Source organism: Panthera pardus, unplaced genomic scaffold, assembly GCF_024362965.1.
Source record: "Panthera pardus isolate Hobbes unplaced genomic scaffold, ASM2436296v1 HiC_scaffold_13, whole genome shotgun sequence".
NCBI lineage: Eukaryota > Metazoa > Chordata > Mammalia > Carnivora > Felidae > Panthera > Panthera pardus.
In genome coordinates, this window is record NW_026526688.1 from 159,121,104 (window position 1) to 159,402,531 (window position 281,428).

The 281,428-nt window shown below is 40.6% G+C and overlaps 5 protein-coding genes, 1 long non-coding RNA gene, 1 other non-coding gene and 1 pseudogene across 11 annotated transcripts; 4 read left to right on the forward strand and 4 right to left on the reverse strand.

Annotated features, from left to right (window-relative positions):
* The first annotated feature begins 8,727 nt into the window (after positions 1-8,727).
* IGFBP7 (insulin like growth factor binding protein 7) lies at positions 8,728-80,925 on the forward strand. Its single transcript, XM_019469010.2, has 5 exons — positions 8,728-9,262; positions 70,271-70,380; positions 78,683-78,799; positions 79,531-79,657; positions 80,655-80,925. Exons 1-5 carry the CDS (start codon positions 8,788-8,790, stop codon positions 80,672-80,674), a joined length of 849 nt encoding a protein of 282 aa, XP_019324555.1. The 5' UTR covers positions 8,728-8,787; the 3' UTR covers positions 80,675-80,925.
* Positions 80,823-123,170, reverse strand: POLR2B (RNA polymerase II subunit B). Of its 3 annotated transcripts, none has more exons than XM_019468951.2 (26): positions 123,060-123,170; positions 122,303-122,641; positions 115,784-115,856; positions 113,493-113,643; positions 109,867-109,979; positions 109,530-109,749; positions 109,189-109,347; positions 107,552-107,716; positions 104,669-104,865; positions 104,372-104,491; positions 103,414-103,600; positions 102,622-102,765; positions 102,253-102,392; positions 102,039-102,150; positions 99,786-99,940; positions 98,439-98,637; positions 97,950-98,118; positions 89,970-90,066; positions 88,885-88,979; positions 87,384-87,634; positions 87,202-87,291; positions 86,857-86,964; positions 85,997-86,110; positions 85,447-85,607; positions 81,556-81,751; positions 80,823-81,098 (listed from the first exon to the last, which is right to left on the reverse strand). In XM_019468951.2, exons 2-26 carry the CDS (start codon positions 122,319-122,321, stop codon positions 81,009-81,011), a joined length of 3,525 nt encoding a protein of 1,174 aa, XP_019324496.1. In that variant the 5' UTR covers positions 122,322-122,641; positions 123,060-123,170; the 3' UTR covers positions 80,823-81,008. The 3 variants fall into 3 exon arrangements, with proteins under 3 accessions (XP_019324496.1, XP_053757520.1, XP_053757521.1); XM_053901545.1 differs by lacking the exon at positions 123,060-123,170 and adding an exon at positions 122,837-122,947; XM_053901546.1 differs by lacking the exons at positions 122,303-122,641; positions 123,060-123,170 and adding an exon at positions 121,428-121,577.
* LOC109278557 (heterogeneous nuclear ribonucleoprotein A3-like) lies at positions 90,078-92,321 on the reverse strand (annotated as a pseudogene).
* On the forward strand, positions 123,077-136,323 carry NOA1 (nitric oxide associated 1). 2 transcript variants are annotated; one of them, XM_019468966.2, is made up of 7 exons: positions 123,077-124,223; positions 125,567-125,731; positions 126,794-126,999; positions 129,822-129,953; positions 131,099-131,215; positions 134,848-134,968; positions 136,005-136,323. In XM_019468966.2, exons 1-7 carry the CDS (start codon positions 123,077-123,079, stop codon positions 136,205-136,207), a joined length of 2,091 nt encoding a protein of 696 aa, XP_019324511.2. In that variant the 3' UTR covers positions 136,208-136,323. The 2 variants fall into 2 exon arrangements, with proteins under 2 accessions (XP_019324511.2, XP_019324529.2); XM_019468984.2 differs by lacking the exon at positions 136,005-136,323 and adding an exon at positions 135,261-135,401 and having other exon boundaries at positions 134,848-134,997.
* A 281-nt stretch (positions 136,324-136,604) lies between these two features.
* On the reverse strand, positions 136,605-145,020 carry LOC109278570 (uncharacterized). Its single transcript, XR_002085724.2, has 3 exons — positions 144,840-145,020; positions 141,260-141,384; positions 136,605-136,863 (listed from the first exon to the last, which is right to left on the reverse strand). It is a non-coding gene; the product is annotated as an uncharacterized LOC109278570 (long non-coding RNA).
* A 5,315-nt stretch (positions 145,021-150,335) lies between these two features.
* REST (RE1 silencing transcription factor) lies at positions 150,336-173,670 on the reverse strand. Of its 2 annotated transcripts, none has more exons than XM_019469060.2 (4): positions 173,564-173,670; positions 170,293-171,196; positions 164,444-164,527; positions 150,336-157,026 (listed from the first exon to the last, which is right to left on the reverse strand). In XM_019469060.2, the coding sequence occupies exons 2-4, from the start codon at positions 171,185-171,187 to the stop codon at positions 154,928-154,930; spliced, it is 3,078 nt and encodes a 1,025-aa protein (XP_019324605.1). In that variant the 5' UTR covers positions 171,188-171,196; positions 173,564-173,670; the 3' UTR covers positions 150,336-154,927. The 2 variants fall into 2 exon arrangements, with proteins under 2 accessions (XP_019324605.1, XP_019324587.1); XM_019469042.2 differs by lacking the exon at positions 173,564-173,670 and adding an exon at positions 172,755-173,269.
* Positions 173,671-176,795: 3,125 nt separating this feature from the next.
* Positions 176,796-176,911, forward strand: LOC128776713 (U5 spliceosomal RNA). Its single transcript, XR_008421892.1, has one exon. It is a non-coding gene; the product is annotated as a U5 spliceosomal RNA (small nuclear RNA).
* Positions 176,912-254,821: 77,910 nt separating this feature from the next.
* SPINK2 (serine peptidase inhibitor Kazal type 2) lies at positions 254,822-267,558 on the forward strand. Its single transcript, XM_019469072.2, has 4 exons — positions 254,822-254,982; positions 256,297-256,349; positions 265,841-265,950; positions 267,231-267,558. The coding sequence occupies exons 1-4, from the start codon at positions 254,928-254,930 to the stop codon at positions 267,274-267,276; spliced, it is 264 nt and encodes an 87-aa protein (XP_019324617.1). The 5' UTR covers positions 254,822-254,927; the 3' UTR covers positions 267,277-267,558.
* Positions 267,559-281,428: the final 13,870 nt, after the last annotated feature.

Consider the following 281,428-nt stretch of genomic DNA (forward strand, 5'->3'; position numbering starts at 1 on the left):
GGAACTGAGCCTCCTGCAGCTCATGACACAGAGGTCTACACCCGCAGGTGGGAGTCAGACAGACCTGGCTCCAGACCGCGGGAGTCCGGGCTTGGCTGGGGTTCAAAAGCACCACCATCAGAAGGGAACTGGGCAAAGGAGGAGGAGTTCAGTCCCAGAGAGAGAGTATAGCGTCTTGGGAATGCGATAAATGCTCAGCTTCTCTAGAGAATTCCAGAAAGAAGTAACACGTGAGAAGTCTAGAGAGGATGGCACATTCAGGGAACTGGAAGTCTTGTGGTTTGGCAGATCAGCGAGGTCAAAGGGCAAGGGTCAAGCAATGTGCTGGAGGATGTGTTTTAAAATATTAAAAATGTTGTGAGAAGTCTGGCATTTTTATTATCACCTGGGGGGGGGGTTAATCAACAGCATTTATTTAGATATAAACCTTCGATTGACCAGAGCTGCCTCAGGAGGCCCAGATTAAAAATGTTATATATTCTAATTGGTTTGATGAAGTTATATCAAAGAATAGCTTTAATTGGGTCCCCAGTGAGCTTGCAAATGCTTGTGGTATAGAATTACATTAAGAACATAACCCAAAAAGATTTATTGGGCTGTCTTCTGAGAGGCACATGAAGCTGGAAAGTGTCGCTTTCCCACATTAAGCCAATTTCTTGGACTTACAAACATCCATCACCACAATGCCATGGCTAAAAAGGTGGAAGGTTTCCCAGACAGGCATCATTGTCACATTGTCATTGTCAAAGCCCCTTCTAATATTCCCACTGTGTAGTAACAGGATACCTCAGTTGGGTCTACTTCCCATCCTGGGGGGTGTTCAAGCCTCCAGGAGACTCCCCAGCTATGAGCTAGACTGTCCCATGAATGCCTGAGACCTGGGATCACACACAGAACATGGGAGATTTCACCCAAGGCCAAGGAGACACTAGTTCCTTTCTCTTGGAGTTGTATCCCCTCTCCCCTCTCTTGAATATCTCATCCTCAAATCATTTCTGCTGCAGTAAGAAAATCGCTGGGGGAACTCCCCTGCCCCTGAAGGCCTTGACTGTCAAGCCAACCACCAGGACATCTCATGGGCTTCCAGAACCCAAGATTAAGTGACAAAGAGAACAAAAATTTCACCTCTCAACCTTGGAAAAAACCTAAAAATGTTACTTCTCAATAAGGCATAGACATATACTCAGATGACCCAAAAGAATTCCACTCAACAAGAATCACAAGAAGAGGGACTCAAATTTTTCCAGTTTTCCCACTGTTCTGGCACATCAACACTTCTCTTAAAAAGCAAGCATTTTTATAAAACATGAATGCTATGAGAAGGCAGTAATGAGGGAGGTGCCCTGGCTTTAGGGATTTGGATCTGAAACTTGATAGCTATAGATGGTGACAATACTGGAATTAGCTTGTTATCCACCCAAGAGGCTGACACATCAGCCAGCTAGCTGCATTGTAGGAGTAGATAAAGTAACTATCATGTCATTTGGTTATCAGCTTTTAAAAAAGTGAAAAGAATGTTGTTATCCTACTCCCTTAACAAGCTTTTAAAAAAAGAAGAAAGCAGCATCAGTGAAAGAAAATCTGTTAAACTCCACATCTTAACATCCTAGCTGATGATCTGTTCAGAAGGGAAGGGATCAAGCACTGAGGATAAATATCCCCACAAACTTTCAGGCACCCATAGGGCCCCCTCCTAAGCACAAAGTTTTCCTCGAAGTTAAGTTTCTGACTGGGCCACTTATTCCCTGAAAACATTTTATTCATCCTGATTTGATATTCTCCCAGGCCTCTTACAACAATGAGGAGACATTCTTTATTTTTTTTATTTTTCTACTTTGCCAAGGTGAATTATGGAATCAGGCAACTGGAAGATTAATATGGGGGCACTGCATCATTTACCGCCAAATGATCATATCATTTCCCCCATAACAAAAAAGGATGGAGTCTAATTATGGAATAACCCAAGGAGATTTCTTTCTACTTGTTGTCACAAGAAGCAATGCTTATCTAATTTATTTTATAGGGGGATGCAAATGTAAAAGTCTGTGTTAATTCAAAGTTAAAGTGTAAAATAATGGATTTTAAGCCAGAAAATGAAGTTCCTAGGGATTTAACAGCTTCAGTGATATATCTGGTATAGTGAGGATTAGAGCATAAACCTACATTTTCTTTGCAACTGTGTGTATTTGGAAGTTAGCTTATTACGCAGTGACCTTCTGAAAATCTTGAAAGGCTGTCATAACAGCATAATATGAGAGAGACCATCTTCCTTGATGATCTCTAAAAGTCCTTCAGGTGTCTCTGTGCCCCTGATGACTTACGGTCAGGGTTAATGGCATGCTCCAACATCACCTAGCTTTAAATGACCTCTAGAGAGTCCTTCAAGTTCTGTGTCTCTAATATTGAATTTTATAGGCTTTTAATGCCTTTTCAATTATATCATTAGCTATTTCCCTGCATAGCTGTAGCTCTTTTAAGAGATCAGATATAGAATGCTGATAAGAAAGTGGTTTCTGTACTTTATTATCATTGAGGGACTTCACATATACAGAGAGAACCAACATCAAGGGCTGGCTCTAAGTCAAATTTCTTGCAATGTCTCTATGACAATGTGATATGATCACTAGGGAGGCTTCCCCCCCACTTCCCTTTCTAGAACGGTCCATGAAGAATAGACCTGGTTTTGGGGCACCTGGGTGGCTCAGTCGGTTGGGCATCGACTTCAGCTCAGGTCATGATCTCACAGTCCGTGAGTTTGAGACCCACGTCTGTGCTGACAGCTCAGAGCCTGAAGCCTGTTTCGGATTCTGTGTCTCCCTCTCTCTATGCTCCTCCCCTGCTCATGCTGTGTCTCTCTCTATCTCAAAAATAAATAAAAACATTAAAAAAACTTTTTTTAAAGGTGAAAAATTAAAAAGAAAAAGAGTAGACCTGGTTTTATAAAGAATCAGCACATCCAGGGGTGGCTCAGTTGGTTAAGTATCCAACTCTTGGTTTCAGCTCAGCTCATGATCTCATGGTTTGTGAGTTTGAGCCCTGTGTAGGGCTCTATGTTGACAGTGCAGAGTCTGCTTGAGAATCTCTTCCTCTCTTTCTGCTTCTCCTGTGCTCTCTCTTTCTCAAAATAAATAAATAAACTTTAAAAATTCTACTCTTAAAAAAAATCAGCATGTCCAAAATCAAGATCATTATCTTCCACCAATACAAACCTGCCTCAGCACCAGCTTCCACCAAGTTTTCCATGCAAGAAATTTTGAGGGTCCTCTTGACTTCCTGTCATGGTCACTTTCCAAAGCCTGAATGTTCTACATCTTAAAGACCACTCATCCACCCCGTCCCCTCTATCTAGGGTGACCACATGTCCCCGTTGTCCAGGTCGATCTTGATTTATGTCAGTTGTTGCAGCATAATTATGAACAGTGCTCCCTTTTGCTCACAAAAGTGTCCAAGATGGACAACAAATGATACAGTCCATTCCCTTCCTTCCCATCACCATGCCTCACTTCAAGCCCTCATTGATTCCTGCCCGTATGGTGGTTGTCGTGGGCAGTAGTCATTACCCAACTGTCTTCTCTCTCTCATTTACTTCTCTCTCTCATTTACTTTTTCAAAGTGTTAACTGAATGCAAATTCTGTGTCAGACACAATGTTGGCACCAGGTTGGGCTTCGATGTAAGGCTGTGCAGTGTGGACACAAGAGGCGAGCAAGGCTGGAATTCAGCCTTCCCTTCACCTGCTAGGCTATGTATTTTGGTGCAGGCTAGGTCCTCCTCCCAGAAGGAAGAGGTAACTTCCTCTTGGCACAAAGGCACAGTCTGCTTGCCAAGTCATGCACCCTCTGTACTGTTTCTGCCCAGTAGGGGGGCTTTTTTTTCTAATTTATTTAAGGACATTAAAAAGGCTAAAGGTAGCCCCTACTTTGTGGAAATTTCGCTCCTTCTTCAAGTCTGTCCCTATTGGAATTCATTCCTCTCTTCTGTATTAACCTTCCTACGCTGCAAACCTGATCTTGCCTCTCCCTTGCCTCCTTCAACAACTCACTGCCATCTATAAGCTCCAGTTCAAAGTCTTGGGCATGATGTGCAAAACCCTCAGTCATCTCATATCTGCCCTCTTTCCAGACTTTTCTCCCCATTTTCCTGCATTTCTCTCCATGCACACCTTGCTTCAGCTATGCTGGACTTCTTTCAGTTGTTGGAATGTGACAAAATGATTTCCACTGGCTTCATCCTTCTCATGTGCTGTTTATCTGGGCTGGGATAATCATCCACACCCCATCCCACCATCTGACAATCTACTTACTGATGGTGATGAAGGGGGAGAGAGAGAGGAGGAGAAAATTAAATGATGTTAAAGATGATGAAGAACTATTGTAACGGACTGTTAAATAGAACAATTTTTCCTGGGCCTGGAAATGGAGCTAGGATCCACAACCTAAAACTACAGATGCTATGTGTCCCCACATTCGAGAAAAGAGCCACCAAGAACTGGTGCAGAATGTTCCTCAGTGCTAAATGGCCATAATCAACCCAACCTGGCTCACGAACCCCTGCTCTCTATAAGCACGTTCGGAATGAGTGAGAGCCTAGTGGAGGGTGTAGGAGGGTTCCCCTCCCTTCCCATGCCTGCCCCCTACCACCCAAAGAAGCCAAGTGAGGGGGTAAAGCCAACATGTCTGTGGTGTTTTCAATAAAGGGAAACAAACATTCCATTTTCCAGTTAGATATCTGCTGAGGAGGCAGGGCCCAGGGGGACACAGCAGGGCAGGCTACATGGAACCATGAGTTTCCCACAGATGTCATTGAAGTTTGCTGGACTGAGAAGTCTTGGAGATGCCCCACCAAGAAGGGTGCTTGCCAGATACATGAACCCAGTGGCAAAGGGATTTGGAATGTGCTATGGGTTGGGGTGGGGGAATGCTGAACTGAAGGAGAATAGAAGAGAAGGAGTTGGAGGGCAAATCTCTCATGGCCCTTTATCCAAAGGCCACCAAGAACGCACCTGTAGTCAAATAAGTAATAAGTTGGCTTTTTCCCTCATTGTAGCAAGACAGAATGGACTCCATATGGAACTGGGTGATGTCTCAGTAAGAAGGTGTTAAAAAGAACCTATTACAGGTTTTGGACTTGGGTAATTTTGGGGAAGGTCTAAGGAAGCAGGAGTTCACTCTGGATGGAACAATTCTATGATTATCTCAATAAATCTTATCTGTAGGGAGGGCAGACATGAGTAATAGAAATAATTGTTAAAGTAGCAATCTTTTTTCTTCTTTTTCAAGTTTTTAGTTAAAGTAACAGTCTTGTTTAGTGAGGCAGGGGTGCTTACTCTTTTGTGGGTGGCACCTTGTCAGAAGTAGGGAGAGGATCTTGCCCTTATAGCCCTCAGAGGAAACCAACCCTCCCAGGACCTTGATTTTGGACTTCCAGACTCCAGAACTGTAAGAAAATACATTTCTGTTGTGTAAGCCACCTCATCTGCCCTATTTTATTTATTTATATTTATTGCAGCCCTAACAAACTAATAACTTGTAACAAGTAAAGAGATTGAATTAATAACAAAACACTGTCCATGAAGAAAAGCCTGCTCCCAGATGACTTCACTGGTGAAATCTAAACATTTAAAGAAAAATTAAAATAAATTCTTCAGAAACTCTTGGAAAAAAACAAAAACAAAAACGGAAAATGCGAGAATACTTTCTAACTAATTCTGAGGCCACTATCACCCTGATACCAAAACCAAAGACGACAAAGAAAACTACAGTCTAATAGTGAATATAAGTGCCAAAATCTGCAACAAAATACTAGCAAACCAAATCCAGAAACATATAAAAAAGGATTATACATCATGACTAAGTGGGATTTATCCCAGGAATGCAAGTTTGGTTTAACATTCAAAAAATCAATTAATGTAATATGCCATATCAAGAGAAGAAAATACATCTTGATTGATCATCTCAACAGATGAAAAAAAAAAAGGCATTTGACAGAATTCAAAATTCTAATTCTTGATGATAAAAGCACTCAACAAAATGGGAATGGAAAAGAATTTCCTCAACCTGATAAGACCATCTGTGAAAAACTCCCAGGTAACATTGTACTTAATGGTGAAAGACTGAAAGCTTTCCCTCTAAGGTTAAGGTCAGGAGCAAGACAAAGATGCTCATTCTCACCACTTCGACTCCACATTATACTGGAGGTTCTAACCAGAGCAATTGGGCAAGAAAAAAAATCATAAAGGGCATCAAGATTAAACAGGAAGAACTATAAAATTCTCTCTATTTGCAAATGATATAATCCTTTCCCCATACCTAGGCTTTTCATCTCACTAGAACTGAAGCTGAATAGGTGGCAGTATCTTCTTTCTTAGAAGCAAGAAGTTGTCAAATTTCTTTGTAAAGGCTCTATTTTCCTGCCTTTTCTCCTTCCTCTGAATAACCACATCTGTTCCTATTTTCAGGTGCTCCACATAGGCACTATCACACAACTCAGGTGCCCTCTTCAGTGACAAGAATGCTGTTCACTCTTCTGCTTGCTGGACAGTGAGGGTTCCCATATGCTTGCATCCTTACTGCTGGCTCCAACGCAGGATTTCAAAACACCACAGCATACAGTGGCTGTGAGTACCCCTGTGCCCTCCCACCCACCCACAAACTTGTAGAGCCTGAAGGCTTCATCTGGCTGCATAGCCCACCTGGGAGCTAACTTAATAAGCACCTTTATTGTCTGTCTTCCCTTTCTGCCCACTCCCAACACCTCCATCCCCAAACCCCATGCAACTGGTGTTCCTCATGTGGCCTCTCAGGTAAACTATATGCACTGGAATCCTTGTTCTCAGGGTCCACTTCTAGGCAACCTAAATCTATGATAGGTAGTTATAGTGGGTCATCATCAACTTAGTGGACCTTTACCAGTGAGTTCATAATGTTGCAACATAACAGGAAATATCAGAGCTCACTCCACATTTGTTTCAATTTGGGACTTACACTGGGTCATGTAAACTATATCTCTTATAGTGGGACAAAGGCAAGAATATTTAGGAAAACTCTGCTCCAAAGACTTTTCATCCTTTTATAAACAACGGTCATGTCAGGGTGCCTGAGTGGCTCAGTCGGTTAAGCATCCAGCTTTGGCTCAGGTCATGATCTCGCTGTCCATGAGTTCAAGCCCCAAGTCGGGCCCTGTGCTGACAGCTCAGAGCCTGAAGTCCGCTTCGGATTCTGTGTCTCCTTCTCTCTTTGCTACTCCCCTGCTTACGCTGTCTCTCTCTCTCTCTCTCTCTCCCTCTCAAAAAAAAAAAAGAAAAGAAAAAAAAAAAAAAACAATGGTCATGTCAACATATGACCTTAAAAAAAAAAAAAAAGTGCCACTTTTCCAGAATATTTCTAAGGAGAGGCCAAAAAGCAGTGCTAGGTTTTCTGGATTGAAAGGTGCTTGTTTTTTTATTCCCCAAATAAATTTTATGATTATTTAATTTCCAAAAAAGTTTACAATAATGCTAGTAAGGCTGGTGAGAATGACAGCCATATATTGCTGGTGGCATCATGAATCACACACTTTGAGTTAGCAATCCTACAAATCCTTGAATTTATGCTAAGAAAAAAGAGAACTAAAAGGACATGCAGAATCATGCACATTGCAATGTTGTATGTTCAATAAAAATGTAAAGAATTTAAATGGATAGGAGGGATTTGAAGGGCATACTCTTGGAAAAAGAGGCTTTAAGGTTAAGTTTGCAGAGCATTTTACAGAAAGGCTGAGGAGGAAATGTCAGGTGTTTAATATCAAAAACTTCATGGGTTTACCATTTCTTCAGGTGCCTCAGTGGCACACCCAGCTGTGTCCTGTTCTCTGGAGAAGTTTGATGGAGCTCCAACACAATTTAGTAGGAACCTACGACAATGAAATGGTGAAACAGCTCTCTTGTGGATTCAGTACTCACACTTGAAACTTGATTTGGCATAGAAAAGCACTGGAGGAGGAGTCAATTGATGAGGTTCCCAAAAGAGGAGTGGTTGGCAATGATTTGTCTTCTTAGCCTGGCACCCAAGGCCACACCGGGCCTGTGGCCAACAGGGACACAAATCCCCATGTGGAGTTTTTTGTTTGTTTGTTTGTTTGTTTGTTTGTTTGTTTGTTTTAATGTTTATTTATTTTGAGTCGGTGTGGGGGAGGAGCAGAGAGAGAGAGAGAGAAAGAGAGGGAGAGAGAGAATCCCAGGCAGGCTCCATGCTCAATGCAGGGCTGGTTCCCAAGGACCAGCAGATCATGACCTGAGCCAAAACCCAGCCAGATGTGCAACCTCCTGACCCATCCAGGCGCCCCCTCACCCTGTGGCGTTTTGTTCTTTAAAAAGCTTTCCCAACTTCAGAGTAATTTAGGACTCAGGTCTCCCAGGCCCACGGAGAATTTAATAGATTAAACACAGGGTAATCGCAAAGTTGTTGTCGTTAAGAAGTATAACTGGGCTAAGAGACGCGAGGAACCAAAAGCTGAGGGAGCCGCCGTCCTTGCCGGCGACCTCGAGGGACTGGGGAGCGGTGCACCGGGCTAAGGGGCGGGAAGCACTGGAGACCCAGCGTCCCGGGCCCGCGCGGATGCCCTGCCCCGCCCCGCCGGCAGGGGCGCGCTGGAGCCCGGCGGTCCCGGGAGGCGCGGCGCGGGCGGGGCGGCCGCGCTCTCACCGCCCTGGGGTGTGGCTCCCGCGGCCCGGCCGGGCGGGGCGCGGGGTTTAAAACGTCAGCCTGCGGGATCAGGCTTACTCGCGCTCCCGCCGCCTCCGCGCCCAGCCATGGAGTGGCCGCCGCTGCGCGCCCTGCTCCTCAGCGCGGCCGGGCTGCTGCTCCTGCTCCTGCCCCTCTCCTCTTCCTCCTCTTCGGACGTCTGCGGCCCCTGCGAGCCGGCCGCCTGCCCGCCCCTGCCCCCGCGGGGCTGCCCTCTGGGCGAGACCCGCGACGCCTGTGGCTGCTGCCCGGTGTGCGCCCGCGGCGAGGGCGAGCCGTGCGGGGGCGGCGGCGCCGGCAGGGGGCACTGCGCGCCGGGCATGGAGTGCGTGAAGAGCCGCAAGAGGCGGAAGGGTAAAGCCGGGGCAGCAGCCGGCGGCCCGGGGGTGAGCGGCGTGTGCGTGTGCAAGAGCCGCTACCCGGTGTGCGGTAGCGACGGCATCACCTACTCCAGCGGGTGCCAGCTGCGCGCCGCCAGCCTGAGGGCCGAGAGCCGCGGGGAGAAGGCTATCACCCAGGTCAGCAAGGGCACCTGCGAGCAAGGTGGGCACGAGCGCTTTCCCTTCCAACCCTGCCCCATCGGCCGCGCGCCCCCTCGCGGGTCAGACCCGGCGGGGCGTACTCGGCCGTTGTGCCCCGGGATACTTCCCTGGGCATCCGGGAGACGGATCCGAGGGGAGGATTTGGGCGCCTCTGAGAGGCTAGGAGGCATAGGCAACGCCCCCTCTCTCTCTCTCTCTCTCTCTCTCTCTCTCTCTCTCTCTCTCTCTCTCTCTCTCTCTCTCGGGGTTTTATTTTGGAAGCTTGTTGCGTGCGCCAAGAAGTGAGGTTTTGCGGGGCGAGTGTATGTATAGAAAAGTTTTTCTGGCACCACAAGACTCCCGCGACCCAGCTCATACTGACAGCTGGCAAGTCGATAAGCAAAAGCTGCCCCCATTCTTTTGGAAACCCAGAGATGTCATTTTCTCGTCCTTCTTTCTTGGCTTGTGTGGATATAGAAGTGAAATCAAGAGTGAAGGGGGAAGAGTTTGACGCTGAAATACAAAGTAAAGTACTGTCAGAGAAGTTATTTGTCCCACGTTTAACTGGCTAGATTGTAAGAATTTTAAAAATTGGATTTCATGGTCTCTTAATGTTAGAGAAAGTAATTCACTTACTGGAAATTAAAGATTCTCAAACAATAATCTAACTAGCTAATTATTTGTGGGCAAAAAGTGCAAACTCTTTGAAGAATGTTTTTATGATGTAGTTTATACTGTGAACCTTATGACCATTTTGTTTTTCTTTCTTGTCCCTTTTTTTTGTGTAATTCGTCCCCAGGATGCACTGTTCGGCAGGAATGCCTTTGAGGTTATGTTTAATCATTTATTTTATTCCAGACAGATCCAAACTTGCCATAAATGAAAGGGGAAAATAAATAAGAGTCTGGACTTGTAAGGGGAAAAAAACCTCGGAGATTTTTAACTCTGTCTGAAATAACATTTTCCATAGGGAAATGTTAGAGAGATCCAACCTTGGCAGTCCCTCTCCTAGCCCCAGCCAACACAGCAAAAGGGAGGGAGGCAGTTCTCCTGAAATGACAGAAGCAGTTGCTTCTTTAAGCACAGCTCAGACTTTCTCCACACTTTCCAAATAGTTCTTTTTTTAGAGTTTTTCCCAGAAGCCCATACTCTGATAGGTCGTATGTCACTCATCTCAGAGTTCACTATTGAAAGCTTTAAATCATGTAACTTACTGTGGACTATTTATATTACCATCATTACCTTGAACTTGGAAAATCACAACCCAAAATAATTCATATACTTTTCCAACAGAAACAGTCATTTGTTTTTTTGGATCTCTTTTATCAGTCATATCTTGAAAAGAGAAATGTGCATCGTTTAAAAACTCCTTCCAAATACTGAGATTTTCTTATAAACATTCTAAGGGGAATTTTTCCCCACAGTCTTTCCAGATCATTGGGACTTGCTTATCACAGCCAAAGGTTAGCTTGGGGATTGTTTAAGCATTGTTGTCAATTCTAGCCCGTAGCTAGTTTTATCCCTTTTTCTCTCTTGCTATTTGTGTCTCTAAACGCACAGTGGGATTATAAAATCTTGAGAGTGATAGTTGTAGAGAACTAATCCTATCACCTCATTACCATGTACACCCCGTTCCCCAGCATCTTTCCAGACTGCAAACCCCTTGAAGATGTGGACCTGGTTTTTCTTTTTGTTTAGGAAGATGTTAAGTGAAATAGCGTCCAAAACTGGAGACCTTGACAAAATTAGCCTTTTCTTCCCAGTCTGAATCTAGAGATGGGGGTGTGGTGCCTGGGACCATTTGTAGGAGAATGTCAGAGAAAGCAGAAAAGAATGTGAGGTCTACCAGTGTGCTTGTCTACAGCAGAGACAAATGGGACTAAAACCGTATCTCCTAATATATTTCTCCTGATGTGGATGTGTTTTGACAGCTACAGAGGCAAATCTGACAGAGTGCCATTTATTTCCGTGCCATTTAGTACTGGGGCTTTGCAAAGAATAGGAAATGCGTTTTCTAGGTTCCTCCAGCCATTTCTACCCTGAGAGGAATTTCAAGTTATGCTTCCTCGAGTGTTGAGAGGAAGGGGACATTCCTGCTGATCTCACTAACCAACATTTATTGAGCAGATAGCTGGTGTTAGCACTATGCTAGATGTTCTACAGCTGGGGATGCACAGAACAGATCTGGTCCCGCTAATTAACGTATCCACACAGGTTGCAGTCTCCCCTCCCTGTGCGCCTTCCTTGGGGCGCTGGAGATACTCCCAATCATCCTCTTCTTTTCTGAGATTACCACTTACCCACTGTCTGGGGAAAAGATCTTAGTCTGCTTGTTTTCTGTACCTGTGATAAGAGGCAAAGCCATCTTCTTGAAAGTATGTCTGAAAGATAATGATCTGAAAGCTTGGAACTGCCATCATGCATTTAGTGTCATTAGATCTTATTGAAGTCCCTGAAGTCATAACTGGAAGAGGGGATGTGACAATTCAGTTTAATAAAGGGTTAATATAGGAACACCTGGGTGGCTCAGTTGGCTAAGCATCTGACTCTTGATTTCAGCTCAGATCATGATCTTGAGGTTCGTGAGTTCGAGCCCCATGACAGGCTCTGCACTGAGTGTGGAGCCTGCTTGGGATTCTCTCTCCCTCTTTCTCTGCCTCATCCCGACTTGTGCGTGCGTGTGCTCTCTCTCTCCCTCTCTCAAAATAAATAAATAAACTTAAAAAAAATAAAAAGTTAACATAGGTGCTGAGATATATATATTAATATCTCACGGTTGGAAGAGAACGTGGTGCTCCTTTATTCCAGTTCTTGATTAACACCTTTTGTTCCTGGTCCTTTAAATCCGAGCTTCTTGGCAATTCCGTTTCAACCACGTTGGTCCCTTTGGGTCCCCTCCCCTCCTTCTCCCTCACAGTTTTTAATTGTGGAATCAGAATTCATTGGTGTTTTTTTTTGTTGTTGTTATATTTTTTTGAGAGAGAGGGCGCAAATGAGCAAGGGGCAAAGAGAGAGAGAAGTGGGACTCACCCAATGTGGGACACGAACTCATGAACCATCAGATCATGACCTGAGCTGAAGTCAGATGCTTAATGACTGAGCCACCCAGGTGCCCCAGAATTCTTTAAGAGTCTCTGTGTTTAGCATTTCCAGGACTAAATTCAAACCACCTATCAAGACGAATGAGGCTCTTTACCATAACTGTATTCTTTTGGCCTCTTCCCTCCAACCCAGTCATGGTCCAGCTGCAGTAAGTGTTGCTATTTGCTGTTGTTCACAGTCACCCCCTTGGCCTCACTGGTCTTTCCGCCCTTTGAACATTAGGCCTTCAAGATCAGCGCCTGACCCTTTCTCCATGAAGCTCCTTGACTCCCCTGACTCCACCCACCCTCTACCCCCTTAATGATGTCCTTCAGTTCTCGGTAGGCTTCCAGTCCTTTTTCAACAATATTTATTGCACATATGCTGTGTGTATATAAGCAAGAGGCATTCTGGCAGAATAGTTAAGACACTGAGCTCTAGAACCAAACTCCCTGGGTGTGAATTGTAACTGTCACTTACTGATCCTTAAGCAAGTTATTTCACCTCTTTGGGCCTGGGTTTCCTCACCCTTAATATAAGGATTATAATCATACCTATCTCAGAGTTGTTGTTAAGGTTCAGTGTTGTGAAATAGATGAATATATGGGAAGGGAAAAAGGGGGGGGGGGAACAACCAAAGAGACTCTTTTTTTTTTTTAATTTTTTTTTTTAATGTTTATTCATTTTTGAGAGAGAGCACAAGCAGGGGAAGGGCAGATAGAAAGAGGGAGACACAGAATCCAAAGCAGGCTTCGGGCTCTGTCTGAGCTGTCATTAGAGCCCAATATGGGGCTCAAACTCATGAGCCATGAGATCATGACCTGAGCCGAAGTTGGACACTTAACCAAGTGAGCTACCCAGGTGCCCCCCCCCACCCCTACCAAAGGGCTCTTTGGATGTCTGTTTTCCTCATAGGAGCATCCTAAAAGAGGGACGCTGTCTTATAATTATTTATAAACACAGTAGCTGGCTATTGGACGCTTTATAAATATTTGTTGATTAAACAAAGGAATCCACGTAAGAAAGGGCCTTCCTGTTTGGAAATGCAGGCTGTGGACTCTCCTGCTTGTCTGTTCTCTTTTCTTGTATATTCTGCCTTTCTGAAGTCTAGGCCCAGGAATACATCTGACCTTAGACTCCTCTTCCTCTCTTATCCTGAACTCTTAACATTAGGTGGTCACTTCCCCGCCCCCCCCCCCCCAAAATCCCAACATTTCTCCATCCTTTGGTGGTTAAGAATTAGGTTCAGAGCCACAGAAACTGTTCTGCAAATGGAAGAAGCTTTAGTAAAAGACTTTGGTTTTCAGAAACTCATTTTATTTGATGGACTTTAAACATTTGTTCTTTGAGAAGCTCATTTTAGGCTCACTTTATTTTGATAATCATTCAAATGTCCATGTTCTGTTACTGTCCTTCAATGAGTTATGAACTTGTGATATCGTGATTTATAATAATAAATATGTGATCTTCCTCCCTGTTTCTGCTGCAAAGCTCCTAAAACCCTTGGAATTTCCGAGGTATGGAGAGTGGTGGGGTGTCTTTTGTATGTTAATGAGTTACTTTGGGACTGTGGTTGGGGGCTGGTTGCCAGTTGAACCAACCACATGACTAAAGGGTTGGAACTTTCAGGCCTACTCGTCACCCCCTGGAAGGGAAGAGGAGCTGGAGATCACCAATGATTGTCATCGAATCATTAAGGCATGCTTATGTAACAAAGCCTCCACAAATACCCAAAAGGATGGGTTCAGAGAACTTCCCTGCTGGTGTACATGTGGAAATGCTGGGAGAATGGCCCTCCTGGAGAGGGCATGGGAACTCTGTACCCCTGTCCCCATACCTTGCCCTGTATATCTCTCCTGTCTGGCTGTTCCTGAGTTACATCCTTTTGTAATAAACTGGTAATTTTGTAAGTAAAGTGTTTCTCTAAATTCTGTGAGCATTCTAGCAATCCATTGAACCAAGGAGAGGGAGTCGTTGGAACCCAGTTATGGCCAGGCAGAAGCACAGGTGACCAACTGGACTTGGGATAGGCATCGGAAGTGGGAGTGCAGTCTTGTGGGACCGAGCTGTATGATCTAACACTATCTCTAGGTAGATAGTGTCAGAAAAGAGTTGAACAGTAGGACACACAGCTGCTATCAAAGAATTGCTTGGTGGCGTGGAAAAAACACATTGCCACTGGTACCAGAATTGTAGAACTTCACTGAAAGTTGGAATAGGGATTTGAAACTTAAATGAGATTACTAATGGTCTGGTTTATCTCCAGGGATGGGGGGAATGGAAGTCCATGCAATGCTTTGTAAACTAACAGTTATACCATAAAGATGGCCACAGAGCCCAGATGAGGGGAATCCTTAACCCAAACTTGTAGAAAAAGGGCCAGGAATGACTTCCTGGAAGAGTAAGGTCCTGAGATGGGGATGTAAAGGAATTGGCTGGAGAAGAGCTAGCATGGGGGTTGGAACGGACTTAGAATGGAGAGAAGAGCATTAGCAGCAGAAGGAATAGCACATGGTTCCATAGGGCTGCCTCGCAGAACTGGAGAGCAGAGGTGACCGCTGAACACTTGACCCCAAGGATGGAGAAGTTTAGATGCATTGAAGTTTAGAGGTGATCACCAGAGCTGAGGGACCTATTCGGTGATAACATTGGATTTATGCCTTTTAAAAATCTGTGTTGGCCACCCTTAGAATGGGATTGGAAGAGGGGCAAGACTGTAGTCAGAGACTGCCATTAGGAGGCTGTTAGAATAATCCCAGCAAGAGCTGCCTAGACTTCTTCACAAGACCTTACGTTTCTCAGATCTTAGAAGCATGGTCAAATCCGGGCTCTTAACCTGCCATGGCAAGCTGTGTGTTGCTTGGCAGAGACAAGCCCATTGTACTGTGCTTTTTTCTTATAAATGACTCCTTACAAAGTACCCACACATCCTCTGCTCATTAGCTAGCCCTGCTCCCAAATTATAACCCACTTGCTCATTTCAGGAAGCTCTTCCTCTCTCGCCCACAATTCCCATTCCTCCGTCTGCTTTCAGATCAGAAACAGAAAATGTCACCTCCCAAAAAGTCTACCCCAGACCAACAGAAATGCTTTAAAATTTTTTCTGGCCTCATTTGCCCTTCTTGAGCACAGAAACTTCTAGAAAGTTAAGTGAATCACTGGTTCATTTTTAGTTTACCTAGTTTTAATCATTGCATTTTAGGAAGGATTTGAAAACCTGAAGAAGCTTTAGAAAAGAAAATAGGCAGCCTTGCCAAAGGGGTCTTAAAGGACTTAAGATTCTTTTGGAGGAAAATAATCCAAAGAACAAGTTAATGTTTCTTCATGGTTGGGAATTAGTTGTTAAGTGGAAGGTGCCTGACCTACTGTTCTACAGTTCCTCAGGAGATGGAATTAAAAGGCCTGGAATTAAGTAGCCATGAGGCACATTTAGAATACACAGTAGGAAGAACTTGCTGGTAAAAACTGTTGAATACCATAACATGCTCATATGGGAGTCTGGAGAATTCAGTTTGAAAGATTCTCTTTGGGGAGCTGAGAGATCACCTCAGTGAGGAGAGGAAACATGTAGAAGAGGTTGTTATAACTTTAAAAATCTTTTATACCCTGGGCCTGTGAGATGGAATGATTGAGCTGATCAGGCATTTATTGACACCGCTAAATAGGATTTCCATCCTTCCCCACGAGCCTGCTCTCCGGTTTACTGCAGACTTGCCTTCTACAAGAGACTGCCTTATAAGGCTCTCTTTGGGTAGTTTAGCGACAAAACTCTCCTGGATGGAGTCCAAGGCCGGCCAGCCTTCCTTCACTCTAAATTCCTGCCCACAGTGGATAAGATTATAGTGCTTCCTTTACCTCAAGCTACCCCACAAATGATCTCACCTCATCTGTGTTTTTAATTGTAAGACAACATCTTGTTTTTGGCAGCTTTACTAAAAAGGAACCCTGAACTATCGTCAAAAGAACTTTTAAGCCAGGGACCATATGAATGTAACCTTTTTTTGTAATTTAGATCCAGGGCAGCACTGTTAGAAAGATTTGAGATGGAAGAAGACGTGAGTGTGTAAATGAATGTTAGCTTATATTAGGCAATTTTAAAGATTTTGCAGGGAGACCTTTATTCTTTAGGAGGGTGGGTGGGAAGGACTAGAAATAGCTAAGGAAAGCTGTTCTGGGTGGGTTTTTGAGGTCCGTTAAGACCAGCACCCCACTACCCCCACAAAGCCTACACAAGAAAGTGAAGAGGTCTGTAGAAGAAAGCTAGGGTTGATAACGTGGGGGAGGGGGGAAATGTTTGTTTATTTATTTTTACTTAAAATTGATGAGTTAAATAATTGAACTCTTTTTTTCTCAAGTTGGATTAGTGGCAAAATGATCTGGTGCCTTAGAAAAAGCTAATTTGTTGAATCAACTTTACCGTTCTACAAAGGAAAGCTAGGTGAGGTTATTAGAAACAGCTGGAGGGGTGCCTGGACAGCTCAGTCTGTTAAGCATCCCTCAGCTCAGGCCTTGATCTCAGGGTGGTGAGTTCAAGCCCCACATTGGGCTCAGCACTGGGCTTGAAGCCCCCAAAATCAAAAAAGAAAAAGCTGGATTGAGCAATAGCCCCACCTCTCTCAATGCCTCCACCAAGCAGTGGGTTACCAGAGAGAGGAACCAACCAGAAATGGACTGCGTCCAAAAGCACGTTGAGGTTGCAGAGCATTTTTGTGTCTGAAAAGAAAAGTTCAGACCAGGGCGCCTGGGTGGCACAGTCCATTAAGCATCTGACTTCAGTTCAGGTCATGATCTCATTGTTTGTGAGCTCGAGCACTGCTTCTGTTTCTCTCTCTGCCCCTTGCTTACTTATGCCCTCTCTTGAAAAAAAAAAAAAAAAGAGAGAGAGAGAGAGAGAGAAAGGAAGGAAAGTAGGTAGGTAGGTTCAGACCAGATAAAACAAACCTAGTAACTCAGTGTAGACAGTGCCCCATTCCTGTGGTATGATGTTACTTACTTACACCAAGAGGGCCAAGGACAAGCCAACATGTTCAAAGTAGAGTTTACTATGAAAAAGCAACACCTTCAAAACTTCAGGGTAATGCATTTAATAAATGAAGGCACAGTTTGGTGTACTCCTTCACAGGATTATTGTGAATGTCAGAGTATAAAACAGATATGAAATCACTATAAAGTGTGCAGCACCAAATGTAAAGAGTCCTTATTGACTAGACTAAATTCTTTGGGGGCAAGAACTCTACATAGTGCATTGTAGAATACCTTAATACATTTATCTTACAGTTTCTTTTTGATGAATTGATCGGGGATATATGATACATCCCTGTATAAATAGCTCTAAAAGAGCTCTTTCTTTTAGCATAAAATAGAAATTCTTTATGATAACAAAGTTAATGTCTTAGTTTACTTGGCTTTTTGTGGTTCACCTTACAATGTCCTATTACATGCAGCGCAGAATGATATTTCTTAAAAGAATGTATCGAAGGGGCGCTGCGTACAGATAGCTCAGTCTAGTGGCAGTCCTTCCAGGGCCAGATTGGAAAGTCTCTTCAATTGCAGCCAAGAGGCTTTTGAAGGGCTGGTGTGCTGGGAGCAGCTAGCATGAATATTTTCCCAAGCAGGACCTCTGGGAGCATAACGTTTGTTTCGATGGTGTTTGATCATCTGCCAGGCTTTCTGGTAAGTCCGCGTAAGGTGAAGAAGGAGAAAAGACAGTTAAGATAACTGTCAACACACTCCAGTGTTCCCCTTCACCTGAAATTTTAGTTCTGAGTGCTGGCTGACCCCTGCACACACCCACCCCCGGCACCACTCTGGCATCAGTTTTCTCAGCTGGGATAATAATATTTACTGCACATCTGAGTTGGGATTCGTTGTGGGATTACTCCCCTTACAGACTGAAGCATATTTTTTGTCAGGTGATCATGTGCAAGAGAAGGAAAATCCTTGTGGGGGTTTTGAGAACTCTGGCATAATCCATTTTGACTTTTTGAGAGGAAAAAAGAGAGAGCACTTTAATATTCTAACAGGCAGAAATACAGCTGACTTCAATCACCCTGTTCTTTCATGTTGTTTTTCTTGAAAAAGGGATGTCTCCAGCTTTTTTGGAGGCTTGTCTCTCCACCCTACCCCCCAGCAAGAAAGGCTCAAAGACATTTCATTTACATCATGGCAGATTAGCTGGCCAGTGGTCAAGTGGTTGAATTGGGAAAGCTTTAGATCTGACATCTGTTCTCTCTTCTGGCCTGACCCCAAGCAAGGGAGAAAAAATTTATCAAGAAATAGATCTCCGGGAACATTCAGAAGGTTTTGAAAGAGACCACACAGAAATGAGGCTTTAGGAATTTGTCTGGGTAGCCTGAGCCTGCAGGGATGCAAAGCCTGCTCCTTCTCCGCGGGCGCTTTCAGAACTTTCTGCTCCGGGAACAGAAATCCGAAAGTGGATTTCAGCAGCAGCTGCAGCAATTACGCAGCAACCCTGGCTTCCGAAGGAATTTCCCCCCCCCCCCCCCCCCCCAGGAAGCCGTAGAGCATGTGACTGAGCTTGAAATGCTTAGGCAGCAGCGCCGCTCTGAGTTACAGGAGGTGAGGTGAGGCGAGGCGATCCATGCAGAGAGGCTGCTTATTAGAGATGCCCAGCCCAGCTGGAGAGGGCAGGCTGGGGCGGAGAGCAAGAAGCTGCCAAGTTTTGATGGGCCAGAGCTTCGGAGCCAGAGGCCCCACTGTGCACAGGTGTGCCTCAGATCTGTGCTGCGGAGCAGGCGGGAGAGGCTGATGCAGCTCAGCTCTTTGTGCCCCACCAAGGCTTTGGTTCACTAGAAGAGAACTGTTGGGGCAGGGGCAGGCCTTTTGGACCTGGTTGTGATATGGGAAAGTGAGCAGCCCCTCCCTCACTCCTGCTTCCTTGGAGGTGTCTTTCTTTTCTCTCTCTCCCTCTTCCTCTCCCTCTTCCTCACTCCTGCTTCCTTGGAGGTGTCTTTCTTTTCTCTCTCTCCCTCTTCCTCTCCCTCTTCCTCTCCCTCTTCTCTCTCTCCACCCCCCCCCCCCCCCCCCGCCCGCCCCGGCCTATCATTGCATGCTGCCCCTTTCTCCTGACTGAGCACAAAGAAATGTGGTTTTCTCTCCAGTCCCAGCCCTTTGTTAGTTACAAAGCTTGGCCAGCAACTTGATGCACGGTGAACACTGCTCAGTGTGCCTCCCCAATTCCATCCCCAGACTTAGAACCACATGTGGCATTCTCCCATAGATAGCAAATAAGCCAAACATTGGCATGCTACCTCTGAAAGGTCCATGTTATCCAGGAGACGGTTGTCCCTTCTTTTCTTGATGCTGCTTTGGGTTGAAGTTTTTTCAGGTACTTTAGGATCCTCACTTATTCCATGCATCAGCCCAAACCCAGTAGAGCCCCTCTCCGGCCCAGTCCAGGAGGAAGGGGAGACAGCCATAACCCCATAACCATGGGCTTGATAGGTCTCCAAGGCTGATCCCAGGCCTGACCCTACCAGTTGTCTTCAACTCTTATGATTTCTGGTCACCCAGCAGCCAAAATTTGATACAAGTGAGGAAAATGCAGCAGAATGGTTAAGGATGTGAACTTGGGAATCAGACCACATGAGTCAAATCCCCCTTTGCCACTTAACTACTTGTGTGACCCAAACCTCCTTGATTCATATTTTTCTTACTTGCAAAACTGGTGTAATAATAATGTCTGCCACTTAGGGTTGTTGGGAGCTTAAGTGAGGTAATACATGAAAAGCTTCAGTACCTGGCACATAGAAGTCTCATTAAATGCTGTTTCATTTCAGTTTTTGTTGTTCCTAGCATTATAAGCCCTGGTACGAGTTAGTTTATAAGCACCTTGACTGTGATGTATTATGTCTTACTTGATCAATCCAAATGTAATACCGCCCTGTGTATCTCCAAGTTAGATCTGAAACCTGTGTTTAGAACTCTGCAAACAAAATGTCAGGGTAATGTTCTTATAACCAAATCCCTGGAAACTTTCATCTAGCTCTTGTTATTGTTCTTCAAGGATTCCAGGACAGAGAGCCGTGCTCCATCTCTGAGACCCCAGAGTCAAATGCAAGTAACCACCCAGGGTGCTGGCCAGAGGGTTCACTTTGCTTTACAACATGGAGTATTTCCATCTTTCATGTCACACCCTTTTTTTTTTTTTTTTTTTTTTTCCTGAGAGCACCTTTCAAGTATAGAGGACATTTTAGATTCAAAGGACACTTAAGTAATGATTGGTCTGTCTCTTCCCTGCATACATCGAAAATGTTTTTGTGTTTTGTTGTTTGGTTCATATAAAAAACAAAAAACCTGGAGATAATTGGCTACAAAAAAGAATATGAACCAAAATCACTGAGATTGGCAGAGGGAGAGTATGATTAATATTTATTAGGTACCTATTGGGTATTATCCTTGACTTTGGAGACTTGTGGAATTTGTGTCTCTTCTTTGTTTGCAATTCATGTGTCTCTTCTTTGGCTTTTACATGTACCTCAGCAGGAACTAGTTTTAAAAAAATCAAAACACTTAACTATAAACGGGAATACTTAGACTCAGGAAGGTACCCACTTAGGTTGGTTCTTTGCATCTACCTGAAAAGTGATGCCATCCACCTCCCAGCATAGGGTGGAGAGCAGAAGATGAGGGTATGGAGAGGAAATTTAAGATGCTGGATAACTTTTCAGACCTACCAGCTTCAGCAATTGTGAGTAAAGTTGACAAAACACTGGGACCACCAACTCTCCATGTACATCGTGTGCTCTATCCCATTCTAAAGCGGTGATTCTTGACCTTGGCAGGACATCAGAATCTCTTGGGGAGTTTTATAAAATTCTGATGCCTGACTTCTACTCCAAGATTCTTATTTAATTGGTTTGCATGTAACCTGGGCAGCAGGCCTTTTGAAAGCTCCCAGCTGATTTAATGTCCAGGCCAGGTTCAGAAGCATTGTTCTAAAAAGACTTCAAGTGACTGGGTGTGCACCATTTCATTAGGATAATTATAATAATGATGAGCCAATTTTTCCTGCACTTATCCAGCATGTAATGTTTCGCAGCAGGACAACTTTTCAGAATATCTAGTTCACTGTGGGAAATGGAAGCCCTAGAAATCATGAACACTCAGGATAACGCAAGCAGCATGGTGGTTTGGCTGCTGCTTATCTCCTTGGCCATTTCAGTGCTGTTATCTGAGTCAGACAGAATGGAAATATTTCTACAACTGTCAGTATTTGTTGGTATTAATAAAAATTGGAGTACCACAGTACTTTAAGAAAAATAGTAATCTAAAGCCACACAACTCAATCTTTTAATTCTGTCACTAGGGGTGCCCGCGTGGCCCAGTTGGTTAAGCGTCAGACTCTTGATTTCAGCTCAGGTCATGATCTCACAGTTTGTGAGTTCAAGCCCTACGTCGGGCTCCATGCTGACAGTTCAGGACCTCCTTGGGCTTCTCTCTCCCTCTTTTCCTGCCCCTCCCCCTCCTCCTCTCTCTCAAAATAAAAAAAAAGAAAGAAAAAATTGTCACTGGAACATAAGTTCCATGAGCCTGGTGCTTTTTATCTGTTCACTGTTGAATCTCTAGTGTCTAAACAGTCCTTGGGATAAGATAGTAGGTATTCAGTACATACTTATTGTGTAAATGAAAGAATAAAAGTAGATTATAATGTGCCCTGTGGGGAAGGAGAACCTTTACACTGGGGGAAGCCCATCCCTCTCTCACCCCCCTCAGAATCTCTAACAGGGAGAGGTGACTGTCCAGCTTCTAGGTCCCCCAACCTAGAGGAGAATCTTTTGTCACTTGGCTGAACTCTTCCTCATTGTCATCTTCCAAAATTGCCCCTTATACTTATGTCCTACTATTACAAAAACTCTGAGACTGAGAACAAATGTTCAGTTCAATTTTATCATCTCCCCCAATCATCTCCCAGGCATTATTAGGGAATACTGTTCTACCACTGGCTGTGTGACCTTGGGAAATTTACTTAACCTCTCTGATCATCAGTATTCTCATCTGTAAAATGAAGATATTACCTGCCTCACAAATTGGTTATGAGAGTTACATGAGTTAATGTTTAGCACAGTGTTTGGCCCACAGTTGGCCCTTAATAAAGCTTAATTCTCATCTGCTTTCCCCTTCCGTTAAATAGCAATAGAGGAAGTCACAAATTCAGTTCATTCTCATTATTAATGGTAGTTCTTACAAAGTCCTACAAATGCTGAATTAGTGTACTAAGTACTGAACCATTGCTCTTAGGGGCAACACAGTTAAGTTCCTGATCACATTTTTGTTAACCAATCAGTACACAGCTTTGCTTTATGTTTCTGCTTATAGACACCTCAATATATATTGATTCGTTCACATTGAACTCGCGGCCAACAACCTATAACTCCTGCCTAAATGAAGCTTATCTAACACACATTTTTCTCTGTAAGACACATAACCCTTTTTTGCTTAGAACACTAGACAGCACTTTAACACTATACCTGGGGACCATTTTAAATGTTTGTTTATTTTTGAGACAGGGAGTGGTAGACAGAGAGAGAGACAGAATCCCAAGCAGGCTCCATGCCGTCAGCAGAGAGCCCAGTGCAGGGCTCTAACTCACAAACCATGAGATCATGACCTGAGCTGAAACCAAGAGTCAGATACTCAACCAACCGATCAACTCAGCACCATTTTAAACAGCGAGGTCACCAACATAAAACACAAAAATAAAAATAAAAAATAAAAAGTCTGTGAAGGGGATACTTGTTTACAGTATGAAAGTAGAAACAAAGCAGTTTGGGACCTCAGATTTTGTTTTGTTTTGTTTTTCGCCAGTCTGCACATACAAAAATGATTTGGGGGTTACAAATTTTAGTGAGTAGGTGGCTTCACAAATACGGAATCCATGAATAATAAGGATCAACTGTTGGAAATAGATCAGTGACAAGCATTAGGGAACTGTCAGGTTTCTGAAGGCAGAGCACACTATGGGTCACTCTTTCTTGGTGTGTCCCAAGGCATATAACCATTCTGGGCACAGAGCAGGTACTTAGTAGATAATTGTTGGACTCTGCATCCAATTTAACAAATACATATGCTATCCCTATTGTCAACTGTACCCATGACAGGCTTCTGTTTTTGCCCTTCGTGCATCTGCAAGCAGGATTCCCATTCTACAGGTGTTAGTAAGAAGTATAGGTTTTACTATGTTTTTATAGGGACAGCAGGAAAGTCCCTCCCATTTCTCTCTCCAGCCCTCCCCCCAGCTAGAGCCTCCTGCATGACCTTTCCCTCACACAGAGCCAGGCTTGCAGGCACGATTCTTCACCCCAAACCAGCCCTCTCCTTCCTCTCTAGATGTACACTCAGCAATTAGGCTGTGTCCTGGCTCATCTGGGTTCACCCATCACTTAACTCAGGAAGCAAAGGTTACCTGGATCATCACTGTCATTAGAAGTAGAATATTGTAATGATTCCCTATGAGTCATGTCAAGTACCTTTTTGTAAATGCTGTGTGCTAAGTGCCATAATAAGGAAATTTGCAGTGATGAGAAAGATAATGCCCCTTTCCAAAGGAGCCTACAAAGCTGTGGTCTGTCTGGTGGTGTGTGAAGTGTAGCAAGCCAGAAGAGGCAGTTAGACTAAATTAAAATAAAAGGTCAATAAAAATGCATAGGAGCAAAGAATATACACCTACCCCTCATCTCTCTCTCTTTCTCTCTCTTTTTTTTAATAATTAGAAGGGTATATTTTCAATGCAATTTCTACTGGAATGGAAAAAACGCACAAAGGTACATTCACATTTGTAGCCTACAAATACATTATAATTTAATTACAGACTTCATGAGCTTATAAATAATGTAACGATGGCTAGATGTGGAGTATATAAATGACTTAGTTATGACTTTGCCCAAAGTGACATTCTGGAGTGGGAGACAAATGAATTTTATGTTTGTTTGCTCAGAATTGAGTTAAGGATAGAATATTGATCCAAAAGAATCTTAACGATTATGTTTACCTTGGTAAACACTGAGAAAACCAAATGTAGTAAATTCTCTTCTACCTAGTTCCCTGGCAAATGTGTAAAAGCAAAATTTTAAATAGATGCAAATGACCCATTGAGACCACGAGGATACTATTTTGCTGTTAGCGATCCATTGTCAGATGTCTAGCTTTTTGGACAAACTACGGTAGGTTTTAAATTCTAGACTTTACTTATCCTTGTTAATTAATTTCAGCTGTTGTGAAGTTTATGTGTGTTCTGGGAATGTGAGCTAATTTAATTTTGTTTTCAATTAATATCTTTTTTGTTACTCAAGAAAAACAAACATCATGGAAACTTGTGGAATTCATTGAAATAAAGACCATCATTATTAATCTTTTTATTGTACCCGTTCCATATTTTACTGTACTTCATTCTAGTGTTTTTCTAGACATATATAATTATTTAAATAGTGTTATCCATGTTTTTTTACATCTTGTTTTTCATTTATAACTATCCTCCATGTGTTTATGTTATAAATGTCATTTATAATGCTATATGGTCATTAGAATGAATCATAATTCATTTCAGTTTTCCTCTGTCAAAAATAACCTTTAAATTCTCATGTTTGGACATAAAGGTCTTCTTTCTTCATTACATCTTTAGAGTAGACGTCACATTGGAATTATGATTCAAAGGTATGAACATTTAAAAAATTTTTGAGGGGTGCCTGGGTGGCTCAGTTGGTTGAGTGTCTGACTTCAGCTCAGGTCATGGTTTCACTGTTTATGAGTTCGAGCCCGGTGTCAGGCTCTGTGCTGATAGCTCAGAGCCTGGAACCTGCTTCTGATTCTGTGTCTCCCTCTCCCACTCATGCCCTGTGTTTCTTTCTCTCAAAAAAATAAATAAATGTTAAAAAAATTTTTTTAAATAAAAAATTTTCAGTGCCTATTGACATTGATGATTACATTTTAAAAATTAGCCTCTTCTAAATTGGACACATTTTCTCCAAAAAACAAGAGGCCAAAAGCAAAGCATTTCAATATGCAGTCAAAATTACTTCTGAATTATCTTCAGACTTGGATTTTACTGTGACTCTCTCCAATGGCATAGAGACCATTGAGAGTAGTACTCTCACCCCAGTCCCTATTTATGAAATGCGTAGTGACTGGCCAACACCCAGGAGCCCTGCCATTCATCTAGTTTGCATCCAAGCTTGCCAGCCATTGGGAATAGATAGAGAACAACTAGATCTCCTCCATCAGGAGTTTGCTGTAATGCCTTTCTTTTGTTAAAGTCCAGTTTGGTCAATCATACATTTCAAAATAATAGTGGCTGGAAAGAATATGCCTTTGTGCATCATTGAGCTGGGATTCGTTAAAATCATGTGTATCTCTGCTAGAGTAGCTTGAAAATGCCTATTGTAGCCACCGGCATGAGATACAAACGATAAACACTTAGTGAAATTTGGAGGTTTTGTCTTTAGTGTTTTTTCATAGAAGAAAAATAATAGCCCTTACAACTCTATTTGACTACAGTCAAACACAGTTGATTCTCAGTGTCTCATTAAATAGGAGTTCTGTGCATAATACTGAGCCTGTGGCTTGACCACCTGTTTCATCAGCTTGTGTGAGATGTACTGTTACTCTCCACCTCTTGGGGACAGCCTGTGGCCTGTTCCACTTATTAAAACTGGAAAAGAGGGGCACCTAGGTGGCTTAGTCAAACATCTGACTTCAGCTTGGGTCATGATCTCACTGTTTGTGAGTTTGAGCCCTGCGTGGTCATCACAGAGCCTGCTTGGGATTCTCTCCCTCTCTCTCTGCTCCTCCCCTACTCAAGCATGCACTCACTCGCTCTCAAAATAAATAAACTTTAAAAAAAAAATGGAAAAGAATCTGCTTTCAACATTTTAGTGCACATATCCTTGCAGTTTTCCTTAGGTCCTTAGAGATTGCCAAGGCCTTGTTTCCTTTTCCTCAGATCCTTAATCTCCCTCACTTCAGTGAGGGACAATAGTCCTTTGTAAGGCAGTTATTCCTGCTAATCCAGTAGTAACTCAAGAGTGCTGAGGAAATATTTGTAAAGTGGAGTGGCTGCACATCATTGTTCCAGCAGAATTTTTTCCATATTTTACCAGGAGTTAGGAATAGTAACAGTACCCTAAGTCAACGTAGAATAGCACAATTTATAAGAATTTTTACATATACACTTTGTATGTAATCTTTTTATAAACACTTTTTAAAGTTTATTTATTTTGAGAGAGTGCATATGCAAGTGGAGGAGGGGCAGAGAGAGAGGGGAAGATTGAGAATCCCAAGCAGGCTCTGCACTGTCCACGAAGAGCCCAATGCAGGTCAGTCCCATGACCGATCATGAGATCATGACCTGAGCTGAAATCAAGACTTGGATGCTTAACCGAATGAGCCACCCAGACGTGGCTCACATGTAGTTTCTAAAAATAAAACCTGTATCACTAAAAAGCAGAACTTTGTGAAGAACAAATTAAGTTTTCAGTCAATTTGAATAAAATTGAGTCCTGGGAGACTTTTTTTTTGGCATGTGGGTGTGTGCGCGCGCTTGTGTGTGTGTGTGTGTGTGTGTGTGTGTGTGTGTGTGTATTTCATCTCTATGGAATGAGAATGTGACCCACTGAAAAGTCCTTGAAACCAACAGGGTGTATCATAACAGCTGGAAAGCCAAACCTTAAAACACTGCCAAAGAAAGCAGGAAATAGTAAGTTTCTCATGGAAGTATGACATGTATCTCAGATTCAAGAAGTTCTTAGACAAAGAGGTGAAGGAATATTCCTCAGCAGTTTTCTTAGTCCTATAATTTAGTTTGTATGTACTTTAGGTTATTTTTTTTAGTTTGTAAATACTTTTAGGTTATGTAAGTCTGTGCCTGATTAGAAGGTGCCATTCTGTATGAGTTCCTTCAGCATAGAAAGGGATGCTGGGTGGTTCAGTGGGTTAAGTGTCTGACTTCGGCTCAGGTCATGATCTCATGGCTCATGGGTTCGAGCCCCACGTCAGGCTCTGTGCTGACGCCTGGAGCCTGCTTCAGATTTTGTGTCTCCCTCTCTCACTGCCCCTGCCCTGTTTACTCTCTCTCTCTCAAAAATAAACAAAACAGTAAGAAAAAGAAAAGAAAAAGAAACGGATGGCTGGATTTAGGGAAGAGGAAGAGAAGATTGATCACCAAAAAGGGCAACAGCTAGTCTATCAGTAAGGAATGTGTCCAGCTGCAGGTAACAGACCTGGCTACAAGGCTCACCCAAAATGGGGTTTCTTTGCTTGGAGTCCAGATGTAGACCGCTTCTGGTGTGGGTTCAACTGCTCAGCAATGCCACTGAAGGACCCAGGTTCTTTCTGCTCCATTATCCTTTACCTTGTGTTTGCTTTTGTCTTCATGTTTAATAGTTTCAAGAAGGCTACCGTGCCTCTGGCCATTGAGTCTTAATTCAGGGTGATTAGAAGGAGCAGGGAGAAGAGCGGTGCCAGTTGTATGTCCCATTTTATCAGGTGAGCCAAAGTTTCCCAGAAGCTCTCCTCTCAGCAAATGTCTGCCTAAGCTCATTGGCCATAAATAGGTCACTTGGCTACCCCTAGCGGTGCAAAAGACTGCGAAGAGAGAGGGTAGAGTGGGGCAGAGTCCACCTCCAGTATCTGCCAGAGCTAGGCAGCAGTTTCTCTTTCCAGAAACCGTTGTGAAGGCAAATTTAAAGAATGACTGGAAGTTTAGTGTTTTGGAGTTCACAGACCCCATCAGACTTCATTGAACAGTGATCAGTCATTTTTAAAAACCAGATGATAAAATAGATCATGTCTGGAAAAAAAAAAAGAGACCAGCTTTGTAGCAAAATAGGTCATTCCCAAAATTCCACGGGAAGAAGTTCTATTGCAAAGGTACTGGGGCACCAGGGTGGCTCAGTTGGTTAAGCATCTGACTTTGGCTCAGGTCATGATCTCGCAGTTCGTGGGTTCAATCTCTGCATCGGGCTCTGTGCCGACAGCTCAGAGCCTGGAGCTTGCTTTAGATTCTGTGTCTCCCTCCCTCTCTGCTCCTCCCCTGCTCTCCCTCTGTCTCTTTCTCTCTTAAAAGTAAATAAAACATTAAAAAAAAAAAAAAGAGTACTGAAGATCTTCACAAGACCATTCTGAAAGAAATGACATTTCACTCTTTGATGGTTTCCTTTACAGAAGGGGTGGCTAAGAGATTTGAGGATCCCTCCCTAATTTGCTTTTATTACGTAGAAAGGGATAAATAAATTGAAGGTAAACAAGAAAAGTCATTTTTTAGTGTCAATATGTTAGAAAACAAGCATACTTGGATTTTCATAAATTGTCTTAAGATAACCTTCAGTTCATCTTCAGGCTAGGTGTGGTGAATTCCTAATTGTTGTGATTTTATGCTTATTTATTTATATTTTTAAATGTTTTATTTTTTTATTTTTTATTAGAGAGCATGTGCTAGGGGCAGGGGGGCGGGGGGTGGGGAGAGGGAAGGAGGGAGAATTTAAGCAGGCTCCATGCCCAACACAGGGTTTGATCCCACAACACTGGGATCACGACCTGAGCTGAAATCAAGAGTTGGATACTCAACTACCGATGCACCCCTATTTTTATGCTTATTTAAATCATATTGCAGAGGTGTTTGTTTAGGAGAGCAAAGGGTTCAAATCCCTGCTAAATGCATGATTTGGACAAGTGACTTGACAAAACCAAGGTTCAGAAAAGCTGTCTGTAAACTGTGAACGGTACTGCCTACCCAGCAGGGTTGGTGATTTGAGGCTTCAAACACAGTGCCTGGCGCACAGTAGGGGCTCACAGTCTGGTTGTTGCCTTCATCGTTAGTAGTAGTGCTGATGCTTCTGGAACAGCCCCAAAATGTAATGCCATGGTACTTTTACCCTTGTTCTTCCCTCTTTTTCTGTCTTTTTCTGTAAGGGTACCTAGAGATGTGGTGATTGAAGATGGAGGCAGAAACTGAGTGCTAGGAGTGGTTTTAGGGATTGCAGGGAGAAAACTAGGGTTATTCTTGTCCAAACTAGTCCAGAACGTCATTGTTTTTATATATGTATAATTTATACCCTGCCTTCTTCCAACATAGGATGTGAGTAGTTTGTGTGCCCACGCTCTTCAGGTGTAACAACAGTGTTGTAACAAAAAAAAAAAAACAAAAAAACAAACAAAACAAAACAAAACAAAAAAACACTAAGCTTAGGAGACAGTCCAGACTATACATTGTGTGGTTACAATCATATTACTTAGTCTCTCGGGCTGCTCCATTTCCTCACCCGTAAAGTGGCGCTAGCAGGGCCTGTATTAAAGCGTTAATGTTGTGAGAAAAAGTGAGGTCATGGGTTTGAAAGCCCTTTGTAATGGTAAAGCTTGATATGAACACAACCTCTTATTCCTTTGGTTTCACCAGTTGTTATGGCAACAACTTTCAAATATGCCCACTTAGTTAACCATTTTGTGTACGTCTGTGTCAGATGTTTACTTTTTAATAGATTGCCCCACGTACACCTGGACCACCTCCTTCCCTTCAAATGACTACCCACAAATAGTGCCCAGGGACTACTAATGTTATAATGTTAGCCTGAACCAAGCATAATTAGTAAGGGTATCTGCCACAACAAATTCATACATAAAAAAATACATATAAAGTTCTCTAAAATCAGCATCAATTTGAGATAGTCTGTTCCTCTCCTGCCCCTCATTAGTCAGGTAATCAAGAGCTGGCAGTGTTCTTTCCAGAAGCTCATGTTGCATATTGACCTGGAAAGGTATTAGTCCAGGTAACGATGGCAACTTTTATGTTAACCATCAATCACTTTAATGAGTACAAGAATGCATCCTATCACCCTGCCAGAAGGTGCAGAAATTCAGAGTGATTCATTCACTGGTTAAATAATGTGAGTGTTTTCTGTGTGTTGGGTGCTGTGCTGGTGCTGTGGGCATAGAATAGACTCCAGTCTCCCGGAGTTATAGTTTAGTAATGGGGCTGTGGTGGCAGACTTTGTTGGTACCCCGAATTCAGTCTCCTCATAAAAACAGAACCCCTTCAGAACCTCATACAAGAATGGTTTCCAGAGGTTGGGAAAGGGAAGAATGGTGAATTGTTTAATGAGTAGTGTTAGTTTCGAAAGAGGAAGAAAGTTATGGAGACGCACAACAATGTGAATATACTTGACAATACTGAACTATATACTTAAAAATAGTTAAGATGGTAAATTTTATGTGTGTTTTACCACACTTTTTTAGTATTGAAGGCACTAGGGGGGCATCTGGGTGGCTCAGTCAGTCGGGCGGCCAACTCTTGATTTTGGCTCGGCTCATGATCTCACTGTTCGTGGGTTCAAGCCCTGTGTCAGACTCTGTGCTGACAGTGCAGAGCCTGCTTGGGATTCTCTCCCTCTCCTCTCTGCCCCTCCCCCTCTCACTAATGTGCTCTGTCTTAAATAAATAAATTAAAAAAATAAAATAAAGGCACTAGATACCAAAACCCAAACCCCATGGACATTTACCACACAAAAGGTGACAAGCTATCCCCTAAAAAGAATCCCAAAATACAAGTGTGTTAAACCACCTATGCTTCAAGGTCTGTATGATGTCAACAGCTTTGTGGTAGGAAGCAAAGGGAAGTAACAAGGTGATGACAGATCTGATTACTGGCAAATCCCAACATACCCAGGGGGTACTCACTGGAAAGTGTGGTGTACTAAGTCCATTAGTGGGTGAGTGTAAGAGACCATGGAAGGGTCTAGGAGCTGGAGTAGAGTTCTCAAAACTGGCCAGCCAAGGCTCCCTTCCAAGACAGCGTTCCGCACTAAGGAGGAACTTCTAGAAGAAGGATCAAAACTGGACGGGAAAGAGACAACAGAAATGAAGGAAAGAGGAGGCCAGGTAGAAGTGGGGAGGGATTTATCTCCTTGTGATTGCAAGGCAGCTCAATGACAACCAGAGACAGAAAAGGGTCCTGTCTTCTGCATTCCACATCATTATTATGAGAGAAAACTTTTCTAGGAAGTGCTCCAGTAGATCTATCTGTAGGTCTCATCAGCCAGAATTGGGTCATACACCCATGTCTGAACCCGTGACTGTCAAGGGGAATGCGACACGGTGATTGGCTGACACCCAGTCAGTACTCTCCATCCTTATTTTTTGGTTAATTTATTTTAATGGCGCATAAAATGGATGGGAGGGTATATTTATATTTTAACATATAGCATACCTTAAAATCTAAAAGGAGCTTCCATTTTGGTGGGGGGCACCTGGGTGACTTAGTTGGTTAAGTGTCTGACTCTTGATTTCGGCTCGGATCGTAATCTCACAGTTTGTGAGATGAAGCCCCATGCTGGGCTCTGTGCTAACAGTGCAGAGCCTGCTTGGGATTCTCTCCCTCTCCCTCTATCTCTGCCCCCTCCCCCACTCACATTCTTTCTCTCAAAATAAATAAATTTTAAAACAATAAAGGGAATTTGCATTTTTAAATAGTTTACTTTTTAGGCAATCTCTGTGCCAGTGTGGAGCTCAAACTCAGGACCCCAAGATCGAGAGTTGCATGCTTTACCAACTAACCTAGTCAAGTGCCCCAAATTTGCATTTTATGTAGTACTTTTTATACAAAGTAGTAGACAAAGTTCAGGGTCAGTTTACTCTGCTTCATACCACGTTCAAAACAAACTCAAGATGGATTAATTGCAAAAAGGTAACACTAATAGAGTTATTCTAATAGCTCAGAAACCATACAGGAAAAGATTGACTGACTTGGCTACATAAAAATTCTAGGCTTCTATTTTATTCATTCATTGTTTTTACTGAGAACATACTATGTGCCAGGTACTGTTCTTGGTGCTGAAAATATGGCGGTGTCCTAAACAGCCACTGTCACTGCTCACAAAGAGCTTATATTACGTGCTATATGGCAACTGATACCATAAATAAATGGCCATAAAAATTAAAAAAAAAAAAAAAAGATGACCTGGAGAGATTATTTGCAAAATATATGATAACAAGAGCTCATGTAAGTTAATAAACAAGTACTCCAGTAGACAAATAAGCAAAAGTTATAGGTAGTGAATTAAAAGGAGAAGCAACTGCAAATGGCCAATAAACATGTGAAGAGTTGCTTGGCCTGAAAGTAGTTCTGAAAATGCAGTTAGAACGGCCACAGCATACAGTGTTTCCCCTTCAGCTTGGCCTAATTTCTGTGAATTCCTAACTCCCACTGCTGGGAAATGTGTGAGGAAATGAGCACATGTCCAAGAATTTCTAACCTTTTTGAAAGTAATCTAGGAGCGTCTATTAAAATGAAACATTCTCATACCCTTTGACCCAGAAAGCACATTTCCTGGAACTTATCCTACAGACATAAAAGCACTAATGCATAAGGACATGTATAAGAATATTTATTGTATCCTAGTTTGTTTTTTATGTAGAAAAAAATGGAAACATCCTGAATATTCTTGAAAAAGTTTACCCATGTTGTGGAACATTTTGCGGCTGTTGAATGAATTTGGTTTATGTGTATTGTATTGACCTAACAAGAGCACTATAGGTTATATTGTTTAATAACAAAAGGCAATTTATTGGGTAATAGATACGGAATTTTTAAAAAATGAAAAATATATGGTTGTATAAACTGTTAATACATGTTATTGGACATTCAGCATTTTTGGGAGATTAAAGTAGTTTACTCTCTCTTTATACATTATACTTGTATAATGTTTGAATTGTTACAATGAACATGTACTTTTTTGTTTTCTAACATCATATGCTAAATCAGTTTAACTTACTCCATGATGTTTTGGAGGGTGGAGCTGTAAACAGTGGTGGAAGTTGCAGGAAGGCTGATTTTAGTTCATCAGAAGAAGAACTTTGCCACAACAGTGATTCAGCAGTGGATTTGGAAACCTTAAGTTGAGGGTCTCTGGAAATATTCAGGCAGAAAACCATAAGCTATTGGAGAGAAGACTTTTATATCAGGTTTTGGGAGTTGGACTAGAGGACTCCAAGATTCCTTCCAACCCTGATAGTTTTTATAATAGTTTAATAATATTACACAATAAGACTTGTAATCTTTTGTTATTAAAGGTGTTTTTAATTGACGTTATAAAATTAGTTTTAGGTGTACAACATGACTTGTTTGTATATATTGTGAAACAATTCTCACAATAAGTCTGCTTAACCGCCATCACCACACCTAGTCACAATGTTTTTTTCTTGTGATAAGAAATTTTTTCTTTAATTTTTTTAAGCTTATGTATTTATTTTGAGAGAAAGAGTATGTGTGAGCAGGGGAGGGGCCTAGAGAGAGGGAGAAAGAGAGAATCCTAAGCAGGATCCGTGCTGTCAGCGCAGACCCTGTTATGGGGCTCGAACCCACAAAACATGAGATCATGACCTGAGCTGAAACCAAGAGTCGAAGCTTAACCACCTGAACCACCCAGGTGCTGCTTGTGATGAGAACTGTTAATAAGACCCACTCCCTTAGCAGTTTTCCAGTATACAACACAGTATTATTAACTGTAGTCACTATGCTGTACATTTACATCCCTATGATTTATTTATTTTCTAACTGGAAGTTTGTACCTTTTGACCTTCTTCACCCATTGGACCCACTACCCACCCCCAGCTCTGGCAATCAGCAGTCTGTTCGCTGTTCCATTGTCTTGTGTGTTTTACATTCACATATAAATAAGATATTTGCCTTTCTTCGTCTGACTTATTTCACTTTGCATAATGTCCTCAAGGTCCATCTATGTTGTCACAAATGGCAAGATTTCCTTCTTTTTTATTTCTGAGTAATATTCCATTGCTCTTTATAAACCACATATTCTTTCTTTATTCTACCTATTCTTTATCCATTCATCCATCAGTGGGCAGTAAGGTTACTTCCATGTCTTGACTATTGTATATAATGCTGCAGTAAACATGGGGATGCATTTATCTTTTCGAGTTAGCATTTTAGTTTCCTTCAGATAAATACCCAGAAGTGGAATTGCTGCATCATATGGTAGTTCCAGTTTTAATTTTTTTAGGAAATTCCATACTGTTTTCCATAGTGGCTGCACCAATTTAAATTCACACAAATAGTGCGTAAGAGTTCCCTTTTCTCATTATCTTTGCCAACACTTATTTCTTGTCTTTTTGATAATAGCCATTCTGACTTATCGGATGTGAGATCTCATTGTAATTTTGATTTGCATTTCCCTGATGATTAATAATGTTAAGTACCTTTTCATGTACCTTTTGGACAGCTGTGTGTCATTGTTGCACAAATGTCTATTCAGATCCTCTGCCCATTTTTAGTTGTTTCTTTGCTGTTGTAAGAGTTCTTTATATATTTTGAATATTAACCTCTTATCAGATATATGATTTGCAAATATTTTCTCCCATTTGGTACATTGCCTTTTCATTTTGTTGATGATTTCCTTTTCTGTACAAAAGCTTTTTAGTTTGATGTAGTGTCATTTGTTTATTTTTGCTTTCATTGCCTTTGCTTTTGGTATTGAATCCAAAAAATTATTGCCAAGACCAATGTCAAGGAGCTTATCAACTATGTTTTCTTCTAGGAATTTTGTGGTTTCAGGTCTTACATTTGAGTCCTTAATCCATTTGAAGTTGAATTTTCTGGGTACTGTAAAATAGTGGTCTGATTTTCCCAGCACCATTTATTGGAGAGATTGTCCTTTCTCCATTGTGTATTCTTGGTACCTTTATCATAAATATATGCATGGATTTATTTCTAGGCCCCGCATTCTGTTCCATTGATCTGTGTGTTTTTATGCCAATACCATAGTGGGTTTTTGTTTAATATTTGTTTATTTTGAGAGGGAGAGCACACATGAGCAGGGAGGGGCAGAGAGAGAGGGAGAGAAAGAATCTCAAGCAAGCTCTGCAGTGTCAGCATAGTGCCTGACCCAGGGCTCAGTCTCACAAACCATGAGATCATGACCTGAGCCAAAATCGAGAGTCAGACACTTAACCTACTGAGCCAGGCACCCCCAAGGTGTGTTAATTACTATAGCTTTGTAATATAGTTTGAAATCAAGGAGCATGTCACTTCTAGCTTTGTTCTTTCTCAAGATTGCTTTGGCTATTTGGGGTCTTTTGTGTTTCCATACAAATTTTAGGGGTTTTATTTCTGTGAAAAATGCCATTGCAGTAGGGATTGCATTGAATCTATAGATTGCTTTGGGTAGTATGGACATTTAAAAGTTTTTAATTCTCCCAATCCATGAGCATGGAATATATTTCCATTTCTTTGTGTCTTCTTCAGTTTCTTTCATCAGTGTCTTACAGTTTTTCTTATACAGGTCTTTACCTACTTGTTAAAAATTTATTCCTGGGTATCTTATTCTTTTTAGTGCAGTTGTAAATGGGATTGTTTTCTTAATTTCTCTAATGGTTCTTAGTGTATAGAAACATATCTTTATTGGTTTTGTGTCCTGCAGATTTACTGAATTTGTTGATTAGTTCTACCATTTTTTGACCGGGTCATTAGGGTTTTCTATATATAATATCATGTCATCTGTAAATAATGATAGTTTTACTCCTTCCTTTCTAATTTGGGTGCCTTTTATTTCTTTTTCTTGCCTAATTGTTCTGGCTATAACTTCCAATACTATGTTGAGTAAAAGTCGTGAGACTGGATGGTCTTGTCTTGTTCCTGGTCTTCAAGGAAAAACTTGTAGCTTTTCACTGTTGAGCACATTCTCAGTTGCAGGTTGTCATACATAGGCCTTATTATGTTGAAGTACATTGTATAGTCACTTTGTTGAGAATTTTTATCCTATATTGATATTACTATGTACTTTTATATATTTTTTAAATACCAACAAAATATCTTCTATAAATTCTGTGACATGGGGCACCTCAGGGACTCAGTTGGTTAAGCGTCTGACTCTTGATTTCTGCTCAGGTCATGGTTTGTGGATTCAAGCCCTGCATCAGGCTCTGTGCTGACAGTGTGGAGTTGGCTTGGGATTCTGTCTGTCTGTCTCTCCCCCCACCCCCCCCCTCCAGTGCACTTGCACTCTCTCTCTCAAAGTAAATAAATAAACTTAAAAAAAAAATGTACCATTACAGCATTGGTATTCCGTATGTAACATAACAAAAGTCACTCAAATTGTGAGGTGTTTTTCTCCCTTCTTTTAGTTACAAAAAAAAATTAATAGATTTAAAGTATAGACTCATATCTAGAATGATTATCAAGTGATATTTCAGTTTACCATTAACCATCCCCTGCCTCTTCCCTATATCATCCCAGTCTAGAAGATTTCAAACAGGACAGTGCCAAAGACACCAGTATTAGAAGAGTTCCCTCAGATCACAGTTTGCCACCCACACTGGTCTAGAAAGGAAAATTTCAGAGTATCCTTTGCAAATCCTCAGGTTTACTGTCAGAAAGGTCTTTTTAATTGTGACTGATACCCTTTGGACTGGAGCTTACACTTGTTTTATCCACTTCAGATATTAGAAACAAAGAATCAGAAATTATTCTAGGCCTTGGGGCACCTGGGTGGTTCAGTTGATTGACTCTTGGTTTCTGCTCAGGTCATGATCTCACAGTCATGGAATTGGGTCCTGGTCAGGCTCTGCACTGAGCATGGAGCCTGCTTAGGATTCTCTCCCTTTCTCCCTCTGCCCCTCCACCTCAAAAAAAAAAAAAAATGTGTGTGTGTATGTATGTGTGTGTATATATATATGAATATGTATATACAGATATATAAATACATATGTATATATAGATATGTAGATATATATATATATATACACACACATACACGTGTGTATATATGTGTGTGTGTATATACATGATATCATGACATATACATACATGTATGGTGTGTGTGTGTGTGTGTGTATGATTCTGGGCCTCAGTAGGACCTCCTAGAGGATTGCTTCAACCTTCCCATCTTAGAGATGATAAAGAGCCAAGGACCAAGTAGAATGTATAACCTGCCTCTGGTGAGAACTGGTACCAAAACCCCCTTATCCTCCCTGACAGATGAGTGCACTCTCTGTTGTGCTAGTCATACCTTTCTCTCAGACACACACCAGCATCACCTAATTGGTTCTACAACAGTGCCTTTTACCTATTGATACAAGGTCTTTTAGATACATACTGTTTATATAACTTTTGACATATAAACTAACGGCACCTGGGTGGCTCAGTTGGTTAGGTGTCCAACTCTTGGTTTCAGGTCATGTCATGATGTCACAGTTTGTGAGTCTGAGTCCCACATCGGGCTCTGCACTGAAAGTGTGGAGCCTGCTTAGGATTCTCTGTCTTTCCCTCTTTCTGCCCCTCCCTTGCTCTTTCTCTGCCCCTCCCATGCTCCCTCTCTCTCAAAATAAAGGTTTTTTTGTTTTTGTTTTTTTAATTTTTTAAATGTTTATTTATTTATTTATTTATTTATTTATTTATTTATTTATTTAAAAGACTGAGCACTAGCTGGGGAGGGGCAGAGAGAGAGGGAGACACAGAATCTGATGCAGGCTCCAGGCTCTGAGCTGTCAGCACAGAGCCACATGGCGGCCTTCAACTCACCAACGCTGAGGTCATGATCTGAGCTGAAGCCGGGTGCTTAATGGACTGAGCCGCCCTGGCACCCCCCTATCTCTCTCTCAAAATAAATAAATAAACAAACAAACTAGCTAACTAACTTTAGAAGAAAAAAAAAAACTATAAACTAATTTATGGACGTTGGTATTTGCCATCTTGCACCAAAGTAGGAGTGTTTCAGAGCAAGGGTAAAGCTCTGACCACTCATTTTGGGCTGAGCACCTGGAAGCGGGGTTCTAGGTTCAAGCTCCATACTGAGGCTTTATTTTGAAGTCAAAGCCTCACAGCATTAGGAACCAAGAGGATTTTTTTTTTCATATCTGTTTATATCTGAAGTCCTCCTGCCATCAGGAAGCTCAGGTTCTTTGCTCAGCTTCTGCTCATGTTTGGGCTTAGTGAAAATCCCTGAGTGGTAGTAGATGCTTCCAGCACCAAATGGTTTCTGCACAAGGTCCAAGCATTCCTCCTGGCCTGATATGAGGGTCACACCAAGAAGGATGTGACTAATAAAGAATGTGACTTCAGAGACTCTGCATGTCCAGACAACTTCTGATAAACATTTAGACAGAGGGGTTAAGAATGTTTTCCTTTCTGGAGGGAAACTATGCAGTTTATGGTGTGAGTGGGGGTGGGTAGAAGGGAATAAATCTAAACATCAGCTTCCTCTTTTCATAATTCTTAAGCCATTTTTAATACCCTGACAGGCTTTCCTACTTAGAACCAATAGCTGAGTGCCGGCCAAAAGAGAAGAGGGATGGGATCTATGAAGAGTGGGCAGTTCCAAAGTGATTATCAAGCAAGATTAAAAATAAACTGGACATTGAAGCCGGTTTCCCTGGTTCCCACCCTGAGTCCGGGAATGCTCCAAAAGGTATCCACTCAAGGCACACTTTAAGTTCCCTAGTTGGGATCCTCACTTCCTATGCTGACAAAAGGGGGAAGCTCTATAGGGGAAATGGGTGTTGACTTCTGGGGGAGGAAAGGTGAAGTGGACCAGATGGCACCTCTCAGCATCCTCAGCCCACCCAGGGAATTCTGGGGATGCTGGTCCAGGGCAGGGAGGAGAGACTGAAGAAGAGAGAGCCAACGTAGTTGTCTTGCTGGCAGGGGAAAAGAAAACAGCACAGTTCTTGGGATGCAAAGCACTTCCGTTGGTAGTGCTGATCTAGCTAATGTCTTTGAGCACTTTCTCCTCATCACCTCTTTGGTTTGTCTCCTCACATTTCCTGGATAGTGTGTGTTGGGGGAAGAGGGTGTGGTGGGTATGAATGGCATTGGGGGGGGGGCGGGGTGCCTGGGTAGCTCAGTCAGTTAAACAGCCAACTCTTGATTTCAGTGAGGGTCATGATCTCATGGTTCATGAGTTTGAGCCCCTAGTCGGGCTCCATGCTGACAATATGTGGAGCATGCTTGGGTTTCTCTCTCTGCCCCTCCCCTGTGCGTGCATGCGCACTCTCTCTTTCTCTCTCTCTCTCAAAAAATAAATAAGAATGGCATTTTCTCTGCTTGATTCTAAATAAAAAGTAAGAAAAATAATGTCATTCAGCAAACTCCCTCTAAATGGGGAGGGGGACATTCAATATTGGAAGAAAAGGCATTGATGTTAACTTTAGTAAAACCCTTCATGTATCTGAAATCAAGATTCTTTTGAATATGTCAGCTTCAGTTATTTTAGCCATTATCCCTACAGCCAGGAGCACTCAGGACCAGTGTAGGTAGAATGCAGTTCTCAGTTCCTCTCCTTTGAATTTTAAGTGGGTGAAGAAATTATTTCATTTTGAAATCCTAAGTATTGCCATACGCAGTTTCAGACATTTCTTGCTTTTCTGAGAGTGAGTACTTTCTTTAAAAAACCTATTCTTCAGGGGCACCTGGGTGGCTCAGTCAGTTGAGCATCCAACTTTGGTTCAGGTCATGATCTCACCATTAGTGAGTTCAATCCCCATGTCAGGTTCTGCGTTGACAACTCAGGGCCTGGAGCCTGCTTCAGATTCCATGTCTGCTTCACTCTCTGCCCCTTCCCCACTTGTGCTCGCTCACTCTCTCTCTCTCTCTCAAAACTAAATAAACATTAAAAAAAAAAAAAAGCTGGTCTTCGGAAGGTGCATTCACTTGTTTGTTGATTTGTTCATTCATTCATGCAAGTGTCCACCAAAACCTACGATAGGCTCTGTTGGGAGGGAAAGGGCCATGTCAATACTCAGAAAACTAGGAGTCATGGTTAGGATGAATGTTGCGGAGTTAAGCCTACCCTGAAATCTTGGCCCTGCTACTGATAAGCTCTATGACTCTGTACAAGTCATTGAACCTCTCAGAGCCTCTGATTTCTCATCGGTAAAATTGGGCTAAAAAGCATAACCCCTCATTGGATTTTTACAAGAACTACCTGAAAGAAGAAGAGACTGCGCTATGCCTGGCATGTAAGCTCAGTAAATGATGGTGGGGCAGGATTAATGGTAGCGGGAAGGCTGGTGGCAATTTTTATTATTATTGATGAGACCAACAGCACAAGAGTGATAGAGGAAAGCACTGTTAGATGCCAGTGGGGGAGAGACTGCCGGACAAGAGGTGCCTGCCTGGGAAGGTTCTGGGTAGAACTTGGCCTGCCGGCTTGCTTTCCCTTGAGCTCTATTACATTTTTCAATCACATCTTCATGGAGAAATGGGAAATTCTTTTCCCTTTGCATTTCACTTTCTATCACATTCCTGAAGACTGAATCTTTAGTACAGTATTAAGCTGAAGACCACAGCCCTGCCTTTGCATTGACCTTGGAGTGCCAGGGTAATTGTTTTGTCAATTATTTAACTTTTTAGAGTGTGCTTACCTTGAACCTCTGCAAGGGAGAACCGTGTTAATGTGTAACACAGAGATAAGCAAGGAGCTGCTCGCTCTCTCTCTCTCTCTCTCTCTCTCTCTCTTTTTCATGGCTGCTCAGCTGGAAAACCGAAATAGTTCTATTTGCATCTCATCAGACAGTGTTGCAGTGGGGGAGGGGGGAAGAGAGGGAGCAAAAGGGCTTTTACTAATGAACTACACCGGGATATGAATTTTAGCAACACAGAATGCAGTGAATCACTTGCAATTTGTGTTTTAAGAAAAAAGGAAATTACAAAACCGTGTATACCTTGCTTGAGGAAGTGATGGTATTCAGCAAGAAGACAGCAAAGAGGAATTACTCTGAGTTGAGCTGAGGAGCTGTGGGTTTCCTTGTAGACGGAAGGGATGAAGGTTTCCCACTCATATGACAGCAGGGTCATTTTCCCCACCCTACATAGAAGGCATTAATCATCAAGGCTGGAGAACATGTGGGACAAGAAGAAATGAGCAACTGCAGCAGGAAGCATGGAGTTGAGCCAGAGAACTTAGCAACCCGGCGGCCGGGAGTCAGATCTGCCCAGGTGACACCTCCCAGGCTGGCAGGGATGGGTGTTGGAGCTGGTCCTCCTGAGCCCTAACAGTTCTGTTGGGAACTTTCCATTATTAGAAGAACCTCCTAGTCATCATCCGAGTGCATTTCTGAAAATGCCTGACTGTGTTCACAGCTTGGTAAGCTCAGGATTAGCCAGCCTTCCACATACCCCTGTACCGGTATTACAGGCAGAGATCAAGGGAATGTGGCAGAGCCTTTTTTTTTTAAGCCTCAAACTCACGGATAAATGGGAAGTGCATGTTTATATGCACATAAATATATTTATATCCACCTGACCCATCAAGGGTAAGAGTGTTTTGTGGGAAGAGAGGGAAAGAAATTGATAATCACGAATGAAGCTCCAGAATTTAGATCTAGAGGAACTGTTGAAGATGGAGAAAAGGAGTTTAAAGCCAACACTGGATCTTTTACCACTTTTCCATCCACCGCAACAAGTAGTTTGTGCATTTGTTCATTGATTTGTTGAGGCAGACTTTTGGGTCATGTATAAGGCCATATGGATAATGGTTGGGAACCTGGGTTCTAGAACCAAATTACCTAGTTTGGAATCCCAGTACACCTACTTATAAGTCTTGTGACTTAGGGCAAACTATTCAACCTTTCTTTGCCTCAGTTTTCTCTTCTGTAAAATGGGAGACAGCCCCCACCTCACAGGGTTGTTGAGAGGTTTAAAGTAGTTACCTGTCTGCCCACAGTGAGCAGTCAATGAATAGGTCTTGCTGTTGTTTTGTTATCGCCATTGGTGGGGAGGTGTGTGGTAGGAGTGAGTTGAGGAGGGGAAAGTCATGTGGAATAGGATGATAATATGGTACATAAAAGGAGGTATAAAAGAACTATTTAGTCCAGCCTCCTTTTAACATGGAAAACAATTCCTATTCCATTTTAAAATAATTATTTTGAAATTGCAAATAACAGTGATCATTGAGTGCTCACTGTGTGCCAGACAGCACGGCAGGTCCTGTGCATAATAATCACAATAATCCCAAAAGACCTAGGTACTGTTACAGCCCCATCTTATAGATGAGAAGCCTGAGGCTCAAAATGTTAAATATCTTATGCCACGTCACCTAGGTCTGTCTGAATCCAGAGGTGAACTAGAGAGCGGTTCCTTTCTCTTTGCATTCCATTTTCTATTACCTTCCTGAAGACTAAAGCTTCAGAACAGCAATCCACTGAAAGCTACACTCCAGTGTTTGTGTTGGGTTTGGAGTGCCAGGGTCACTGTTCTGTCACTTATTTGGCTTTGTTTGTTTATATGATTACCTGGAAGAACTTCTGCAAAGGGAAGACTGGTTTATTGTGTTCTACATTCCCACTGAAGCAAATGGTTAATATCCATGAATACATGCCTTATTCTGGTTTCTTCCCATATTAAGTGCAGAGCACCAGATTTTGAAAAATACTTCTATTAATCTTCAATAAATCATTTCCCAGCATTAATAAGGTTAGCTGTTTAAAAGAAATGATACCATTAAGTAATTTAAAAAATTCCTTTGGAATCAATCCATCATTTGATTGGATTTGGTTGAAATTGTGAATAAAATGAAGACTTTATCCCTGATAACTCTCAGCCCATCACTCATATCCACATGACTACATTTAAAGCATGTTTATTGTTGGACATCTTTAACTGCTGACACTTTATTGTTACCTTGACCTTAAATATGTAACATGAGTTTGATCTTAGTGTTTCCTTCTGGGGTAACTAAAATCAAGACTTCTCATCTCCTGACACGGCGTTCCTTCAGATGTTAGAAGATGTTTAACCAGGGACTTACCCACTCTAGTCTTCTCCTCTTTAAACTAGCCACCCACATCACCTTCTGTATTGGTTTTCAGACCCCACACCATTCTTTGATGGGTCTGTTCTACTCTTAACCTCTTAAATGGGACCCAGGGATGTAGGACTGTAAGGATTAGTGTAGAACACACTGGAATCACAGGCTTACATGAATGCACACCAAGAGGGCTGGCCTCTAGCCTCTTAGCCTCATTGATGTCATGGTGGGCTCCATGGTTAAATAAGGGAGAGTGGCAAGGGGAGCCAAGGAAAGAGCTTCCCCAAACTGTTTCAGGGTGGTCCATAGTAGTCTTGGTACCATTACTGTTGTTTGTATTTCAGGTGAGAATTCCTCACTATATTGCCTCTAACAAAGAGATCCTTGGCATTCAAGATTTTTGTAGACTATTTCTAAATTCTCAGGCACAAGTTCTAACAATGGAAAAATGTTTCTTCTTTTAATGATAGGGGACATTTGTAGCTATGTTTATCAGAGATCTGTGTAAATAGATCTTGTCAAATAGATAAGGAAAGGGAGATATTTAAAGATGTAGATATTAAGATACTAAAATGTAGTATATATAGTATCAGTTTGGGGGTGACTGACAGGCTCAGCCAGTAGAGCATGTGACTTTTAGTGTTTGTTTTTATTTATATTTATTTTTTAAATGTTTATTTTTGAAGAAGAGAGAGAAAATACAAGCAGGGAAGGGGCAGAGAGAGAGAGGGAGACACAGAATCCCAAGCAGGCTCCAAGCTCTGAGCTGTCAGTGCAGAGCCTGATGTGGGGCTTGAACCGTGAGATCATGACCTGAGCTGAGGTCAGACACTTAACTGACTCAGCCACCCAGGCACCCCTAGAGCATGTGACTCTTGATCTTGGGGTCATGAGTTCAAGCCCCACACTGGGCGTAGAGCTCACTTAAAAAAAAAAAAAAAAAAAAAAAAAAGAAGAAGAAAAGAGATACTCAGTTGGCTCCTTTATGACCTAACTACTACACTGCTTTGCTTTATGCCCACCCTTTTTCTCAGATTGAAAATTATTGAGCTTTATTTTTCTACTTGCCAAATTCTCTTTAGCTTTTTAGTTGCCATGTTGAACTCTTCTTTCCTTAAAGGCATTTATTGTCGGGTTGGGTTTTTGTTTGTTTGTTTTTGCTTCACTGAAGCTTAGTGTGCTTTTTACGGTTTTATAGTTACCTTACAGAAATCTCATTAGAAAAGCACTTTAATATATTACTTGGCAACCAGACATCTGACAGTGTTCTAGTTCATTAGTTAGGAAACCTCCCCAAGCTTGTAGGAATGGACATTCCTCCGTGAACAGGAAAGCTTTGATCACTCCTGCAGGGCCTCAGATTTATTTTAATGCATTTTGGGAGTAGGGGAAGAGGTACTCTAACTCTGGCAAAATAGAAATCACAGTGATTAAGAAAACAATGAAACGTCATTGAAAAAGAAATGTACTTAAGTGAATATTATTCTGTGGTATCTCCTGAGTCTATTGAAGACAGAGTTTGTTTTAGGAAAATGGTTCTCTTGTCATGGGCAAGAAGAAGCTAGTTAAGCAGCCTTCCTCATGATCCTAATGAGGGTAGACTTTTCAAAGCTATATTCATCTTACCATGAATAAATGGATTCAAGTCTTATTTGTGGGTTTTTAATTTTCAACTTTGAATTTGCAAACTCTCAAATTCCTTCAAAGCTATGGTGTGCAGAGAAGGCTCTGAGTAATAGGATTGCTTATTCTTAAAGTCAGATGCCCTTTAGCAAAGCACTAGGCTTTGAAATGTGATCAGTCAGGGGTCCAGTAGGCACGGATTGCCCCACATGACGCTGCTTCTTGTTGAGTTCCAACTAGATTTAATATCTCTCACAAAACACAACTCTACCCTGAGGGCTTCTAGTACATTCAAAGTGGATAATGCTATATTGTTTTAACACAGATTATAGCAAATGAAGTAAACAATTTAAGTTCCTGAAGCATGACAGTACTTGGGTGCTGGCAATTTTTTTTTGGGGGGGGGGGCTGTATCTGTTTTCTTTTAATTGAAAGGCTTGAGAGAAGGAAGCTGTCTGGAAAGGTGTTTTTTAAAAAGAAGGCTCAGCCTGCTTCAGATTCTGTGTCTCCCTCTCTCTCTCTGTCCCTCCTCTGCTCGCACTCTCTCTCAAAAAGAAGTAAACATTAAATTTTTTTTTAATAAATAAAAAATAAAAAGAGGCCTCAGTTATTAGAATATTATGAATAGGCCAGAAAGCAAAGGGGTATTATGACAGAACTTCAAGAGATAAAAGAGAAAGAATGAAGAGTTGTGGCAAGAGTGACATAAGCCCCTGAGATAAGTCTGGAGAGCATTCCACATAGTGAGAGATAAGTGAGTGAAGCCTGAGGTACTTTCATACCTGCCTGAATGAGAAGCAGAACCCAGGTGCCAGTTACAACTCCCTTTTGCCTTGTAACACCTTCGGAGGCAGGCAGGAGGACAAAAGGGAGAGTCAAACAATAAAATGGTTTTGTTCTGGGTTAGAGATGAAATTTGCAAAGAGGAGAGCAGGTGAGGCAATTTAGAGACCTGTGTACTCAAACCAGAATAGTGGCTGTGTGAGCTCTGGCCTCAGGCAACTTACTCCCCTCTGTGCAACAGCGGTCACCGTGTTTCCCAGTCCATTCCACAGGACTGTACCGAGGGCCAACTACGATAACACACTTTAGAAAGTTCTCCACAGATGGTGGGGCAAGTTGGAGGTAGTGGTGATGACTGTGGTGTTCTATCTGGGCTTAGAGCCTGGCCAGTTACTGCATAGTCATGGAAATTTGCAGGGCTACCCACAAAGGCCCGTCCTAGTCTGATCCTCATGACCCGGAGACCCTGGTAATCTTGGGCACTTCTAGAACATTCTTACTACCACCTCCCTTCCCCCAACCAGCGTTCCTAATCTACCAAGAACGGCTATTCAAGACAAGCCCTCCTAATAAACAGACCCTAAGTTTTGAAAGCCCTTGTGGACCAGCCTTCCTGATTACCCTGATATCTGTCATGCTAAGTATGCTGCAGTGCCAGTCTGGTTCCCTTGAACCAGTATCCAACCTCTTAGGATACTAACCAAGACCAATCCCCTCTGCTGTGTTGAGCAGTGGGTATGTGGGCTGGGGGCCTAAGGGCCCCCCACCCACTCAGTGACCAGCCAGGGAAAACAAAGTGAGGCTGTCTTACCCTGTATGCTGGAACTCTCCCCGGTGTTAGCAATCTGAGGTTGCTTAGTCTAAGCCTGAGTGGTCAGTGCCAGACATTTACAGTGTCCAGAAACAAACATTAGCACAGACAGAGGAAGGAGATGCTAGATGTAAGAGTCCCAAATGGGCCTCCTACCACCTGACCCTCTTCTCCCTGCACACACAGAACTCTCCTGATGTGATGAGACGTGTGTGTGCGCTCAGTGACAGCATGGAATGTAGTGTTTGACTAAAAGAGGCTTTCCAAAGGCCGCAGCAGAGGGAGGAGCGTTCTTTGTAAATTCCAGTGGTGTTCCACAGCCCTGAATACTTGTCTTTCGTAGGACCTAGAGTCGTGCATTGATGAGCATCACTCTTGGCTATAAGATCCTCGTGCTGCAGTCTGAACTGATTCACAAACTTCCTTCCACCTGACTTTGCCACCACCATATGCACCTGAGCCTGAGGGACTTTGCTAACCTGGTGATCCAGGTGTGTTTAGAGCAGAAGAAATAGGATGTCCTATAAGGTGAACACATGCCGGGAGAGCCCATCTGCAGATAAATTGGCCTCTTTGATTAGCAGTTGTATTTCAGTCAATTATTTAATACATTGAAATGTGTGTGTTCTACCATTCGTTCTTGGTCCACAAGATTGATCACATTTGTTTTTCAGGATTAACCAATCTTAATCAAATAGAAAAATGCACTGAGGCTCCCCACCAGTGTTCATTGCTTCTCAACCCTCCCCCCAAATCATCAGCTGGGCTGAGTTGTCTCAGGCATCCATAAGAGAAAACAAAGGTGTTCTTATTTAAGCTTTTGGTTTTAACATTTGCATGTTTTGATTTGAGAACAGTTATGGTCTCAGAGAGGTTTAGGCCTGCAGTAAGAGATTGAGAACTTTCCATCATTATAAATGTGTCCTGGGGCACCCACCTCATTTAACTAGAGCATAATGCAGAGGAGTGATTTGGGACTGACTTCATCTTCCCACAAACTAATCTTTTTAAATGGTTTGCACTTTTTTCTGTCCCCAAAGGGATTTGTTAAATGTGATTTTTCAGCAGGAAATGTGCTTTTTTGATGTTAGCCATAATGGAAATGCATAGATAAACAGAATCTGGGTTAATATAGTAAGACAATCAGACATTTTGGGGTGGGGGAATGGGGAGGAGGGCAGGATAGAGGAAACAAAGATAAAGCCTCTGTCAAATGTGAAAGGAGTATTTCTTTGGTTTTCATTTTCATTTAAACTAGGCTCTTTATAAACTTAATTTCTTGTTAAGATGTTATAACAGTGAGTCTAATCAACATTTTCAGGGGAAAAATGTCTCGCTCTGGGAGGACTTCTGAAAGAAAGAGAGACTCACCTAAGATTCCTGTAGGAAATGTAAAGAGAGCTCTGGTGCTGAAGGTCTCCTGATGGAGAAACTTCTCTTATGGGGTCACTTGGTTCTTGTCCCGGATACACCAAAGAATTGGAGACCCGAGACCAGAATGGGGAGATAGAGTTTATCGAGTAGATAAGTATAATATATTTTCTAGAATGAAAGCAGGCCACTGCCAGAGCAAAGTGGTAGTGAGGGGCAAATGCCTTTTTTTTTTTTTTTTTTTTAAGAGAGAGAGCATGAATGAGGGGCGGGGAAGGGAGAGAGAGAGAAAGAGGTACTGAGACTCTCAAGCAGGCTCTACACTCAACACAGGAGCCCAATGTGGGGTTCAATTCCACAACCCTGGGATCATGACCTGAGCTGAAGTCAAGCGTGCTCAATCGACTGAGCCCCCCAGGCACCCCTCTAATGAACTTTTGTTGTGACCTTAAAGGTACTTAATGGCAAGTTGCACCCTTTGTGTGCATGCAACACATGCACTTGGCAGTCCCCTTGTGTCTTCTGAGGCAGCTCTATGGCGAGGCCTTTGCTATTCTGTTAGCCTGTAGAGGTGGCTCTGAAGGTGTAACTGTTAACCCTTAGGGGTGGCACCGAGGGTGTGGCCAGCGCCTGCTTTAACTTCATCACTCAGGCCTAACTGCTTAACACTTCCATTTGTCTTTTATTGGAGGAGCCATGCACAAGTAGAGAGAGAGAAGTCTCAGCAGTTCAAAGTTCCCGCTACCCTGACCTGTGGTTCCAGCCCAGCTTCTCTCTCTTTGTTTCCTATATTTATTCTTCTCTTCTGCTCCCTCCAGCCTGAAATGGCCCAAGAGATGCAAATGGGTATTTGGGTTTCCACACCAATTTGAGTTTCTTTCCTGGCAAGTCAGTGTGTCTTGATGGTAATGTTCTGTCTTGAAACAGTACAACGGGAGGGTGTAACGGTCTCCTTCCTCCCAACTCCTGGGAGCACAACTAGAGGTGGGCCCCGTGGGGGATCCAGCCCATCATTCAGTCACCCACCCTTGACCCTCCCCAGTGTCTGGGCAAGGGGCTCAGAACGTTTTTCTAGTCTCGGCCCAAGAGGCTTCCTTCCATGGCTTTTTTCTTGTGCCCTTCAGAAGGGTTCTGCACTCAAGAGTGGCACTTGAAAAGCTTCACAGAATTAGTTTTTAATGTAAAAAGAAGTAGCAAGTTGAGGAGTGACTAAAGAGAAAGTACACCCTGGCTGTCAGTCAACTCTTAGAGCATTATCAGATATCTAAGAGATTATCAGATTTGTCCCTTTCTCCTTGTCCTTGAAGGACGTGAAGTTTCCTTTCACTTCCCTTCACGCCTTCCACTAATCCCATTCCCAGTTTACTGCATGGCGATGATGATTTTGTATTTGCTCTGTGAAAATTCAACCCTTCTTGTGCCATTTCCTCTCTTTTGATATTTTCTTCTTCCTATGGAAAATGATGTGAAAGAACCTATTATCTGTTCTTCATGTTGTACCCCAATCATGTATTAATGAATAGGAAGTATTTCAGTCTTTATTCTTCTCTGCCATTACTGATGTATTACCAAGCTGGTTCTTCTTATCTGTGTATTAACTTCTTGTTATCTGGCTTCTGGTTTTCCCTGTCCTCTTGGGTATATTATGTCTACAGCTCTTTGGCATAGAGAGAATGAGATAGTGAACTGGTGACATCAGTCCTTTGACTGGACTTGAGCTTTTCAAATGCTCAGATATTTTTTTAAGCCCACTTATTTTGAAACCACAACACATCTCCAGATCAGTAATTCCCAAACCTGTTGGAATTGTAATGTTCTTTCCCTTTTGGTTTGTATGACCTCCTACCTCCTTCTCTACCCTGCCAGTCCTCCAAGAAGAAGAGAGCAACATGTGTGTCTTTTAATGTAAAAACAAGCAAAAATATTTTAAAGTTTTATTTATTTATTTTGAGAAAGAGAGAGCCAGGGCAGGCGAGTGTCAGAGAGAGAGGGAGAGAAAGAATCCCAAGCAGACTCCATGCTCTGCACCAAGCCTGATGTGGGTTTGATCTCATGACCAGGAGATCAAGACCTGAGCCAAAATCAAGAGTCGTATGCTTAACTGACTGAGCCACCCAGGTGCCCCAAGCAAAACTTTTTTTAAATTTTGAGGTTTTAAGACAGAATGACATACACTAGAGAAGTTCTGGAACATTGCAGAAAAGGAAGCACTGCCATGAACCTTGGAATAAGGTCATTTTAATCTCATGATCCCTTTTTTAAAATTTTTATTTTGGTAGAAAACATGAAATCTACCCTGTTAACAAATTTTTAAATGTATTTTAAGCGTATAGTACAATATTATTAACTCTAAGCACATTGTTTCACGGCGAATCTTTAGAACTTTCGTGTTGCATGACTGAAACTCTATACCCTGCATTTTCCTTTCCCTCTCACCCCTGGCAACTGCCATTCTTTCTGCTTCTGTGAGTATGACTCCTCATGTATGCAAAATCATACAGTATTTGTACTGTGACTGGCTGATTTCACTTAGTATAATGTCCTCAAGGTTCATCCATGTTGTAGTATGTAGCAGGTTAATTTCACTCACTATTAAAGTGTAAATACAAGACTCTTAAGGCGGGGGGTGGGGGGGGAGTCCCTTGTATCTTCTATGGGCTGTTTAAGGTTACAAATGCTCACAGTTAAGGCTTATGTTTTAGAGATCCTGGGGTGATAGAAGTTCTGATTCTTTATTATGTAGTGATGAAGTAAGATAAAAGATTCTAAGATAGCAGGCACAAATAACATGTTAAAAATAGTCCTTGGGGATACAGGAGTACTGATGCATAGGGGCACTTGTACCCCAATGTTTATAGCAGGACTCTCAACAATAGCCAAATTATGGAAAGAGCCTAAATGTCCATCAGCTGATGAATGGAAAAGAAATTGTGGTTTATATACACAATGGAGTACTACATGGCAATGAGAAAGAATGAAACATGGCCCTTTGTAGCAACATGGATGGAACTGGAGAGTGTGATGCTAAGTGAAATAAGCCATACAGAGAAAGACAGATACCATATGGTTTCACTCTTATGTGGATCCTGAGAAACTTAACAGAAACCCATGGGGGAGGGGAAGGAAAAAAAAAAAGAGGTTAGAGTGGAAGGGAGCCAAAGCATAAGAGACCTTAAAAACTGAGAACAAACTGAGGGTTGATGGGGGGTGGGAGGGAGGGGAGGGTGGGTGATGGGTATTGAGGAGGGCTCCTTTTGGGATGAGCACTGGGTGTTGTATAGAAACCAATTTGACAATAAACTTCATATATTGAAAAAAAAAATAGTCCTTGGAGGGGCACTTGGGTGGCTCAGTCGGTTAAGTGTCCAACTCTTGGTTTTGACACAGGTCATGATCTCACAGTTCATGAGTTTGAGCCCCACATCAGGCTCTGCATTGACCATGCATAGGCTGCTTGGGATTCTCCCTTTCTCCCTCTGCCCCTCCTGCTCGCTATAAATAGATAGATAGATAGATAGATAGATAGATAGATAGATAGATAGATAAATTTATCTACCTCAAGCCCCACCCACATCAGGCTTTGTGCTAATGGTATGGAGTCTATTTGGGATTCTGTCTCTCCTTCTCTCTTCCCCTTCCCCACTTGTGCACCCTCTCCCTTCCACCCTCCCTCTCTCTCAAAAGAAAAAAAAAAAAAAAAAAAAGAATAGTCCTTGGAAATAGATATCATAATCACTGTGGTCATATCTTTGGGATTGAGCAGTAGTGGCCCCAAATCAATAAATGTCCATCCATGAGGACTCTGTAGGTGGGATTTTTTTCCCCTAGCCCATGGTGAGAGGACTTTATGACAAAAACAAAACAAACACATTCTCCAAAAAGGATTATGATTAATTAAGGAACAACTCTAGTTGATGATAAAGTTCAAAGATATTGTATTAGTTTCTAATTGCTACATAATAAATCGGTGCAAAACCTAGCAGCCTAAAACAACAATGAATATTTATTATCTCGCACATTTTCTGTGGGTCACAGATTTGGGACTGGCTTTATCCAGGTAGTTCTGGCTTGGGATCTCTCATGAGGTTGTAGTCAAGAGGTCAGGTGGGCACTGCAGTCATCTGAAGATTAGGGTTGGTAGGATGTGTTTCCACATTGGCTCATTCTCATGACTGTAGTTACGAGGACTTGGTTCCTTATCACATGGACCTCTCCACTGCACCACTTGAGCATCTTAACAACATGTCAGCTGGCTTCTCCCAAGAAAAAGCATGATGGAAGCTGCTATGCCTTTAATGACCTAGTCTTAGGAGTCACACTTTGTCTCTTCTACTGCATTGTATTTGCTACAAGTCCAGCCCATAGTCAAGGGGAGCAGAATTAGGCTCTGCCTAGAAAGGGAGGGAGGATTTGATACGGAGATGGGAAGACCCATGCAGTAGGAAGGATAAATAGGGCCTGGACTGGATACTCTAGTGATGCTGTAAGACAGAGAGACAGAATTGGACACAAACTCACATCTGTGGTTGACATGGGGTGGGTGTGGGGCGGAAAGAACCAGGGGAACAACCGACTAGCCAGACTAGAGAAATGATACAGGTAAGGGCAGTGGCTTTGACCAGGGAACAAAGGTGGATGCTCTGGGCCAGCCCAGGAGCTCGGCACTCCTGGAAGGATGAAGTACCTAATTCCAATCAGGCTTTTGTTTGCTGTTGCTGAAACTGAACAGTGCAGTGCCTTCAGGCCCTCTGCTGCTCTAAAGATGTTTCTTCAGCTCGGCAAGGAGCTGGCTCAGAACCCAGACTCCACAGTTCTGTGAACTAAGACAAGGGCTTTGCCTCTGGACTTGCCCCTTTGTACATGTCCGTCTGTTGGCATTATCAGCGCTTAAGAGTGAGCTCTTTTCTGTTTTCACTGGGAGTTAGATTCTGGGGTGGTCTCTGTGTTTTTTCCAAAGCCCCTTTCCAAAACTTAACTTTTGTTTACTTAAAATAAAAGTTGCCTAAATTGCCTTCCTAACCTCCATTGACCGAGTTTATTTGTCTTGAGGGATGAATCAGAGTTTCGAACTCCTGTCTTTGGCTCCAGCTCTCTTGGCAGAGGACACAGGAAGAAAGCTTTTGTTTATGTGTGCACTCGGGGAGGATTTTTTTTCTTTGTTTTTCTGTCTCAGTCATAGCTCGGGCGTGAGCCAGCACCTGGGACCTTGACGACCCTCCATGCGTGAGCTGCGGCCACATGGGGAGTTCTACCCAGTAGTACCATTTGTGATGTTCCCAAATTCCAGAGCAGCCTGCGGTTTTCCAAACTCACGGCTCAGGGGAATTGGGGGGGTTACTTTCCTGAAGCCAGCTTATCTTATTTGTCCATGTTCTACTCATGCAAATTAGAAGTATTCCCACAACCAAACTGTGCTGCCCATCTGCCTAAGAAATGTAGCTGTGGATGCTTAATGGCTTTGCTCACCACCTTTCTGATCTCTCAGCTTCACACTGTTTAATGGTGGCCAGCTGATGGAGAACAGATCCTGGTTTTTCTCAGTGAATAATAAAGTGCAAGAAGCTATAGTTCTAGTTTTGTTGCTGCCAGCTTCCAGTAATGAGTTTAGGCAAATGTCTAACACCACCACCCCCAACCTTACCTGTAAAATGAGGATCTGGACAGGGGCGTCTGGGTGGCTCAGTCTCTTAGGTGTACAACTTCGGTTCAGGTCATGATCTCGCAGTTCGTGGGTTCGAGCCCTGTGTCGAGCTCTGTGCTGACAGCTCAGAGCCTGGAGCCAGCTTCGGATTCTGTGTCTCCCTCCCTCCCTCTCTCTCTCTCTCTGTGCCCCTCCTCTGCTCTTGCTCTGTCTCTCAAAAATAAATGTTTAAATAAATAAATAAGGATCTGGACAAGATGGATCTGGGTTCTTATAAGTCTACAGTCCACTGCCTATATGATAATTTAAGAGGATGAAAGTATTAATAGAAAAGGATTTATTTATTATAAGAGATGAATGTTAGTACTCCTATCCCACTAGAAAGGGAAGGGCGTGTCTCTCAACTGGAATTTTTCCTCTTCGTGTGGAATCACCAATTCTTCCATGTTTGGAAACAGATTTTTAAGTTGACCTTTTCACTTCAAACCTGATATAAACATCTTAAACATCCTTGGATAACTGGGGCTTATGCTTTGCTGTTTTTTTTTTTTTAAATACGTCTTTTCCAATGGAAAAATATTTTTTTCCAAAAAAATACTTTGAAGTATTTATCCCATTTCCACTCTAGTTTCTCATCAAAAGTCTAACCAATGACCCCTGATTGTTAAATCTTGTTAATTGACTAATAAGGCAGCATTTTGCTATGGAGTCAGCCTTTATCTTCTGACTTCTGGGTTTTATCTAAGCTTTGGAATAGCTGGATAACTCTGGAATAGGAGTAGTTATACCTGACTAGCCCCCCCCCCAAATATTTTTAATATTCAATAGCACAAAGAAAGCCATTTTCCCTAAACTCATGCTATTTAAACCTTCACATGAAAATACTACACCTGGTGTGTAATTTGGCAGAGGCATTGTTTCACTCAACTACTCAGCAGTGTATTGATCATCTACTCAGTGCTAGACAGTGAGACACAGAAAAGAAATAGAGTAAATTGGCAGGTCCTTACCAGCACTGAGCCCACAATCTGATGGGCTAGGCAGACATAATTAAAATGCCTTATGAAAATGATAGGATAAGGGTAAATATAGAGAGCCATGTAAGAACCAGAAAGGAGGCCTCATTCTAAATCGGGGGTGAGGGGTGAAGAGGAGTTGAGGGAGATGAGAAAGGAAGGGTCAAGGAAAATTTGTTCAATAGAAAGATAGCTGAGTGGTGCCTGGGAGGGAGTCAGTTAAGCATCTGACTCTCGATTTTTGACTCAGGCCATGATCTCATGGTTCATGGGATCAAGCTCCGTGCTGTCAGCACAGAGCCTGCTTGGGATTCATTCTCTCTCTCTCTCTCTCTCTCTCTCTCTCTCTTTCTCTTTCTTAAACATAAAAAAATTTTTTTTTAAAATGCTGAGACCCAAAGGATATCTAGGAGTTAACCAAGCAAACGTAGGGAGGAGTGGGAAATGAGGGGTTGGGGGAGGGAAGAGTGTTCCAGAAAAAGGAATGACGTGCAAAGATTAGCAGAGAGCAGGACATTTGAGGAACACAAGAAGTTCTTTATGGCTGGAGCTCAGAGTTCCAGAGGGATATGGCAAGAAATGAGGCTGGGAATATACTCAGGGCCAGATCTGATTTATTCTGGATTTTATAGTTTAGTAAATGTATTCATTTAGGGCCCTTATCCCCCTTCTGGTAGTTAAAAAGTTTTTCTCAAGATGAAGATGTAAATCTAAAACATATCCCAGAGAGACAACATTTTCACTAAGACAGGGATTGCTTATCTCTGCTCAGGAATGTTTACTAAGTGTTAACATTGACTTTTAAAGTTGTCATAGGATTTCTGCATATATAAGGTACTTTCTAAGAATATGGCATCTTCTTAATGATTTGTAAGACAAAACATGAAGTATATTTTCTAATACTGATTGTCACATTAAACATTTATTGAAACCATTAAAATACAGTCAAAATGGCTAGAGTTTCCAGACTCTCTTACTCCAAGATATGGGTAGGACTCCAATCATATAGTCACAGTAGGGTTAATATCTGCCCAGCATTCAGCATAAGGAGGATAATTGTCACCTATCTGGAGTTGTAAGTCCACTACCCAGAACCAGTCAGAGAACACCTCTGAAGCATTTCAGGCCAGAGTGTGAATGGTGAGCCATTGCCTCTCTTTAGGATTCTAGCAATTGTGTGACCTTTTCTCCAAAATATATTAATGTTTGTATTCTGTTGTTTGCCTTTTCGTCATGATAACTTGTAGACATAACTAATCTCCTTGGTTGACATTGAAAACCTCTGCAATCTAGTCTGGCCTTTACCTCTCAAGGTTTCTTTTCCTTCTCTCCAAACATTTGACACCCCCCACGCACACACAACAAAAGAAAGCAAGATGGAACATGTCGGTCATGGTGGATTATGGAAAGAGCCTAGGGAAACCACTGGGTTTGGACTCAGAAAAACTGGATTCACATCCTGGCCACACTACTCTCAATCTGGGCAACTTTGCACAAGCCACTTAACTTTACTGAATCTCAACTTTTGTATCTGTGAAATGACTCACTTAGCTCACAAGATTGTTGGGAAAGTCAAAATGAAGTTAATAGATAGAAAAGCACTTTGTGTGGTATAAAGCCCGATACCATTATCAATTATTATTTTTCCTCCGAGTGACGTTTCATTTCTTTGAGCATGCTAATCCCTTTGCCTGCCATCTCCTCACCCACCCCACCCACCACCTTTAACTTTTGAAAGCCCCTTGCCTCTTCCATGAATTCAGTTCTGACCTATTCAGTTACAATACCTTTTATATTTGCATCTAGATCATAGGACCAGTTACACCAGTCCTATGCTATAAATTACAATATAAGCATATTGTAATTGCTTATCTACTTGCCTACTTGTCTACACTTTCTGTATTGTAAACTCCTATTAGGCAGGAGTTCAACCCAACCTGTCTTTCTATCCCTCATGTCACCAGCACAAAATTTAGTGCATGGAGGGCCTGAATTAATTAATCCACTCCATGTTTTTACCTGCTTAGTGCCATGCAGTGCTGAAATTTGATTTAGTTAATATCATTGTGGATTGTTCTCACCTTTCATGCCATTTTCCATAGGGATTTTCCCTTATTGAATAAATTCAACTAAGCAATAGAAGTTAGTGTTCTAATTACAGGGATGGATATTGAAGTTGATGACTAGATGACATTTTTCTTTTGATATTACCTAATTATTAGAAATTAAACCTCTTGCCAGCCCAATCTTAACGTCTGATGATCAGTGTATTCCAGAAAGATCTGTTCTTTTAAACATCTTCCAAGTGTGTTAGATGACATTGGGAAAGCTATGTAGTGCTGACACTACAGAATATTTGTGGACTTGTTATTATTTGTGTGTAGGTTAAAATGCTGATTGCTCAGCATTTTAAAAATTAAAAAAAAATTTTTTTAATTTTTAAATTTTTTAAAAAATTTTTAAAAATTTTTAAATTTAAAAAAAAAGAAAGAAAGAAAAAATTGGAACGGAGTGGATTTAATCTCTCTCCAATCCAGGGATCATGGCCCTCAGTTTTCACAGGCCAAGCTCACATGGATGGATATGTGGGTGGAAATATCAAGACAAGTTGCATGTTTAGCCGGCATCATACTTGTCCTAGGGGTCTTGTTCTTATTTATTTGAGTCTACTTTGAGTTTTCTTCTCTTCAAGCATCGGTTTCACTGACTGACAGGCTCAAAAACCATAATCTTTTCCCATGGACTCGATGAGCCTGGATTACTTTTCTGTCCCTTCCCCGTTGTTCACAAGCAGAACAAGCATGAACCCCCTTGTGAGCAGGCATCATCTTTGAAGACTCCAGCTTCCTGAAGAGGTCACACATTTTGCTGGAGACATTTCCCAAGAATGGATCCAAAAGGCAAGGACTGAGGGGACATAAACTGCAGCTTTTACGTCAATTTCAGGAAGATCGAGGACATTTTCTTCCCCAAGTGTATAAAGAATGAGTTTTCCTACTTTTATGTATGGTTGCTCTGAAGAGGTGCCAGATCTGCGATCCCAGCTGCTCAGTGAGGAAATTATTTTCCTTCACTTAAACAAAAGAGTAAGATCTCCATGGCTGGAGCTGATGGTGGCTCTAGAAGGAACACCTGGGGAGGAAAAGGATGGTTCTGGGGGTGAGGCTTTCCCCCCAGTGCTCATCTCCCCTTAGGATACTTTGCATGTGGTTGTTCCCAGTCTCCTCACTTTTAAAACTCACCCTACTATTGAAACCATGAAAACTCCCCTTGTTTTTTCCTGCGTCATAAAAAGAATGAAGTTAGGGAAAATAAAACATGAAAAACAAAACAAAACACGGCACCACTAATTACAGAAAAATAATCCCTACCTAAAAGTGCTAAAGTAAAGATGTCTGATCCTATAACAACTGGTAAGAGCAGCAAAGAGCATTCTCATGTTCCGTGAATCCCTTCTTCTGGAGCAACTATTCCTCTGTGCACTGGCATAGCTTTGCTTTACCTGCTTCTTGTATGTCTTAGCTCATAGCCACCCAGATGGGCTCCAGATTGTCCTCCACCCAATTAGCGCAAGCATGATTTGCTTCACTAATGAAAAATACAATATCCTTATTCAAAGTTCTCCAGCTCCTACCAGATAGGTCCTCCTACCACGAGATAAGCAAGATACACCCATTTCTCTGATTTTCAGAATAGTGTTGTTTGGCACTTCTGAGCCTCATTGAATAATCTAGCTCACCCAGATAGTCCACTGCAATCCACATCTAGCACCTTCTGTGATGTGAATTTCCTGTCCACACTCAGAATGTCTTGTCCTTGTGCTGGAACACCCAGTCTGTTCACAGTGATTTATAAAGCAAGTACACAGTGGCACACCTAACAAGTACCCAGGACACATCAGAATTAGCCCACAGGGTAGGAGGGGTGTTTCTGTTCTAGTTTAAGCCTTAGGGACAGCACTAGAAAATGTAGAACTTGGGAGAAGAAAGGCTAAATCCTATGAGGAAGCTGGGAGGAAATCTGAGAACACTCAGCAAAGCAGATATAAACAAAGGCTGAGGCTTGGGATAAATAGCTGAGAGCTTTCAAGTCTCTGGACATCACAGAGGAGTACAGAAAATAACCAGAGGGCACAGTGAAAGGGAATAACACTGAGAAAGAACAGGGGGAGCTCTTTTCGTGGGCGGCTGATTAACGTCTGGGGTTGTCGGCCAAGGAGGCAACCGTAACCATGAGTTCTAAGTGAGAAGGAGGCTGGGGCCCGAAGGGCAAAAACCTCACCAAGTAAAAATGCCAGACGCAGGCCCAGCACGCCCTGTGCTCTTCCTCGGCAGCCTGAAGGGGCCATTTTCTCACAGGTCCCTGTACCCTGCTCCTGGCCCCTGCAAACCAAGGTGAATGTGTCTTAACAGAGGCAGTCTGCCCCGAAATGAGCAAAGGGAAAAGGCCCTGATTTACTGGGATTTTTTAAGTAGGACACACAGACTTGGGGCACAGAGTCCCCCTGCCTGCACATTGCCGGGGAAGGGTAGGAATTAGGAGGCAGCAGAGGTGCAGGGCAGGGCTGAGGACCAACTGCTTTATTTTAGGAAAATGACAGAGAACTGCTAAGACTCAGGACAACTCACAGCTTAAAGCTTCAGACACTGCACATCACCCCACCCCCACCCATATGGCTGGAGCAATAGTAATAGCAACAATACAGTGTCACTACTATCCGGTTTCTGTGCCCTTCACCAGAGCCGGCTCCCCAGAGATTTCCCTCTTCTCCTTGAACACTTGCAACTCCCTGGGGTCCTTGGCCTCTCCTTGAAGAGGCTTGGAAGCATTTCGTCCTCAAATCTGTCCTCCCCGCCTCCTCTCCTACTTCCCGCCTTCCTGTCTCCCTTATCATCTGAGTGTCTCACGCTCTAAAGCTGTGTTGTAATGGAGTGGTTCTGCCGAGAGTCTTTTTTTAAATACCAGTGCCAGACCCCACGCCCAGACCAACGAGCAACTCTGGGAGTGAGGCCCAGGCGTGGGCATGAACTGTTCCCAGGGGCGCGCAGTGTGCAGCCAGGGTTGGCAACCACCGGGTAAGATGCTGCAAGATGGAATCCTTCTTAGAAGCCGGTTCCCCGGCAGCTGGAGCTCACCCCATTGGCTCTGTGTGTCTGGCTGCTGCTTATTTGTGTAGACGCCCCTCTGTGAGATCTTTTGCAACCTGTGTCACCTCTGGAGACTGACCAAGTCTACACTTTTTGATAACCCCTAGCCTGAAAGACTGACCCTGTGCTGGCCTGACCATTCCCACAGGCTGCTTCTGGAGTTTTCAGCCTGGCCTGAGGCATTTGCTGGGGTTTCTACAGTGTAAACCTCTGAGGGCTTCTCTAATGCCTGGGTTCAAGAGCATCTGTGTCTTTGGGACAGACCAGACTGTAGCCCTTGTTAACAAACAGGGTCTGTTGACAGAGACGAAGCTTTGAGGGTGAGCGACCTCCAGGCTTTGAAAGATTTTCCCTTACAACTTGGTTCAGGAAACATTTCCTGATGCCTGACCATGCCAGGCACTGAGTACATATGAAGAGAAAGGGGAGTGGGCAGGGACTCAAAGATGAAACATCTTGGGGGAACTGTCTAGGTTTCTAGGAATCCCAGAATCAGGTGGCAAGAAGTGCCCTTCTGTGGAAACTTCCCCACCCAATTCTGTGCTTATGGAATAGGAACAAGTAACCAAAATTTTTCTATGTTGGATTTAAGATGAGTCATAGTCCAGACAGGACAGGCCCATGAAATGTAGAAAAAAAAAAAAAAAGTATTTCCAAGGGTACGTTAAGATACACCCACATGACTAGGGAGTTTCCCTTCATAACGGCATCCCATATAAAGTCAGTTCTTCCATATACTCAAACCAAATAAAGATCTAGCCTGCTAATTTAATTTGTATGGACATCAGTCATTCTGGTAGTGTGATGGGAGTTTAGGTATTTCAACTTCCATGAGAGCCCTGCTGAATAAATGAACTCCTCCCTTGGCATTGTTGCTGACACAGACCCAGGTGAGCTCATCTACCACGTGGCTGCCACAGGGATCACTCCACCTTACACATCTGAACCTTTCATGGATTTACTTTGCCTAACGCAGGGTTCACTCAAAGGTGACCCCAGACCACGTGTGCCAGAATCACCTGTGGGCGGCAGTCACTCCTTGGGGTCAGACTCTTGGTCTGTACCCCACTTCTCGTGCTAGACCCAAGTTAGGGGAAAAGAACAAGAAAATATTGTCAAAATAAGAGATTTGTTTGTAAGCAAGAGATTGTAAGAAGAGGCTTTCTGCTTATGTTCCATGGTCAGACTTACTGTAAAAATTTTGAGATGCTGCAAGATTCACAGTCATAGGATGAGGTGTGAATACTATGATATCTACTACAGTTTAAAAAAAAAGTAGACAAGGGATATCTGGGTGGGTCAGTTGGTCAAGCGTCTGACTTTTGGTTTCAGCTCAAGTCATGATCTCATGGTTTGTGGGTTCGAGCCCTGAGTTGGGCTCTGTGCTGACAGCTCAGAGCCTGCTCCGGATTCTCTGTCTCTGCCCCTCCCCCACTTGTGCCCATACTCTCTCTCTCTCAAAATAAATAAACTTAAAAAACTTATTTTTAATAGAAAAAATAGACAATACACTCTAGGAAGATTCTCAGCGTCAAATATTGGAGTCAAAATGGGGTGTCTCATTAAAGCCCAGAGGTAACTAGGAGTCAGGAAATGTAACTCACAGGACTGGAGTACACCATCACCAGGGTTCTGTCTTTGGACAGTCTGCTTTCGGACGACTGCCCCTACAAATGAATGGCTCACGGCTGGCTAAGCAGCACCTTAGCTGTCTCCTGCTCTGCCTTGGGCAGGGTGGGGATGGTCAGGTGGTCAGTGAGCTGAGATCCCTCAGAGAAGCTGCACCTGGGCTGAAGAGCCAAAGCTGCCTTCCTTCTATACGAGGGGCCCCCGCTAACCTTCCCAGGGCTAAAACGTAAGCTAGACAATATTTGCCTTGGCACCACTGGTCCCCGCAGTCTGTATCTGTTCCTCTCTTTCCATAGGGTTCAGACCTCAGTGCCCAGATGGTACCTCACATTCAGCAAATTTAAACCCAAATCCATTTTTTGCACCTTCTCCAATCCAGTGCCTTCCTCAGGCATCCTGCTCCTGCTCATGATGTAGCAGCCTCCTCTTACCCAGCCCCACAACTTTGGACTCAGCGCCCACTTCCCACATCCAGGCGGTTACTGGATGGCATTTGTTTTCCTGAATACTCTCTCCAGTCTGCCACTGTCCTATCTGTTCTCATTGCTACAGCCTTGACTTAGCCCCCTACTCCTGCTGCAAAGGCCTTCAGAATCATGTCCTGAAATGCTACCTGCATCATGGCTGCCCAGCATTCAGGAGACACATTCGGCCATAAAGCCCCACCTCCTGTACCTTCCACTGTGCCCCACCCCTGATCTCCGATCCTCTCCTTTTATGCAACGCTCTCAGGGAGCCAGACTGGTGTGCTCGCTGTTCTGCCCACAGGCAACTGTTTTCCTGCCTCCACACCTTTGCTCAGACAAGTCCCTAAAGGTGAACACTTCCTTGTCAGAAGGCCTATTTCTGAACTTCAGGGCCTACTCAGACACCATCTCCTTTCCCTAACCACCCCAAGTCCAAGTAGTGTGTTGTCTCCATTCTCTGAATAAACAATTTTTATCAACTCCAGTCATAAGGAATTTACTTTGAAACAAAAGCAAGAGTTAGTACTGTTTACCCCATGCCTCAGGTACCGTGCTAATTACTGTATCTTGATTGCTCTCTCTGATACTCTCATGATTTCTATATTGTTACCCCATTTCACAGATGAACAAACTGAGAGAAGTTAAGTAACTTGTGCAGTGTCACATTACTCAGAAGTGGTAGAATTGTGCATCCAGGGTCTGTGCTCCAAACTCACTGTATAGTCTGTTACCTCTCCAGCATTTTGTTCTTAGTCTAAACTGTTAACCTTCCCCCATTGTATCCCAATAGATCATGTTTGGAGGAAAGGAAGCAATTCTTCTACACTTTTGCCCCCGGCAGTGTTTGACAGGGCCCCATCAGCATAAACTATTGGATCTTCATTCAGACTAAAGAGTAAATGACTAACAGTAGCTACCATAACCAGATGACTTTGCCTTAAACTAAAACCCTGAAATTAAACCTGTTTCATGCTGTTTGCAATTTAGTCCTTTTTCCCCCTGCCCTTGCTGTCCTCCTCTGATGCCTTTGAGATTGTGTGCTAGATTCCTGTATCAAGCTTCAGCTGCTACATCATGCCACCTCTGGAAGTTCCCAAAATGACTTGCCTTGGCAGATGACTCTGCTCTTTAATTAGCCATAAAGCTACTGCTTCCCCTTATTTAATATCAGGAAGTTTTCACGTGTTTCATCCCCTTCCCCCTCTTGGCCATAGGGCCTTCCTACTATTCTTTTCCCAGTTTGTACTTTTGTTTGGTGCTTTTCCCTTTGAGTGTTATCATAATCCCATCTGGGGAATTTTGCCAAGATGTCTGAACTCTTTATCTCCATATGTGGTATCACATTTCTTTCTTAAACCCTCCTTTTTTGGTATAAGTGCACATACTGTGTATGAACTATTCCAAGACTCAGCATCCTTAAGAGTCCAGATGAGTGTGGTTTGCAAATCTACCATAACTTAGAGAAGTCTTTATACTCAGCTGTCTTAGCCATGTTGATAAGTACTCAGTGAGAGCTATAATGTTAATCATATAGCCCAACATGATACAGAGACCCTATTTTTCATATGAGGATGATTGCAGATCCTTTCCCTCACAGCAGACCTACTCTCCTTGTTTGGATTTGCGTGACTAATATACACAAATTAATTTGCATCCCCTGATCATATATAAACAGGTTAATGAGTGGGCAGTAGCCAAGAAACATGGTTTAGGGCAAGAGAAAGTCAAGTAGAGGATTAAAGAAAATCTTGATAAATAATCTGCTAGCTGGTAAATAATAGGTGGTTCTGGCATCAGTTTGGTTAGGTTGTGTTGGCAGTGTGTACACTGGTACGTTTTCAAGACCATGACCATCTACTCAATTCCATATGACTGATAGCATTATGTTCTGAATTTACTGCTGCCCTTTACCCACTGCATATAATCCGAGCTGTCCCTCCTTCCAGTGAACACAAAGAACACCTGATTCTGGAGTTTCTGGCTCAGTTCTGACTCCATCAGGGCACTGGCATCTTCAATTAGTCCTGCTGGGGAAAGCATTAGAGAACAATGATGCACCAAGCTGTGAGGCACTGTGAACCCAACAAGATTTCAGAGAAAAAATAAGTGGGAACTATACCCATACAAAAATGCCAAAGCGGGGGGGGGGGGTCACACTTTAGCCTTGGAGCTTCAAATAAAGGATAGGGAGGGCATCCCAAGTAGGCTAGCACATCATCACAAGTATAATTTCGGGAAGTGGTAATGAGCATGTAATGGTGGATGAACATGATTGCTAAGAGCAGAGATTGAGTTTGGGTAGAAGTAAGAAAGAACATATTTGTAGGGTGAAAACAAAAGAGATGAGGGAAATGAAGAAAGCAATGAAGCAAAAAACAAAAAAAAAATGTGTGGTTGAATGTGATATCAATAAAAGAAGACAGAAACTGACTTTGGGGAGAATTTAACTTTTGACTGTTTTCCAGACTCAGTGGAATATATTCAGCTTCAACACATGACTTCTCCTAACATCTTCTATGTAGCTCTTTCAGATTAAAAAATTGGCTAAGTAATATCTGATACCTTTATAAGCTCTATTTTATTCATCACTGGGAGAATGAACCTTGTTATGAGTCACATACATTGCATTAAGGTAGGGGAGGAGAACAGAACACTGAACTGGTTCACAGGGCATGAGAGCTCCAGAGCCAAGTGTTCTGTCCCCAAGATTGCTTTGTTTTGTGTGTGTGTGTCTTTTTAATAGGAACATGGTAAGGACATCTCAGGTTGTGTCGGAGGAGTGTTTTGTGCTCTGTAAGAGACTACAAAATTGTTCACAGACTTCTTTTACATTATCCTCATGCTTTTTATAGGATAAGAAATTTTAACTCTCTTCTCTCTACTGCATCTTCATGTAAAATCAGCTGAAATGAGTTGTTGATCAAATTAAAAATTCTGTTTCAGGATCTTCTCCTTAGGACATTTGTGTGTTTGGTAAGAACTGCCATTCTTAGCCTCTTCTGACTCAAATGAAATATTCCAAATTTAAATCCATCCATCCACCATTCTTCCTTTTTTGTATTTTTCATGATTTCTCAGAACTCAGCTCTTTCTAGGTTATAATTGAGTATTCCTAAAATAATCTGATAATTTGTGGGTAATTTGTCTAGAAATTAAAAGAAGCTGAGGAGGAGGGTGTAAATCTAGGTGGAAATTGTGTGGGAGACTTCTGACTCCTTCTAGGTACTTTTAAGGTGATACTGATTCATTAAATTGAATTTTAGCTCTTTTCCAAACTCAGTACTTTCTTCTTCCTGGTTATAATTTCATTTAGGATCTGTCTTTCTTCATTTTCTCTCTCTTCTTCTCCTCCTCCACTTCCTCCCTCTTTCCCTTCAAGGAGTGATTAAAGAGAAGAGACCACATAAGGTTACTAGGCAAGAGTCGGTCTCTGTGCTCACAGCTCAGAGCCTGGAGCCTGCTTTGGATTCTGTGTCTCCCTTTCTCTCTGCCCCTCTCCCACTCAACGCTGTATCTCCCTCTCTCTCAAAAATAAATAAACATTTAAAAAAAGAGAGCTTGGATGATACTTGAGATGTGAGAGGTAAGAACGGAAAATGGAGTAGCCTGGTTTGAGCCCAGTCATCTGAGACAGATATGTGTCTCTGAGGTGAGAAAGCCTTGGGGTGGACTCCTCATGCCAGCCACTGGGCAGCCCTTTGGGCAGCTTGGCTGCCACCTGGGGTTGGCCAGGGCGGGGAAGGGGAGGAGACAGGTGGGGGCATTCAATAATTCTAGGTACAGGATGTTTGCTAGACAGATGTTTGAGCAGCCTGAAGTGCTTACTGGAACAAAGGCAAGGATAAATAAATAATTGAGCCTATCCTGGTGTTGGTCCCTATACATTTAAATATTATGCAACTTGCTTTAAATGGAATCCAAACACTGAGCATGATTTACACAGTAACGTTGTTACCCTTGGCCCAGCCTTGAGAACTGATTTTGAGCAGAAAGCTCAAAAGCCTGAAAACAAGCTCAGAGTGAACTAAAACTTCCTTTACTCTGAAAAACAGAAATAAATTCTGGATCTTCTTTGGACTCTTGGAAAAAAGGCAGAGTGGAAAGAGAAGCTATTTGGTAGAATCATTTCACTGAGCTTTCTCCTGAGGTAGAACAGAACCTTCAGGAATTGAATTGCATGATAGACCTGCAATTCAAGAGGATTGTTGGCAGTGAAATTGCTTATCGGTAGAATATATGGAACGATGGTTCTGGTTCTTTAGATCGGAGGAGGGGAGTAAAGTGTTGTTGGATCTGCCATCGTATTAGCCCAAAATGTTTTCACCATCCCTTCACTTCTGTACAAAACCTGTCCATTTGGTGTCCCTATGGGTCACCATTAAGTCTCTTTCTTACTGTTTTTCACAATGTATCATCATCACTCATTTTTCTATAATGCTGCTGTATTCTGCCTTCATCACGAGTTTGTCCACTGTCTCTTCATACTCTGAGGGAATTTCCAGACCAGTGAGTGGCAAAGAATCAGGAGTTTAGTAAGTAGGTGACCCAGTGGGTATCAGCACCGAACAGAGTAAACAGGAAGAATCTGAAACCATGGATTCTTCCAACTCGGGAAGTCAGATTGAAGCCAGCCTGCCTCCACCTACTCCAGGAGGTTGGTTGATCTCTTGAGTGTTAGTCTAATTGTTCATTGATCTGACTTTGCTTTGCAAGACACTACATATCAAACTCTAAAGGCCATTCTATAGGTCAGCACTTTCCAGGTTAAATATTGTTTATTAAAGTTTTCATTGTGTTATTGAATCTGTCATTTGTTCAAGGACATATGAAATAGCCAAGGGTTTTTGTAAATGTGGTGCAGCAAACTGGTCCTAATGGCCCCTCTGCTCCTCTGCCCCATCAACTCAGCCAGATTCAGTGAGTAATACAGAATTTATGGATTCTATACATACAGGATATGTAGGATTCTTGAGATAGCCTGGTAGCAGAATTGAAGAGATCATTTATGTTCTTCGAACCGTCCGAATATTGACTCAGCCCATTCACCTCATTCCTAATATGTATTTTAGGGTTGGGAGAGAGAAAGAGGAACCCACAGCATGATTTGTCCTAATCTTGAACTGTGTAGCAATGGCTCCAATTCAAAGTATTCCTGGCTTCAGATGTTTGGAAAGAATTCTTGCTCTTCCTGAAATGGAATTCCTTATTCTTCTTGGAATAAGGAGAAGATTGGAAATGGATGGGTATAATGGATCTGCCCTCTATTCAGTATTATAGTTTGAACACTTTTCTAAATTATACCATAGTCATTGGTACACGGATAGACACATAGACCAAAGGAACAGAGAATAAAGAATCCAGAAGTAGTCCACACATATACAATGAATGAATTTATCATTACGATTCACTAAGAAAAGGATGGCCTTTTCAAGAAATAATGCCAAAGCAGTTGATGTCCTTGCAGGGTGAGGGGGTGTGAACTTTGACCTCTATGTTATAACATCCACAAAAATTAATTCAGGATAGACCACAGACCTAAATGTGAAAGGTAAAACCATAAAGCTTGTAGAAGAAAATGGGAAAACAGGAGAGATCTTTGTGACTTTGGGCTGGGCAAAAATCTCTTTTTAACATGGCACATAAAGTACTAATCATAAAAGAAAAATGTAATAAATTGGACTATATGAAAACTAAGAGTATCTTAGTTTTAAAATTATGCCATAGGAAGACTTCAGAGCATGTCTTCAAGGTCTGTGACAGAAAATCAGGCTGGAATTCTTCCACAGGCATTCCAGAATGTGCCCCCCTGACAAAGATGGAGGACCCTGCTACTCATTGTGACTCTAAGGAGATGGATGCAAGTTAAGATAAGTGGTTTGTTGCAAGGCTGAGGCTCTGAGACCTCACAATAAAAAATGTCTTCTGTTCCTTGTGTGGTTTTAATACATGAGAGGCAGCTTTGTTCCCAAGCCCCTCCACAATGCTGAACACTGGAGTATTCTTTTCAGAACAATCTCTTGGGATCCCCTGAGCTTTGAGGTCATCCTGACAAGTCTGTGTGTGGGAAGGAGGACAGAGCCACATGGAAGTCCTCAGAGAGGTGAGCGAAAGTAGTTCACATTCCAGCCAGATCCAGTTCTCTGGTCTCCAAGCCCCTGGAGGAAGCCTGAGATGGGATCGGGCCCAGCCCAGCCCTTTGCGGGGTCCCGTGTTGTTTCAGTCAGACTAGGAAGCATTGGAGACAGAGCCAGAAACATACATAAACACACACTGCCATGCTCCCCACATCCACATTTGCAACAGAAAAGCCAAGACCCCAGGCCACGATAGATGCTTCCTCTTCAGACCTAAGATTTAGAGGAGAGGAAGCACAAAATATATTTAGAGCTTTCAAAACTTTGATTGTTTTGCACATTCTTACAAAGGGGAAAAAAATAAAAATACCCCAAGGGATTAGAAAAAAATCAGCATCTAATACTTGAGATGAGTGGGAAAAATCTTCTGTGCTGGAGTCATTTCCTTTCTGTTTCAAGAAATTATTAGCGTGCTGGAAATAGCCTGTTGCAAAAGGGGAGACTTCGTGTCCTTTGAATGCTGATTATGCCAGAAAATTTTCCAGGCCTAGAGGGGAAGTTGTCCCTTTCCCAGGACACTGATGCAAGATGACCCTATAGTTAGACATTTTATTTGGCTGGAGGACCCAAGGAAGTGGAGAGCTGAAATTCAGAGGGGACGATTAACTCATTCATTCAAGAACCGGCAGTGAGCATTGAGGACAGGCCGGCTTTGGTTCTTGAGAAGTGTGCTGTCATACCTGGGAGGGGGCTGAGGTGGCAGGGAGGGCAGGCTCCCAGCTCTGCCTCCCTGTTCTGTGGACTGACCCTAATCTCTCTGAAGGTCCCTGTGCCCACAGCCTGGCATTCTTAATTAGCAGAAGTGAAATATTAAGTACAACCCACTAACAAGCAGGTGTGCGAGCCTCTTCTACAGTGGATGCTGGGGAGCTGCCCCCCACTCCCCAAGGAGCAGTAAGCCAGCCCAGCTCTCTCTGTCTGTTGGTTTCAAAAGTGTTGCATTTCAGAGCTGGACCAGCAGGTGGGGTTACTTGCATCAGGTCCAGGTGATGTGTAAAGGATTGGAGTCCTGAGACTTTCCTATGGCATCTTACTTAGGTATTGCTTGGCTGATTGGAGCAGGTATCAGCACTTCTTCCATAAAGGCCCAGATTGTCAATGTTTTAGGCCATACAACCCTGGCCACAATTGCCAGACTCTAGGCATGACTGTGTTCCAATAAATCTTAATTTATGGACGGGATAGATCTGATACAGAAGCCCTAGAGATGTGTTTCAGAATTGGTGGAGGTGGGGAAGGGGAGATATCACTTAGGCTCTCCCTGTGTGGACGGTCTCATACCTGTTGAGGCTTTTAGGCAGTGCCTTGACAGGTTCCCCCACTTGCCAATGCCCCCTTGCCCAGGAGCTAGACACTTAGAACTCTGGGAAAGAGCTATCTCCTTGGGTGTCCTGGTCACACACAAGAGACCTGTCACTGCTGCTGTTTTATCCACTGCATCTCCCAACTGAGAAGAAAGACCTTTCTACCTTCTCCCTGGATACCCAGGCCGCTTCTGTTCAGAAGTACCTTTGCAGTCTCCAGGGCACACAGCACTCTACATTTTTGTCTTAGATGAAAGTCATCCATTCCTGCCTGATCACTTTGATTTGTCAATCTTAGACCCTAAGCTTCCTAAAACAGGGACTGCCATCTTTTCTGGGTGCTCAGCACCTTTTCAAATATCTTCTTAGATTTTTTTCTTTCATTACCTAAGGAGTGGTTGGGTTGGGTATTGCCCTCTCCACCAAAAAAATATAGAAATTCTGATAAACAAAAAGGAAAAACATTAAACATTTTGGAACTGAACTTCATTATTTTGGAATATCCCAGATAATGCAAAACAACTGGTAAATTTATTTTTTTTTATCTTTTAGTATAAAGTGTTTATTTTTCTTTAATATACAAAATCTATTGTCAAATTGGTTTCCATACAACACCCAGCGCTCATCCCAAAAGATGCCCTCTTCAATGCCCATCACCTACCCTCCCCACCCTCCCACCCCCCATCAACCCTCAGTTCTCAGTTTTTAAGAGTCTCTTATGCTTTGGCTCTCTCCCACTCTAACCTCTTTTTTTTTCCTTCCCCTCCCCCACGAGGTTCTGTTAAGTTTCTCAGGATCCACATAAGAGTGAAAACATATGGTATCTGTCCTTCTCTGTATGGCTTATTTCACTTAGCATCACACTCTCCAGTTCCATCCACGTTGCTACAAAGGGCCATATTTCATTCTTTCTCATTGCCACGTAGTACTGCATTGTGTATATAAACCACAATTTCTTTATCCATTCATCAACAACTGGTAAATTTAAACCATTAAACATGATTTGAGGGAGTAGAAAATTTTGTAAATAATAAATTTACAATCATTCATCCTAATGATTTTTGTTATTTAGATGTATACATTTCCAGAGCAGAGCTTAAAATCATGCTGGTCACAGGGGGAAACCAGTCTGATCTTTGAAATTTGTCTAGATAATGCACAGAAGGGACAGCCTCATAAACATAATCAAGAACTTACTGGCTAGCATGCTGACTGAAAGACTGTTTAAAAAGACGGGTTTGGCTTTGTGTCCTCTCTTGTAGGTCCTTCCATTGTGACACCTCCCAAGGACATCTGGAATATCACTGGCGCCCAGGTGTACTTGAGCTGTGAGGTCATCGGAATCCCAACCCCTGTCCTCATCTGGAACAAGGTCAGTGACACAGATTTCAGGAAGACATCCTCCACTGACAGTCTCCCCTCTCACTGTGCAATGATGGCAGTAATCTAAAACCTTTGGCCTCTTCTATTCCCTGCAGCTCCTCAAATGTGGTGAAGCCTTGTGGCCATCTTGCAGACACCTCGCCTGGCTCTGTTGAACAATTTTACTGACCTCAAAAATAATCTCTGCTTTTGTTGTCAGTGCCTGAGAAGGGAGCCTTAGGAACTAGAAAACTATAACGCTGAACACACTAACCCACCCTCTGAGCGTGTGCATGTGTGAGTGTGAGCATGAGTGTGTGTGTTCCCATCGGAGACAGTATAGCATAGTGGGTAAGGATGTGAGTCTCTTAACCAGATTGTTAGAGTTCTAAGCCTGGGCTTTCTTAGCCTGAGCGGTATTAACATTTTGAACCAGACGATTCTTTGTTGTGGGGGCTGCCCTGTGCATCATCCCTGACCCCCTATCTACCAAATGCCAATAGCACCCTCCCTGAAGTTGTGGGAAATGTCTCCTGGGGGAAAAATCTCCTAGAATGAGAATGAGTGCTTTAAACCTCAGTTTCCTCCTTTATGGTGAAGGCAGCATATAATTTCTGTAAAGGTTGCATAGAGTAATGCAGGTAAAATTACTTGGCTTGTTATCAGATACATAGCTAGAATTCAGTTGATGGTAGCTACTGTTCCTGGAAATATATCTCTTCAAGTGGCATTATCTTGTGTAACTGTCTTCACATTTGAAGGACAGCATATTCTCAGCAAGTCTGTAGAAGGCAAAAGAAAATACTCATTTGCCAGATCAAATAATACTTCACAGTTATACTGTACATTATTTTTCATTATGTCCTTTTTTGTGCATTTTGCCTCGGTTAAGGCTCACGACAGCACTATGGAGTAAATATCATCAAACTTGTGCCAACAAAAAGGAAATCTAGTTTAAGTAAAAAGGTATAACCAGATACTCCTTTTTGGCTGGTTTACTTCTCCAGCAATCTCTAAGGTGGTCTCTCTTAATTATTTTGTTTGCTGGTATCTGACCACAGGATCAACTTCTAGAATTCCAGGCAGATTGTGGCTCCTGTGTACAGAACTCTTTATGTTGCAAGTTGTAGAAACTCACTTCAAACTACTTTGGGCAAGAAAAAGGGAGGGTGAGGAGTGGTGATTCCAGCCTCTGGGACAGCTAGATCCAGGTACGCAAGTGGTCAGGACTCTTCGCTCTCAGTGTATTGGTCTCATTTTTTTCTTTTACCTCAAGAAGCTTCCTCCACACCTTAGGCCGCATTGTCACTGGCAGCTCCAAGCTCATGTTATTATCACAGCTTGAAGACTCCAGAGGAAAGAAAGGGCTCCCCCTCTCCCTGCTGCATTGTAAATCCCATTGAAGGACTCAGGTCGGGTCACCTGCTGCCCTCTGGCTCCCCCAGGTGGCCAGAGGGGTGCATCACCCCGCCTACCGCCCTCACCCCCCCCTCCCCTCACCCCCCCCTCACCCCCCCCTCCCCCCGACAAGGGAACCATCCGGTTGGGAGGGAAGGGTGATTCCAAAAAGTGCCTGGGAGTGGGGGTGGGCAGAGACTCCACCAGCTACATTGCAACTAACTTTTACAGCTGAAACTTCTGTTGAAGAGAATAATAAAATTATACCTCCATAAATTTCTTTTTGGAAGGGGAGCAAGGAGCAAGCAGTGAAGAGCAAAAATGCAGCCAGTGGATGTGCGCCTCCTGACAAAGCTGCTGCTGCTCCTCGTTGCTTATTTGGAGGCTTTGTTCAGAGGGTGGAGAAGCGGAGGAACAACTTTTCCAAAGAGTATCCATAAAAAGCTCTGTTGCAGTTCTCTAGGGATCAGGGTGACCCAAGTGTCTGGAGTCTATGACCTTATTGACAAATCTTGGCAGAGAATGATTTCCTCAGTTCTTGCTCTGCCCCACCCCAGCTAACATACATACATACCAGGGGAATAAATCTGCCTTGAAATCTTTTCCTTTAAGCTTTTGGGATAATATGGAGCAGAGCCCACGGGCTTCCCTGAGGATTTGTGGCTGGAGGTGGGGGACAGAGGAGACTTGCCAGAAACAAGCAAAAACCCAGCTGCCAGGCTCTGCTGAATTTTCTGTACCTTCTTAATGTAATTTGCCACATGCATGACCTAAAGCAATGTTTTTTTAGGCCGTGACCCATCAGTGAGTGTTCAGTTCAATGTTAGGGATCACAACCAGGAGATTCTTTTTTAACTTTTTTCTCTCAGCGTGGTTGCTTGCTTGCTTGCTTGCTCTCTTTCTTTCTTTTCTTTTTTCTTTTCTTTTCTTTCTTAATGTGTATTTATTTTTTGAGAGAGAGAGAGCACAAGAAAGGGATGGGCAGAGAGAGAGGAAGACACAGAATCGGAAGCAGGCTCCAGGCTCTGAGCTGTCAGCACAGAGCCCGATGCGGGGCTCAAACTCACGAACTGTGAGATCATGACCTGAGCCAAAGTCAGACACTCAGCCAAGACACCCAGGTGCCCCAGATTCTTTAAAAATAAAAAGAAGAACAGAAAATATCTTAAGGCACATCGATCACTTTTAGTAGGGGTGTCATTTCATACAACTTTTCTTTTGTATATTCCAGATCCCAATGCAGAATATACTTCTATGGGCCATGTCACCGACCCAAAAAATTAAATAGGCCGTTTTTTCCCCACTCTCCCTGTAACCAGACTGTTAAGAATACAAGCAAAAAAGGTCACGTTCAAATTCAATGTAAGCATAGAAGTGATTTTTTATTATAAACGAATATTAGAATCTCAGTTGTTAAGCTGAAGTTCAAAGAAGGTAGCATGTCTTTCTTGCTCAAGAATTCTCAGCAAGAGCAGAGCTGACAGAACAAGCCTGCTGCTCTCCAGACACTCAAGTAGTACCTCTTGTGGCTGCCACAGCCCAGTGAACGGTCTGTGCTTTTCTGCCCTGTAGTTATCATATGATATTAACAAGCCCCATACTTTTTCACAAACCTCCAGCCTACAAACATTCCAGGAGCAATATTTTGAAATGGGGAAATGAACTGAAATAGCCATATTTCAGGCTGAAATAGCCTTAACCCAGGTAAGTCAGAGAGATGGTGCTTACAGAGAAGATAAATCATCTAGAATTCCTTCCAAACACTGGGAGTTTCTGAGACTGAGGCTCTCTATTCATTTCTTTTCCTGCCTTGAGATTTCTCCAGATTTGGGCTTGCAAAACCTAGAATATTTTTTTTTAATTAAAAATAGTAAGGGGGCGCCTAGGTGGCTCAGTCAGTTAACTGTCTGACTTCGGCTCAGGTCATGCATGGTCTCGCAGTTCATTCTCTGCTGTCAGTGTGGAGCTCGCTTTGGATCCTCTGTCTCCCTCTCTTTGCCTCTCCTCTGCCTCGCACATGTTCTCTTTCTCTCTCTCAAAAATAAACATTAAAAAAATTTTTTTTAAATAATAAGTGATAATGGTAATAAGGAGAAGCTCTCCAAAGATGTAAAAAGAGAGTTCAAAATCTCCCTTCTTCCTTCCACTCCCTAAAATAACCAGTGTGAACTGCCCTGGTTTTATCTTTCTATACCCTCACTTGTGCCCATACATACACCCACATATCCTCAGTATATGGAGTGAGGTAGGAATATAGTGAGCATATTACTCTGAAATTTGCTTTTCTCAATAAATACTTTGTGGGCATCCCTCTAGGTCTGCTTCTCAGCAACTACATGATATTCCAAGTATGGATCTCCATAATTACTAAATCATTCCTGTATTGTTTCTGTGGTTTCCAATTTTTGACCACGTTAAATAATGCAACCTTAAACATGAGTCTATATATATCCTATATTTAAGTCCTTCCCCCTGCCCCGACAGGATAGAGTCCCCCCAAAAGATACATGACTAAGTATGTCAAGAGATTTAATGCTAGTGTTAATAGACAATGTCAGATTACTTTCTAAATAGATTGTAGTAGTTCACACTCCCCCAGTAGGGATGGGTGCCATTTTCCTGCATCCTTACCAGCACTGAATATTGCCCTACTTTTTATTATTATTATTATTATTTTCTATTTTAGAGAGAAAGAGTGCAAGAGGGGGAGAGGGGGAGAGAGAGAATCCCAAGCAGGCTCCATCTTGGTATGCAGCCCAACATGGGGCTCAATCCCATGACCCTGGGACATGATCTGAGCTGAAATCAAGAGTTGGACGCTCACCCAACCGAGCCACCCAGGCACCCACTTTTTAATTTTTGTTAATGATGGGTAAAAGAATTCCTTTCATTATTGCTTTGATTTCCTTGACTACATTGAGAATATTTTTTTTCACACTGTAGTTTTGTGGGCTTTGTTTTTTGTTTTGAGAGAGAGTGCAAGCTGGGGAAAGGGACACAGAGAGAGAGAGAGAGAGAGAATGAGAGAGAGAATCCCAAGCAGGCTCCATGCTCAGTGTGGAGCTGGACACTCCCTGGGATCATGACCTGAGCCAAAATCAAGAATTGGACACTGAACCAACTGAACCACCCAGATGTCCCTTTCACATTGTAGTATTTAAATATTTTTGTGGTTCTACAACTTTTTTAAATATTTGTTTTATTTTCATTACCGTATAGTTAACAGTGTTCTATTAGTTTCAGGTGCACAATATAGTGATTCAGCAATTCCACACATCACCCAGTGTTCCTCACAAGTGCACTCCTTAATCCCCATCACCTATTTCAACCATCTCCTCCTCCGCCTCCCCTCTGGTAACTGTTCCCTGTAGTTAAGAGTCTGTTTGTTGATTTGTCTTTTTTTCCCCCTTTGGTTTCTTAAATTCCACATATGAGTGAAATTGTATGGTGTTTGTCTTTCTCTGACTTATTTCACTTAGCATTATACTCTTTAGCTTTATGTTGTTGCAAATGGCAAGATTGCATTCTTTGTATGGCTGAATAATAATACTCCATTGTGTATATATACCCCATCATCTTTAACCATTTAATAATGGACACTTGGGCTGCTTCTATAATTTGGCTGTTGCACATACTGCTGCTGTAAACATAAAGGTGCGTGTATCCCTTTGAATTAGCATTCTGTATTTTTGGGGTTAATAATCAGTGCAATTACTGGATCATAGGGTAGTTCTATTTTTAACTTTTTGAGGAACTTCCATCCTATTTTCCATAGTGGCTGCACCAGTTTGTGTTCCCACCAACAGTGCATGAGTATTCCTTTTTCTCCACATCCTCGTCAACACTTATTGTTTCTTGCTGTTTTGATTTTAGCCATTCTGACAGGTGTGAAGTGGTATCATTGTGGTTTTGATTTGCATCTCCCTTATGAGTGATGTTGAGCACATTTTCATGTGTCTGTTGGCCATCTGGATGTCTTTTTTAGAGAAATGTCTGGTCATGTCTTCTGCCCAGTTTTAATTGCATTGCTTTTTGGTCTTTATATATTTTATATATAAGGTCTTTACATACTTTGAAGAGAATATTTTCATGTTTGTGTTTTATATGAATTGCCTGTTCAAATATCCTTTACCCATTTTTTTATTTTTGAGAGAGTGAGGGTGAGCGGGGGAGGGGCAGGGGAGTGGGGGATAGAGGATCCAAAGCATGCTCTATGCTGTTAGCACAGAGCCTGATGTGCGGGTCAGACTCACAAACTGTGAGATCATGACCTGAGCTGAAGTCCATCACTTAATCAACTGAGCCATCCAGGCGCCCCCCCCCCCCCTTTACCCATTTTTCTGTTGGGTTGTTATTATTAGTCTGTGGCTTTTTGTACATGAGAGATAATGACCAACTTTCTCACATATTACAAATATTTTTTTCCTAGACATTTTGTCTTTGATGGGTTACAGTGGCTGGAGATCTGAAAGTTTCAACAGACATGTATTTATTTCATCATAAACCTCTTCAGAAACTTTACCAAAAAGGCACAGCAAATATGTTCTGTACTGCATAAATGTCCTTTAATGGTTCACTGAATGGGAACCATTCAGTGAAGCTTCAAAATGTATTAACCTGTAAGAATCAGACTAATCCACCCTACTTCCAAAGTCATTGGCACTTTTTTATTATTAATTGCTTATCTGCAATAGGATTCAGGAAGACGTTGTTACAGCTAAAATCCAAGCAGAGAGCGCTGAAAGGACTTCCTGGGTCTTCCTGATTTTCTCCTAGCTGACCCTTTATGGTGAGCAGTGACTGCTAGCCAGGTTTTTCTGCCTAGATTTCTAAGGGTCAAACTCTGAAGCACTTCCAGCCTATTGTAAATCTGTAGAATTGTTTTAGAAGCCACTTTTTTCAGCCTGCATATTTTTTCCCCCCAAATTAGAGAACACATTTATCAGTGAACTCCCCTTACATAAGGGAGCAGGGGAGTATGCCATATAAAAAATTCACTATGTAGTAATTCTTGACATTTCTACAGGTTTTCTGTGTGGTATGTAACTTTTTACAATATATTAAAATATGAGTTCCGTTAAACATTCATTTTCTAATCCAATACTTAACAAGAACAATTTCTCTGTACATAGTGAACCAGGTTTCCTCACAGAACACTCTCCCTAAGAGTGACATTCTTTGAGGACCAACAGGTTAGTTGTGGAGATTCAGTAATTCAGGCAGTAGTGTTTTTTTGCTTTGGTCACACACAAAGCTCTTAAAGAATCCTAAAATTCAGTAAAGACCAGAGATCTATTACTTTGGCCATTAAATCAAATTAATACTTACACCATTATTAAAGCAATTTTTAAATATTTCAAAATCTGCACAAAAACAAAAAAATCTGCACTAGCATGAACTGTTTTGCCAGCTAGTTGAGAAACGGAAGGAAAAAAGATGCCTGTTCATCTGTTTTGTCTTTCTAGCACTTATATGCGAAAAACACTAAGCTACCTGGTTTTCTCTAAGAGTCGCAATATGGGGAAATCCAAGGGGGGGAAAAGCAAACGAGCAAAATCCAGGCATTCCGAATCAGTAATGCTAGATACTTTTTAGAGTAGGAGTTGGCCTAGGTCCCTCGTGGTTTTCAGAGCCCTGGCCCTGGTGTCACACCACAGAAAAAGAGTAGGTTTGAAGTCAAGACCAGAGTGACAGCACGTGGTAAGCGTGGGATCACGCAGAACAGCGGCACTAATGTGGAGGGTTCGTACTGTAAGGTGGTCTTTTTTGGCTTAGAATTTGCTTAATTATAAAAGAAAAAAATGAAAGCTACGTGAAATTGTAGATCCTTTTTTCTAATTAGAGGTAGTAACATCAAGCTAGCTCTTAAAGGTGGCCTGGGATGGAATAAACAAACATTACTTCATGTATCTGTGTGATTTTTTTAAACCCATCATTATCATACACCTTAAAATATTTGTATTCTGTGACTCAAGCAATTCCACTTCTCCAAATTTATGCTAAATCTATATGCACAGAAGGGTTATAAGTAAATTTTACTTTTCCGTATATTTTTATGTATTTTTCAGAGTTTATATAATGAACACAGTTCAGGAGGGCGAAAATTAGGACAGTGTTCATTATTGCCCTCAAACCAAGGTGCGTGTCTTCTTAACCCATCCCTGTTCTCACCATGACACACACGGGGGTAGGCAGCTTTTGTCAGGTCTTTAGTAAACCATTTGGTGAACCCTTGGCCCTCAGAACAAAAGGAATGATATTGGCTTTGGACTCGACTGATTTTCCATTTCTGTAGTGGTTGCAGGACCTGGGCTCTTGTATAAGGTCCCAAGAATCAGACCTAGCACTTGGTGACACAGTTTGTCAAACATGGTGTGGCAAGCAAGAAAAAACTCAGCAAAGAAAAACAGAGTTTACGAGGGCATGAGTGAATGATGGTAGCCAGTGGCAGGAAAGTATGACGGTGTGTGTTCCCCCAAGCATGCAGAAAAATAATTTAAAATACAAAGGGGCACCAGATGGCTCAGTCAAATGGCCATCTTGGCTCAGGTCATGATCTCACTGTTCCCAAATTCTAGCCCTACATCGGGGCTCTGGTCTTGACAGCTCAGAGTCTGGAGCCTGCTTCAGATTCTATGTCTCCCTCTCTCTCTGCCCCTCCCCCGCTCACGCTCTGTCTCTCCCCAAAAATAAACATTAAAAAATATAACATATAAACTTAGAGGGAAACTTACAGGAGGAAATAAAAGAAGATCTATATGTAAGTATTAAGGAAAGGGTAATATGGAAATTGCTGGGTTTAATCCAGTTAGAAAGTCTGAGGTATGCCCTATACAATTCTAAGAATGTTGATCATGTTCCAAGCTGATAAATCAATGCAGAAAGCCCAACAGTATTTCCTTTTGTTTTTGCAGGTAAAAAGGGGTAACTATGGAGTTCAAAGGACAGAACTCTTGCCTGGTGACCGGGACAACCTGGCTATTCAGACGCGGGGTGGCCCAGAAAAGCATGAAGTCACTGGCTGGGTGCTGGTGAGTACAAAGAACTGGCAAGGATTTCATTCTTAGGATTAGGCACTGCAAACCTGGCAAAGGTGCCAGATGTCCTGCCCGGGCTGAAAGAATTTGCCCTGCCACCATCTTTGCAATGGCCCTACTAGGAGCCTGCTATTCCTCTTTCAGAGGTAACTAAAAAAAAAAAAAAAAGAGTTGAGGTTGTTTGAATGTTTTGGAAATAACCAACAAATAAATGAGAACTAATTTTTTCTCTTAAGAATTCAAAGCAGGGGCGCCTGACTGGCTGAGTCAGTAGAGTATGTGACTCTTGATCTCCGGGTTGTGAGTTCAAGCCCCACGGTGGGCTAGAGCTTACTTTAAAAAAAAAAGAAGAAAGAAAGAAATTCAAAGCAAAATCCTCACAGGAAACTAAATGGCCCGAGCATTAGTTAATCAATTATTAACTTTACTTGACGTGTGATACTGCTAGATAGAACTTCTATACTCTGTCAAGGTCTTCCTCAAACTAGTATGTGTACCTGTTGGACAGCTCTTTACCTCTGCAGGGTGATCAGAAGTTGTCCACGGTGTGCCCTCAGAGCGTGAATCCTCCTAGCAGAACACAAAGAGCAGCTGGGTCCCCCAGCACAGTATTGGTGCTATTTCTAGCAGTCTCTTTACTATTCATCCTAAGAAAGAATGAGCTGAAGCCACTGGGAAAAGAGAGGACTGCCACAGAGGAACTAAACATCCTTTCTCTTTCACAGGTATCTCCTCTCAGTAAGGAAGATGCTGGAGAATATGAGTGCCATGCATCCAATTCCCAAGGACAGGCTTCAGCATCGGCAAAAATTACAGTGGTTGATGCCTTACATGAAATACCAGTGAGAAAAGGTAAGTAACAAATCTTACAACCATTTAAAAAGAACTCGTGCTTTTGTTTAAAAAAAAGAGAACCAAGGCCCTTTAAAAAGGGCTAATGCTTTTGTTTAATAACAGAACCAAGAACGAAAACATCAGAGACAGCTCTTACTGAAATTTGTATGTTCATTATCCACAAAAGCATGCTACCAAAATGTAGAGCACATGGCTGTAAAACAACATCTGGATGCCTATGGAACACTACTGTTAGGACTTAGGTGCTTCGCCTTATCTTACATGGAAGAGTTAAAACTCAAATTTGAAGGGAATCACTTCTATTTCCCATAACTTTCTATCCATGTGGCATTTTTTTCCTTGGTGTTGTGACTATTACGTTAAACTTCCATTTAAAAGTAAACGATTGTGGGCAATTCTGGTTCTTCACTTTGAGATTTTTATAAGAAAAAGCCAGAAGAGGAAGTATACTGACAAGTACCCAGCTCTAGCTGCCTCTCTCCACTTCACCATCAATATCCTGGTGGCGTCAGAGCGGTGCTACTTTACATTTCTATAGTTCTAGTGGACTGATGTCCGAACTGGCTTTCTCTTAAACCAAAAATAACAAATTTATCAGCATCTGTCCCACCGTGCAGATCACTCACCTGTGGTATGGAAGGAGGAAGTATCAAGTGAGCATGTGTTTGGCCAGAATTCTCTTTGGCCAAGATGTGTAAAGCGAGGTGATAGCTCTGCCACTAATCCTCCACTGAAATTTTGAATGAAAGCCTCTCTAGCTCTCCACTTGCTCATTTGTGAAACGAACTCTTCCACTTCTGTAATAAGGCCCATCTCTTATGCATAGACCGGTACAACAAAAATCACAGCCCAAATTCCAAAGAGCACACCACCGTATCATTTATAGTTATATATCCTTTATCCTCACATATATGGAAAACACTAAAGTACCTGAAAATTACAGATATGGATGTGGTTGACTTTCTAATTTTCATCTTTTTCTTTTTTCGAATAGGTGAAGGTGCTGACCTATAAACCTGCAGAATATATTAGTCTGCATCACTAACAGCAGTCCTGGATACTTGCTGTAATAACCAGTGCTTGCCTAATAACCAGTTTCTTTTCATTCAACCCACTAACGCTTAGTTATATTCACTGGTTTTACATAGAGGAAGATCCAAAATAAAGGTAACACATCAAGACTATCTACAAAAATTTATTGTCTATTTACAGAAGAAAAGCATGCATGTAATTAAAATCAATAAAATGCTTTCTCTCACAATGCAGTACATTGGGTTTTTTTTGTTTGTTTTAGGCCATATTATAAAAACAAGTATTTACAAGCATCTTGAGGCTTCTTTAAAACAGCTTAGACGCTCATCATTCGAGGCGCAATACTCATAGACATAAGTTCCTGAAACAGCAGTTTGCACGCATAAGGCATTCTCACCAAAGAAATCTGGGGGAGAGAAAAAAAGGTAATTAGCAAAACTATATTTGAAGTGACCCCATTTACCTACCCCAGAAAAAATTGTAAGGACTTGGTAGTGTAGATGATAAATAAGGGAGTAGGCTGGTAGCATTCCTCCTGCTGCCTTGGCTTTTTCATGGTTTTCTCCTGAGCAGCTTTGGTATTTCAGCCTTTCTGTCAGACATATTTATATTTGCCCTTCTCAAAAGGTTTTTTTTTTTTTTTTTAAAAAACTCCTTAATTTAAAATGTTTAAAATTCCTTGTACAAGTCATTTCCAAAGATGATATACTGGTTTTTCTCTTTTTCTCACTTAAAACTTATGGAAGTATTAATCAAAATTGTGAAAATGTCAATCTGTTCCACCACACTGAACCTGCCTGGATGATTAGACCAACATGGTTATATCCTAGACAAAGTATCAACTGCCCGTAAGGTCTACACACCTGAGTTTTATTGCGACAGCCCCGACATTCATATGTATGGGTCCTCGTGTTAGCAATTGCCATTATTCCACAAAGATTGCAAACATGAACCTGATAGGGATCTGATGCCTCAAACAATCTTTCCCTTAAAAACTGGGCTGCTCCATGGGCGATCTGACAATCTCGTTCCATTTCTCCAAAACGCAGGCCACCATCACTGTTAAGGAACAAACAACAGATTATTTTGTACTTATTTTCTATTACTACCACCACCTTGACTTTCCAAATCCGTTTCTCCATGAATGAGTCTCCCAGGCAATCAAGCCTGAAATGATAAATGTACGTTGGCAAAACTAATGGAAAGAAGAGGTGAATGATCACAGGTTTCCCCAATATGGAAGTAAAATGAAATACATTGTTCAAATGGCCAAAAAGTGGATGGTGACAGTTTCCCTAACACTCCTAATATACAAAATACATAAAACCAATGATTTTCTAATATTACCAAAAAAAAAAATTTATCGGTCAACTTTGGAGGATGAAAGACAACTCATTATTTTGAAAACTGATAAAGAATGAAGTATTTATCATGCCTTTAGGAACTATGTCACCAGGTAACCAGTTGAAACAAGATTTCTCTCTACAGAACTATTCCAACTATTAAGTGACAAAATAAAATTAAGGGCTTCAATCATTAATAACTGCTAAAATCACTAAGAGACAACCAGATACTAGAAATCTACAATACCACCTATACAGTATTACTGCACAAGAATGCAACCCTTCATATCATCAAAGCTCAAGATCTAATTAGCAGTTTACAAGAAAAACAGGAATATACAGCCCAAGAATAGAATCAGCAAAATCCAGCGTGTGAGAAAACACTCCAGGACAAATAATCCAATTGCTTCAACAAATAAACTGCAAGGAAAAAAAGCTGGAAGACAATCTATAGACTTAAAAAAAAAAAAAAAAAAAAAAGCTTTAGGGGCACGTGGGTGGCTCAGTCAGTTAAGTGACCGACTTTGGCTCAGGTCAATGATCCCACGGTTTGTGGGTTCGAGTCCCACATCGGGCTCTGGGCTGACAGCGTGGACACTGAAGCCTGCTTAGGATTCTGTGTCTCTCTCTCTCAAAAGTAAGCATTAAAAAAATTTTTTTTTTAGATCAATCAACTGCAAAGCACGGACTTCTCTCCTGATTAAAATCAACAAACCTTTTTAAAAATTATTCAATCAGGAAAATTTGAACATTGGACACTGAATATTGAGGTAGAGGTGACCCTTGAACAACACCTGAGTATGGGGCACTGATTCCCCCCCATAGTCAAAAATCATAGTCAAATAGAACTTTTGATTCTCCAAAAACTTTACTAATAACCTGCTGACAAAGACTTACGAATAACAATTAGCACATATTTTACATATGTATTCTTATAATAAACCTAGAAGAAAAAAATGTTAAAGTATTTATAGTACTGCATCAAAATCCGTGCATAAGTAGGCCTGCACAGTTCAAACCTGTGTTGTTCAAGAGTCAACTAAATACTGCGATTAGGTTAGTGTTCTAATCTTTTCAAGTAGAAGTTGTCTGGGTGTGGCCTGTGGACCCAGTGAGGGTGAAAACTATTTTTATAATACAGCATATTTACTTCTTTCACTGTGTTGACATTTGCACTGAGATGGCTGCAAAAGAAACAGAGTAAAACTGCTGAACACAAGTCCAGGCAGTGGAACCAAACGTACTAGCAGTAGTCATGCTCTCCACTGTGAAGGGAGGAGGGAAAAGCCAGTTTTACTTAAGAATGTCATTAATGAAGCTAGAGTTTTACTAAACCTTGACTCCTGAGAATACACATTTTTAATATTCTATGACCTAATGGTAAGTTCTAAAGCACTTCTATATGGAGGATGCTTGAAGAAAAATACTGGCACGATTCTGAGCTAATCACTTTTCCCAAGGGAGTATATCTTGAAAAAAGAGCTGACAGCAATTATATTAATTCAACACTGAGAACACCAACTATTTGGCAGACATTTTTAGAAAAATGAACAAAGTAATATGCCTTTCACTTAAAGGAAAATAATTTTAAATATCTGTTCAAAATGATTAACCTTTTGATCTTTCAGTCAAAAATTAGAATTTTAGAAAACCTCTATTCAACATTATGGCTTTAATAGTGTCCCAATAAAAGACTTCTGATAACACTGGTGAAGCCACTACAAATGTGAACTATTTTTGGATAAATATGTCAACATGAGCCAGTATTTTCCAAACAGCCAATTATGGTGCTACAAAATTACACGTGTGAAAGATACACTCAAAGTGCAAGACAAGCCAGTGGATTTTAATATAATGAATACAAAAGATTCACTGAGTTGGCTTCTACATTACAACTAGCCTTTAAGAAACTACAACTTTTCATTTTGGTGTAGCATCAAAACATAATATACAAAGTCACCTGAAAATGTTATTAAAATATTCCTCCCTTTTCCAACCACGTATCTATGGGAAGTAGGATTTTCCTTGTATACTTAAATATAAAAAATAAAATACTGCAGTGGACTGAATGCAGAAGCAGACAGAAGAATCCTGCTGTCTTCTAGCAAATCAGCTCATTAAAAAGATTTGCAGAAAGGTAAACCAATGTCACTCATTACTAAATTTATTTGGAAAATATATTTTCCATTAAAAACGTTATTTGTGGGGCGCCTGGGTGGCTCAGTCGGTTAAGCGGCTGACTTCGGCTCAGGTCATGATCTCGCGGTCCGTGGGTTCGAGCCCCGTGTCGGGCTCTGTGCTGACGGCTCAGAGCCTGGAGCCTGTTTCAGATTCTGTGTCTCCCTCTTTCTCTGACCCTCCCCTGTTCATGCTCTCTCTCTGTCTCAAAAATAAATAAATGTTAAAAAAAACAAAAACAAAAACAAAAACGTTATTTGTTGGGGGCACCTGGGTGGCTCAATTGGTTGAGCATCTGACCTTTGATAGCCGCTCAGGTCATGATCTCACGGTTCGTGAGACTGAGCCTCATGTCAGGCTCTGCACTAACAGCATGAAACCTGCTTAGGATTCTCTCTGCCTCTCTCTGCCCTTCCCCTACATGCACATGTGCAAATGTGAATGCTCTTTCTCTCAAATACTTAAAAAATTAAAAAAATTTTAAATGTTATCTGTTAATATGTAGTGGGCTTATTAAGTGTTATTTTTTAATAAATTAATATTCTAAGTCTTAGTTTAACTTCTAACATGATTAACATCAATAAATACAACTTAAAAGTTCTTTGAGGTCCTGGAACCAAGAAATTTGAGAACCACTCTTTTGTAAATCTATGCTAAACTACATTTACAGAAAAAATTGGTATCTGGACTTTGCTTAAAAATAATCAGGAGTTGGTAGGAATGGGGAGATGAACGTAACAAGTCCCATTGTTAATTATGGAAGTGGAGGGACAGGCACATGGGGGTTTCATTATACCATTGTGTCTATGTTTGTAAGTGACAGTTTTCATTTAAAAAGGCTAATTAATACTCAAGCCCTGCATCCGGCTCTGCGTTGACAGTGCAGGCTCTGCCCTGACAGTGCGGAGTCTGCTTGAGATTCTCCCTCTCTCTGCCCCTCCCCAACCTGCACTCTCTGTCTCTCTCAAAATAATTTTTTAAAAAATAATAACGATGGGAGAGCCTGGGTGGCTCAGTTGGTTAAGCATCTGACTCTTGATTTTGGATCAGGTCACGATCTCACCATTCACCAGTTCAAGCCCCTCATACAAGGCCTGCTTGGGTTCACGGTCTCTCTCTCTCTCTCTGTCCCAACCCCCCTCTCTGTCTCTCTCCCCCCAACCCCACTCTTAAAAATAAACATTTTTTTTAAATAAATGAATAATAACAATGATGGTGATGCAGCTCTCTTACCGAGATCTACCCTCCATGGGCTGTCTATTAAGGATCTGAATAGGTCCCCTGGCACGAGAATGAATCTTATCATCCACCATATGCTTCAAACGCTGGTAATATGTAGGACCAATAAAAATTTGTGATGTGATTTTTCGACCAGTGAACCCATTGTACAGGACCTGAAACAAATTTTGAAGTACAGACTTAAAATACTAAATATACATGCACATACTGTATGATTTCATTTATACGAAGATCAAAAGACAAAACTAATAAAAAGTCAAGAGAATGTTTACCTTGGGGTTGGGTGGGAAGGTAGTAGAAACTGGAAGGAGACATGAGGGGGTATCTAGGACTAAAAGGGTACTGGTAATTTTCTTTTTGAGATCTGGGTGCCAGTCACACAAGGTGTGTTCACTTTGTGTAAAATAAATTCATCAAGCTGCACATTAATGATTTGTGTATATAAAGTATGTGTCATACTTCAATAAAAGGGTTGATCTTTTTTAAGAATGAAAGTACACACATACAAAACAGAACAGACATAACTACTAAAGAGCAAACGTACCTCATTTCCTCTGAGATGGTAGCCATAATCAGATAATAGATTAGAAATCTTCTGCACATTAACAGCATCATTAAATGGAGTGGCATCACCAATTTCACCTTTGTTAGCTGATACCTTTAAAAAAAAAAGTCTTTAAAAGGCTGCATCCTTTAGTCTCCTCTTAGAAGGAGACTTTCATTAATAAAAATATATTCAATTTAAATCCTTTCTATACAGGTAAGATTTTGAACTTAAAAATCTATGTTATATAAAGCTGTAATACTATAAGTTTCATTTTGTTAATATCTTACATGAAATAGTATTTATAACAAACTAATCTACCAAAAAGATTAAACTAATTCCATTATAAGCCTTCAAAAAGGAAGCTATCCCTGAGACCAGACACAAAAAGAATGAGACTCCCACCTATGGCTCCAAGAAAATGACATTTTAATGCCCTAAAACCAAGCCACACATGTTAGGGTTAGGGTTAGGATTAGCCATTCCACCTTAACAAAATACTTAAAATTAGAAAACTTTATAGCTAGTAATATAGCTATAAAATTATTAAGTGCATACTGAACTAACCACCAATGAATTAACTCTTCATCTATAGAAAAGAACCAGTCTAAAGGATAATAACCATGTATGTATGTAGAGGTTGGATGTAGTAAATTTTACAAAAATTCTGACATAACCAAAACTTCACAAATTTTTGCCAGGGGGGAAAAAAATCATAACCAATTTAAAAGCAGGAAAATAAGTATCATACTAGCTTTTTCCAACAAAGAACCCCAAACTCAAATATGACAGAAATCACATATCATCATTTTGGAAGAAACATTAGTTTGGAGTATATATTTTTAAAGAAAATCTCTTACCTTCCCTTGAAGACATTCAATCAAGTGACCAATAGTCATACGAGAGGGGATGGCATGGGGATTTATGATGATATCAGGGGTGATACCTTCACAGGTGAAAGGCATATCCTACAAAGGAATTTTTAAAAGGAGACAAACTTAACTCTCTTAGCTACAAAACTAGAACTGGCCCCCACCCTTGAAGTTTTCTACGTCCACAATTGTGCTCAACATGGTATCTTCATATACTTATTCAACACTAAAAAGTCAAGGCTTTATCACCTTTATACTTTTAAATTAAAGCAAATTTTAATAAAATGTTAAACAGAACTTTGGGTGGGGGTGAGGGAGATAAAAGACACCCACCTCTTGTCTATACTGAATACCACAAGTACCCTTTTGACCATGTCGACTAGCAAATTTGTCTCCAATCTGTGGAATTCTAACAGAGCGGACCTGAATTCATACAAAAAGAGGTTAGTTCAAACTGGTTTACTTTTTATAAACAGCTCTTCATAAACATACAAGTACGACAAAGCTATACTCACCCTTATTTTACAAAACTTATATCCTTCCTGATTGAGAGTTACCATAACCTGATCCACAATTCCCGTCTCACTAGTTCTAAGAAATGTGCTACAATCTCTCTTGGTATAGCGTCGATTAGTGCCCTCCAATTCATCTTCATTTTCAGGCAAGGTGACTGTTTTGCCTATAATAACATCATCTCCTGACACACGGACTCCAGGAGCTATCAAACCATCATCATCCAGCTTGTCATAAATGGCATGCCTCATACCTATGAAGAAACAGACAAGGAATTTTCTGAAATGGTACTACTATATAGAAAAGTATTTACAATGTCACATAATCCCTCTAAAAGATTAAAAACCAAATACATAAATCATTTCCAAGTCAGAGGGAAGTTCACAGGAATTTTTAACACCATGAATTTTTTTAAAAAAAGCACTGGACTGAGCACTGGAAAATCAGACTATTTGCTGGGTGACTTTGGATAAGGGTGTTGCCATGTTCTGATCTCTTTTTTACATGAAAAGGAATATCAAGGAGAAAAGACTATGCCCTCTAACACACATCCTCCCACAGAAACTTTTAATTTCATCTTGTGGAAATCTTAACTTCGATGGACATCAATTCATTACTACACAGAACCACCCACAGGAATGGAATAATAGATGATTTAAAAAATGTAACACATTTTACTTCACACAATACCATTAGAAGTCAAAACTGTGGCAGAGATGCCCCATTTCCCTGGGACATGCCATCCATTCCACTGCATACACAGTTTTTAAGTATCTGTGAAAATAACTAGAAAATAAGTTTGAGTTTTCTAGAAGAAACAAAAAAAAAAGTGCTAGGTGTCCTCTCACTTGTCTGTTAAATGTACACAAATATTGTGATTACACAAATGTAGTCACACTACAATGTGGAGAGGAGAGGGAGTTCCCATGCAAACACATAAACTGACAGTTCACAGTACAAGTAAGAATGGGGCTGTAGCGTATTATATGAAATTATATGACCTCTCTAATCTCCTAAATACCCTCTTCAATGCAGGATCTACCAGGATGGAAGAACTAAAACAAGCCAGCTCTTACATGCAAAGACTTTAAGCAAACACACATATTTTCTTATATAAGAGTTCTAAGAATAACATGAAAACATATTCTCATGTGGTGGGAGGTTGGGGGGAGGGAGAAGAAAAATTATTCAGGAAAGCAATGGTAAAGTTAACTAACTTTAAATTCCATAATTTAGGGGCGCCTGGGTGGCTCAGTCAGTTAAGTGTCCAACTTTGGCTCAGGTCATCATCTCACAGTTTGTGAGTTCAAGCCCCACACTGGGCTTTGTGCTGACAGCTCAGACCCTGAAGCCTGCTTCGGATTCTGTGTCTCCCTCTCTCTGTTCCCTCCCCCACTCCCACTGTCTCTCCCTCTCTCAAAACTAAATAAACATTAAAAAAAACAATAAAATTTTAAAAATAAATAAATAAAATTCCATAATTTAAACATCAGTATCACTTACCTTGGCATGTTTCACGGGTTGGCTTCTCAAAAACTTCTTCTTGATCAAATCCTTTTTTAGATTCCTGTTCTTTATATGATCGATAGAAAACAGACCTAAAACACATGGTTATAAAGGTAATTTCTACTTTCCTTTCATAAAAGGACTTAGAACATAACCAATAATTTTTACTTAATTGTTATTTGGGAGACAATTTAAACCATGAATCTAGGACAAGAGTTAACTGTATTAAGGGTCAAAGTTAAGTCCTAACTGCTGTTACATGGGCCACACATGTAGCATTTGACCCATAATCTTAACATGGCTGGATTATATGTGAGAAAGGTCACTAAATCCAACCTATCTGAAATAAGAATCCCTTCCATAATGTCCCTCAGAGATGGTCACACAGGATCTGCTCCAATATTTCTAATCAGAAGTTTATGATACTCGGCTATCATGTCTACCGTCTACCCTCTGATCCTAGTGCTATCCTCTAAAACTAAACAGAAAAAAATCCATCTTCTAAATTCCCAGTTTTTAACCAATCTTCATATGCCATGCATTTGAGATTATTTGCCAATAAAATAACTGAAGCATGATAAAAAAAAAAGATTGAAAAAAACACACTATAATTTTAATAGTTATTTATGGATCCTAAGATTACAGGTTTATTTTTATTTCTTTAGACGTTTCTGCATTATCTAAATGCAAAGATGTCTTTGCTTACCAAAAAAGAGTGTGGGAGGTGGGGGCCTCAACATATTAACATCTGAAAATCCTGAGACACAAGAAATAGTGTCTTCAGTCACTCATGACCATCAACCAGGCCTCCTGTTTTCTGGAGTCAGGCAATGATTTCACACTATATATAGGCATCCACACAACAGTATGTGTCTGCCAAATATCCACAAAGCATCATGAATTGAGGCAAAAGATTAAATATCTTAACAGAAAAATTTCTCTGCTGTCAAGTCAGATCAAAATCTCTTCTAGCCTGATCTTCAAAACCACCAAAAAGTTTGGATACATAAGCCAAACTTGTTTTTAAAAAACTTTTTTTGATTAAAATATTAATGTTTTGACAACTGTTGTAAATAGCTGACCTGAAAAAGCCTCTGTCTACAGCTGAACGATTCATGATAACAGAGTCTTCTTGATTATATCCAGTGTAAGATGCAATGGCCACAATGGAGTTGATACCTGTAGTGCATGTAAAAACATACATTAAAGTATCATATAGGAAACAAAGAAAAATTATTCCTTTTATTTTTTTTTGAAAAGTTAAAAATTCCTTAATTTTTTATTCCTAGTACCACTACCACAATTTATAGGGCAATATACCAGATGTAAAGAAAAAAAGAAAACAACAACAAAAAAGACAAAGCTATAATGGATAAAAGACCTCAGAAATGTACATCCAGGGATGCCTGGCTGGCTCAATCAGTAGAGCATGCGACTCTTGATCTCAGGGTCATGAGTTCAAGCCCCACAATGGGTGTAGAGATTACTTAAAAATAAAATCTTTAAAAATAGAGGGAGTCGGGGTGGGAATGCACATCTAATTGACACTACCCTGCATTAAGCAATAGCTGCACTTTTTGCAAACTGTGGCTAGGACAGTCCTAAATAAGAAAAGTTTCCTGTTTAAGCTGTAGTAACTTTTCTCACTCTGAATCATTGATCCTTCTGTGGCAGATTTTTACAGTTCCTCTAATGCATTTGGGACAAATATCTCAAAGTAACCTGTAGCTTTCCTGGTAACTCCTTGCTCTCTCTCCTGCTACGAACTGTAGCCCTTTTCTTCTGAGTTTTTTTTTTTTTTATAACTCTCTGCTACCACATCATTTACTTCCACCACTAGATCCATAATCACCACCACAGGGACTGCCCAAGCTTATTCCACTGAAACTGCCCTGTTTCGTGGGCCCATAATTTTACTTCTGTGGCCCACTGCTATTTCCAAAACCATTATAGTTCCCACCACCACATTTACCACCTCTGAAATTTCCTCTTTCATCGTAACCATCATCACCACCACCACCACATCCACCTCCTTGGTTTCCGTATCCTGGTCCACCAACACCAGAACCTCCTCCACGACTATAACCAGGACCACCGTCATAGTTGTCACCCTCACCTCTTTTATAACTAACTCTGCTGCCATCATCTCCACCACCAGAACCTCTTCTTCCACCAAAGTTTCCACCATGGCCAAAGTCACCACTAGCTCCAAAGTTTCCCCCACCACCTAAAAAGTTGCCAGATCCACCTCCATGAGAACCTCTCTGCAATCCAGCAGACTGTATATCTAGTTTAGAAAGGGCCTTTACCACTTCACAATTATGCCCATTAGTGTAGTATTTCTGAACAACAATTTTATCAACTGTATCATGATCATCAAAAATTACAAAAGCAAATCCTTTTTTCCACTCCACCCATCTTCCATAACTTCTGTGGTTTCAATGTTGCCAATCTTACTTTTCAGAGTAGTCTCTCATGGTATTCTTCTGTATTTTCTTTAATACAAAAGCTTTACAGAATCCTCTGTAAAAACAGCTCTCTTTGATTCCACTACACACCCATCAACCTTGTGTGGTCAAGCACACATTGCTGCATCCACCTCTTCAACAAATAAGTCACAAAACCAAAACCCCTGAAACCAATACCATATAATCTGTAAGTGTGCCCCATTCTTTCAAAATGTTCTCTTCAACAATCATATGTAGTATCAAAGCTCAACCCACCAATAAACAGTTTTCTCAACTGCTCTGGTTCCTGTGAATCATGCCCTTCCTCCCCCTGGTAGCGATGGCTAGAGTGGGGCTGGAGGCGTTCAGGCAGGGGTTTTACCGCCATTTTGAAACCAGACTTGCCTCTGCCAACTCAAGTTTGATATGGGACCGAAGGAAACGATGAGGCTAGTCACTGACCCTTTCTTTTAAAGCAATTTTATGTAGCCATATTTGCCACAAATGTTTTTCACCGCAGTACCTGTCAAAGTCTACTTCCCCTGGGATAGCAATAAATGAGGCAACTACTCTGAAGGCTTAATGAATAAAATAAGCAAAACCTGGGGCATCTGGGTGGCTCAGTCAGGCATCAGACTCTTGATTTCGGCTCAAATAATGCTCTCATAGTTCATGGCTTCAAGCCCCACGTTGGGCTCCATGCTGACAGCACTCCTTAGAATCCTCTCTGTGCCCCTCCCCTGCTCATGCTCTTTCAAAATAAACAAACTTTAAAAAAGGGGTAGTCATGGGCGCCTGGGTGTCTCATTCAGTTAAGCGTCTGTCTTCGGCTCAGGTCGTGATCTCACGGTTTGTGGGTTCAAGCCCCACATCAGGCTCTGTGCTGATAGCTCAGAGCCTGGAGCCTGCTTCAGATTCTGTGTTTCCCTCTCTCTCTCTGCTCCTCCCCTGCTTGCACTCTCTCTCAAAAATAAATAAACATTAAAAAATTAAAAAAAAAAAAAAAAAAGAGGTAGTCATTCTCAATGTACCCATCTTATAATTGGTGATTACACATACAAGTCACCTCATATTTATAAAGTGCATCCCTGGGAAGCCTGAGTAGCTCAGTCGGTTAAGCGTGAAACTTCGGCTAAGGTCATGATCTCTCCATTTGTGGGTTCAAGCCCTGTGTCAGGCTCTGTGGTGACAGCCCAGAGCCTAGAACCTGCTTCAGATTCTATGTCTCCCTCTCTGTGCCCCTCCTCCATTTACACTCTCTCTCAAAAATAAACATTAAATTTATTTAATTTACAAAGTACTTCCCTAAACCAAGTTTCACAATTTTCACAGCAACCCTGTGCCATAAATGAGGTACTACTATTCTCATCATTATCAGAAAGAACTATTTAAATGACTTATCCATGCTCCCAAAGTTAGTAAACAACAGACTCAAGTCCCAGCTCCTTGTCTCCTGATTTGCAGTTTGAACCTAGTACCATTCTGCTTTCCCTATACTAACAAAAACGTGGGGCCACCTTCCACACCACAATCTTATTTTTAGTTGCTGCTGCCCAAACTACTTTTGGTGAGACTGTAAAGAAAACAACAAGTACTTAAAAAGACAAAAGTTTAAAACACCCTATGAACTAGTAGGACTGAAATCTAAGAAATGACTGCTGAATGTGGGTGGAGTTTCAATGAATATAATGCACATATATGTGAATCAGATTTTCCAAAAATTAAAATACATTCAACTCTAAAGCTATAGTTAACATATCTTGATTTAAATATTTCAAATGTGGAGTAAAAGATTATGACTACAGAATACAAAGCAACTAAATCTGGATAACTGAATGTTCTGGTTATCTGAATTCTGAATCAAATGTTTATATTTGCTTCCCTAAAGCTAAATTCAACTTTCAAAAAGCAACCCACCCCTCATGAGAAGGCACACCATTCATTTACTCCTTTATGCATACAGCCAGGGGTGCAGTTTTAACAAGAAGGATGCAGCGTAAGAGGTGGTGGTGCTACTGGTCTGGGTCTGGGACACTGAAGACACACTCCTCTCCTCCAAGTCTCTCATTCCCAGTAATTCCCAACCGAAGGCACAAACAGATTTAGAGAGAGAGATGCATGCAAAGGGCAGGCCCTCCTCCCTACTAACAACATTTGCCCCTTAAAAGCTCTGGCTTCTATGCCACAGAAAGCTTTCTGCTGGCTATCTTAAACACGCCTGGCCCAAGGTAGCAGATTCCGGAGTTTTGTTTTTAACTTGAATCCATTCCTATTGCTTTGAAAAGTAAATTCAAAAGCTTAGATTTCAAACGTTTTTTGAAATATCAGATCGGGCATCACTGGGTCCACTTATATACATCACGGCCACAGCTGAAGCTACGGGCTAACCCCAGTGGAAAGGCAAACCTTTAACTTACTTACTCACCAATCCTGCCTAATGCTGTAGGAATCTGAGGTTGCAAGCCCTGTTTAAAACATAAAGCCCTGGGGCACCTGGGTGGCTCAGTTGGTTAAGCATCTGACGTTGGCTAAGGTCATGATCTTGCAGTTTGTGAGTTCGAGCCCCGCATTGGGCTCTGTGCTGACAGCCCAGAGCCTGGAGCCTGCTTCAGATTCTGTGTCTCCCTCTCTCTCTCTGCCCCTCCCCTGCTCATGCTCTGTCTCTGTCTCAAAGATAAATAAAACATTAAAATTTTTTTTTTTTTTTTTTTTTTTTTAAGATAAAGCCCTGTTTAAAAGATTAACACTGGGGCCGCCTAGGTGGCTCAGTTGCTTAAGCATCTAACAGTTGATTTTGGCTCAGGTCACAGTTTCACAGTTTGTGAGATCCAGCCCCATATTGGGCTTTGTACCGGTGGTGCAGAGCCTGCTTGTGATTCTCAATCTCCCTCTCTCTCTGCGCGCCCCCCCCACCCCCACTCGTGCTCTGTCTTGCACTCTCTCAAAAATAAGTAAATTTTAGGGGCATCAGGGTGGCTGAGTCACTTGGGTGTCCAACTTCGGCTCAGATCATGATCTCATAGTTTGTGAGTTCGAGCCCCAAATTGGGCTCTGTGCTGACAGCTCAGAGCCTAGAGCCTGCTTTGGATTCTGTGTCTCCCACTCTCTCTCTCTCTCTCAAAAATAAATAAACACTTAAACAAAAAAATAAAATTAAAAATAAAATTTTTTTAAAAGTTAACACTAAACACTGTGCTAAATATAACTTTGCTCTCTAAGGAAAAAGAATCATTCTAATAAGAAGGTATTTGTTCTTCTGAGAACCTTAATGGGTTTGTGTATTTAAATTTGGAGTAGGGGTGCCTGGGGGGCTCAGTCAGTTAAGTATCTGTTGATTTTGGCCGGCTAAGGTCATGATCTCACGGTTTGTGAGTTTGAGGTTCGTGAGTTTGAGCCCCGTGTCAGGCTCTGTGCTGACAGCTCAGAGCCTGGAGCCTGCTTTGGATTCTGTGTCTCCCTCGCTCTGCCCCTCCCCTGCGCATGCTCTGTCTTGTCTCTCTCTCTCAAAAATAATAAACATTTAAAAATATATAAATAAAAATAAAAAAATAAATTTGGAGCAGAAAAAGCTAAAATGTTCTGCTTGGGACGAAAGGAGTATGAAATTCTCCAAGGAAAGGGCAGTGTCAAGGAAGTTGACAGTGGAGAAAACCCCATTAGCAGGCAAGGTCTTCAGAAAAGTCAAATAATCCTCCTGAAATCTACATGATTCCCCTATGAAATCTTTAGTAGCACCCACATGGTCACCATCCTTTTGTGTGGATTCTTTGGGAGAACTGGAAGAATTCAAAGTCTCAAACATAATCAAGAAGCATAATATAAGGAAAATACATAAAGATGCAGGTTCCTGAAGGCAGAGGAGGGTTTGAAAACTGGAGAATTGGCAGAAATCTCAGGATCTTGGGAGATGTGATATGATCCTACTACAGAGGAAGCCAGTAGTACGACATATATGACATCTGTGAAACATGAAATAGGCAAGACTTCCTCAGCATGTCCTCACATTTTGGTGAGCACCACCTATGCCCCTTTCTTTTTCCAGGTGATATAGTCTATGATTCTCAACTGTCTTGGTCCTTGTGAGACTTTCTGCCTCTGTAACAATCCCCGGATCACCCACATACACTGTATCAACTATAGCCCAAGAGGCAGCTCCCTCCATCCTACAGCCTTTATCTATATGGGCAAGTTTGAGAGATCAGGCGAAATTTAGCTTTTAGAATAGATGTGATTAAGGCATGAAGCAATAACAGAATTGAAAGGCATGTAGTCCCGGGGCACCTGGGTGGCTCAGTAGGTTAGCCATCTGACTTCAGCTTAGGTCATGCTGTTGTGTTTCATGAGCTCAAGCCCTGCATCAGGCTCTGTGTTGACAGCTCAGAGCCTGGAGCCTGCTTTGGACTCTGTGTTTCTCTCTCTGCCCCTCCCCTGCTCATACTCTGTTTCTCTCTCAAAAATAAACATTAAAAGAAAACAAAAAAAAAATGAAAGGCTTGTAGTCCCATGCCTTCACCACTTCATACCAGTACCAAAAGAACATTTCAACTCCAATCCTTTACCTATTTTTCTTCTCTAGCCATAAAGAAATCATCATGTAAATGTTGAAGAAAGCACAACACTACAAGCATACCCCAAAGATACGAGCATACTTGCAGGCAACCTAACAGATTGTTTTCCTAGACAAGAGTAACCCCTTGTGGAAGACTTTGAAAATAAATCATTCTTACCTGTAAGAATTTGCTATCAAAATGCTAAACCCCTAGTATAGTTAATAATTTAAGGCCACTACCTGCAAAGCAAACTCCACTAAATAACGTTACCCACAGTTAAAGCCAAAACCCTGTTAATAATAAGGTAAGAAAACAATTATGCCAAAGAATTATGCTGTCTCCTTTAATATTCAACACTCTTCTGCCCTTTAGACTTCTCTGCACCATTTTGCCGGCTGTCCAGTCTCCTTAGGACGCTCCTCTTGCAGCGGCACCTGAGTAGCTCAATTCTTGATTTCAGCTCAGGTCATCATCTCACAGTTTATAGGATCGAGCCCCATGTCAGGCTCCATGCTCACAGCCCGGAGCCTACTTGGGATTCTCTCTCTCCCTCTCTCTCTGCCCCTATCCTGTTCACATTCTCTCAAAATAAATTAATAAACTTCAAAACAAAAAATCTCCTGCTAACTCCTGATTCTCCTTAGCAGCAGCTACATCTCAAATCTCTTCTGATTCTTTTCCTGGTGCCTAAAGCTGTCTCTGACTTTATTTTCACTCTGAATTTCCCTTTAGCAATTTCATCATAATCTATAATTACCACTAATACATAAAAAACTTCACAGCTCCAGATCTGAGCTTCTTTCAAATCATATTTGCGACTCACTGTTGGAAAATCTTTTCTTACACGTTATAGCAGCAACTGAAAATCAACATGCTGAAAACTGAACTTACTATCTTACCTCTAAAACATCTTCCTTCTAATGGGCTTCCAATCTTATTAATAGTACTCCTCTCTTCTTTATCATCCAAGCCACGAACACCAACAATATGTCCAATAATATTTCCAAGTCCCATCAAGGGTATTCCATTAGGCATCTCATCTCCTACTCTTCTTCATTTCTTAAGGACCTTACCAATTCTCAGACCACTGCAAAAACCTCTAAATTATCTTCTTCCAATACCATATCTAATTGTAATCTGTATCAACTGCCAGAATGATATTCCTAAATTTTTTTTTCTTAAGTAAGCTCCATGCCCACGGTGGAGCCAATGCGGGGTCTGAACTCACAATCTTGAACTCAGATTCTTGATCTGAGATCAAGAATCAGATGCTTAACCGAGCCACCCAGGCACACCACCCCCAACCCTCAAAATAAATCCCAAATTGTATTACCTCCTTGTTCCAAAAGGCTGGATGGGTCTTCATTCTCAAAATTCAACCTGCTCTCTACACTATGAGACCAAAGTTCACTCCCATACATTTACACTTCAGTTATACTAAAGTGCCATGACTACTAACTGTTCCGTATCTCATACATTCATGCATCTAAGCCCTTCCTCAACCCACCTCTCAAATACCCTTTTGTCAAACTATACGCTAGTCTAAAATGCCACCTCCCCCATGAAACTGGCTCTAGATTTCCAACAGGTATCAATCATTTCCTTCACTCTGTGCTTTCAAAGGATTCTGTACCTCGTCGTAACACTTTCCACATATCTATCTTTTATTATTTGTGTTCAAGTTTCCCACCACATTATAAATTTTGAGATAAAAGAGGTTGTGTCATAAGTTATTTTATTCACCCTCCCAAGCATTCAAAGTACTTAAGCATGACAGGATCTTAAAAGGTAAAGAATAGTGGCGCCTAGGTGGCTCAGTAGGTTACACATCCTACTTTGGCTCAGGTCATGATCTCATATGACTCGTAAGTTCCAGCCCACGTCAGGCTCTGTGCTGACCTCTCGGAGCCTGGAGCTTGCTTCAGATTCTGTGACTGCTCCCCCCCCCTGCCCCTGACCCTCCCCCTCATGCACTTTCTCTCACTCTCTCTCAAAAATAAACATTAAAAAAATTTTTTTTGATAAAAAAAATTTTAAAAAAACTGAAAAACAAAACTGAACATACCTGCTGGCAGCTCTCTAAATCGTAGATATTCCATAGACCGTGTAGTCACAAGTGGTTTTTGAGGATAATACAGAACATGGGCCAGTGTATCCATACGAACATGGAAGTTGGTGATATAAACTCCCATAGCCTGCTTACCCATAGCAGACTGGTATGTGTTTCTAGGGGACTAAAGGTAGAAATGAAAAGCAGAATCAATGAAAATTTAATGCTTCTAAAGCAACAGATTCTACAGGGTACTACACAAATCAGAAATATGGCTGGTAAAGGTCATGTTTTTTTCTGAAAGAGAAGTCACAACCATTTGGAATAATTATGGCTAACAGTGAAACAAACAAAAAAAAGCATATTAAATGCTGATTCCATATGAGTTCACAGCCTTTTCATCAACACACTTTTCTTTACGAAAAACTACAGATTAATCTCTAAGTTGTATTCTTCTTCCCCCAATACCTCAAAAAACCAGAAGTTAAAAAAACTGCTACCAACCTGGTTATGATCAGGAAAGGGAATAATAGATGCACAGACACCAAGAATCATCGATGGATGAATCTCGCAGTGTGTATATGTGGAACAATAAGCTACTTCTTTCTCCTGTAAATCATCTGGAGTCATTGCAAGCATCACTGTTTCTTCTTCCAGAGTATCAATATATTCTACTACCCCACTGGCCACAAGATCCTGCCAACTAAAAAAGAGGAATTCACTTTGGAGTGCCTGGTTGGCTCAGTCGGTTGAGTGTCCAACTCAATTTCACCTCAGGTCATGATCCCAGAGTCATGGGATCAAACCCTGCATCTGGCTCTGTGCTAAGTGTGGAGCCTGCTTAGGATTCATTCTCTCTCTGCCTCTTGCCCCTCTACCCTGCTCGCACTCTCTCTAAAAAAATAAAAATAAAATAATCGCTTCTCGGCCTTTTGGCTAAGATCAAGTGTAAAAATAAAAATAAAATAAACTTTAAAAGAAAAAGAAGTATTCACTTTATTTCCTTATCTACTGAAGTATTTTAACTAAGCTTCCTGCTTAATAAAAAAGAGTATTCCTATATCAGGGCACCTAGGTGGTGGCTCAGTTACTTAAGCATCAGACTTTGGCCCAAGTCATGATCTCACAGTTTGAGTTGGAGCCCTGCAGTGGGCTCTCTACTACCAGCACAGAGCCAGCTTCAGATCCTCTGTTCCTTGCCCCCCCACCCACGCTACTGCCCTGCTCTAAAATATAAACAAACAAAAAAAGGGTATTCTTTTATCTACATGTACGGATACAGAAAGAGTTCCAAAATAGGTATATTACTGTTAATAGTGAAAAAAAGCAAGTTACTATAAACAACACACACAAAGTATGATCCTATATCACTATTAGTTTGTCTTGGTTTGTTCTAATACATGGGTGTATGGGTATGGGTTACTTGTTAAGAGGAGAGTATGGATTAGGGGCTTTTATGTATTTTTATTATACACATTGTTTGACTTCTTTTACAATAAAAAATATACATTCAAATATTTTTAAAAATAAATTTTAAAGCAGATTCATCTTTTTATTAAATTTATTTGCTATCATATTATTCATATTAAATGTTATACAATTTCTATTATGTAAGTTATTTCTTATCAGACTTCAACATGTCACAAAGACTTTAATGCTTTAACAAAACGCTACAAGTTCTTGATAATAAAAATTAAGAAAAACAAATGTGACTGTACAAAGTGCCTTTTTGGGGCAACGAAATATTCTGGAATTAGTGGTGATAGTTGCACAATCAGGAATATACTAAAAACCACTGAACTATATGGCATACGAATTATATCTCAATTTTTTCCTCATGCATGTTCTTACCTGTAGTTGTTATATTCTCTCTCTTTCAATTGATCAATATGTCTCTTCTTTAGAAGTAGTTTTTGTTTTTCTACAATCAGAAGTGGCCTACAAATACGTCCTGCATCGGTATAGATCCGAATCTCCCGCTCTCGAATATCTCTGATCATAGAAACCTACATGTAAAAAGACAAAACAGTCTCATGAACTTTTTCTCTGTATCACTAAGACTTAGCTAAAAATATAATAAAGTTCCTAGTAAATTTCTGGAGCAAACAATTATCAAATAAAATGGACAAATCTTTTTTTTTTTTAAATGGACAAATCTTGCAGCAGCTGGGTGGCTCAGTCGGTTAAGCATCCAACTCCTAATTTTGGCTCAAGTCACGATCTCATGGTTCCTGAGTTCCAGACCCACATTGGGCTCTGCGCTGTCAGCACTCAGCCTGCTTGGGATCCTCTCTCCCCCTCTCTCTACTCGTCACCTGCTTGCATGCATGTGCATGCCCTCTCAAAATAAATAAACCTTTTAAAAAAATGGACAAATCTTAGTTTATCATTGTTCGATATACTAAAAACCTAAGTATAATTTAAAATTTTATAAGGAATAATTATTTAACCTTGGTAATTATAAAGCTGAATATCTGGCAATGCTGTCATGCAAGATAAAGCAAAATGAAGAAAATATATTTGTGTCATCACAAACACTAGAGATAGCAATTTATTTTGTCTCTGATAATTACATAGACTTCACTCTGCAACCTTTCAGTAACCAGCCATTATCATTTTGCATCTATCATACTTTCTTGGAAACAAGCCCACCTTCTGACACTGACCTAATCAGACAAATGGCTTATAATTTACCTGTCCGATACAGCAGACATTAGCCACATGTCATTATTAAGCACTTGAAATATGGCCATTCTGAACTGAGAGACGCTGCAGTGTACAATGTGTATAAATTACACAGTGGATTTCAAAGAGTACCACATAAACAAAGCAGAAACAGACCCATAAACACAGAAAAACTAGTGGTTACCAGACAGGAAGGAGTTGGGAGGATGGGCAAAAAAGGGTAAAGGGGAGTAGTAGGAAGTACAAGCTTCCAGTTATAGAATGAACAGATAATAAGTAGTACAGTGCAGAGAACACAGTCAATAGCATTATAATAACATGTATTGCTACTATACATGACAGATATAGCTACATTTCTGGTGAGCACAGCATAATGTATAGAACTGTCAAATCAATATGTTATACACCTGAAACTAATGCAATACTGTACATCAACTACCCTTCAATAAAAAAAAGTACCACATAAAAATAAAGGATACAAAATTTCTCATAACTACTAATTAGATGTTGAAATTATAGTACTTTGGATAGAACAGGTCAAATAAAATATATTAAAATTATTTTCATTTTCTAATTTTTTAACATGGCTACTATATCCATGGGTAGCTCACATGATATTTCTACTGGGTAGCACTAGAAAATATATTCCCAGAAAACATACTTTATTTTTTTTAATGTCTACTTATTTTTGAGAGACAGTGTACAGTAGGGGAGGGACAGAAAGAGGGGGACAAAGGATCCAAGGCAGGTTCTACGCTGACAGCAGCATGTCCAATGTAGGGCTCGAACTCATGAACCATGAGACCATGACCTGGGCAGAAGTTGGATGCTTAACCAACTGAGCCACCCAGGCGCCCCTATTCCCAGAAATTATAAAAGATATTTTGGGCAGGGCACTTTCTGGCTCAGTCAGTAGAACATGCGACTCTCGATTTTGACTCAGGTCATGATCTCAAGCCTCTCATTGGGCTCCAAACTGCCTAAGATTCTCTCACTCCCTGTCTCCGCCCCTCCCCACCTGCCCCTCTCCAAAAAACAAAAATTGGGGGGAAATTCCCAATAAAGAACATAGTTATGCGGTACCTGGGTGGCTCAGTCAGTTAAGCATACGACTCTTGATTTCAGCTTGGGTCATGGTTTCACAGTTCGTGGGTTTGAGCCCCACGCCAGGCTCTGTGCTGACAGGGTGGGACCTGTTTGAGATTCTCTCTCCCTCTCTCTCTGCCCCTCCACCACTCACACTGTCTGTCTCTCTCTCTCAAAATAAACTTTAAAAAAGCATCACCTAGACTTCTGACAATGTACTCTATAATTCAAGAGAAAGCAGTTAAAGAAATGCCAATGTAAAGAAAATTGTCACTAGTCTTATGCCTTGTTTAGAAATCCTGTAGAATCATCTACTCTTAATTAAAGGCTCACTTCAGACACAATGATGTCCATCTGTCGCCGCAACTTCCTCAGGGTGTTCATAAGTTGTTCAGGATCTTTATGTATTCCAACCCAGCAGCCATTAACAAAAATCTTGGTTGCACTAAAATGTGAAACCAAAAGCATTTTGCAGTTAGTAACTCTATACTAAGCAATAACCAAAGATTAACAATAGTTTCAAAAAAGAAATCATGTCTATACACACTCAGCAATAGCTGCAGGAGATATTTCTTCTAAATTTTCCATACTCCATTCTTCTAAAAATTCAAGAATTGGAGAAGGCTGAGATCCAACTGAAATATAAGCCATCAGGGCTAAATTCTTCACAAGTCCTACAGCATGGCCCTACGAATAAACAAAGTATTACTCATATGGATTTAACATACCTATCAAAATTCCTTTCCATAAACATTTTTCCTTCAATTTGATTTCAGGATTTACTCTAAGAACAAAATCATAAATAAAACATTAATTCTAAAACCGCATAGCAAATTACTTACTTCTAAAAGTAATTATATACTCTACATAATTATTGGTAGACTTTTTGTCCTGAACGTAAATTCTAATGTATTACCTCTGGGGTCTCAGCAGGACACACCATTCCCCACAATGTATTATGCAATTGTCTTGGTTTTGCTAGCTTGCCATCTCTACCAATAGGAGAATTTAAACGACGCAGGTGAGAAAGAGTAGACGCAAATGTCAGGCGGTTTAACACCTAGAAAACAATATCAAATCTTTGTAGTTTGGGCATTTCTGTTACTCATGCTACCGCATTTTTAGCAAATACTAGAATGAGGCAAAGTCACATTTTAACCTATAATCAACTGACTCTCAAACTCTCCCTATCCCTCCTTTCTCCATCCCTTCCCTAGATAATATCATTCATCCCATAACTTAAGTGCCCCTCATAGCAGGGATGGCATATATGTGATATACAGTTCTAACATATCCACATAAATGTTTTATATATGATCACCTCCAACCACTAGGATATTAGTCCCACAACAGTTACTGTCCCTAACCCCCCACTGTTCACAGGTCAACACTGTACTGTACTTTGTACTTTAGTTAACTTCTAATATGGAGCTTTTAAGATATAAAAATTTCACTAACATGGACCATCTTATGTCTTAGCAGGTACACTAACTTATTAACTACCTTGCTGCAAGCCAAAACTTTAACCTCTTAAGTAATGCTAACAGCTAATTTAAGGAAAATTTCATTTTCATAATTCAATATCCCCCAGTGCTTTTACATCTAAGAAAAAAAAAAAAGTAAAATAATTTACATTTAATGAATGAAGGGATCTATTAGTCTCACAACATTTTCCTATCAAACCTGTAGTTACAGTCGATGTCCTTACCTGAGATACTCCAGCTCTGGCTTGATGAGCTTTCTTTTGGTCACCCCAGTTTCCAGTAGCTAATGAATATTTTAGGCCATCAGATATAATCCTTGTTTTAATTGCCAACTCCAAATTAAAATCCTTTCCTCGATCAATAAACTTCTGTGCATAGATCCGCACCTCTTTAAGCAAATTCTTAAACATACTGCCAAATAAAATGGTATTTTAAATATGTAAAGGTCAACAACATGCATTCTCAATATGGACAATTTTGCCCACAGGGGGTGAAAAGTAGTTCGGGTAGGGGGAGGGAAGCGTTACTACTTTTTATGTAAAAAGCACTAATGTACTCACAGTACATAAACACACGAGGTGAGCAACTAGGGAAAAATGTCAGACTCCTTAGTAGGGTGAAACAGTAGGCTGAAAAATCACTGTTCTACAACACACTAAATAATAGAATATGAAGAAAGAAATATTGCTAATATTATCTTTTTTGTATTGTTTACAGATTTTGCTTTTAAAAATAACTTTTCTGAATATAAAAGTGTTATATGTTCATTACAGGAAGTATAGAAAATACAAAAACACAGGAAGAATAAAATAAAAATCATATTACATCAATACTGTGAGACAACGGCTGCTAATATTTTGACAGATTTCCCTCCAGCTTTTGGGTTTTTATAAAATGCAAAAGCAGGACTAATAAAAATTCCAATATCATCAGTACTTAGCAAATGACTTATAAAGCTACCAGAGAAATAAAGAAAACGTATACAAGTAATAACCTGCCCTTACAAACCTGAAATTCACAGACACGAAGTAGAACAAAATCTGGGTGAGTGGCAAACAGAATGTAGCCAACTTCATATATACCCAATATGGATGCCAAGACAGTTTAGGACCTCCACTAGTGCAATGACAAATCTAAAGTGAAATCTCTCTACTTGTAACTGTTATCATTCTCATTCCTTACCCTCTGAATAAGAATGCAAGTAGTGGTCCAGCAAGATCCAATCTTTTGTTTCCATAGTGATCCCTGTCATCTAATTCTCTTCTACCCAAAGCTGCTAAAAGCAACCGATGAACCATGTACCTTTAAAAAAAAGAAGAAGTGAAAAAGAAAACATATGGCTTTTGGCTTTTTAAAAAATTTAAAAACACCATTCTGACATTTTTTTAATGCTCTTTGAGCCACCTAGGCACCCCTGTGATATTTTTAACTTCAAGAAAAACTATCTTGGCAAAAAACTTAAAACGATATTTAACATACCCCAAGAAATAAGCTTTTTTGGTCTCACAAAAATCACTGACACCGACATGAGGGAGCATTTCTTTTTGTAAGACTTCTTTTGCATATTTAATTCTTTTCTCTTTGGTGACACCAGGCTTTGCCCCTCTTGAGCCAATGAAATTCAGTGCAACATTCTGTTCTTGGATGACAAAAGCTTCATCGAGAGAAGGTTTCACCTATCAGACAATTCAAATAAGAGTCATTTTCACCTTAAGTCAACTATAACTTTACTTTGTAACATGTTAAATATCCCTATGTACTAACAGAATATGCAAATATTTTTTGAAAAACCAAGGAATCACAAAATCTTGTAAGTTGAATACACTTTTAAGATCTAGAGATCTCTTGACAAAATCTCATCAACACAGGTAACTCTACTTCCTTAAAAAATATAAATAATTCCATTATAAAAAGAGTACTGTGTTTTTGGTTTTTACATTTTAACAAATGGCAAAACAAAAATTCCTTCCAAACACCTTATACCAAATTAGAGAACTTTTAATAGTCAAAATTAAAATTTACTAAATTACAAATGCATAAAAGTGCCAGGCTATTTTCAGCCTTGGTTTAAGAGGTTATTAACCTATAAATAAAACCACTCAGTTTTTTTTTGTAAAGGAGAATATTTTATAAAGACCTACATTTCATACCTGCAATTAAGTAAACCGTGGCCTCTGAGCAGCCATGTAATCAGTTTGCTCATCTACAAGTGGCTAGATAAAATAATCTCTAGGTTTCACTCTAGTTCTAGCATTCTAAAATTCCAATTTTACACAATAATGAGCCTGAGGAATGAAGGGTAACACTGAGTAACTCTGGCCACTGTAAATACCCTTAATCCTATCACATATACTGAAATGCCTTTCCTGCCTTTGACTTCCTATGTCTATTTAACACTGATCCTCAAGTTTAAACATCCAAATTCCAATCATGGAACCAAAGATCAGAAAAAGGTAACATAAAGCAGTCAGCATATGGTAAATGAAAGTGATCTTTTTAAATTGTCATTCTTGTTCTGAAATTGTTCTGTTAAGGTTAATCTGGATTTGAGGTGCCTGGGTGGCTGAGTCGGTTAAGTGACCGACTTTAGCTAGGGTCATGATCTCACAGTTCCTGGGTTCGAGCCCCACATCAGGCTCTGTGCTGACAGCTCGGAGCCTGGAGCCTGCTTTGGATTCTGTCTCTCTCTCTTTCTCTCTCTGCCCCTCCCCCACTCATGCTCTGTCTCTCTTTCCTTCAAAAATAAATAAACATTAAAAAAAAAAAAAGGTTAATCTGGATTTGGAAAAGGAGTAACAATCATTTTCAGAAGAAAGAATTAAAGCACTTTTGCACAGTAAATGCTGGACTCACAGACTGTAAAAATTGGCCTAAGCTTCAAAAGAGCTAAAGGAACAAAGAGTAATTTTCAAAAAAAAAAAAAAAAAATTATATATATATATCAATCAGCTGTTTCACTTTACTAAGAAAATTCTAGTTTGAATACAGTCTGAATCACTTGGGATGCCTTTTGGATAAAATCATGTATTTTTCTTTTATACTTTATACTAATATGACTACTGATAAAAGCTTAAAGTAAAATCTAGCCAGAATCCATTTTTCTCATGAAACTGCATCAATGTTCTAAAAACTAATATGTACTCACTCCACCATCTCACTATGTGACCAACATTTATGTAGCCTCCATTTAACCTTTTTTCTCTATAGTCTTAAAGACTCCGGACAATTCAGGACAACTTTAAGTATATCAACTACTACTGAAACAAGAATCATCAATGAAAAACAATGACAAGGAAATGGTTCTTTATCTAGATCAAAGAATCTTCCGACAAATTTAGTAACTTTACAGTAGAGGAACCTAAGACACCACTGTAGAGTTTACAAATAACAGGACAAAATTCCATCACGAAACTCCTGATGCAATGCCCTGGGAAGCACACAATATTACTTCTATTATTTTTCCTGCCAAAGAAGCATAAATTGAATCTAATCATGAGGAAATACCAGAAAAGCCCAAATGGAGGGAAATTCTACAAAATAACTGGCCTATCCTCCTCCCCAAAAATTTCAATATTATGGAACACTGAAGAAAAAGACAAGGAAAGATTTAAAGAGACTTAAAGACACTTAAAAATGACATGCAATGCACCATCCTGGGCTGGATTCTGAACCGGGGGGGAAAAAAGCATTAAGGACATTATCAGGACAAGTGGCAAAAACCTGAATAAGATCTATGGCTTAACAGCACTGTACCTAAGTTAAAGGTTCTGATTTTGGTAAATGTATTATGAATATGTAATTAATGTCCTGGTTCTTAGGAAATACACACTGAAGTATTTCGGAGTAAAGGGAAATGATGCCCAAAACTTACTCTCAAATGGTCCAGAAAAAAAATAACGTGTTTATATAGATAGAGAATGCTAAAACAAATGTAACAAAGGTCACAATGTAGCAAAGGTAAACTAGTGAATCTGGATGAAGAATATACAAGAGTTGTAATTTTTCTATAAATCTGAAATTATTTCAAAATAAAAAGTTTTAAAAAAGAAGTTGTATCAACTATTCACTTTCCTTCTTTAAATTGCACCAAGCTGGTATGCTTTCTGATGTTCCTTACTATGGTTTCCTCTTGCTGCTGTCAGTGAACTTTTGGCTGCCTCTAGTTCTTATGACTATTTTACACAGAATTGTCAAGAAATAAGCTGAGACAGCCTGAAGGCTTTTGCTAAATAGTAAATGGCATGGGATTTCTGACAGCTAAATTACTCTTCAGAGCAGCTTTCTACTGTTTTAAGATTAGCAACAGTCAGTAACTTCAAACCTCTTAGAAAACACTACAAAGACATTTTGCTTTCACATTACCATTTCCATCATCTCTGGATCTTCAAAATCATAAATAATATGCTCTAAAATATCTCTGTCAGACACAAAACCTAATGCTCTGAACACAATAATGATGGGAACTTCCTGCTTGATGTATGGTAGCGTTGCCACAATGCGCTGACCAATAGCACTCTTTTTTGCACCCTGAAAAAATAAAAATCATTAGAGTATCATACAAAGAGATCACAGCCATATAAAAACACCATGAGAACCACTCATATACATGTTCATTGTATATATTTCAAAAGACGCATACCTCTCATACTCTAAGGAACATCCCATGGATGCTTTCCAAAACCACTGGAACAGGTTTACTAATTTTATGAACAGGTTGATCATTTAGAACTGAGAGAACTTCCATCCTCTACTATCTGCCTGGCAAAATTCTCTCAGAATTACCCAATACTGTATTTGGAAATTACATTAGGCTACAAAAGAATATGAACACTGATCCCACACCCTCTCCCCCCATAGAGAACAAAAACAAAAACAAACTAAAAAAAAACACACAAAACTCCCAAAGAAAGATATGAGGGCTAAAGGGAAAAAAAAAAACACACAGAGAGACAAACATGGGGGAAAAACACAGCAGAGAATGAAAAATTCAGAGCTGATCTGTATCTCACTTAAATATTTCAAAATTAATAAATAGCTCCTTTCACACAAGTTTCTTTTCTCCAATTTCTCTTTAATTCTACACACATACAAAAAGTTACTAACCTACAATGACATACCATCAACTGACCTCTCCATTTTATATTTTTTTCTTCAATATTAAGCTCTCTCTTCTCTTGGCCTCATAACCCTACATTATCATGGTCCTTCTAATAACAATTTCTGTCATCTCTCTCCTCCTACTTTAGGCCTCCTTCCTTATCTCCCATCTTATGGCTGTTCAGTAACAATTCACAAACGATTTTTAGGAGCACCTGGGTGGCTCAGTCAGTTAAGCATCCGACTCTTGGTTTTGGCTCAAGTCATGGTCTCTCAGTTCATGGATTTGAGCCAAGAGTTGGGCTCACTGCTGACAGCATGGAGCCGACTTGGGATTCTTGCTCTCCCTCTCTCTCTCTGCCCCTCCCTCTTCCCTCCCTGCCTCCCTCTCTCTCAATAAACTTTAAAATAAATGATATCCAAATCTTCATCTTGCCCTTTTTCCTGTACCCTCAGCCCTCATATCTCCAAATGCCATTTGGTTCTCTCTACTTACATATCCATGAGATGATAAATGTTGCTATTGGAGGAATTTGCTACACAGCAATAAGTAAATAATACAATACCTACCACATAACACTGACAATATAGTCCAGAAAAGCTCTAAGAATGCAGCCTGATAAACCGTAAGTCTAAACAGGGGGTGCCTGGGTTGCTCAGTTGGTTAAGCATCCGACTCTTGATCTCGACTCAGGTCATGATCTCACAGTTCATGAGATCAAGTCCTGTATCAGGCTCTGTGCTGACAGCATGGAAGCTGCTTGGTATTCTCTCTCTCTCTCTCTCTCTCTCTCTCTCTCTGCCCCTCTTCATGCTCTCTCTCAAAATAAACAAACTTAAAAAAAATTACAAGACTAGACAAAAAGAAGTAAACCCAAACAATATCATATTCCAGTCCATACCTGTCCTCCTCTCGCCAGCATGCTAACCCAAATAGTACTGGTGGGTCGGGAAGAATTCTCCAGACATGATCTACACTCTCCTGTGTAGGCATATTTAGAATCCTTTTTGGCAAACACATAGACTGTGTTTGTTGCCATTTTTTCTTGAGCAATCAGAACCTTTGTGGACAATAAAAAAGTTACACCATAAAACCCACAGGTCCTTGAAGTAGAAAGAAGAATAAAAAATCTGCATCTTAAAACTTCCAGGTTATTCTGTATACAAGCTTTTTAATTTCAACTTTCATAATTTAAATCTTTATTATGATTTTATAATTTTCTTTAAGTAATGCTTACTATACCTTTTCTGACCCATTAATAATGAAATATCCACCTGGATCCAAGGGGCATTCATTTAACTCACAAAGATCACGATCTGTTAAGCCATTCAACAGGCAGTAAGTTGAACGCAACATAATCGGAATTTTTCCTATAAAAGTTTTCTGATGCTGAGTTTGAAGTTGTTCTTCACCTTCTTTAATGACAGTTTTGGTTATGTCAACATAAAGGGGAGCAGAATACCTTTAAAAACAAAAGTAGATCACAAGTAACAGTAAGATGTTTACTAAATCACTCAACTGGTTAAAATTACATTTTCTGAATGGTATTTCAATTATCAGCTACTGGAAAAATTCTTACGTGAGATTTCTTAATCTGGCCTCGTTTGGCATCATTGGTGAAGGAGCACCATCTCTTTCCCAATGGGTAGGCTTGGAGAGGTAAATTTGTTCAAACTTCAGCAAATATCTTGGCTAAAATGAAACCAAAAAACATGAAGAAGGGTAATTTTTGTCCATTAAAGTTTTAATGATTCCAATTTAATCAACACTAACATCTTGAGCAGAAACAGCTCTAGGAACTGCTGAAATTAACCCACTTTACTGACATGAGGACTCTCCAAAGCCAACATCCACATTCCATAGACGTCAAGTTTTATACTTAATTGCTTTCTTAAGGCAAAAGACAAAGCGACTTAAAATATCCCAAGTAAATAAAGACTATGCACATATCTCATGTGCTCTGTGTTTACATCAAACAGTTGAAGGATTTGTGTTAATGATCTATGTAGTTTCATGTGCACTCTCCTTGGTTAAGGTCAGAAGTACAAAGTTACCAAAAAACAAAAAACAAAAAGATATTCAGACAATTAGGACCATGCTAATCTAATCGACAGAACACACACACACACACACACAAAGCCTAACTTCAATTAAATATACAAAAAATTCTAATTATTCTTTATTTATTTTGAGAGAGCATGAGCAGGGGAGAGGCAGAGAAACAGGGAGAGAGAGAATCCCAAGCAGGCTCCGCAATGTTGGAGCAGAGCCCAAGGCGGAGCTCAAACCCACAAACCGTGAGCTCAAGACCTGAGAAAAAATCAAGAGTTGGATGCTTAACCGACTGAGCCATCCAGGTGTCCCCCTACTTATTCTATAAAAAGGACTGACAACTTCCAGGCACCTCGGTGGCTTAGTTGGTTAAGGGTCTGACTTCAGCTCAGGTCATGATTTCATGGTTCATGAGTTCGAGCCCTACATCAGGCTCTACGCTGACCATGCGCAGCCTGCTTCACATTCTCTCTTCCTCTCTCTCTGCCCCTCCCCTGCTCGCACACACTCTCTCTCTCTCAAAAATAAATAAGCAAATATTTTTTTTTAATTTTTTTTTTTAACGTTTTTATTCATTTTTGAGACAGAGAGAGACAGAGAATGAATGGGGGAGGGTCAGAGAGAGGGAGACACAGAATCTGAAACAGGCTCCAGGCTCTGAGCTGTCAGCACAGGGGCCCAATGCGGGGCTCGAACTCATGGACCGTGAGATCGTGACCTGAGCCGAAGTTGGCGCTCAACCGACTGAGCCACCCAGGTGCCCCAAGCAAATATTTTTTTAAAAAAGCGGGGGGGGGGGGGGGGGGGACCTGATAACTTCCAACCCTGTGGGGGAAAAAAAAAACTTTCCAATTAATATCTATTTGCTCCCGCAATAAAACAAGATCCATAAGAACTTTCCAGAGATACACCAATAGTGTGGATTTCTCTCCAAACCAAATCTCAGAAAGGTAGACAGTGGGACTAAGCAGACCATTAACAGTAAATTATTAACACCCAAGATTCCCAAACTGGAGTAAAGGGCAAGGAGAACTGGTGGTGATCATGAACCAGAGAGAACCCTCCCCTCTGCTCCTTATTTCTACCACTATCCTAATCTAGAACATTATTATCTTAAACCTACGCTATTCAAAGATTTCTACCTGTCTTCAGCCTCTTCCCACTACAACTAAACACCATTTCCAAAGTAACCTTTCTAAAAAATGCTTTATGCAAATACTGTGACAATCTTTCAATAATTTCCAGTGACATCCAAAGCCTGACAATCTCGTTCTATTTTATCTTCTACTAACACTTACCAAAAACAGATCAAGCCACTAAAACAAAATAGATCAAGCCAAAAATCATATACTGACTGCTGTGGTCATTCTATCCCAAAGCCAAATAACACCAAGTTTATTTTCTTGCTGAAGCCCCTAAGTATCTTTTTTCTCTACTAAGACAAGTCCTACCCTGCCGTCACAGTCAGCTTAATTTCAGCTTAATTTCAACTTAATTTCCACTGAGTTCTGATACCCTTCAGAAATCTCCTCCTCCAGGTGGTGCAGTTGGTTAAGCAGCTGACTTCAGCTCAGGTTATGATCTCACGGTCTGTGAGTTCGAGCCCCGCATTGGGCTCTGTGCTGACAGCTCAGAGCCTGGGGCCTACTTCAGATTCTGTGTCTCCCTCTCTCTCTGCTCCTCCCCTGCTTGTGCTCTATCTCTCTCTGTCTCTCAAAAATAAATAGATGTTAAAAAAAAAAGAAAGAAAGAAATCTCTTCCTCCAATAGACCTCAGTGGTACTGGCACTCTGAATCTGTTATGTTTATTGTTATCTCTCGTTTTGCAAATGCCAAGAAGAGAAAATGCCGTAAGTATTTAAAAAAAAAAAAAAAAAAAAAAGTATACCTATTTTTCCAGTACAGTGCCAAAAGAGTCAATTATTTTTGTTCTTAACAGCAAGTCTATGCAGTGTCTCCAGTTAGAATGAGAAGAACAGATCAACCCTCAGAAGCTTAACTACAGAGGGGTTCCTGGGTGGCTCAGTCAGTTGAACGTCTGACTTCAACACAGGTCATGATCTCACAGTCCATGAGTTCAAGCCCTGCATCAGGCTCTGTTCAGACAGCTTAGAGACTGAATCCTGCTTCAGATCCTGTGTCTCCCTCTCTCTCTGCCCCTCTCCTGCTAGTGCTTTGTCTCACTCTCTCAAAAATAAAATAAAAAACATAAAAAAAAAAGAAGCTTAGTTAGCTACAGAAAAGAAAGACTGAACTGGTTAGATATAAAAGAAGGACTGAACTGGGGCTCTCCCTGACTCACTTTGTTTTTCAGTTTCCCCATTGCTCTCAAATCCCACAGTGCTACCTCTCTTCTCAAAAACTAGGGACAGCCATTATTTTGGACTACATACTGCTTCACAATCACTCATGTAAAACCAGATTATAAAATCAGACTCTTCCTATGATTTTAACAATGCTAAAAACACATATATGTGTAAACAAAGACTCTAGGAAACTTAGAAAAACTAAAACAGCTGGTATGTTTGGGTCATTTCCCTTTATAATCTCTTATATAATTATAATAATGTGTTTCTTACAAAAAAAATAAAGAGGGGTGCCAGGTGGCACAGTTGATTAAGCGTCCGTCTCTTGATTTTGGCTGTCATGATCTTATGGTTCCTGAAATCGAGAACTGAGTCAGGCTCAGCGCTGACAGCCGGGAGCATGCTTGGAACTCTCTCTACCCCTCTCTCTCTGCCCCTCCCCCACTCATGTGCTCTCACACTCTCTCAAAATAAATAAACTTTAAAAAATAATAATAAAAAGGGGAAAAGTCCTTCAAATACATTTTATGATTCCTTACTGTAAAAGAAAAAAGGGGGGCTTAACTATTTGTGGCTTGTTTCTCTTGGTAATTCATTATATTTCTAAGTTCCCTCTCCCCAGTTATTAAATCTCTACTATCTGAATAAAGATTAGTTTTGGACTACTTGCAAAATGCATCTCTCCATTAGGAAGAATAAATCAAGAGCTTCTTAAAAATGCTATAAGTACCCTGCTAAAAACACCTACCAATTTTTTTAAACCTTTAAGCCAGCTGACAGAAGGACTGAAATTTCAAATCAATACTTTTCTTTTACATATGTTACTTTATTAGAATAACCATCTTACCGGTTCTTCAACTTCTCCACTAGCATGCTGAGCTTCAGCTTGTAGGTCTATAGGTGGGGCATCTTCCACAATCCTTTGAACAGACATCTGAATAAACTCATCAAAAGAATCCAGCTGCTGTCTGACCAAGCCTTTCTCATCAAAATAGGAACTGGGAAAATATTTGGGTTTAAAACCAGTTACAACTCAGTGACGTTTTCTAGCATACTTCCTCATTTTCATTATAATTAAATCCAACAAATAATCATTAAATCCCAACCACCTTATGTCCATCATTATACCAGATACTATGAGGTATCCAAAAAAGGGATGAGACTAGGAACACTTTCTTTGTAGAACTTATTAAGTTTAGGAAAACAAGACTTATGGGTAAAATAATTAAACCATAATATAAGAACTATAAGGAGACCCTAATTACAAATATCTTTAAAGGGCACCTGGGTGACTTAATATTAAGTGTCTGACCCTTGATTTCAGCCCAGGTCATGATCTCACAGTTGTGAGATCAAGCCCTATGTCCAGCTCCACACTGGACATGCAGCCTGCTTAAGATTCTCTCCCTCTCCCTGTGCACACTCACCCTGTGCACACTCACAGAGTATCTACCTAGTTATTTTTTCTTAGCAAGATGCCTCTTGGTGTTTTAATACTCAAATATCACAGAAGATACCAATATCTCAATACAAAGTTTTTATAGCCATGTTTAATTGTAAAAATATACACTTATATCCCCAAATCTCAATACATTTTTAACAAAACAAGGTTCAGGGCACCTGGGTGGTTCAGTTGGTTAAGCGTCTGACTTTGGCTCAGGTCATGATCTCACAGTTCATGAGTTCAAGCCCCACATCAGACTCTATGCTGACAGCTCAGAGCCTGGAACCTGCTTCAGATTCTGTGCCTCCCTCTCTCTCTGCCCCTCCTCCACTCACATCCTGACTCTGTCTCTCTCTCTCTCTCTCTCTCTTTCTCTCTCTCTCAAAAATAAATATTAAAAGAAAAAAAAAGTTACTTTTCTGGGGGTGCCTGGGTGGCTCAGTTGGTTAAGCATCTGACTTCAGCTCAGGTCATGTTGTGAGTTGGAGCCCTGCATCAGGCTTTCTGCTATCAGCAAAGAGGCTACTTCAGATCCTCTGATTCATTCTCTCTCTCCTGTCTCTCTCTCTCCAAAATAAACAAACACTAGGAGCATCTGGGTAGCTCAGTCTGTTAAATGTCTGACTCTTGGTTTTGGCTCAGGTCATGATCTCATGGTTCATAGTTCAAAGCCCCACATTGGCTCTGCACTGGCAGTGCAGAGCCTGCTTGGGATTCTCTCCTTCTCTTTCTGCCTCTCGCTCACTCTCTTTCAATATAAATAAACAAATAAATAAATAAATAAATAAACAAACTTCAATAAATAAACAAAAGAATAAACATTAAAAAATGAAAAGTTACTTTTCTTACCTATTGTTAAGGCTTCTGAGTTTTATTACATCTTAATTGCATTTAGAATTCGATGGAAATTTGGGTTAAAATACAACCTAACATAACTCTCTATCCATTTAAAATAATAAGAAAACTAAGGAATCAAATTAACACCAGAAATGGAAAAAATAGGCATCACATGCCTCCTGAAGGACTGCAAAGAGAACATCACTGCTGCCAAATGTCATCATCTGAATCTAAGGAAACATCAGACAAACCCAAACTGAGGGGCATTCTAAAAAGTAACTGGCATTCCAAAATGCCAAAGTTAAAAAAAAAAAAAAAAGAGAGAGAGAGAAAGGCTTATGGACGGTTCTAAATTATAAGAGACAAAAAAGTCATGAAAGCTAAACATAATATGTAATCCTAGGTTGGATCCAGGATCAGAAAAAAATTTATTTTGCTATAAACAACATTAGTGAGACAACCAGCAAAATTTGGATAAAATTTGTAGATTAAATTATTGTATTAGTATCAATTTCCTGATTTTGAGAACTTATATTTTAAGTATGTAAAAGAATATGTTTAGGTCTGCAACAGACTCTCAAATGTCTCAGGGAAAAAATATGTAGAGAGAGGGAAAAAAACACAAAGCAACTGTATAAAGTTAACATCTAGGGAATCTAAGCGAAATGTATACATAAATTCTTCATGTAACTTTTTAAGTCTTAAAATACTTTAAAGGTTCAAGTTAAATACATAGAGAAACCAGCTCTCATGGAGCATATACATATAAAACATCTAATTTTCAAGAACAGAATAAGCAGGAAATCCTTTTATAGTTTATTGTGCCTCTTAAGGCTTAGTTTAGTCTAAAAAGTTACCTGATTACAATCCAGCATGCTTCTTGCCACAAGTCTGGGGTGATTTCATCATCATCCTCATCATATTGCATATCTGCAAAAACCAAAAATATTGTATTCATGTGCGTATCTCACTCCTATGGTTTGAAGTAGCAGAAACACATTTACTCTCTGCTAAATAAAAAACAATCCTTTTACCCTTCTTCAAAAATCTCAATTAATCGAGTTATTACTAACGTATAATATACATAGGTATACATCTACATATACAAAGGTCTACGTCACATAGGTATTCTCCCAATATACAGAGGCTACAATTACAAAGGTTCAGTGTAAGTTGTGTGAATTTGTTTAATATTCCATCTTCTCTAGAAAGTCCATGTAATTCTCATGAATAGCTAACTGTAATAATATCTAGGAGCAAGCACGTAGTCCTCTAGTCAATAAGCTCCTCAGAGGGGCACCTGGGTGACTCAGTCGGTTAAGGCGTCTGACTCTTGGTTTCCACTCAGGGCATGATCTCGTGGTCATGAGATCATTCCCCAAGTTGGGCTCAGTGCTGACAGCACAGAGCCTGCTTGGGATTCTCTTTCCCTCTCTCTCTGCCCACCCCCCACCCCTGCTGACATGCACTTGGGTACTCTCTCAAAATAAATAAACATTAAAAAAAAATAAGCTCCTCAGAGACTGGAGGGACAGATTAGGGTAGGGGAGTAAAGCCAGAGAAGTGTTCCAATAGCTGGGCAATACCTTAAGGTACAATGGTCTATTACAACAGCATTTCATACATGTAAAGGTGTGACAGACTGTATTTTCTGAAGATGGCCACAACTGTATCTTCCATTTCACATGGTCTTTTATAATGTCATCTTGATATGCCTAGCATCAAGATACAGAGTTTATGTTTCCTCCCCTTAAATCTGAAGGGTTTTTGACAGTGCCAAAACTAAGATAATGCAACTAAAACCACACTACATGACTTTAAAAGCTATGTAAGAAAAGGCAACACAGCTCTACCCTGTTTGCTGAAACACATGCTTCTGGAGCTTTGAGTGTCCGTTAATTAAGTTCTACTACTCTAAGGCTTGTTTAATGTGAGGAAGCCCAAACCATACGGAGAGAACACTTATAGATGGTTCGGTCAGCAATCCTGGTCCTTGAGTCCTTCTAGAAATGTGAATAAACACTCTAGATCATACAGCCCACAACTGTCAACACTCAGCCTTTCTTTGCACTGAACCACTGACATCATGGAGCAAACATGTCATTCCTACCATGCTCTGTCCAAATTCCTGACCCACTGAATCCATGAACACACTAAATTAGTTTTCAAGCAGCCAAATATTAGGTTATGCAGCAATAGTAATATGAACAATAGGACATTTGAAAAATCAGAGTGCACTGGTCCTCTGATATTAGTCTCATCTTCTTATGTAAGAAGGTAAATGGGGGTGCCTGGATGGCTCAGTCAGTTGAACGTCCAACTTCAGCTCAGGTCATGATCTTGCAGTTTGAGTTCGAGGCCTGTGTCAGGCTCTGTGCTGACAGCTCAGAGCCTGGAGCCTGCTTTGGATGGATTCTGTGTGTGTCTTTCTCTCTGCCCCTCCCCGACTCACACTCTGTCTCTCTCTCCTTCAAAAACAAATAAAACATTAAAAAAAAAATTTTTTTAATTAGTATGTGAGGGACGCCTGGGTGGCTCAGTCTGGTTAAGTGTGACTCTTGATTTCAGTTCAGGTCATGATATCATGGTACTCAGATCAAGCCCCCCCCCCCCCCCCCAAACCTCACTGGGCATAGAGCCTGCTTAGGCTCTTTCTCTCTCACTCTCCCTCCCTCTGCCCCTCCACCACCCACTCTCAGAAAAAAAAAAAAAAAAAAAAAAAGTGCTGGATTTTTATATTCTGACATATATGCAGTCTGCAAAACTTAAGAATTTTCTATTTTAAAATTAACACACATGGGGCGCCTGGGTGCCTCAGTTGGTTAAGTGTCTGATTTCAGCTCAGGTCATGATCTCACAGTCCATGAGTTCAAGCCCTGCATCAGTCTCTGTGCTGACAGCTCAGAGCCTGGAGCCTGCTTCGGATTCTGTGTATCCTTCTCTCTCTGCCCCTCCCCTGCTCATGCTCTGTCTCTGTCTCAAAAATAAATACATTAAAAATTTTTTTAATTAAAAAATAAAATAAAATTAACACATATATTCAAAATAAATTATGTAATAAATGCTTCTTCAATGGACTGGACTGACCCCTATACACGGTGGGAGGGGTAAGACAAAGGTATCTAAAATAGCTCAGAGATACCCAGCTTTGATGAAAGATTAGAGGCTAACATCACAGCCACAGAGAAGCAAATAAAAAGGTGGGAAAGGGGGAGAAATAAGGAGGTCAGCTTTACGTATACTTGTAGATCATTTATCCCTTTAAATACTTGTAGTAAACAACTGGATACAAACATAAAGCTCAAATAAGAGTTCTAAATTACAAACAGGTGATAATTATTAATAAGTGATAATTAATAAGGTGATAATTGTATTAATATTACAAACAGGTGATAATTATTCCAGTAGAATATGGAAAGCTTATGTAGAGAAGACTGAAGGGGGGAAATTAAGGAATACCCCTATTAGAGTCATGTGAAAAGAAATGAATCCATGAATGAGACTCATTTACTCATTCACCTGCTCATCAAACATTTACTGAATGTATTTACTGTATCCCAGAGATATAGTAAATCTTCAGCTGTATCCTCAGATTATCACCTACTGTGGGGGATACAGACAAGATGAACTCAATTAACAGGAAGAACAAAGTGATATGGACAGTCCTAACCAAGACCTAAGGAGGTTAGGGTAGACTTCCCAAAAGCTGAGCTGAGCAGCAATCTCACATAAGAATAAACAGGAGTAAACCAGGCAAAAGAAAAGGGGTGAGACGGGAGGAGTAGAGATAGTAATATCTCAAACGGAAAAAAATTTTCGTGAAAGACTCCAAAATGAAAGATATTCAAGGAATGAAAGAAGGCCAATGTAGCTGAAGGATGGAGTGTGAAGTTGGAGTGGTAAAAGAGACTGTTTTTTACCAATAGAGAACCATTCTAAGATTTTAACAAAGGTGTGGCTAGATCAGATTTCATTTCTGAAAGATCACTATGGCCACAGTATGGAGAGTGAATTGGAAAGGCAAGAAAACTGGAGCACCAAAACCATTTGAGAATCTGGAGAAGTAATCTAGGCAAGAGATGGTGGTGGCCTGAACTAGAAATTGTGGCAGAGTGAACAGAGAAATGGCCAGATTTGACATATTTAGGAGGCAGAACTCTCAGGGCTTGGTGGCTCATTAGATAATAGGGACAGAAGAGAGGAATCAAGAATGACGCCCAGGGGGCGCCTGGGTGGCGCAGTCGGTTAAGTGTCTGACTTCAGCCAGGTCATGAACTAACTCGTGGTCCGTGAGTTCGAGCCCCACGTCAGGCTCTGGGCTGATGGCTCGGAGTCTGGAGCCTGTTTCCGATTCTGTGTCTCCCTCTCTCTCTGCCCCTCCCCCGCTCATGCTCTGTCTCTCTCTGTCCCAAAAATAAATTTAAAAAGTTGAAAAAAAAAAAAAAAAAAAAAGAATGACGCCCAGGCTTCTGGCTTCAACAACAGAAGAGGGTAATACCACTCATGGAGATGGAGAACACAGGACAAAGCAGATTAGGAAGACAGATAAAGAAAACAGATGTTTGGGCAGTGACAAATTTGAGAAGCCAGGGGCACATCCAAGTGAATTTGTCCACTGGCATTACATATCCAAAACATATGGACTGGAAATATAAATTCAAAGTCATCCACAAATAAATGGTAACTGAAGCCATGGAAAAAAGATGAAATCCTCCAGAGAGAATATGAATAGTATAAGAGAATGAGAAGGAAAGTCAGATAGGTAGGAAGAATTGAGAGATGTGGCAGAAGGAAGGAGTTGAGTTTCCAGGAGGATGTCAACGATGTTAAATACCACAACGGAGTTTAAGGTTTAAAATGTTTTTATTTTTATTTTTTAACGTTTATTTATTTTTGAGACAGAGAGAGACAAGGCAGAGAGAGACGGAGACACAGAATCTGAAACGGGCTCCAGGCTCTCAGCTGTCAGCACAGAGCCCAACGCGGGGCTCGAACTCACGGACCGTGAGATCATGACCTGAGCCGAAGTCGGACGCTTAACCGACTGAGCCACCCAGGCGCCCCCTTTATTTTTATTTTTGAGAGACAGAAATCCTAGGCAGGCTCCATGCTCAGCATAGAGCCCGATGCAAGGCTCAATTCCACAACCCTGGGATCATGACCTGAGCCAAAATCAAGAGTTGGACACTCCACCAACTGAACCACCCAGGCACCCTGGGTTTGGATAATCTTTAAAAAAAAAAAAAAATCCCTCTGATTTATCACTTGAGAAGTCACTGACATTCTAACTAAGAGTTGTTCTAATGTAGTGGCTTGAGCACAATTAGATTATAACAGGTTGAGAATTTGAAAAATGGGAATTGGAAACTTTTTTTTTAAGAAGACTGGCTGTGAATGAAAGGAGAAAGGCAAAACATTAGAAGAAAAGTAAACAAAGAGTTTAAGGATGAACAGAAAAACGTTTTCTTGAGATCAAGAGATCTAGTATTTCATATAGAAAAAGAAGCCAGGTGAAAAGGAGTGTCTAAAAACTGATGAAGGCATTATCTAATAAAGATATCAAAGGGCACAAGCAGAAATGGGATGTAGACTCAATGCTGGAGCAGACTTGATAAATGAAATACCTTTAACTTTCTTTCCACAGGGTTATTATACATTGCTAATGAGAATATAAACTAGTACAATCACTATAGTGGTTACTTGGCACCAGCTAACAAAATGTTAAACATGTGTATTATTCAAGCTGACAATTCTGTATCTAGGAATTTCTCCGAACGACATACTTGCATTGGACAAAATGACGAGTGCAAGATAATTCACAACAGCACTACTTGAACCAGAAAAAGACCGGATATGACCCAAATACCCATCAATAAAACACTACTTACGGTATACCCACACAAACCAGGAAGGTGTGAAAAAATCTGAGGGTGCTCATGAGAATATCCCATATATACAAAACATATATTATATATAAAATATATGTATTTACTGAGATATATATATCTCAAAAAATGCAGAAAAGTATGAGTGTTACCTTTTGTCTGTAAAAGGGTAGACAACAGAATCCCATTTATATTTGCTTTAGTATGCATAAAGCTCTCTGAAGAGAGAATCTAAGAACAGAGATTACCTACTGTGGAAGGGACTCACATTAGATCGTGGACAAGAGTTAAGACCTTACCCTTTAATATTTTTATATGTTCTACCTTGTGAGTGATGAGAATACATTATGCAAAATGTCAAACTAAAAAAACTTCAAATTTTTTTCTGAGCTAGAAGAAATCTAATGATATTTATAAATTTGTAGGCTCAAGATCTGAGACAGAGAAGTTTAAACAGTAGAGTTTATGCTCTTCTTTTTCTCCATGAAGTGGCTGCGGAAATAAAGAGAAACATGAGAGGTGGCCACAGGAGTGGGAGTCGAAAAAAAAGTGAAGTCTGAAATAGAAGCTGTGAAAAATGGAAGACTGAACTTTAAAAATACATAATGAGGGGCACCTGGGTGGCTGGCTCAGTTAGTCGTAGGACTCTGAGCAGGTCATGGTCTCCCAGTCCGTGGATTCCAGCACCACGTGGGGCTCTGTGCTGACAACTCAGAGCCTGGAACCTGCTTGGGATTCTGTGTCTCCCTCTCTCTGCCCCTCCCGCGCTTGTGCTCTCTCTCTCCCTCTCAAATATAAACAAACATTAAAATCATAACAATACTAAAAATACATAATGAAAATACACTAGATTTGACTAAGAATTCTACATGTGAAAAGAAAAAATACATATTGATCCCACTCAATAAAATACCTAACACCTGAAAACTACCATCCTGTGGGAAGAAGAAATTTAAAGATCTTTTAGTACAATATACTTAGTCATTTGACAGTATGAAGGAATTTCAAGAGACCAACCCCTCCTCCCCTCCCCGACCCTCCATACACGCTATATTCTTTTACCCTGCTGTATTTCCTGAGCCTAGCACAATACTTGGCACAGGCTGACACTCAAAAATTCAACTATTCAATAAATCCACTGTGGCCCTGGGGGAAATCAAAAACGGAGTCCTTTGCTTCAAAGTACAAACAACGGAATTTGTCTTACTGTTCTGCGCGCCATTTCAATATGGAAAAGCGGCGTATGAGACTTACCCAGGAGCAGAAAGAGGAGAGAACAAGACTCCCCTGACCAGGGACATCAATGCTACGTTCCCTGCACCCTCCATCTTTCATAATCCCAGCTTTGTACCCGGCCTGGGGAATTCTGGGGGCATGACCGGGAATACTTAAGCGACGAATGGGAGGAGGCCGCAAATTCTCAATTAATTCAGCTCCCCACTTTTCCCTCCTTAGATGGGTCGCCTCGGAGTGTTCTGAGTAGATACCTACCCTCGTCCGCGTCATACATATTGGCAAAGGGTTTCCAAGTTCCTAACTCTAGAAATCCGAAAAAACCGAGCAGCGGCCACCGGCGCCCGAGCGTGAGGCGAAGTAATTTCCGTCTCCGGCGTTCCCAGAATGCTCTCCTTTTCAGGCCAGAGGCCACCCACAAAGCAGCCAACGTAAGATCTGCGCCTGCGCAAGTGGTAGGCCGAGCCTAGGTAAGGGTTAGAATTGCGCACGCGCAAATCGTGGGCCAACGCCTCCTCTGGCTGATTGCGAGGAAGGCTCTCACCGTCGGCGCATGCCAATTAAAGTTTATTTTTTTATATCCTTGCACGATGACACCTGGAAAAAAAGAAACAAAAAGATGTATTGATAAAAGGCTTTAATTGGGACCATGAGTATGCGGCATTCGATTTTTCTTTGCAGTTTTAAGGACCAAAAAACAAGTTTTTAAAAACGTGATTCATTAAAAGGTTGCGCCAGCGGTGGCGCATAGAATAAGCCCGATAGTAAAACCCTCGCTAGCCTCCTGCCCACCTAGCTCAGCTTAGGTCGCCGGTGCTTTTGCCGCAGCTTTGAATGGGTTTCCAGGCCTCAGATCCTTCATCTCGAGAACCCACAGGAATAGAAACGAAAGGAAGAGACGAAATGTGTCGGACAAACAACAGCCCTCAGCTAGTCCAGGGTTTACGTCTCGAATTTAACACGCACCTCGGACCCCAGTGCGCCTGCGCGCGCGTGACTCCACCCTCGCCCTTACCCGTGGTGGTGTTCCCCATGCTGCCTGCTCGCCTGGCTTGCAGGCGGCTGTGGCCCTTCTTACGGGGATCTGCTCCCACGGTAGCGCGCCATGGCACTCAGGAGCAGCTTCTCGAGAGATGTGTGGCTGCCTCTTCCTCCCAGCACCCATCAAACCTGGGACGTAGGCTTTCTCGTGGCTCAACGGCAACTAGGGATTACGAAGGAAGAACTGACATGGAAGAGCATTTTTTGTTCCCCGAGTACGTCTCGGAGCCCGAGCCCGCACCGACCCTCGAAGAGCAGCTGCGAGAGCTGCAACAGCGGCAAGAGGAGGAGGAGCGACAGAAACAGCAGCGGCGGGAAGAGCGGCGGCGGCAAAAGCTACGGGACAGGAGTCGACAACACCCGGTCGTGGGACACCCGGACCCGACGGTGCCACCCAGCGGCCTGAACTGCTCGGGCTGCGGAGCGGAGCTGCACTGCCAGGATCCCGGCGTGCCCGGCTACCTTCCCAGCGAGAAGTTCCTCAGCGCAGCGGCGCAGACCGACGGCGGGCTGGCGCGGACCGTGTGCCAGCGTTGCTGGCTCCTAGTGCACCACCGGCGCGCTCTGCGCGTACAGATGAACCGCGAGCAGTATTTAGAGCTGGTGAGCGCAGCGCTGCGACGGCCGGGGCCCGCCCTGGTGCTTTACATGGTGGACCTTCTGGATCTGCCTGACCCCCTGCTACCGGAGCTGCCCGCGCTGGTGGGCCCCAAGCAACTGATCGTGCTGGGGAACAAGGTGGACCTGCTGCCCCAGGACGCGCCCGGCTACCTGCAGCGGCTCCGGGAGCGACTGTGGGACGACTGTACCCGCGCAGGGCTCCTTCAGCTGTCTAGCCACCGAGGGCTACAGCACGCTGGGGAGGACGGGCCGCGAGACGAGAAGGAGAATTCGAAGCCTTCTGCCAGAGTCCGTACGGTGCTCAAGGACGTGAGGCTAATTAGCGCCAAGACTGGCTACGGAATCGAAGAATTGATCTCAGTGCTTCAGCGTTCCTGGCGTTACCGCGGTGACGTCTACCTGGTTGGCGCCACCAACGCTGGGAAGTCCACTCTCTTCAACACGCTCCTAGAATCTGATTACTGCATCGCCAAGGGCGCTGAAGCTATCGACAGAGCCACCATCTCCTCTTGGCCTGGTGAGCCTTAGGAGGCCCGTCCCCTTCCTTTTGTGAGATGCTGAGAGTCTTATCGCGGGCACTTAGTATATCCTTCCTTAATGTCCGTCCACCAGGGGCTGTCTGGAGTCTTCCCTTTAAAAATTCTCTCCCTACTTTGGTCACACCTCTCTTTTGTGTCAGCCTAGTGCTTGGAAACTTGTATGTTAGAGTAATTTTCTCATGGAGCACTTCTATGTTCCAGTCACTGTGCTAGGCACTGTAGATGAACCGGGGAACAAAGCAAGAGTTCCTGCTCTCTTGGAGGTTTCTCCCGTAGCTTTACTTATTTGTATGTTTCTCTGGAAAGTCCTTCGTTTACTTTTTTTTTTTTCCTTCTTTTACTTTCTAAAACTCACTCCACCCTCTCAGTCTTATTCTCCATATCTTGTTTATTCATAAGATCAGTATACTATACACATTTAACATTTGAATAATTCACTAATGCTATATGATGTGACTCTGAGAGAAAAAGTCAACTTTGTGGTTTCGGTTTTTGTTTGTCTTTTTAATTTTATTTTTAAGTAATCTTTACATTCAGTGTGGGACTCGAACTCACAACCCTGAGATCAAGAGTCGCAGGCTCCACTGACTGAGCCAGCCAGGCACCCCTCAAGTTTGTGATTTTAAGAAACTTCTGTAGGGGTGCCTGGGTGGCTCAGTCGGTTAAGCGTCCGACTTCGGCTCAGGTCATGATCTCACGGTCTGTGAGTTCGAGCCCCGCGTCGGGCTCTGTGCTGACAGCTCAGAGCCTGGAGCCCGAGTCCGATTCCGTGTCTTCCGATTCTGTGTCTCCCTCTCTCTCTGACCCTCCCCCGTTCATGCTCTCTGTCTCAAAAATAAATAAACATTAAAAAAAAATTAAAAAGGAAAAAAGAAACTTCTGTAATTGCAAAACAGGTCCTTTTGTGACCCTGTTTGTATTTAACAGTTGGCAAAACTGCCTCAAACCAGTGTTTCAAAACTGCCTTGAAACCAGTGTTTAGCTTTGATGGGCCATATTTCTCTGTCCAGGACTTTAGTTAAATTATACACAGAAGTGCTCTTATACTTGATGATAGTACAGTGAAAATGAAAAGAAGGGAAAAAAAGCAGGTCTGCAGATTTGAGATTCAAATCCAGGTTGAGCCTTTGAGCCAATCTCTGAGCCTATTTCCTCATCTGTAAAAGTAAGAATTATTTTGTAGAGGGTTGTCACGAAGGTTCCGTGAAGTAAATCACTGTACCCAAGACAAGGTAGCTCCTCAAAAATGTAGGTTTTTCTCCCCTTATTCTCTGTTCTTTTATAATGTTTATAACGATATATTTATTCTTTGGTATTTCAGGTACTACATTAAACCTTCTGAAGTTTCCTATTTGCAACCCAACACCTTACAGGATGTTTGAAAGGCAAAAAAGGCTTAAAAAAGATGCAACTAAAGCTGAAGAAGATCTTAGTCAGCAAGAGCAACATCAACTTAATCTTTTGAAAAAGCACGGTTATGTAGTAGGTAAGCATCTTCTTTAGAAAACTCTTGTTGGGGCTATGCTAAAAATTTTTGTGGAGCAACATGGAATACAGCTGTCTGGGGCTAGCCAGTTTTTGTGGCTACTGGGAAGAGACTACTTTCCCAGTTCTGGAACAAAGAGGCCCCTTTAGAGGCAAAGCTACTATTTGGAAACCCAGAGTTCACTGTGCTGATACTTGGAGAAATCCAGGGAAGGAAACCTGCAGTAACTGCCCACCAACCATTGTCAGCAGTAGAAGCATTTTCACTAAGAAACAGCACCCTCTCCTTGCAGACCACCAGCACAGGTTGTTGACTGCATGCAGCAGCTTTAAATTAGATTTTCCCTCCTTGGGGCTCCTGGGTGGCTCAATCGGTTAAGGGACCAATTTCAGCTCAGGTCATGATCTCACAGTTTGTGAGTTCGAGCCCTGCTTCAGGCTGTGTGCTGACAGCTCAGAGCCTAGAGCTTGGAGCCTGCTTCAGATTCTGTGTCTCCCTCTCTGTCTGCCCCTCCCCCTCTCATGCTCTGTCTCTCTCAAAAATAAACAAAAAAATAGATTGTCCCTCCTTTACTAAAAATATTTTGATTTGGGGCTCCTGGGTGGCTCAATCGGTTGAGCGTCCGACTTCAGCTCAGGTCATGATCTCACAGTCCGTGAGTTCGAGCCCCGCATCAGGCTCTGTGCTGACAGCTCAGAGCCTGGAGCCTGTTTCAGATTCTGTGTCTCCCTCTCTCTCTGACCCTCCCCTGTTCATGCTCTGTCTCTGTCTCAAAAATAAAACGTTAAAAAAAAAATTTTTTTCTTTTAAATATTTTGATTTGCAGCACTTTCCACCCATCCCCCCACCTGGTGTACACAGCTAGCCACATACTTGACCATTGTAAGAGTCTGACTCCCACTGCCTTTGAAAAGAGGGCAAGGGTATCATTGTAGTCTTGCTTCTGTACACCGTATTTAGTCTAAGTAACTTGTTTGAGGCAAGTAAGAAGAATAAGAATTATCTGTCTGGAGTCAAAACCTTCAAAGGAGTGACTAATAGCTTAACTATAACTTGTTCTAGGAAGAGTTGGAAGAACATTCCTATATTCAGAAGAACAGAAGGATGAAGCTGCCTTTCAGTTTGATGCTGATTCCCTTGCTTTTGACATGGGAAATGAACCTGTTATGGTTGCAGATAAATCCACCAAACGAATAGAATTGACCCCACAAGATGTGAAAGATGCCCACTGGTTTCATGACACCCCTGGAATTACAAAAGAAAATTGTGTATGTATTTGTTGTCTTTTAGAAATACTTTCAATTGCACAAGTATTGTCTTAATTGTCAGAACACAGGAAAGGAGGTATTCTTTCACTTCAGACTCACTTCTCGTTCCTTCCTAGAAGCAGTTCAGGGTGATCTATCTGCCACCAAGATGTGTATTCCATTTGGTAGCCTTCACTGCCAACATATTTGTGTTATTGTTACCTTAGTTATTAGGGAGACATTTATAAAATCCTAGATCTTGAGGTTGGAAGAAAGCGTAAGTATCACTGCAGTCTAGCCACCTATTCTATGCTTGAATTCCCTCTAAAACTGTCCATCCAGCTCATACTAAAGTAAGGAGTGACTCACCACCAGCTGAAGCAGTGTCCCCTCATCTCCCAAGGTAACCCCATTTGGCCTTGACCTACTCTTTGGGTTGAGCTGAACAGTCTCCCTGTAACTTGTACCTATTGTTCTTCAAATGGACCTGTATGGACTAAATGCCTGTTACCCTTGCTAGACTTTGAACTACTTTAATGTGTAATGTCCTGTCTTTTCCTCACTCTATACTCTTCACCTTCATTAGTTCATCCAACAAAACATTGAACATTTACTGCACTGACATAATCCAGATAATTTGTCTGTTTCTTGCAGCTCTTCTCCCTGAGAGAATAGGCTTATCGTCTCTCTCTCTTGCCCTCATTACATCTTTTTTTTAATGTTTTATTTTTGAGAGCATGCAGGTGGGGGAGGGGCAGAGAGAACGACAGAGGACCTTAAGCAGGCTCTGCACTGACAGCAGTGAGCCTAATGTGGGGCTTGAACTCATGAACTGCAAGATCATGACCTGAGCTGAAGTCGGACACTCAACCAGACACTCAACTGACTGAACCACCCAGGTGCCTGCCCTTAATACATCTTTTTAATCCAATTGCAGGATTTCCTGGGCAACTTTGTTTTATCTCATTAAAGTTAGCCTATATTCCACACACTCATTAAATCTCACAACTTTTTATTCATTTGCAGTTTTGATAATCATCCAAGTCCTGGATTGACTGGTATGCATCCAGGATATAGCCTTACAACATATCCATTAATCAGTTTCCTTTGAATCTGGTCACTGACCCAAGTTCCTGAATCGCCTAATTATGTCTATATGCCTGTGAAACAACATTGGTGTCTTAGCTTCTTTTCCTTCTTTGCCTTAGGTGGATCACTTAACAGTTTAATTATCAGAATGATACTCTTATTTAGTGTCCCATGTCACAGAATCATATAGATTTTTTAACATTTTTGCACTCCCACAGTAATTGCTTGTCACCCGTCTCTTCACAATCTAGAACTTCAGAGCAACTGGATTGCTTTCTGGTAATGTTCCAGCACTTTGACTTCACCAATGTATTCTTCAGGGGTAGCAGTTATTTCCATCATTTATACCCTCTTGTCAAATAGAAAAGCAAGAATTTGCTAAATATTCTAGCCAGCAGAATGAGACCCTCAAATTTTTAGAACTAAAAGGTCTCTGGCAGTCTGCTTCTGTGTCAGTTTATTGATACATTTATTAGATGCCTTAAACTAGTGTTTCCCAAACTGATTCAAGGTATTCTGTTTTGAAATAAAAGTATTAAAGGCTCTGCTAAAAAGTGTTAAAAGGTTTCTTTACTGCAGGTGGCTTTTAATGTGCTTTTTTCAAACAAATGCTGAGGAAAAGTACTTGCAGCCCCTTGTTATGTATTTTTTTGTGAGGCTCTCTAGGTTTCACATATTCTTTATTTCCTTATTTTTCTTAAACAAGTTCACAAAAGTTCTTTATCCATTTTTTTTTTTACCTTCTCTAATATTTCTCGTCAAAAAAAATTTTTTAAGTAATCGCTGTCCCCAACATGGGGCTCAAACTCACAACCCTGAGATCAAGAATCACAGACTCCATTGACTGAGTCAGCCAGATGCCCCATAATATTGCTCTTTTTTAATCAGATTTTGATTCTTTAAATCTTACCAAAATCTTGTTCTTCTTGGCTTTCCTTTTCCATTTTCTCTAGTCTCTTTAGGAACTCTTCATCCTTAGAAGCCAGAGGATTCGTTTTAAAAAAAAGAAGCAGCAGCAGCCAGAGGATTCATAACTTTTTCTCATTTTTTGCTGAGCATTTGGGGCAAATGACTAGAATGCAGAAAAAGGTTCTTCAGAACTCTTTACCTGCTCCTAGAATGAGGTGACCATTTTGCGTTTAATGCATGCATACTTGCCACTGGGATATAAGTATTTTGCCTTACCTTTAGCTGAAACCCCCTGCCCCCCAGAAGCCTTGATGGAGAGCATATATATGCCATCTTGGAACTGACTCATCAGTTGTTTTCAGTTCACACCAGTTTTGACATTTGAGGGATGCTGCTCACATAGAAAGTCTCATACTCCCATAAAGTTGTTTTGCCATTACTCAATATTAAGTTGTGAAGCAAGAATAGAGCCATCCATAAATTGATTAAGACAGAATGAATATAGTAATTTTATATGCAGCAAATTCTGACATATTTTGGTTTATTGTGAAGTCCGAAATATTTTTTTACCTAAGAGGTAAATCAAAATATATCATATCTTCAATAAAAGTAATTCTTGGGGCACCTGGGTGGATCAGTTGGATGAGCCTCCAGCTTTGGCTCAGGTCATGATCTCCCAGTTCAGGAATTCAAGCCCCACATCGGGCTCGCTGCCATCAGCACAGAACCTGCTTTGGATCCTCTGCCCCGCTTCTTTGACCCTCTCCTGTCTGCACTCTCAAAAATAAATAAACATTTTTTTAAAAAGTAATAATTCTCTAAAAAATCTACCCTTTGCTTTACAGGTTTTAAACCTTCTAACAGAAAAAGAAGTAAATATTGTTTTACCAACACATTCCATTGTTCCAAGAACTTTTGTGCTTAAACCAGGAATGGTTCTATTTTTGGGTGCCATAGGCCGCATTGATTTTCTGCAGGTAAGAAAAGTCTGCACCATTAAAAAATGACCTACTGGGGCACCTGGGTGGCTCAGTCAGTTGAGCATCCAGCTTCAGCTCAGGTTGTGATCTTGAGATTTGTGGGTTCAGGCCCCACATGGGGCTTTTTGTGCTGACAGTGTGGAGCCTGCTTTGGATTCTCTCCCTCCCTCTTTCTGTCCCTCTTTCTCTGCCCCTCACCTGCTTGCACTTTCTATCTCAAAAATAAACATTAAAAAAAAATTTTACAAAAGAATGACTAGTTTAAGGATACAAATATGTGAACAAGACTGGCAAATGTTGATAACTAGATCATGACTGTTGAGGAGGTTGGTATCCTTTTTGTTTGTTTGAAAATGTCCATAATGAAAACTTGGGAAAAAGAAATGGGGAGGAAAAACAACTAGTAGGTCTCAGAAACTAGATCTTCATTAGGATATTAAATGCCCCAGACAACTTGGCATGGAGAAAAGTTACTGTACCTATCCTGTGGTATTGTTTCACATGGAAATCATAGGTCCAACCTTAGGTGTAGGGTTAATGTGCATTAAATAAATCCCACACTTTAAAGATTTTCTTTTTAAAAAAATAAAGATTTTCTTTTTAAGTAATATTAATACCAAATGTGGGGCTCAAACTCACAGTGCCCTGATCAAGAGTCACATGTTCCACCAACTGAGCCAGCCCTGCACCCCTGTCATACTCCTTTATATCCCATGAAATGTATACATTTATGTATGTACTTTTTTGTTTGGTATTCAGTTACTTAGCTTCATTCTGGGGATTTTAGAGTATTTATAGAACTGTTCCCTATTTTCCCAAAGTGAGGAAAAAGGGAAATGAAATGTGGATGTATCCAACAACACTAAATGCCACTTGCAAGTTATTGCTATAGCATATTTCTTGGGTTTTGTGTTTCATTAAAACCCATAGAACATTAATATTTTAAACCTAGCTTTACACTGGGACAATTAGAACATTTACTTATATTTACTTATGTTTCCTTATAGATTACTTATACTTATTTACATATCCATTTACTTATAAAAGGAGCTTGATTTTTTTTTTATTGATTGTACATTGTAATGTGCTGGTTTTGCAAGTTTTTCATTCTGTAAAATAACTTCTTTTCTTCCTTTCTTAAGGGAAATCAGTCAGCTTGGTTTACAGTTGTGGCTTCCAGCCTCCTTCCTGTGCACATTACTTCCTTGGACAAGGCAGATACTGTGTATAAGAAACATGCCGGTCATACATTACTCAAGGTGAGGCAACACACTTTGAAGATTGCACGGTTAGGTTAACCTCCACTGTGACAGTCCCACAGCCCTGCTAAGAAAGCCTTTCTTGGACATAACCATCTTTGTTATACAATCAGCTAGCTGTCTCCTCACCTGTTCTGGTTGAGGATTTTGACTAGCAAGTAAAATAGGTTGTAGAAGAAAAGGATGTTGTTTGGACTGATCCTAGAATAGCTACAGACTTGTGTTTTCTCTAAACTACACTGACCAATGCAATAGCCACAAGTGCCATTTAAATTTAAATTAATTAATTAAAAGTAAATAAACTTTAAAATTTAGTTCTTCAGTTGCACTAGCCACTTTTCAACTGCCCAGCAGTCACATCATCACAGAAAGTTTATTGGATAATGCTGAGGGAAGAGAAGTTACAGATGTTCTCACAACTGGGGGTGCTATTTGCGTCTAGTGGGTGGAGGCCAAGGATAATGCTGGACATCCTGCAATGCACACAACAGATGCTCAAAACAAAATTCTCTGATCCAAAATGTCAGTAGTTGCATGGTTGAGAAGTCCTGGTCTGGGTGGAAAAGCTCTCCTCCCAGGTTCTTAATCCCAGTTACTTAGAGATTATGCTGCCTCTTTACTCCTGCCCTACCAGCTCCTTCCTTGCACCTGTAAGTATGTTACAGTTTCTCTCACCTTTTTTTTAATCTTATTTTTAAAGTTTATTTGTTTTGAGAGACACAGCAGAAGCCAGAGAGGGGGAGAGAGTATCCCAAGCAGGCTCTGCACTGTCAGTACAGAGCCCAGTGTGGGGCCCAGTCCCACAAACCATGAGATCATGACCTGAGCCAAAATCAAGAGTCGGACACTCAACCAGCTGAGCCACCCAGGCGCATCCAGTTTCTCTCAAAAAAAAAAAAAAAAAAAAGAAAGAAAGAAAACAAAACTTGGGGTGCCTGGCTGGCTCAGTCAGTTAAGCGTCTGACTTCAGCTCAGGTCATGATCTCACAGTTTATGAGTTCAAGCCACACATCAGGCTCCCTGCTGTCAGCACAGAGCCTACTTCGGATCCTATGTCTCCCTCTCTCTTCCCCTCCCCTACTCATGCACTGCACACGCACGCTCTCTCAAAAATAAACATTCAAAAGAATTACAAAAGCAAAAACAAAAAATTCAGTATCCTTCAGTGTCCTGCTTATTTATTCCTTCTTTTTACTGTCAAGCTTGCTCCTGCTCCTCATGTCCATCCTCTGCAGTCCCCATTTGTCCTGTATCATTGAAATTGTTCTTACAAAGTTCACCAAGTACTGAGTGGGAACCGTTTTCAGCTCTTTAATAATAAGACCTGACATAGACATTGGTAATATATAATGTATAATATTTAGATTATTGGAGCCAGACTGGGTTTAAATGCTTGCTCTGTTCCACCACTTGACAAAGCTGTGTAACACTGTGTTGTACCTACATCACAAGGTTGTGGCGAGAACTAAGTTCCAGGGCACTGTTGTAACTGCTATGTGAGTGTTTGTGATGATGATGAAACACATCTACACAAATACCAGGTGCATCCAGCAAAGGTGGTTTAGTATTGATTAGTGCTTATGCAACTAAATGTAAGCCAGAACCCAAAATATACACTGCTTTCCAAAGAGGATAAAAATAAACCTGACTTGAGAAATAAATGTTTCTTTCTATCTGTATTTCCTAAGAAAGCCAGACTGAAATTAAAACTCCATTGACAGGGGCACCTGGGTGGTGTCAATTAAGCGTCCGACTTAGGCTCAGGTCATGATCTCAGGGGTGGTGAGTTTGAGCCCTGTGTCAGGCTCCGTCCTGACAGCTCAGAGCCTAGAGCCTACTTTGGATTGTGTCTCCTTCTCTCTCTGCCCCTCTCCTGCTCACACTCTCTTTCTCTCTCTCAAAAATAAATAAACATTAAAAAATTTTTAAAAAACCAAAAAACTCCACTGACATAACTGCCCTAAAGTTAATATTCCAGAGACCTGTAGGATGGGTGAATATATAAAGGCAATCAGCAATATAGATCTGTTGGTGTTTCTGCATTTAAAAGACTTTAGTTCTCCGGTTAAATTTGCTTCCTTTTTAGGTAAAACAATAATAATACATGAGTTCAAATACAGCTTGAAATTTCCAGGGAAGGAAACTTCTTAGTTTGTATAACATGGCTCTCCTAAAAATGAATTCTGTCGTTCTCTGCCCCTGTGCATCTGTATAGTTTTCAGAGTGGACATCATTGATGCTTTCCAAAGCAACTATCCCAGTCTTCTCTGCCAGTAATGGAAACGTTCTGGGGGGTGCTCTGAGACTCATTCTTGCCTCCTGGTTTTCTTACTTACCTCCCAAATCCAAGTCAGCCCTCCCTTCTCATTATCACTGAATACAGCCTCCCAGTTCAAGCTGTAATCTGCTTTCATTAGGCTGTTTTTGAGATCCTGAAGTATTTTCTTAGCTTCCAGCTTTTATTGTCCTCCTCCCACCCCCACCCCAAATATACCTCTACAGCCCCTAAAGCAGTGGCTTCTCATGCAGGATTGACTTTTGCCCCCAGGGGACATTTACAATTTTACACTTCTGCAGCCTCACAGCCTTCCCCTCTAGCCCCCATCAAAGCATTATTCAGCCCAAAATGTCAATAGTGCCAAGGTTAACAAACCCTGCACTACAGAGATCTTTCCAAAATACAAAGCAGATCACAGTATTCTTTTTTATTCTTATCTCTGTTCTTTTTCCTACTTATAATTCCTTGGTAGTTCCACATTACTGAGAAGTCTAAACCAACAGCTTCATCACTGACACGCACATATACACAGACTTAACATACCCTAGACAGTTCAATTACAGTTCCCTGAATTCATCATCCTTTGTCTTGTGTACATGATGCTAACCCAGAATACTTTTCCACTGAGTAACTTCAACTTTATCTCAAGATACTCCTCAGATATTGCTGCTTCGTCAAGGTTTTCCTTGACTAAAATATACTCATTACTTCTTCCTCCTCAACTGTAGTACTTGATAGATGCTTCCCATGACATTTCTTACCTTGTAATTTGTTTACATGTTATTTCCACCTTCTGATCTCCTTGGCCACAGGGACCATATTGTAACATCTATCTTTGTGTCCCTAGTGTTAAACAGAGAAAGATTTATTAATAAATAAGTTATTATCCAGTTACTTCCCATTCATGGACACATCTATAAACAGAAGCTAAACCTTACCCATTGCACATGTACCCTTCACTTGTAATGAGGCAGGGATTAATCTTTGAGGCCAGCCAGGCCTATGAGACCTAAGGTATTTTGAAGGATGTTACTTTAATTGCTCAGTGTTACTCTGTGAAGCTTTATGGAGGGCTATAAAAACAGTGTAAACTAGTAAAATAAGATTCTGCTATTAGGAGGTTACCACTGGACACATACTCACATGCAGCTCTTACGTCCTGGGATCTGTAGGCTTTATCTCGTCACAGGGTTCCCATGCTTTTCATTTGAACTAGAAGTGATTTGGGGTTTTCAGTAGCTGAGATTATTATTGATCCCTCTACATAACTAGTGTATCGGTGCTTTACTTAATATTAGAGTTATGGGCAGTTTAATTTGAACTTCCAAACGTCTTCATTTTATTTCAATGGCAGGTTCCAATGGGTGGAGAAGAAAGAATGGCAGGATTTCCTCCTCTTGTTGGTGAAGACATTACATTAAATGAAGGACTTGGGGAATCTGAAGCAGTGGCTGACATCAAGTTTTCTTCTGCAGGTAATTGTACACCAAGCACTTTTTAAAAGGTGAATAGGGGGCGCCTGGGTGGCTCAGTCGGTTAAGCGTCCGACTTCGGCTCAGGTCACGATCTCGCGGTCCGTGAGTTCGAGCCCCGCGTCAGGCTCTGGGCTGGTGGCTCAGAGCCTGGAGCCTGTTTCCGATTCTGTGTCTCCCTCTCTCTGACCCTCCCCCGTTCATGCTCTGTTTCTCTCTGTCTCAAAAATAAATAAACGTTAAAAAAAAATTTTTTTTTTAATTAAAAAAATTAAAAATAAAAAAAAAATAAAAGGTGAATAGGGGCACCTCGGTGGCTCAGTCAGTTAAGCACCCAACTCTTGATCCCGGCTCAGGTCATGATCTCACAGTTTGTAAGATCCATCCCCACATGGAACTCTGCACTGATAGCGCAGAGCCTGCTGGGGATTGTCTCTCTCCCCCCCCCCCCCCTCTCTCTCTCTCTCTCTCTCACTCTGCCTTGCTCATGCTCTCTGTCTCAAAATAAATAAATACACTTAAAAGGTGAATTAAGTGTCCTTACTGGTATTTTTATAGAAATGTGCACTTATCTGATATAAACTGAGGATTTTAAGAAATATACTAATTTAGAGGCACCAGTGGCTCCGTCGGTTATACGTCCGACTTCGACTCAGGTCATGATCTTCGACTCAGGTCATGATCTCACGGCTCCTGGGTTCAGGCCCCGCATTGGGCTCTCTACTGACAGCTCAGAGCCTGGAGCCTGCTTCAGATTCTGTGTTTCCCTTTCTCTCTGCCCCTCCTCCACTCACGCTGTGTCTCTCTCTTAAACAAACATTAAAAAAAAGAAGAAAAGAAATATACTAATTTATTCATTAAATGCAGCCTACTCTGAAAATAAATTTGTACCTTTTCATAAATGCATTGTATGCTTTCTTAAAAAATAAAGTGAAAGAGACCAGTAGTCTCCTTTGGTGCTCCATTTTGAGCTTGGGGTTGACATTTTTAATAAGATGGTTGCTAACACCATTTTGTGTTCTATCACATGCCTGCATAGGTTGGGTTGCAGTAACACCTCAGTTTAAGGACAGACTGCATCTCCGAGGCTATACACCTCAAGGAACAGTTCTGACGGTCCGGCCCCCTCTCTTGCCATATATCGTTAACATCAAAGGCAAGCGCATCAAGAGAAGTGTGGCCTATAAAACCAAGAAGCCTCCTTCCCTTGTGTACAATCTGCAGAAGAAGAAAAACAGATAGAAATATGAAGTTGACCCTGTTCACACTGAAAATATTAACTATACTGGACATAACTACATATGTTAAATTGTATTAAACATAACTATAATAAAGCTTTCTTTGCTCCCTTTAAACCACTAAGGACTGTGCCTGTTTGTACTGTATTGAGTTTGTAAATACAAGTTGTTTTTTTTGTAGGGTGTGTATATGTATGTATTTGTCATCCAAATATACCTCAAAAGGAGTTCAGCTACATTCAAGTTTCTCTCACTATTTATTAAGACCAGATATCGGGGCGCCTGGCTGGCTCAGTCAGAGGAGCATGCAACTCTTGATCTCAGGGTCGTAAGTTCGCACCCCACATGGGTGTAGAGATTACTAAAAAAAAATAAACTTAAAAAAAAAAAGAAGACCAGATGTCATTTCTTACTTGGAGTCTAGTTGAGAGAGCAACAAAGCAGTTGGCATATGAAAAAATGGCAAAAAGAGGGTTTCTCCAAAATAAATGGACTCAAATAAGACAGGAATGAATGGGTGCCTCTGCTCCACATAGTCATCCAGGTATGCAGCTGGTGGAAGGCTCCATGGCTTCATTCCTAGGTCTAAGATGGTTGCTCAGGTTGTCATCCCTTCCCAGCAAGTGGAAAGAGGAAAAGTGAGTGAAGAGCACAATTTCCCTATTTCGAGGAAAGGGGAAAGGTTAGAAGTTGCACACATTTCATACTGTCTATTGATCAAGTTATATGGTCATTACCTACTCACATGAAAGCTGGGAGATGTAGGAGGAGATGGAGACTATTTTGGATTATTATTAAGGGAGAATAAACACTGGAGAAACAAGTAAACATTCACCTTTACATAATCCTACCTGAGAATCTTAAGATTCAGGTTACATCCTTCTGGCACTCAAAGTCTGTTCTGCGATTATCAGAGCACTTTTAACCATTTTATCAACATCCGCCTATATACATTGTATAACATTACATCAGTCAGAAATCTACCTTTTATTATTCCTAGTTCGATAAGTAGCGCTATAGCCGTGTACAGTGAACAATTGGCAAGTCAAGTACCAGATCCCAATGTTAAGAGAAATGCTAATGGGAAAGGCTGACCTGAAATGCAGTCCGATCCATGAACTTCCTGTAGGCTAAGGTTTAGCATAAAATTAGTAGACATACCCATGTTCTCTGTCAACAAGCATCCCCTAACCCCCATCTCACTAAAACCGCTTACAATAAATGGTTAGCATTTTAACATTCAACTTGTAAAAACCATAGATCTCACTTTCATCATGTTTCAGAGTAACTACTATTGGCATCTTGGGGAACAGAGTTCTTTAATGTGTAAGACTGCATTTCAGAATGCCAGCATCCCTCATCCCCAGATAAATAAATGCCAGTAACCTCTCCCCATGACCCGTTAGTCATAGAGACAAACGAAAGTACCCCTCACGTTTCCAAGCCCACCCTCTAGAGGGCGGTAGCTTCCCAGTTGAGAAAATCAATTTCTCATTTTTATTTTGGAGAAATGAAATATGATTAATTTTACAAGCTAAAAATTTGGCATTTGTGTAGAAATAGAGAACCTAGGAACTGATGCTGTCATTACTCTGATAACTTCTGAATATGTATTTTAGAAAGCAAAACATTCCTCCTTGTTGTCTCTAGGTTTTTGGCCTCTTGATTAACAGAGATTCAGTTTTTAAATGTTCATAATTTATACTCTCAGATCTCCTTTACCTCTAAAATTCTATGCTTTTGCTGCATAAAGCTTGACTGAAGCAGATGTTCAGTGTACCTTGTTGGAAGTTTCAAACAGCAAAATTAACTAAGCAAGTTTAGTTTCCCTGGTTATATTAGTTAACCTCTTCAGGTCTTCATTTTCTCACCCATAGAACGAGGGGAAAACATTAGATTTTTCTCAGTCCCTTCATAATTCTCAACAAAAACAGGCAGGAAAGCCAGGAAAGAGTGGTTCCAATACCACAAACAGGATGCCACATGCCTAGACAGTTGAGGACTTCTGCTAGGATCTGTATTAATTCACTCCATATTCTGCCACCTAATGCAGCCCAGGATCACTGCTGGTATATTCAACTGCTCTGCAGTAGATTTTACTTAAAGTTCTGTCACTGTTGCTTTCTGAGCTTTAGTCAGTTTACTGATACTTGTTAATCCAGTAATCTGAGTATGGAGACTTTGCTTGAATCATTAATCACTTACACTATGGCAACATGCAGGAATAAGTAAAGAGGAGAATTAATGGCAAAATGTCAGGACAGCCTGCTCACTTTTCCACAGAACAGTGATTGTTTTGAGTGGCTAGAAAACAATTGAGCAAGTTCATGCTAGATCATTTACAAGCTCTGCAGCTTTGTGGTATTTAACATGTCACCTCTTTTGTATTCATGACACCTAAAAGAAGTAAAAGATGTGCCATCAAAAAGTTTTTGACTTCTGAGGCACCTGGGTGGTTCAGTTGAGAGCCCGACTTCGGCTCAGATCATGATCCCACGGTTCGTGGGTTCAAGCCCCGCATGGGGCTCTGTGCTGACAGCTCAGAGCCTGGAGCCTGCTTCACATTCTGTGTCTCCCTCTCTCTCTGCCCCTCCTCTGCTCATGCTCTCTCTCTCAAAAATAATAAACATTAAAAAAAAAAAAGTTTTTGACTTCTTTGTAACATTAAACTCAAAGTTTTTTTTTAAATTATACCTTATCTCTCCTTTTCCCCTCCTTGAAACAGCATTTTCTTCAAAGTTACTGAAACATAGTTTAACACATTTCATATTTTTAATCACCATAAATGGCAATTAGAACTTTACTGTGTAGTTCCCCAGAGTCTAAATTTGTTTATGTTACTTGCAACACTCACTTCCCATGACAACCAAGGAGAAGTGGAGCACAGATGCAATCGTGTACACTTGTGTTTCTTGAGCATACAGACACTTCTTACAAAATGGAGATCAAGGCCAGCTTCCTGCAGATGACTAACTTGGAACTCCAGCTGTGCCAGCCGTGGCAGAGCTGTGATTGCTTCACTGAGTAGGCACCCAGCGCTCAAGCTGAGGCGAGCTGTTTCGTAGACAGCCTCTGATCATTTACCCTGGCTTCCCTCCCACTTGGCTCTGTCTGGTGGAGCAATAGAATCATTTCCATTCTTTCTCAGACTGTTCCATTTTCTCTTGGCTGCTTTCCTCCTCCCAGGGGGATTGTTTTCTCAACTGTCAAAGAGTAATGCTTAAACATTAAAAACAAGACCTCACACTCATGTGAATCAAATAGATAGCACCTCCGCCTGCTCTTAATGTCTGTGTCGTGTCATCTGCCCCATTCATATCCTGTAGTGGGAGGGGGCAGCTCAAAATTAATATTTTAACATCATATGGGAATGACGCCTCATTTTTTCCTTCATGTCAAAGAGCACTGTTATTCTTTCATTTAGTATAAGACTTTCATGATCTGAATATCCCTAAGTCTGTCTAAAGCATCCTTAAAATACCCATGTCTTAGATCCCCAGGTTCCTGTTTTTCATAAGCTTCCATTTCCCTCCCAAATAATTCTCAGAATTTATCTTCTAGGTAATCAACCTGGAGGAAGAATTTCTTTGGTCTTAATATTCTCATCGGTAGACGCAACAGCTATGATGCTTAATTGCAAACATTATCAGTACCTCTAGCCAGTAGCTTTGGTAAATCTGCCAAAAATGGGCCACAGAAATAAAAGAACCACATATGCTAGAGAATATATCATCAGGTGATTTGGGAAGTGAAAGATTGCCAAGATCCCTTCTAATTTTTCAGTAAGTCCCTCGAAAATAGCAGGCATAACTGAATGAATTAGGAGAATGAGGGGATTTTCTTGTTTGATTGGTTGGTTTTTGCCTCCCCTGAAATATAACAACAGAGAAGACTTCAATTTGCTTAATAGCATTTGCATTCATCTAGGGTTTCCCCCTTTTACTGCATAAGGGCACCACCTCATAGCAGTTGTATTTCAAACTATTCATAGTGGTCATATGAGAGCCCATATTATCTTTTTATTCCTTTACATTATAATAATAATAGTAGCTCTCCCTTATATAGCACATACAATAAGCCAGGCACTAGAGCACCTGAGTGGCTCAGTCGATTGAGTGTGTGACTCTTAATTTCAGCTCAGGTCATGATCCCAGGGCCATGGGTTTGAGCCCCGTGTCAGGCTCCATGCTAAGTGTGGAGCCTGCCTAAGATTGATTCTCTCTCTCTCTCTCTCTCTCTCTCTCTCTCTCTCTCTCTCTCTCCCCCTCTGCCCTCCCCCGTTCATACTAAGACAAAAAAATAAAAAATAAAAAATAATAAGTCAGGCACTGTTTTAAGTGCTTTACATACGTTTGTTGAATCCTTCCAACAACCCCATGTAGGAGGTACTATTCTTACCCACATTTACAGATGAGGAAACTAAGGCATAAGTAACTTCTCAGGGTCACACAACTAATGAATGATGGAGCTGTGATTCAAACAAATCCAAGCAGTCTATGTCCAGCACCCCTGTGGGTGTGTTTAATTTTACAGTAAAACTTACTTTTTTCCCATTCATTGTAGTTGTAAGGATTTCAATATACATATAGGTTTGTGTAACAACCACCATAATCAGGAAACAGAGCAGTCCCATCTGATAGCACCCAGGTTTCTAACCACTACACAATACTTCCTCTTTATATGGGAACCCATCACAAGTCTAAAGGAGAGAATTTTCAACCTCAGGTGGGAAACATGTTATCTCAGAAAAGAAAGGTAACCCACTTTGAAGACCTCCAAAGGTAATGACAGTTTCCGTGGAAACTCTGTAACTGCCACGTAATTCTTTTGAACATCCTTTGAATCTAGCTGTACACAGTTCTGTGAGGAAAAACTATTTCTCAGGGCTAGGGTAGTTAGTGAGTGAGTGAGTGAGTGAGTGAGTGAGTGAGTGAGTGAGTGAGAGAGTGAGAGAGTGAGAGAGAGAGAGATGTGCTATACTCTTGCTGTCTTACTTCAGCAATGCTGAACAACCTCAAGTGTCCCAGTGTGATTTCCATGCTCCATGCTCTCTTACCATCTCGGATAGCTTTAAATCAACTGTGCTTTCATGGCTGGCTGGGAATCTTTTCACATTGCTAGTGAGCTTTGCCAAGTACCACGGACAGATCACAGCATGAATGGAGATCCTGACCTACAGTTCTGATTAAGAAAATAGTACATTAAATACACAGGAAATCTGGAATGCAAACATTCAAAGAATTATACCACTAAACTATCACAGAAAAGAAACTGATTTTTACTTCTGACTCTAATAGGAACATAGAATTAGAAGAACTGGTGTTCTCTATTCACAAATCAAACAGCTTCAAAAACCAAATTGATTTGGTCCTGAACTTGTTTAAATGGACTTGCCTTTTCTACTTGTATAGCACTCATCCTATTTCCTGTTCATTTTTACATCTTACTTTCACTATATTGGGATCCTGGTTGCCCAACTAAAAACTTTCTATTCTCTTGTTTTTCTCAGCACTTAACATCTGGCCTAAAAAACCTTTTTTCTTGTCTTTGACTTTAAATTCCATGGTTAAATACTTAACAGGAAGGACGATTAGAGAAATGGGGACTACTTGTCTCTAAAATCCCAGGTAAAAGATGTCTTTTAGTGGAACACTAGCTGAAGAAAAATCTCTTTTTCACTGGACAAATAAAGCTATTATATAAAGCTAATTATGAGAAATGTGAACATTTTCAGCATGGGAACTTGGATGAGACTGTTTAACAAAGGAAAACAACACCTAATAGACCCATCTACCCACTCACTCTCCCATTAGGCATGGGTTAAGTCACTTCCAGGTACAATGAACATTTGTTCATTGGAAGTGCTTTTTTATTAAATAGATTGAGGGCATTATTAGGTTTGTATCCATATCTATTGCTGGGTAACAAACTAAGTGACAACCCAAAATTCAGTGACTTACACAAGCACTTATTTGCTCCCATTCCTTAGTTTGGCAGTGTCATCTAGGCTCAGCTCAGTGGTTTTTCTGCTCCATACGAGCCTGCACTTGCAGAACTCACTCTACATCTGCAGCTTCAGCTGAGATGATTGTAACAGCTGGGAAATCTGGGCCTTTTTCCAGTGGTCACTCACTCTACCTAGCATCTCATCCTCAAGTAGGCTGGTTCAAGCTTGTTCACAAAGTGACCATGTTTAGAAAGCACAAAAGAAGCTGCAAGGCCTCCAGAGGCTGAAGCTCATAAGTTACACAATGTCACTCTGCTGCAATTCTATTGGTGAAAGCAAGTCACAATGGCAGCACAGAGTCAAGCTGATCAGAAGGGCTACAAAGAATCTGTGGCCTGGGACGCCTGGGTGGCTCAGTCGGTTAAGTATCCAAATCTTTGATTTTGACTCAGGTAATCATCTCACAGTCTTGGGATGGGGCCCCCCAGCCAGGCTGTGCACTGACAGCATGAGGCCTGCTTGGGATTCTCTCTCTCTCCCTCTCTCTGCTCCTCCCCCACTCACAGTCTCTCTCAAAATAAAGCTTAAAAAAAAAAAAAAAAGACTGTGGCCATTTTTTTAAATGTTTACTTATTTTTGAGAGAGAGAGAGAGAGAGAAAGAGCATGGGGGGGGGGGGGCGGGAGGGGGCGGGGAGGAGCAGAGAGAGAGGGAGACACAGAATCTGAAGCAGGCTCCAGGCTCTGAGCTGTCAGCACAGAGCCCGATGCGGGGTTCGAACCCACCAGCTGTGAGATCATGACCTGAGCCGAAGTCGGACAATTAACCAACTGAGCCACCCAGGAGCCTCAATTTTTATTCACCACAAATATTCATCATGTTGACCACCTTGAGGAAAATGCAGTGTGACATGCTATCTAACGACCTGATGAAGAGAATCCACTGTAAATCTGCAAAATAAGAAATTTCATACTAATTTAAATTTACTTCAGGAGTCAGATACATATAGCAGCTATGTGACTGAGGAAAGGAGAGAGGAAAAGGCTATGGAATGTAGATTTCATCATAAATCTTTTAGCAATAGTGTTTTTAACTGTGCATGTGTTACTTTCATACATTTAAAGTGAAAAAAAAAAAATCCATTCAGATTCAAATCTAGCCTATCTCCACCCCCATGGAGCACTTACCATACCAGAAAGCTATCTCAGGAAGTCAGCTATTTACAAAGTCTCTGTGGTGGGAAAGGCAATGAGAATACAGAAGTGAAGGACCTTTAGATCTCAAAACAGTATCCTGCTGCTCCCCAGGAAGGAAAAAAGAGGTTTCAGGCAGAACCCAAGCTGAGGATCCTGAGACCCTAGCTTCTTTTCCTGACTCCACAACCAGGGTGAGGGGTGGAGTGACATGGGGTTGGAACCTCTTTTTAACCCCTGGCCACCTACCAGCATTTCTCCATTTCTGCCCCTCCCCTTTACAGTCCTGGGGGAACACACTGGGCCCTGGCTTAGACTGGAGCAGGGAATGGGAAGCACAAGGAATCATATAGGTGGTCCCACTTGCTCCTAAAACTGTCTTTGAATCAATGTTTTACTAGAAATGTATACTAGGGTATCTAGAAATTTGATAAAAGTATTAGTTTAATTTCTATCCCACTAGAGCCCCCCACCTTACCCAGGAACTCTTGAGGTAGAGTAATTGCCAGGGCAGAATTTGGGCTTTTTTAGCTCCCTGGCTTCAATCCCGTCAAACCGTAAAATCTCTCAACTTGAAAACTCTAACCAGATGTGCAAAAAACAAACAAACAAAAAAGGCACCTCTCTTCTAAATATCCAGTGTTCTCCAAGGGGAAAAGGAGGCAGACCCCACTACACGTCTCAGCCTTGGAGGGTGGTGGAAGGAAGTACAATGGGATTACGTTCAACAAAAAGCAGCACAGGTTAAAAATGGTTGCCACCCAAAAGAAACAGTTTGAGCTATGCCCACCAGTTAATGTGAAAATGATCATCAAAGTGAAAAAATTAGGTAAGAGGGGTGCTTATGTGGCTCAGTTGGTTAAGCATCCGACTTTGGCTCGGGTCGTGATCTCTGGGTTCATGGGTCAAGCCCCACATCAGGCTCTGTGCTGACAGCTGGGAGCCTGGAGCTGCTTTGGATTCTGTGTGCGTGTGTGTCTCTGCCCATCCCCTGCTCACGTTTGTTCTCTCTCTCTCAAAAATAAACATTAAAAAAAAAATTAGGTAAGAAGTTATACCATGAAAGATTCTTTAAGAGAGAGGAGAGAGAATCCCAAGCTGGCCCCACACCATCAGCCCAATGCAGGGCTCAAACTCACAAACTGTGAGATCATGACCTGGGCAGAATCCAAGAGTCTGATGCTCAACAACTGAGCCACCCAGGCGCCCCAAGATTCTTAAAGCTGTATTGTGTATTTACAGAATTGTAAACAGTCTGAAGAGGACACTTAATTGATATTTACTCAAAGTGATCAAATTTTCTGGCAGGATTGGGGATCTGCAAAGGTCTCAAGACAGATCATCTACAACTTTTCAGGCTCTGCTACGGAGCACATTTCCCATGTGTGTGAGCACAGCCCAGGGGATCTCAAGGGTCCTTTCCTCAGGAGTTCATGGACTTGAAACAAAGGCCCTGAAATAGCACCCTCTGTCTTAAGCTGCATGGGGTGGACTGACCTGGGCCTGCTTGCCAGTAAGCCAACTGCTGATCACAGACAGTACTCCAGCCAGTGTTTGTGCAGAATTCAGCAGTCTTTGCGTGCATTTACGTATGTGCGTGCTCACACTGAAAAACACCAAAAAGGCAAAAGACGAGGAGAGAAATGCCTATTACTATTACTGCTATCAGTATTATTTCTGTGACTGTTCAACAAGAAATGAGACATGTGGGAGGACAGCAGAAAGCTTTTTTTTTTTTTTTTTTTTAATTTAAAAAATTAAGTGAAAACATAGAAACCCATGTCAGGGACATCTGTCACTCTCCTTCCTCCCTGTTGTGGAGGGTGGATAGCCTATGACTGTCTCCACCACTCCCAATCAATTCTGGGAGACTAGGAGACATGCACCTCCTGCCAAGTCTTCAAATTGTGATTTTAATCAATGGATCAGATGGGACAAAGAATCCGGGCCTATAATACAGCAGGCTCGCAGAGCCCAAGAACCAGGGGCATTTTCAAATAAATCCAGCTCTTTCCACATTAAATTATGACATTCTTATACTTTCAAATAGCTATGCACATAATGAATACAGTGGTTTATCTAATAATGCCAGCTTAAATATAAAAACATAGCAAAAATGCCAGCTTCTGCTCTCAGAACTAGGCTTAAGTAGGATCAGGGCAAAATGGTTTTATCCTGGTTTATTTCGAAAAGGTGAAATTAATCTGACTACTGCTGGTAAGCTTCTCATATGGTCTTTAGCGAATATAAACTGGTTAGAAGTTATGATAGAGGAAAGCCTATTTAAAGAGTGTCCTTTTGGGGCACCTGGGTGGCTCTGTCAGTTGAGCATCCAACTCTTGATCTCAGCTCTGGTCTTGATCTCAGGGCTCTGAGTCCAGGCCTCACACTGGGCTCCACACTGGGCATGAAGCATACTTCAAAATAAAGTGCCCTTATCATGTTAATAGAACATTATAATTGAGGACATTCAGATTAGATGGAAATCCTTTTGATCCCCATTCCTAATTTCTCCTTTTATAACATCCATTTTCCCCACATAATATTCTTCATTTAATAAAGGCAATGTGGCACAGACCTGCCACTTCCTACTGTGACATCTAGCAATTCACTTGTCTGTAGGATGCAATGTGGGAATTAGCCACCTACTTCTCAGTGATGAGGAGGGGATTCAGTTAATGTGATGTGCTTAGAATACTGCTTGGTACTTACAAGTACTTCTACTCCTAGATGCTAATGCAGGATCTCCAGCTTGCGCTGTTTCCCAACGACATGAGTGTCTCCAAGGTTGTCTCACATGGATCATGGGTCATATCTACTTTTACACAAAATCAGCCATTTTATTTCTAACAACAGCTTCCTTTAATGGAATTTCATACTTCCGTGCACAGGGCACAACAGCAACTCATCGGAAAGATCTTTGTTTCAAGCCAGTAAGATTCTCCCCACACTAGTATAGTAGACATGACCCAGCTAGTTAGATCTATGCTCAAATAGGGACCTCCTTAAATTATTGTAATACCTTACTATATCATCATGTGGATAATTCATTCATCCCAGTAATGTTAGCTGAGTGTGAGGTACTATTACCCACATCTATGCTGAACATTAAATATTGGACATGTTACTCATCATTCTGCTATTTTAAGCAACACGAAAATAAACATTCCAAATATATACATCCTCTGTGTAAAAAAAAAAACACCAAAAAACCTTTAACATAAAAAGTGCAAGACTTGATTAGTATTAGAAAACCTGAAAGAAGTTCTATCTTACGAACACAAGCATAGGGGCACCTGGGTGGCTCAGTTGGTTAAGCATATCACCAGCTCAGGGCATGATCTAGCGGTCTGTGAGTTCAAGTCCCAAGTCAGGCTCTGTGCTGACAGCTCAGAGCCTGGAGCCTGCTTCAGATTGTGTCTCCCGCTCTCTCTGCCCCTCCCCCCAACTCACTGTCTCTCAAAAATGAATAAATGTTAAAGAAATTTTTTTTAAAGAACACAAGCATAAACCAATGTAATTTTTAAGACTGTAAGAAATTATGAGTTCTCTGAACCTCACTTTATATGGTTTCCACTCTCAGAATACCTCCAGATTGTCAACCAATTTTGGCAATAAGGAGGCCAGAGAATAGGCATTAAAGTGATAAAAACCTGACACATCCACCCTTTGGAACATTATGCAATAGTTACAAAGAATGAGAAAGATGCTTAACTACTGACAAAGATCTCCAAATTCTGCAAATTGCAAAATCAATAATTCAATTTATGTCAAAGCATAGAAACAAAACATTTTAATATGTATACAGATAGAGGTAAAAACTTAACAGTAAACCATTGACAGTAGTTAACTCTAGAAAGAGTAAGGTTTATAAGAGAGCTATTCAAGATGGATTTACTTATTTGAATTTTGAGAATTTACATACGTATTGTGATTTTTTAAGAAATTTTATCTTTCTGTGCTTCAGAATTTATTTCCAATGTTTGAGAGAGAGAGAGAGAGAGAGAGAGAGAGAGAGCGCGTTCGCGCGCGCACAAGCAGGGGAGAGGAGAGGGAGAATCCCAAGCAGGCTGTGCTGTCAGCACAAAGCCCAACGTGGGGCTCGATCCCATGAACCTTGAGATCATGACCTGAGCTGAAATTAAGAGTCAGACATTTAACTGACTGAACCACCCAGGCGCCCCTGCATTATGTGATTTTTTTTATGTTTCTTTTGAGAGAGCCATAGAGAGTGCAAGCAGGGAAGGGGCAGAAAAAGAAGGGGACAGAGGATCTGAAGTGGGCTTTGTGCTGACAGCAGAGAGCCCAATGCAGGGCTTGAACTCACAAACTGTGAGATCACGACATAAGCTATAGTTAGGTGCTTAACCAACTGAGCCACCCAGGGTCCCCTGCATTATGTGATTTTAAAAAAGCAATTAGGGCACACACATGAAGAAATAAAAGGTGTATGTAGCATTTCAAAAATCAGTGTAGAATTAGGACATGATTCTCTGAAATTGCCCCTTCTGGTGACAGAATCTTGACCACAGGTAAATTTCCACCTGCAGTTTATCCCTTAAGACATCCCAGCAAGCTTTCATAATTTTACAATACTGTTAGGACTTATGCAGAGAGAAATCTGGTATGTTTCAAAGTATTTGGTCATAAATAAGAATCCTCAATGTATTAACAGAATGTAACTTAGCCTTATTAAAGGAGTCAGAAAGGGCAACCCCCCACTGGCTGAATTGAGGTAAAATGCATGAAACAAGAACTGGAGTCTATGGGAAGAAAAAGCCCCTCTTGACAGACCCTGTACCAGCAAACAGAAGGTATAACTGATTCAAGCAAAAATAATTATATGCTAGGGGCACCTGGGTGGTTCAGTTCTCAGCTGGTTAAGCGTTCCACTCTTGATATTGGCTCAGGTTATGATCTCATGGTTTGTGAGGTGGAGCCTGTTTGGGATTCTCTTTCCCTCCCTCTCTCTCTGCCCCTCCACCGCTCATGCTCTCTCTCAAAAATAAACTGTAAAGGGGCGCCTGGGTGGCTCAGTCGGTTAAGCATCCGACTTCGGCTCAGGTCACGATCTCATGGTATGTGAGTTCGAGCCCCGCGTCGGGCTCTGTGCTGACTGCTCAGAGCCTGGAGCCTGTTTCAGATTCTGTGTCTCCCTCTCTCTCTGACCCTCCCCCATTCATGCTCTGTCTCTGTCTCAAAAATAAATAAACGTTAAAAAAAAATAATTAAAAAAATAATAAACTGTAAAAAAATATTAATTATATGCTAAAATCATTGGGTTTGTTGAAAGTTCAGATAGTTTCAATATATCCTCCCACAGAATATTATACAGGGAAAAAATAACTTTACAATGGAGAAATCTGGTGGACAACACCTTAACTAAGAGTGAACACCAATAATGGGTTAAACTGACATGATGTGTGCCTTCTGGTACAATGCACCAGTATTTAGTATTCCTTCCAAAATGCATAACCTGAATTGAGGCATGAGGAAACAACTAGAATAATCTAAATTAACATTTTTTAAACAGCTGGCATGAACTTTTTTTTCAAACTCTTACTGTTGTGAAGAACAGGCTAGAGGACTGTTCCAAATTAAGAGGAAACTGAAGAAATGAGACAACAAATGCAATGGGTGATAGAACAGGGGGATTGTTAAAGGTTAGTAGTTAAGACATTTGGCACAATTTGAATATAGATTGTAATATAAATACTATACCAATCTTAAAAGTTTTGAATTTGATAACTATATAATGTGGTTGTGCAAGAGAATGCCCTATCCCTAGGAGACACAAACTGAATTTTCAGAGATAAAGGGGGTATGCCACTTAATTTCTGGTGGTTCAGCAAATCATACATACATAATATACAGAAAGCAAATGTGAGTGAATCTACATGAAAGGTACACAAAATTTCAAGGTAACATTTTTTGCAACTTCTCTGTAAGTTTGAACCTTTCTTAAAATCAAGTTTCTTAATAAAAACTTTCTCAAGATTTGCTATTTCTTGCTACTTGGATTGACTTTCTTTGCATCCAGAAAAATACCTTTGCCTATAAATGAAGAGATTTCTGCATTATCAGAATTTTAAAATTACAGTAAAACTACCATCGTATATCAATTAGCTGTAATCAAGGAAAAACACTCACCACACACAATTCTCGGCCTGGGCAACCATTTACCCTACTAAGGACCAGGACCTATTTTAGCCGCTTAAATAAAGCAATGAATATAAAAGCATTTGGAAAAAAAATAAAAGCATTCTGACTCTTAAGATATTACAATATAGTTTAATACAAAAGCCCACGTACTACTTTAACATTAAAAGCTCAGTTTTGCAAGATAAGCAGGTGAACTGTACAACTTAATCATGCCCAAATAGAGGAGGGACTTTATATATTTAAGGATACTTACTTGGCTTTTCATGTAGCTAAAAGAGGCCCTAATAAAAGCACCAGCGTAAACGCTTCATAAGCATTTAACACTCAAAGCCACTCTTTGGATAGTAATTCCATATATCCCCTTTTATAGATGAAGAAATTAGGTCAGTAAAGTTAAAATGGTTTGCCCATTTATAGTGCTTAGGAAGAGAGGCCCATTGTGAACCCAGCTCTATCTCAAAGGCTGACAGAGTACTTGATACAGTGAGCATCAAAATCCTTTGAAAAGGCAATTTCTTAACACTGAAACTTTCCCTTATTACCAAACACTAGCACATTGTTCTTAGCACCTTCACCAATCTGCCTTTATGGAGCTGAGGAGAGTGCTGTGAAGTACCCTGGCTGGAAGCTCATACTTCTACACTGTAACTACCTACAAATGAGTCAAGCCCTGAGAACTTGGGGAGAAAAAAAGATGGCCAACTGGTTAAGTGTAAATGTAGCACATATGTAGACATCCTAACAAGGGTAAGCCTCTGGAAAAGAGGTAGAAAGGGACTAGAGAAAGACACTTGTAACCACTCTTTCACTCATTAAAGATAACAAACCAAGTCAGACATCAATAGCATTTATATTCAAGATAAATTCCCCACATATCCTTGGTCGGGCAAACTTTCAGGCTCCTTGTTCTTGATTCTACCATGCCAATAAAATAAATCTTGCAAATTATTTTGCTTTTTTGCTGATAGGAGTCTTGCAAAAGAAGTCAGAAGGTGAATCTCTCATCAGTATGAAACATCCCATTCTTTAGGACTCAATACACTCTGGGTCACTTGCCATATCAGGACAGAATGCAATCCAGTTGTTTTGATGTTCTGCACAGTTTTCTCCATCACCCTCTCCCCCTTTTTTTCCACCTCAACAAAAACACATTAAAAACACATGTTTTTCCATTAACAAAAAAAGCAGACTCTTATTAAGAACATGGCTTATCACTTTCCCTTGAGTTTCATTTTCTTCTCAGAACTCCACTAAACACAGTAAAATTCTTAAAATGGTACCCTGGCTGTCAACACTCAGTGTAATTCAACTTATTTTCCCTTCAATGCATCTTTTTAATTATGAGTCAAAACGTACTAACACCAGGCCTGCTACTACTGAGAAAGGATATTTATGTTAAAACTGTTAAGGGTTGGTAAGTAATTATTATGTAAAACCTACTATGAATTGTCTTTAGGTTGTTTCTTCCTGATGACCATCTCTGAGAAAGCACCATTTAGAAAAGATATGCTTTGGACTACTACCCACTGGATTGTTACCCCAAACAGACTGCCATGACCTTTCTACCTACCACGGACTATCAGACCTATAGTTTTGGAATTAATATACTTGCAATTACAGCAAAACAAATTTGGTTCTTCAATACTTGATGTACCAATAATGAACAAAGGCATAAAATGCTTTTTAAAACTTTATTTCAACATAACTATGCTTACAGAAATACACTCATATTGGTTAATAGAATGCAATTTAAGTTTAACTTATCCTACACAATTTGGACCAAAAACTTGGTACATGGTTTAAGCATTAAAAAAAAAAAAAAAAAAAAAAAAAAAAAGATTTGCAATCTGGTTTATTTTTTCATCTATCATAAATGTATATAAAAGATCCTCCCATCAAATGCTGCTAAAGCAGGCAGCAAGAACCTTGAGAAATTAACCTTTGGTTTGTCTCGGAAAAATAACACGTATTGCACTGTAAAAGTTTATAAAATTGGTGCAACAAAACATTGTTGTAATGTTTCAATGCCAGTTTAAAACGATCAATTAACTAGTGGATGTTGAAAAGGGTGGGGAGAGCCTATGCACACACGTGAAAATGTAAAAGCTATCTGATTTAGTTAATATTGCATGTAGATTGTAAGTCTACACAAACCAAGATTCAGATAATTTCTTCAATCTGAATTAACACTATCAGCTCAGTTCATCTGCTGAGGTCAACAAGGAAACTGCACACTAGCTGTTTTTCTGATTTATGCAAAAAAGAAAATTAAGTTTCTTCCCCAGCTTTTCAGTCCAGAACTGATATTATACTACAGGCAAGGTATTCCTTCCATTGTCAACATTCATGGGGTGACATGTGATGAGGTCTACTTGGGTTTAAATTTACCTGCATTAGCACTTATATGCAAAATAGTCCCCAAAGTTAAAGACCACATGACCTTAGAAGTGACTCTAAAAAATAAAATGGCCCTTCTTGGAAGACTAGAGCAAAACATCCAACCATAGTTATAAGAAACCTTATCAGAAATGTAGCCCCTTATGAATTACACCTCAATTTGAAAAAGTAGCCCCAAAGAAGCAGCTCTGAAAAGAGGAAAAAATATAACTTAAGATATCTTGAAGACCAATGTGAATATAGGTTCAAAAGATAGATAAAAGAGATACATTTTCATAAGACTACCTAGGATTAGGCTTATAATGTATTCTAGCATTTCAAGTTTATCTCTAGTTACTAAACATCAATTTACAAATAACATGTTCACTTTTTATTCCTTTAACAAAAGGGAAAATTCTAGTTTCAATTCTATCCAGTGGAGGGGAAACTGAGAAAACAAAGATTCAAACAGTTCCATGCAAATATCACATTTTTCAAATGGAAGAACTCCCAACTAGACCAGAAGTTCATATTACTAATATATTTTTCATTGAAACAATTTTTAACAAGTACAAATACATGGCATTAAAGTTCAGAACCTAATATAGGCCTGACAATCAAGTCCTTGTTTTCTGGAAGAAAGGCCTCAAGTCCCACTCAATTTCCAGTAACAATGTTTTCACAGATCAATTTAATAATAAGGGGTTTTAATTTCCTTCATATTTTTGTTTTTACCATTCTAGTCTTAAAAACTAGGTAAGAAAATTAGTCCAATTCCCTAGAAGTCTAATTGTTTTCTTTTGTAGCATGAAAGAATCCACAAAACTTTCCCCAAACTGATTCCCAATCTCCAATCTGTACTTAACATGAGTCTTTTCATATATAATGTAAAAGGTAACTTACATAAAATGTACCCATGAACATTAAAACTAGTTGTTAGAAAGATTTAACTAGCTTTATAATTTAAGTTTTAAAACATAAATATTTGCAGCTTGATCTTCTGTTGACAATGATTGTCGGAGCCATGAATTCACCTAGAATTCAACATCATTTACAAATTCCCATTCATGCACACAAAACACACACCATTAACACACAACTTACTCCTCATGTCTTGAGAGAATCTTCTCTTCTTTAAATCTTTGGCCTCCCAGTCAATTCCGAGTTCAAATGTCTTTTAACTCAAACTTCACTCTCAGATTTTTAACAAGTTTTCCACCCACACTTCATCAATGCTTTTCCTAATCTTTCATGTTGCATTGCCAAACTCTGAAACCTGCCTCAAAGAGATCATCAGATAAAAGAAAATAAATGACATAGAAAGTGGTTATTTCAGAACAGAACATGGGAGGATCAGCACTGTTCAAGATTCCCTATTGGGATCACACTTTTACTGTAATGAATAATTGCTATCAGCAAGAAAAATCCAATGTTGGATTCTTTCATATTCTTTGGCAACTGGCCAAAGAACCTACCAAAAAAGTTTGGGAGTACACTCTTTCTTCATACAAAGTGCCCCCATGGGAACACCAGGATAGCTGCAATTCATTTGAGGCCTCACCTGTAGAAAGAGGCTGTCAGAGACAGCCAGGACACCCACTAGTTTGTGGAGATCCCTGAGAAAGTGTGATTTTTAAAATCTGGACTGTACTTAAGTTTCACCTGCCTTTTGCACTGTATTCATAGGAAGTAAGTAGCAGCTGGTCTCCCAGCACTCATACTACTTCTCTCCACCTAGGTTTCCTGTGTAATTGCTATGGCTTTGGAAACTCTCACAACTGATATTCTGTATAACTTGAAAGAGTAATTATGTCTCCTAATTCCAGGTTTGCAGTTTCCAAATATCACTTTCAGTTCTTTATTCAGCCAAGTAGCCATATGGACACCAACCATCTATGTAAAAAGGTTTTCCTCAAAGATATGACTTAACACTGAACATTTAGGAAGTAGCTATACTAAAACAAGCCAAAAATTTTCACTTATGGTTGGTTTCTGAGATAAAAATCTGTTCAATATAGAGCCTAGTGGTTTGTTTCTTGTACAGGTCAAAATGAGAGCTGTGAATTCACTACATCCATTTAAAATAAATAACTTATGTGAAATACAGATTCTGGCATAGATATAAGATGTGAAATTCAAAATCAATGGATTGAACCTGCATGTTTCATTTGCTCACAAATTTGCACACATATTCTGCAAAAAAGACAATTGCAGCAAAGGAAAAGGAAAACTGCCCTTTTGCAAACAAGACTAAAAGCATCCCTCCAAAGAGGACAAAATAAACATGCATATATATGTATAAAGTGTTACTGTTCAACACAAATGCTATTTCTAGAAAAAAATTGAACTGCATAGGTTAAAAAAAAACAACAATGTGCAACATCTTAAGCCATTAAAGCACCAAAAAAAAAAACAAAAACAAAAAAAACAAAAAAAAAAACCCAAAAAACCACACACACCAAAATCATTGTTTTTATGACAATTAACACACACAAATAAGAAATATTGATCAAAATTCAGGAAGTAAATACCTGGACTGATACAATGTCCACTGTTGGGAGAATTTTTCTTCAATTTAAATGTCTCTTCTCATCTCTAAAAAAATTTTAAAGTGCTAACTTTATATAAAGCAGGCAAATTTTTCAAGTAATTTGCTATTTACGTATGCCAATTTTTATAGCGCTAAACCAGGAACTAAGAAAACACTAAAGTGAAACAAGACGACAGACATGGCGAGAAAAGTGACAAATTACAGCCAGACAAAGCAACGGAATGCTACAATACCACCTTGGCCTTCTCATTTCAATTAAATGTATAAACTAACAGATTTAGGAGTCTGCTGGTTTAGTACACTAACTTCCTTGGATATGCTAAAATTTACCCATCAATAGGTGTACAGAATCCTAAGAAAAAGAGTGCCACTTAAAAATCAACATTGGACACTAATTAAAGCAATTTAAAAAATAAAACGTTGTCTATAACTATAAATGAATATTAAATGTAATAGATCTTATAAACTAAGAACTGAAGCCTTATCCTACGTTTAATTACTCCTGCCCTTTAGCTGCTTTTTCAAGGAAGTATACATTAACCAAATGGCGATTGAGGTGCTTGCTATAATCTTTTTCCTTTCGAAAAGAACGATCACAGAAGATACAAACAAAATCTCCCTCAGCCACTTTGCCTGCCAAGGCCTCCTTAGCATTTTTCCTGCTGGTTTCTTGTGGAACTGGCCGGGCCCCATTCAATCCAGAATCATCACTACCCTCTGACATGTTGTCACTTAGATCACTTCCATCATGACTATGGATGCCTTCGTCTTCATCCATTTCCTGAGACTCATTTACTGCCGTGGTGACAGGAGGTGATGTCGCAGTAGTTTTGGACACTGCTTCATGGTTTTCTATTGCTAGGGGAAGCAGCAGTGGTGACATTTGTTCTTCAACTGCTGAGTCTTTGCCAGGGGGATTCTCTGTTTTGTTCTCATCAGTGTCCATTTCCATTTCACAAAGCACTGCGCCAGCCTGACACTCACCATCTAAAGTTTCACCCTCTGGCATATTCAAGTTTTGTTCAGAGGATGAAATATTAGCAGATTCATTGATAATAGCAGCAACACCAGCTAGACTTTTATCTGCCTCTTTTACTTCTTTTTGAAGAGGGGCTTCTTTATTTCCTTCGTCTTCGGTGAATAATTTTTGGTCTTTTGACTCCTCTTCTGTTAAGTTTTCCTTTGGCAGTGGTGTTGATGGTGGTAAGAGATCTCTCGCACCCACACTTTCCTTTAGAAGCTGGCTATCTTTAACAGGCACTAAGCCAACTTCAATAAGGACTTGCTCCTTCTGTGCCATTTCACTCTGCGTGTGGGACTTTTCCTTTTTATTATCTTTTCGAGGAGACTTTTTGGGAATTGGTTCCATGTGAAGAGGAGGCTCTGTGGGAGGAGGCTCCATCTGAACTACCTCCATCTGAGCAGGCCCCACAGAAGGAGGGGACTCTGTTGGAGCAGGCTCTGTGGCAGGAGGCGGCTCCCTCTGACCCATATCCGTCTGAGCAGGCTCTGGGACAGGAGGTGGCTCCGTCTGCCCAGGCCCCCTTGGAGAAGGCTCCGTCTGAGCAGGCCCCCTGGGAGAAGGCTCTGTCTGTGCAGGCCCCCTGGGAGAAGGCTCCATCTGAGCAGGCCCCCGGTGAGCAGGCCCCCTGGGAGAAGGCTCCATCTGCACAGGCCCCCTGGGAGAAGACTCCGTCTGAGCAGGCCCCCTGGGAGAAGGCTCTGTCTGTGCAGGCCCCCTGGGAGAGGGCTCCGTCTGAGCAGGCCCTTTCTGAGCAACCTCCTTCTGAGCAGGCTTGCTGCTTTTTTTACTTGACTTATTTTTCAGAGTTTTCTTCTTTGTACTTTTCTTCATGCAGGTATTTTGCTTTTTATTCTCCTCTACTTTGTTGTCACCTTTTGGCACTTCCTGATTATTTTTGGATTTGCTTTCTGCCTTCTTTTTCTTTTTTGTCACAGGTTCCTCCTCGTTAACAGGATCTTGTAAGGGATGGGCTTCAGCTTCCATCTTCCTTTTGCCTTTCTTGGTTTTACAGGTTGCTTCTGAATTATTTCCTGCGTGCACATCCATTTCTTTAGTTTCCATTGCTGATTTGCGAGTTCTGGTAGTCACTTGGATTGAAGCATTACTACAAGACTTTTTCTCTTTTGAAACATTATCTTTTTTCTCCACTTTTACAGACTTCTCATTCTTCTTTCCAGCCACATCCCCCTTTATTTTTGTCTGTTCTATTTCTGTTTTTTCATTGGTAATGTTGTTATCAGGCAAGTCAGCCTCTCGCTTTTTGGTTTTCTTTAGTTTCACTTTTGAGACATCCATTGTTTTATTAGGACAAGTAGGATGCTTAGATTTGAAATGATACTGCAGATTACACTTCTTAGAAGCTGCATAGTCGCATACAGGACAATTGAACTGCCGTGGATTCACATGTAGCTCTACGTGTTTTTTGAAGTTACTTCTATCTGCTGTTTTGTAGTCACAATGTGGACAGTTAAGAGGTTTAGGCCCATTATGAACCTGTCTTGCATGGCGGGTTACTTCATGTTGATTAGAGGCCACATAACTGCACTGATCACATTTAAATGGCTTCTCACCTGAAGGTAAACAAGAGATGTTAGACAGGACAGAGATTAAGAAATGAATTCAAGTTTTTATTAAAATATAGGGAATTGGATATATGTTTAAAAAACACACACAAAAACTATTCATTGAAAAGACTGTATCATGCACTTTACATTTACCATATTTATTTGTAGATCTTTTCTCTACCCCTTGACATTAATTCTCACACCAAATGCAGGAACAATGATCTCATTTAAGCATCACCTTCTAAAAAGTTCATGAAGCTAGAGCTCTCAAACACTATACGAGAACAGCAATTCATCAAGAAGTACACAACAATTATTGGCAAAGTTAGTTGGGTTCTGGATGTGAATTTTGGGACAAGGGCACTCAAAGAGAAAAGATAATTTTAAATGTTTTATGTTCAGTTAAAACAAATGTATAATGGAGCAGAATGTAAAATTCCCATCCATTTTGAAGATAAATCTTGAGACTTCAAAAGAAAGATCTTACACTCCAGGCTATATTCCCAGATCTTCCATGTAGAAGTTGTAAAACAAAAGTTTTGGCCTCAGGGAGCAAAAGGCCTTTTCTTTAAATTTAACTCTTTTGTCCATCCCTGCAAAAGTAAAGTTTCACTCAGCAAGTTCTTCCAGCCAGAAGTGTTATTTTAAAGCAAAAATATAGTAAAGCCAGAAACCCTTTCTTAATTTTTCCCTACCTTCTTCTAACAAACGAACAAAGAAACTACATAAATGAGAAAGGGCATACAAATAGATATGGTATGTAAAATAATTGAAGAAAGTCATGATCACAGATCACAGGTACATACAAAACCAAAACCACCCCCACCCCCAAATTAAAGGTGTAAGATTAACACATTCTACCTGAATACATACCCATCTAGATCACACTCTAGTAAATATTACCAAATGGTATCCATACCCCACTGGTCCAATGGAATGCATAGTAGAAAAATGGAAATTGACATTTATGAAAATTCATCTCTCAAACATTATCAAATTCATAGCAAATCTAATTTTTTCATAAAGCAAATTTCTCAGACATTAAGTAAAACCATGGTAAGCTTTACATGATTAAAAAAATGTCTGATGATAAAAATAATCACAAAAACAAAAACTTATCCAGGTATATCAGATTGGCTATATAGCTAATTGGACAACTCATTTTCCACATTAGTCCACTAAGAGATTCATAAATAGAGGTTTCTACAACATGCTGCATTACTTGGCCCTTTCTTGTCCTCTCCATAAATGACCTCAGTGGAGATAAACATTTGCTTAACATATATAGACACAGAATGGGGAAAGATAGGTGACATAATGGTTAAGGATTTTTTCTAGAGGGGCACCTGGGTCATTCAGTTGGTTAAGAGTCCACTTTTGACTTCTCAGGTCATGATCTCACAGTTCATGGGATGATGCCCCACACTGGGCACTGCGTTGACAGTGTGGAGCCTGCTTGGGATTCTCTTTCTCCCTCTCTCTGCCCCTTCCCCATTCATACTCTCTCAAAATAAATATATAAACTATTAAAAAAAAAGAACTTTTTCTAGAATGAGACTATCTGGGAGATCAAATAAATATGGGCTCTTTTCCAACTCACTGAGATATTAAGCAACGTACTGAAAACTGTAAGGTTCAATGTCCTTATCTGTAAAATACTTTAAGTGCTGTGAGCTATAAAATAATTTAATCTATATAAAGCACTTAGTCTGGAGCAAAGAGTCAAGCAGTCCAAATACATTACCTATAAATCATCACTTTCAGAACCGGTAATTTAGTATGGGTAAACAAAAGGCAAGATTCATGTGTTTATCCTGCCTTTCCATTTTTTTAAGTTTATTTATTTATTTTGAGAGAGAAAGAGAGGGAGAGAGAGGGAGAGAGTAAGAAAAAGAGAGACAGAGAGAGAGAGAGAGAGAGAGAGAGAGAGAGAGAGAGAGAGAATCCCAAGCAGGCCCTGCGCTGTGAGTGCAGAGCCCAACTCGATGTTCAATCTCACGACCAGGAGATTGACCTGAGCCAAAATCAACAGTCAGATGCTTAACTGAGTCACCCAGACACCTCTATCCTCTTTTCCATTTAAACCCTACCTCTAATAGCTGATGAATGAAGTTTATCTTTTTATGAAAACATTTGTGCTAATAGAAATATCACCATTGTATAACTCCTAACTAATAAGGGTATTTACATAGCAAGCATCAAAGTGCTAGCCTCTACATATGAAATGGTCAGAGAAAGGGAGTTCATAAAAATCTGTTTAAATTTTGATGGCAAAGTTTACTTGCTCCATTCCTTCCCCTCAGTTTTATTTTCTTGACATTAAATCTTGCTTGTATTAGAAGATTTAGTCATCAAAACTTTATAGTTTATTAGTACCTAGGTAAATATAATTTTTTGCCTTGTATCAATGATTTTAACTTAATTCCTTTCCAATTCTAATAATATTTATCTGTTTTTCATCTTTATACATGTATCAGATGCCTATTTTATTCTTCCCAAATTAACTTAAAGGTATACAGCAAATTCAAAAGGAGAAAGTTTTTTTATATGCTTTACATGTTTTTATCAAGAATCTGGAAAGAATAGCAAGGGACCTTTATAACCTTTATTTATTTTTGACAGAGACAGAGTAAGAGCGGGGAAGGAACAGAGAAAGAGGGAGACACAGAATCTGAAGCAGGCTCCAGGCTCTGAGCTGTCAGCACAGAGCCCAATGTGGGGCTTGAACCCACAAACCACTAGTTCATGACCTGAGCCAAAGTCAGATGCTTAACCGACTGAGTCACCCAGGCGCCCCACAAGGGACCTTTTTTAGAGTAGTGAGGCACACAATTGATTACTACCCAGCAATAAAAACAAAGTTCTGATAAAGCAGCATGGGATGAATGTCAAAAACATTTTATAGAAAAATATTACAGTAATCTTTTTGATAGAAGTCAGAGTATCAGTTGGGGGTAGATAGACTATGAGGGAGTACTGACTGGAAAGGGTAAGGGGAAAACTTTTCTGAGGGTGTAGAAATGTTTCAGTTCTTCCTCCAGGTGGCAGTCAAACAGGAGAAACCATGTGAAGTCACTGACCTGTACACTTCAGATACATACATGTATGCATTTTCACATGTGTAAATTGAACCTCAATACTGTTTAAAAATGTATTCTATACACCTGAAATTAACGTAACATTATATATCAACTATACTTCAATAAAAAATGTTTACTGACAACAAAACCCCAAACTGCATAGTAAGTTGAATTTGACATGACATGTTAAAATGAGAAAAAAGACAAATATCGTATGATTTCACTCATATGTGGAATTTAAGAAATACAACAGAAGAACACAGGGGAAGGGAAGGAAAAATAAGATAAAAAGCAGAGAGGGAGGCAAACCCTAAGACTCTTAAATACAGAGAACAAACTGAGGATTGCTGGTGGGGAGGTGGGTGGGGGATGGGCTAGATAGGTGATGGGCATCAAGGAGGGCACTTGGGATAAGCACTGGGTGTTGTATGTAAGTGATAAATCACTGAGTTCTACTTCTGAAACCAATACTACACTGTATGTTAACTAACTTGAATTTAAATAAATATTTTTTTTTTAATGAGGGGAAAAATAAAATAGCAAACAGGGAAAAAGCTTATTCTAGAATTCATGAAGACTGTCAAACCACAATACCTTTCAAATAAGTCCAGCTATTAAAATAGTGCCTCCATAATAATTATCAAATACTTGGTGAAAGGAAAATAAATTTATTGAATAAAATATTTTTCCACCTTAAAAAGAGTAATACGTGGAAGTGGAACTTGGTAAGTTGTTAATCTCCTTTAACAAACATCTATTACACTCATTATGGAAAAATATTCAAGATGAACTCCTATGCTAGCAAGACGGGGTACTAGCCAAATATTTAACAGCATATACAAAACTAGATGTATTTCATCCAGAATTAAGTATCTCATCCAGGATGAAATGGTACCATTTCTGAGAATAAGAAAGGGAGAACATATAATGTCAGTGTAATTAGGACTAGCCAAGTGAAGGATACTTTAATACCATTAGGGAGAAACACCAATAAAATGGAGAATAACACCAGATAAGGTTAGATTAATTTAGTATAACAATTTTTCACCTAATCAACATTTTGATCCTTTCTTACTTTGCCCTAAAAAGACAAACCCTATGGATGAAGCTAAAATGTACCGACTCCATAGAGTCTAATCTCTTCCAAAAATAAGAGACTGAGCACAGTTTTCTTCCCTAAAATACACTCACATGAACAAGGAACAAACATGCCCATGGGGACCTTAAAGTTCAGACTCCGGGCCACAGATGAGGCACCCAAGATATTCACTCCATGCAATCCATTAAAAAGAAAAAACTACCAACCCAATTTGATCTAACATTGCCATACTTTACTTACAAGCGCTACTGGCAACTTCTATTAAAAGCATTAAAATATAGGATCTGCTGGAAATAACTGCACACTCATACACAAAACAAACTATTTCCTATTTGAGTCTCAAACCATTGGCATCCAATAAAAGACAATATCTGCTCTCTCTATACACTGTGGTTTCAATTTCATTATGCTATAGCTTCTTGAGCCATTTTCTGAGCCATAATGTTCTAACACTGCTGATAACTGAAAACGGGAGGGTAGGCAGTTTAAGGCGAAATCTTAGCTCTTCTTCTGATTTACAGGAATGACAACCTTAGATAAAGCATTTATCTTACACCTGTGTCCTAATCCATAAACTGGGATTAAGTATTTTAGAAGTACTAAGATTAATTTTTCAGTGCCTGGCATGCATATAATAAATAATAGCTACTACTGGGATGCCTGGCTACCTCAGCCAGCAGAGCATGCGGCTCTCGAACTCGGGGTTGTGAGTTTGAGCCCCACATTGGATGTAGAGATTACTTAGAAAAATAAAATCTTAAAAAATAATAATAATAGTAATGGGACACCTGGGTGGCTTTATCAGGTAAGCACATGACTTGATTTCAGCTCAGGTCGTGATCTCACAAGTTCATGGGATCTAGCCCTCATGGGGCTATGTGCCAACAACAAGGCATTCTCTCTCCCTCTCTCTCTTAAACATTAAAAAAAATAGTAGCTACGACTCATTAAGAGACTTTTAAAATACTTGCTGTACTATAACAGCGACTAAGGAGTATCATCTTTTTTAACATAGTGAAGAGATTCAAAAGACAACAGCTAGCAAACACAAAAATTATTCACACAAAAGTCACTGACTAGTGTAAAACACCAGACACTGAGACAGTGACACAAGTATTATTGACTCAATGAAAAAGATACAAGTTTGTCATCATTCTAATCCAGCGACCCAGCAACACTAATAATGGGTCAACCAGATAGGACTTCAAATGAGACACATTAAGTAGAATTCAAGCATTCAGATTTAATTTCCAGTGTACAATTAATACAAGGCACAGGGTCAAAGGAAAAACTATATGACACCATGAGAAAGCAAATAAGACAAATCCAGAAAGGGGGACATTCTACAGGAAAAATGGCCATATTCCCTCAAAGCGTTAGTTTAGTTTCCCCAATGGTAAAACAGGGACAGTAATAGAACTTATACATGATAGTACAGTAATAAAGACTAAAATGAGGGGTGCTAGGTGGCTCAGTGTCTGACTCGATTTCTCTCTCACCATTTATGAGATCAAGCCTTGCATCGATCTTGGGATTCTCTCTCCCTCTCTCTGCCCCTCCCCTACTTGCTCTCTCTCTCAAAAGTTTTTTTAAAAAAGACTAAAATGAGTTAACTCATACAAAATTCTTAAATGTTTTAAAGGCTAGGTCACATCTATCAAAAGAACATGATGCCTACCCTCAACGAAGCCTGAGAGAGCATCCAAACTACCCTTAGAAAATGAAACCAGGGCGTACCCCAAAGCAATAAAATCAGGTTTCTGGTTAAGTGACTCAACTAATAGCTTAGGAGATTTAAAAGGAACATTCAAAGTATATTAACATGACAAACCTGTAGGATGAAGAAAAGCTAGCACACATATTATGTGACCCCTTCGCAGCTGCTCAAGTCAGAATCTGTAATCAAGTGTTACTCACTGACTTAAAATAGTGATATCCAAGAGAAGTAAAATACAAGCAATATATGTAATTTTAAATTTTATAGTAGTCACATTACAAAAGTTAAAAACGGATAAAATTAACCCAATATAACCAATGTCACGTCAACATGTAATCAGTATTTTAAATTTTTTAAAGTTTTATTTATTTAAGTATCTCTAAACCCAACATGGGGCTCAAACTCAAGACTCCAAGATCAAGAGTCACATGCTCTTCTAACTGAGCCAGCCAGGCACCCCAAAATAGATATTTTACATGCTTTTATTCAGTTTGAATTCATCTGTGTATTGTATACATTTCAATTCAAACTAGCTACATTTCACAAGCTCAACAACCACATAAGGCTGGTGGCTAACCAGACAGCACAAATTTAAGGCAATTAATTATTAAAGGGAGATGGGCCTATGTATACTTTTGTTAACAGGAAGATTTTAGCATAGTTTCCCCACAGGGGTATATATTCTAAATTTGGAAGTAGGGTATTCTGATCAGATGTGGTAGTTCACCAAGGATCAACTGTAGCCAAAATGAATTAACCATTCAAGACCACCTAAGCTAACATTTACTTTTTAATTTTGCCATCTACCTATCTTGATAATGGAGACCAATTCTGGTTGGTGATCATGATTATTTCAGTCACCAGAGTGGACAAATCTACTGCATTTATAGTCCTGCATTTTATCTATTACAGATTAATAAACTGAGATCCTGGATTATCTATTTTAGTCCTGCATTTTATCTATTATAAATTAATTGAGATCCTGGATTATCCATTATTCTTTAAAGTTTGGCTTTTGTAAATCAGCCCACAGAAGCCCTATCAGCTCTCAAAAGAGGACAAACCCACAGTTCAGGGACTGAAGTTAAGAAGGAATCCTTGTAACCTGAAAACCACACACTATGAAATATGGTGTTATATTGTGTTGGGGTGGGAGAGAGGGTTAGAAGGTAGGGGTTGTATAATAGCCTTAGTCTATGCTAGTAGTTCAAGTTTTATTAGTCATATTAAGTTGAAGATCTGGTGAATATTAAGGACCCTCTGCCCAGAAAAGGTGCATGCGTGCATTTACATTCAGTTTCAAGAGTTCCATCTATGGATTCCTTGTTAAGAATCTACATTTAAATACAGCTCCACATGAATACAACACCAATTTTTCACTCTAATTTCTAATTATTAAAAAGAAATCATAAACTGCTTTTAAAAATAAATCAATCATAAACAATGACCCAGTTCCAGGTCTAGAACTTCCTTATCATGACAAATTGTTTACTAAAAATCATAGAAGAGTTCCCATTTCTCACCAACCTGAATGAGTACGCATATGTCTAGTTAGATGAGTCTTCTGAGAACTTGAGTAAGGACAAAGTTCACATTTATATGGGCGTTCTCCTGCAAGAATATAATAATTAGGGTTAAATACGGTAAATAAGGCAAATACAATTCTAACAATATAGACAATATACATACAGTACTGAGCTTTTTTTTTTTTAAAGTTTATTTATTGAGGGGGGTGGGGATGAATCCTAAGCAGGCTCTGCACTGGGCTCCATAACCCCATGTCCATGCTTCGATCATGATACTTAATACCTTGTATTTATAAGTCTCTTTATTTTCTTTCTTAAACCAGCTCCGTGAAAAAAGATAATGAAAGTAAACTTTGTTGAGCACTTACTATGTACCAGGCATATTCTAAACACTTTTTCTCTCTGCAACAACCTTATGATGTAGGTACTTCCCGTTACACACATGAAGAAACTGAAGGGTGCCTGGGTGGCTCAGTCAGTAAGTGTCCGACTTCAGACATCTCACAGTTCCTGAGTTTGAGCCCCACATCAGTCTCTCTGCTGTCAGCACAGAGCCCACTTCAGATCCTCTGATCCCTTCTCTGCCCCTCCCCTGTTCACACTCTCTCTCAAAATAAATAAACTAAAAAAAAACCTTTAAAAAAATGTTGAGCGTATTCCTGTAAAGATACATAAATGACAAGTAAGTATATGAAAAGATGCACACTATCTTTACCAATGACAGAAATGCAAATCAAAACCACAATGAGATGGAAGATTTCATACCCACAAGGATGGCTATAATCAAAATGACAGATGTTATCAAGTATTGGTTAGGATATGGAAAAATTGGAATACTCATACACTGCTGGTGAGATTGTAAAATAGTGCAGCCACTTTGGAAAACAGTTTGGCAGCTCCTCAAAACCATATGGCCTAGCAACTCCACTACCAGGTATACACAGATGACCCTTGAACAACATGGGCTTGAATTGTGCAGGTCCACTTATACGTGCTTTTTTTTCCCCAATAAATACAGTACAGTAGTGTAAATTTATTTTCTCCTCCTCATGGATTTTCTTAACATGTTTTCTCTAGCTTACTTTATTATAATACAGTATGTAACACAAACACAAAATATGTGTTAATCGACTGTTTATGTTATTGGCAAGGAGTCTGGTCAACAGCAGGCTACTAGTGGTTAAGTTTTGGGGGAGTCAAAAGGTATATGCAGATTTTTGACTACACCGGGGTTGGTGCCCCTAATCCCTGCATTGTTCAAGGGTTAACTGTACATACCCAAGAGAAATAAAAACTTATGTCCACAAAAACTTGCAAATGAATGCTCATAGAATTATTCACAAAAGCAAAAAAACAGAAACAATCCAAATATTTTTTTTTAAATTTTTTTTAATGTTTATTTTTGAGACAGAGAGACACTGCATGGGCGGGGGAGGGGCAGAGAGAGAGGGAGACACAGAATCCGAAACAGGCTCCAGGCTTTGAGCTGTCAGCACAGAGCCCGATGTGATACCACAAGCCGTGATATCATGACCTGAGCCTAAGTTGTACACTTAACCGACTGAGCCACCCAGGTGCCCCAACAATCCAAATATTCTAACTGATGAATGGATAAACTAAATGTTGTATATCCCTCCAAGAGAATATTATTTGGCAATAAAAGGAAAACAAGTACTGTGTATACAACATGGATGGACCTTGAAAACATTATGCTAAGTGAAAGAAGGTAGTCACAAAGGACCATATACTAACTATTTATGTGAACCATCCAGAATGGGCCAATCCATAGTTAGCTGTATGGTAATGTAAAATGTATCTCCATCAAGCTATTACCAAAAAAAGTTAATGGAAGAAAAATTAAATACCATTATAGATTAACATAAAGGATCAATTAAGAATAATTTATTTTAAATTCCTTATAACAGAATAGATTGCTTCTATCTGTTCAATTCTACAAAATACACATAACTACTCTAGAAAACTTAGTGATTTTTCAGTCACAAATAAAGGTTAAAATGTCATCTTTTAAAGTAAAATTTGTGAACTGGTTAAATATCAAACACACAAAATTAAAAATCTTCTGATTGAAGACCCAAATAAAAATAATCCTCAGCCCACCACCATGATAATTAACCATAAAAAGAGAATCAAACTTTGATTCTTAGTTGTATCTAACCTTGGGCACATTACTTCACAGTTACCTCTCAGTAAACATGGACTATTATAACTTATCTTGTATTCCTCAATAGACGGTTCTGAAGATTAGCATAAGTACCTAATACTGGGCACTCAATAAAGAACAGAAGAAACCTATTAAGTGAATCTGAAAACTAGACTACTTAAGTGAGAAGTGATTCTATTGTTTTTTAACTCTTCAGCACTAAATGAATTTATTTTTCCATAAATACATACAATCTTCAGAACCATGCATTTAACACCAGATACTCACACTTTATATAATCAAAATATTATCCTCCAATGTATACACTACCAAACTGTTTTAAAATGCTTTTAAAAAAATCATAAATAAGGTGACATTAAGGAGAAAAGAATCTTTTCAAAAAGCATTGAGACCACACAAATTTAACGCTAAAATGTGAAATGAGAGATACATACAACCAATGTTAGCCTTCTGTGGAAATAATCAACATTAAATTAATGTGGAAAAAAAGGTGTGGGTGGTACACTTCAGTACACAAAATATACCCTTAAAAAGGAGCAGCTGGGCCACTCAGTTGGTTAAGCCTCCTCATGACCTCTGCCAGCACAGAACCTACTTGGGATTCTCTCTCTCTGCCACTGCCACACACACATGCACACGCTCTCTCTCAAAATAAATAAACATTAAAAAAAAAATTAGTCACCTAGACTGCAATTAGATTAAAATAAAACACTACACAAAAAAATTAAGAAATGGCAAAGAATTGTTTAAAAAAAACACTTTACATGGGGCACCTGGGTGGTTCAGTAGGGTTAAGCGTCCAACTTGGGCTCAGGTCATGATCTCATGGTTTGTGAGTTCAAGCCCGGCATAGGGCTCTGTGCTGACAGCTCAGAGCCTGGAGCCTGCTTCAGATTCTGTATCTCCTCCAGTCTCTTCCCCTCCCCTGCTCACGCTCTGTCTCTCTCTGTCTCTCAACAATAAATAAATGTTAAAAAAAAATTTTTTTTAAAACACTTTACAAAAAAATTGGAAATACACACAAAATACTGAATACTGAAACACTTTTCCAGTTTTTGCCATTTTTTTTTTGGTTCTAAAAATATTCTTAAATTGACAAATTTAAATTTAAATTTATTGTTGAAAACATTTTTAGCTTTTTAGGAAATATATGAATTAGCAAAATACAACTGACCAAAAAAAATCCCAGTGTATCAAGACAAAAGCACTGGGGTGCTGATATGGTGATCAGGAGTACACATATTTGTAAAAGTTCATCATCAGTTATACCTCAATTAAAACAGTTCATCAAAGTGTACAGATTAAAGTCATGCCATGCTTACTACCTTAAAGCTCTACAGATCACAGCCAATCTAAATTAAGCCCTAAGGTTCTCAAAATATTATTAAATGAATATCAAGTACTTATGGCTGAAGTATATATGCTAGCTGGAATTTAAGACATTGTAGATGAGGCTAGTCTGTTTAATTCAAACTATTAAGTACTTAATGGGGTAGAAGTTCCAAGTAACTTTCATTTCCTATGCCATGTAATTTTATAATGTTTGAACTTTTTCAATTCTGAAATTAAAATGGTTTCAAAGTATGGAGATAGTCAAAGGTTACAACAAATTCCAAAAGATCTACAAATTCTCTTATTTGACTAGATTTTAAAGCTTTAAATTCAGTAGCTATTTCCTGGGGCTTAGAAATCTTGCTGCAGACATCCTTCTTGTAATAGAATTTCACCTGCAAGTTTTATTAAGTCTACCACTTCAGTAAAGCACTATCGATTCCTTCTCCCTACTGTGTGCCCTGCTCTACCTGTGGGATTCAGTCCTGCAGAGTGATAACTCTTGCAAAAGGGACCTGATGCAAACAGCATCCCACCAACCCCTTTTCATTTGTGATCCAGAGTACCATATTAGATTATCCCATCCATTTTGTTCAGACCACCAATCAGTCCTCAAAGGTACCAATTCTTAGCAAAAAATGTAACGTGAGAAAATTAAGTCCCAATAACTTACAAACATTTTCTTAAAAAATGAGACTTCAGAGAGCCTGGGTGCCTCAGTCAGCTCGGCAACCTACTCTTGATTTCGGCTTAGGTTATGATCCCAGGGTCATGGGACATAGCTCACGTTGGGCTCAGCATGGAATCTGCCTAAGATTCTTCTCTTTCTTTCTGCCTCTCTCCTCCCTCCCCACCCCCCCCCCCCCCTCACACATCCTCTCTCTCTAAAATATTTTTTTTAAAAAGAGAGAGAGAGACACCCCTTAGGGCGCCTAGCTGGCTCACTTGGTGAGGCATGCAATTCTTGATTTCAGGATCATGAGTTCCAGATCCACACTGGGCCTACAACTTCCTTTAAAAAAAAAAAGAGAGAGAGAGAAAGACCCTTTACACAGATTTATAAATCAATTCAAAAGTGAATGATTAAGGGGTGTTGGGGAGAAATGGGGAGCAACCACTAATAGGGTTTCTTTTTGGGGTGAAGATGTCCTAAAAACTGTGGTGATAGTTACACAGCTTTTGTGAATATACTAAAACCAATGAATTGTAACTTTAAACAGATGAATTCCATTGTAGTGAACTATATCTCAATAAAGCTGATATTAAAAAAAAAAATTGCCAACTGTGATAAAATACTGGTAACTGTTGAATACAGATAATAATGGGTATAAGTTCATATTCTCTTTGGGATATTTGAAAATTTTCGTATTTTTAAGATTGTTCCATTTTTTTTTGATAGAGTACACTTACAAACTAGAAAGGTCCTCTTACCTGTATGAGTTCAAACATGCTGAACAGTATTATTTTTTGTCTGAAAAATAGCTGCATTTTCCACATGTGTGTTTGCTTTCTTCTAATGAATTCAAGTGTGGTAATCCCACCAATCTTTCAAAAACTAACTTCTCACATTCCTATGTTTTGGGGACAAGTTAAGTTGTTCTATGTAGGAACTGAATACCACAAAACAAATTTTTTTAAAAAGTTGAAGGCTAGGGCACCTGGGTGGCTCAGTCGGTTAAGCGTCCTACTTCAACCTAGGTCATGATTTCGCAGTTTGTGGGTTTGAGCCCCGTGTTGGGCTCCACGTTGGGCTCTATACTAACAGCTCAGAACCTGGAGCCTGCTTTGGATTCTGTGTCTCCCTCTCTCTCTGCCTCTCCCTAGCTCATGCTGTCTCTGTCTCTCTCAAAAATAAATATTAAAAAAATAAACAAATAAAAAGCTTGTTTCTGTTAAACGGATCTATGCAAGGGTTAATCATTGAGTTTTCCTTTTTGTCTAAGTCCTCAATTCCTTCGGGGAAACTATACTGCATCTTAGATGTATTCACTATCAACTAAATACATCTTCTAAAAAAATAGTAGGCTAATTTAGCTAAATGATCAATCCCAAATTGTTAGAATACGAATTTTAGCAATAACACTGATAATAGTTATCTTGCCCATTCTTTCAAATAAGTGTTTCTTCACTTGTCTTCCAGTCCCATATAGTTACCCCCATGGAGAGAGAAACTGAAGCACAAAAAGGTTAAATGACTTATCCAAGGTCAAAAAGACAGCAAATAACTGAACCAGGACTTGAAAACAGAATCCCCCTTCTTCAGTACTACTTTTAACTACCTACTGAATTGACTATCAGAAGTGAGTTGAACTTATGGACCACAAAGGTACTCTTACCTGTATGAGTTCGAACATGTTGAACGTAATTATTTTTTCTGTCTGAAAAATAGTTGCATTTTCCACATGTGTATACTTTCCTTGGAAAATGGTTTCTCAAGTGTTTCCTCCAGTGATATTCGCTTACTGTGGTGTATGTGCAAATGATGCACTTGTAAACTCGCTCATTATCCCCAGCTCTGGTGTGGTGTTTCAGGTGAGCAGTATAGTGATCATATCGATTGGTATTGTAGCCACAGCGGTCACAGCGAATGGGGCCCTTGGAGAAATCTCCCTCTTCTGTGGTAGAAGACCCAGATTCTCTGGCTTTTGCTTGCTTCTCTGCACTTTCTTCCACAAAAAATTTCTTCGCACTATGAACTCTGATGTGATGCACAAACTGTTCTTCAGATTCTGCTTCATACTGGCATGGTTTACAGCGAAAGGGTTTGCTCTTCAAGTTCTTGCATTTGTCCTCTGCTCCAGATGTTTCAGGAGGAAGATCTTTATTTGAGCTATAAATTTCTGGGGCAGCTGATACCTCAAACACAGGCTGTGGTTCTACAACACTCAGTTCCAAACTTTCCAGTTCCATGTTTTCCAGTCCACTGGGTTCACCTTTTATTTCAGCAGACTCCTCAAGTCCTTCTCCATCACTATCTGAAAAATTGTTATCTCCAACAGGCATCAATTCTGCCATCTGTCTTTCTTCACCAACCAGGTAATCACAGCAGCTGCCATTTACTTCCCCAGTTAAGGCCACATTTGCCAACATGATAAGCTGAGGCGCAGCCAGTTCAGCTTTGGAGAGGTCATGCAAGTCATACATGTCGTTAGGCAAAGCCATGCCAATGTTGCCACTGCTGGTGAACAGCCCTCCTCCTCCAGAAGACTGCCCCATTACCTGGGTGGCCATGACTGTATTCTGAATTCAAAATAAAACAAAAACCACAAAGTACCAGTTTAAACACAACATCCAAAATATTGCTATACTTCTTCATGTCTTAAAAAAAATTTCTCAAATATAATCTTTAAATTCAATGAGGTTCATTAATTGCTAAAATTAAGGCTTTAAAATATTTTTGTAATTCCAAATTTTCTTTATTGCAGTCATCAAAAAAATTTCTCTTATCCCTGCAAAAAATACTATCAATTGTTTGACATAACTCATCCATCAACTTGGCCTACCCAGTGGCATGCCTTCCCTCAAGTGCTTTTCATTTTTCTGGTGAAAAAAAATAACTTCATCTTTAACATTAACTAAAATTATATTTAAATTCAATACATGAATAGTTAATTGCTGTCCTCCCAATTTCCCCTTCAACGGTTTACTTGTCTAAATCAGAAAAGGAAGAAATCAAAAAGCCATACTATGCATTTATTAAGTACAAACATGTCTGGAAAGTAGAAGCCTATAGTAATTGGTCAACTGAATTGACTTTCAGATGAACTTAACTAACTCCAGAAGAATAAACTACTGTAAAAAAGTAACACTTAGTTTATTTTTAATGACTAGATCTGTTTAAAAGGGGAAAAAAAACAAAAAACAAAAACAAAAACAACTGCAGACCTTTTCTCCTATGAAAAAAAGGAAGCTCCCTGTATTCAAAACTTCACAAATGAAAATAAAGAAACTTTCGGCCCCGCTAATAATCGTACAACTCAACCGGACAATCAGCGACTTTCTCGCATTGTGCTTGACTTGGCCTACTTGCTTAGTGGAAGCCATTACAAGATCACCTTCTTGAAAACATGTTGGGCTTTTAAAATCGCCTTAACCACATTACTTTCCAATCTAAAACGTGGTATTCTCAAATTGAGTGCTGCCTTGCAAATTAAAAAAAAGTAAAGTGACAAGCACTCAAAAAATAAAACCAAACCCCAATACAAAAAGTAATCCGTTTCATCCAGGTGCATAAACACAAACCAACGTACCAAAAGTTGGAATCAAATGCCATCACAGAAAGCAAACTGAGGGCAAAAGCTGCCCCAGGGCTTAACAGCCTAGCTACTTGGCAATTTACCCAAAATCGAGTTTTCTAATACCCCCCTGAACCCTAACTACCATCCCTAAAGGAATTTTAACGTTCGTCAGGAAGGCCGTCTAAGCACAGCCCGAAAACCCAACGTGTTGCACGAATTCCTATGTGTGGCTGCCACCAGCGCCTGCCTCGGCGGCGGCATTCCTGACTGAAATAGGCATTCGGCCATTTTCTCAAAATACCAAACACAAAGCAGCTCTTTGCAAACTCGGGCGCTCTCGCTTCCTCTCGGCTGGGCCCGCTCACTGCACACATTTACACACCAACTCGCGGGAGTTGCCCCAACACTCGTCCTGAAGCTTTTCCTGAGCTCCCCAACACTAAGAAAGGCAAGGTGGTCAAACTCGGGGCGCCGCTGGGCCAGACCAAATCTTCCCCATTCGGGATTGTCCCCTCCCCGGCCTGCGGGCCCCGAGTCTTGGGTAGAGGGAAGAAAGTTACCGCGTTGCCGGCGTCCCGGCTCCTCTCACGGCCCCTGGACTCGCCCTCCGCCGAGGGCCCGGGAGGCTCCGCGGGCGCCCTCCGGAGGCGTCGGGCCCCAAGCGCCGGAGGGGGGCCCCACGCGCGCTGGCCGCCTCCCCCGCGCCCCGGAAGTTTGCGAACTCACTCCGCCACAGCGCCCCGCGGGACGCGCGCCCCAACCCCGCCAGCTCGCGCGCCTAGGTGGCCGGGTGCGGAGGGCCTCGGCGGCGGGGCGGCCCGAGAGCAGAAATCGCTGTCCAGCCCCATTGGCGGAACCGCCCGGGCCGCGGGGCTGACTCAACCCGCCCGGCCGCACTCAACGGCGCCTTCCGGCGAAAGGGAGAGGCCAGAGAGGGAGGGGGACGGGAGGGCCGCGGGCCGACGAGGGGCTGCGGCGGGACCTGGGAGCAGGAGGACGGGGAGGAAGTTTCAGGACCAGGGCCTCAAGCAGCTCCGCTCCTTGGCCTCAGGACTCGACTCGAGGGGCGCCCGGGCCCGCGCGGAGGCGGCGGCCTGGCCTCGATTGGGGAGGGGGTTCTGGCTCCGCGCCGCTCCCCATGGACGCCCCCGGCCCAGCCCCGAGGCCGCGCCGGTGTAACCCGATCCCGCTCGGCCGCCCGCCCCCGCCCGGCGCGGCGGCCGCCGCCGGAGCCACAGTATCTGCAAATCAGCCCTGGACAGCGCCTCGCTCCGCGTCCTTCCGCGCCCTCCCCCTGCCGCCGCCGCCGCCGCCGCCCGGCCGGCCCTCCCCCACTGCGACTGAGCCCCCAGCCCTCCGCCGCGCTTACCGGCCTTCCTAAGGGAGGAGGGGCCGGCGACCCGGAGTCGCCGCTCCTTCTCCGACTACTTTTCTTTGTTGCTGGAGTTTCGGGGGGAGGGGAGTGGGAGGATGGAAAAGTTGGGCGCTGGGGACGTCGAGGCCCGCAAAGGCCCAAGAGAGGGACTACAGAGAGTGCTCAAGCCGCCGGCTCTCGCCACGCCGTCCCGGGCGCCGCCGCCGCCGCCGCCGGGGTCTGTGGCCCGGGGCCTCGGCGGCGCTTGCTCTTCTGCTGCACCGCGAGCTCGCGGGAGCCGCACATTCCAGCACAGGAGGCTGCGCCGCGCACCCAGCCCGCGCCGCCGCCGCCGCCGCCGCCGCCGCCGCCCGCGAGACACGCCCCCTCCACCGCCCGCGCGCGCCCGCGGGACACGCCCACCCCGCCGCCCGCGCGCGTGGCCGCCCGGCGCGCCCCGCCCCTTGGCGAAGGGGGTTGCCCTGGGCCGTGGCTGGGCTGTGGGCGCGCCTAGGGGGAGCCGCACCTAATCCTCCCGACCCCTCACTCTTGTCCTTAGGTCAAAAAAGAGGCGAGCCCCGCTCCCTTTCTTGATTTCTTTTGTAAACAAACAAGAGAAGTTGCCCCCCAGCCTTGCCGCGCCTGGATGAGAATAGAGCTGTTAAAAGAAAAAATCTGCAGGCTTTGACCGTTCTCTTTAGAACTATTGTCACCCGCCTTTCAAGTCTAAAGGGCTCGGAAATACCCTTTAGAATCTCTTGAAATCTCCACCCATAGCCACCCTTAACTAATTAAGCTTCGTTATACTCACTCGGTAAAAGTGCATCCCAAATTTAAACTATAAGCGAGGAAAAGCAATTCGTTCGTGAATTGTGAAAAAACAAATGTCTCGGGAAGATCACGGACTCAGAACTGAGGGGACAAATCCATAGACGTGGCACGAAGCAGGTCATTCCTGAGCCTTCAAAACACGATTTTAGTGGAGCAATTATCCTCAGATTACAGAGGGTAAAGCAGGTGCCTAGGACAATGAGGCTGCCTGGCGAGCATGTGTCAGAGAGTAACCTGGCTTCCATGTGTATAAAGTGGGGTAACCATGCATAATACCTGGAGCATGGTAATATGCTTTAAAAAAAAGAGAGAATGTAGTCTCATGTACCCCTTGCCTTCTGTTTACACCAGAAACGCCTTCTTAGTCTGCCTTTGATACCTTGGATCATGCCCATCCTCAGAAATTTAATGGCTTCCTTACACCTCTCCGTGTAGCATTCAAGGCCCTGACTAACCTGATCTGGACATGTTGGACTACCACTACTATTAAAAAAGAAGTAGCAGCAAATGCTATGGAGGTTCAAAGTAGGGAGATGGTCCCTAGCTAAGAGGATCTAGAAACTTCTCAAAGTAGATGATGATCCAATCTGGCCTTACATTTTTGGGAGAATTTCAATAGGTGGAAAGTAGGGGAAGGAACATTCTACACAGTGCAAACAGCCAGCTCAAAAACCCATCAATTGAGCCTTGCCTAACTCCTGTTCCAGCTCCCCTTCTTCTTCAAGTTCCTTCACTTGCTTCTCTTATGACACAACTTCCATACTCCTCACTTTCCTGGTCTACACCTCAGTAGGACCCTTGTCTCCCTATACTAGGACAGTATTTTTTTATTTTTAAGTTTTGTATTTATTTAAGCAATCTCCACACCCAACCTGGGGCTTGAACTCACAACCCAGAGATCAGGAGTCTCAGGCTCCTAGGACTAAGCTCACCAGGTGCCCCAGGACAGTACATTATTAATTAGTGCAGCTTTAGATGCAAGATGGAATAAAGGCCTTAGGGGCTTAACCACTAAAGGTTTGGTTACTTCATATCAAATGCAAGCACTTCCTGTGATTCAAACTTGGGAAGTATTCATTCTCATTGAACCAAAGAGAGGAAAGAAATGCAGAAAGGAAAGGAGAGAGAGGAAGGGAGGGAGGGAAAGAAAAGAGGGAAGGAAGAAGGAAGGGAGGGAGGAAAGGAAAGGAAGAAAGAAGTTTTAGGTCTGCTACAAACTTTTCTCTACTTTTTTTTTTTAATTTCTTTTTTTCTTTTTAACTAAAATCTAATTTGAGCTGCACGGCTTTTTTAGATGCTATAACCCAGGGAACAATTCTGGCCTCTATCAAAGCCCTCAAAGGCATAAACTGTTTTCTTTCCCTTTTTTTTAAGTCCAAAAAGGCAAAAATGAGACATCTCTTTTTAAATTTACTCGATAAATGTCCTTCATTTCCTCAGTCTGACTGCTTGCTGGAGATGTTTTATTAATTGCGAAGTTATTCCCACATATTGTGATGCAAAAAGAAGAATGGCAAATTGGCAGCTGCATTCATTTAAAATTAGCAGAGCCCCTTGTTCAAGAGATGGCATATTCAGAGTGACCCAAATTATCCTGACATGAAGGCCACAGGTCAAATTCAAGGCCAAGTTACAAATCAATAGAAAATTTCCTTTGGGAGAGCTGGTGCTATGAACTTGAATTCTTAATTGTTTCTCAAGAGGCTGTATTTTACTTTGCTGCATCCAAAATTTAAGATCTTCTGCAGGATAAAGACTTTGACACATGAATGAGTTCTGGTTTTCTTATTTTGAGAATATGGGGTCTTTCCTACGTATTTAATTCATCAATTTTTTACTAAACTAAAATGTTATATGTTTTTAATAACATTTCCTCTGGAGATTTATTTCAAAAGTTTGGTAAAATGTGTTTGTGCTTCTACGTGCTTTTTATTCCTGTGTTTCATTTTTTTCTCTAGAAAAGAGCTTAGTTTGACTGAACCCACATTAATGTTACACTGAAATTCAAATACCTGTTTTACGTATTACACGACTCAAGTTTGTGAATAAAAATTGGGATACAACATCTCCATTCTGATGTTAAAAGATTTCACTTCCACTCTTCCTGTCACCAGCCAAAGGGAAGACATTTGTGTGTCAAGGACCAAAGTTTCAGGCCTTTCCTGCCACTCTCTTTGCATTTTTAGTGGTACCTGTCACTGCTCACCCCTCCAGGAATCTCCTCCCCAACTGATCCTTCAGGAATTGAACTCTGGTTCTGAAGTTTGTGCTCTGTGAGTAAGCACAATTTCTATTCCTCATTTAGTTCACAGTGAACTCAAAAGACAACTTAAAAAATAGTGCTTTGCTTTCTCTATAACCTTATTCTGAAACTTTTAGTGAGGGTAAAAAAAAGTTGGGATGGAAAGTGCACTGGATACTCTGGTTTCTCTTCAAATCATACAAATCTTTTACCTTTTACTGAAGATTTTCGTGGAAAGGAACAACTTTGAGTCTTAAGCCAATTTTTTGAGTCCTTGTTTCAGCAAGTTTACAAAGGAAAAAAAAAAAAGAACAGAAAGAGAAAGGAAGGAAAGAAGGAAGGAAAAGGGGGGAAGAAAGAAAGAGAGAGGGAAAAGAAAGAAAGAAGGAGGGGGGAGGGAGAAAGAACAGCAAGCATAGGGCAGGTAGGCTAGAGAATTGTTTCTCCTTCCCTCTGTTGCTTTGAGAAATCACTTCTCTTGAATTTTGCCTGTAAAATGAAGAGGTTGGACTAGTGATGTCTAAAATTGTCAGCAGCTTGGAAATCTAGGATACTTTTTATTCTGTTTGAAATTTCAAATCATGTGTAGTTTTTCCTAGTACAATTATATACATATATTTTTAATTTTTTAAAGTGTATTTATTTTGGGGAGAGAGAGAGCACGTGCAGTACAGGAATAGGGAGAGACAGAGAGAGGGAGAGACAGAATCCCAAGCAGGCTCCAAGCTGTCAACACAGAGCCCAGTTCAGGGCTCGAATTCACAAACTGTGAGATCATGACCTAAGCCAAGATCAAGAGTCAGGCGCTTAACCGACTGCACCATCCAGGTGCCCACAATTATATATTTTTAAGTTCAATATACGTGACATCCCTAGTTTCTTCTCTATGGCTCTCTTTTGCCCCTGTGGAGACATACCAGTAGCCTTGAAACATAACTGGCCTCAAGACAGGTGTTGTCTGTGGAGCCCCTGGCTGGCTCAGTCAGTAGAACATTTAACTCTTGATCTCAGGGTTGTAAGTTTGAGCCCCACATTGGGTGTGGAGATTACTTAAAAATAAAATCTTAAAAGGGGCGCCTGAGTGGCTCAGTGGGTTAGGCATCCAACTCTTGATTTCCGCTCAGGTCATGATCTCATGGTTTGTGAGATAGAGTCCCATGTCATTGGAATTCTCTCTCTCCCTCTCCTTCTGCCCCTCTCCCCCACTCACACATGCACTCTCTCACTCTCATTCAAAATAAAGTTAAAAAACATTAAATAAATAAATAAATAAAATCTTAAAAAAAAAAAAAGATTGGCATTGTCTGAAGATAGGGATTTAAGGCCTGGTCTAGTTCTACTAAATGCAGGATCATCTATCCTTGCTTCCATTTGGACCCTGGCCTATTTTTCTGGTTCTGACAATTGAGCACAGGGTCTTATCCACTATAGTATCTGTAGCTTGAGACACAGAGATGTCCCCTAAGTGCTAAGAGAAGGAAGGGAGGTGAACAAAGAAACTCCAGAATGAGCTGGGTTCCATCCTACCCTCTCCTGAAGCCCCAACCACACTTTGAACAACTCTTCCCTTGTTCCTCTTCCTTTCAGCCTTACTGGCCTCCTTGAACCCTGGCTACTCTCCCCCTTTTGGTTCCCTGTTCTGTTTACTGTTCCTCTTCTGAAAGACTGTCCAGTACCCTCTATCCATGCTGCTCATTCCCACCTCTCCTTGATTCAGATGCCACGATTTCAGAATTACAACCTCTTCCCTTTTGCATCTAATCATGTTGTCCTTTCTTTTTAAATTTTATTTATTTTGAGAGAGAGAGAGAAGAGAGAGCCATGGAGGGGCAGGGAGAGAGAGGGAAAGAGAGAGAATCCCAAATTCAGGGCTCAAACACACCCTGAGATCATGACCTTAGCCAAATCAAGAATTGGGTGCTTACCTGACTGAGCCACCCAGGCATCCCTGTTGTCCTTCTTATTAGCAGTTATCACTAACTAACATGCTATGTATTTTATTTATCTTATTTATTTTCTTTCCTCACTAGAAGGACAATGACAATGAAATTGGTATTTTCTGTGCCTATAACATGGTAGTTGTTCAATAAGAGTTTGTGAAATGAATGGTTAGGGGATAGTACCTTGGTTTTTGCAGTCTCTCAAAGTGGAGACATCTTGTACTCATATCAGTACCCTCAGTTCAGTACCTATTACAGACTTCCCTCATGCTACATGCTAGCCTGCCTCTTTGAATCTCCCCTAAAATAGTCCCTTTTCAAAAACTATTTGTTGAATGAATAAAACAATGCTCCTGGACCCCTGATTCCTGTGGTCTACCTTCCTGTTGGAAATCTCCCTTCTGCCCTTCTGCATATTGTATTCCTAGCATAGCCCTAGTTTCACACACCAATCTCTAGTTGGATTTTCCTTGGTGCCCCTAACAGTCTGTTGAGCCTCTGGTGCCCCTCTATTTGCCAGTGTTTAAATGTAAGCCACACCCCCTCCCTGGAGAGCTGCATCTGTATTGCCCTGCCCCTCCCCTGCATTCTCTTTACTTTGGCCTTTTTTTTTTTTAATGTTTATTTATTTTTGAGGGAGAGAGAGAGAGAAAGAGAGCGAGCATAAGTGGGGGAGGAGCAGAGGGAGAGGGGGACAGAGGATCTGAAGCAGGCTCTGTGCTGACAGCAGAGAGCCCAATGCAAGGCTGGAACTCATGAACCGTGAGATCATGACCTAAGCTGAAGTCAGATGCTTAGCCAACTGAGCCACCCAGGTGCCCATTTACTTTGGCCTTTGTCATTGTCCTTCCTCCCAGAGTTCTCCCCCCATATAATATGCAGACCACAAAATCTCACAATTGAGAAAGATCTTAGGCGTCCAAGCGCTTATTTTATAGATGAAAGATAGACTTGCAAGCATTTGGCTTATGCAGGTTTGCACTCAAGTTAGGGTACAGCTGGAACTAGGATTCAGGGGCTCAGATTTCCAGCCAGACAGATGCTCTTTCCACATTTCTCAAAATCTCCAGTCTTCCTTCTATTTTTCCCTGGCCCCAGTGGCCCCCTTCCCAAAAACATTTTACTCCTCTGGACCTGATAAGCCACTTTGTTCAATGGTTGCACAGACAAGGTATATCTAAGGTAAGAAGTCTTTTCAGATCTATAGTTCCCTAACTTTTTTTTTTTTTAATGTTTATTTTGTTTTTGAGAGAGAGGGGGGAGGAGGGGCAGAGAGAGAGAGGAAGACACAGAATCTGAAGCAGGCTCCAGGCTCTGAGGTCGCAGCACAGAGCTTGACATGGGGCTTGAACCCACAAACCATGAGATCATGACCTGAGCTGAAGTCAGACGCTTAACAGACTAAGCCACCCAAGCGTCCCTATATGTCCCTAACTTTTAAGCCTATCTTCATATATGTATTTTTTAAAGATGTATTTGTTTATTTAAGTAATCTCTATACCCAACGTGGGGCTCCAACTCACAACTCTGAGATCAAGAGTCACATGCTATACTGACTGAACCAGCCAGGCACCCAAGCCTATTTTCATATTAAGATTAATTACTTTCTGGCTAGGGAAAGCCTTATTGTCCTCTATTGCGTTTAAAATACTAAAGACCCAGCATCAACATTTTAACCTACAAAACTCAACATCAATTTAGGGGAAAGGGGACTTAACTTAAAAGACAACTTCTGTCAGTCTTTTCCTTCCTTCCATAGAGAAGCAAAAAGCTCCCAGTCTGTGCTCCCAAAGTATACTCATACATATTTTCTTTCTCGTGTCTTTCTCACCTGACCGAGAGAGCCTGGAGATAAGAAACTGTTTGTGTGTTCTCAATATGATAATATTCCTTCCATAGTCAAGAAAATCAAACATCTGACAAAGTATATCAACCCACCCAAAGTTAAAACCAGACACTGGTTTTGTCAATAAATATTTCTTAGATGAGTAAAACCTCACCTTTTCCTTATTTGTCTTCAAATAATCATTTAATTTACTAGAATGGCTAAAAATAAAAGAGGTGGCAATATGAAGTATTGAAAAGAATGCTCAGGGGCACCTGGGTGACTCAGTCGGTTGAGCGTCCAACTTCAGCTCAGGTCACGATCTCACGGTCTGTGAGTTCGAGCCCCGCGTCAGGCTCTGGGCTGATGGCTCGGAGCCTGGAGCCCACTTCGGATTCTGTGTCTCCCTCTCTCTCTGCCCCTCCCCCATTCATGCTCTGTCTCTCTCTGTCTCAAAAATAAATAAACGTTTAAAAAAAAAAAAAGAATGCTCAGCAGGGCACTTAGATGGCTCAGTTGGTTAAGCACCCAACTTCAGCTCAGGTCATGGTCTCAGGGTTCATGGGTTTGAACCCCACATTGGGCTGTCTGCGGTCAGCACGGGGCCTGCTTTGGATCCTCTGTTCCCCCTCTTTCTCTTCCCCTCCTCTGTTCTGTCTCTTAGAAATAAAATTTTGAAACTTTATTAAAAAAAAAAAAGAACACTAAGCAACTGGAACTCTCATATATTACTGATGGAAATGTTGGAATTGGTCTGTGTAGTTTCTTACAGAGACACATAGCATTTAATTCAGGCATCCTGTTGTTCTTATTAAAAAGAACCACAGGTCCAAAATGGTGTCACTTAAGCCAAGTTTCCACCTCCTCCATAAATGTAGTCTTAACTGATCAGTTAGGAATTTTCTGATCAGCATCAATGAGGTAATTTGTCACATGGGCCCTCTTCATCCCCCACCACCCCCCTCAAAAAGATGAGGTAATCTGCATGATAATATCCCTGCCCTTCCCACTAAGGAAAGGTGAGTTTGTCTGAAACCATCTTTTCTCCCCTTTGCTAATAACTTCCTTGCCCCTCCAACACCCCCCCCCCCCCCGTTATAAAACATTCCATTTTGTACAACTCCTCAGAGTTCCGCTCTACCTGCTAGATGGGAAGGCTGCCCAATTCATGAACTAATTAATAAAGTCAATTGGATTTTCAAATTTACTTGGTTGAATTTTTGTTTTTTAACAGTCTTAAGGGAATTGAAAATATTTGCCATGCAAAGACCCTGTAGGAAAGTGTCCAAAAACTAGGAACAACCCAAAAAAGTCCAATTGGTTAGTGGATAAACAAATTTTAATACACCCATACAATGGAATAATAGTGTCAGGGAACTAAAACTTTCCCTGTACTCTCTTACTTTAAGTGATCAGGGCCCTGTGAATTAGACTGCCAAAGACAGATTAGCAAAAGATAAAATTCAATCATCCTTTTCATTAAGTATGTAAAAGGGTACACAGTAAAATATGACACAAAGGGGCTGTTAGAATCTGGGGCTTATATACCATCCTAATAGGATCAGGGGAGGAGGAGAAGGACACTTATGGGAAAAGTAATGACTTCTTAATAAGGGCAGGTGGGGGAAGAAAGGGCACTTAAGGGAAGACCAAATGAGTTTTTAGAAAGATAAATGGGCCTCAGAAGAGACGAGAGATAGGATTGTTTTGTGACAATGTGTGATACAGTATGGAGACCTCTCATCTTCTGGGATAAGTGATAAGAGTCTATGTTCCTAGTTGATCCCAGGGAAGGGGTTATGACAATTGAAGTTTTTTAAAACTACTCTTGAGACGCTCTGCTTTTAGGAAGGTGAGAGGTTTCAGGAACTCAAATGCCTTCTAAAAATGTTTATGCCACAGTGAGTGGCATATTCTGGACCCATCCAATAGCAATAAAAAGGAACTAGCTATGAGGCAGCTGCATAGATGAATGTCAAGAGCATTATGCTAAGTGAAAGAAGCCAGATACAAAAGGCCACTTACCTTATGGTTCCATTGTCATCCTGGGAAAGGCGAGTCAATAGAGACACAAATCAGATCAGTGTTTGCCAGGGGCCAGTGGTTAGGGAAGGGGATTGACTATAAACAGGTATAAGGGAATTTTGGGGGTAATGTCAGTGATCTGTATCTTGGCTATGGTGATGGCTACACTACAGTATAAACCTCCCAAAATTCACAGAAATGAACAACTTTTAAAAGGGCAAATTTTACGGAATTTTAATAAGCCTGACTTTTAACAAATATGGCTGTAGAGGGGTTCCTGGGTGACTCAGTTAGTTGAGCCTCTAACTTCGGCTCAGGTCATGATATCATGGCTGTGAGTTTGAGCCCTGCATTGGGCTCACAGCTGTCAGCGTAGAGCTTGCTTCAGACCTTCTGTCCCCACTCTCTCCTTGCCCCTTCCCCACTTGTGCTCTCTCTCTCTCTCAAAAATAAATAAATCTTTAAAAAATAATAGTAGTAGGGGCTCCTGAGTGGATCAGTCAGTGAAGCGTCCTACTTCAGCTCAGGTCACGATCTCATGGTTCGTGAGTTCAAAACCCGCATCAGACTCTGTACTGACAGCTCAGAGCCTGGAGCCTGCTTTGGATTCTGTGTCTCCCTCTCTCTGCCCCTCCCCCACTCACGCTCTGTCTCTCTCTCAAAATTAAATAAACATTACAAAATTTAAAAAAATAAGAAGAGTAAAAATAAATAAAAACATAGCCGTAGAGAATAGACATGAGTTTTTCTTTGTCTGGATGTTTGAGTTATTTTGGAAAGTGTTTGAAATTCTTTCACAATATGTTACATCTGAGAATGATGATTTTTCTCCTAATAGAGTCTCACCAATTTATACTAAAAAGTCACTTCTTGGGTGTGCCTGGGTGGCTCCGTCAGTTAAGCATCCAACTCTTGATTTCAGCTCAGGTCATCATCTCATGGTGATGGGATAGAGCTCTGCATTGGCCTCTGCACTGAGAGTGGATCCTACTTAAGATTCTCTCTTTCCCTCTGCCCCTCTCCCTGGCTCATGCGTGCATGCTCTCACTGTCAAATGAAAAAAAAAAAAAGTCACCTCTTATCCCTAAAGTTATTTTATTTCACAGGTATTTACCAAGCACCTCCCTCTGTTTAGGGCACATGGATGGGGTTGCAGGGTGGGAGGCAGGTAAAGAAATATAAACTAGGTTTTGACCTTCACCAGCTTACAGTTTAGCTGGGGAAATAAAACCCTGCTTTAGTAAAAGAACAGACAGTAAGAGCTTTTCAAGTTTGGAAGAGAAATTGCTTCCAGCTAGGCAAAGCTTCAACAATGCAGTAGAGTGTGTCTTATAGGAAACTAAGCAGTCCGTGGACTGCCTCTAGTCCAAAGTCTAGAGATTGGTTACCTTAAGGTCATTCTTAATGTATCATTCCAGGAGGAGGAGAGTCTGGGTCTCTGCTGAAAGATGAAGAGGCAGGAGCAGAGATGTGGGAAAGAAAGTCAGGTAAACCAGTGGCGCCTGGCTGGCTCAGTGGGTTAAGTATCCAACTTCAGCTCAGGTCATGATCTCACAGTTCATGGGTTCAAGCCCCATGTCAGACTCTGTGCTGACAGTTGGAGCCTAGAGCCTGCTTCGGATTCTGTGTCTCCCTCTCTCTCTGCCCTCCCCCACTCATGCTCTGTCTCTCTCTGTCTCTCAAAAATGAATAAATGTTAAAAAAAAAAAAAAATCAGGTAAACCAGAATAGTAAACCAGCTGGGTTGGAGCAAAACACAACTGAAAGTGAAGTACATGACATCAATTTAGGACTGACACTCTTTCAAGTATGGGCTTGGCTTTCTACCAACAATGTCTTAAATAAGCAGTGATGAATTCACTCAGAAAAACAAACAAACAAAAACAAAATCAGCACTACAATCTAATAATAATTGTGACCGTCACACAATCAAACCTTAGCAACATCAAGTATATTGATTTGGATGAAAATAAAATGTAAGTTCCTGTAGTGTACTCAGAAGAAAGAATGTGTTGCCATAAGAAACTAGTCTGCATATAATCTAGAAAGGAGGAAAATGAAGGGGAAAAAGTTGGCACTGTTTACCTAACACTGTCCAGGGAGGATTGAGACATTGAATGTGGCTGTTAGAAACATATATGCTAGGTTTAGGACAAAGGACAGTTTACTTGGATTTTTCATGGCTTAGAATAGATGTCAAATCATTTAATCTCTCCTGACATTGAGTCCATATTCACAAAACAATACTAATAATATACACCCCATAATTTGACTCCAAAGTGTGTGTGTGTGTGTGTGTGTGTGTGTGTGTGTGTGTGTATGGCAGCTAAGTTATTATTAACTGGTATTCTAATTTTTGCATTTTCTCCTACTATCCTCCTCTAACATTTCCTACTACATCTCCTCCTTTTCTAGCCCTCACTCACTGAGCTCCAGCCACCCATGGCAGGCATACTCCTTTCTCAGGGCCTTTGCAGATGTAATTAAATTGAGGATCTTGAAATAAGGAGATTATCCTAGATTACCTAGGTGTGTCCTAAAGTCATTGACATAAATCCTTATAAAAGACACATAGAGGAGAACACAGACAGAGGGGAAAGTAATGTGAAGACTGAGGCAGAGATTGGAGTGATGTGGCCGCAAGCCAAAGAAGCTGGCGACCGCGAGAGGCTAAAAGAGATCTGGACTGGATCTTTCCTTAGAGGCCTTTCTGAGCCAGCATGGCCCTGCTGACACCTTGATTTTGGACCTCTAGCCTCCAGAACTGCCAGAGAGTAAGTTTCTCTTGTTTTAAATGGCTCAGTTTGTAGCCATTTGTTTTAGCAGCCCTGGGAAACTACTATGCTGCATGATTCCATCTATGTAACATCTCAAAGTAACAAAATTACAGACATGGAGAATAGATTAGATGTGGCCAAGTGTTAAGAATGGGATGCGGGGGGCACCTGGGTGGCTCAGTCAGTTAAGCAACTGAATTCCGCTCAGGTCATGATCTCATGGTTCAGGGGTTCAAGCCCCATGTCGGGCTCTGTGCTGACAGCGCAGAGCCTAGAGCCTGCTTTTGATTCTGTGTCTCCCTGTGGCTCTCTGCCTCTCCCCCACTTGTGCTCTCTCTTTCAAAAATAAATAAGTAAATATTAAAAAAAAAAAAAAAAAGAATGGGATATGGGATGGTGGCTTGCTGAGTATAAAGGGATACCACAAAGGAGATCTTTATGGAGATGGAACACTTCTGTCTGCATGTAAATCTGATGAACTCTGACTAAGATTTCTACAGACTAAGGTCTGTAGATTGTACCAATGTCAATTTCCTTGTTTTGATTTTTATAATTATCTAAGATGTTCTCATTAGAGGAGAGTGGAAGAAAGAACACAGGACCCCTCTGTACTATTTTTGGAACTTCCTGTGAATCTGTAATTATTTTTAAATGAATAAAGAATTAATTTCACTTCTTTCTTTCTAGTATTTTCGGTGGCAGCTACTAGAAAACTTTAAATTACATAGGTGGTTTGCATTATATTTCTATTTGATCAGTGCTGCTCTAGAATGTTATTTTCCCCTGTGGGGTTCTGTAAAGGAGCTGAACAGTCTCCTGCTCTGAAATCTTAGCCTCACCTTCTATAATTGCAGTAAAAACAATACAAGTCTGGGAAGTAAAGCCATAACAGGAGGGAAAGTACAAGCTGAGTCAGACAGACATGGGTGGAATCCTGGCTTTGCCATTTAGAGTCAGACCTCTAGCAAATCCTTTAAACTCTCTCACCCTGCCTCACTTAGTCTGGACAATCAGAATAATAATGCCATTTTGGCAGGACTCATGTGAGGACAAAGTGAAATCTCAGAAGTGCCTGACACATATTGAGTGTTCAGTAAATGTCAGTTCATTGCCTTTCTGTTCCAAGTTTCTCGGGTCGTATTAGATCTTCTTGTTTCCAGAAAAGGGAAGAAGAGGGAAGTGATAATTAGGGCCATCTTAGAGTCTGTGTGCCATGCACAGGAAAGTGCATAATTGTTTAGACATGCTTTCAGATACTTGTTTTCATTCACTGTTCATAATAATCCTGTGATATAGATTATTGCTGTCAATCATTAACCTCCCCAAAGACCACCAGAAAAACTTGTTGGTTAAGCAAAGCTAAATTTATTAGAATACTACAGAGAGAGGGAACAGTACCCTGACAGAATCTTAGTAGTCAGAGGAGGATATTTCTAGGGTTTTAGGCCCAGGTTGGATGACTTAAACAGGTCTGGGAGGGCAGGAAACTGGTTGGGAATAAGCAGAATTTATAATATAATAGTTTAGGATTAGAGAGCATAGCAAGATGAGGGTATTAAAACAAGTATTAACGAGCAAGTTGTTAATTTCGATTAGTAACCTATTTTAATTGGTTCATAGTGGTGTCTTTTAAGAACAAGAATTTCACAGAGCAAATAGCTAAGTTATTTTTGTCTGATCCCAGAATTGTTTAGCACAGGGACAAGAAAGTAAGTTAGTTTCAGTTCTCATGGCTAACAATTTCATAGTACATATACATTAAATGATGAATGATTCATGGTACCTCAACAAGAAAAGATACTCTGCAACCTTTAAATATAATTATTAAAAGTACTCAAAAATAAGTTTATATTATATGCTGATGACATAATGTTAAATGAAGGAAACAGAAGACAAAATATTAACTTACATGGTTGTGACAGAGTAAAAATATGTGAGCATTTGGAAGAAAATGTGGTAAGAAAATAATGCAAGGGAGGGCGTCTGGGTGGCTCAGTCGGGTAAGCATCCAACTTTGGCTAAGGTCATGATCTTGTGGTTTGTGAGTTCGAGCTCCCTGTCGGGCTCTGTGCTGACAGCTTGGAGCCTGGAGCCTACTTCTGATTCTGTCTCCCTATCTCTCTGCTCCTCCCCTGTTCTCTCTCTCTCTCTCTCTCTCTCTCTCTCAAAAATAAATAAACATTAAAAAAAATTAGAAAATAATGCAAGGATGGTGGGGTGATGTGTGTGTCAATTAGGGTCCTACCAGGAAACAGATTCCATTTCTAAGTATTTAAAACAGAGGGAATTTGAGGCAAGAGGTTGTTTGCAGAGGCAGTGGAAGAGCAGAGAAGCCAAACAGGGCCACCAAAAGCTAGGGGTATGCCACAGGTGCCAGAACATCTGCAGTGGGCCTGTTTAGCAGCAGGTGGATCCATGGAGGAGGGAGAGCAAAGGAAATCACTGTCCTTGCTGAGACACTTCCCAGGACAGAGGGGGGAATGCCTGACTTCTTTTTTTTTTTTTAAGTTTATTTATTTATTTTGAGAGAGACAGAAACAGAGAATGAGTGAGGGGCAGAGAGCGAGGGAGAGAGAAAGAGACTCTGAAGCAGGCTCTGCCCTGCCAGCACAGAGCCCCATGTGGGGCTCGAGCTCACAAAACTGTGAGATCATGACCTGAGCAGAAACCAAGAGTCAGATGCTTAACTGACTGAGCCACCCAGGCACCCCGAAAATGCCTTACTTCTCACTACTCACCGCTCCAGTCTCTTGCCAATGTTTCCCACTTGCCCAAACCAGTCAGATACCAGCTTACAGGAAGCCCAGGACATATAGTTGGCAAAGACCAGCTCCCCTTTCAGGTGCAGAGGAACACAGAAGAGCAGAAACAGATCTAAGGCTACAATGAGAGGTTTTCATTTGCTTTCAAATATATGTACTTGCTGGTGTTATATTGCTTTTTTAATTCCAGTGGGGAGAAAATGTAAAGTAAATAAATAAATAATTTTCAGAACGAAAACTCTGGGGGCACCTGGGTAGCTCAGTAGGTTAAGTGTCCAACTCTTGGTTTTGGCGTAGGTCATAATCTCACAGTTCGTGGGTTCAAGCCCCATGGCAGGCTGTTTGCTGGAATTCTCTCTCTCCCTATGTTTTCCCCTCCCTGTTCAAAAGAGAAAGGAAGGAAGAAAAAAAGGAAGAAAGAAGGAAGGAAAGAAAGAAAGAACAGAAGGAAGGAAGGAAGGAAGGAAGGAAGGAAGGAAGGAAGGAAGAAAAGCAAACTCTAAGCAGTATCTTACACTGTAAGTTGCTGTGTAAATGGGTATCACTTCGTAGGAGGGTAATTTGGCTACAACGCTCAACAATTTGGGAGGCCTGGTGGCTCATCTGACTCTTGATTTCAGCTCAGGTCGTGGTCTCACAGTTCTGTGAGTTTGAGCTCCATGTCAGACTCTGTGCTTGGATTCTCTCTGCCACTGTCTCTCTGCCCCTCCCCCACTCACACACAGTCTCTCTCTCTCTCTCTCTCTCTCTCTCTCAAAAATTAATAAATAAAGATTTAAAAAAATTTCATTGGGGACACCTGGTGGCTCAGTCAGTTGAGTGTCCGACTTCAGCTCAGGTCATGATCTCACAGTTTGTGGGTTTGAGCCCCACATTGGGCTCTGTGCTGACAGCTTGAAGCCTGCTTCAGATTCTGTGTTTCCCTCTGTCTCTCTGCCCCTCCCCACTTGGGCACACTGTCCCTCTCTCAAAAATAAATAAATAATTTTTTTTTAAATTAAAAAAAATTTTAAAGTTCATTGTACTTACTCTTTGTCCCAGCAATTTCATTTCATTTTTTTTTTTTAAGTTTTTATTTTGAGAGAGAGAGAAAGCATGAGTCAGATGCTTAACCAACAGAAAGCCACCCAGGCACCCCTGATATGATCATTTTTAAGCCAGGTCAGCCATGTCTACAAAGGTTTATGCTCCAAAATTTGAAAACCAAATTGTAAGACAAACATCAGGTTTAATTAAATGTCTACATATACATTATGTCAGCTTAATAAACTTGGCATTTATTAAAATGTCTTATGTTTTAAAGCTTATAGGCTAGATTTCCTCACTTCATGAGAAATCCTGAGCATGCAGGAAAGTTATTGAGGAATTATAGCTAATAAATTACTTATGGCCAAGTATTTTTAAGAAAAAAAATATTATACTATTGCCCTTTTATATCACACACACACACACACACACACACACACACACACACAATATTTGATGTTTGTGCATCTGAAGACAATTGTTGGATGTAAAGTAGGGCCTGGAAATATAAAAGTGCTGAAGGTCTAGGCAGGCCTCTCAGAATTTCTTAGCAGTGGCATAGGTTGGTTACATATGCTGGAGGAAAAAGAAGAAAAGATAAAGTAAAATTGGTCTGGGAAATTTACTATATTGACCATATTGTTGTCTCATTCTAAGATAATCTCAGGGTGTCTGGGTGGCTCAGTTAGTGGGCTTCTGGCTCTTGATCTTGATCTTGGCTCAGGTCTTAATCTCAGGGTCATGAGTTCAGCACCTGAGTTGGGCTCCACGCTGGGCATGAAGCCTACTTAAAAAAAAAAAAAAAAAAAAAAAAAAAAATATATATATATATATATATATATATATATAGTGCTTGTATATATACATGGCTTATATATATATAGTGCTATATATGTATATATATATAATTAACATTTATATGTTAATCTCCAAAATTTGTAGCAAAATTTAATTTCCTACTTTGTATGCATCCAAATTATTCCAGCTCTTTTCAAAAGAATACATTACTTTTATAATCTAGAAAGTAAGGGTTTTTAAACTAAAATAAAATGTTCATGGACCATCTCACAACACTATGTTTGGGGAGTATAAATTCTACAGCTTTTTTGGAGAATAAGATGGCACTGCCAAAATAAATACACACACACATAGACACAGCTTTTGACCCAATATAACCTTCCACAGTGCACAGAGATCTGCAAGAATGTTCAATCCAGTATTTTTAGTAAAGTTACTGGTCAAAATATTAGCCAGGATTATATTGTGGAACGGGCTTATGGGAGGGTACTTTCACTTTCTATAATATGCATTTCTACAGTATGCATCTTTCAATGTTATATTTAAATTATAGGGTTCAAATTTGCTTATGAATTGCTTCATTCACTCAAAAACTATTTTGTTCTTACAATGTGCCACCAGGTTTGTCCCTTTGAATCTGCCCTCACTGGGAAAAGATTGGGTGAAAAAATAATTTAAAATTTTTTTAAGCTTATTTTTTGAGAGACAGAGAGGGACAGAACATAAGCAGGGGAGGGGCAGAGAGAGAGAGTCACAGAGTCTGAAGCAGGCTCCAGGCTCTGAACTGGCAGCACAGAGCCTGATGTGGGGCTTGAACTTGTGAACTGCGAGATCATGACATGAGCCGAAGTCAGACGCTTAACCAACCAAGCCACCCAGGCACCCCAGGTGAAAAAATAATTTTAAAAGGGACAAAATAGGGGCACCTGGGTGGCTCAGTCGATTAAGGGTCTGACTTTGGCTCAGGTCATGATCTCACCATTCATGAGTTTGAGCCCCAACGTCGGGATCTGTCTGTGCTGACAGCTCAGAGCCTAGAGCCTGCTTCAGATTCTGTGTCTCCCTCCCTCTCTGACCCTCCCCTGCTGTTGCTCTGTCTCTCTCTCAAAAATAAATACACATTAAAAAAAATTTTTTTTAAAGGAGACAAAATAGGGAGAAGATTAACTGCATGTTTTCTGAATACCAGAGAATCTAGTGGTACAGAAAGACTGGGAAGAAGATAAAATGGAGGGTCCTATCTGAAGAGTACCTTGATCACATCATCTAAGGAAGGCCCACCTCACCAATGACTTTGGAAAAGAAACTGGTAACTAAAGCTAATTAATTCCTTTAACTGTCAACCACCACCCTCCAAAACCCAGAGATTTCAAATTGACAGCAAATAGGATTACCTCACCCATCTTCCATAAAATTGTCTTAGTGGATGTAAACTATTATCTTTGCTTTCTATATTCTGAAACTATTGAATTAATAACAATCCCCAGCTTAAATTAAAAATAAAAAAGAACGTCTTCAAGTTTATTTATTTTTAAAACTTTTTAAAGTTTATTTATTTTGAGAGAGAGCAAGTGAGCAGGGGAGGGGCAGAGAGAGGGGGAGAGAGAGGATCCCAAGCAGGCTCTGCACTGTCAGCCCAGAGTCCAATGTGGGGTTTGAACTCACAAACCATGAGATCATGACCTGAGCCGAAATTGAGAGTCAGACACTTAACCAACTGAGCCACCCAGGCACCCCTTCAAGATTATTTTTAACATGCAATATAAATCATAAGTAGACAACTATTTGGTCGCTCTTGGTGGTTTATACAAACAGCTGTTGGTGACATTGATTACTCAGAGTTCAGGAAAAGTTAAGAAAAAAATAGCATTCATTGATCAGGAAATACGGGACATACATGGACTCACTCTGGTTTCACAACATCCCCTCTATAAAAAGTATTGATAAAGTTATTTTGTGTATGGGGACCCACTAAATAGAGGCTGCTCCAGTGGCCCAGCCCAGGTCACAAATCTAAACCTAAGTAAACCTTGTAAAAGCATTTCAATCTAAAATGGGACCAGAGGATATGAAATGAATCTCATGAACATGCTTTCAGAAGAAAAGAATTTAAGAACGAAGAGACTGATTTCCATTAAATGCCTGATTTATGGAAGACTGAGACTTATCTCCTTTCTGATGGACATCTGCCAAGAGTCCCTCCTCATCCTCAACCACCTAACTTATTGCTTGGACCCTGGCTGGATATCCCCCTCTTTATACTCCCTACACATTGATAATCCTGTCCCAAACCCTCAACAGACTCTCCTGTAGCTTGCTATAGCATGTGTTTCCTGAATTTCATTTCTTCTATTTCCAAATAAACTCAAACTTTTAAACCAGGTAGTTCAAACTTGCCCCAGTTTACCTCAGGTTGATAGTCTGCTCTTAGGAGAAATGCCTCACTGTCAAGGAAACCTAACATAAACCAATCACAATCCTCCAACTCAGCTAGCTTACCTTGCAAAATGGGACCTGCTAATCTTACAAGGAAACCACTAACCGCCTAGCCAATCATGCCCTGTTTCTGTGTTCCCTTTTCTAGCACTCTGTAGGACTCTCTCTTGCTCAAAATCTCTCAGGAAGAGTGCTCACAGCTTGTCAGGCACTGCACTTCCCCAGTCCGTGTATTGTTTTACCTTGAACAAAGGACATCAAACTTGTTATGAAATTATATTGCTTTTGCATTTGACAGCATGGACTCCCAATTTTACAGAAGAACCAAAGAGAGGTTGAGTGTTTCTAGACAAGTGCCATGGAGTTCAGCAATATGGCTTCATCTATGACATGGCAGTCAATCCTAATACCACCCAGCTGAGTCTACCAGGCTAGGAACCAGAGGGTACTATGTAAGTATCATAGTGCCAGGAAGCCCTGGATTGGTTTCCTTTGCCAAATTGTTTCAAAGGTCTTGAATTTGACCTATGCCCCAACAGTTTTAAAGCAATGGATCTTGGGGCACCTGGGTGACTCAGTCGGTTGAGCGTCCGAAATCAGCTCAGGTCATGATCTCATGGCTCGTGAGTTTGAGCCCCATGTCGGGCTCTGTGCTGACAGCTCAGAGCCTGGAGCCTGCTTCGGATTCTGTGTCTCCCTCTCTCTCTGCCCCTCCCCCGCTCATGCTCTGTCTCTCTCACTCTCTCTCTATCAAAAATAAATAAACATTCAAAAAAATTTTTAAAAAGCCATGTGTCTTGTAAAACTGCTTATTATCCATTTTTTCAAACATCAAAGAATAGCACAATGAACTCCATATACCCATCGCTTAGTGAAGCACTGCTTTTTTTGTTTTTCCATTTAAAAACTTGCTGAGTCACATAAGAAGGTCCATGGAAAGAGACAAAATACATAACTGGTTGGCTGTCCTAGTTCTGCTATGAATAAACTGTGCAGCATTGAATACTTCATGGTGCCACTCTGGGACTCGGTTTTCTCATTAACTGATACAAAACTTGGATGGGATCTGGGGGACTTTCCAGACCTTATATCCTATGCTTTGATTCTAAAGTTCATTCATTCAATGTACACTCATTAAGCCACCATTACATTTTGTCTTAACTAATCTCTCTTTGCCCATTCCTACTCATCTACATTCCATTTTTCATCTAGTGGCCTAAAAAAGTCAACTTTTAAAAGTGCACATCTGATCACCTTATCACATCATTCCTCCACTACAATCCCCTCAGCACCTTTACATTTCTTGTAGGGTGAAGTTCAAGCTGCTCAACAAGGCCTGTGAGGAGCTGCCAGATCTGGCCTAGGCCTGGACTGCTACCTCTTCTTTCACTAACTCCATGGCACTGGCCATTTCCAGCTCAGTCTCCCTTCATGTGCCTCTGCAACTACCTAGAGGATTCCTCTGGGCCTCAGTACTCTACCTACCTCCATCCCAACACAGACACATTCTGCTTGGGCAACTTGTTTTCATTCTTCAGGAGTCTACCTAAGGATTACATCCTCCAGGAAGCCTGCACCTGAACTATACCAAGTCCTACTAAGTCTGTTATGCTCTGTTAGTATTTGGATGTAGTGGCCTTAAACACCATTTTAGTTAATTAGTTACTTGTGTACTTACTTAACTAATTTCCTTCACCAGACTGTACATTCCATAATGTCAGTTTTTACTGTTTGGTCACCATGGTAATACCAGCACCCAGCACAGGGCCTGGTACAGAACAGGCATTCAAATACGTATTTGTAGACCAATGACATGTTCCCTGCTAGTCTTCAGGGATAAAAAGAAATTCAAAGTTTAGTGGGGAGCTCAGACTGAGATGTGATAGACCGTGTCCACGCTTTCTCACTTATAGAATGGGTTGGAAGAAGAGCAACTGTTGGTCAGTAATAAATGGGGCTTGTTTAGTAAATGAGTAAGAACTGGGTAAGCTCTTTTTTTTCCCAAAGAAGGTAGTGGGAATTACAATTAAGGAGGTAGACTTTTCCTTAATTTAAGCTGCAAATGGCAGCACAATTTTTTTTTTTTTTAGAATAAGCACTGATAATGTGCCAACAAGTATAAGGTCATTTTGAGCTGGAAGTCCAAATAAAAAGGGTCATTCACATCCAGAGAGAAATTTTAGTCTAATCATTGGCTATCATTATTTTATGATAGTCTTATAATTTGCTTCTATTTTATTAGTTTCTATAAATATGAATTTAAATACTAATGTATTATATACTTCATAAATATTAGACTCTAAATTTTTTGTGATTCACAACTAACCAGAAACAAAGTTGTAGAGGGGCACCTGGCTGGTTCAGTTTGCAGAACATGTGACTCTTGATCTCAGGGTTGTGATTTTAAGACCTGTGTTGGGCCTAGAGCTTATTAAAAGAAGGAAAGAAAGAAAGAAAGAAAGAAAGAAAGAAAGAAAGAAAGAAAGAAAGAAAGAAAGAAAGAAAGAAAGAAAGAAAGAAGAAAAAAAGGATGAATGAAAGAAAGAAGGAAAAAGAAAAGAAAGAAAGAGAGGGAGGGAGGAAGGAAGGAAGAAAGGAAGAAAGTTGTAGAAAATATCAAACATTTCAGAAATGTGCATCTGGAAGATGAAATCTTATATATTATTCATGCTCAAGAATAAGTAGTATCAATAGCTACGCAGTTAGCTACATAGGCTTTTTTTCCAACCATATATAAATATACATACAAAATAACCATTTTTTTCTTAAGTAGGCTCCACAACACAGCTCCTGAACTCATGACCCTGAGATCAAGACCCAAGCCAAGATCAAGGGTCAGACGCTTAACCAACTGAGCCACCCAGGTGCTCCCCAAGATAAACATTTTTAACAAGGATTATTTTGTATTGCCCTGAAACTTTTTTCCTTTAATAATATATCTTGAACCTATTATTTTATGCAGATCTATCTAGTTCTTTTTAATAACTTCCCAGAATTCCATTAATTAAAATTTTTAAAGCATTCCAAGGACAAAATTAAATATTTGCATCCTGAAATTAAGTCTGCATTAGGTTGTGCAAATGAAATATACTCTTATCATTTTCACTGGATTGTGTACCCTAGAAAGACTATAGCAAAATTTGCTCAGATATAAAACCCTCCAAATCTGGTTATATATAAGAAGATCAAAGTGAATTTGTTGGAGAAAATCTCCCAAAAGTAGGGACTAGTTGAATAGAAGGATAGAAAAAGTCAGTATGGAAGAAATAAAGAGGATGTTTCCCAAACCTGCTTATTTAGTGCATTTGTGATATGCGGTTTCAGGATACAATGAAAACTTTTTTCCCTCATTTACAGGAGGGTGGTCTTTAAATAGAGATAAGGGTTTGGTAGAATGGATAAAGAACATTGGTTTGCATATTCAGGTAATTTCAGACTGATGTCTAAAATTCCTCTGGGACCTGGTTTATTCTGGAGAGGGAATTCCTCCCCCCTTACCCCGCACCCCCCCCCCCACCTTAATCACAAATAGGTAAAAACCTATATGAAAAAAATCATGTTTTCTTTTCAGATAGACATATTTTGCTGAAATTTCTTTAGTGTTTTAAGTGTTTCTTTAAGTGTTTTAGGAGTTTGGGTTTTTATCTCTGTGCAAGCAGAAACAAAAGGGGGTTTAAAGCAGGAGAATGAGGAAGGCCTGATTATGTGTGCAAAAGGTCACTTTGGCTGGTGTAAGAGAATGGATTATAGGGATGTGTAGCAGCCTAAGTGAGGTTCTATAAATAATGTACAAAGGTCAAGTCATTCCTTGGCTCAAAAGCCTTCATCACAGAATAAAACAAAAAGCTTTTTGGTGCTCCGCCTTCTTTCCCATCTTCCCTCTTGCACCACCCCCCAAAGCCACTGGGAGCTTCATGAGGGCAGGGGTTTTGTTTTCTTCATTGCGTTAGGGCCAATGCTTAGCAGACCTTTACATAGTAGTGCTGATAATATTGGTTATCAAATGAATTGTTCTCCTTTGGCTTTAGAATAAAATTTAAAGTTCTTAACTTGGTATCCAAGGTCTATCTAGGGCAGTCTTATCATTAATGTCCAGGGCTTTTGCTGTAGCCACAGTGACCTCGCTTTTAACTTTCTCACAGTCTTAGAATTCCCTGTGGTCCCTGCCTAGAAGGATCTTGACTTCCTCTTTTCTTAGCCAATTCCTTTTCAAACTTCAAGTCTCAGCTTCTATGTGATTTCTTCAAGAAAACATTTTCTTATGACCTTTATAGACTCTAAAAACAAATACCCAGTTTTTCACCTTCTTAGTGTTTATCACAAATAATTTTTGTTTTTATTTACAGTGAAGAAAACTTCTTTAAAATTTTTTTAAACTTCTAGACTTTATTTTCTTAGAATTGTTTTAGATTGAGCAGACAGCACCCAGTGCCCATATACTTTCTCTCCTGTGAAAAAGAAAACTCTACGCTGAAATGGCATCACTTAGGCCAGCCCAAACCAGGCTTAAGCCCAAACCTAATTGCAGTTTCAACTTCCCCCCAGAAATAATATAGTCTTAACCTGTTAATCAGGAATTTTCTGATAAGTACCAATGAGGTCATCTGTCAAGGGGTGGGGGGTGCCTTCCCATGCCCCAAAGGAAGATGAAGTAATCCACTTAATAAGACCCCTGCTTTCTCCCTCCACCCTTAAAGGAAAGGTGACTTTGCTTGGAATAATCCTTCCTTTTCTTTTACTAATAACTTTCTTGCCCCACCCTCCTTCCTATAAAAACCTTCCGTTTTGTACAACCTCCTCAGAGCTCCTCTCTACTTGCCAGATGGGATGCTGCCCAATTCATGAATCCCTTAATAAAGCCAATTAGATCCTCCAGTTTACTTGGTTGAATATTGTTTTTTAACACCCCCCAACACACACACAGTTTCCCCTATTATTAACATCTGTGTAGAGAACAAGATGGAGTCACATATGTCAAACAGTCAAGGACAGTGCAGCTAAGGCCAGATATTGCCCAAACCAGCACAGGCTGTTGACACCCAGAATTTATGATTAGCAGAACCAGAAAAGGCCTTCAAAGGCCCAAGACTGATTAAACTCCTTTAAAAGGGAGGGCTTTTGGGGGGTCTGGATGGCTCAGTTTGTTGAGCATCTGACTCTTGATTTCAGCTCAGGTCATGATTTCATGGTTCATGAGCTCAAGCCCTGAGTTGGGCTCCACACCCTACAACATTCTCTCTCATGCTCTCTCTCTCTCAAAATAGATAAACTTATAAAAATAAATAAATGCAAGGGAGGACTTTTTAGCAAACCATCAGACTCTCCAGACACTGACCCTCTTCACATATGACCACATCAGAAGGGCAACTGCTATGGGATGCTTTGCTGGATTGATCTCTGAACATAACAGATACTACACTGCTTGAAAATAATAAGCAGCATGTGCCAAGATCTGACCCAGACCAGACTGAGTCATCTCAACTGTGTGTTCACAGACTGATTTTGCATTTGGTTTGTTAACTTCCTGCCCCTTGCTGTATCTTGTTTGTTGTGAGACTTTTTATTGTGCTTTGCTTTTTGTGATGTGTATGAAGCCAAGTTAAATGCATAGAGAAATGTTGTTTGAATTTGGATCCTGAACCTGCTATACAATTATGTTAGTCATAAAACATGACTGAATAAGCTGTATTGCGGATGGACACAACTCATGTGTGCGCCTTCACAGCATGCTTTTGACAATCTTCCATTAAAATGGCACATTTGTTACAGTTAATGAACCAATATGTGTTTCTTACTTTCAATACATTATTGTGAACTAAAGTCCATACTTTATTCATTTTTTCTGAAATTCTACCTAATGTCCTTCTTCTTTTCCAACATCCTATGCAGAATATCACGTTACATTTAGTATCACGTCCTCTTAGGCTATGACAGTTTCTCAAGCTTTCCTTATTTTTTTTTTATTATTTTTTTTAAAGATTATTTATTTGAGAGAGACAGAGACAGTACGAGCAGGAGGGAGGGCAAAAAGAAAGAGAGAAAGAATCCCAAGCAGGCTCCACAATGCCAGAGCAAAGCCTGACATGGGCCTTGAACTCACGAAACCGTGAGATCATGACCTGAGGTGAAATCGAGTTGGATGCTTAACTGACTGAGCCACCCAGGCGCCCCAGACTTTCCTGATTTTTGATAACCTTGACAGTTTTAAGGAATCCTGTTGAGATATTGTTTTCAAGTAAGTTCAAGTATGTTATTAATATTGTTTGATGTTATTTTTTCAAGTAAACTTTCTATTTAAGTATAATTTCCCAGTAGTAATTTAATTCTCTGTGGTGCAATTATTATTGATTTTTCCCCGTACACTATAATCTCCATGAAGGTTAGGGTCATGTCCAATTTAGGCATAGCTATATCCCCAGTGATTAACACATAGCTGACCCTCAATGTAAATTGCTGGATGAATAAATTATTTGCTCATGAAGAAACAATTTGTGTAGAACTTATCACTGGAAATTCCCAGTCGTAGGAATTCTCCTTGGGGCTAAGTATGGCCTTCTTAGTGTATCAGTACAAATTATATTTGTCCCTGTAGTTGAATTCCAGATTCCTTCTTTCCATTAAATTTTTCCACATTATTTTACTTTATAGTATGTCTCCCTTTTCTCAATATTTTTAGCATTCATTTTGCCATCTATATATGACCTTATTATTTGCTAATCCTTACTGAGCATTATAGAGCATATCCAAGGAGCTGGTACTACAGCAATGTATTAAGAAAGAAAGCGTCCTTTTTTTAATTTAATTTAAATTTTTTTTAGAAAACTTACCTCCTTTTGACCTTTTGAGAGGCTTATAATCTATGTAAGGAGACTGGACATGTACATAAAGATAAATCACACTAAGAAAACATTGGGTAAATTGACAAATGAATGATATAAAACTGAAGTTGGGTCATCTAGGTGCCTCAGTTGGTAGAGTGTCTGACTTCAGCTCAGGTCATGATCTTATGGTTCACGAGTTCGAGCCCTGCATCAGGCTCTATGCTGACAGCTCAGAGCCTGGAGCCTGCTTCAGATTCTGTCTCCCTCTCTCTCTGCTCCTCCCCCACTCACGCTCTGTCTCTGTCAAAAATAAATAAAAATATTTTAAAAAGTTAAAAAAAAACCTGAAGTATTTACTAGGTCTCTGGGAACACAGAACTCAATGGGACTAACAGAGTATGCTTTGAGGAAATCTGGAAACAAGATTCCATCTTCCAAATTATAAGAACACTCGGTCCTGGTAATGGATATTCAGTTGTCAGCCCTAGAGCCTGGAAATCTCTATAGCACTTCTCCCAAACAAAAGATATTATGTGTCAATGGGGTATGATAGAAGGAATATGAGCTTTGGAGTTAATGTCCCAGCTCTGTCCATTATAAACTATGTGCTCAAGGGAAAAAGTATGTAAGGATTCTAACATTTGTTAAGAAAAGTTATCCAAAATTTGGAAATAAGGCAAAAAGAAGGATGTGTATCTTTTCAGTGTCATACTTGAATTCTGTCTTAACAGGCTTGCCCAAGGATGATTTAATTCTCTAGGGAAATGACCACTTTTGCTATGCTCTATACAAGTGATTAGGCCCAGGCTCTGTGAAGAGTTAACACGAAATTACAAGATAACTTGCAGTTTTTTGTCTGACAGAGAAGCAAATAATTTCTCTCCAGCAGAAAAGATACCTCCAAATGGCTACAATCTTATTGCCCTATAGGACATTAACTAGTTTTATCCCTCACCTAGCAAATTTATTTCAGCCTGTCTTCCTGGCAGACTTCATAAATCTCTATTCTTCAAATGGTTTTTGGACCAGCTTTACAATCTGCCAGTTCCCTCACTAATAAACAAATCTTACACACACACACACACACACACACACACACACACACACTTGTCTGGGAGACTTTTTGTATTTTTATTTTTTGAGAGAGAGAGAAAGAGAGAAAGAGTGTGAGTAAGAAGGGGCAGAGGGAGAGGGAGAGAGAGAATCTTAGGCCAGTCCCACACCCAGTGCAGAGCTAGAAGCAGGGCTCTATCCCATGACCATGAGATCATGACCTGAGCTAAAATCAAGAGTTGGACATTTAACCAACTGAGCCACCCAGGCACCCCGTCTAGGAGCCATATTTTAATTTCAGGCAGGTTACTAATAAATATTTTCCTTACCCCTTAATTTCCTCTTTGTAGTTAATGTCATGTGACAAGACCTTCCCTTTGACTAGAGATTCACCCTGTCTCCACAGCTTGTTGGGGTTAGTTTTTCTGTTTATACCTTACTATCAAGTTTAGTTTTGAACATGTGAAATTTGAAATGTCCATGAAACATGCCAGTGGAGATGTCAAGAAAGTTCTGAGCTTAGAGTTGAGGGAAAAGCCTGGGCTGACCATATACATTTGGAAGACATTAACATCATCAAGGAAGGTATTTAAAGTCATAAGGCTAAATGGACAGGGATGAAGGAGGAAGAAAAAGAATGAGAGAGGAAATGCACAGTTTACCTGATGCAACATCACAGTGGAACTCCAATATTTACAGACCCAGGGGGGATGAAGAAGTAGGAAAGGACACTGAGAGGGAATGAGGACACCAGATTAAAAACAGTATAGTGTCAGAGGAACCAGAGGGCTGATCTGGGTGAAATGCTGCTTGAGAAGCTGGAAACTGTGTCAGTAGGAACTAGAGTGCATATATTAGATATGGTAACATGGAAGACAGCAGTGACTTGAGAAGGTGGAGTAATGAGACAGGCCTAGCTGGATTCCAATGGGCAAATGGAAGTTGAAGATGTGGAGACAGCACAGGTGGAAAACTTACATTACAGATATACCTGAGACTTCTTGCAGAGATCCAGACTTTATAACCATTTATTACATTTCTAGCAGGATCCTGATGATTTCACCAATGTGAAATCCAACAAGATTGGATGCCTGCTACACACCACACTGTGTTATGGTAGAATTATTGAGAGGAATATCTGAGGAAGCTTTCACTCAAGTGGAATGTGGGTTTTAGAGCCCGACTGCCTGGGCTCAAATCCCAGCCCTTTCACGAATTAGTTCAATGAATTTCAGCAGTTACCACAATATGAGTCTCAATTTCTTTTCTTTTCTTTTTTTTTAATGTTTATTTATTTTTAAGAGAGAGAGACAGAGAGAGAGAGAGAGAGAGGGGGAGAGAGAGAGAGAGAGAGAGAGAGAGTGTGTGTGTGTGTGTGTGTGTGTGAGCAGGGGAGGGACAGAGTGAGAGGGAGACAGAGGATATGAAGCAGGCTCTGTGATGACAGCAGAGAGCCTGATGTGGGTCTCAAACTCATGAACCATGAGATCATGACTTGGGCCGAAGTTGTACACTTAACTGACTGAGCCACCCAGGTGCCCTTCAGTTTCTTCATCTGTAGAATGGGGAGTACCTACATCATAAGGCTATTGTAGAGATACAAAGTGTTTAGAATATGCCTGGCACATAGTAAGTACTCAATAAAGGTTACTTTCTTGCTCTTTTTCAAGGAGCTAGTTTAAGTAAGAAAATAAAGAGGCTTATAAATACAAGGTATTCAGTGTCATGATCGAAGCATGCATTGGGGTTATGAAAGCCCCGAGGAGTTGCTTGGCCTAATAAGGGCCCAGGAAAGATTCTCGTTGAGGTGAGATATAAACCATCTGGACTATATCGTTTTTTCTTATGATGACCCTATAAGGAGGATATATTGCATTTTACAAAGAAATTGTAGCTTTGAAAGCATCAGAAAACAGATGATGAAGTTTTTTACGGAACCCAGTTTCCTTAAATTTTTTTTTTTTTTTTTTTTTTATTCTGCAAAACTGTGAAGGCCTAGAAGTCTGTAGCTTGGAGATCATACATATCCTGAACAAAAACCATATCTCCGATCCTGTGCTTGATGAAATTTCTCAACTTGCATTTAAACTGCTATGAGAGAGGGAGGGAGACAGGGAGAGATAAAGACTTGGCTAGGGTTTTGATGCTCTGTTATATGGCTTCTTTCCCCCGTGGTGACTTGTGTGTTGTTAATATTGACTCTGGGACTAAAATTTAGTGCTTGGGGTGCCTAGGTGGCTCGGTCTGACTTTGGCTCAGGTCATGCTCTCACAGTTTGTGAGTCTGAGCCCCAAATTCGGCTGTCTGCTCTCACCACAGAACCCTTTTGGACCTGATCTTCTGTCTCCCTCTCTCTCTGCTCCTACCCTACTCACAGTCTCTCTCTCTCTCTCTCTCAAAAATAAACATTCAAAAAATAAATAAAATTTAGTGCTTACTTAACAAGAAAGGAGTGATAGTAAACCAATGTGACCAAATCCCTTTTGTTTAAAACTATCCATGTTTCTCCATGGTCAAGACCTCAACAAGTCTTGATTTAAGGTAGTTTCTTTCTATTCATATTCTTTTCATTCTTTTTTTTTTCTTAAGTTCATTTATTTATTTTGAGAGAGAGAGAGAGAGAGAACGTGCACATGCATGAGCAGGGGAGGGGCAGTGAGAGAGAGTGAGAGAGAGAGAGAGAGAGAGAGAGAGAAAATCCCAAGTAGACCCCTCACTGTTAGTGTGGAGCCCAATGTGGGGCTCGAACCCACGAACCATGAGATCATAACCTGAGTAGGACACTTAACTAAGAGTCAGATGCTTAACCAACTGAGCCACCCAGGCACCCCTTATATTTTTTTCATTCTTATTTTTTATTATTAAACTTTATTTATTTATTTTGAGAGAGCAAGAGAACATGAGTAAGGGAGGATCAGAGAGAAAACGGAGAGAGAGAGTCCCAAGCAGTCTCCATACTGATAGTGCAGAGATCATGACCTGCACCAAAATCAAGAGTCAGACACTTAACGGACTGAGCTACTCAGGCGCCTCTTCTTTTCATTCTTAAATGTCCCTTTATGAAAAGTCTTTCTTTATTAACCCATTTAATCCCTGCTTTGAGACCTGGGTTCACTGGGTTTTAAGAATTCTGTGATCTAAAATCTTGCTACACAGAGTATAGTCTAGGGACCAGCAACACTGTCATTACCTGAGAGCTTGTTAAAAATGCAGAATCCCAGAGCTACTGAATCAGAAATTGCATTCTAACAAGCTGTCCATGCACATTAAAATTTAAGAAGCACTGTTATAAAATAGGTAAAAGGAATTTGGGAAAACTTCAGGAAACCAAGAGATTTTTGCACAGAAGTAGGACAGAATAAAACTAAATCTAATGTGAAAATGTTTCCTAAAATCAGATTGTTTCCAAAATCAGATTTACAAGTTCAAAATAAAATTTGTGACATTTAGTATGTGCATTCAGGTGAATTGCTATGAAGTGTAAGCTCCTTTGTAAGTATTCAACTTTTTTCAGAGAGCTGGAATTTTATATTGATAAGTAGAACTTATCTAATGACAATGGAAAATACAAATTTCTTATTTTGAACACAGCCCTGAGCAGGGGTGTGTGTCTGGGTGACTTAGTCGGTTAAGCATCCTGCTCTTGATTTCGGCTCAGGTCATGGTCTCACAGTTTGTGGGTTCGAGCTCCGCGTCTGTATCTGTGCTGACGGTGCAGGGCCTGCTTGGGCTTCTCTGTCTCCCTCTCTCACTGCCCCTCCCCAGACTCGATCTCTCTCTCTCAATAATAAATTAATAACATTTAAAAAATAAACAAATAAACACAGTCCTAGGACAAGGTTATCTCTACGAACATGTGTCAAACAGAAGAGGTGAACTGACTTCTCTTGCCATATGTTTTTTTCCCTGCCAGAATTGAGTGTAGACACTTAAAAATTTTTTCCTTTTCTATTTCTAAAGAATTCATTTTACACTGCTTGTAGAAACCTAGCATTTTCTTTTTTTTTTTTTTTTTTTTTAATTTTTTTTTTTTTTCAACGTTTTTTATTTATTTTTGGGACAGAGAGAGACAGAGCATGAACGGGGGAGGGGCAGAGAGAGAGGGAGACACAGAATCGGAAACAGGCTCCAGGCTCCGAGCCGTCAGCCCAGAGCCTGACGCGGGGCTCGAACTCACGGACCGCGAGATCGTGACCTGGCTGAAGTCGGACGCTTAACCGACTGCGCCACCCAGGCGCCCCAGAAACCTAGCATTTTCTATGACAATTTGTTCTTGTTCTATTCCACACAGTAAAGAATTTGATAATTTTTATTATGAGACACCATCTGTTTCCTTTCTGTGAACTTCTTGGCTTCATGGAATTTTTTGTAACCACTTCTACCTGTAATTCTATTTGCCAGGTTTATGGGTACATTTTAATATCACTAATGGGAAACGATTTGTGTATTTTATTTTTTTATTTTTTGAGAGAGAGAGCAGGCGCTTGCGGGTGTGAGCGGGGAGGGGCAGAAGGAGAGGGAAAGAGAATCTTAAGCAGGCTCTACAACCAGTGCAGAGCCCAAGGTGGGGCTCAATGCCACAACAGACCATGAGATCATGACCGCAGCTGAAATCAAGAGTCAGACCCTTAACCCACTGAGCCACCCAGTCCCCCAATTTGTCATTGCTAAATAATATTAGGACTAGGCTCAGAGAGTCACAGAGAAGTTCATGGTTATGAGGTAACTAATATTACTTCAGCAGATTTGAAATGCAATTGCTTATGGAAGATATTGGGAGCCCAAAGTACAACTTCATCCAGTATGGCTGGCATCCTTAGTTTACCTCACAGAAAAATGGCCAATGGTGGAAATCTGGAGAGAAAGGAATTGAAAAAGGAGTCTCTGGTGCCTGACTAATCCTCGAAGTGTGATGGTCTGGGAATCAAGACACCTATTAAACTGTTTTAAAAGTTCATAATGGAGGCATGATCTTGGGGTTGTAAATTTGTTGGGTGTAGAAATTACTTAAAATATTTTTTTTAATATAAAAAATATTTTTTAAGTTCGTAATGAAGTACTTTCAATAGTCTTAAAATTTCTGTTATTTCCCCCAAATCAGGATGCATTGAAGGTGAGCATTTTATTCTAACTTAATTAAACCAATATGTTGAATTAGGCTATTTTATATAACCCAGTCCCTATGAAGAACTTGTTTTGGTAACAATTATTGAGCATACTGCACCAAACAAGCCAGGAATTTTGATTCCTATTTCTCAGTTCCCTCAAACTTCCTTGTAGTAGAAAGAACATGATTTTAGATTCAAGAGATCTAAGTTTTGACCCAAGAGAACCTCATTTTTCTCATCTGTTAAGTGGGACTGATAGTACTCTTACATGTGGTAAGATTAAGACAGATCTGTACAACCTGTGGTCCTTAATCACTACTCAATAGATGTTAGTTCTGTCTCTGGCACTGCCTAAAATATCTTAATCCTTCAACAAAGACTGCTGAGCATAGACGGCAAAATGGCTTATGGAAGACAGCCCCTTAGGGCATTGCCCTCCCCCTAGCTAGGATCTCCTCTTTTCCCTACCCGGCCTCAAATTCTTCAGCTGCAGCCTTGCACTATTAGGAATCACTGTGACCACAGCAGAGGCAACTTGGGGATCTCTTGGAGCTCTGAGATGGAGTTGCCACCCCACACTGTGATGGTAGACATACACTGTGGGAAGGAAAACCATAGATACCAGTTGAGCAAACCCTGGGAAGTTTCCTTGGCTCTCAATGAAGCCTTTAGCAGTGCCTGCAGCCTCTGCCACTACTGATGCCACTGTTACTGAGGCAATAGTCTCCATTGTTGCAGGCAGCCTCCCAGGGTAATTGACAGCGACAGGGGTTAGGAGAGGTAGAAAGGCCAAAGAACAGACATCAAAGGCAATTATCGCAAAACCCAGCTTGCTGTGAATGGGGGCAGTCACTCAGAATCTCATTTTGGAATGAAACTCCCCAGACAGATTAAAAATTTTGATTGTCACCAAAGTAAAAATGAGACCCAGGAGCTTTCTATGAAAAAGATGTTTTGACCCAAAGCAGACCAGCATCTGCTTCCTGAGGTTGGGTGTTTCCTGGTTTGCAAATACACTCCTCCTTCCCAGTACCTCAAAATCTGTTTGATTGCATTTCCTAAGTAGTCACATCTGTTTTCCATTCCACAGCACAGTCATACATTCCTTCCTGCCAGCTTGCAGTGAATAATCATGCAGCACCTACTATGTGCAAAGCATTGCTTCGGATAGCATGAAAATCTGGCCATAGAGGTGGGCAGGGGAGCACATTAATGCAAACCAGAGATCTTACAATAATTATCACCCTGTTGATTATTTTTGTCAGTATTGGCTCCAGGCCATCAGGAAAAATTCCTCTCCAGTTGGCCATAAAATCTGATAGAGCCAATGTTTTTGATGGTCCCAGAGAATTAAGCTTCCCATATTTTTCTTGTTCTTAATATTGGGAAATAGATCCCAAATTCAAATGGTCTCTCTCTGTTTGTTTTTTTTTTTTTTTTTTTTTTTTTTTTAAGTAGGCTGCATGTGCAATGTGGGGCTTGAACTTATAACCCTGAGATCAAGAGTCCCATGCTCTACTCTCTGACCAAGCCAGGCACCCTTCTCTTTTTTTCAAGTATTTTTTACACTTATATCTTAGTGTGTATACTTCTCAACTTTTATTATTATTATTATTTATGTATTTTTTTGGTAATATACCTACATATCCCTAAAATTGAGATCCCTATACCTTATTATTTTACAATTCCCATTTTTTATTTAATAATATAAAGATGTTTACGTATCAATACCCAAATTTTTTTTAAGTTTTTTTGTTTTGTTTTGTTTTTTTAGTAAGTTCCACACCCAACATGGGGCCCAACTCACAACCCTGAGATCAAGAGTCACATGCTCCTCTGACTGAGCCAGCCAGGTGCCCCCCCCCCCTTTGTCTTTTCCTTCTTACTACACATTAACAGCTAAAATTAAACATTCCTGGGTGCCTGGGAGGCCCACTTGGTTAAATGTCTGACTGCAGTTCAGGTCATGATCTCACCGTCTGTGAGTTTGAATCCCGCATTGGGCTCTGTGCTGACAGCTCAGAGCCTGGAGCCTGCTTCAGATTCTGTGTCTCCTTCCCACTCATGCTCTGTCTCTCTTTCAAAAAAAAGAAAAAAAAATTTAAATTTTAAGTTAAACATTTTATTATTATTACTTATCCATCCTCTATTATTTCTGTTGACTGTCATGTTCTCACACCAAAATGCAACCTCCAGACTGCAGAGAACTTGTCTGCTGTGTTCCCTACCTGAAACAATGCCAGGTACATATAGGAGGAACTTCATAGATATTTGATAAACAAATGATTAAATGAATAACAAAAACATTTTACTTTAAATTTTAAGATGTAACTACTATTTTATTAAATTTTTATTATTTTACTTTTCTGGATTTCTAATTTACTCCATTTAAAAATAATCATGGCAATCACTAAATTGTACACCTGAAACTAATATTACACTGTATGATAACTATCTGGAATTAATTAATTAATTAACAAATTTTTAATGTTTATTTTTGAGAAAGAGAGGGAAACAGAATGTGAGAGGCGGAGGGGCAGAGAGAGAGGAAGACTCAGAATCTGAAGCAGGCTCCAGGCTCCAAGCTGTCAGCACAGAGCCTCACACGGGGCTCAGACTCACAGACCGTGAGATCATGACCTGAGCTGAAGTCGGATGCTTAACCAATTGAGTCACCCAGGCGCCCCAATTTATTTTTAAAGATTTTTATTTTTAAGTAATCTCTACACTCAACATGGGGCTTGAACTCACAACTCTGAGATCAAGAGTTGCATGCTCCATTGACTGAGGCAGCCAGGCATCCCTGACTGGAATTTAAATAAAAACTTAAAAAAAAAAAAATCATTGAACATTCACTCTTAAAAGCATAAAAAACTTTAAGTAGTAATATAAAATTTGGGGAAATGTTTCTTTTACTATTTGGGGAAAATGGCTTAAAGAAAGGCCTGAACTAATTCTAAATATAATTTTGGAAAAATAGGGAATTTGATTTTAAATAACCTGTTTGAAAAAGTTAACCAGAATAACCTGAAATCTGATATATTCTTTACAAGAAGTCATGATAAATCTTTCCATGATTGAAATTCAAGGAACATTGTATCCCCGAAATGACCAGAAGAATTGCTGACAGAAGCATGGACAGATTAAAAATTTTAAATATCATAATTATATGCTCCATTATATATTCACTCACTCCTACTGAGCTTGTCTGAAAACATGCACTTCTTTATGCCTGGCTCACAATTCTTCTTTGAGCATGGATACTTATGAAGCATGGAACTTGCAGGCTGCAAGGGGCTAAAGTTGTTGCTTCTTAAGAATGTGTTTATAGATCTCTCTGAATGAGAAACAGAGAATAGTATTCTTCTTTTGTTCCTCTCATGGAACAAATGAAGCTCAGAGTAACATGCAAAAATCAGAGGGAAAATGAGACTCAACTATGATAATAAAAACTCTGGATTCTTCTGTTTGTTGATCATGATTAAAGATATCTGTGCATGGCTTTGCCAAACAAAACAAAAACAAGAAAAAAGCCCTGTAGAGATAAGAAATTTCCCCTTCATATTAACAATGTTTATTATGAGCATTCTCAAGGTGCTATGGGAAATTCAAAGATGTCTATGACAGGACTGCAATCCTGGGCCTCACTGTCTTTATAATCTTAGAGAAGATAAATCCAAAAGCCAGGCCCAGTATAAAATGAAAATGTGGGTTCCCTTCTTAAAAAATTTTTAGGAGTTTCAAGAAAGTGACAACAGAGCATTAAATCAAACACAGAGCCTTTCTAATTGCAGGGCCCTGCATATATTACACACCCATGAAGCTGTCCCTTAAGAAAACAACAAACCATTAAGACCAAAGAGAATGAAATAAACACTAGAGAATACACCAGGTGCTGAGTAAATAAAAAAAAGGAAGAAGCCATTAGGTATTCTTGCTACAAGAAAGGGGCTAAAAGATTATACACAAAAATGTCAATACCACCTCCAAGGGCTGTGGCTGTAGGGCTGAGGAGGGTAGGGAATTGTTACAGGGAGATTTTCTTATTTGGTCTCTGTACTTCTGTATTGTTTGGATCTTTTACAATGAGTTTGTATTTATGTATTTGTAATTTAAATAACTGATTTACCAAAACACCTAAGCTATAGCTTATGGTTTCTTAATGCTTATCTCAGGAGTCAGGAGGGAGACAAATCTCACTATTCTCTATTCCTGCACTAAGCCAAAACTTAGTGGCTTCAAACAATAATAAACACTCACTAGTTCAGATAATTTCAGAAATTTGTGAGCACCTTAGCTGGGCACTTCTGGCTCAGTGTCTTTCATGAAGTTGTGGTCAAGATGCACCTGGGGCTTCAGTCTCAGCCAAAGGATTGGTGGGGCTAAAGGATCTGCTTGGAAGATGGCCCACTCACATGACTGGCACACTTGGCACTGGCTTTTGGCAGAGGCCTTGGTTCCTCATCATGTGGACCTCTCTGTAGGACTCAGATGTCCTTATGACATGGAAATCGACTTCCCCTAAAGCAAGTGACCCAAGACAGCAAGTCAAAAGTTGAAATGTCTTTTATGACCTAGAACAGGAGTCGGCAAGCTACAAGTGGCCAACAAAGCCAGCTGCCACTTGTTTTTATAAATAGTTTTATTAGAACACAGATATACTCATTTATTTACTTATTGGTTGCTTTAATGCTACAGTGAGAGTTGAGTAGTTACAGTAGAAACCATATAGCCTGCAAAGCTTTAAATATTGACTATCTGGGGGCGCCTGGGTGGCTTGGTTGGTTAAGCGTCCGACTTCGGCTCAGGTCATGATCTCACGGTCCGTGAGTTCGAGCCCCGCGTCGGGCTCTGTGCTGATGGCCCAGAGCCTGGAGCCTGTTTCAGATTCTGTGTTTCCCTCTCTCTCTGCCCCTCCCCTGTTCATGCTCTGTCTCTCTCTGTCTCAAAAATAAATAAACGTTTAAAAAAAATAAAAATAAAAATAAATATTGACTATCTGGCCTTTTGCAGAAAAGTTTGCTAACCCCTGGTGTAGGCTTGTTAAGTCACACACCATTACTTTCATGGTATTCTATTGATTACAGAGATAAACCCTGACACAGTGTGGGAGGGGGCTACCCAGAGTATGTATACCAGGAGGTGGGCATCACTGGGGACCACCCTGGAGGGTAGCCTCCCTCCAAGGGACTCTCTGAGATCCCTATCATTGCCCTTACCACCTCAAGATGGTAACTGTCTGTGGGTCAGCCTCTTCCACTATAATACTAAAGCACCTGGAGGCCTGGGCTGTGCGCTGTTCTACTTTTGCAGTCCAGTGTTAGCACGGCAGCAGCTTTCAGCACAATAGTTGCAAGAGCTCAATAATGTTTGGGTTCTGCCTGCATGTAAACTGGGAGTGGCAGGAAAGCTTGACTTCACTGGGCAAGGGACTTTTTTTTTTTTTAATGTTTATTTATTTTTGTGAGAGAGAGACCAAGCAGGGGAGGGGCAGAGAGAACGGGAGACAGAAGTTCTGAAGCAGGCTCTGTGCTGACAGCAGAGAGCCCAATGTTGCGTTCAAACTCACGAACCCGTGAGGTCATGACCTGAGCCAAAATCAAGAGTCGGACGCTTAACGAACTAAGCCACCCAGGTGTTTTTCTTTCTTTCTTTCTTTCTTTCTTTCTTTCTTTCTTTCTTTCTTTCTTTCTTTCTTTCTTTCTTTCTTTCTTTTCTTTCTTTCTTTCTTTCTTTCTTTCTTTCTTTCTTTCTTTCTTTCTCTAAATGTTTATTTATGGGCAAGGGGCTTTTGAATAAATCTTGAAGGATGGGTTTGATTTGATTAAGTAGAGAAAACAAGGCAAAAGAAGGGAAGACAGATAAATAGAAGATTGAAAAATAATAGCAGTACAGCTGTTGATTATTTGTCTGCTGAATTATCATAATCTGCTCTTCTTAAAAGTCTGTGCATTAGTCAAGATCTTTTTGGCTGCAAATGGCAGAAGCCCAGCCGGAGGAGATACAGTGGTACAACTAGGTCTCAGGGCTGTCCTGGAGCCAGACTATAATGTCAGAGGAATCCCTTTCTCCATATTTTCCATGTACCTCTGTGTATGGGCTATGTGGCCTCTGGTTTGGTATTGTAATGGAAGAGGCTGACCCAAGAAAGGACTCTTTCTCTAAGGCTGAATAGAGAAATTCTAGGAAATGATTCTGGATTGAGTCACAGGCCCACCATCACAGTGGTGGTTGAGAGTTTGCAAAGGATGGGGTACTTGAATTGGAGGTGCCAACAGAACACCTGATTTGAGTCAGAGGAGTTGTATTTCCCTAAAAGAACCAGATTGCTATCACTAATGCAAGAGAAGAATATTGGGTGGACAATGGTAATGTCTATTTTAACAGTAGCTTCCATATCTTTCTTGACCTTAATGCCCAGAAAGAAAATGAATTTTATCATTAGGACCTGCTACATGTATACAGTACTTTGGGTTCCCTGAGAGGCAGATTCTGGATGGAGAACTGCATACAACTCATTTATTGGGGAGTACTCTGGGATCAGCACCTGTGAAAGAACAAGGGTTGTAGGATTGGACAGAGGGATAAGTTGAGTTGTGATGCTCTTGCAACCTAAGTGAAGCTTCATTTGCTTCTATAGAGAGTTCTGAAGTTGGCTCATCAGTGATGTCCCAAGTTGTGGCAAGAATAGGGTGATCAACCATCCTACTTTGTCTAGGACTGAGTGGTCTCCCAGGATGCAGGACTTTCAGTTTTAAAGCTAGGAAAGTTCCAAGCAAACCAGGATAAGTTGGTACCTCTAGGAGAGCCAGACCTTTGTACCCACTTTCCAAATCAACCAGCCATTGGAAGTGGGCTTTCCCTGGGGAGGGATCTTAACCCTAGATGACTTACTTCCCTCAGACCAAGGGCAATTTCTGGGGAGAGACTCATTTTGAGCATTCAGTCAGCAGTAGGCAACATTCCTGGCAGCTGGGGAGTGTGTGTCTCAATCCTGTAGGGGGTGATCAGGGTAGTATACCACAGTATCTACTACAATACATAAAAATAAATAAATGTTTCAGGAAAAAATACCTACTTTTGCTATGTATAATGTACTCTGATATTTTCTATTCTGTTCCATCTGAAAAAATATACTGACCCTCTGAACAGACACTTCACAAAAGACGTTCAAATAGCCAACAAACAGTTGAAAAGGTGCTTAACTTCATTAGTCATCAGAGAAATGTAAATTTAAACCACAATGCAATACCACTGTACTCCCAGTCAAATGGCTAAACTGAGAAAAACAATGCCAATTGTTAGCACGGATATGGAGTAACTGGAACTTTCATACAGCATTTATGGAAGTATAAATTGGCACAAGGTAAAAAAAAAGAACTATTTAGCATTGTCTACTAAAGCTAACCATACATATATATTTTGACTTAGTAATTGCACTCCAAGGCATATACTCAAAAGAAATGTACATATGGCCATGAAAAATCTCTAAGAATGGTCATAGCAGCTAGGGCAGATTGTGTATTCCAAAATGGCTGCAACAGTCTCCCATCTCATATGCTTTCCTATAATGTAACCTAGAGACTCTTCCCTAGGCTGAGGTAGGTTCTGTGTTTCTGCCCTTTGAAACTAAGCAAGCTTGTGACTCACTTGTAACAAATAAAATGGTGTAGAAATAATGCTGTGTTAAGTCAAATGCAAAGTCAAGTCAGTGGAGGGTAGTAGAATATACCACCCCAAAATATACCATTTGGGCATTAGGATCCTTTTGAGCCGAATTCAATTGAGAAAAAATAGATATAAGGAAAGCTCTCTGCCTTCACTCTATGTGCTTAAATGCAGGACATAGTTCGTGAAGGTGTCTCCCCTCTTCTTTCTACCAGGAAGGACAGAAGTTAATCACCAGAGACAACTGTAGAACTTATCAGCCCAGAGATGGCAATAGAGGTATCTACATAACAAACCATGCTAGGAGGGCCTGGGTGGCTTAGTCACCCAGCTGAGCATCTGACTATTGATTTTGGATCAGGTCATGATATCATGGTTCATGAGATTGAGCCCTGAGTCAGGCTTTGCGCTGATAGCATGGAACCTGCTTGGGATTCTCTGTTTCTGTCTCTGTCTCTCTCTCACTCTGCCCCTCCCCACCTTGCCTGTGCTTTCTCTCTCTCTCAAAAATAAATAAATAAATAAATAAATAAATAAATAAATAAATAAAAACCTTGCTAGGGGCGCCTGGGTGACTCAGTCGATTAATCGTCTGACTGCGGCTCAGGTCATGATCTCACGGTTTGTGAGTTCGAGCCCTGCGTTGGGCTCTGTGCTGGCAGCTCAGAGCCGGGAGCCTGCTTCTGAGTCTCCCTCTCTCTCTGCCCTCCCCCACTGTGCTCTGTCTCCCTCTGTCTCTCAAAAATAAATAAACATTAAAAAAAAATTTAAAAGAAACTTGCTAACCCAAGCCTTACCTCCCATTAGTTCTCCCATATATTTCCCTTCCCACAATTTGTCATCCTAAAAACTTGAAGTCCCTTTCATCTGCTTTGTCATTTCTCTAAAACTTTATTATTCTTTTGTTAAGAATAACACCTTTTGTCAAGAATAACCACCCTTTGTGTTAACTCATCACTGAGTGTTCCCGTGTGTGTGTGTGTGTGTGTAATGCACATATTAATAAACTGTTTTTCTCACGTTAAACTGGTTTTCTGTCAATCTAATTTACAAGGCCCCAGCCAATCAGCTAAGATGGGTGGAGGGAGACCATTTAACGTCTCCTATCAGAAAAATCCATGCAGTTTCTACTTTGCTCTTGGGGACCCTCATGCTTGGAACTGAGCTACCCTGTAAGAAATCCAACTGTCCTGAGGCTACCAGGCTATAAGGAAGCCCATCAACCAGAAGAATCCACATATAGGTGACCTAATTGACCTACTTAGTCCTAAGAGTCTTCCCAGCCCAGGCGCCAGACACGTGCCAGTGCTCCTGTCAATTCACCTCCAACCACTGAGTCTTTTCACCCAGAGCCCCATACCTCCCTGGAGCAGAGATAAGCCATCCCCACAGTGCCCCTTCCAAATCCCTGATTCACAGAATCTGTGAGCATGATAAATGCCCTTTTTTTTTTTTTTAATGTTTATTTATTTTTGAGACAGAGAGAGACAGAGGATGAGAAGGGGAGGCCCAGAGAGAGAAGGAGACACAGAATCTGAAGCAAGCTCCAGGCTCCGAGCTGTCAGCACAGAGTACAACGCGGGGCTTGAGCTCACGAACTGTGAAATCATGACCTGAGCTGCAGTCGGACGCTCAACCAACTGAGCCACCCAGGTGCCCTGATAAATGGCCATTTTTTTATACTACTATCTTTAATGGCCCAAACTTGAAAACAACCCAAATGTCTATTAAGAGTAGAATGGATAAATTGCAGTATATTCATATAGTAGAATATTCTAGGGCAATGAGAACTATTGATACACACAACAACACTGATGAATTTCATAAATATAATGTTGAGCAAAAGAAGTCAAATACAAAAGAATTACATACCATATGATTTTATCTGTATGAAACTTCAAAAAGGCAAAACTTGGGCCAACTGGCTGGTTCAGTCAGTAGAGCATGTGACTCTTGATCTTGGAGTTGTGAGTTCAAGTCCCATGTTGGGCGTGGAGATTAATTAAAAATAAAAATTTATTTTTTAAGGCAAAACTATAGCTAGTGTAGAAATCAGGCTAGTGGTTAGTTTTGGAGGGAAGTAGCGGCTAGGAAGGCAGAAGAGAAGTGTTTCTGAGATGTTAGCGATATTCTATTTCTTCAGGTCAGGCTGGCTACATGGTGTGCCTATTTTATAAAATTTTATAAATTTTATAAAAATTTATTGGGCTCTATACTTTTGATGTGTGCACTTTTATGCTTATAGGTTATACTTCAATAAAAATTTTAAAAGATTCTGGCCATAGCCTACAAATTGATTTCCTAACCCACAAACAGAGTACAACTCACAGTTCTACGTAAATGGTGCCCTTTGGAAGCTGTATGGGATAGTGGCCAATGGTGATCTTTCCTCAGACAGCCAAATGGGTATCTCAGGTTCATAAATAAACATCCCCAACACAAAGCCTCCTGCCTATCAGAGCCAACTGCTGGCTGTTCCTGACTACAAAGGCTGTGGGAAATATTATCCTTTCCCTTCAGATGAGGATTGAATTGGAGTGCGACCCTAAAGAAGACAGAAATATCTTGGCGTTTTAAGAACATGGACTTGGGAATTTGATAGATAGTCTTTGAATGGCATGCTGTAAGTTAATTTAACCTTAAATATATTTCATTTTTCGGGGGTGCCTGGGTGGCTCAGTCAGTTAAGCATCCAACTCTTGATTTCGACTCAGGTCATGATCTCTCAATGCATGGGATTGAGCCCTTCGTCAGGTTCTGCACTGACATTGTGGAGCCTGCTTGGGATTCTCTTTCTGCCCCTCCTGTGTACATGCATGCTCTCTTTCTCTATCTCAAAAATAAATAAACTTTAAAAGTACATACATTTTTCTTTTCTTTTCTTTTCTTTTCTTTTCTTTTCTTTTCTTTTCTTTTCTTTTCTTTTCTTTTCTTTTCTTTTTTAGCAAGCTCTAGGCCCAACATGGTGTTTGAATTCATGACCCTGAGATCAAGAGTCACATGCTCTAACGGCTGAGCTAACGAGTCTCCACCTTAAAAATATTTCTTTGGCACTCTGTGCTAGCATTTTACATTTACAGTCTCATCTATTATCAGAACAAGCCTATGAAGTAACTAAGTTGCTAGGATTCTCCCCATTTTGAAAGATGAGGCAATTTAGGACTGGAGAGTTAAATAACCTGTTGGAGTTCCCACAGTTAAGTTAATTTAGATGGGTTAGAAATGTCTAAGGATGGAGCCTGACATATTACTATATTTTCTGAGTTGCCTGAATATATGGGCAAAAAATTGAAGGACTGTGAAGTATGAAACTAGTCAACCAAGAGTGGAAGAAAGGGCTTACCGAAGATGCTGAAGATTCTTGGTCAAGGGCAACATCAGGTTAGAAACACATGAATCTGGGGTTTGAGTTTCATCTCCCTTTGATTCATCTTTGACTAAGTTGAGTCATTTCACTGTTTCTTTTTGTACTGTTTTTATGTTTTGTTCCCTTCTACAAATCACTGCTTTTAGAGAAATGATTAAGATCTTTGTGTCTTTGGATCTTTGTATGATTAGCTTCTTTGTATCATTCACATCACTGCTCAGTTCCACCTCCTCAAAAGGCCTTTCCTAACCTTGTCTAAAAGATCCTCCTGGCCACTGTCTCACTCGTTTTATTATTCTTTAGTTTTTTTTTTTCTAGGCAATTATCAATGCTTGTAACCATATTATTAATTATTTGTTTATTGCCTGTCTCCTCCTATAAAACTTTTTTAATGTTTATTTATTTTTGAGAGAGAGAGGCATAGCATGAGCAGGGGAGGGGTAGAGAGAGAGGGAGACACAGAATCCGAAGCAGGCTCCGGGCCCTGAGCTGTCAGCACAGAGCCCGATGCAGGGCTCAAACCCATGGACTGTGAGACCATGACCTGATCCGAAGGGGGACGCTTAACCGACGGAGCTACCCAGGCGCCCCTATCTCCTCCATTATAGTGTGAGCTTTACAAGGGCAAAAAATTGTTTGATTTGTTTACTCAATATCCCCAGTGTCTAGAATAGAGCCTAGAAGGAGTGTACTGGATGCACACTGGGTAAGGAAAAATGGAAAGTAGGAAGGAGGGAAGGGAGGAAGGAAGGAAGGAAGGAAGGAAGGATGAGAAGGAAGGAGAGAAGGAGACTGGTATAAAGACATTTGAGGACTTTGAGATGACATTTTGTGTTTAAGACTATATTGGCAATACTAGCTGCTGTAAGAGATAAATCCCTTAAAATCTCAATGGTTTAATACAAAAAAGCTTATTTCTTACCCATAAAATAGTCTAATGAAGATGTTCTTGGTTGCATGGTTCTTCTCTAAGTAGTGATTCAGGGATTCACGCTCCTTCCGTATTAAAAATGTGGCTTCCAAGATTGCCTTGGGAGTCATCTCCATTCCTGTCAGCTGGGAGGGTTCAAGGGCATGGAGGGTGATGCATGGGAGTTTTAACGGGCCAGGCCTGGAAGTGCTCCATATAACTTTTGACCACATTCCACTTGGTGTACTTAACTGTAAGGGAGGCTGGGAAAGACAGTCTAGCTGCATGCCTAGTATGAGAAGGAAACAGGTCTGATGAACAGCTAGCCTATCTTGCTGCTGTGGTTAAATAACTTGGTCCCTGTTAAATATCTGGAAATAAAGAGTTTAGAGTAAAATAATTCACTACTGTATATTTGCATTTATAAAATCTGCAAACCATTTGTTTCAGAGAATTTCCAAAGTCTCCATCTATGGTAAAACCATTCCCTATTCTTGAGAGGTTTTCTATTCCTCAGGGAGAGGAAAGAGAGGAGAAACTTGAACTTGACTTTTGTAAAAACTCCATTTGTATCTAAATTGCTTTACAAGATTGTGAAATGTTTAAATATAAGCTATAGTTTTGACTTGATTACAAAATCTGGCACATTTGCCCCCAAAGGTGTGGATTTTCTTTTTTTCTTTTTTAATTTTTTTTTCAACGTTTTTTATTTATTTTTGGGACAGAGAGAGACAGAGCATGAACGGGGGAGGGGCAGAGAGAGAGGGAGACACAGAATCGGAAACAGGCTCCAGGCTCCGAGCCATCATCCCAGAGCCTGACGTGGGGCTCGAACTCACGGACCGCGAGATCGTGACCTGGCTGAAGTCGGACGCCTAACCAACTGCGCCACCCAGGCGCCCCAGGTGTGGATTTTCTAACAGTGTACCTGTCAATACTGAAAAATACATTTCCTAAGGCTTGAAATCTTACCACCTAGAAAGGAACGGATATTTTTTTAATTTCCAAATTCTAATTTAGGCCCAGGTGAAGTCTGGTGTTTCCACTGATTCCCTTACTATAATGTTTCTTTTTTAACTTAATGCTTGCAAGACTATAAGCTCTGAAAGAATGAGTTTCAAGCCATTGGTCAGAGGGGTAGAAAGGGGATAATAGGAAAGAAATAAACATCCACACTTTTTGTCAAGACTGTGCTAGGCACTGTGCCCATGCACTTCCATTAATCCTCACACTGACCCTACAAAGAAGGTAGTGGGATCCCATATTTATTGGTGAGGACCCTTTGTCTCTGGGAGGCTAACTAACTCACTTGTGTTCCCAACACAGCAAGGGACACAGCTTGGATGTGAGCTGAGGTGGGTCTGGCTCCAAAGTCCATACTCTTGACTTGACCAGACTTGGAAAGAGAATGAAAATGAAGAACTTAAGAAATGAGCTAGAGGTCAACACTGATGAGCCCTGGAATATGATTCCTTAGTCTTCTCTTTGCTGGAAATGATTAACTCCTTTATATCTCTGTTAGCCACTACACTGTAGAAAGACTGAAGTCACCTCTACAGTTAGAGCCTCAGATCCCACTACCAGATTTCTGATGTTTGTAATCACTATTAAAATCACCTTGCAAGGAGTTTTTCCAAAGTAGCTGTCTGTAGGAGCAATCAAGTTCCATTCCTGATTTTGACTGGGAAGTTTTGGCCACCCTGATCACGCCTCCATGGGAAAAATGAAACTGACAGATTAAGGGAGCAATTCCAAGAATAATTTTGGCATTCGATTTAAGACTGGAAAATAATTTTCCTTCTTATTTGGGCAAGGAAAATGCCTCAGGGACAGTAAAAGCCTACAGGAGAGGTTTAGCTGAAAGCCCTTTTTCCTCTTCCCCTTTGCCAGGCTCATGTCTGTTAAACAGCTGAACTATTTGCTACCTTCCTGAGTTTGTACTCAGTTGTTTAAAGCAGGCCTGGAAATATGCACATCAGTAAAGTAAAAAATTAAGCCAAATAGCAAGACTTCAGATTGGGACAAACAACAGTCTTTGCAAGTACAAGAATTAAGCTAAAATTCCAGCCTTATCTAGGAGGTAAGTTTTTTGAATCCTAATTATTATATTTTGCAATATTGAATATATGTATCATTTTTGGAAAAGCCACTCCTTTAGAATCTTCTTGGATTGATACTATTTTCACCCTTTCTCAGTTATTGCATATAAAGGAACAATTGTGCTAAGACTCATTCCCTGTAAACTGGTACAATCTTCTTGGAATCTTGATGAAGCATACATTGGCAACATATATCAAAATTGCAGCACAAAATTACATACTTTTTGACTCAGAAATACCACATCCAGGAATTTATATTATATACATACTTGCACATGTACTGATATATGAACATGGTTATTCTGCACCATAGTTTATATAAAGGCAAAAAGATGGAAACAACTGAAATGTCAAGAGGACTAGCTGAGTAAATCACAGTACACATAAACAATGCAATAATATGCAGCCATCAGGATGAAAAAGGAAGCTAATATTTAATGTACTAATATTTAATAATCTCTAGGATATATAGTAAAACCTTGGCTTCTGAGCATAATTCATTCCGGAAACATGCTTGTAATCCAGAGCACTTGTATATCAAAGTGGATTTCAAGAACTTTTGGCTCAATTGTGATCATGTGACATTCAGTATCATATACTACTCGTATTGCAAGACATCACTCATTTATCAAGTCAAAATTTATTAGTAATGTTTGCTCGTCTTGTGGAACACTTACAGAACAAGTTACTCATAATCCAAGGTTTTATTGTATTGTGTTTTTTTTTGCGGGGGGGGGTTGGGGTTTTTTTGTTTTTAAGGTTTATTTATTTATTTTGAGAGAGAGAGAGAGCAGGAGGGGCAGAGAGAGAAGGAGAGAGAGAGAGACAATCCCAAGCAGGCTCCACACTATCAGTGCAGAGCTGGACAAGGGGCTCAAACTCATGAACTGTGAGATGACCTGAGCTGAAATCAAGAGTAAGCTGCTCAACCCACTGAGCCACCCAGGCACCCCTCTAGGATATATTGTAAATGAAAAAAGCCAAATGTATAACGATGGTGCAAGTATAGGCAAAAGTTAATTTGTATAGGGTGTACATATGTTTTTGCTTTATATGCAGAAACTAGCTCTGGAAGGACACAGAGAAACTTGTAACTTTGGTTATTTGAGAGAACTGGGTAGCTGGTGAAAAAAAGACTTCCTTGTATGCTTTTTGTATCTTTCAAGTTTTGAACTATATCAACAACATGAAAGGATGATGTTTTAATTGAAAAGGCTGAGAATTAAAACACATCACAAAATAAGAATAACTAACAGTTTCTTTAATAATATTTCTTTTTCCTTTAAAAGATAATAAATAACAGAAATTGTGGAGTTATATGTTGCACCATAAGATCTGGACAGTTGAAAGCTCTCTTTACAATAACTTTGTTTGTTTGTTTGTTTTTAGTTTAATTTTATTTTTTATCAAAAAAATTTTTTAATGTTTATTTATTTTTGAGAGAGAGAGAGAAACAGAGTATGAGTAGGGGAGGGGCAGAGAGAGAGGGAGACACAGAATCTAAAGCAGGCTCCAGGCTCTGAGCTGTCAGTACAGAGCCCAACATGGGGCTCAAACCCATGAAAAGCAAGATCATGACCTGAGCTGAAGTTGGACACTTAACCACCTGAGGCATCCAGATGTCCTGTTGTGGTTTTTTTTTAAGTTTATTTATTTATTTTGAGAGAGAGAGAAAATGAGAGTGAGCCAGTGGGGGGGGGGGGGGTGGGCAGAAAGAAAGGAAGAGAGAGAGAATCCCAAGCACTGATAGTGCAGAGCCTAAGATAGGGCTTGAACTCACAAACCATGAGATCAAAACCAAGAGTTGGACACTTACCAACTGAGCCACCCAGGTACCCCTACAATAACTTTGAATCAAAGAAAAATCCAACAGAATATCCAAGACTAAACTGCAAACTATATAGAAGACAAATATTATGAAATTTCTAGATATTTTCATGGTTTCGAAGTGTCTCTTCATATATTGTTTATTAGTTGTAAGGAGCACAAGAGTATACAGTGAAGAAACTGGGCAACACCTTGACTGGATGATTGAAATTAATATCGTCATAGAGGCAGAAAGATATCTTGTGACAAATAACTTATGGGAATGTAAAACCAGGTTGTAATCAGAAGTAAACCCAAACTGAAGAACTGATCTATATTCTTTTTTTTTTTTTTTTTAAGTTTATTTACTTACTTTGAGAGGGAGAGACAGAATCCTAAGCAGTTTCTATGCCAACCAGTACAGAGCCCCACACAGGGCTCAAACTCAAGAACTGTGAGATCATGATCTGAGACCAAGCGTCCATTGCTCAATGACTAAGCCGCACATGAGGCCCATCTGACCTGTATTCTTTTAAAAATGTCAGTGCTGTGAAACATGGGTTATTTCACATTAAAAGAGACTAAACAGACATGACAACTAAATTCAACTAAATGTCTTCCTGGACTGGGTCTTGCACTAACAGGAAAAACAATATTATAAAGAACATTATTGGAACAATTCACAAAATGAGACTATGGATTATAGATTAGATTAAAGTAATGTACCAATAGTTTTGTATGAAATGTTGTCCTTCAGGGGTGCCTGGCTGGCTTAGTAGGTAGAGCATGCAACTCTTGATCTTGGGGTTGTGAGTTCAAGCCCCATGTTGGGTGTAGAGATTACATTAAAAAAAGAAAAATCTTAAAAAAATGAAATGTTGTTCTTCAGAAGTACATGTAATTGTAGTAAGAGGTGTAGTAAAGGAGAGTCATATATGCAATTTACTCTCAAATGGTTGATAAAAAATTATGCATAATTATGCATGCATCGATATACATCTATAGAGACAGTGAATTATGAAGCAAATGTGGCAAAATGTCAAAAATTGATAGATTTTTTGTGAATGTACTGATTGCAACTTAATTGTTCACTTTAAAATGGATAATTTTAGGGTTCCTGGGTGGCTCAGTCAGTTAAGGGTCTGACTCTTGATTTTGTTTCAGGTCATGATCTCGTGGTTCATGGGTTCAAGCCCCACACTGAGCTGTTTGCTGAGAGCATGGAGCCCGCTTGGGATTCTCTCTCTCTCTCTCTCTCTCTCTCTGTCCCCCCCAAACATAATAAACTTTAATAAATAAATAAGTGAAGTAGTTAATTTTATATTATGTGAATCTCACCTCTATGAAAAAAGATTGATGGATTTCAGCAAAGGGTATTAGGGTATCCAGAATTTCTATGTACTAATCTTGCAATATTTCTATAAATTTGAAATTATAAAAAATAAAGAAGAAGAAGAGGGGTGCCTGGGTGGCTCAGTCAGTTAAGCAGTTAAGCATCCGACTTTGTCTCAGGTCATGATCTCACAGCTTATGAATTCAAGCCCTGTATTGGGCTCTCTGCTGTCAGCACAGACCCTGCTTCGGATCCTCTGTCTGCCTCTCTCTGCCCCTCCCCTGCTTGCACTGTCTCTCTGCCTCTCTCAAAATAAATAAATAAATTTAAAGAAAAAAGTTACAGAATCTCTATGTGTCACTTAGTTTCCAGGAAAATGGACACCCTAATAGGTGGTTCAACAGAGAAGATTTAATTTTGAAATTAAAGCACTTTAGACAGATCTTAAAGGACAGAAAGAAGGAAAGGGACACTGAGGTAACTTCAAGGTAATGCCTGCAGGTAGCAGCTGCCATGCTCTGACAGAGGTCCCACTGAGCTGAGACTCAGGCCTCTGAGGGGGTACCGTGGGGCTGGTTCAGGGAGCATGGGAAAAGAATCTAGAGGCTAAAACCAGCTGCTGTTGCTACCACCATAGTAAAAAGGCATTGATGGCTGAAGTTTGAGTTTCCTTCTCCTGCCTTCAAGTCCCCCCTCTAGTATCCCCTACTGGTAGAACCTAAAAGCAGCCAGCTGACACAGAAGGAATACAGCTTGTAGAGTTCCAGCCCCACCTCACAAAGTCCAGCATGGAGGATTCAAAACCACTAGCATGTAAGACTCAAAGTACTTGGAAAAGCAATTCTTTCTGGATTTGGATTTGACAGATAATAGCTTAACAATAGACATGCTCTACATATCAGAATTCTGAGACGCATATATAAAGCCCACCTTGAAAGAAAAGTCACAGTCTTAAATACAAAGACTAATATAGATTGATTCACGTTATTTAATAATAATGTATATTTATTTAATGTATCTTATTTAATAGTAGTAGTATTAGTATTAGCATTTGTAACTTCTATAAACTGACCCCAAACACTAATCTAACAAATACTGAACCACTGCTCCTATGGAAAATATAGAGTTAGCTTCCTGTGGCCCTCTGGTCACAATATTTTTGTCAAATAATCAATGCATAACTTTGTTTATGGGTGTTTTGCTTAAAAACAGCTTGTTTATTATATATTGTTAATAGATTAACATTGAAGTCATGCTCAACAGCGCTATAACTCATGTCTAAATAAAGCTAATATAACACACGTAATTTTTCCTTAAGGTACATCACAACATTCTTGCACTTAGGAACATTAGGCAGCACCTCAGCACTTAATGTAAGGGTATAAACAGTGAAATCACAAGTAAATAGATAAACAGCCACACAAAAATGTGGAATAAGAAGGCAGAGTGTCACCTTATTCAACCTCAGATAGGAACAAGAACAACAACCAACTAATTTTTTTTTGCCATTCTGCACATGTCTGAGAATGACTTCAAAAGCACCTGAAAACTGACTGTATGTAAGTGTGGTAGGCAATACTGACATAGCTCTAGCGATCCCTAATACCTGTATTCACACCCTTGTGAATTCTCTTCCCCTGGAGCATGGACTAGACCTAATGATTTCCTTCTAATAAATAAAATTCAGCAGTAGTGATGGATTGAAACTTCTGTAAGTAGATTACTGTAGGGGAGGAAGAAAATCCTTTGCCTTTTATCCTTCTAAGTCCTCAGCTAGGGCCTTTGTAACAAAAGACATATTAAAAGAGAAAAACAAAATGACATTATTAACATGCATATCTCATATATACATGGGAGAGACTTGGAAAGAGTAACTCAAAGAGGTGGCTTAGAACTCTGACTTATATATATCTTCAACAAAGAACAATAAATCTGTAGAGAAATGTCAGGGCAAAGGAAAGTAATTTTACACTTCCAAGGGTGGCAAACTGTGGGAAAGTAAATATATGGGAAACTAATGGCAAATAAAAGCCAGTTAGGGAGTGCCTGGCTGGCTCAGTCCAAAGAGCATGTGACTTGATCTTGGGGTTGTGATTTCAAGCCCCACTTGGATGTAGATGTTACTTAAAAATAAAATCTTAAAAAAAAAAAAAAAAAAAGAAAAGGCTATTTAGTAAAATTTGTTATGTAGATTCCTCTAGTGTCACCTCCAGGATGCTATGGGTCTAAAATTGTCTCTGGTAATTAACTTTTGTCCTCTCTGGTAGAAAGGGGAGGAGGGATACCTTTTAATATTTATGTCCTACTTTTGGGCAAATGGGGGGAGGGCAGGGAGATTTTCTTGTATCTGCTTCTCAGTTGTATTCAGCTCAAAATAATTCTTATTTTTGTTTGTTTTAAGTTTATTTATTCATTTTGAAAAAGAGAGTGCATACATGCAAGTGGTGGAGGGGCAGAGAGAGAGGGAGAGAGAATCCCAAGCAGGATCTACACTGTCAGTGCAGAGCCTGATGTGGGCCTTGATCTCACAAACTGTGAGATCATGACCTGAGCCAAAATCAAGAATCAGATGCTTAACTCACTGAGCCACCCAGGTGCCCCTCAAAATTATTTTTACAACAAAGAGACCTATTTTGGGGTGACATATCCTAGGTGACATATTCCTTCATTACAAAATACTGCTACTGTCATCTTACTGGTCCTTTGTATCCCCGGCTGTTCTCTCATGCCTGCTCTGTTGGTGAAGGCCAGCTGTCAAGGAATTAACAGCCAACCTCAGACCAACAGCCAAAGGGGAACTGAGCCACTGAGTTTGGAAGTCGTTCTATCCCAGTTGAATCTAGGGATGACTGTGTTATTGGCCAATACCTTGAACGCAGCCTCACCATAGATCCTAAAGCAGAGGGCCCAGTAAAGCTGGGATTTTTGACCCACAGAAACTATAAGATAATAAATGTATTCTGTTTTACAGACACATGGGAAGACGCTTAACATCACTAATCTTCAGGGAAATGCAAATCAAAACCACAATGACATATCACCTTACACCTGTCAGAATGGCTATTATCAAAAAGACAAATAACAAGTGTTGGAGAGGGTATGGAGAAAAGAGAACTCTTGTACACTGTTGGTGGGAATTTAAATTTTTTTAATGTTTATTTTTGAGGGGGAGAGAGAGAGAGAGAGAGGCAGAGCGTGAGTGGGGGAGGGGCAAAGAGAGGGAGACACAGAATCTGAAGCAGGCTTCAGGGTCCAAGCTGTCAGCACAGAGCCTGATGCAGGGCTCGAACCCATGAACCATGAGAATATGACCTGAGCCGAAGTTGGACAATTAACCTACTGAGCCCCCAGGTGCCCCACTGTTGGTGGGAATTTAAGTTGGTGCAACCATTATGGAAAACAGTATGGAGTTTCTTCAAAAAATTAAATATAGGACCAGCAATTCCACTTCTGGGTATTTATCCCAAGGAAACTAAAATACTAACTTGAAAAGGTATATAGAGGTATATGTTCACTGTAGCATTATATACAATAGCCAAGACATGGAAACAACTTTAGTGTTCACTGAAGGATGAATGGACAAAGAATATGCAGTATGTAGGGATGCCTGGGTGGCTCAATTGGTAGAACATGAGATTCTCAATCCTGGGGCTGTGAGTTCAAGCCCCACATTAGGCATGCAGCCTACTTTAAAAGAAAGAATATGTGGTATATATAAAAACAATGGATATTACTCAGCCATAAAAAACAATGAAATCTTGCCATTTGTGACAACATAGGTGGACCGAGAGGGTATTATGCTAAGTGAAATGAGTCAGAGAAAGGCAAATACTATATGATTTCATTTATATGTGGAGTCTAAAAAACAAAACACATGAACAAACAAAAAGCAGAAACAGACCCATACATACAGAGAAGAAACAGATGATTGTCAGAGGCAAAGAGGGTATGGGAGGATGGGCAAAAAGGAATGAGGGGAGTAGTAGGTATAGGCTTACAATTATGGAATGAATAAGTCACAGGGATGAAAGGTACAGCAACAATGCGTACAGTCAATGAAATTGTAAGTGTTGTATGGTCACAGATGGAAGCTACACTTGTGGTGAACACAGCATGACATACAGAGTGTCATATCACTATGTTGTACACCTGAGATGAATGTACCGTTGTGTGTCAACTATAATTTGATTTTTTTTTAAGTATGTTGTTTTACATCACCAAGTTTTAAGGTAATTTATTAACAATAATTAGTAATAGGCAACTAATACAATAAGAAAAATTAAACAAATTAAGCACTGAGTATAAAAACATTTTAAAAACCAGAATAAACATAAGGAAAGCAAAGATTGGGTGCCTGGGTGGCTCAGTCGGTTAAGCATCCAACTTCGGCTCAGGTCATGATCTCAGGTTTGGGAGTGTGAGTCTCACATCCAGCTCTGTGCTGACAGCTCGGAGCCTGTAGCCTGCTGCAGATTCTGTGTCTCCCTCTCTGCCCCTCCCCCTTGAGTGCTCTCTCTCTCTCTCTCTCTCTCCTTCAAAAATAAACAAACATTAAAAAAAATTAAAAAAAAAAAAGGAAAGCAAAGATCAAATCCAAAAATCAACAAATTAGAGATTTAAAAAATTGTAGAACTGAAAAATAAATCCAAGAACCAACTCTTTGAAATGCAGTAAACTACTAACTTACCCAAGAAATAAAAAAGAAGAGTGGCAGCTGGGTGGTTTAGCCAGTTAAGCATCCAACTCTTGATTTTGGTTCAGGTCTTGATCCCACAGTGAGATTGAGCCCCATGTCAGGCTCTGCACTGACAGTGGGGAGCCTGCTTGGGATTCTTTCTCTCCCTCTCTCTCTGCCCCTTCTCTACTTGCACACACATGCACTCACTCTCTCTCTCTCAAAATAAATAAGCATTAATAAAAATAATAAAAAAGAAGAAAACATGAATATACAAAATAAAAATGAAGATGGGAAAATAAGCACAGATACAGAAAATTTTTATTTTATTTTTTGTTTATTTTTGAGAGAGAGAGAGAGCAGGGGAGGGGCAGACTGTGGATCTGAAGCGGGCTCTGCAATGACAGCAGGGAGGCTGATGCCACGCTTGAACTTACAAACCATGAGATCATGGCCTGAGCTGAAGTCAGACACTTAGCTGACTGAGCCACCCAGGTGGCCCTAGAAAAAGATTGTAAAGGACTTGGCTGAGAGGTCAGTCTACTCTCTGTTGGTACTGTGTCTCTTCAGCTTGAGCAATAGCTCCAATAAAGACTTGCCTGCCTTTACTGGGCAAAGGAAAGAAGAAAGAAAGAAAAAAGTACTTGATTGGAAAAGAAAGAAAGAAAGAAAGAAACAAAGAAAAGGAAGAAAAGAAAGGAAGAGAGAGAGAGAAGGAGGGAGGGAGGAAGGAAGAAAGAATAAAGAAAAGTACTTGATTCAACTTTATAAATTATTAAAATTACTAAAAGAAAATGTTTATTTCATACATGAGTCCCTTCCTTTTCCCTATGGGGAAGTCAAATGATATAAATATAGGCTTTGTGGCTTTATCCTATTCTCTGTAATTGAGGGTGAAATTGGGTGAAAATCTTACAAAGCAGTATTTTTCAATCTGCATGTCACAACCTATCAATGGTTATGAAATCTGTGTAGTGAATCTTGATCAGAATTTTAAAATAACATAGAATATAAAAATCAGAGTGGAATACATGTTATTAATAAAATACAATAAGGATAAGTGTTGTTTTCATAAAACTTGTACTTCAGATACGTGTGTGTGAATGTGTACACATTAGTTGTGGTATAAAAGTGTATTTTTGACTCTTTGTCCAAGTCAAAAGCATTTGAGATTCACTAGTGTAGGTCTCAGGGTATGTGGAAAGTAATTACATACACAAAGATAACTCCCTAGAGTATCTTTAATTGGGAGCCCCAACACAGAAACAGGATGGTACAACTTTTATCCATTAAAATGTATGCCACAATCTTATAGGTTTCAAACTGACTCATTTTTTCCAGGGGTTAACTTTGCTTTCTCTACCTGCTGTATAGTATCATTGGCGATTTCCATCTGTTCCAATGATCTTGTATTTCATGGCAACTGTTAGACTTCTTCAGTTTTATCCATTTTAAAATTATGGGTGCATGTTTTTTATATCGAGAATTTGTTCATTTCTTGCTACATGGTGGATTCCTGAATTTTATGTTATTTTTCCTTTAGTTTTAAGTTATATATATGTTTTCCATATGGAATCTATCTGCCAAACATATGGAAAAACAAAATAAAAACACTGAAGATCAAGCCATTTCACCAGCCCTTTGGGTTGCCCTTACCTCCTAACTTAACTCCTTCTTCCTGCTCTTCTCTGCTTTCCTCCTAAATATTGCATTGAGAAGGCATATTGGCATTCCTCTCTCTCAGCCTTCACTCTGGGGGAAGGGCTGTCATGGTATAAATAGACCAATGGAAAGGCCTATGTATCAGGGAACCGAACACTGGCTAACAGCCAACAAAGACCTGAGCTCTGACAACAGCCACACAACTGAGCTTGGAAGTGGATCCTCCCCTAGTTGAGCCTTGAGACGACAGAGGATCTGTCCTGGCTGACAACATAATTGCTTCCTTGTGAGAGACCCTGAGCCGAAACGAAGGACCCAGCAAAGATGTATCTGGATTCTTGACTCACAGAAACTGTGAGATAATGTTTGCTGTCTTAAGTTGGTATGATTTGGGGTAATTTGTCACACAACAAAGGGGCAAGTCACCCATTGTTTGAGCTTTGGTTGGAGATGTGGCTCAGCCTCTATCAGAGGTGTTGAAAGGAGCCAGGTATGGTTTGTCCTCAATTCCTGATGAATTTGGGCACATGTGAGCACATGACCCAGGCTCACCCTATCCAGGAAGGGCCTAGGATTTAGCGACCTAAATCCCTAAAGAAGTAGGGATGGCTGAGGAATGATTCTTTACAATGCCCTCCCCTCACCCCCAGCTACACCAAGTGTTCCACAGCAGAGGTACCAATGCCAACTTCCTAGCAAGACTGTTCCTTCAGAGGACTCTGGCCCTCAATTTCCCTTATCTTTAAAATGGAGATAACAACAGTCCCTTTAATGTAGGTTTGCTGTGAAGATTACATGAATCCAAATGAAGTGCTAAGGTCAGCATACTGGCATACAGTAAGTGCTATTTTATTTTATTTTATTAAAAAAAATTTTTTTTAATGTTTAATTAGTTTTGAAGGAGAGAGAGAGACGGAGAGTGAGCGGGGGAGGGGCAGAGAGAGGGAGACACAGAATCCTAAGCAGGCTCCAGGCTCTGAGCTGTCAACACAGAGCCAGATGTGAGACTCACACTCACAAACCGTGAGATCATGACCTGAGCCGAGGTCAGACGCTTAACTGACTGAGCCACCCAGGGGCCCCTAGTAAGTGCTATTTTAATGTTGACTTTTATTATTATTTTATACGTGAGGAAATTAAGGCCCAGAACAATAATTTGCCAGGATTGGAACTCATACTGAACAAGTGGAAGGGGATAAAAGAAAATGGGAGCTCCTCACCCCTTTGCTTTTAGGAAACTTGTAGAAAGATGCTCTAAAATTGAGAGTTGCTGACACTGAAGACAGAGAATCAATGGGAGAGTTTTGAGTAACAATGTGGAGTCATGCTTTACCACTCCCAAGGCATTTGGTCTCCCCTGCATGGGAGAGAGTTCAGATTCCCAGTGTAGTTTGCTTCTTCAGGATTGAGCTGCTAAGAAACCTCGAATTGAGTAGTGGGATCAGGGCAGCTCCACGTTTTCCCTGTGGGCTATCTCAAATAGTTAACACTTCCTGAGAGCTTACCGTGTGACTGGCACTAGTCTACCACATGCTTTTTTTTTTTTTTTTTTTTGGCATTAACTTATCCCAGAAACCTTATGGGGTAGTTACTATCTCCATTTTACAGATGAGGGAACCAAAGCACAGAGAAGTTAAGTAACTTACCCAAGGTCACACAGCTAGTGAATAGCAGAGCTTTGAATTTGGGCAGTTTAGCCCCAGATTATGCTCCTAACCACTGTGTTTCCCTGCCTCTCAGGTGAAGTGGTTCAGTCCTCCCAACCTCTAAGCAGTCTCGTGCAAGTGCTCAGCAACTACCTCATGTGCTGGTCACTATGGTCGGCTGAGTGCTGGTGCCCAAAGATACCCAAATCCTAATGTCCAGAACCTGTGAATGTTACCTTGTATGGCAAAAAAGATTTTACAGATGTGATTAAACAGAGATTATCCCAGATTATTCAGGCAGGCACTAACTGTAATCACAAGTGCCTTTATGACAGGGAGCCAGAGGGCATTTGAGTATAAAAGAGCAAGTAGGAGACCTGAGGGTGGAAGCAAGAGGTTGGAGTGATTCAAGGAAGGAGTCAGGAGTTAAGGATGAAGGCAGCCTCGAGAAATGAGAAAGGGCAAGAAAATGGATTCTGTCATACAGCACCAAAAAGAGCCACTCTGCCTGCAGCTTGCCTTTAGCTCAGGAAAACTGATTTCAGACTTCTGACTTCAGGAAGTGTAAGAAGGGGCACCATAATGGCTCAGTCAGTTAAGCATCCGACTTTGGCTCAGGTCATGGTCTCATGGTTGGTGAGTTCAAGTCTGGCATGGGGGCTCGCTTCAGATCTTCTGTCTGTCTGTCTGTCTGTCTCTCTCTCAGCCCCTCCCCCACTCGAGGTCTTCTCTCTCTTCCTCCCTCTCTCTCTCTCAAAAATAAACATTAGGGGCGCCTGGGTGGCTCAGTCGGTTAAGCGTCCGACTTCAGCTCAGGTCACGATCTCACGGTCCATGAGTTCGAGCCCCGCGTCCGGCTCTGGGCTGACGGCTCAGAGCCTGGAGCCTGCTTCTAATTCTGTGTCTCCCTCTCTCTCTGCCCCTGCCCCGTTCATGCTCTGTCTCTCTCTGTCTCAAAAATAAATAAACGTTAAAATAAATAAATAAATAAAATAAACATTAAAAAAAAAGAAGCACCATATTGCAGAGATGCTGAACCAAAAAAAAAAAAGTGTAAGAAAAAAAATTTGTGCTTTTTTAAGCCATTAAATTTGTGGTCATTTGTTACAGCAGCAATAGGAAACCAATACAGTCACCAACTTCAAGGGTGCCTCATTTCTGGGGTCACGGCATTAGGGCAGGGATTACAGGCAATTCTACCCCCATTGTCCCTGCCCCCCATCAGTCATCTGTCACATCATATGCCAGCAGCTTCCATTCCTTCATTCACATATTTACTGAGTGCCTCTTAGGGTCTAGGCACTACTAGAAGTCCTGGGCTTATAATCAGCAGTAAACAAGACAAAAATGTTACCTCACAGCTTCCATTCCAATGGAAGAGAGAGACCAAACACACACAAATGAAAAAATAAATTCTCTGAAGACAATTTGTTTAGCTTAGGCCTCAGTCATCACTCACCTGGGAAACTTCACCTGCCTTTTCATGAAAGACATGCTTGTCCAGTTTCTTTGTGAGCCAGACCCTGTGTGAGGCTCCTTCACTCTTGGGCCCCCTCACCCCAACCAATGCATTTACCACACCAGAGTTCTTTCCTTTTTTAAAAATTTTTAAAAGTAATCTCCACGCCCAACATGGGGCTTGAACCCATCACCCCGAAACCAAGAGTTGTGTGCTCCACCACCTGAGCCAGCCAGGTGCCCCCAGTGTTATTTCTTCAATGGCCCATCATCTCTGAGGGATCAAGACCAAATTCCTTAGCACAGCTCAAAAGATCCTTCTGGCTTTGGTTCCTGCTCCCCACTCAGCCTCATCCCACCCTTCCCTTGCTCTGCCTGACCTTGCCCTCCAGTTCAGCTGACCCGCTGGTGTTTTTTAACAAGGCCAGGACTCTTCTCTAGGCCTTTGTCGGCCTACTCACCTGCCTAGGATGCCCTTCCCCATTCCTCTTATGGAAAGCCTTACCAGGATCCCCAAGTCTGGGTTGGTTTTCCAAGGTTGGTCTCCTCCTTGGGGAATGGGACTGCCCACTTCATTTGTCTTGGAATTGTTAGTGTGCTGTACAAAACCTCCAGGCACACAAGAAGCCCTCATAAACATTTCCTGAATGAACGAGTGTAAGTGAAGAGGTTTCGCACATCTAACCCTAGGAGTGAAGAGAAAGAAGTCATTCATGAGAGCTAGGTGTGCCTTTCAGAGAATGTGAAATTTCAGACATGCTTCGTGGAAGGGCCAAGGCTTGGCAGGGCTTCTCCAGGCTGGCAAGCTGGAGCGGGTTTTGGGAGACCAAGCTGAGCTTAGAAGGTTGGGGAGGAGGCTGAGGGGAGGAAGCTTATTAGTCATGGCTGCAGGAAGGAAGTTTGAAGAAAACAGAAAGGTTTTTAAAATCACCTTGTTGAGGTGCGTGGGCCTTCATTATTTAGGTGTCAGAAAACTATTACAGGGGGCAAGTTGTTGGGCTTCGATGTACTGGACCATTAGGAGGCCCTTCTCTAGAGACATGTTACAAAGAGCCACTTTTTAACGCACGTCTCTGCCTGGTAAACCACTCATCCCTGAAGGAAAGAACTGGAATGCTTCCTTTATTTGGGCCAGGCTGCTTTCAGATGGCTCAGACTGCCCCCCTGGGAAGGGAGAGGAAAAAGGTAGGAGGAAGAAGTCAGAGCTAGGAGGCAGTCAAGCCCCAGAGAAGACAAGTTGCTAGAGAAGCCCCAGAATCTTCAGTGGGCTGATTCTGTGATCCGTAGGCACTCTTAAAGCTGGAAGGGGAGTGGTATTGTCTTTGTGTGTAAAGCTTGTTTATTCCCCTGGGGCTGGTTCTTTGATTGCTGTGCTTTAGACTATTTGCATATCAATTAGACACAATGGAACAATAGTCACACAAACAGCCAGGTGGGCTGGTCTCTGGACAGAGTTGAAGGAAGGTTGACCTTCAACTCTTCTGGGAATCTCTACAGCAATTTAAGGGACTGAAGAGCTTATTCAGAAGATGGGCTGGGTGGGGCCCAAACTTGTATTCTTTTTTAACTGTTTTCAGGCTGAGAGGAGATAGGAGAGGATGACATTTCTCTCTTGTACCAGCTCCCCAGCTCCCCCTCACTCCAGCCCTGCGTGCTGCCACTTTTCTCCACATCCCCCCACGCGCTGCCACTAAAAGGGCAGCGCCCCACTCCAGTTGCCACCAGATGTAGAATTTTCCAAGGGGCTAGCATTTCTGGTTGTTCCTGATCTGTGAGTGAATCCTGATGCCAAATCTCTTCCCTGTGTCTGTGTCTTGATCCCTTCACCAGCCCCACATGGTGTCATTTCACTCAACATTTCTTTAAAGACTGGTGTTGTCCTCTCATACTGAAGTGGTTGCTACTAGTGACATTGTGGAACTTTTGCAGAAAAATGGAGCCCTTCAGTGATTGAGGAATAAAAAATGTTTAAATATAATTTCAAAAAAATTGAGGACCTTATATACATAGACATCATGCCTCTTGTAGAAAAGATTGCTCATCACTAATCCATGCTTGGTTTACTGCCTTCTCAAAGTTTCACAGGAGAGGCATACAGGTCCCTTAGTAGCCAAGACTGTGGGATCTGTGAACCTTGAGGCTGTGTCATTTATTCCGGAAGCTGACACACAGCTGACATTCAGTAAACACATTCGTATATTTAGGAGCGAAGCCACCAGTAGTCTCTGGGCTGACTTCTGCCTCATGCCCCACCCTTTCTGCATAAATCATCAACTCAGGTCTCACTCCTGCAAAACCAAACCAAACAAGTATCTCCATAACCCCTCCCCCACCTCACCCCACTCCCTCACTTGCCCCTGCCGGCTTCCTTAGCTCCCTTTGTAGGAAAAAAGAGCTCCACTTCTATTCACTCACTATCCCCCAATATTATGAAATCTGCCTTGAGCATCCATTACTCACAGAAACTGTACCCACTACATTCGTCAGTAGCCTCTTCATTGAGAAACCAGTCCGGCCCTGTTTAGTCTTTAGAGTGTGCTGTTGTTGATGGTTTTACCTGGACATGCTTCCATCATGGCTTCCCCAACGACATGCTATTCCAGTTCTCTAAGGACCTTTTCAGGCCACTTCTCCCCTCCTCCACTTCAGAGCCTTTTGTAATTTTTACTCATGACCTCATCAACACAGGAGTTGCCAAGAATTCTAATGCTGATCTCCACCCCCCCCCCCCCCTTTCGCTCATCTAGACCATTGCTCCCAAATGTGCTCCACCTGGACCAGCAACATTGGCATGATTGAGAGCTTGTGAGAAATGCAGAATCACAGGTCCTACCTTGGGCTTCCTGCATCAGAATCCGCACTTTTACTGAGTGACTCATCTGCACCTTAAAGTTGAAGAAATTCTGGTCTATAGCAGTGTTGTCCAATAGAAATACAAAGTGGGCCCCATGTGTAATTAAAATGTCTAATAACTACACTTAAAAAGCTGAAGAGATATAAGTGAAATTAATTGTGATCATGTAGTTCATTTAACTCAATATATCCACAATGTTGTAACTTCAACATGTAACACGTATAAAAATTATGGAAATATTTTATGTTCCTTCTTTTGTAGTAAGTTTTTGAAATTCAGAGTATATTTTATACTTACAGCACACCTCAATTCACCCCACCACAATTTTTTAAAAATGTTTATTTTTTTTGAGAGAGTGAGGAACAGAGTGCAAGCAAGGGAGGGGCAGAGAGAGAGGGAGACAAGGAATCCGAAGCAGTCTCCAGGCTCTGAGCTGTCAGCAGAGTTGGAAGAAGGGCTCAAACTCACGAACCAACTGTGAGCTGATGACCTGAGCCAAAGTAGGATGTTTAACCAACTGGCACCCAGGTGCCTCCACTCTACCACATTTTAAGTCACATGGCTGATGCCTACAGTATTAATGCAGCTGTAGCGTTTAGCATGAATATAAGAATTTAGGGTTTAAAGTGAAATAATCTGAGTGTGATCTAACGTCAGCACTTCTTAGCTTTGTGATCGTGTGCAAATTTCCCTCTCTGCATTTCCTTTCCTCGTGTTAGCAGAGAATAATATTCACTATCTAACAGAGTCTCAGTAAAGATTAGAGATAATGAATATAAATGTATGCAGCACATGATAAATGGTGACTATACTTTTCTTTTTGGAGATTTATCTCATTACAGTAAAACCATGGTTTACGAACATAATTTGTTCTGGAAACATGCTTGTAAACCGAAGCATTCATATATCAAAATGAATTTCAAGAACCATTGGCTCATGTGATATTCGGCATCATGTACTGCTTGTCGTATTGCAAGACATTGCTCATTTATCAAGTTAAACTTTATTAGAAATGTCTGCTTGTCTTATGGAACACTCGCAGAACAAGTTACAACCCAAGGTTTTGCTGTATATGCAAGGTTTGCCTCCTTGATAGACAACATGTTAATTATTATTTGCAAGAGGCTTTTTATAAGTGTAATGGTTATTAAAAGATTGTTTTAGTGCTTCATATGATTCTTAGTAGCTGTTTCAAAATGTAAACGATTTATTTTTTTAAGTTTTTATTTAAATTCCAGGTAGTTAATGTATCAAAATGTAAGCAATTTAAATCTATTTAAATCCTTGCTTTCTAACGTTATATAATGGCAGACTCTGGAGCCAGACTTCCTAGGTTCAAATCCTAGCTTTGTCACTTACCAGCTGTGCCTCAGTTTCCTCATCTAAAATAGGACTTCTAATAGTCTCTATACTATGGAGTTGTTGCAAAGAGTAAATACATAGAAATTCCTCACACCAGTACCTGACCCATAGAGGTGATGTGGGATTGTCGAGCCTACCAGTCAAAGAATTCTTGAGATGTTTTAGGTGCAGAATGGTAGTTTGGGGCACCTAGGTGGCTCAGTCAAACGTCCAACTTCAGCTCAGGTCATGATCTCACGGTCTGCGAGTTCGAGCCCTGCGTCAGGTTCCGTGCTGACAGCTCAGAGCCTGGAGCCTGCTTCGAATTCTGTGTGTGTCTCTCTCTGCCCCTCTCCCATTTGTGCACGCACGTGCACACACTCTCTCTCTGTCTCTCTATCTCTCAAAAATAAATAAACATTAAAAAAAAAAAAGGAATGATGGTTTTATTACAGCACAGGGACAGGACCCATGGACAGGAAGAGCTGCATTGTGATTGTGGGGAGTGTCTGATAATATAGGGGTTTCTATCCTATGGAGGTGAAGGTGCTACAGGAAATTGAGTCTAGAGTTCCTGAAGGTCTATTAGTGTTTTTCTTGTAAATCATTAAGACAGTTTCAAACTATAGTGGAGTTTCATGCCCTACATGACTGTGATCTTTATTAACTGACCATTTGTTTTTCCCCTTCATTTGTTCTTAAGCAGTTACTAGTGCCTGGGGAATGTTATATACATATATATCTTCCACCTTAAGGGGGGCGAGGTTGCAGGTGTCAGTTCATGTTTTGTCCTCAGCTTGCCTTTTGCTCTCCCATCAGGAGACACTACAAATTATAACAATAATAAAGGGCCCATTAACAAAAACAATTATGAAGAGTTTGGGGGTATTGGAAATGCCTATGTTATGATGTTAAATAAAAGAAACAACACAAAATAGTTCTTACAGTATGATCACAACTATATTTAAAACAAAGAAGCTTAGGGATGCCAGGTGGCTCGGTTGGTTAAGTGTCCAACTCTTGATCTTAGCTCAGGTCATGGTCTCACAGTTCGTGGGTTTGAACTCCGCATTGGGCTCTGTGCTGATGGGGAGAAGTCTGCTTTGGATTCTGTCTTTCCTTTCTGTTCCTTTCCCACTTGTGCTCTCTCTCTCTCTCAAAATAGATAAGTAAACTTTAGAAAAAACAAAAACAGGGGTGCCTGGATAGCTCAGTCAGTTCGGTGTCCAACTTCACCTTAGGTCATGATCTCATGGTCCGTGGGTTTGAGCCCCACACTGGTCTCTGTGCTGACAGCTCAGAGCCTGGAGCCTGCTTCAGATTCTGTGTCTCCATCTGTCTCCACCCCTCCCCTGCTCATGCTCTGTCTCTATCTCTCAAGAATAACTAAACATTAAAGAAAAATTTTAGAAAAACAAAAACAACAAAGTAGCTTAGAATTGTGGCTAGGGGTGGGACACTAAATGTTAATTGTGGTTGTGTATGGTAGATAGAATTTTGAGTGATTTTTTTTCTTTCTGCTTTTTACAATATGCATTAATTTTATAACAAGGAAAACCAAATTAACTTTATTTCCTAAATTGTTTATTGGCTGAGAGAATGGGCTCTGGAATAAGACTCCCTGGATTCCCTTGAGGGCTTTATGTTAAGTGAAATAAGTCAGACAGAGAATGGACAAATACTGTATGATCTCACCGACATGTGGAATCTAAAAAAAGCCTAACTCATAGAAACAGAATAGAATGCTTATTTCTAGTGGCTCTGATGTGGAGGAAATGGGAACATGTTGGTCAAAGAGTACAAATTTCTAGTTATAAGATGAACAAGTTGTGGGATCTAATATTCATCATGGTGACTACAGTTAACAGAACAGTACTGTGTTATATCCTGGAGAGTTGCTAAGAAACTGATGCAGCCACTCTGGAGAACTGTGTGGAGGTTCCTCAAAAAACTAAAAATAGAACTACCTTATGACTCAGCAATTGCACTACTAGGTATTTACCTAAAGGATACAAAAATACAGATTCAAACGGGTACATGCACATGTTTATAACAGCATTATCAAAATAGCTAAATTATGGAAAGAGCCCAAATGTCCATCACTTAATGAATGGATTAAAAATGTGATATATATTAATGTTAACATTAATTATTAATAATATTAATAAAATTAATATGCACATATATGCATGTAATGGAATATTAGTTATCAAAAAGAATGAAATCTTGCCATTTGCAATGATGTGGATGGAGCTAGAATGCATCATGCTAAGTGAAGTAAGTCAGTCAGAGAGAGAGACAAATACCCTATGTTTTCACTCATATGTACAGTTTGGGAAACAAAACAGATGAACATATGGGAAAGAGGAAAAAAGAGAGGGAAACAAACCATAAGAGACTCTATGGTAGAGAACAAACAAAATTGATGGAGGGAGGTGGGTGGGGGATAGGCTGGGTGGGTGATGAGTATGGAGAGGAGGGCACTTGTGTTGGGCACTGGGTGTTATATGTAGGTGATATGGGTCATTAGGTTCTGTTCCTGACACCAATATTACACTATATCTTGACTGGCTGGAATTTGAATAAAAATTTGGAAGTAAAAAAATTTGTTGAGAGTAAATCTTAAATGTTCTCACCACACACAAAAAATTGTAATTACGTGAGGTGATGGATATGTTAGCTAACTTTATTGTGCTAATCATTTCTCAATATATATATTGAGAATATATATGTGTGTATCATATATATATGTATATATGACACATAATATACATGTATCAGATCATCACATTGTATGCCTTAAACTTATACAATGTTATGTGTCAGTTATATCTCAATAAAGCTGAAAAAACAAAATAAGAAGTGGGGATAAACGTCCATTTCCTAGATGTCAGAGAAGCAAATTTTAATTCCATAAAATATTAAAATAAAAAAATTCCCTAGGCTCCAATTCTGGGTATGCTTTTCACTACTGACAACCTTGGATAACTTGCTTAACTCCTCTGTGCCTTGACTGACTTCCTCATCTATAAAATAGGAATAATAATTATACTTAACTCATAAGAATTGCAAGAATTAAGTTATACAATACCTATAAACTGTTCAGGAAAATGACATATAATCACAATGCATTGTGAAGAAGAAGAAGGAGAAGGAGGAGGAGGAGGAGGAGGAAGGGGGAAAGAGGAGGAGGAGGAAAAGGAGAAGAAAAGGAAGAGGAGAAGAAGAAGAAGAAGAAGAAGAAGAAGAAGAAGAAGAAGAAGAAGGAGGAGGAGGAGGAAGGGGGAAAGAGGAGGAGGAGGAAAAGGAGAAGAAAAGGAAGAGGAGAAGAAGAAGAAGAAGAAGAAGGAGGAGGAGGAGGAGGAGGAAGGGGGAAAGAGGAGGAGGAGGAAAAGGAGAAGAAAAGGAAGAGGAGAAGAAGAAGAAGAAGAAGAAGAAGAAGAAGAAGAAGAAGAAAAAGAAGCAGCGGAGAGGGAGGAGGGGGAGGGGGAGAAAATGATGATGATGGTTTGTGTTAACGATGTGTGGCTACTCTGGGTTTGAATCCTGATGTTCCCACTTATTAGCTACTGAAGTATGAGAATGTTTCTTACATTCTAGATCTAAGCCTCAGCTTCCTCATCTGTAAATGGGAATAACAACACAGGTAATAGTATCACATAAGATTGTTATGGGTATTAAAAAGAAAACCACAGGCCCAAAACTGAGTCACTTTTGCCAGGCCAAGTCAGCAAAGTTAATCCCTAATTTAATTGCAGTTTCAACCTCCCCCAGAAATGTGGTCTCAACCGGTCAGTTGGGAATTTTCTTTCTTTTTTTAAAGTTTGTTTGTTCCTTCGTTTGTTTGTTTATTTATTTATTTAGAGCAGGGGAGGGGCAGAGAGAGAAGGCGAGAGAGAATATCAGGCAGGATCAACACTATCAGCACAGAGCCTGGCTCATCACAACCTGTGAGATCATGACCTGAGCTGAAAACAAGAGTCAGACTGAGTGACTGAGGCATCCAGGCACCCCAGGAGTTTTTCGATCAGCACCAGTGAGGTGACCTGTCATATGGACCCTCTCCATCCCCCACCCCTTTCTGCAAAAGAAGATAAGGTATTCAGCATTATAAGACCCTTCCGGAAGGTGCCCTTGCCTGGAAAATCCTTTCTTTTCTTTTGCTACTAGCTCATTGCACCATCCCCTTCCTATACAAACCTTCCATTTTGTACCACTCTTCTTCCCTCTTCTTGCTAGATGGGATGTTGTCGGGTTATGACTCACTTAATTAGCCAATTAGATCTTCAAGTTTACTCCATCGAAATTTTTTAAAAAGTTTATTTTATGTGTGTGAGAGAGAGCAAGGGAGAAGCAGAGAGAGAGGGAGAAAGAATCCCAAGCAGACTCCACACTGCCAGCACAGAGCCTGAGATGGGGCTCAGTCCCATGAATCATGAGATCACGGTCTGAGCCAAAATCAAGACTGGGTTGCCCAAGCAACTGAGCCACCCAGGTGTCCCTGAATTTTGTTTTTAACATGGGGAATAACAGGGCGCCTGGGTGGCTCAGTCAGTTAAGTGTCAACTTCAGCTCAGGTCACGATCTCATGGTTTGTGAGTTCCAGCCCCATGTCAGGCTCTGTGCTGACAGCTCGGAGCCTGGAGCCTGCTTCGGGTTCTGTGTCTCCTCTCTCTGCCTCTCCCCCACTTGTGCTCTGTCTCTCTCTGTCGATCAAAAACAAATAAATGTAAAAAAAAATTAACATGAAATAAATAAGATTATTCATGTATTGTTCTTGGCTCACAGCTCAATATTTTTAAAAAAAATTTTAGGGGCACCTGGGTGGCTCAGTCGGTTAAGCGGCCGACTTCGGCTCAGGTCACGATCTCGCGGTCCGTGGGTTCGAGCTCCGCGTCGGGCTCTGTGCTGACAGCTCAGAGCCTGGAGCCTGTTTCAGATTCTGTGTCTCCCTCTCTCTGATCCTCCCCTGTTCATGCTCTGTCTCTCCCTGTCTCAAAAATAAAAAATAAAATGTTAAAAAAAAAAAATTAAAAAAAAATTTAAGTTTATTAATTTATTTTGAGAGAGACAGATACAGTGCGAGTGTGTGGGGGGGGGGCGGGTAGAGAGAGAGGGAGACAGAGAATCTCAAGCAGGCTCCACACTGCCAGTGCAGACCCTGAGCAGGGCTCAAACCCACAAAACCATGAGATCATGACCGGAGCCAAAACCAAGAGTTGGATGCTTAACCGACTGAGCCACCCAGGCACCCCTACAGTAAGCTCAATATTAATTTTAAAAATGTAAACAAATTGGAATAACCTCACAGGTTATTGTGAAGATAAAGTGAGGGCATGTTGAAAACTACTCTCTGAGGCACCAGTTATGTCAACTTATCTCCACTAGATGGCAGTAGACACCGCAATATAGCTTAGCTCAACTACCGCCCTAAGGGAGACCGAATCCAGGACAGTTTTCATGAAATTACTTACCAGGCCTCATCTTGTGTGATTATACTGGGATGTAGCGAGTGCATATAGTATTTGAAATGAGTGAACTACCTGCTTGGGCTTAGGAATCGTTTTGTTTGATGTAGATTGTGGGGAAAAAAAGGTTATTTTTACCCCTACAGAGAGCCTGTTTTAGTTCCACATTCATCTCCCTCAGTCTCCATTTTTCACCTCTGGACATTCCCACATGCACCTATGCTCTGGCTTACCCCCCTTGTTCCTCCAGGTGTGGTCCATGAACCAGCAGCATCCGTTTCAACTGCATTTGTAGAAGTGCAGAACCCTGGGCCTCAACTCACCCCAGATTTACTGAAGAAGCAAACTGAACTCTTGGATTTTTCTAAAGAAGTCATGCTGGCCATTGTATATGCTGGTCTTCCCAAATCAGAAACACCTCCTTCCCCATCTGCTGGGCAAACTGGCCTCTTATTTATTCTTTTTACTTAACCCATTAGTGAGGGAACCACAAGGACAGTAAACCCAGTTCAAAGGAGGATAGAATATACAGTCTCTGGGAAAAAAGAACTTTGTAATAAGACTGCAAAATCAGATGCAATACTGCTTTCTATTGTCAGAGCAATAAAACAATAACCTTTGGAGTCACCTTTTCTACTTGACAAAAGCATTTGCCACTTATCTGCCATGAGTTAGTATCTAACTTTACAGACTCTAGGCCCTGTCAACAGTAAGTAACAAGCCAAATAAGATGACAGCCCATAGAGCCAGATGATCCCCATGCAGGGTTTCTTAGACAATACTCTAGTATGACATTGAAAAGGCACACAGTAATATTTTGCCTTATTTTCAAGTTTTTAATAATTTTTCTTAAAAGTTTAAACTTGATGACAGAGGTAATAAGGTATATATATGTTGGGTTGCCCAACTTAATATAGTAGAATATGTTCATTTCAGAGGATGAAGTGAATATCTACATCACAGAGCTGAATGGAAAGGAAAACAAGATAGGTTTGTTTTGCAGTGTGTATATATATATATATATATATATATATATATATTATATACAATAATAGATTATCAATTATATTAATTAATAAATTATATATTAATAATTATATTATATTAATATTATTAGTATATAACATTAATACACTATAATAATATATTATTATATACATTATATTATATATATATAATATAGGATATTATTCAGTCATCTAAAAGAATGAAATCTTGGGGGGTCTGGGTGGCTCAGTCAGGTAAGAGTCTGACGTCAGTTTGGGTCATGATCTCACGGCTTGTGAGTTCAAGCCCTGCATCAGGCTCTGTGCTGACAGCTCAGAGCCTGAAGCCTGCTTTGGATTCTGTGCCTCCCTCTCTCTCTGCCCCTCCCCTGCTTGTGCCCTCTCTCTCTCTCTCTCTCTCTCAAAATAAATTTTTATTTAAAAAAATTTAAAAGAAAAGAATGAAATCTTGCCATTTGCAACAATGTGGATGGAGCTACAGTGTGTTATGCTAAGTGAAATAAGTCACAGAGAAAGACAAATACCATATGATTTCATATGTGGAATTAAGGAAACAAAACAGATGAACATTTGGGAAGGAAAAAAAAAAGAGAGGGAAGCAAACCATAAGACTCTTGATGATAGAGAACAAACTGAGGGTTGATGGAGGGAGGTGGGTGAGGGATGGTTTACATGGGTGATGGGTATTAAGGAGGGTACTTATTATGATGAGCACTGGGTGTTGTATGTTAAGTGATCAATCACTAAATTCTACTTTTTTTTTTATTCTACTCCTGAAGCCAATATTACACTGTATCTTAACTAACTAGAATTTAAATAAAAAATTGGAAGAAAAAAAAAAGAATTAGGCTTGTCTTTTAAAAAATCTCTTCCTGTGGTGCCTAGGTAGCTCAGTTGATTGGGCATCTGACTTCAGCTCAGGTCATGATCTGACAACTTGAGAGTTTGAGGCCAGCATCAGGCTCTGTGCTGACAGCTCAGAGCCTGGAACCTGCTTGCAATTCTGTGTCTCCCTCTCTCTCTGCCCTTCCCCTGCTTGTGCTCTGTCTCTCCCTCTCTCAAAAAAAAAAAAATAAATAAAAAATAATAAATAATAAATAAAAGAACTCTTCCTGACCTTTCTTGAGTCCCACTACATTAACCATAAAATGGACATAACATCTATTTCATACAGCACTTGATCTCAAATATTATAGTCTTGGAATCCCAGATCAAATTTTAATGCTCTCTTTTTAAAAATATGTATTTATTTTTGAGAGAGAGAGAGATAGAGAGAGTGCAGGGGAGGGTCAGAGAGAGAGGGAGACAAAATCCCAAGCAGGCTCCACACTGTTAGCACAGAGACTGACTTGGGGCTCAGTCTCCTGAATTGTGAGATCATGACCTGAGCTGAAATCAAATCAGGTGTTCAACTGACTGAGCTACCCAGGTGCCCCCCAAATATTAATACTCTTAAAAATGTGAATATCTCAAAGAGTGTTTTTGTTATGTCTATAAATATTTAATCATATTAGAATTTAAAATGGAGATGGGAATGCAAGATGGTGCAGCCACTCTGGAAAACAGTATGGAGGTTCCTCAAAAAACTAAAAATAGAACTACCCTACTACCCAGCAATTGCACTATTAGGTATTTATCCACAGGATACAGGTGTGCCGTTTCGAAGGGACATATGCACCCCCATGTTTATAGCAGCCCTATCAACAATAGCCAAAGTATAGAAAGAGCCCAAATGTCTATTGATGGATGAATGGATAAAGAAAATGTGGTGTATATATATATATATATATATATATATATATATATACACACACACACACAATGGAGAGTATTACTCGGCAATCAAAAAGAATGAAATCTTGCCATTTGCAACTACGTGAATGGAACTGGAGGGTATTATGCTAAATGAAATTAGTCAGAGTAAGGCAAAAATCATATGACTTCACTCATATGAGGACTTTAAGAGACAAAACAGGTGAACATAAGGGAAGGGAAACAAAAATAATATAAAAACAGGGAGGGGGACAAAACAGAAGAGACTCATAAATATGGAGAACACACGGAGGGTTATTGGAGGGGTTGTGGGAGGGGGGATGGGCTAAATGGGTAAGGGGCACTAAGGAATCTACTCCTGAAATCATTGTTGCACTATATGCTAAGTAATTTGGATGTAAATTTAAAAAAACTTTAAAATAAAATTTAAAAAATAAACAAAGATTTGCAAGGAAAAAAAAATAAAGTGCTCAGAAAAAGAATTTAAAATGGAGAAATTTAGAAAATATTCTTATTTAAATAATAATAAATTCACTATTTGTTAACATTTATAACAATTTTTATGAAAAGAAACTATGTTTTCAAAATTCCACAGAGATTTGGCTTTGATTCAGAGGACCCAGTTAAAGTTTCCACAGTGCCTTTGGTGCTTTAGTAATTGTCTTTATATTTTTTAAAGTTTTTATTTTCATTTTTTTTAAGTTTATTTATTTATTTTGAGAAAGAGAGAGAGACAGTGCAAGTGGGGGAGGGACAGGGACAGGGAGGGAGAGAGAGAGAACCCCAAGCAGGCTCCACACTGTCAGCGCAGAGCCCATGCATGACTCGAACCCACAAACCCAGAGATCATGACCTGAGGCAAAATCAAGAGTCAGCTGCTTAACTGACTGAGCCACCCACGTTCCCCAAAACCTTTTATTTTTAAGTAATCTTTATACTCAATGTGGGGCTTGAACTCACAACCTTGAGATCAAGAGTCGCATGCTCTACCAACAGAGCCAGCCAGGCACCCCTCTCTAATTTCCATTTAGGTGAGATTTGATAACATGCTGGTCCAAGATCAGCCTATGAGTGACAATGTATATTTTTGGTATTTATATGGTTTGATTTACTATACTGATTACATTTTTATAAAACATTCTCTGACCCATAGGTCTTGTGTAATCATTGATTGTGACCATTATTTGAACAGTTTGTAGTTGTTTTTTTAATTGGGCCTTTTATTATAGTAACAGTACTAGATATTAGAATTAATCCCTGCTTCTTGAGGGCAGGGATTCTCCACTCCCCAAAGGGCAGGGATTTTTAGTATGCTTTGTTCACTGCTAAATCTGGTTCCTGGGACAGTGCATATATAGCATTTTGTAAATATTTGTGGAATTGATGAATAAAATGACATTTCTAGAATCATATATATCCTTCTGGATAGTATGGTTTCATTCAAAAACAATTATCTTTAAAAAATAGGTGTGCCTGAGTGGCTCAGTTGGTTAAGCATTTGACTCTTGATTTCAGCTCAGGTCGTGATCTCAAGGTTGTGAGATGGGGCTCGGTGCTGGGCATGGAGCCTGCTTGAGATTCTCTCTTGTTCTCTCTCTCTCTCTCTCTCTCTCTCTCCCTCTGCCCTTCCCCCGCATGTGGGTGCATGCATGCACTCTCTCTCTCTCATAAATAAAATTCTAAAAAAATTTAAAAACAATTTTTTTAATGTTTATTTTTGAGAGAGAGAGAGACAGAGTGTGAGCAGGGGAGGAGCAGAGAGAGAGGGAGACACAGACTTCAAAGCAGGCTCCAGGCTCTGAGGTGTCAGCACAGAGCCCAATGTGGGGCTCAAACCCACAAATCGTGAGATAATGACCTGAGCTGAAGTTGGATGCTTAACTGACTGAACTACCCAGGTGCCCTGAAAAAAAATTTTTTTTTTCTGTTAACTTCCAAATTGTGAGCCTGGAGTTTACTCACCTATGTTTCAGAGGGCCCTAAAACTTTTTTTGTGGTAAGAGTCATAAATACCTGAGAATTCTTCCCAAATTAGTATAATTTAAATTTATTGATTACTTAAGATTCTGAGAATCATATGTAATGAGCTAGCAAAAACGTTTTCAGTAAATTGTCAGTTTTGACCACTATTTCTGTTTTCTAGTTTTGAGATCTGGTTTCTTTCCTTTAACTCAGCGTAATGCCCTTGAGATCCACCCAAGTTGTGTTGCAGGAATCAACTGTTGATTCACTTTTACTGTTGAGTAATACTCTATGGTATGAATGTACCACAGTTTAACTGTTTGCTTGATGAAAGATATTTAGGTTGTTTCCAGTTTTTGACTATTACAAATAAAGCTGCTATGAACATTTGTGTTCAGTTTTTTGCATAACATAAGCTTTCATTTCTGTGACAGAAACGCGCAAAGGTACAATTGTTGGGTCATATGGTAATTAGCATGCTTAGTTTTTTAAGAAACTACCTAACTGTATTCCCAGAATAGTTGTACCATTCGACATTCCCACCAACAATGAATGATCCAGTTTCTCCACAACCTTGACAGCATTTGATGTTACTAATATTTTTTATTTAGTCATCATGACTAAAATGATATCTCATTGTGATTTGCATTTCCCTAATGGTAAATGATGTTGAATGTCTTTTCATGCATTAATTTGCCATCTATCTATCCTCTCTAATGTAACGTCTGCTCATAAATTTGTCTATTTTCTAATCAAATTGTTTTTTTTTTTTTTACTCTGGAGTTTTGAGATCTCTTTATTTATTCTAGATACAAGTCTTTTGTTGGGTATATGGTTTGCAAATATTTTCTCCCAGTCTATATTTGTCTTTTCATCCTCATTATAAGGAGTTTTGCAGAGCAAACATTTTTAATCTTGAGGAGGACCAATTTACCAATTTTTCTTTTTATAAATCATGCTCTTAGTGTCAGGTCTAAGAACACTTTGCCTAGGTCCTAAAGATTTTCTCCTGTTTTTCTCAAAAGTTTTTTAAGGGGAGCCTGGGTGGTTCGGTTGGTTAAGTGTCCAACTTCAGCTCAGATCATGATCTCATGGTGTGTGATATCAAGCCCTGCATTGGGCTCTCTGCTGTCAGTGCAGAACTGGTTCCAGATCTTCTTACCACCTCCCACCCCTCGGCCCCTTCCTAACTCACATGTGCTCTCTCTCCCTCTCTCTTTCTTTTTTTTTAAGATTTGTCTTTCTTTTGAGTTTTTTAAAAAAATTATGCATTTTGAGAAGAAGACTGAGTAGGGGAGGGTCAGAGAGAGAAGGAGAGAGAGAGAGAGAGAGAGAGAGAATCCCAAGCAAACTCCACACTGTCAGTGCAGAGCCTGACATGGGGCTTGAATTCATGAACTAGATCATCATGACCTGAGCTGAAATCAAGAGTCATTGAACACTTAACTGACTGAGCCACCTAGGTGCCCCAGGATTCTTTTCTTTTTTGAAGAATAATTGGCATACCATATTGTATTAGTTTCAGGTGTACAACATACTGATTTGATATTTATATACATTTAAAAATGGTCACCACAATAAGACTTGTTACCATCTGTCATCATACAAAGTTGTTATATTATTGACTAAATTCCCTATTCTGTATATTACATCCCTGTGTCTTATTTATTTTATAACTGGAAGATCAAACCTCTTAATCCCCTTCACATATTTTACCCTTCTCCCCACACCCCTCCCCTCTGGCAACCATCAGTTTGTTCTCTGTATTTATGAGTCTGTTTCTGTTTTATTCATTTTGTTTTTTAGATTCCACATATTAGTGAAATCATACATATTTGTTTTTCTCTGTCTAGCTTCATTTAGCATAATACCTTCTAGGTCCACCCATGTTGTTGAAAATGGCAAGATTTCATTCTTTTTATAACTGACGCATATTCTGTTGTGTATATAACTATATACATACACATTACATCTTCTTTATCCATTCATCTACCTATGGACATTTAGGTGGCTTACAAACTTTGGCTATTATAAATAATGCTGATATGAATATAGGGGTGCATATGTCTTTTGAGTTAGTGTTTTTTTTTTTTCTTTAAATAAATACCTAGAAGTGGAATTGCTGGATCATATGGTAGTTCTTTCCTTTTCTTTTCTTTTTTTTTTTTTTTTTTGAGAGAGCATGAGCAGGGGAGAGGGGTAAAGGGAGAGAGAGAATCTTAAGCAGGTTCCGCACTTAGCATGGAGCCTGATGCAGGGCTTGATCCCACAAGCCTGGGATCCTGACCTGATCTGAAATCAAGATTTGGACGTTCAACCAACTGAGCCACCTAGGTTCCCCGGTAGTTCTATTTTAGGGGGAATCTCCACACTGCTTTCCACAGAAGGTGCACCAATTCACATCCCAGCAACAAAGCACAAGAGTTCTCTTTTTTCCCCATTTTTGCCAACACTTGTTATTTCTTGTCTTTTTGATAATAGCCATTCTGATTACTGTGAGATGATAGCTCATTGTGGTTTTGATTTGCATTTCCTTGATGACTAGTGATGTTGAACATCTTTTTATGTGCCTTTTGGCCATTTATATGTCTTCTTTGGAAAAATGTGTATTCAGGTCCTCTGCTAATTTTTAAATCAGACTGTTTTTTTTTTATATTGAGTTGTATGAATTTTTTATATTGTGGATTTTAAACCTTTATTGGGTATATCATTTATGGATGTCTTCTTCCATTTAGTAAGTTACTTTTTCATTTTATTGATGGTTTCCTTTGCTGTGCAAAAGCTTTTTAGTTTTATATAGTCCAATTTGCTTATTTTTGCTTTCATTGTCCTAACCTAAGGTGTCAGATTCAAAAAAATATTGCTAAGACTGAGGTAATGTTTTCTTCCATAAGCTTTATGATTGCAGGTCTTACATTTAAGTCTTTACTCCATTTTGAGTTTATGTAAGAAAGGAGTCCAGTTTCGTTCTTTTGCATGTTGCTGTCCAGTTTCCCCAACACCATTTATTGAAGAGACTGTTTTTTTTTTCCATTGTATATTTTTGCCTCCTTTATTGTAGATTGACCATGTGAGTGTGAGTTTATATCTGGGCTCTCTGTTCTGATCTATTGATCTGTTTGTTTTTGTACCAGTACCATACTGTTTTGATTACTAACGCTTTGTATTATATTTTGAAATTTGGGATTATGATACTCCCAGCTTTATTCTTTCTCAAGATTGCTTTGGCTTTGCAGGCTTTTGTGGTTCCATATAAATTTTAGGATTATCACCCTAGTTCTGTCAAAAATGTCATTACTATTTTGATAGGGATTTCATTAAATATGTACATTGCCTTGGGTGGTATGGACATTTTAACAATATGAACTTCCAATCAATGAGTACAGAATATCTTTCCATTTCTTTGTGACAGCTTCAATTTCTTTCATCAATGCTTTATAGTTTTCAGAGTACAGGTCTTTTACCTCCTTGGTTAAATTTATTCCGATGTGTTTAATGCTTTTTACAGTCTTTTTGATGTTATTCAAAATCTTAGAGTTTCACATTTTACATCTAAATCCATATTTTACTGGAACACAGCCATGCTCTTTCTTTGAATTATGGTCTACGTCTGCTTTTGCACTATGATGGCATTGCTGACTAGTTGTGACAGACTGTATGATGCACAAAGTCTAAAGTATTTAGAAATGAAATTCTAAATTTCCAACTAACTGAAATTCCAACTGAAATTCCAACTAACAACTCTACACATTGTTCCTGAGTCTGCTCAGATTTCAGTTTGTATTCCTGAAGCATCAGAGACAAAGATGTTTATAATCAAGTGTTTGTTATTTGGTAACAAATCTAATAAAGTGGAGAAAATTGTGTGTGTGTGTGTGTGTGTGTGTGTGTATAATATACATAACATATACACTCTTGATGAAAGTCTTTGGCAAAACAACCCATCTTCATTTTAGGGACTTTATTCAGAGAGCTTAAATTATGTGACTCAGAAATGTATTAACAACTCATTCCAAATTTACCCTCTTGAGTCAGAACTCAGCCATGCATGGTGCCAGATAAAGTTTAAAACTGCAAATTGTCTTCTCATCCCAGGACTTGTTTGCTAAATCAAGCAGTGGGGTATGTGACTATGCCAGTCATTAGATTATTGTATGTCAGCTCTAAAACCACCCTTCCAGGCTCTGGGGTGCTAGAATTCCTTTCTGCTTTGACAGCTAGCTTCCTGAAATTTCCAATATGATCCCTGCCCAACCCCCCCCCCCCCACCCCACCCCAACGCAACATCCCTCTGTGGGCTGTAGCAGCTGCTTCTAGTCTTGGCCTCATCACAGGTCTCAGACCCACCAGCACTAGCCACACAACATCCCTGCTCAGAGGTCTGGGTCTCAGCTTTCCAGGGCCTCTCCTCCAAATTTCAATATAATTTTGAACTCTTCTCTCTTTTCCCGCAGACTTAGGGGTAATACATTGTGAAGTTACCATCTCTGAGTGTTACCTCACTATTCCCTTGCTGCTTTTTTGTTTTCCAATAGTGGTCTGGTCAATCCCTTATGTTAAATTCTTTCTGGGAGAATTCCTAGTGAGGCTCGTTTTTTCTAGACTGGACCCTGACTGATACATGGAATATTTCACAGGATCAACATTTGACACACAGGCATATGAGGCAGAAAAGAAATGGATCTGCAAGGGGCGCCTGGGTGGCTCAGTTGGTTAAGTGTCAGACTTTGGCTCAGGTCATGATCTCGCAGTTTGTGGGTGCGAGCCCCGCATCCAGCTCTGTGCTGACAGCTCAGAGCCTGGGGCCTGCTTCAGATTCTGTGTCTCCCTCTCTCTCTGCCCCTCCCCTGCTCATGCTCTGTCTCAAAAATAAATAAAAAATTTAAAAAAATTAAAAAAAGAAAAAGAAATGTATCTGCCAATTTACTAATTCGTTGTGTCTCTTCGGCAAAATTATTTCTCTTCTTTACACTTCTCATTAAGATTTGCTGAATAGTTACCAAAATTTCTGTTCAGAATTAGTAAATGTCTCAAACGGTGCTTATCTAGGGAGAAAAAAAAAATCAGTAAATCAATACTACTCTCCAATACTATGTTGAGCTTTTGTTGGAGGACATTCAAAATAACCTTTTGTTAAATTTCTTAAAGTTAAATTTTTTAATACAAAATGACACATGCATATAATTTGAATATAAATAAAAATAAATAAACACTCATTAAATATATTTTATCACGTACATGTACTGGTTTCCTGGTGCTGCCATAACAAAGCACCACAGACTGAGTGGCTTAAATAATAGAAATGTGTTTTCTCAGTTTGGGAAGCTGGAGGCCCAAGGCCAAGATGTTGGTAGGTTCGGTTTCTTCTAAGGCCCTCTCCTTGGACTGCAGATGGCCATCTTCTGGTTCCTCACCAGGTTATCCCTACATTTTGTTTGGGTCCTAATGTCATCTTCTTATAAGGACACCAGTCATGTCGGATTAAGGTCCACCTGAACAAACCTCTCTCGAGTTCGAATTCTTGTTTCCTGGATCCTATGTCTTCCTTTTTGGTTTACTTCCTTGTTGTGATGTCAGTTTCACATTTCAAGGATTCACCTATTCAGCAAACATTTACTGAGCTTGTGTCAGGCACAGTGCTTGGTACTAGGGATATGGAAGTAAGAGAAATAGACAATGTTACTGCCTACTGGCTGTAAGGGCTCTGTGACGACACGATGACCAATGTGACCTGAAAAAAGAGCAGACACCCAATTGCCTAGGAACAGAACAGCTGCCCTTTTACAAATGTCATCATGGAGAAAATAGAAAGGGACTAAAATTTATTGAGTTCTACCATGTCTCAACACATTTATGTACATTACCTCATTTAATACTCAAGATTCTATTATTACAGTACCCATTTTACGAGGGGAAGGCAAAAGTGGAAGCTCTGAGGTTCAGAGCTAGTTCAGTAACTTATAGAGCCAAGTATTCAACTACAAAACTCTTTATAGCCATGCTATGTAATGCTGCAAAAAATGAATGCATACAAAACCAGGAATTAAGGTTTAACTCCTTCTTAACCAAAATAGCCATTTTGCTTATGCATGTTAGTGATTTATTTTATTCTGACCATCATTTTAGGTAAGGTCCTGACTCCCTAGGAATCCCTCATTTATTTGTTCAATATTTGTCAACCTGCTAATATATGTGAGGTATTCTTCTAGGTTCTGGAGATGAATCAGTAAGCCAAAAAAGAATCACTCCCCATTTGGAGCTTACACAAGTGGCTGGTGTCACAAAGTTTAAAAAAAAGAAAAATCCTATGAGAGAGGGGAAAAAAGCAGGGTAAGGAGAACCGGAAGAGGGGAGTACTAATTTTTTATTTATGGTCAGGGAAGTCATTTCTGATATGGGGTCATTTGAGCAGAGACAAAAGGAATGGAAGGAGGAAGCTGTGTAGATATCTATGCAGAGGGAAATAGCAAGTGTCAAGGCCCTTGGATGGGAGCAAGCAGGCCAGTGTGGCTGGGGAAGAGTGAGTCAGGGAAGAGCAGTAAGAGACCAGCAGAGGTCTTAGAGGCCATAGTAAGGACTTTGGATTTTACTCCTAGCAAGGTGGGGACATTGGAGAGTTTTGACATGAACCTTAAAAGGAATTTTGGAAGTCTCATTAGGCCATCAACTGCCCATATCTGGCTTCCTTTTTATAGCAAAACTCACAGCTGTTATCTTTTGTTTTAAATAAATGTCATCACTTTATTTTTGAGAGAGAGAGGGAGGGAGCACGCATGAGGGGCAGAAAGAGAGGGAGAGAGAGGGAGAGAGAATCTCAAGCAGCCTCTGCATGGTCATCACAGAGCCCAATGTGGGGCTTGAACTCACCAACCATGAGATCATGACTTAAGCCAAAATCAAGAGTGGGGCGCTTAACAGACTGAGCCACCCAGACTCCCCCAAAGTCACAAATGTTATCTAAACCCTCTGTCTCCACTTTCTTTTTTCTTTTTAAAAAAAATTTTTTTAACATTTATTCATTTTTGAGAGGGAGAGACAGAGTGTGAGCGGGGGAGGGGCAGAGAGAGAGGGAGACACAGAATCTGAAGCAGGCTCCAGGCTCTGAGCTGTCAGCACAGAGCCTGATGCAGGGCTTGAACTCACGGACTGCGAGATCATGACCTGAGCTGAAGTCCGACGCTAAACCAACTAAGCCACCCAGGCGCCCCTTCTGTCTCCACTTTCTCACCTCATTCCTTTCAATCCTTGCCATTTGGGCCCTGGACCCCATCACATCTCTAAACCAGTCCCTTTTAAGGTCATCCATGACTACATCTTGCCAAAGCCCATCTTCATGCTCAGTCTGCCGTATTCTCAGCCTCACAGGAGCAACTGACATGGTTGCAGCACTTCCCCTGGGTTCAGTAACCTCAGACTCTAGACTGGTTTTCCTCCTCTTTCACAGGTTTCTTCTCCACATGTGTCAAATCTCTGCATCTAGGAGTGTACCAGGGCTCTGATCTGGATCTCTGCAGAGAGATGGTTTTCAATACCTTTCATACCCTGATGTTTCCTTCATTTGTATTTCCAGCTCTAAATTTGTAATTCCAATTGCCTTGTTACACATGTCCACTTGGAGGTCTGATAGGCGTTGTCTCCAAATGTTCTTCATCACAGAAATGGCACCATCACCCATTCAGCTGTTCAGAACAAAAGCTTAGGGAGCATCCTTGGTTATTCTCTTCACTCCACCTGGTCCCACCTCCAAAATAAATCCTGAATCTGACTTCTCACCAGTGCACTGCTACACATGAATTTAAACCACCATCATCTCTGGTTGATGATGCCTGGATTGCTGCAAAAGCCACCTAATTTGTCTTCCTGCCTCCACTCTTACCCATCTCCTGTCCATTCTTCAGCCAATCTATTAAAACATAAGTCAGATCAGGGGCATTCCCAAGTTCAAAATCCTCCACTAGCTTCCCACTGCAACCAGAAAAAGTCCAAATTCCTTATCATAGCCTACACCACCACACCTGACCTTGGCCTTGGGTTCCATCTCCCTCCCTCTGCCCCCTCTTTCACCAGCATCTCCAGCTGAAACACTGAGCTGGCTCCTGCCTCTGGATCTCTGCACTGGCTTTTCCTGGATCCTGGATTACTTGTTCCCACCGTCTTCACCATGATTCCTTCTCCTCCTTCGACTTTCAGCTCAAATGCCACCTCTGAAAGGCCTTTCCTGATCTCTCCGTGGAAAGTCTTCACCTTCTCCCACCACTCTCTAGCACTTAATTGGAGAAATTATTGCATGGATTCGCTAGGGAGTTTCCCGTGTCACCCCACGCCCAACACCTACACCAGAAAACCTCCTGAGAGCGGGTTCTTTGTTTAGTTTAGCGCCCAAACACTGTCTTGGACAGAGTAGATGCTGAAGATACAGGGGTTGGCCGACAGAGCTCCCAGGGTTGTTCCCCGGGGGGCTCTTACGAGGTTCTGGCTTGCTGCAGGGAGAGATCTCGCTCACTCCCTTCGCTCATCCCGATCCTCGGCGGGACGCGGAAGTGGGGGGGCCAGCAACCGCTCCTCCTCCAGCCCCTCCCCCTCTCGTGCCTCCTGTCCCCCTTGCCCCCTCTCCCCAAGCCTGTTGCTTGTCCGACCTGGGCGCGCTCTGCGTGTCGCGCGGGCACGGGAGCGGGCTGAGACCGGCGGACGGGCCAAAGAGGGAGCATGGCGTTCTTGGCGGTGCGCTTGGTGCTGTTGCTCCTGGCCGGGAACTTGGCAGGTAACGCTGGCCGGGCAGGCCTGGTGGGCCCCGATGAGCCGCGTAGAAGTAGCGGAGAGTGGCTCTGGCCCCCGGCAGCCGGTCCCTGGATCCTGGCGGCCCTGGTTGCCCTTCAGGCACACGTTACTGGCGGTTCCCCGCGACCTGCGGTCGTGTAGGAGTGCGAACGTGGGGTCGTGCAGGGCGGGGGTGGCGGTGGAGCCAGCGGACGTGCTTTAAGATCTTGTTTGGCTTTGGCTCCCAGCTCCTTCTTAGTGACACACTGCTGTCTGCTCTTTCTCCCTTAAGGCTGATTTTCTGGAACCCAAGATCAGAAATTGGGTTTTTATGGACACAGTGACCCTACGTCTTCAAGAGATGAACAGGAATTAGGGATTGTGAATGCCAAATGCATCAGGCACTCTGAGGCTTGTGAGAAAGGGGCTTTAGTCCACCTGGTCTTGACGCCCATTTGAAAGTGGAGTTAAAGTGGTAATACCAAATGTTAAGTTGTGTGTTTGTTACCCCAGCCACTGAGGACAAGAATATCATGAATTAGTAAGAGTTACTTCTCTGACTTAAAAAAAAATTTTTTTTTTAATGTTTTATTTTTGAGAGACACAGAGAGATAGAACATGAGCAGGGGAGGGGCAGAGACAGAGGGAGACAGAATCTGAAACAGGCTCCAGGCTCTGAGCTGTCAGCACAGAGCCTGACACAGTGCTGGAACCCATGAACCACCAGATCATGACCTGAGGCAAAGTTGGATGCTTAACCCACTGAGCCACCCAGGTGTCCCATATGACTATGCCTTTTATTCCATAGTTCCAAAGTTCTTTCTCAAGCAAGCCTGTTAGGGTGGTCAGTTACAGACCCATACCAAATGTTCCTTCTGTGTGCCTGTCACAAGAGTGCCAGAAAACAACCAAATACCCTTCTTTGGGGGTAGGGGTGGGCAATGGGGGCTGTTCAAAGAAGTTGGGCATCTGAGAGAGGGTATGGCCTGGATAAATCACAAGCTGGATTTTATTTTTTATTTTATTTATTATTTTTTTTAATGTTTATTTATTTTTGAGACAGAGAGAGACAGAGCATGAACGGGGGAGGGTCAGAGAGAGGGAGACACAGAATCTGAAACAGGCTCCAGGCTCTAAGCTGTCAGCACAGAGCCCGACACGGGGCTCGAACTCACAGACCGTGAGATCATGACCTGAGCCGAAGCCGGCCACTCAACCAACTGAGCCACCCAGGCGCCCCACAAGCTGGATTTTAAAAGCCCTTTATCAATAAGAATTGACCTTAATCATATAGTTTAAAATGCCTCTTTTCTGACAGCCTCTTTGGACTCCTCGAGCTCTGAGTTCAGCCAGACTTCAGAATACAGAACAGTAAGTAGGAAGCCACTTGTATTATTTCCACTAGTATAGTGAAGCCCACACAGTTTGGGCTGGGGCTGGTTTTCAGGTCTCACCTGCCACTTTTGAAACTGTTTACTTCTTTAGAAATCTGATTCTAAGGCAGGCTTTTTGATACAGATAAAAATTGTAAATTTTGGTTGAAAATAGCTCAGTCCTTGATGGCATCAGCACATTGTTTCCTTTAATAGTTTCTTTAATGATTCAAAAGATCCTTGATCTAATGGTTATGTCTTGTATTAGAAATTTTATGAACATTATCAAATTGAAGTCTGTGGAAGCAAATGAAGCCCAACTAAATGAGAACAAGCAAAAAAGCAAAATTCATAGCTTGATGTAGCAAGGGAGTCAGCCACACTTATCACTTGTGTTTTGGTGGAGACTCAAAGGCAGGCAGAGGAGGGGGAAGCTTTGCAGCGGGAACAAGGGAAGGCTTTAGGTATGCCCTGATTGGAGCTGTTGGCCTGGGGAAGCTGTATGTGGACTAACTAGAAGCAGGCTTCCTGTGTGATTGGTAAGGAGTGCATATTTGGCTTTCTTTGGTTGATCCTCAGTTGGATGTGGGGACAAACCTCAGAGAAGCTGGCAGGTTTTAACCAAGTCCTGGCCATTTGGGGCCAGTTGTTACAGAGGTTATTGTTTGGCTTCTTGGACTGTCATCAGAGATGGCTGTCTGATGTCTTACAAGTCTGACTTATAGCAGGCTGACTTCCTGGGCTGGTTATTCTATATAATGAGTTGGTTTTCTGGGTAAGTTGCTGCAGGTTGTGGGTCAGAATTCTATTCTAATAAATGGTCTGTCATTGTCCATTTGTGTATTCAGTCTCTCAATCCTCATAGTGACCTTGTATGATAGATATTATTTTACATATGGGGATATTTACCTTAGGGGGTTAGGTAACTTTGAGTATTCAACTCAGAGTAGACCTCTTCCAGGAAACCTTCTCATCCCATTTTCTAACTCCAAAGAATATGTAAATGCACTTTCTCTTTGGTTTCATGCAACCTATACTGCATCATCATCATCATCACCATGACAGTGTAGGGGAAGATTAAAAGCTTTCCTCTACCCTTCTAAGTTCTCAGCTGGGGCCTCTTGAACAAAAGACAGTTTAACAAGAAAAAAAAACAGAGAAAGTTTATTAACATGTGCATCACACATACATGTGGGAGCATTCAGAGATGAGTAACTCAAAGAGGTGGTTTAGAACTCTGACTTATATAGCATCTTAACAAGAGCAATAAATTGTATAAAGAAAATATACAAATGGACAATGTCAGACCATTTATTAAAATAGAACTCTGACCCACAACCTGAAGCAACCTACTCAGGAAACCAACTCATTATTTAGAATAACCAGCCCAGGAAGCCAGCCTACTACAAGTCAGACTTATAAGTAGACATGCAGAGACATGACAGGACAAAGTAAAATGGTTCTAGGCTTCCAAGGGCGGCATACTATGGGAAGGTAAATGTATGGGAGGAAACTAATGGAGTAAGGTTTGTTTGCAGGTTCCTCTGGTGCCATCTCTGGGCTGAGTCTAGAGTTGTCTTCAGTAAAGGAGAATTTATATCCTGCCTTTAGGCAGAAAAGGGGTGAGGGTACAGAGCATTTTTCTTGGGTTTGTTACTTCTTAGCTGCCTTTAACTCAAAATAATTATGTCAAAGAGTCATAGTTTTGGGGTGACATATTCTGAGATTTTTTTTAAGTAACCTCTACACCCAGTGTGGGGCTTGACCTCACAACTCAGAGATCAAGAGTGCATGCTCTACCAACTGAGCCAGCCAGGCACCCCTGCCAAATACTGTTCTAAATGCTTTAAACATAATAACTCATTTAATCTTTTATAGCATTATGAAGTAGGTATCATTATTATCCCCTTAGCCAGGCATGGGCCACAGGGTGGAACTATGATTCCAACCCAAGCAGTCTTACTCCAGATCCAGTGCTCTTCACTAACCCATCATAGCATTGAACTGTAAATTGCCTGTTTGCCTGTCTCCCTTCAGTAAACTGTATACTACTGTGGTCAAGGATGATGTCTTGCTATTTGGTGTCCAATCTTCAGCACTTAGCAGGTGCCCAATAATACATTTTAATCAGAAGACTCAATTTTGGGGAATTTGATTTTCTTTCAGAAAATGGGAATAGTCCCACCTTCATCTCAAGTTTGGCATTAGGGTAAGGCTAATTGGGTGTCTAGGGTGCAAAATTTTAAAGGGCACTCTCTCTCAGGAAGCAAATGCTACAGGACCTCGGTCTGTTTGTGCAGGATTATTAAAAGAATGAATCACTCAAGAGATCTTTGCTTTCTTCCCCAGTTCTGTTGCGACTGTTCCAGTTTAGAGTCCCCAAGCATAGTGACCCCCTAAGTAATTTTCCTTAACTCTTTAGTGTCTCCACTTTCTGCAAAACCTGGAGCTTCCCAGTGTTCACAGAGTGTCCTTACTGCAGCCTATCTTTCTACCTGTACCTTCCACTGCTTTCCCATAGCTTATGTTCTTCTATCCTTATGCTAGGGGCACAGTTTTTTCTTTGTTTTGTTTTGTTTTGTTTTTATTTTAATGCTAGTGTAGTGTAATTAACATCCAGTGTTGTATTAGTTTCAGGTGTTAGTGCCACACTGTTTTAATTACTGTAGCTTTGTAGTAAGTTTCAAAATGGGGAAGTGTGAATCCTCCAACTTCTTTGAGATTGTTTTGGCTATTCAGGGTCACTTGCATTTCCATATGCATTTTAAGATCAGTTTGCCAAATTCTGCTGCAAAAAGACAGTTGAGATTTTTGATAGGGATTTCACTGAACCTGTAGATCAGTTTGGGGAATGTTGCCATCTTAAGAAAATTAAATCTTTTGATCCATGAATATGGGATGCCTTTTCACTTATTAGTCCTTTAATTTATTTCAACAATGTTTTGTAGTTTTGCTGTGCAATTCTTATGCTTCTTTTGCTAAATATTTTCCTAAATATTTTATTCTTTTTGATGCTGTTATAAATGGAATTTTTTTCTCAATTTCATTTTCAGATTGTTCACTGCAAGTGTATAGAAGTATAATTGGTTTCTGTATATTGATCTTGTAATCTCCAATCATATTGAACTTGTTTTTTATTTATTTTAATTAATTAATTATTTATTTATTAAAAAAATTTTTTTAATGTTTATTTATTTCTGAGACAGAGACAGAACATGAGTGGGGGAGGGACAGAGAGAGAGGGAGACACAGAATCCGAAGCAGGCTCCAGGCTCTGAGCCGTCAGCACAGAGCCTGACGCGAGGCTCGAACTCACAGACCGCGAGATCATGACGTGAGCCGAAGCCAGACGCTCAACCGACTGAGCCACCCAGGCGCCCCTGAACTTGTTTTTTAGTTCTAACAGTTTCTTTGTGGATTCCTCAGACCTTTCTATAAAAAGAGTATAGCATCTTTGATTAGAGATAGTTTTATTTCTTCTTTTCCAATCTGGATGCCTTTTATATTTATTTTATTGCCTAATTGTCTTTTCTAGGATATGCTGTACAATGTTGAATAGAACAAATGAAAATGGACATCCTTGTCATTCCTAATTTTGGAGGAAAAGCATTCAGTCTTCTACCATTAAATATATTTTTTCTATTCTTTATCAGGTTGGAGGAAGCTCTCTTTTCTGCCTAGTTTGTTGAGTGTTTTTATTATGAAAGAGTGTTGGATGCTCCTTTAAATTAAACTGCCTTGCTCTCAGATCAGACACTTCCCTCACTACTGTGCCTTTGGTTAGTCTGTTTTATTTCCTTGAGGTGGACATTCTTCCAAATCTCTCTAATCTAAATTCTGTCCATCCTTTAAGAGCACCACGTATATTTGTTGATTTTCTAATGATACACCAAACTTCTTACAGGTAGGACTCAATTTGTCTTTGTAGTTCTCTAACATCTATCTTAAAATCTTCTTCATTTATTGAATAAACAAATGAGGGACTATATTTGGTAAAGTATTTAAGAATCTTTCAAAAGAAAAGATTCAGAGTATAGAGCTCAGAGAATTACTTAAAAGCATATGACATCTTTCTATAAAAATTAAATTGATTCTAAAGAATAAATAAAAATGCCATGTGACACTATTCCAGAATGAGAGTGTCTTCTAAAGCTCTGAGGAGCAGTCTGCCAGGGGTAAACTGTTTTCTCTAGTTGGCATGTTGTGGGGTGTAATTTAGAGCCTCCCTAGATGGTGAACCTGTTCTGAATTTCTTTTCCTTTTTCATAAATTTGGGTAACTGTATAAAACTAAGGGTTAATGAGAACATAATTTATTAATGAAATTGATTGACCTCATTGATAAGAGTGAAAGTGTTTGTTCATAAAGCCTCATGTCTCTGCTCAGAGAAAATCCAGGAAATGAGTTACCTGAATTTAATAAAGTTAAATGGTGGCTAGCCAAAGCTGGCTTTGAAATCATGAGAATTAGACTGGAATCAGACTGAAATATCAACATTGCCTTCCAGCTGGGTAGATCTCTTGGGGATCTGAGAGACATCAAAAGTCTTCTGCTTAAACAAAACAAAACAAAACAAAACAAAACAAAATAAAACACCAAAACTTCCTTACCAGCCTGTTACTGCTCCTCAAAACTCATTTACTAGTCATCCTTTGAGATGAAAGCATTTGAAAACTGCTGTTGAATATTAAAAAAAAAACCTTAAGATCTTTAGGCTAAATAGATTGATTTTGATTAGTTAGTTATTTACCTATTTAATCAGAGAGTGGGCATAGGCAAGATGTACTTTGGTTAAACAAAGGAAGGAAAAAAAGGTCTAGAGCAGGGGATCCCTGAAATTGTGTGCCAAACTGTGTGTCTTGGTGCATTCTCCTTAGCTTCCATACATAGTCTAAGTGGATTGGATGTCAAGATGATTGGGAATAGCCATTTCTAAACCCAGTTCTAGCTGAATCCGAATTGAGGGGCCTCTAGACACATGGATTCTAACCCTGGAAATTCTAATTGAGTAGGTCTGGAATGAGGCCCCAAATCAGTGTTTGTTTGTTTGTTTGTTTGTTTGTTTGTTTTTTAAGTGTTTATTTAAATTCCAGTTTGTTAACAGACAAGGTAGGTTCAGGTGTACAATGTAGTGATTCAACACTTCCATACAACATCTGGTGCTCATCATAGCACTGCTTAATACCTATCACCTATTTTATCTATCTCCCCACCCACCTCCTCTCTGAAACATCAGTTCCAAACCATCAGTTTGTTCTCTGTAGTTAACAGTCTGTGTCTTGGTTTGCCTCACTCTCTGTTTTCTCTTCCCTTTTGCTTGTTTGTTTTGTTTCGTAAGTTCCACATATGAATAAAATTATATGGCATTTGTCTTTCTCTGACTAGCTTATTTCCCTTAGCTTAATACTCTCTAGCTCCATACATGTCATTGCCAATGGCACTAAATCAGTTTTTAACAAGCTTATGAGGTTGTATGCACAGGCAACCCTGTGTAGGTCCACCAGGGCTAGTTAACACTAAACACTCACTCAACACCTTCCACTTAAGCAAGTCACAAGTGATCCTCTCCCTTCTCTCTGAACAATTTCCATAGTGTATTGATCACTTACTGGCTGTAGATAGCCTACTGTCTTTTGTATGCCAGAAGACTGTATTTTTTTTAAGATTTTATTTTTAAGTAATTTTTTAAAATGTTTATTTACTTTTCAGAGAGAGAGAGAGAGAGAGAGAGAGAGAGCGTGACAGACAGAAAGCATGAGTTCAAGAGGGACAGAGACAGGGAGTCACAGAACTCTAAGCAGGCTCCAGGCTCCACGCTTGCAGCACAGAGCCCCACCTGGGGCTTGAACTCACAAACTGAGATCATGACCTGAGCCAAAGTCAGATGCTTAACTGACCGAGCCACCCAGTCATCCCCTATTTTTAAGTAATTTCTACACCCAGTGTGGGGCTTGAACCTACAATCCCAAGATCAAGAGTCACATGTTCTACCGACTGAGCCAGGTGCCCCTTAAATTCTGTATTTTTTAAAAAAAAATTTTTTTTTAACGTTTATTTATTTTTGAGACAGAGAGAGACAGAGCATGAATGGGGGAGGGTCACAGAGAGAGGAAGACACAGAATCTGAAACAGGCTCCAGGCTCTGAGCTGTCAGCACAGAGCCCGACGCGGGGCTTGAACTCACAGACCGCGAGATCATGACCTGAGCCGAAGTCGGATGCTTAACCGACCGAGCCACCCAGGCGCCCCTTAAATTCTGTATTTTAAAATATTAGTTTTTAATTAGGGTCAATTTTGCTCTCCAGCAGACATTTAGAGTGTTATTTTAGATCATCATGACTAGGGAGTTTATACTGGCATCTAATGGATAGAGAGCATCCTACAATGCATAGGACCGTCTCCCATCACAAAGAATTATTTGGTCCAAAATATGAATTGTGTGAAACAACAGTACAAGAGCAGCAACATTTTTAAAAATTCATTTATTTATTTTGAGAGACAGAGAGAGAGAGCATAATCAGAAGAGGGGCAGAGAGAAAGGAAGAGAGAGAATCCCAAGCAGGCTCTGTGCTGCCAGTGCAGACCCTCACAAATTGTGAGATCGTGACCTGAGCTGAATCAAGAGTTAGACATTTAACCAACTGAGCCACCCAGGTGCCCCAAGAAATTCTGTTTTAAATAAACCAAAATAGGAAATAATATGTGACTTATTATGGGTATCATTTTTGCAGTGATAGCACACAAAACTCTTAATTACACTTGACCCTTGAATAATGCAGGGGGTTAGGGATGCTGACCCCCTCCCACAGTCAAAAATCTGAGCATAACTTTTGATCCTCAAATTTAATTAATAGCCTACTGTTGGCCAGAAGCCTGATAACATAAAGAGTTGATTAATATACATTTTGTATGTTATGTGTTACATCCTTATCTTACCTGTATTCATGTAAGTTAGAGAAAAGAAAATGTTATTAAGAAAATCATAAGGAAGAGAAAATATATTTAAACTCATGTTGTTCAAAGATCAACTGTAGTTGAAATAGTCACAGGAAAGTTCTCATCTCTTGTATCAGTTAGGATTAGATTCAGCTGCAAGTAACAAAAACTCAAAATAGGAGCACACAGTGCTGCTGTCTGAGAATGTGGCCTCTATCTTCCCAGTCTAACAAAGCTCTAAACAAAGATTAGAGCTCCATGCACTCTGCAGGAGGATGGAGGAATGGACTAAGAAAAAAATTGAGGGGAAACAAAGGACAAGTACCTGCTTTCTTTTAAAGGAGGTTCCCAGAGGTTGCTGTACAATAATTCCATGTATATCCCATTGGCCTTGCCTTAATCATACAGTCATACCTAGTGACAAGGAAAGTTATCTTATAGTAGCATTACAGGTGGCTACATGCCCTGTCATTGTCCTACATCAAAAGATTGACAATTTTGTTTTTCACCTATATGTTTTATGATAAAATGCTTGGGATATATATTTTGTTTCCTTGCTTCCTTGCTTTAATTGACTTTATCAATTAAATGACCAACTACCATTTCTCCCAGTCTCATTGGATAAGAGGGCATCTACTCTGCTTGTGAGAGCAGCCCTATAAGGCATCACCTTAGTGAGCCTTGGGCAGCATATCATGCTCCTCAATGAGAGCTGAACAGAGGATGGAAAGGGTCAACAAAACCTCTTTTACTTCAGAGTTTGGCTCATGGCCAGCCTTGTTTAGGTCTTTATAAATCCAGATAGTATCAGTAGAAATGTGTGCTGCATTTATTCAGAGTGCTAAAACAGGGCGGCTTCTTTTACTCTGAAGCGAGGAAAAGCGATCACCATTTACTAAAACAAGTATTTATATATATAATATTGGTGTGGAGCCCATTGTGGGGCTTGAATTCACAAACCACGAGATCATAGCCTGAGCCAAAACAAGCCTCCCTCAGTTAACCAACTGAGCCACCCAGGTGCCCTTAAATGTATGCATATAGAACAGAAATACAGTGGGCCATATATTTAGACTTTTGTTAAAGTGAGACTCTGCACATCATAGTCTGATCACTGACCAGGTCTAGTACTGGCCCTGCTGGAGATTGGCAGCTGTGAGCAAGACGTATTACCTGCCTGGCCTCAATTCCATCAAATCACAGGATTGAGTTCCATGACCTGGTATCAGCTTCTTAGGGCTGCTATAATAAAGTACCACAAACTGAGGGGGTTAAACAACAGAAATTGAATGTCTCCCTGTTCTGGAGGCTAGAAGTCCTAAATCAGGATGTTGGTAGAATTGGTTCCTCCTGAGGACTGTGAGGAAGAATCTGTTCCATGCCTTTCTCCTCCTAGGTGCTGGTAGCCCCAGGTGTTCCCTGTCTTGTAAATTCTATGTCTTTATGTGACCTTCCCTCTGTTTATGACTCTGTGTCCAAATTTCCCCTTTTTATAAGGACACCAGTTCTATTGGATTAGGGCCCAATCTACTGACCTCATTTTAAATTGATTCCCTGTACAAAGACTCTATTTCCAATAACGTAACTTTTTGGGTGGGCACAATTCAACCCATCACCACCCCTAAGTGCCAGTGCTGTTTTCTTTGTTGCACTTGGTTGAATGCCAGTACCTTAAAGATCCAGACTGAAAGATTAGATTCCTGAATTTGTCTTGACATCATGCCAAAGGATTAAGGTTGAATGTAACAACATTCTTGTGGAGACAGTAGTGAAGTACAAATTATAAAGCTAGAGGGTTGGAAAGTGGGTATGGTGGCCTGTCTTGGACTTTCATTTAAATTTTTTTTAATGTTTATTTATTTTTGAGAGAGACACAGAGAGAGAGAGTGTGAGTAGGGGAGGAGCAGAGAGAGAGGGAGACACAGAATCCGAAGCAGGCTCCAGGCTCTGAGCTGTCAGCACAGAGCCCCAAGTGGGGCTTGAACCCATGGACTGTGAGATCATGACCTGAACCGATGTTGGGCGCTTAACTGACTGACTCACCCAGGAGCCCCTGGACTTTCATTTAAAAATCAGCCTGGCAAAAAAAAAAAAAAAAAAAAAGGGGTGCCTGGGTGGCTCAGTCGGTTGAGCAGCCGACTTCGGCTCAGGTCATGATCTCACGGTCCGTGGGTTCGAGCCCTGCGTCGGACTCTGTGCTGACAGCTCAGAGCCTGGAGCCTGTTTCGGATTCTGTGTCTCCCTCTCTCTGACCCTCCCCTGTTCATGCTCTGTCTCTCCCTGTCTCAAAAATAAAACGTTAAAAAAAAAAAAATTAAAAAAAAAATCAGCCTGGCTAAGGTCCTTTTCTTACATAGTGGGTATTGAACCATTGCTTCAATGCTGCATCTGATTTTTGCATTAGAAAAATCTTTTTTTGTGTGGAAAATAGAAATATTTTTGTAGGGTGTTTCTAGGAAATTTAGGAGCCTTGGGACTTTGTCCCCCCCACCAACTATTTTGTGATGAGAATGTCTCAGTTATGTAATTTCTGTCTTCCTTTTTCTTTCCTAGCCAAACTGCAATCAATATAAATTACCAGGATGTCCCAGAGACTTTAACCCCGTGTGTGGAAGTGACATGTCCACTTATCCTAACGAGTGTACTCTGTGCATGAAAATCCGGTAACATAATTTTACAGTATAGACTAGTCCTTTTCTTGATTTTTGATTACTTAGGAAGTAGTGACTCTTCTTGGATGTAAGAATCAAATGTGACATAGTAGTTGTGTTTTCAGACTGACATTTAAAAAGACAATCCTTCAGTTCATTTTCCAGGTCAAAGTCAGAGAGTGACATTTGTGATTAACCAATTATACACTTGATAATCAGGTTATGTTACTTTTCATGGATGGGCAATTTCCCCAAATTAAGAGTGTATTAATAGTTAAACTATGAAATATTAAATATTCTTTTAAATTCAGAGGGCATGTGCAGGTACCTGTACAACCTGCAAAACTAGTTGGGTTGAATTATTACTAGGTAATAATTCTACCTAGTAGAATGCTAAGTAGAGTGTTATACATGATGCCTTTCATGTAACTCACAGGTGACTGTGACTTCTCCTGTAAGTATGAAGCAGGGCGAATCACAGGATTAAGACACATTTCAAATAACCATGTAGTGCCAATATTAAATTCATGAATTACTCAGTTTATTGCGCACTTTATCACACAAGTTAGTCACAGAAGAAAATTAGCGGAGGGAATTAATGAACCACTCTGAAGAGGATCCAGGAAGGAGGTGTCACAAGGTGAGCAGTGAGGCACCTGTCCAGTCGTTGGACCTGAGACAAACTTTGGCCTGGATTTCGGTCAGGTCACCTTCTGTGCTGACAGAGCCTCCAGCAGCATCTGTCTTGACACAGTATCTTTGCACCTATAGCTTGGGTGGTCAGTCGGCCTTCAAATGTCTCCTACACATTTGAAGCTCCTTAACTTGAGGGTCCATTTATTTGGGTGCAATGGTTATACCGGACTCTAAGTCCTAGACTCTGACAAACAACTAATATGGGCGCTCACATTGGCCGCTGAGACTCACATCTTGTCTTGCTGTAACTTAGCTTATTGTCTACTCTGAGTAGGAATCACATACAAAGTATCACACCATGACAAGGTAGGCTGCATTGTATTTCGGGGTCCTTTCTCTGATGTCAGTCTTCAGTGAGTTACCTAGGTCTTCTCATAGTGATTTTTTTTAGGTTAGTGCCCTGTGCCTTAGGGTTAGGGAAAAATGGCAGAATTGGGGCCCTATTGTTTACTAGATTTAACTTTAAAAATGATTTAAGTAAGCATCACCTTAGAATCTAATGTATAATGACATGGGTCTTTTTGGTTCGAAGAGTGGGACAGTTTCAGTGTGGTAGGTAGGTAGTAAATGTGTCTTTATGGTTGTTCAATTTGCAGGGAAGATGGTCATGACATTAAAATAATCCGGAGTGGACCGTGTTGATGGAGCAGTTTATAGAAGAGAACTTGGAGAAACCACCTTCAACAGTATGCTAGATGAATTCCATTTCCCCTTTTTCTCTTTCCTATGTTCCTTTGCATGGGATTTGTTAGCCCACATTTTCTGAGAGGAGGTGTGAAAAAGAGCTATGTGGAGCAATTGATAATTAAAACAAACACAAAAAAAATCCTTGTTTCTTGGCTTTTGCCCCTTGAGTTAAGCTTATTGCCCAGGTGACTTGTGCATTGCTTTATTTCCCTGGAATAAAATCAGCATTGTATTCAAGTACTGCTGTTCTCTGTTGAATACCCATTCTTACTCTGCAGCCTCCTGGTGACTCTTCCTCACAGGCAAAGATGAATTTTGTAAGGGAGAAGTGGAGTTATTGTTGAGAGGGAGAGCTTTATTCTACTCCCCCCTTACCTCAAATCTTACATAGTTAATGTATATGTGCCTGGGACATTGTTCTGCACAAAGCAAATAACTGTGAGACACTTGGAGCCGATTTTAGGCAGAGCTGATAAGTCAAAGAATCATGCAGGTAGAAATATTTACTAGAGTCAGTGTCTCCTTTCAATAGTTGCCCATCAGGGTTAATGTAGGAATTTGGCTTTTTACTCCTTTTAGACCAGTGGTTCTCAACTCCGGGGTGATTTTGCCTCCAGGGGACATCTGGCAATATGTCTGGAGGCATTTTTGGTGTCACTATTTGAAGGGTGGACACTACTGACATCTAGTGGGTAGACGCCAGGGATGTTGTCAAACATCCTGCAGTGACCCAGGGTGGGGGGTGGAGGGGGCGGGGCAGCTCCCAACAATGAAGAATTTTTCAGTCCAAAATATCAGTAGTGGTGAGATTGAAACATCCTGTTTTAGAGGTTGATACAATATAAAGAATAGATGTTAACAATAATAAAAGCGACGGGGGGTTGCTTTAGAATGATGTTTCTAGGTACAGGATTTTGAGTCAAGTCCTGGGTGCAAGGACTTTCTAGCACCAGGAAACCATGAGCCATGAGGCAAGAGGTAGCTGAGAGAGCATGTAGTGGAAAGAATATGGCTTTTCGGGTCAGCTAAACCTGAGCTTGGATTCTGATTCCAACACTTCAGTTTTTTATATGGAAAACGGGATTAATGCTCAACTCATGAAACCGTGGAGAGGAAACTGCTTAGCACAGTGCTGGGACACAGAAACTGCTGAAATAGTACCTGCCATTATTTCAAGGACCTCTCTTAGAGAGGAAGATACTGAGGCCCACAGAGGCAAATCAACTTGCCCAACATTATAGAACACATTGAAAGTCTGGAATAGAAGCCTGGGTCTCTAAATCCCCAGTCCTGTTGTTTATGTGGAGTAAAGGCAGTAAAGTGGGAAATTCTATAACATAAATGGGCTACAGTTGTTTTTGGCTTAAAATTTTTATAAAAGTAGTATATACTCTTTGGAAAATTAAGAAATACATAAGTGTATTTAAAAAGTGAAAGTTATGCCCATATAGCCTCCAGAGGTAACCACCATTAACTTTTTGGAACATAGTCTCCTTTTTGTTCTCCCTAAGTATATATGTGTATATCGAATCATACAGACACACAGAGACACAGATGTATACACCCCGTCCCATAAAATGGCTCTTCTCTTTATATTGTTTTTTTTTTTTTAATGACAATATAGATTGTTCTTCTCAAAAGCTACATAGTATTTTATTATTGTGCCATAAGTTATCCAGGCTCTACTGATCTATATTCAGCTTGTTCATTAGGATTCTCTTTGTTGAAATTGGAAGGATCCCAACTCACACTAGTCTTAGCTAAAGAGGGAGTTCATTGTCCTTTTTAGTCATTATTTGCAGAAGAGCAGGCTGATGTTAGCCTCAGAGGGTGCCTGCAACCAGAGACCTTAGCGCACCAGAAATTGCCATCTCTCTGTGTCTCATCTCTTTATTTTAGCATAAACAGCTTCATTCATAGACTAGCTTCACCTCCTGTGTGAGAGACAAAATTGGAAGTTCCAGATTCTATCCTAGCAACTTTCTGACCTAACAGGAAGTAATTCTTTTCTATCAGTTCCAGGTGAAAATAATCCTGGAGTCACAGCCCCAACAATCTTACTACCTGAAAAGAAAATGACTCTTTCCTGGACAAAGACCCTGACTGGTTCATGTTAGATTATGCATCCACCCTTCTGAAGAATTAAGGTGATACAGGATTAGTTAAGCTGAGATGAGACCTTGGGTCCATTGTTTCCCAGAGGGAAAAAAGGGAAAACCCGAGAGGAAAAAAAATCAATAGATGTTAACGGTAGGTTGTTTACAACTTTTAATGATTATAAAATGTTTCAGAGAACATTCTTATACATACATCCTTGTCACTTGAAAAAAAATATATATATACATGTATATACATACACACACACACACACACACACACACACACACACACACACACATACACAAAATGAGAATAGCTTTAAATTTTTTTTTTAAGTAGGCTCCACACCCAATGTGGGGCTTGAACTCATGATCCTGAGATCAAGAGTCAGATGCTTTACCGACTGAGCCACCCAGGGTCCCCTAAAAATTAAAAAAAAATTTTTTTTTAATGTTTATTCAGTTTGAGAGACAGAGATAGAGCACAAGCGGGGGAGGGACGGGGGGGGGGGGGGAGAGAGAGAGAGAGAGAGAGAGAGAGAGAGAGAGAGAGACAGAGAGAAAGAGAGAGAGAGAATCCAAAGCAGGCTCCAGGCTCTGAGCTGTCAGCACAGAGCCCAATGTGGGGCTCAAACTCATGAACTGTGAGATCATGACCTGAGCTGAAGTCAGCCGCTTAACTGACTGAGCCACCCAGATACCCCTAAAAAAAATTTTAAGAGAAGTTTATGCTCATGTAGTACACACTGGTCATTTAGTATAGCCAGCAACTCTCTCTTCTTCTGCCCTAAAGTACTATTGCTTCTGCCTTCCATTATCCTTTTCCACTTCACTCCCAACTTCTGGCTGAATGGAGCTGCTGCCTTCTTACATGATCCAGTATCCCTGAATCTGGAGGTAGACAGAAGGGTAAGCACCTGGTCCAAATTAAACCAGTCATGATCTGTCATAATTCCCACTACCCTAATCACAGGGTTGGTCTGCAGTGGGTTTGTGACTGTTCAGAATCCATCCTCAGGGAAGAGCCCTTTTCCTTTTAGGTGGTGAGATTGAGAGGCTGTGCTTCTGGAAGCTGCTGGAAACCGTGACTCCTCACTATGGAGAAAGACTGTAGTAGGAGAGCATGATGCCAACATGCCCAGGGAAACATGTCCCGTCTTGCCATGGGTCAGGCTCAGTTGGTCAGCTTTTCCTTTGATTCTGTGAGCTGGCTCACTATCCATTCAATATTCTACCCAACACACTTTTTTTTTTCTTTTTGCTTATAGCAGTTTGAATTGGGTTGTTACCACATAAACTCCTCAACTAATAAATTTAAAAAAAATTTTTTTTTTTTAAATTTTTTTTTTTCAACGTTTTTTATTTATTTTGGGACAGAGAGAGACAGAGCATGAACGGGGGAGGGTCAGAGAGAGAGGGAGACACAGAATCGGAAACAGGCTCCAGGCTCCGAGCCATCAGCCCAGAGCCTGACGCGGGGCTCGAACTCACGGACCGCGAGATCGTGACCTGGCTGAAGTCGGACGCTTAACCGACTGCGCCACCCAGGCGCCCCTTAAAAAAATTTTTAATGTTTATTTATTTTTGAGAGAAAGAGACAGAGTGTGAGCCAGGGAGGGGCAGAGGGAGAGGGAGACACAGAATCGGAAGCAGGCTCCAGGCTCTGAGCTGTCAGCACAGAGCCTGATGCAGGTTTTGAACCCATGAACTGTGGATCATGACTTGAGCCGAAGTCAGATGTTTAACAGACTGAGTCACCCAGGCGCCCCTCAACTAATAAATGTAAGCAATTTGGAAGTGTGGGAAGTAAAAGGGTCTCCCTGTTTTAGTCTCATTCTCCTCTCCTGTCCACTCCTAGTACAATGAAATGAAAGACTTTTATAGGCAGTAAGAACTGTTAATAATATTTCAAAATAAATTAAAAAGTGTCAACATGTATTATAAGAATTTCATTACAGTATTGTTTTTGTGACATTGAACTGTAATACTTCCATGCTTTTATGTATAAACTTTTATCTAGTATTATAGAACAAATATATATATATATATATATATATATATATATATATATATTCTATAAACGTGCTTTTATATTAGGTTATTTTTATATTATATATGTAGTTTCTTCATTTTAAAAACTACATAGTATTCTGTTATATTATTGTGCTGTTATTTAGTTTCTGTTGAGTTATATTTGGGTTATTAGAATTTTCTTGGTTGAAAGTGGAAAATTCCCAACTTACATTAGTCTAATTAAAGGGAGAATTGGTTCCTGGATATAGCAGTGACTAAGCATATGAGCTCAAAGTCACATATATGCATTCATGGAAACTCTGTTTCCCCATCTGTAAAGTGAGGACGATAATAGTACCTATTTCACAGTTTTGTTGTAAGGAGTAAATTAAATAATACATAGTAAGTTGCTTAGCACATGTGAACTGTTGGCTATTTTATAGAAAACTATACCTTAAAAAAAGAAACAACCTGTTTTTTTGACTTCTCCCTGGCCCTGTAAGAATATATCATGTATGTTTTCCCAAATCACTACATACAGATCTATTTCATTGCATTCTATTATATGGGCATACCATAATTTATTTGTGCAATTTCCTAGTGATGGACATTTAGGTTGTCATTTTCTACCTTCGCAAATAATGTTGCGGTACCATCTTCACACGTATCCTTCTTTATTTGTGAAAGCATTTTGTAGGATAAACTCATGAGGCTGGAATTACTTGATTAGAAGACAGACATTTAAAATGTTTAAAGAGGCGTGTCTGGCTGGCTCAGTTGGGAGAGTGTGTGACTCTTGTTCTTGGCGTTGTGAGTTCAAGACCCACACTGGGTGCAGAGCTTACTTTAAAAATGTTGAAAGAGGCCGCAAAATTTCCTCTCTGAAAAGGTTGGTCCTATTTATGCACTTTTTGTGGTAAATGAGTGCCTGGTCTTCTTTTCACTGCCACTGTTGTGTAACAGAAGCAGTGCTGCACCAGATAGACTCAGAGTTGTATTACAGATTCAGAGTTCTTTCCACCATGTATTAAATAATTCCCTTTCCCCTTCTTAAAAATATTCTGATTATAAAAGTGACATGTAGTAATTATAATCACCTAAAGTAAGTGGTGAAAAGAATAGTACAAGTCTATGGAGAGTTCTAGAATGGAAGCTCCCAGAGAATAGAGATCTTGCCAGTCTTACTCATCATGGTGTCTTCAGTGCTTGGGACAGTGCCTAGCACAGGGCATAGTTGTTGATGGAAGGAATGGATGCTTAGGAGGCCTCACAAAATAATGACAACAAAATCACTAGCCACCTGAATTTCCTTCCTTCCCCCCAAACAGGCAAGATAACTCAAACACACAACCGCACACCACAAGAGAAACAGGTTTTGACTTTTGCCTAACAGTGAATTCCTTCCTTCCTTCCTTCCTCCTTCTTTCTTTCTTTCTCTCTGTCTCTCTACTATGTATTCATGTATGTATTTTGTATAAATTTTTTTAATGTTTTTATTTATTTTTGAGACAGAGAGAGGCAGAGCATAAGCAGGGGAGGGGCAGAGAGAGAGGGAGACACAGAATCCGAAGCAGGCTCCAGGCTCTGCACTGTCAGCACAGAGCCCGATGCAGGGCTCGAACTCACAAACCGTGAGATCATGACCTGAGCCAAAGCCGGACGCTTAACCGACAGAGCCACCCAGGCGCCCCAAGCATGTATGTATTTTGAAAAAGAGAGAGAGAAAGAGAGAGAGAGAGCGCATGCAAGTGGGGGAGGGGCAGAGGGAGAGAGAATCTCGAGCAGGTTCCATGCTCAGCACAAAGCCCGATGCGGGGTTTGATTTTTTTATTGTGAGCCGAAATCAAGAGTGAGATGCTTAACCAACTGAGCTACCCAGGTGCGCCCCAATGGTGAATTTTATTTGTGTTCCTATGTTCATCTGAAAAAGAGAACAGCACTGAACACCCAGGTGATCTTGAGCAATTCTAGGAGCATAACTTACACTTGATTTAAGTTTTTTTTTTTTTTATTAAGTATCCACTTTATATCTGATCATTCACTCATGTCTGCCATGAACATTTGTGGATATCTATTACAGGCTGAGCACTGGGTATATAATAATGAATAAAACATACCCCTGGCCCTGCAAAATCTACAGGATCACTCTTTTAAATTTCTCTGAAAAGCAGAACAAGTCTCACTTCTGGAAACCCAGAATCTGATGTTTGCTATAGACTGTAAGTTCCATGAGGTTTGGAGCCATATTTGTTTTTTTTGTTTTGTTTTGTTTTTGTTTTTTTTTTTAATTTTTTTTTTAATGTTTATTTATTTTTGAGACAGAGAGAGAGCATGAACGGGGGAGGGGCAGAGAGAGAGGGAGACACAGAATCGGAAACAGGCTCCAGGCTCCGAGCCATCAGCCCAGAGCCTGACGCGGGGCTCGAACTCATAAACCGTGAGATCGTGACCTGAGCTGAAGTCGGACGCTCTACCGACTGAGCCACCCAGGCGCCCCTGGAGCCATATTTGTTATGTTCTTCACTACAGTCCCCACCTGGCACACAGCAGGTACTTAAAAAGTATTGTGGGCTCACGAGCTAAAGTCAGTTCCATTCTGTTGGCTTTTGCATTCTACGGCCAGATTTAGGATGGCAAGAGTATTTTGAATAGGAGAATATGAACTTTGTACAGCAAAGCAGGTTGAACAGTTAAGCATAAATCATTCTCATTCAACCTTCAGAAACAGGCCACTTTCTCAGTAGGTTCTGGAGGCACAGTCTCCCAGACAATGAGCCTTGAAATAAGAGGATCTGCATCCTGGTTCATTGGAACATTTGCTGAATAATACTTATTTTTTAAAAAGCACTTTTTCTTTAAAATTTTTATTTATTTATTTTGAGACAGAGAGGTGTGGGGCTGCAAGCAGGGGAGGGGCAGAGAGAGAGTGAGAGAGAATCCCAAGCAGGGCCCACCCTCAGTGTCGAGCCTGACTCTGGGCTTGATCCCATGACCATGAGATCATGACTGGAGCTGAAATCAAGAGTCAGATGCTCAACCAACTGAGCCACCTAGGCGACCCAGTTCTTTGTTTTTCTTATTTGTTTTTTTTAAGAAAGAAAGTTATTTTGACACACTGAGGGTTTTTTTTCCCCCCATTGGCTAAACCAAACACTTTTTCTGTCTATGAAGCCCAAGTATAGTTTACAGACTCCTAGTGTTTGAACTGGGGTAGACTTAGGTATGTAACTGGTCCAGCGTTCTCATTTCATAGATGAAAAAACTGAGAAGCAGTACTCAAAATGACATGGCTTCTCTGGGTCTGATAGGTGGAGATCAAGATGATAATTATCACCAAATCCTAGCTTGGCATTAGGTTTCAGCTTTATAATTTCTCCTCTCCCCTTTGGAAGCAGGCTAAGATGGCAGAGAGCTAGAGTAGATAGATGGGAAGTACATTTGCCACATTTCCTTGGGGCAGAAAGAATTCTTTCTAACAGTCTCTATCAGAGTGTAGGTGCTCAACTGAAATGGTAAGAGAAACCACAAGCCAGAATGGTTAAAGCAGTGAACCTCATCCAGGTACTTGTGGCCTGGTTGGCTCCCTGCATCCTCTGCTCTCCTGAGCTGTCTCTAGAGAAATGTGGGTCTGCCTTTTACACTGCCCTCATGTGCCCTAGAACAGAGCACCCTATGTTGCTACTTTTGTAAAGAGCAGTCAAATAGATCTCTGGATCCTTCAGGTCATCTTTATAGACTAGTCTAGAATGCACATCCCACTAAAATATACTGGATATCTATGTTTTACCATGACCTGGATGTGAGTCTTATATATTTTGAAGAATAAAAAATGGATTTAAAAAATAGAACATGAAAAAACAGGGCACAGATTACAAGCATGTTGACAAGTAGAAATGTGTAATAACAATGATCAGAGACTTTGGGATATTATAATTAACAGTTTAATATTCAATCGTCTTTTCGGTAAAATTATTCAAGTTTATGCTTTATTATTTTGTGTGTTTGCTTAATAATGGCCATTTGCAATCGCCAATGATAGGCTCATTTACATGACCAAATTACATAATTCCCACAGGTCATCTTTACAGAAGGAAGTTTTGTTTTTCTGTATTGAAAATGATAAAATGTCTATATACATTTTTAAAAAAACAATATGCAGGAAGTAGGTGATCTATTCCCGTAGAGTTAAGGTGATTTGTGGGTCAAAAAAATGGGGAACTGGGGCGTCTGGGTGGCTCAGTCGGTTAAGCGTCCGACTTTGGCCAGGTCATGATCTCACAGTTCGTAGGTTTGAGCCCCGCGTCGGGCTCTGTGCTGACAGCTCAGAGCCTGGAGCCTGCTTCAGCTTCAGTGTCTCTCTTTCTCTCTGCCCCTCCCCACTCACATTCTCTCTCAAAAATAAATTAACATTAATTTTTTTTTTAATGGGGAACTCCTATTTTAGGATTTAGGACTCTTTTGAAATATCCTCTTAGTCACAAGGTCTCCAAAGAAAATAAAGGATCAGATAAAGCAGCTAAAGCTACATTAAAGTTCTAAGCCCATTCCAATTCTTGGCTACAGACTCTCTCTCTGACATCATATATCCATATTTATATTGTATTGTATGCATATCTAGATGATACAGACAACCATTAAGATATAGAAGAAAAGGAACTTGGAGAAACAAATGACCTTCTCAGCTCCTCCCAGCATGACCAGATGTAAGCCTTTGTTTCTGTATTCTCCAAAATGGGGAGGAAGTAACATATCTAAACAACATTTAGAAATGTGATACATTGCTCTCAAAAGCAGTTGCCAGTGACTGGATCATTTAGACTGTGAAATTTCCTAATTCCACAGGCTGTCTTTAGAGTAGAGTTTTATTTTTCTTTCTTGAAGATAATACTCAATTTAATGTGTTTAATAGTTGCAATCACTATAGTATGTATAATTCACAGAACTGGAGCTACAGGCAAATTTTAAAAGGTTTTATGATCTAAAGTGATATCCTATATGTCTTATATTTTTTGAGAGAAAAAGACAAGCTGTTTCTTAGTACTCTAGCAAATTCAAAAGTTGATTTTCTTGTGGAGAAGAGATCATGTTTATATAACATTTATGATAAAATTAGATTTCATAGTTCTGTGGCTTTTTTTCCCCTACCCCCATGGAAAATTAGATTTCCTTATATGGAGAAAGAAAAACATGGAAGAAATACATCAAAATGTTAACAAAATTAATTTTACATGAATTTTTCTTTAAGAAGTATATACTCCTTTGATGATTATAACAAAATATGCCTTCTAAAAAATTCATGGGGAGGCAGGAAGATTATAATTTAAAAAGCCATGAGATGAAAGGAAATCTTATTTGAACCAACAAATCTAAGAGCCAGAAATAGCCCACCGATAATCTTTTACAGATTTTTGCCAAATGTTCTTCCCCATCATGGGGTAATTCCTGGCCAGCGCAGAGACACAAGGGGGCAGTGGCTTCCTGGGAACTGCCAGCAGATCTGGAGCTCAGCCTGAGACTGGCTGAGTGATGACGTCTCTCATTCATTGCCACTGACCTGGGAGAGTCACATTTCACTGCAAACTGGTTATTAAAGCCTCTTTTTTCTTTGATTCTTTGAAGATACCATTTCTATGAAAAAAACTGAATGAATGGTCCAGTTGGGGTCAACATGGGGTCAAGGACCTAAGTGAAAAGATGGGAAATAAAGGCAAATAGAAACAATTTTCTCCTCCAGAGCAGGATTTAGGGAAACATTCTCAGATTGTCTGGAAAAGTTGGAATTTGAAAAGCTGCCAGAGGAGAAGGGTTCAAGCTTAGCTGACCCAAGCAAATAGCTCTGACACAGGAACTAGCAACTGGCCTAAGAGAGTATTAGGAGACCCCCTTCTGTAATGGGCAAGTTTGCAATTAAGCTTCCAACCTTTCTTCCCAAGCTTTTCTGGTCCACTGTCTCCCTCTGGTTCATTGTCTTTCAACTTGACTAAAACTTCTGCTCTTGTGAGCTTCTGCATTACTTCAGATAAGGCACACTATACAATATTTGCTTGGTTATTTTCAGTTTACAGAGTCTTCTATATTTTAGGGGGGCCTGCCTGGCTCAGTAAGGAGAGTGTGTGACTCTTGATCTCAGGGTCATGAGTTCAAGCCCCATGTTAGGTGTAGAGATGACTAAAAAAAATAAATATAAAAAAATAAAATAGGGGTGCCTGCGTGGCTCAGTCGGTTAAGTGGTCGACTTCAGTTCAGGTCATGATCTCGTGGTCTGTGAGTTTGAGCCCCGCGCCAGGCTCTGTACTGGCAGCTCAGAGCCTGGAGCCTGCTTCTGATTCTGTGTCTCCCTCTCTCTCTGCCTCTCCCCTACTTGCTCACTGTCTCTCTCTCTCAAAAGTAATAAACATTTAAAAAGATTTTTTAAAAATAACAATAAGAGCACTGGGTGTTATATGTAAGTGATGAATTGCTGGAATCTACTCCTGAAGCCAAGACTGTGTGTTAACTAACTTGAGAGTTAAAAAAAAAAAAAAGGCAAGTAAACCTCATAAACCTAAAAAAATAATAATAAAATAAAGTCTTTTATGTTTTATTAAGCACTTTCATGTATGCTTTTCACCCACAATTTGAAACGTTTTGACTTTTGATCCTCACTTTAATGAATTTTATTACTGGAAATAACTTCACCACAGTGACCAAAGCCAATATAAAAAACCAGTGAGGGCACCTGGATGGCTCAGTCAGTTGAGCGTCTGATTCTTGATTTTGGCTCAGGTCATGATCTCACAGTTTGTGGGATCAAGCCCCGTGTTGGGCTCCACCCTGAGCCCAGGCATGGAGCCTGGTTGGGATTCTTTCTCTCCCCCCGCCTGCTCCTCCCACATGTGCACACTCTCTCTCTCAAATAAATAAATAAGTAAACATAAAATAAAATAAAATAAAATAATAAAATAAAATAAAATAAAATAAAATAAAATAAAATAAAATACCAGTGAAAGATTGGGGACCAAGTGGCAAGGACTTTGCATTGACCTGGCAACATGGACCAAGCTGCAAGTTAAAGTCCAGATACAGACTATCTAACATGGAACCGTTAGAATCTTGGTTATGGAGCTCAGCAACAGATTCTCCTCTGAAAGAAAGGAACAAGGCAACACTATCAGAAGCATTTTCCACTCAAAGACCTTCAGAGGCATCCATGCCCATGAAATCTGCAATGAATATTTGCAAGACAGATGACCCTAATTTTCAATGTGGTATGTTAGTCTTTGAAGGAGTGAAGAAATCCTTTGTTTTCCATAGGGTGATTTCTTAGGGAAATTGTCCTCATAAACCATATATTTTGATAAGCTGCAACAAGTCTAAGCCATGCAGAAAAACCTCTCAAAAGGAGCATTTGCTATGAAGTTTTTAGGGCTGTATGGTTTTACATATTTAATAAAAGCCTGTAAATATATTTGAATTTTCTTGTTCTACTGTATGTGATCATTTCATAATTTTTGTGATAGGAAACAGCATTGTGCTTGTAGGAAATCAGGGTTCAATTCGTGATGGCTTCTCTTGATTGTCAACCGGTAAGTTGGGGGTTGTTTTGTCTCTGTTTTATGGTTTAGAAAACAGTGTAAAATAGGTTAAATGACTGTGTTTCTGGTCAACTAAAGGGCATAGCAGGTCTCCTGACTCCAAATTTTGAGTTTGTTTTTTTTTTTTAAATCATTGTGCTCTCAAGATATCTAACTCTGTTAAGAAAGTCCTTTTACCAGACCACCTCTGCTTCATCTGCCTGTGGTGGATTTGGTGGCTGCTGTTTTCCATCTGAACATACAAAATTAAGGCACTGAAAGAATTTGGTCTTTGCAGTGCTGCTGAGTGAGGAACTTGTTACTTAGACCCTGTAGGGGGAAAAGTTAGTGTCCAAGGCAGTGGCAGCATTTGGGTGGGTTGTTGTTTGTTGAATGCCAAGGGTGTGCTTGATCTAGTAGGAAAATAACATATGGCCCATCTGTGCCTTCTGTCAGCTACTTTCTCAAGCTCCTTGGCTCATATCACAGAGAATAAAATAAACAACAGACCAAGGAGTGTAATGTGAAGCATGAAGAGTTGGTGCAAAGTTGGTTGCAGCAAAATAAAGCACAGCACCTTGGGCACATTTTATACATTTAACTAAAATTTAGACTTAATATTAGGTCCATAAAATGGTAGTTTATAAGACTAGCATTAGTACTATTCCTGTACTCTTTCAAACTGAGTTTCTCTTTTGAAACAGATCTCCTTTTCATTTTCTCCTACTCTCCTTCTAGGGCTTCCCCCAAATATTTGTCCCTCTGGCTTGCTACAAATGTCTGAATCTCCATTGATCATCAGCATTTTATTTTTATTTTTATGTTTTTTAATGTTTATTTATTTTTGAGAGAGAGAGAGAGAGACAGAGAGAGAGAGACAGAGAGACAGAGTGTGAGGAGGGGAGAGGCAGAGAGAGAGACAGAATCTGAAGCAGGCTCCAGGCTCCGAGCTGTCAGCACACAGCCTGACATGGGGCCTGAACCCACAAGTCATGAGATCATGACCTGACCCGAAGTTGGATGCCCAACTGACTGAGCCACCCAGGTGCCCCAGTTATCAGCATTTTAATAAACTGTTGTCTCTTTCACATTCCTCTTCTAATGTGCAAATATCCCATAATATGTTAAATTATTTTTTAAACATTTATTTATTTATTTTGAGGGAGAGAGAGAGTGGGAGTACATGCATGTGGGGGTGGGGAGGGGCAGAGAAAGAGGGAGAGAGAGAATCCCAAGCAAGCTCTGGGCTGTCAGCACACAGCCAGATGCAGGGCTCAAACCCAAGAAACATGAGATCATGACCTGAGCCGAAATCAAGAGTTGGACACTTAACCAACTGAGCCACCCAGGCACCCCATAATCTGCTAAATTCTTAACGCAGGGATGGCAAATTCTAGGCAAGTTTCTTGGTACGCTCCCAATCTATGCTGGATGTTACTAATCTATCATAGCATGCTTTCTCTTGGAACCTGGAGTTAGAATCCTCAACACAGTGCTGCTGGCAACCTCTCCAGGCTAATCAAAGTTGGCATAGGAGTTGAAGCCTATTTGGTATCCCAGTCTTAGCAGTGTGATCTGAATGAGTTGATAATATAATATCCCCTTGGTCAGGGATCTAGAAACCAGGAAACTGTGGATAATAAGGGCATGAGAGCAGCTATTAAGGTCAAGCTTGTGCTACATGACAACTTCACCCCAGGCTCTTTGCCTGAGACCATTTAATAGCAGAAATAAGAAATCAGTTTGGCTGATCTACAACATAATACTTTTAGAAACACATACTTTATAATAGTGGAATATTTTCAGGCTTATCTGTAAAGTAACTATCCATCTCCAAATAGTTCATTCATCAAGTCTTGCGTACTTTTAAAAATTTACCTATCTCTAGCCAAGTGAAGACCACACACAGTGGGCCTGAAATTGTTAAATGGAAAAATGTTAAACAGTTACTGCCAAAGAGAGTTTGATAGGGTCACCCAGAAAATAACGAGTAAATGTCTCCTGCATATTGAGGGAGACTTTCCAGGGCCTTCAGTGTTGCTTGCAGAACTACCTTGGATTTGTTCTCTTCCTACACAAAAGTCAGTCTACACAACCCCCAGACTAGAGAAGCAAAGGAAAAATCATAAAGAAAAAGAGGAGTCCTTTTAAGAGAGTGGCAGCTGCAGCTGGCCCGTAACATAAGGCACCTTGAAAGTGAATGAAGGTCTTAATAAATAATAACAGCAGTAGGTAAAACTGGGAAGGTATAGTCATTTCTGGTCTTGGTCTGACATTTGACCTATTGCAGAGAGACATTTTCAGTGGTGAGCATAAAAATCTTGAATTGTTCCTTCCAAAAAAAGTTCATGTAGCCACTGAAGAGTATTAACAAAAATATAGACCGAGGTTACAGAAAATGGAAGGGGAGGGTCCATACTTGATCGAAATGGGAATATTTAC

What these genes read in the sequence shown, in the direction of transcription:
- IGFBP7 (XM_019469010.2), top strand. Translation starts at nt 8,788, where the DNA reads ATGGAGTGGCCGCCGCTGCGCGCCCTGCTCCTCAGCGCGGCCGGGCTG. An exon ending in CAAGGGCACCTGCGAGCAAG is followed by an intron (nt 9,263 to 70,270) that starts GTGGGCACGAGC and finishes CCTCTCTTGTAG; the next exon opens with GTCCTTCCATTGTGACACCT. An exon ending in AAGTCACTGGCTGGGTGCTG is followed by an intron (nt 78,800 to 79,530) that starts GTGAGTACAAAG and finishes TCTCTTTCACAG; the next exon opens with GTATCTCCTCTCAGTAAGGA.
- POLR2B (XM_019468951.2), bottom strand. An exon ending in GCATGCTGGATTGTAATCAG is followed by an intron (nt 113,644 to 115,783) that starts GTAACTTTTTAG and finishes ATATTTTCCCAG; the next exon opens with TTCCTATTTTGATGAGAAAG. An exon ending in GCTGTCGCAATAAAACTCAG is followed by an intron (nt 81,099 to 81,555) that starts GTGTGTAGACCT and finishes TCTCTCCCCCAG; the next exon opens with ATTTCTTTGGTGAGAATGCC.
- NOA1 (XM_019468966.2), top strand. Translation starts at nt 123,077, where the DNA reads ATGCTGCCTGCTCGCCTGGCTTGCAGGCGGCTGTGGCCCTTCTTACGG. An exon ending in AAAGCACGGTTATGTAGTAG is followed by an intron (nt 125,732 to 126,793) that starts GTAAGCATCTTC and finishes AACTTGTTCTAG; the next exon opens with GAAGAGTTGGAAGAACATTC. An exon ending in CCGGTCATACATTACTCAAG is followed by an intron (nt 131,216 to 134,847) that starts GTGAGGCAACAC and finishes TTTCAATGGCAG; the next exon opens with GTTCCAATGGGTGGAGAAGA.
- REST (XM_019469060.2), bottom strand. Translation starts at nt 171,187, where the DNA reads ATGGCCACCCAGGTAATGGGGCAGTCTTCTGGAGGAGGAGGGCTGTTC. An exon ending in ACATGTTCGAACTCATACAG is followed by an intron (nt 164,528 to 170,292) that starts GTAAGAGTACCT and finishes ATATTCTTGCAG; the next exon opens with GAGAACGCCCATATAAATGT. An exon ending in ACATATGCGTACTCATTCAG is followed by an intron (nt 157,027 to 164,443) that starts GTTGGTGAGAAA and finishes GTTTACCTTCAG; the next exon opens with GTGAGAAGCCATTTAAATGT.
- SPINK2 (XM_019469072.2), top strand. Translation starts at nt 254,928, where the DNA reads ATGGCGTTCTTGGCGGTGCGCTTGGTGCTGTTGCTCCTGGCCGGGAAC. An exon ending in AGACTTCAGAATACAGAACA is followed by an intron (nt 256,350 to 265,840) that starts GTAAGTAGGAAG and finishes TTTCTTTCCTAG; the next exon opens with CCAAACTGCAATCAATATAA. An exon ending in ACTCTGTGCATGAAAATCCG is followed by an intron (nt 265,951 to 267,230) that starts GTAACATAATTT and finishes TTCAATTTGCAG; the next exon opens with GGAAGATGGTCATGACATTA.